General features: G+C 38.7%; 2 protein-coding genes, 3 long non-coding RNA genes and 1 pseudogene across 8 annotated transcripts in view; 2 read left to right on the top strand and 4 right to left on the bottom strand.

Moving 5' to 3' along the window:
• LOC114092293 (uncharacterized) overlaps positions 1–2,234 on the bottom strand; it is an 8,346-nt gene extending 6,112 nt beyond the window's left edge. For both annotated transcript variants that reach the window (XR_011704004.1, XR_003582674.3), the window contains exon 1: positions 1,423–2,234. This is a non-coding gene — a long non-coding RNA (uncharacterized lncRNA). The remainder of the gene's footprint in view (positions 1–1,422) is intronic.
• Positions 2,235–2,833: 599 nt separating this feature from the next.
• On the bottom strand, positions 2,834–4,233 carry LOC114092294 (uncharacterized). The gene is made up of 3 exons (XR_003582675.3): positions 4,167–4,233; positions 3,730–3,844; positions 2,834–3,147 (listed from the first exon to the last, which is right to left on the bottom strand). It is a non-coding gene; the product is annotated as an uncharacterized lncRNA (long non-coding RNA).
• A 14,863-nt stretch (positions 4,234–19,096) lies between these two features.
• LOC114092299 (uncharacterized) lies at positions 19,097–38,295 on the top strand. Of its 3 annotated transcripts, XR_003582678.2 has the most exons (4): positions 19,109–19,170; positions 28,618–28,805; positions 33,532–33,632; positions 38,220–38,295. It is a non-coding gene; the product is annotated as an uncharacterized lncRNA (long non-coding RNA). The 3 variants fall into 3 exon arrangements; XR_011709270.1 differs by lacking the exon at positions 28,618–28,805 and having other exon boundaries at positions 19,097–19,170; XR_011709269.1 differs by lacking the exons at positions 19,109–19,170; positions 28,618–28,805 and adding an exon at positions 24,357–24,456.
• A 38,246-nt stretch (positions 38,296–76,541) lies between these two features.
• Ralgps2 (Ral GEF with PH domain and SH3 binding motif 2) lies at positions 76,542–221,711 on the top strand. Its single transcript, XM_027934890.2, has 19 exons — positions 76,542–76,681; positions 115,304–115,442; positions 118,985–119,089; positions 120,244–120,294; positions 133,895–133,978; positions 141,486–141,575; positions 143,786–143,878; positions 153,925–154,051; positions 190,662–190,799; positions 192,240–192,330; positions 196,836–196,903; positions 198,487–198,622; positions 199,553–199,704; positions 203,451–203,505; positions 206,834–206,911; positions 208,757–208,862; positions 212,149–212,241; positions 219,259–219,364; positions 221,584–221,711. The coding sequence occupies exons 2-19, from the start codon at positions 115,386–115,388 to the stop codon at positions 221,709–221,711; spliced, it is 1,758 nt and encodes a 585-aa protein (XP_027790691.1). The 5' UTR covers positions 76,542–76,681; positions 115,304–115,385.
• Positions 99,322–99,755, bottom strand: LOC114092364 (large ribosomal subunit protein uL23 pseudogene; annotated as a pseudogene).
• On the bottom strand, positions 162,583–183,883 carry Angptl1 (angiopoietin like 1). Its single transcript, XM_071600274.1, has 5 exons — positions 183,563–183,883; positions 177,934–178,799; positions 166,439–166,632; positions 164,187–164,457; positions 162,583–163,162 (listed from the first exon to the last, which is right to left on the bottom strand). The coding sequence occupies exons 2-5, from the start codon at positions 178,754–178,756 to the stop codon at positions 162,975–162,977; spliced, it is 1,476 nt and encodes a 491-aa protein (XP_071456375.1). The 5' UTR covers positions 178,757–178,799; positions 183,563–183,883; the 3' UTR covers positions 162,583–162,974.
• Positions 221,712–288,358: the final 66,647 nt, after the last annotated feature.

The raw sequence follows: 288,358 nt of genomic DNA, 5'->3' as shown, positions 1-288,358 counted from the left end.
AAGAGATAAACTAATAAGTCATTCTGAATTAATAGTATTGTAAGTGACAGGGCCACATGGAAGAAAGAAATCTGATTCAGGTAGTAAGAGAGATGCTAGCATTAAAGAATCCCTGAGTCCGTGCTGATGTGAATGAATGAATGGATGAGGGAGAAGGGGAGCGTATTCTCACCTCAGGAAACACCTGCTGAAGTATGGAGACGTGAGGGAAAGAGGTGAGATTCTAGTCCCACCTCTGTGCTCTGGAAGCCTCGGAGGCACGCTCAGGTTTGAGAACCACTGCCCTAGTTGATCTCTAAAGTTCTGTGGTTCTCATTTGTTTCTCCTACCAGCTCTGTGTCAAAGGACACCCTCCCCCAATCCATTCATTATTTATTTGGTGCCAACAAAGGGCCAGCCAGGGAACAGGGAGTGCTGGAACTCTGGAGGAATGGTTCTCCTCCTGGGCAGTCAGACTGGATGTCTGCTTGCAATAGGTACAGATTAAATGTAAAACATTTAATAACCCACTGGTTCCAGGAAAACATTAAAGAAACCAGCTGATGCATAATTAAGTTCCAAGCCGTGGTTGATCTGCCTGGTCTCATACTACAATGCTGAGCCAGTGGCTTGCAGGAGGGATGGGGCCATGGACCATTCCTGCGTGTTTCTATCACTTGCCAGAGACCCCATCCTCTCCACAGGCTGTTTCCTAGATAGCTAGGGAGAATCTCTCCTAGTGTCTGCTAAATAATTTTATAAGCCCAGAGTTAATTCTCATTTGTTAGGATCTTTTTTTTTCTTCGAGGCAGGGTCTTGTTAAATTGCCCAGGCTGGCCTTGAACTTTCGTTCTTCCTGTTTCAGCCTCCTGAGTTGCTGGGATCACAGGCATATTGTCTGTTAAGATCCTAACCTGTGGCCCCAGAAAGTATCAAGCTTGCTCCCGACTGGTTAAAAAACAAAGATCTCTCCTATCGCGGTTGCTGGGATTACTCCCGCACCCCTTACAAGTCTCCCACTCACGTCTTCTCCCTCGTCCTCAATCCCACCTGACTCCCAAAACTTACATGTTCAGTCCTGACCTGTCCTCACTTCAATTACTGATGTTAAAAAAAAAAAAACAACTTTTACTTCTTGAAAGGTAATACACTTGTTCTCACCAGTTGGGGTCCAAGGAGGTCCCCAGAAGGGAAAGGGGGACCTCAACTCAGCCCTGGCAAGTTCTTGACTTAAGCTGCACAAAGGAATTTCAGGACGACACGTCAAATGAGGCACAAGCAAAGGATTATTCAGGAAAGCAAGGGATTTCTTTAGGAGAACAAGCCACAGCGCAGGACCTGCTCTCGAGGGAGAGGGGTGTGGGCGCTCAAGAGCGAGACACACGCAGGGGTCTCAGGCTCTCTTCTAAAGCGGACTTTGTAAACAGTGGGCTGGAGACCTACCTGGGTGGCATCCGCCTAATGAGCTCAGTTCTTTTGAAGGTGGATCCCAGAGCTGGTCTAGGTGGTCTGGTTCTTCTCAGAGTCTTCATGTTGACGTTATCTAGTTAACAGCGCTTGGACTGGACCGTATCAGAGGTCTCTAGCAATCTCTCTCTGGGCTTCTTTTAATTATTCTAAAATACATCCTGTAAGCTAACAAGGTATATGGGCACCAATTAATTGGACTGACAGTACTCTAAGGTTTACTGGACCTTTGAAGAATTCAGACCTGGAGGAAAAGAGGATTTCCTGGAGATTAAAGGAGAAGGTGTTCATGGAGTTTTAAAGTTACAGTCCCTCTCTTTCCCTGTTTCTCTCCTTTCTGCCTGTTCTTAATCCTTCTACCTACCTCAATATGATCAAAACTCAAAAGATGCGTGAGGCTCTGTATGGAAATCTATATGCCCTGCATCCTTCTTCCCCAGCGGTACCCTCTTCCCTACCATTCTCCAGGTTCAGTGTTTTATTTATTCTTGAGATAGGGTCTCACTGTGTTGTCCAGGCTGACCTTGAACTCCTTGGCCCAAGTGATCCCCCCCTCTTTACCTACCAAGATGCTGGGATTACAGGTATACACTGCGCACCCAGCAGTTTCCATGGGTTTCGACTGTCTTGGGAATCCCCTTTTAGAATTTATGTCACCTGCAATTAATTCTCTATGTCCAGAAATAAACCCATCGTCTTCCCCAGTCAGCCTCCTGGTTTTCATCTATAAGGTGAAATAATAGCAGCACTTCCCTCAGAGGGCCGTGTGTTCTCCTAGAGCCAGGCTTGTGGGTTTTAGCATGCTGGACATGTAGGGAGCACTCCGTAGACTGACGGCACAGCTTCTTAAAGGGCATATCTACGTAGGGTTTACCTACCCCTCCCCCACTCCCCAGCCCCATTGGCCACCTCTGTTGTCCACTGTCCTTCCCCTCCACTCCGGATACTTGGCTTCATCTGTCTCTCATGCTGTCCTTTTCTTGGGGGATTTGGATGGGGCAAGAAGAATTCAGAGGGAATTCCCTGGGGCTGCCTCCTCCTGCCAGGGTTCTTAGACTTAGCTGCTGAGAACTCTAAGTCCCCTCGTCTCTTCCACTGTCCCTTCCAATGTGGACGCGCCCAGTCTCTCTTCCAGGATGTGGCTGGTAATTAGTAGTTCATTCCTGACATTGCTCTTTCCTCCGGGGCCAAATGACAGAGGGGGATATATTTAAACATACAGGGTTTCTTGGCGGCTCTCGTGCACTTATTTAATCTTCCCACAACAGCTTATACTTCCCCCCCACCCTCGGGCTTCCAGAAACACAGGACAAATGTCATTTCCATAGTTTAAATACTTCCATGTGTCAGGTTTTCTAGTCCTTAAACATGAAGGACGAGGGTCTCGACCTTGGGGGCTGGGGGACTGGCAAGTGGCTGCCTGGCTGTCTGCTGTCCGTGATCAGCATCTCTTAGGAGGGAAGGATGGTGGGAGCTCACGTTGCTGCATTCCAATCTGCGCTCTGTCCACCTGCTGTCCCCTGCCCCACCCTTAGCAGACAAACATGCCACACAAGGAATGCACTTCAGTCCAGCTGCGTGCACCTGCGTGTGCTGATGAGGAGTCTCTGCAGCGAGGTCCTCGAGTTGGAGCCTTTCTCACCGGCACCGCTGACTTTCAACTGCTGTCCACTGAACGCTGCGTGGACCCAGTGGGACTTCCTGGGGAGAATGCAGCCTAGCGAAGCATCAGGATCTTGCCAAATAAAGGCATTAAAAGGGAAATGTCCTCTTATCCCAGCACCTGTCACCCCGTTGTTACACTTCATGTTTTGTTTCAGAGAACGTTAGATTTATCATGCTGTGTGCTTCAGCCTGCAGGGGAAGCTGCCCCTGAGGGGTTCGCTGGGCTCGGGCAGTCCTCCTCCATCCAGGAAGCCTTCCCTGACCACCCAGTCCTGGCCTTGTTTTCTCGGGGTTCCCATAACCAGTACTGGGTGCAAAGGACACTGGCTGGGGCCCTGTGTTTTTATTTTTATTTTTTTTTTAGTTTTTTTTTTTTTTTTTTTTGAGCCCTGTGTTTTTAGGAGCTCCCCCCTGACCCTGCTTTTGACCAGTCCTCCTTCCAGGGCAGACAGCAAGGGGCCAAAGGGACATGTGCCCACCCAGAGCCCGTTCACTCCCACTGGACCATGCTCTGGGCACCCAAGACCCCCAAGTGTCCTCTTCTCTAGGTCCACCCTGAAAGGGACTCCATGGCTGTGAACACAACCCTAGAGCACCAAGGTGTGGCCCGGCACTGACCGTTACTGCTGGGGAGAAACAGGCCGCAGTCTTCACAGCCCACGCCTGCCCTGGGCCTCGAAGTACAGGGTGGGTTCAGAGTTATGGAGCCCGAGCGGGAGAGGCAGGGGTCTGTCTGATAAGGTAGGAGAATTGCACACATTCGTTTATGGTTGGTAAGCTTGATTTATAATTCTTAAACACTCAGATATATGGTCTACATGCCTCCTTTGTACTTTGCCCTGGGTCCTGCAAATGTGAAACGTTGGCCTGCTCATACCACCCTGGGAGTATCTCTAGGGTTGCCATGCTGACCATTTATAACTATCTGAGTTCATGACTGAAGCAGCTGCCTGCTACTCCCCAGCCTCAGGGCCCTTGCCCACACTCTTCCCTCACCCAGAATGCACTTCTCTACGACCCCTTTAGCCTACCAAACTTTTAATTTATCTACCCACCATTTTCCCAACCTGTTCAATTAGCTCAGACTCTTTGGTTCTTCACTCACATCTTCCTCCGATAAATGCTGAGGGGGAAGTACTACAGTTATAAGAACACCAGTGTTAGGGCAGGGGTGGGTCGACCCTGATGACTAATTGCCAGACGTCGTGACAGGTGCTTTCCATATGTCACATTTATTCTCAGAGGAAATCTGATAAACTACCAGCGTCACCCTTGTTCTACAGATGAAGAAACTGAGGCTTCAAAAGTGTGGCAGACGGTTATGCTGCAGGTCCCCCAGGGTATTCACGTTGCTCCGGCCCATACGGACTCCCACTTCCGAGGGGATCAGGGAAGCGTGACTTCTGTGGAGGCCAGACGAGCCTTGCACACTGCAGCTTGGTAAAATATCCAGCTCACTGGGAAAGCACGGGGCAGAACAGGCCCTTTGAGGGCCACTTACGCAGAGCTCGAAACCTGTCATAAAGCACCCTAGAAAAGGACTTCCCAGGGCCATTGGGAAGCCCAGACTAATAAAATAAAGAGATGAACATAAAGAACCCGGTGCTGAGAGAGGCCCAGCAGGCTTGCACCCCAGCTGAGCAGGACCCCAGTAACCCTGCGGCTGAAGCAGTGACCCTCAGCAACAGCAGTACAAGTGCACTCAGCCTGGAACTATGGCTGTGGGACACCACTGTTGGGGTGTGATGTCATTACGGCCATAGACACCTGCACAGTGGCATCCTCAGCAACAGATGACTGGCGCAGAGAAGCGTTTGCTCAAAAACCTGGAGCCAACACGGGATAGATGTGAATTCACACTACAGACTCACGCTACCTAGGTTCCCAGTCCTGCTGTCCTGTTTTGGACCCTGGGTGGGCATGATCACCATATCCCTTCTTGCTGGCTCCTGTCCTGGTCTCCACCGCTATACTGTCCCCTTCTTTATGTAACCATGTACCAGTTGCTGGGCATTTAGGTTGTCTCCAGTTTGGGGTGATTATGAAAAATACTGCTAAGAAGATTCTCATGCAAGTCTTTATGGGATCATGTGTATCCATTTCTCTTAGGTAGATACCTAGAAGCAGAATTGCCAGGAAGTCTGATTTATTTTTAACTATAAACTGTTTTCCAAAGTGCCTTTGTCATTTTGTATAATCCATCTATGGATTACTTGCTCCTCACCAGGTGAAGAAAAAGAATTCTCTACTTTTTAAATCAACTTTCAGGGTTGTTTTTCCTTGAAGAATTAATTAGGTCCTTGAGACTGTCCCAGCCATGTTCTCCCGGGTTGAACTCTGCTCTCTTCTCTATGGTAACCTTCCCTAGTCATTTATGATGGTCACACTCAGTGCACACATGTCATTATTTATTTATTTGAAACACTTTGCTCGTGGGCTGGTTCCAGTAATCGTTTAGTTTTCGGCTCTCCCAGGGGATGGTCATGTAAAGGTGCCGAGGCAAGCTCTGAAGAAGCAGCGCCTGTAGCTCAGAAGACACACAGGAAACCAAGCCCCCCAAAGTAGACTTCAGAAGAGCGAAACCTGGGGCCGTATTTTCCATAAGGGTACATGGGCCCGAAGTGCGTCCTCGTGAAGGTCGCTAGGGTGAAAGGCAGTCTGAAGGACCGAGGGCGTAGGAGGCCTCAGCACCCAGAGAGATAAGCACAGGGAGAGGAAGGCAAGTCTAGGGACGTGTGACACTGTGCGCCCGCACAGCCCCCCCAGCCAGGCTCCCAGATTGCCTTCATAGGACTCCTTCCTATTGTGCAACTATACGTAAAGAAACTACGGTCAGAAATTCTGTTTCAAAATCTTTCTAGGTTGTTTCTGCACAATGGCAAGAATATACACTTTCAAAAAATTGTCAAATGACAAAAGAGAGAGAGAGGTTCAGAAATGAAGTCTAAGACGAAGTCTGAAAATTGTCATCAAAGCCTTGGTGACACTAACCATGTTCACCCCCGGGAGGGAAGTAGATGAAGTCACAAGATTGTGGTCCCTAAAGTCATTTGCATAAGAGTTTCAGGTGCCTGAAATAGCAAACTAAATAGCTAAACTAAGATTTCTGACATTGAGAACTCAGTAATAAAGGAAATCACTATCAAGTAGTACACAGGGTCTCTCTTCACGGCTTTCTGATTGTGGAATTGGTTTCCCAACCTACATGTGTGCTAAAATCTCAAAGAGTCACACACACACACACCCCACATGAAAAGAGCGTGTGAAAACTAGTGAAATCTGAATAAGGTCTATACTGTGTTGTCAATGTTACAGACCTGGGACCTGGGCGGTTTCCTGGTTTGGGCCACCCTAGAGTCACAGGAGGTATTGTCACTGGGGTAGCTGAGAAAAGTGCATATGCAAATCCTATTACTATTTTTAAAACTTCCTTTCTTAAACTATTTCAAAATAAAAGGCATGTGAAAGAAAGAAGAAGGGAGGGAGTTACCCAGGAAGGGAGGGAGAAGGGCGGGAGGGGAGGGGGAGGGATGGCCGGAGGTAGGAAGAGGGGGAGGCAGTAAGTGTGTTGCTCGGCTTTCCATCACTATAACAAGATGCCTGAGGTCATTGCCCTATAAGGAGGAATGGTTGGTTGGGGCTGACCGTTTGGGAGCTTCCATTCCTCGCCTGTTTGGCCTCGTAGCTCTAGCTCTGGGCCTGTGGCAAGGCGGTGCAGAGGGACTGTGATGTGCTGCAAAACTGTTCACTTCAACTTCTAGGAAGAACAAAGGAAAACAAACTGGGGCCCTTAAATCCCCTTTGAGGGCACACCCCCAATGACCTACGAGCCCCCCCCCCCCTCACCAAGGCCACATGTCTTCAAGCTTCCACCTCCTCCTGACAGCACCACCCTGGGGTCAAGTCTTCAACCCGTGGACATCGGAGGACATTCCACACCTGAATCACAGCAGTAAAGTACCTCTGAAATTTGAGATCGAGGGTCCCCTCTGAAAGGGAAATAAAACCAACCTATATACACACATGCACAAAAAACCCCACCTTAAACTGCAGTCTACACATGAGTGACATTTCCTAATGGAGGAGACCAGGTGTAGCGTGGGGAAATCAGCATGCCTCAAGAGGGGTCTAGCTGCAGGAACGGCACCTTTCTTTGGCAAGAGTGGCATCTGTAGCTCAGCCTTTGCTGTTTCTGCAAGCAGAGAATGCAGGTGTCGGGCATTGTCCCCAGGAGAAGCCTGTACTGGCTGTCCCAGCGTCATTGGCAGGGTTACTTCTCCAGCAGAAACAGACACATCAGACCATCCCAGTTTGGCGACAAGAGCCATTAAGACCATTCTCGAATTCCCTGTGCTGTGACTGTATACGCACTTTGGCTATCTGTCTCATTTTTGCATAGCAAGATAATGAGCTGGTCAGCCAATGGAAGGGTTTTAGTCCACTTGACATTATTTCTTCTTCATAAATTAGTAATATGGCATTCTGGTTCATGTGTCGATATCTTATGGGTTTTATGAGTGAGTAACCAGCACAGGCGTTCTTAACCTAGAAACCAAGATTGGGATTCAAGGACTCCATTAAGTCATGAGATTGTATGCAAATGGGTGTGTGTGTGTGTGTGTGTGTGTGTGTATGTGTGCAGTGCGCATTTATCAAGGAGAGGGGTCAGTAGCTTTCACCAGTTTCTCATATGATTTCAAATGCAATGACAAAACAGAATTTCTGGGCTGGTGAAACTAAATTACCATGCTGAGATACTATGTTGCAAAATAATAATGTCTAAGAGCATCCTTTCCCCTTTACTCCAACTATCTTATACTAAGTGAAGTATTTCATAACCTGGTTTTGTTTTTCTTTCATTTTTACAGAGCACACTATGAATGTTTTCCTGTGTGGTTCTTCGATGACACCATTTTTAACAACTTCCATAGAATTCAATTGCTCAACTTCATCACAGAAGATTTTAAAGCTTCCTCACTTATGACCTCTCAGAGGCTTACCTTTTTAAACAAAATGTTGACTTAGTTTTATTAATAGATGTGCCAGTGTGAGAAACAGTGGCCATCGCTCTTATTGACGGCTAATGTTTCGGAGACACGGGCTCCAGGCCAGGCAATGTGCTGCTTTGCATATGACACCCTATTGTGGCTTTACAACAGCCCTGGAAAGCAGGTATTATCAATCCATTTAATAGTTGAGAAAACTGAGATACAGAAAAGTTAAAGAACTTGGCAAGGTCACTCTGCTCTCAGTGATGGCGTCACACTGGCAGGCCACATCTGCTGGCCTTTCACAATAACCATGATGCCCAATGTCTTATCTTTCAAGGTCCATTTGGATGTACTTTCTTCTACCTCAATTCTCCCTTCTTGGAAGTCCTCTGATTCTCAACTAGTTCTAGATCACCCCTGACCGTGACATTAGAGTATCATCTAACTCAGGGGTCCTCAAACTTTTCCACGAGGGACCAAACAGTAAATATTTCTGTTTCTGTGGTGCATATGGTCTCTGTCAAGGCCATTCAGCTCAGCTGCCCACTGTAGCATGAACATGGCCATAGACTGTGCATGAATCAGTGAGCGTAACTGTGCTCCAACAATACCGTATTTAGGACATTGAAATTTGGATTTCATATAATTCTCACATGTTACAAAACGCTGTCATTCTTTTGATTTTTTAACCATTTAAAATAAACCATCCTTAGCCCATGAACTACACAAGAACAGGTGGCGGACAGGATTGGACCCATGGGCCTGTGTCTTATGTATTCACATGCTCCACAGCTAGGCAGAAAAATAACCTTGTCTTCTCCACAGAATCTATCTACAGGGACAAGCTCATAATTAAATGTCCAACAAATACTCGATTGTAGTATGGCTGCATGTGGCATCTTTATTTTCTTCATCCTCTCCTCTCCCTAATGAAATTCTGCATCTCTAAAATATCTCAGCAATTGTTTAGTTCTGAGGACTGATAAGAAAAAAAGAAAACAATCCACGTGCTCGGCCAGCTTAAAGGTCAGATGGCATTTTGGCTGGGGACCAAGGAATACAGCTGGTGAAAAATCAAGCTGTCACACACTTGTTGCTAGCCCTGGTTTTCTAGTTCCTTCCTCCTGAATTATTAGATTGTTTATCATAATGATTTGCTGCATGAGCAGTCTTTTTAAAAACTATAATCCCCTAGCAGAAGAGATGTCATGACTTGATGGGCTAAATTTAGGACCATGAGAACCATGCTCTAAGCCCAGCTGTCGTGCATCTTCTCTGGGTTTCCCTTTCCTCGTTGAGAGTAGAGGACAATCGCACCGCCATCTCCTGTGGCCAGTCCAGGCCGGGCTGACGTGAACTGCCCCGACCATAGAGCAGCAGTAGTGCCCGGCTTCTCCATTTACTTTGGCCCAACCAGTTGAAACGGCACGGCTATGTGGCACTGCGTAAGATAAAGAAATGTGCTGCCCTCTGTTAAGTGCAGGAATGAAAGCTGTGCTGTTTCTTAATTCACTTTAAGGCCACATCAACCAGCTAGGGAATCAAGCTGATATTTACTACTAAATACATGTCTCGAAATTATGCAACATCTGCTGAGGACTTTTTAGTTGGGCCATTTCAGTGTGAAACCAGAAACTGTAATTACAGGGATCTTTTTGCTGTCCTGCCTGCCAAGGGTCACATGTCATTCTGTAAAAGTGGGCGGAAACAGGAGACTCACGTCATTCTACATTGAGGATGGCCTTCAGCATGGTTTTCAGGACAGAATCTTGAAAATGCTTTGAGGCATCAAGGAAAATTCTAGGTTTTGGAGGAGTCAGTGGTTTTGCAGGGCTTGAATGCTATTTCTAAGTTTTTGGGTTTTTTAAAAGAAATTTTCACTTGAGTTTGTTTTCACCCACTTTTCAGATGCCTTAAAATAATCCCGTGTTGCAAACTGTCCCAGCTGTCGCCACCTTGCCTGCGAGGTGAGGGGGGTGCTCCCTGAGGGTGAATCCACTCTTGGTGTGAACAAATGCTTGGAACTGGGAGGACGGAGGCAAAGGGCAGCTGCCTCACTGTTCATTCTCTACAGCAAGGAGAAGCTCTTCTACTGAGAAGTCCCTTGTGGTTCTTCAGCAGGTCGGTGCTTACTGCTCCAAAAAGACGCAATCTCATGCGCGGTATCCATAAGAGTTTTGGGAAATAAATGGACTCACAAAAGAAGTTCTTTCAAGTGTCTAACTGCGATTACACGGAGAAGTGGGGAGGCATTTGGCTGTGTAACTGGAGCCTCTGTATCAGTCCAGGGCCCAAGCTGGCTGCCTCAGAGGTCACAGCTGCCTTCTGCCCCCAAATGCTGCTTCATGCCACAGATAGGCCAGGTGGCACCTGTGTACACATTTAGGGACATTTGTTGGGTGCTTATGGAGCCCTGATGAAAGCTGCTTATAGGAATGTTGGCAAATGCTAAAATTATCATTATAACAATACTGTGGGTGGGAGGAAGCTGGCCTTGCGTAAACACCCTGCTTTGGTGTAAGAAGGCCCTGAGCACTGGTGGTTAACATCATCTTGTCGGTTCCCACAATCAGCTGTAGTTATTACGGTGCCCTCACCCCCATCATAACCCCAAAGAGTAGTTCAGGGATTTCTGCATCTCTGAACCCTTAATCAATCCTTTTAGCTGATGGTATGGCAGATCTTGTCACTACTACGAATGTGCGAGACAGGCTAGTGAGTCTCTCCCTCCGGCTTCTGATGGTCTCAAGGAAGAGATGAAAATCTTTCCCAAAATGTGGATTCGTGGGACTTCAAACTGCAAAGTCCATGGAGAGTTTTCCATGGACAGAGAAAGTCTTTAGTTAGCCTAGGAGGAAAGAGGGAAGAAATGGGGTTTGGGAAAGTCTGAGGCTAGTTTGGTTATTCTAACAATTATTGAGCCCCCACTGTGGCCTGACACTGGGGATACAAGATGCCAAGCCCCAGGGAGGACATACAGATGGACTGGCAACGGTCTCCTGCCCAACTCATCAAGGCCTCTCTCCAAACATCACCTCCTCCCTGCAGCCTTCTGGCTCCTTTGGTTCCTGTATCATGGATCCAGCAGCCCCTCCATTTCCCACCCTGCCCTGTGTCCTTGTGCCCTCCTGAGCAAGCTGAGGGCCGGCCCGGGGGCGAGTGGAGCACTAAACACCCTGGCATTCCACAGACCCTGGGCCTGGTTTTAATTGACCTGCTCAGTTGGACTCACTGTGTCCATGTACACAGAGCCCCATAGTAGGTCTGTTTCTTTTCGTTTTTATATTTTTTATTCTGACATTTAAATTTTATAGAAAAAAATAGAATTTTGAGCTCTCACTTTTTTCCAAGAACTCCAGTACTCCAAGTACTGGTAATCACCTAGATTACCAACTGACACCATGTTATCACATCTCTCTCTCTCTCTCACACACACACACACACACACACACACTCACTGCTTAATTCCTATAAACAAGGAATTACACAACAGGACCATCTTACACAACAGGACCATCAGTTAACATTATCACTTAACATTATCAATTAACAAATCAGACAAATATTCATCCAACTTCACCATATAATTCACGAACATCATTCAAATGTTCTCTGTGGTCCTAACAATATCACGGACAGGGACAGGCCCATTAAATCCTTATAATTTCTCTTCATTTGGGAATGAGTCCTCAGGTTTCCCCCTCCTTCATGACCTGATACTGTTTGAAGCACAGGGTCACTTTGTGGAACGTCCAGCAATTCACGCTTACCTGCTGCTTCCTCCTGACTTAGCGTTGGCAGGGCGGATGTCAGAGGCAACGCCTGGTTCTTCTCCTCCCCCATTTTGCCACTGTGATCAAAAGACCCAATGGGGAAAAAAGCAGACCCAGTGAGAACAATTTTAGAGGAGGAGCAGTTTCTTTGGGGCTCGCACTTTCAGAGGTCTCAGTCCATAGCTGGCCAGCTCCACTGCTCTGGGCCCGAGGGGAGGCAGGACATCCTGGTGGGAGGGTGGGGTAGCAGAGGGCAGCAGCTCAGGACGTGGCATCTGGATGCCAAGAGAGGGCTCCACTCACCAGGGACAAAATATAGACCCCAAAGGCACGCCCCCAGGGACCCACCTCCCCCAGCCACACCCTGCCTGCCTGCAGTTACCACCCAGTTAATCCCTTCCGGGGGATAAATGCACTGATTAGGTTAGGGCTCTGTATCCCAATCATTTCATCTGCAATGTTTCACACAAGAGCTTTTGGGGGAAACCACATCTAAACCATAACAAGGCACATGATGCCCATCTGTCCTACTACCGGTGTCCTTAATTGCTACACCTGGAAAAGCTGGTACCTTTCAGGTGTTTCCACAGAGTCACCCCTAAGTATTTGGTAAGGAAATAGCCAAAGTCTTCTATTGCAAGACAGAGCTTCTCTTGCTCCTCCACTCATTTAAATTTTATCAATGCAGACCTGGGGATTCTATTTTACTCGGTGTTAGCGTCAGTAACCACCACCAGGAGTGGGTCACACATGCCTCTAGTCCCAGCTACTCAGAAGGGTGAGGCAGGAGAATCATTTGAGCCCAGGAGTTCAAGGTCAGCTTTGCAACATAGCAAGACACCATCTCAACAGCAACAAAAATACAATAAAATAAAAATCCTTAACTGTCATTTATTGTGATACTCAGATTGCCAAGATCTGACCCGTGGGGTACTTTAAAGTAGTTCTTGCATCCTTTTTAAAAAAAAAATTTTATTTGTTCTTTTTAGTTATACGTGATAGTAGAATGTATTATGACATATCATCCGTACGTGGAGTATAATTTCCCATTCTTGTGGTTGTACACCATGTGGAGTTACACTGGTCGTATATTCATATACGAACCCAGGAAAGTGACATCTGAGTCATTCTGCTGTCTTTCCCATTCCCATCTCCTTTCCCTCCACATCCCCCCACCAATCTGGTGAACCCCGTCACCTATTATGAATCAGCATCCGCATATCAGAGAGAACATTCCACCTTTGGCTTTGAGGGATTGGCTTATTTCACTTAGCATGATAGTCTCCAGTTCCATCCATTGACTGGCAAATGCCATAATTTCATTATTCTTTATGGATGAGTAATATCACATTGTATATATGTACCACAATTTCTTTATCCATTCATCTGAAGGGCACCTAGGTTGGTTCCATAGCTTAGCTATTGTGAATTGAGATGCTATAAACATTGATGTGGCTGCATCACTGTAGTATGTTGGTCTTAAGTCCTTTGGGTAAATGCTGAGGAGTGGGATAATTGGGTCAAATAGTGGTTCCATCCCAAGTTTTCTGAGGAATCTCCATACTGCTTTCCAGAGTGGTTGCACCAATTTGCAGTCCCACCAGCAATGTATGAGTCTACCTCTTCCCCCACATCCTCACCAACATTTATTGTTACTTGTATTCTTGAAAATTGCCATTCTGACTGGAGTGAGAGGGAATCTCAGTGTTGTTTCAATTTGCATTTCTCTAAATGCTAGTGATGTTGGACATTTTTTCATATATTTGTTGACCCTTTGTATTTCTTCTTCTATGAAGTGTCTGTTCAGTTCCTTTACCCATTTATTGACTGGGTTATTTAGGGGTTTTTGGTGTTAAGTTTTTGAGTTCTTTATATATCCTGGAGGTGCTCTATCTCTATAATGGCTGCGTCACTATAGTATGTTGATCTAAGTCCTTTGAGTAAATTCTGAGAAGTGGAATAACTGGGTCAAATGGTGGATCCATCCCAAGTTTTATCTATGTCTATAATGCTCTGTCTGAGGTGCAGATGGCAAAGATTTTCTCCCTTTCCTTAGTCTCTCTTCACGCTTTTGATTGTTTCCTTTGCTGTGAAAGAGCTTTCTTGCATCCTTTTGACATGTCCCCATCATGGTGTGAATATTTCTTACTTTATAGGACAAGAGATATCTCTAAAACCATCTTTGATTTCTTCCACTCCACCCCTAGAGTTAATGGTTTCTTGAGGGACCCCTAGATCCTTTAAATGGAGAATAACATTTAGGGGGCCCAGCCCTGCAAACTAGGTATGTTCATTGCTATCAGGAAGTCTTGCCTTCTGGCCCCTCAGCAGACAGAACTAGGAAATGTATGCACAGCTCTACCCACATGTGTGGCTGCGTGTATACATGTACGTGCATAGGTCTCTATGTGCACATGTATGCACACATAAATATCCATCTACACACAGTTATGCTACTTCAATATCTGTATCTTTGTCAACATAGAGCTGTGAGTTCACACCGACTCCTCCTCTTCTGTCAAACATCACGGCCTTTATTCTAGACTTTCACCTTTCTGCATTTGTAATTCTCTTCTGACATCAGGAAACCTGACTCCGTTATCCTCAATGTATTTGCTCAATCATCCCTGCATGTCCTCAGGTCCCCAGCTGCAATGACCAGAAGCTTGTCCCCTCACCGTAAGTACCCCCCAAACAGGCAGGTCCCTTCCCCAACACGGGGGACTTGGATGAACAATAGCTTGCAGAGATCAGAGTGAACTCAGAGCAAATTCTGCCTGCATCTGCCACTGCCTGGACTCTAAGACTCGGGGAAGAGTCACAGGGTTTGCTTTTCCTGTTGTTGCTTAGCAGAGCAAATGTTATTTTCTTCTTTGCCATGGCAGCGCCCCCTTTAAATGTGGAATTCCTTCCCTGTTTGCTCCCCTCTACTTCTGATTACTCATGGAACAGTAAAAGGATTAACTGGGTCCATTCAAAGATGTGTGGTGCTCTAAGCTTCTCCCAGGAAGAGAGTATTATAAATATTATGTAGCTGTAAACCCCCCAGCTGGAGGCCAGAGGTCAGCAGATCCCTCCCCACAACTGCCAGATGGTCAGCTCTTGTGGTGCATTCTCAAGGCCACAGGCTCACTTCCTAGATACGCGTCCTTAAGTGTCTTGGCCCAGCCCCAGGTCAGGTGGTCACCTTGGAGGCAGTGAGTGTCCTCACGCTGCTGTTGCTGGTCAGTTTCTCCTTGACCGGTTCCCGTGGCGGTGGGGATGCCCCTCACAATGGCCTCACTATTCTCAGGGGCAGGGGAAACCCTTTTCTGAGAGCTAAATCTTCCCAACTCATTTAGATGTTTCTTTTCAGAAGTTTTAAGACCAGAGAGTTCTGTCACACCACGTTTACCAAGTGAAGTCGAAAACCCAATTTCTGAAACGCTTTTGACTCTCTCACCATTTCTATTGTTTGGGGAAGTGGGTAATAATGAGGCCCACAGACGTTCGTTCTGAGCTCAGAGCTGCCTGGCAACACAACACATGGCGGTGCATAAACTTTATTTACAGCCAAGGCTGGAGTAAAGGAACAGATGGTAAGAAAATCGGATTTCTGGAAGGGACAGATGCACGGGCCTGGGGAGCTCGCTAAATCTCTTGGCTCCTGGCTCATAGGAGAGGGTGAGGTGCAGCCTCGGCTGTCGCTGCCTTGACTGTGGTGGTTTGGATCTTGTCTCTGAGGAGGGTGAATACGTCCCATTACAAGCATTTGTCTCATCCCTCCCACGGGGAATGTGTTTTCCCAGAGATTTGTATGTTCCCTGCCCTTTTATGGAAAGGAGTTTCTCGATCATCCATGTCACTGTGTATCTGAAATTTCAAGAATATTTAAGCTGTTAACCCTGCTTGTCTGTAGAGGATGGGACTGCATTCTTATCATCTTGGAAATGTTTATGATGAGCACATATGAGGAAAAATAAGCACAGACATTTATGTGCTTTTGACACATTCCTAAGCATGAGCCCCACCCCCCCTCCCCGTGCATTCTCATCTCTCTCTGATGCTTTTCTCTGTGAAAGATGCTGGCCTGACAAGGAATGAAATGGCTTTATAAGTGTAGACGCTGAAGCTGCCCAGGCTGGCTCATCCCTCCCTCCTAAAGGAAACAGTTAAGGTGACTCTTCAGTTAAAGTTTGCATTGGCTTCCTGTTAGGTAGAACCATTTTGAAACATATCCTGCATCTTAGCCCAAGAGTCACCTCACAATTACTCTGACTCAGCACATCTTAAACCCAATACAATACTCCAACATCTTGAAAAGAAAGGAAATTGTGGCCGGTGCAGTGGCACGTGCCTCTCATCCCAGTAGCTCCGGAGGCTGGGACAGGAGGATCTTGAGTTCAAAGCCAGCCTCAGCAATTTAGCGAGGCCCTAAGCAACTCAGTGAGACCCTGTCTCTATATGAAATATAAAAAAGGGCTGGAGACGTGGCCCAGTGGTTAAGTGCCCTGAGTTCATTCTTTGGTACCAAAGAAAGAAAGAAGGAAGGAAGGAAAGAGAGAGAGAGAGAAACAAAGAAAGAAGGAAAAGAAATTGTTATCTGGGACTGAATCCTGAAAACTCCTGGCTCCACATGGAATAGTGAGCACCTCAAAGAATGGAGGTGACAACCCAAAGGACCCTTCCCTGACAACCCCCTAGCAAAGGCCTAACCACAAAAATTCCCCACTGCCCCATGCCTCTGTGTCTGCTCCAGGCTATGAGTGGAAGAGCTTCTCTGTGTCCACTGGGTCCCCTCTGCAGGTTTGTCTGGAATAAGCCTGTCACCGCTGGCTGCCTCCCTCTGTCTTTATGTCCTTGGAGCTTCCTTCCTTACACTTCCCAGGGAGGGGAAGGGGGAAGAACAGGGTCTGTCCAGTGACTACGGTGACACTCAGCCCCAGCTGTTCAATGCTGGATGGAATTGTGAACACTTTTACTCCCCAGTCTCCCCATATGCACTGTAGTAACCCTAGGGCCTTCATAGCCATCCCATGGTCACTTCTCTGGACCATGCACTATAACAAGAAAGAAAGTCCACTGTTTCTGCCTCTTAACACCTTGTCACTCCTGAGTAACATTGTCAGATTCTTTTTTTTTTTAGTTTTTTAAATTTATTTTTTAGTTATAAGTGGACACAATATATTTATTTTTTTTTATCTTTATGTGGTACTGAGGATTGAACCCAGTGCCTTACGCATGCGAGTCAAGTGCTCTCCCTCTGAGCCACAATCCCAGCCCGACATGTCAGATTCTATGAAAGACACTCTTAACTTCATCCTGAGTAAAGGATGGAGTTACTTTACTATATATATGTGGTTCCTTACAGAGTTCCTTACAAATTAGCCACAAGTTGAACAACCAAAGCATCCACCAGAAGCAGTTTAAATGACGGTATTAGAACTGGTTTGATTGACTCCTTGCCTCACGGTCTGCGTCAGGCCAGCTGCAGCTCTTGGGCAGGAGAGGGACTCCTTTTGGTGGCACACAGGTTGCCTTCTTCAAACAAACTCTCCAGGCATGCCTGCCCAGGCCCCCAAAGCCCACACAGGCTGCACTTGGGAACTTGCAGGTAGCTCTGATGTCTGGTAGGATCCTCTTAACCCATCTTTGGATCAGTCTTGGGATCAGAGGTCTATAGCTTGCTGGTGCCCTTGAAACTTGCAGCTTTTGGGTTCTGGGCTCCATCAGTGAGATGTCCTCATCCTGGTGGCAGAGGACACAGCAGACTCTCCACCCCATCCCCTGCCCCAGGCCTGGCAGGATGAAAGTCAAGCTGGACATTGGGTGCCTTAGTGACAATGTACCAGTCTCCATTAAGTGAGTCATGTACTCTTACTTTCCACTGCCTCTGCCATCTCCACTGATGGCAGTTAGCAAAGTCAAGGACAAAGCCCTGCTGAGCAATCCCTGGACAAACCACGATGGCATACCTATTCACATATATAGGGTCCCGGCACATTCTAGAAATAGGGAATAGTTTAGAGCAGGGACAAGATCTAAGGCTGGGACCAATCCCACTGAGGGTCTCTAATTCACCTTTGATATCTGGATGTCACAGCGGCTTCAAAAATGCCACTGTTCTTGAGTCCTAAGTTCCAGGAACCATTGAGATGAGGTGGTAGCTCTAACCAGCAGCAGCAGCAGCAGCAGCAGCGACAAGGAAGGAGGCAACTCATATACGTCTGGGGCTTTTCTTTTCTTTTTTGCATTCTTTCTTTGCCTGACAAAAATAACCCCTTCATTCTTTGGGGTTCCAGCTTTTGTTTGCACATGGATCACTGTGGATGCTTTTCTTCAACGTGGATTCCTGGGTTCTCCAGCATTTAGGTTCAGCAGGTGCAGGGAGGCCCTGGGGACCACAAGCTCCACCACCATGTGATCCTGGCTGGGCAGTAACCTTTGTCCTCTTGTTTTTTTCACCTTATACAATCCACTTCCCACTTGCTTTAATTTTCACCTATGTGCTACTGATTTCCAAATCTGTGTACCTATGACCCTAACTTCGCTCTTGGACGCTAGGTTTAAATTCTCACCACCTGCAGACACCTCTCCTTGATACCCTGAAGATACATTCAAACTGTAGTTCTGAAAATTACTTCCTCCCAAGACATTTGACATTAAAGGCCACTCTCTGAGGTTCTCTTCTTACATAAGGAAAAGCCAGAGTTGGCCAGTGTGGAATCCACTCCAGGTAAAGAAAAACTTAATTGTTTAACTTTCATGGAAAGTTAAAAGAAAAAGCTGCCATTGGCTGAATAAACCATAAGAGATCAGAAAATTTGCTTCCTTGACGTATAAATTGGGGACTAGCATCATCTCTCTTGCTAAACCTGTGAATAGACATTTAAATATTGCATCATCATTTAATAAGTTTTTACCTTTCTTCCCATAAAACAACTGATAGTTCTGCCAAGGCAGAATTTGATACGTTTGGGTACTTAGTATCTGTTGCTTTTTGTTTTGTTTTTACAGCGCTGAGGATGGAACCCAAGATGTAGTAGACACTAGGCAAATGTTCTACCATTGAACTATATTCCCCTCTACGATTTATTCTTAGTGCATTTGTCTCTTTGGCTTCTGTTAGTCTTTTTTTCCTCCCCGTTTTTCTGTCTATTGAACATGCCACACACTTCCCCAAATCTTCTGCTTCCTGTGGTCAATCATGTTCCGAGGTAGGTTCTTCCTCTCAGTCCAGGACAATCCTCCTGCTGCCTTGTTCTACAGCATCTCCCCGTGGGATTTCATTTTCACCTTCACTCTTCTTGATCAAGGTGAGCTCTGACCTTCTACCAACAGAGAGGCTCTCCACACTGCCTGGGGTTGGCCTTGCTTGGAACCAAGGGCTGCCCTAGGAAGCATAATTTTCTGTGCTAAAAATAGGACAGTGTGAAGCCTGTCAGCCTGGACGGTCTCCCCAAAGGTGATTAAAGGTGATTACTGACCTGAAAGGGGGCGGGAGAGGGGACTGGGAAACAAGGAGGAGGGGGGAAGGGAGGCCTGGGCAGTTTGGGCTTTTAACCCAACTCTAGTTTTATGGCCTTTCTTTCCAGGAATAGCTGGGGCTCCTGCTCAGAACCCACTGTTGATTTTGAACCTATCACCACTTCAGGCTGACCACTCTTTCAGCCTCTGCATGATTGCCCATTTTCTCCTCCCAGTTCCATCTCATGACACTTATCTTCCCTAGCTCCTCCCTCTTGTTCCCCTAATTTGATAGTGTTTTTGCTTTGAAATCCCCCTCTTCACTAGCACATAGCAGTGACAGGTAACATGGGACAAGTAAAAGAGAAGCCATGCTCAAGAATGAGGGGCTTAGGACCCTGGAGCTGGAACAGAATTGAAATGCAAAAAAATGGTATTTTGATGTCAGAAATGGAAAAAAATTAAATAAGGTAAAAATCAAGTCTTGTGAAATGCTCCTCTGATCCCCAACAAGGACCCTTTTGTTATTTTTGCACTCCTGGGACGGAGCCCCAGCCTGTGCATCCCCTCACACAGTCTTCACAAACTCTTACCACTGTCCCTGCTTTGCCTGTGGGAACCTGAGGTATAGAGCGTCAGGGACACACCCCAGCCTGGCTCCAGAGCCCTCATCTTTCCTGCTGTGCAATGTAGCAGCTCTGCTGGTTGTCCCCAGGTGACCTTGTGCTCCCTGGTAGTGACTAACTCCCCACCTGGCTTCTCCAGCTCTTGCCTCTTCTGCTGACCGACTCTGTGCCCTGGCCCTGGCCCTCAGCGTGTGTGCCTGAGTGCAAATTCAGAACAGTGTTGGGCTGGGTCCATTGGCAGGTGCCAGGGGCAGCACTGGTGTCTGTGATAGTTCATTTTCTGAATCCACTTGACTGGAGCCAGAGAAGCCCAGATTGCTGGTGCAACAGGATTTCTGGGTGTGTCTGTGAGAGTGTTTCCAGAAAAGGCTCGCATTTGAATTGTCAGACCAAGTAAAGAAGATCCGCCCTCATCAGGGCAGGTGGCCACGATCTGGTCCTTTGAGGGAATGAGTAGGATGAAGAGTCTGAGGAAGGGTGCGTTTGCTCTCTCTACCTAGCCTGGGGCATCCATCTTCTCTTGCCTGACATTGGCACTCCTGGTTCTCCAGCCCTTCGGACTTGGACTAGGACTTACACTATTGGCTCCCTGGTTCTCAGGATTGGACTAGAATCACACCATTGACTTTCCAGGCAGACCTTGGCTTACAGAGAACAGATGAGGGGGCTCCTAGGTTCTTTGGTCACATGAGCCAATCCCTCATAACTACTCTCTCACTCTCTTCTTTATTTCCATCCATCCATCCATCTGTCCATCCACCCTCTGAACTACTGGTTCTGTTTCTCTGAAGAGATGCAACCAATGTTCCCGGGAACAGCACCATTCCTGGGGTATACGGAAGCTGGCATCCGGGAGCTAATAGAGAGACATCTCCACAGCACGACAGAGCAGGAGAGAAAAGAGCCAGAGGATAGCAGAGGAGCAAAGCAGACCTCTCCCACAGCCTCTGTTTCAGAAGGCAGGAGGAGATCCCCTGGGGGGTCCTCAAAGGAGTGGTGAGAAACTTGAAGGGGCTGAAAGTACTGTGGTGGGGTGCGGGGAACAGGGAGCCAAAGACATGCTGCTTTCTACTTTTTTTTCAGTTTTATTTCTTTTCTTTGACAGATGAAAATTATATATATATATAGATAGATAGATAGATATAGATATATATCTACTATTTTTTTCCTTTTTCCTTCTAGTCTGATGTGGATTGGGTAAATGTGGATTATATATTTGTAGCTCTCACAAAATGCAGTCCTAGGTAGCCCCCTCCCCTCAATATAGATGCTGATGGTATATTCATTTGGCTTAATCTTATTTCCCCTCCCTATCACACCACTGGAGCCCCAGATGGGCATGTCCTTCCTGCTCCACCAACCACTCCCCTGTGACCTGCAGATTCACCAAAGCCCTCTGTGCACCCAGCACTATTTTAGGCACTGAAGACATAACAACAAATAAAAGAGACACAGTCCCTCTGTTGCCACTTTGGGGTCAAAACATGCAGCACAAGTGAGAAGAGGCCTCAGAGAGCCCCCAAGCCAGTTGCGTGGACAGGAGCTCTCTCCAATCCAGGCCTGCGCAGCCTGCAGCCTCTGGTCTCCTTTCCTGTCATAGCGCATTTCCTCCATCCTTAGCTCTAATTCCCAGCAATCTTTGCCTAAATGCTGTCCAAACGATTCTCCTGCTATGGCTATGTACTGACCTTGGCTTCGACCTCTGGAACTAGAGAATTTTCTCTTCTACTGACAGCCCTTCAAATACTGGTCCACATACAGCTTGCTTACCATCCAACTCTGCCCCCTCCTCTTTTCCCACTAAGCGCACACAGATCTTCTCCTATGTTTCCCCCGTGCTTGCTTACCTCTCTCAGAGTTCGGCACTTGGGGACTTAGACTTTATTCCTTCTTCATGCCGTTTCTTTCCTTCCTTCCAATGCCAACCTAGCCCAGCTCCAGGCCTTAGCTTCAGTGCTCTGTGCTTGTTTATTGAGCAGCTTTTTGCCATCCTGCACAGATTGGGATTGGGTAAGTGGTAATTGCAAGAATTCCGGGGTTTGTTTTGTTTTGGCCGAATCTATTATCTCTACAAATTTAGATTATTGCCATCATAAGTATTTAAGAAGCTAGGTCAGGGAATCCATATATGGTAATTCTTTTGGTTAATAAAATAAAATTTAATAAAATATATCTACCAGAGAACCCTTCTATGGAGAAAGAATAAGCTGAGATGGGTTAAGTAAATGAATGGATAGATGTTTTCTTGTTCATAAATCTTAGAGTCAAATTGTCCATTTTTAGTTCATTCTAACTCGTATCATATAGATAAGTAAACTGGATTTTGTTCTTTACTTTTCTATTGATGCATAATGATTATACACCATAGTGGGATTGTTGGGACATATTCAAACATGCACATAACATAATTTGGTCAGTTTCGCTCCCCAGTACCTCCCAGTGCCCTCCCCTACTGCTTCTCCTGACCCCTTCTACGCTACTGCCCTCCCATCTATTTCCATGAGGTCCCTTTTCCCCATTTTCTCTCTAGCTTACACAGGAAAGAAAACATGAGACCCTTAACTTTCTTTTTTCTTTTAATATTTCTTTTTGAGTTTTGTGTGGACACAGTATCTTTATTTTATATTTATGTGGTGCTGAGGATTGAACCCAGTGCTTCATGCATGCTAGGCGAGCACTCTACCACTGAGCCCCAACCCCAGCCCCAACCCTTAGCTTTCTGAGTCGGGCTCATTTCATTTAGCATGATGCTCTCCAGTTCCATCCATTTTCCTGCAAATAACTTACTTTAATTCTTTATCACTGAATAAAACTCCATTGTGAATCCTTACCACACTTTCTTTTTCCATTTGTGGCAATACGTAGGCTAGTTCCATAATTAAACTCTTGCAAATTGCATTGCTATAAACCTGGGTGTACATGTTTTACTATAGTATGCCGAGTTTTGTGCTTTTGGATAAAACTGAGTAGTGGTACAATGGTATAACTGTTTGGTGGTTTCATTCCTAGTCTTTTGAGGAGCTTCATACTGTTTTCCATGTGGTTGGACTAATTCACATTCCCACCAACAGTGTTAAGAGTTCCTTTTTTCTCTGCATCATAACCAAAATTTGTTATTTGTATTTTGTTTGTTTGTTTGTTTTATTCTGGGGATTTTTTTGGTACTTGAGATAGAACACAGGGGTACTTTACCACATCCCCATTCCTTTTAATTTTTTATTTTGAGATACGTTCTCGCTCAGTTGCTGAGTGAGGCTGGCCTTGAACTTGTGTTCCTCCTGCCTCAGCCTCTAGAGTGCCTGGGATTACAGGTGTGTGCCATCTCATCCAGCTTGTTATTGTATTCTTGATGGCTGCCGTTCTGACTGCTGTGAGATGAAATCTCAGTGTAGTTTTGATTTGCATTTCCCTGATTGCTAAAGATGTGAACATTTTTTCACATGCTTGTTTGACATTTGTGCTTCAGTTGAGGAACATCTTTTTCATTCATTTGCCTATTTGTTGATTTGTGTATGTGTGTGTTAAGTTTTTTTAAATTCTTTGTATATTCTAAATATTAATCTTCCATCAGAGGAGCAGCTGACAAATATTTTGCTCCTGTTCTGTACGTTCTCTCTTCACTCTTAATTGTTTCCTTTGGTATACAGAAGCTTTTTAACTTGATGCCATAATGGATAGTTTTTCAAATCAAAGTAGCTAAGTTTCAGTCATAGCTATTGCTAGTTTATTAATATTATAATAAATGTACAACCCCATCACACTGTGCAACATAATTAGCAAGTATTTATACTGTTGAATCCATGACCCAGTTTCTTGAAGACATCTGTTTTCTAAAAGGATTTTTTCTTTCAAACAGAGATTAAAAGGCCCTACTCAAGTAGGGTTGCCAGATAAAATACAAGACCCTCCCTTTAAACTTCAGTACACAGCAAATGATTTTTAATATGCCTCAGGCATTCCATGAGATATTATTCATTGTGAATCTGAAATCAAATTTAATTGGGCATCTTGCATTTGTCCTTCTTTCTCTTTGTCTTTCTTGACCCCCTCGCCCCCACCATGGCTTAAGCCTTTGTTGTTTTCCCAATCCCCACTCTTCACTACTAACCTCCCTCTTGCCCATGTTCTGCATCATTTATTTATTTTTCTTTCTTTCCTGGATGGGCTCCCTCATGTGACTGTCCAGTTCTTCCTATGCCTAATGAATGAACTCACTTATATTCCAAATTATTTTCAGGTTTTTGTCTCCTCTGACAATATGCAGATGTGGCCTTTGTTGCTCTCTGTTGTGGGATTTTAAAAATGTGTATAGGAGAAACTGCCAGGGAGGGGAATCTGCTTGAGCAACCTCTGAACTGGTGACTAATGTTCAACAGTTACAAACAGGTGAAACCAGTCTCTCTGTGTAAATGTGCAAGCTGCGGCGTCAATCTGGGTGGAGATCCGGGCCACAATTCCTCGCCACCAGAAAGGGTGCACACGGTGTTGTCTGCAGCCATCTGAAGGCCTGTATGTGCAACATTTTTTTTTCCACCTGATAAAGACTCATTTGTTTTTTTCTATTTTAATACCAGTATGACTCCATTTCCCTTTCACCCCATAAACTCTTGAGAACATCCACAAAGGTCAGAGAATGATCCACAGACTGTCACCTCTGAGGGTTCTGAGTTATCCCGTATAGCAAAAGGAGCCTGAGGAGCCCAGAGCTGACAGACGCATTTTCTAGTTGAGACTGGGCCACATCAGTGTCTGCAGCGTAAGGCTTTAGATTGTAAGATAATTATTATCAACATTAGACAATACAAGCTGGTTCAATGTGAAATTATATGCTTTACATCTCTGGAAATAATACACTATGTAATAAGTTGTTACCTATGTTTAACAGAATATTACTAAGAATAGTCTATGAAAGCCAGGTGCGGTGGCACATACCTGTAATCCCAGCTTCTCAGGAGGCTGAGGCAGGAAGATAGTAAGATTGAGGCCATCCTGGGCAATCTAGTGAGACTCTGAATCAAAATAAAATTTTAAAGAGGGCTAGGGCCTGGCTCAGTGGTGCACGTCTGGGATCCCAGCAACTCAGGAGGCTGACACAGGAATATCGCCAAGGTCAAGGCCAGCCTCATAGTTTAGTGAGACCCTCTTTAAAAGGTCAGGGGATGTAGCTTAGTGGTAAAGCATCCCTGGGTTAAATCTCCAGTACAAAAAAAAAAAAAAAGGAGAGTGGGTATCTGGAAATCTGGGAATGTAACTAAGTGTAGAGTCTTGCCTAGCATGTGTGAGGGCCTGGGTTCAATCCCCAGGACTGAGGGGGAAAAAAATCTCTGAGATTTTTTTTTTTTAAATTTAGTAAATGTACTAAACTGAAAACAAATGGTTTAGTAGAGAACACAGAGATATGTCTGAGTTTCAAAGAACAAGCTCGAGATCCAGTAAACCTTTAGTTCTCAAAATTTCACATACATAAACATCTCAGAAGTATTTCTAAACACCTCGTGGCCCATTCTGGAGCCTGTTTCAGCCGGCTGTGTGTCACTGTGCAGGAGTGCTTGGGTTCAGGATCCAGATCACATGCCACACTGTCCTCCCTATGGAACTCTCTCAGATCTCAGTCTCCTCGTCTGTAAAATGGGGACAATACTGTGGGCTGCAGGGGGCTTGTGAGGATCACACGTTGCCCTGCGTAAGGCACCAAGCAGGATCCACATTGTTAGCAGTTGCTTTTAAAGCATCGCTGCGGGTGGCTGGGTGCTGGCAGTCATTGCAGTGTGCCCTCCGGCTGGCTGGCAAGGCCGTGCCGTCAGGTCATTTCTCTGTGAGTCTGGGACTGCCAGGAAAGTCAGTCGGAGAATTCTTAACTAACTCACAGATCTAGTCCTTGAGAAAGCGGGTGGCCACATTTCCCCAGGAGCCTGGCAGTGTCCACTCTGCTCTATGAGAAAGTTGGGAACGCTAGGAAGTGTGAGGTCAGCAAGGCGTGTGCCAGGACTGTACACGCCAGCTGAGCACCCTGGACCTCCACCCTGCTCCCTGAGAAACCCAGGTGGTCACAAGAAGTTGGCCCTCTTGGTTGGGGTAACGAGTCCGGCACATATGCAGCACCCACACAGCACCACGGGGGTGTCTGGGTCCGTGACTTACAGACCTCAATGGCCACAGGTCCCCAATCTTCCTTCTTGCTCCTCCTTCCGGACCTCTAAATGCTGGTGGCCCTGGGGTAATGACTTCTCAGTCTACATTGTCCTTCTAGGTGATCTCGCCCAGGCCCTGGACTGTCAGTAAATCCAAGTTTGTGTTCACGGCCTGAGCTCTGGCTGGGCTACAGACTCCTACCTGGGGGTGTCCAGAGGGTTCTTATCCTTAACATATCCAAAAAGGAACTCTTGTTTCTAGATCCTAAAGCCCCACCCAAATTTGCTTCCTACCAGGAAACAGTACCATCCCCTACCCAGGTCCTTGAACTTGACCTTAGGAGTTGCTCTAGATCCGGCTCTCTCCCCCATGAGCCTTATCACCATCCTTTGAAACCCCTCATCTTTCTGGAACATTCCCACCTCAGGCACATCACTTCCTGTTCCCTTTACCTGGAGCATTCTTCTCTTCTGTTGGTTCATGGCTCATTTCTGCTCAATGTCAATGTCTCCTCCTCAAAGAACCCCCACCTCCCCAGTGAGAAACAGCCTCCACTCTGTGGCCATGCTCCAGCCCTTACCCTGCCTTTTTACTCTTTTATTCTTTTTTTATTTTTTCCACCATTCATTTCTCCACCTGAAGTTACACTACTTGTTTCTATACTGTCTGCCTTCTGCACTATAATAGCATCTCTGAGAGGGTAAAGACTTAGTCTCACTGTGGTATCCTGAGTTCTAAAATAGTGACTAACTTATAGTAGTGGGTTCTTAGTAAATACTTGTTGCAAGAATGAATGAGTGAACCAATGGTCAAGTGTTAATAATAGAAAGATTTGGGAAACCAGAAGAAAAATATTAGTATACTAAAAAAATGTATTCTATTTGGGCCTTGAAGGATTTGTAGAAGTGAAAAGAATTAAAAAGGCTCAGCAGGTGGGAAAACAGCACAAAGATGACCAGAAGATTTGTATGGCCATGAAAAGAAACTGATCTAATAGACGCAGAGAGCAAATGGCAGATGCAAAAAGAAACTGAGATTGAATAAGCAGGAAAGGGGCAGGTCAGAGCAAATGTGGATGTGTCCCGTTGAGGAGGTCCTTGATGGGGCATGACTTTTTGCAGCAGGTGGTGAGGTGCTGGTGGTTATTACCATGCAGTGATGGGCGCTGGGTGTAATGGAGTCCTCTGCACCAGAGCAGTACCCAGGGAAAGCCTCCGGCATAGATAGAGGGCTGTACGTCAGTCTCCCCTGTAACCTGAGTAGAAGGGCCAGGAAGAATCCCCTTTGCCCTTAGAGATTCTTGTGCCCTTGCCGTCACAATAGAATCTGAGAATGGGGCCAACCACGGGGACCTCACATGACTCTTTGGTCAGGGAGTTTGTTGCTCTAGAATCCAGTCAGCATTGGTTTTCTCTGGTGGCATGGAAATGGGGCTTCCTGAAAACACATGGGAGAAATTGTTGGGAAAATATCAGGTTTTTAATCACCAAAAAATGATTACAGGAGAACTTCAAATGACTCAACCCCCCACCCCCTGCCTGGTTTTGTTATAGCTGCCTTAAAAACATCATTGCTTAGGAAGTGGAATGTTGGTTATGATCCAAAGTAAAACTTTGTAGCCTTGTTCTAAAGATGCACATGTGACCTTTTGAGAAACCCTACTTATTCCAGATGTTGCAGACTTGTGTCAGTGGTACAGAATTGACTTGCTGTGAGAAAAACCTAGAAATGACCCAGATGAGTACAGCAAAACCCAGAGGACCCACTCATTTTTTTCTATTAAGATCAAGTGACTAATTGGATGGTAAACCTGATTCCACCTCCCCACAAAGATGAGAAAGACGGCTCCTTATGTGGCACCAAGCCACATTTTAAGGAAGGCTTCGGCATTACTGTGTTCTCAAACCTGTAAATGGGCCATTTATTGTATCTGAAAAAAAAATCCATCCACTGTACCTCCTACTGTGTCATATAGCACAGCAGCACCCTGGGTGGTGGGAACACTGAGCTGGGGCCACCCCTCTTTCAGGCTTCAGTGCCTGCCCGCCCCTCAACCACCACTATTTTTTGATGCACTAGAAGGGAGAATTATATCTAGTGGGTGTCACTCACTGGGTACACAACTCTCCCATATTTTCACTCAATGCATCCTCACATTTGAAGAAGATAACGTTACACCCATGTTACACAGAAAAAGTAAACCCCAGAGGACATTTGCCCTAGCTCTTAGAACTCCCATTTCTGGGTTCCAAATTCTTTGCAGTAAGAACAGCTCTGCTTAGTGCACGAGGCCCTGGGTTTGATCTCCAACACTGGGAAGAAGAAGAAAAAAAGAACCCCTCTGTCTGGTTATACAGAGGTGGAACCCTTTGTGATAAAATTGCTATGTAGTTTATATATGGCTCGACCTCACTGCTTCAAGCAAGAACGGAGAAAACCAAAGTCCAGGGCAACAGAAGGCTAGGAAAGGACCAAAGAAACATGATCTCTTCCTCCTCCAGATGGGGCCTTCTTTATCACTCTGTTCTCAATACCTAGAGTGAAGAGAGTCGAGATAGTCTCATTTTGGATCCTGCGTCATAGAATGTGGCCTCGAAGGTCCCTCAGGGTCACTCTGGGCCAACCCCATGCTTCTGGGCCTGTTTACACCCAAAGTAAGCAAAGAAGGATCTGACCTTCCTCCCAAGGCCTGCAAAGCAATACAGATGGACAGCAAGAACAACAAGGTGGGTTTAGAATGAAGCAAACATGATCTACATTGTTTTCTTCTTCCCTTTTCTAGATTTTTTTTTTTTTAAACAGGGATCTGCTGGTAGGAGAGTTCCTGGATGTTTGTAACAAGCAGATGGCAATGTTCTCTTCTCACATTATAATAGGAACCAGACAGAGAGGGGAAAAGGAGTGATAGGATCAGGATTAGACAAAGCACATCTGGCCAATCAGTCGTCCTCCAGTTCTAACGACTTTTGAAAACAACAAGATTGCAAGAATTATATAACATCATCATCATAATATTGCTTCTATCAAGGTGTAGGTTGCTAAGAGAGTTCAGCTTCTTTTACTTTTTCAATATATACTTATTCAGTGCCCAGCACAGCAAGCATTGGGCTAATTGCTTGTTCTACAGAGATGAACCAAGCAGTTCTTGCTGGCGACCAGCTCCTAATTAAAACAACTCAAATAATAATGACTACATAGTTGGCTGGAGCAGCAGCTTGCCCAGGATGCCAGGAAAGCCTTGGCTCACGGTCAGAAAGGGGCCCAAGACCAGGTGACCCTAGAATTGTGTTGGGGACAGAGGCACAGCAATTAGACACAGGTGGAGAAGCCAAGCAAGTGTATTCGAGACAGGAGTAAAAGTTATTGACATAGAGAGTGATATTGGCCAAATTATATTGTGTGCATGTGGGCATATGTAACAATTGATCCCATCATTATGTATGACTATAATGCACCAATAAAAAATGAGGGGGGAAAATTATTGACAGAGAGAACACTTGAGCTGTTTGGAACCATAGCTAGTTGGTACCAGTATAATCTGGGAGTTTGAGAATTGATGCTGAAGAGGGCAGATCAAATATGATTCCAGCTCTCATGATTAGACCTTTTTCTTGAACCATCACAGGGGTTTCAACCAGGAACAAGAATATGTGAGCATTTTTGGAAGATCACTTGAGAAGCAAATTGATGCCCAGACTTTTAGGGAAAGAGTCAGAAAACAAGCCTGGAGAAAAGTAGACTAGTAGGGAAGGCATGGCAAGAAACTAGGTGAAAAATTATGCTGGACCTCACCAAGGAGTGCTGCTGAGGACGGAGAGGATGCAGATCCACCAACTGAATGGGAAGAATAAGTGGAAAAGGGTAACTCCCAGGCTTCTGGCTTGAATTACCAGATGAATTTTGATGCCACCAACCAACATACAGTGTAGGCAAAGGGGACATTTTGGGGAAGAAGAGGATGTGGGCAGTTGGCACATATTCAGATAGAGATGCCCGGCTGGCCGCTGGGTAGCCATGGCTGGAACTTAGGAACAAGTTACAAGCAGGAGGTGTGAATCAGCACATGGATGATCACTGAAGATGTAGGTTCTACAGATCAATGACGTTCAAGACACTTTTTCTATAACCCACAGAATTACACTTTATATCAAAATCTTGTGTACACACACACACACACTCACTTTAAAAAGTCACTCAGTGATATCATTATTAAATGTTATAGACTCTAATAGATCTCTACTTTATTACATTTTATAAATCTGGCAAGATACCTTGATTCGATTTCACTAATGGGCTGCAGCCTATAGTTTAAACTGTGTTGTTCTAGACTAAAGGCTTCTTGTGGCAGGACCTCACTTGTGCAATTTAGATTCCCCATAGCATCCATTAAGCTGCCTTGTGCATAATGAATTTCTGTGGAAGGAAAGAAGGAGGGAAGGAAGAAGGATGGGAAAGAAGGAAGGAAAGAGGAAAGGAAATTGTTTTCTGGTGCTCAACCTTAATTTTCTCCAAGACTGCAATTAAATCTTGTCTCCTTCAATTCTCTTAAACTTTTTTTTTACATAGTTTCTATTTTCACGTACTTCCAGATGAATCAAGCATGAATCATAAGCCCTGGGATGAGATTTTGGTGGTTTGTCTTTTCTCACCATCATAGTCTCAATAGTACCTCCCTAAAATCACCTGTGCTCCAGTCAAAGGCTTTTAAGCTGGTCTGGACTAGACTGGTCATGTTATGCCCTTGAATTACATGGTGACGGTCCCTCCTGTGCCAGTCATCAGGCTCTGTGCCACACAGCCCAACTGGCCCAACCAGAGGAAAATGGCAGAGGACGGCCTGGAGAAATTGGTTGGTAGGAGCAGGCGCAGTTGAAAGAGAAGCAGAGAGAAGTTGAGAAACCCTAAGGCCAAGACTCAAGGAGCACAGCAGCCGGCTTCTGTTTGGTGACAAGCTGGCACCCACGAGGCTGTGACAAGTCTGAATTGCTTTCCATTCCCCTTGGACCTTCCAGGTGCCACAAGGGATAGCTTTTCATAGATTTCTCTTTTTCCCTGAGGGCTGGTCTTTGTAAACAAGTATTTCTCTACTTCCTGGGTATTTGTTTAATTTAACTTGTAGAACTTGCAAGGATAACACAAACACCTCATATGCCCTTTACTCAAATTTACCAGTTTTTTACATTTTTTTCTATAGTTTCTTTCTTTCTTTTTTTTTTCCTGAAACTTTTGAGAACAGGATCTAGGTAACATACCCCTTGTCCTCTTAATAATTTAATGTGCTTTTCCTTAGACATTTTCTTCTCTAGCCCCAGTACAGGTATCAAATTCAGGAAATTTTACCTTGACAAATGAATTTACATAAAAGTCCACATTTCCACACCACTAGTCACAGTGGCTTTATTCACAATAGCCAAAAGATGGAAACAACCCAAATGTCTATCAAGAGAAAAGTAGATACACAAAATAGGGTATGTACATACAATGGAATGTTAGTCTCCAAAAGGAATGAGATTCTGACACGTTCTATGATATGAATGGACCTGCTAAGCAGAATGAGCCACACACAGAAGAACAACCAGAATGCTGCATGGTGCCACTTAGATGAGGTACTCAGAATGGGCAGATTCCTGGAAATGGAGAGGAGAAGGCTGATAACCAGGGGCCTGGAGGAGGGGTGTGGAGAGTACTGTTTTCCAGATACAGAGTTTCTGTTTTGAAAAATAAACTCATTCTGGAGAGGATAGTAATAGTGGTTTCCCAACATTGTGAACATACTTATTGCCACTAAATTACACCTCTAAAGTATAACTACTTTAGAGGTGTAAATTGGGAAATTATATGATAATTTATATATATATATTTTTTCATGTATCTATACAATTTTTTTGAGGCACTGGGGGTTAAATCCAGGGCCTTGCACATGCTAGGCATGCTCTCCACCACAAAGCCACTTACCCAGTCCTTTTTATTTTGAGATAGGCTCTTGCCAGTTAACCAAGCTATCCTCAAACTTGGCATTCTCCTGCCTCAGCCTCCTGAGTAGCTGGGATTACGGGCATGTGCCACTGTGCCCAGCACCTCCACACCTGGCCGTTGTGTATATTTTAACACATTTTCTAAAAGCCATGGTCCAATTCTGTGTATTGTCCCAATAATGTCTTTTATACCTTTTCAATCCAGGAGTGTGCCTTTTATATACTGCTTTTATTATTTCTCCCTTGTGTGCCTGGACTTAATTGGTTTGAATGCTCAGAGTCCTCCATCTTGGGAAACCCTTCAGTTCCAAGCACACAGGGACAGTTGGTCAACCTACCTTTTAGTCTCCTTGAATCCAGAACAGCCTTTCTTTGTCTTTCATAACATTGCTGTTCTTCTAAGAAATCAAGTCAGTTATTGCATTAGTGTCCTTCCATTTGACTCTGCCTGCTGTTTTCCCAGATCATGTGTTTCAGGTTGGAATACTACATTAGTGAAGTTGTGTTCTTTTCAGTGTCTCACAGTTGGGGAGGCACAGATGTCCATCTGTCTTGGATGGAACTCAGGGCTTTGCTGATGCCAGACAAGCTCTCACGGAGCTACACTCCCAGCCCCTTTCCTTTTTATTTTGAGATAAGGTCTTGCTAAATTGCCCAGCTGGCCTCAAACTTGCAATCATCCTACCTCGGCCTCCCAAGTGCCTGGGGTTACAGGCGTGAGCCACAGTGTCCAACTGGCGATGTTAATTTTGATCGTGGTCAAGGTGTGGTCCAGTTTTGCCATCAGTACTTACTACTTCCTGCCCGTTATGTACTACAGTAAGCTTTTCTTATAGCATCTCTGTTCCTTTGCAGCCTTCACGAAAGAGCCCAAGCAGAAGCTCAACGTTTCATAGGGAACACTTGGTAGCATTCTTGTACTTGACAAAAGAAAGCATTTCAGAATCCTTTTCTTTTGTCACTGCAGAGTGTAATAAATCACTTCATTCCTCACCCCTTCCCTCCCCGGCCACTTCAAGTTGATTAGGAGAAAGAACTTTCAAAATACAACTATTCCTATGTAGTCCTTTCTTTAAAAAATTTATCACATTATTGATGAAGAAAGTGTGTCTTTCTGTTTGAATTCTACGTCTCGGCCCTTATTCTCAAAATGAAGATTGTTTGAAAAAGCCCACCATGTGTGGCCCAGAGCTTCACACTTTCTTATTGACATCCCCAACTGCTTTCAGAGCTTGTTGGGTGTTTAGTAACCAGGGAACTCTCCAAACTCACTAGAAATTATTGGAGGTGGAGCTTGGTGGGAAAGAACTAGAAGATGAGCCAAGGCTTTGGCTATTTGAAGGCCACAGAAGTCTTCAGAAGTGGTACACTGTACACTGCACCCGGTACTAACCCTAGGATATCACCTGATAATATGCCTCATTATTTATTTCTTGTGTCTACTGTTCATTTTCTACCTCTCTCTGCTGGAATCAAGAAGCCTCATGAAGCCAACAAGCTTTCTTCAGTTCACAGACAATTGGGCCTCCTCCATGTTTCACTCAATCAAGATCTGCTGAGTGAATGAATGTAATTAAGGTAATGAATGCCACTGGCTTGTTTACATACATGATTTTAAAAAGGAAATTTCACATTGTGTGTGTGAGTGTGTGTGTGTGGTGTTTTTTTGTTTTGTTGTTGTTTTTTTTTGGTTTTTGTTTTGTTTTGTTTTGTTTTCTACCGGGGATGAAACTCAGGGCACTCAGCCACTGAGCCACATCCCCAAACCTTTTTGTATTTTATTTAGAGACAGGGTCTCACTGAGTTGCTCAGCACCTTGCCATTGCTGAGGCTGGTTTTGAACTCGCCATCTTCCTGCCTCAGCCTGGGATTACAGGCGTGCGCCACCACGCCAGGTATTTTATATATATTTCAACACACACATACACACACACACACACACAATTAAAAGCAAAAACAAAAAGCAGTCACCTCTGGGGATGTGGCTCAAGTGGTAGCGCGCTCACCTAGCATGCGTGAGGTACTGGGTTCAATTCTCAACACCATGTAAATGTAAAATAAAGATATTGTGTCCACCTAAAAAAACTAAAAAATAAATATTAAAAAAAAAACCCAGCCACCTGACGTGGGCTAGTTCTGGATCGCTAGGTGAGGCAGGGGTTGAGGGAAAGTAGCCCCTTGGTTCTAGTCATCCCCACCCTGATTTTCTCCACGGGACTTTTGCTATGTTATTGCTTACAGAGATTTGAAGACTGGAGTCTAAAATTAATGATGTGATACTTTTGTTTTCCCACAGGGAAGGGCAGGGAAAACTCTAGCTGGCACTTTCTGCCATATTCCTGGTCAATCATCCTTAGTTCTTGGCGCTGTGACAGGGGCCAGCTAGGAACTGTCCACATGGATGTGTGGCGCTCACCACTTCTCTTGTCTCTGTTGGGTCTTCCTCTCTTGTGGAGAGTCCTTTTCTGCCAGAGATGTTGTCACAGAGCACAGAAGCGCAGGCAACAGTACAGGGAAGTGCCCTGAGGGGGTACCAGCAGCAAGAGGGAGCTGTGTTGGTGTCCACCCTGGGGTGTTTGTGCCTGAGTGTCACAAAACACTTGATGGTGTGCAGACTGCACAGCAGAATGTCAAGCATTGTGGATTCAAGTTGTTTCTCTTTGCCTTTTAAATCAGCTAGTTTGTTCCTTAAATATGCAAAATAGTTTGTACAATTTGTGACAATGACACAAGTTTAGACACACTATGACTTTTATGAACAGATCCTGACCTGTAAAGTCTCCACCCCCACACTGACTCTCCTCTGAGGCTTGACAGGAAAAGGGACACTTAATGGGGTCTAATTAGCACAAGGCTTCTAAAATATGTACAAGGCAAGGCATATATTGGGTACTCAATTTAAAAATAATATTCTATTGAAGAAAGAGTAACAGAAGAGATTTGGTAAAAGGCAGAATTGAAGAGTACTGTCATTTACAAAGTTTCCACCATCTGTTCAAATCTTGGTTCAGGTAAGGATGTAATAAACAGGCACTGGACACCTACTTTGTAGAATTTTAAGTGTTTTCGTATATTTTATCTCATTTAATTTATACTCATGGCGACACAGGGAGAAAATCACAGAATGGGCTGAGGGTGTAGTTCAGTGGTAGAATGCTTACCAACATATGAGAAGCTCTGGGTTTGATCTCCAGCACAGCAAAAATTAGAGGAAAAAAATCATAGTAGACTCTCTGTGTGTATATATGGGGCTGGGGATTGAGCCCAAGGTCTCGTGCATGCTAAGCAAGTACTCCAACCCAGCCCACAGTAAACTTTTTGAAGAAAATGACTTGGAACTCAGTTAAGAAATTGGCTCTCTCCCTATACTTTTTAAAAATTATTATTTATTTTATTTCTCTTTGTCTCTTTTCTCTCATTAAATCATAGGAACAGAAAGTTTTTCTTATTTTTATTTTACTACTACTACTTCTAAGACTCAGACACTTGGATTTTTCAGGATTCTAACAAATAGAAAAAATGTGCTTTCGTTGAAAGACTACAAGGTTAGTTCTATGGACTCTAAGCCAATATTTTATAGCTATATTTTATTATAACTTCATTTTAGTTAGAACTTCACTACTGTATTTAGTTTAATTGTATGCTTGGATTATGGGTTGCAATAAAACACTGGGTTTGAACTAAAAATGCCATAGCAATGAGAAGGAAAGTTTCAAAGGAAATCAGGATAGAAACTACTGATTCCATAAAAAGAAGTAAAAGCTATCCAAATTGAAAAAGAAGAAGTTAAATATCTCTGTTTGTGGTGATATGATCTTATGTATGAAAAACCCTAATGACTCAACCAAAAAGCTGTTGGAAATAGTAAATTCAGTAAAATTCAGGATATAAAATTGACACACAAAAATCAGTTCCATTTTTACACACTAAAAATAAACTATCTAAAAAGGAAATTAAGAAAACAATTCTGTGTATGATAGTATCAAAAAGAATAAAATACTTAAGGAACAAACTTAACCAAGGAGGTAAAAGATGTATACACTGGAAACCATACAACATTGATGAAGAGATTGAAAAAGACACAAATAAATGCAAACCTATCCCATGTTCATGGATTGGGGGAATTATTAGTATAAAATTGTCTGCACTACCCAAAATGAATCTACAAATTCAGTGCAATTTCTATCAAAATTCCAATGGTGCTGGGTGTGACATACACATTCAATCCCAGTGGCTTGGGAAGTTGGGGCAGGAGGGTCCCAAGTTTGAGGCCAGCCTTGGCAACTTAGCTAGACCCTGTCTCAAATTTTTAAAAATATTTTTTAAAGGGCTGGAGAATGTAGCTCAGTTGTAGAATGTCCCTCAGTTCAAACACTAGTGCCATGAATAAAATAAAGGTTTCAATAGCATATTTCACAGAAATAGAAAAAATGATGCTAATATTCATATAGAACCACAAAAGACCCTGGATAGCCAAAGCAAATTTGAGTAATAAGAAGAAAGCTGGTGGAATCATACTTCCTAATTTCAAATAATAACAGAAAACAATAGTAATCAAAACAGTATGGTACTGACATAAAAACAGAGTAACAGAAAACCCAGAAATCACTGTATATAATGTCAACTAATCTTTGACAAGGGCACCAAGAATACACCAGAAAAAGGAAATCCTCTTCAATAAATAGAGTTGGGAAAACTGGATATTCCAGGCAAGAGAGTGAAATTGGATCCTTATCTTATGTCATACACACACCAAAAAAAATTTACTCAAAATGGATTAAAGACTTTAAAATCTGAAATCATAAAACTTCTTGAAGGACATAGGGGAAAACTCCTGCACATTGGTCTTGGCAATGATTTCTTTCTTTTTTGTTTTTTATGACATTGGAAGCATAATCAATAAAAGCAAAAATAAGCAACTGGGACCACATCAAACCAAAAGGCTTCTGCACAGCAAAGGAAACATCAGCAAAATGGAAAGGCAGCCTACAGAAGGAGATGAAGTATTTGCAAGCCATAATGTGATAAGGGGTTAATATCCAGAACATTTGCAAACCTTACATCCAACAAATTGTTACCATAAGGAACTCAGAACTCAATAGCACAAAAAAACAAACAAACAACAATAAAAAACAAAACAAGTAGCCCAATTTAAACCTGAGCAAAGGGCCTGAATCAACATTTTCCCAAAGGAGACAGAGCAATGCCGATCAAAACCATGAGGTGTCACTTCCCTTTGTTAAAGGCTATAATTTAAAAAAAAAAAAAAAAAGATAAATGGTGACAAGTGTTTGTGAGGGTATGAAGAAAAAGGATTCCTTGCACCTGTTGGTAGGAATGTAAATTGGTATAGTCTTTATGGAAAATAGTATGGAGATTCCTAAAAAAAAAATTCAAAATCGAACTACCATATCATCCAGCAATTTCACTTCTGGGTTATGTGACCAAAGGAAATGAAGTCAGTATGTTAGAGACAGCTGCATTTCCATGTTCACTGTGGCACTATTCACAACAGCCAAGATATGAGCCGAGAATAGAACAGCGGCTGCCAGGGAGGGGGGAGGGAGATGTAGGTCAAAGGGAAGACACTTTCAGCTCTAAGATAAAGCAATCTGTCTATCTAATGTACAGCATGATGACTACAGTTAATAACACTGTGGTCCAGACTTGAAATTTGCTGTGAAGCGATCTTAAGTATTCTCACACCACACACGTGTGGACACAAATGATAACATGTGAGATGAGGGATGCGTTAATTAGCTCGATTAAGGCCACCCCTTCACAATGTGTATCATATCAAACCTTCACCTTGTACATCTTAAGTATAAATGATTTTTGGATTTCAATATACCTTAATAAAATTGGAAAATATTAAACCACTTTCCAAGGTAAATAATATGAAACCAGTTTGTAAGAGCTCATTTAAAAAATAAGAAAGGCAGGTATAAGAAAAAAGAAAAACCATCCATAGTCCTACCACCCTTCTTCTTTGCCATCAGGTCTTTACCCAAATATCACTTTGTCAGTGAGTTGAGCAGGACATCTGGCTTAAAACTTTTGCTCACCCTCATTTGCACACATGAACGCCAGATACTCCCTCCCTATCTATGCATCTAGTGTGAACCACTGTCACACTTATTTGTTACTGTCTATATATCTCCACAGGAACTTGAGCTCCACGCGGTCAAGAGCAGTCTGCTGTGTCCTCTCTTGTCATCCCAGAACCTGAACGTTGTCAGCCTTCAATAAATGTTTGTCAGATGAATCTGAACACAAATACCATTGGCATTTAGATATGCTTCTTCTACTTTTATACTGAGTTCTGTTATTTTTTTTTTAATATAAAGAAAAAGTAGCATCTGTCAGATGCCAGAACTGTGTTAGGGTTTTTACATATTAGATAACAACCCTGAGAGGTATTGTCCTTGATGTACAGGTGAGAAAACCAAAGGCTGGAAGATAGGAAGCCACGTGCCCCGGGTCACACGCTGAGACTGAAATGATGGAATCACAGTGTCTGACTGAAGCCCACGCTATCTCACTGCACTGTTGCTGTCTATGGACTCTGTGGTGTGTTTATTCACTTCCTCGCTTTTCCATTTAGCTTCTCCTCCTGAGCATTCTCTCACGTTAGCACATTTCATTTCCTCCTTTAATGGCAAAAGCTAACGTTGGGAGTGAGGCTACCATTAGAGAGAGCAGTCACATGTGTTGACTGAAGGCCATAAATCTCTCTCCTCTGAGTGCCATAAGCTTTCCCAATGATCACATTTAGTCTAACAGCCGGGCCTTGCCCAGGAGCCTCCGGGCCCGGATTTGTATTAATTGGGATCCTCAGACTCAGCTACTTAAGCTTGTTGTTTTTGGGGACGCAAGATTGGCTCACAGATTTGAAACTGAACAGTTAAGCCTGGAAAAAGACAGGTCCTCTGGGCCCTGGCCACTGGGGCTCTTTAGACATCTCTGCCCTTTGGAACCTCTGCCTGTTGGTGCCCTACTCTCAGACTGCCCTCCTCAGTGGGAGGAAATGACAGAGCTGGCTTAGGTGCACATCCTCACAGCTCTCTAACCAGAAGAAAATGGAGGAGGAAGAGATGGAGGAGGAGAAGATGAGGAGGAGAAAGAAGAAGAGAAAAATACTCCTTCTCCAGCTCAAGTTTGGAAATTACTGGCAAAAGACCCGGATTAGCCTGGCTGGAAGCTTGAATCTTCCCAGGACCCAGCAATGGGCCCAGGAGAATGGAGAACAGTGCTTGACTCAGCTTGGGCCATGTCCCTTTCCTGTGAAGTATGTCTTGATGAGTAGTCCCACATAGTTTTGAGGAGTTTGTGCCAGAAAAACTTCAGTTTTGTTTTGTCTTATTTGTGTATCAGGGATTGAACCCAGGGACACTTAACCACTGAGCCACACCCAGCCCTTTCTATATTTTTATGTAGAGATAGGGGCTTGCTAAATTGCTTAGGGCCTCACTAAGTTGCTGAGGCTGGCCTTGAACTTCTGATCCTCCTGCCTCAGCCTCTGGAGCTGCTGGGGTTAAAGGCATACCCCTCTGCACCCAGAATGGAAAATTTCAATTCTAATCAGACAAAATGTCAAATGGTCCACCCTAGGACCAGATCAAACCCGGCCTCATTCCTAGACCACTGCAGGGCAGTGGTTCATTATGAACAAGGACACATAGAGCACCTACCCTGGGTGCTGGAGACACCCATTGATTCCTTCAGTTGGCCAACAAATTTTATTCAAAGCCTCACCTCCCTCCATCCGTCAGCTAGCCTCATCCGGCCATGCTAAGGGCAGGGAGCCCAACAGTGTGGAAGACAGATGAGGCATCTGCCCTCTCAGAACTTCACCACGGGGTACACAGACGTAGATGAATGAAAAAAACCACATGTTGTAAAAGGAAATGAAGAAGGTGCCATATTAGAATAATGGAGTGGGCATAGGGACATGTCTGCTTAGCATGGTGAAGGCCCGGCTCTCTGAGGAGCTGCTAATAGCAAAGCTACCCAAGTGCTGTGTTCTCAGTAGGGATCCCTCACAGGCCCTGGCACAAAGGCTGAGCGCATGAAGATTTGCTCAGAAAGGGAAGCAGGAAGGAAAGTAAAAGGAAATATCTAGCTTCGTGTAAAAATACAGGAATTTTATTTATTTTGGAAAATTGAGACTCGTTGGTTAAAGTGTACAGTGGTCCACCTTATGCTTTGAATATACCTTGCTGCTCTGCCACTGCAACTAATTGTTTTTAAATGGACAAGTTTCTCTCCCTCTCTCCCTACTTCTCCCTGATCTCTTCCCTCCCTAATCTCAGAGGTAACAAAATTACCTTTCTTTTCCATGTTAGGTAGATTCATTCATCTGTCCTTGAGTACACACCCACCATAGGAAAAAAGTAATCCAGACTTTGGGGATGGTACCAGAAGATCTCAGAAATGACTATCTCCCAAATTTATAAGTGAATTACGACTCCCAACAGAGAAGGTAGCCTTTGAGCCTTATGGGCAGAATCATAGCCTTTAGGACAGGAGTCCCCTGTGTTTCTCCTTCGCTAGCAAAGCAATAAACCTTCTTTTTCCTTTTTCTCAAACCGGTATCCTCGTTATTGGATTGGCATCAGGGACAAGGACCGAGATTTTGGAAACAAATTGAGGTTCAACTTCCCTATGGGTTTTGGAAAAAGCACATCACTTAGCAGTCATTTAAAAAAAAAATGCATGACCATAGGGCCTGCAAAGTTCACAAGGCTTCAAGACACATTTCAAAACCAGCCTCAGAAATAACAATCAAGTGTGTCATTGTTATACAACTCATCCAAAAACAAAAGGGGAACATAAGGCTGTTTTACAGTCCACATATCTAAGCATCAGAGAATTTCAAGGCTCCTCTGTAAATCCTAAATAGTCATGCTTATTTCTTTACAACAATCTCCCCTGGATAAATTTATTTTTATGAGCAATAAATACTTCAAGAAAACAAAAAGCATCTATTTCAAGATCACTTTGCACAGATGAAGGAATCATGAGCATGCTGTCTGTCCACACACACAAACACATTTAAGTGCATCAAGGTAGGGCCCTGTGGAAAGGGCGAAGGTTTGGTGGACAGAGCAAGGTTCCAATTCTGTTTTTTTGTTTTGTTTTGTTTTGCTTTGTTACCTGGCACTGGGGATTGAACCCAGGGGCACTTTATCCCTGAGCCACATCCCCAGTCGTTTTTATTTTTTATTTTGAGACAAGGTCTCACTGAGTTGCTTAGGGCCTCTCTGAGTCTGCTCTTGAATTTGTGATCCTCCTGCCTCGGGCTCCTGGGCTGCAGGGACTACAGGTGTGCGCCACCACACCTGGCCTTCGTTTTGAATTTAAGGGACTTTTCATAGACCTTTTTAGTTTATGAAAAAACAAATTAAGATTATCATTGTTGCTGTTTGTGATTCTGATCACAATAGAAACATTACCTGACAGCAACTATTTCATTGACATATCAAAAGTAAATTCAAGCCCGTATCACTGTGAAATCATTTGAGGTTAGATCAGGACAGGGGTTAAGTTTAATCATTCATGTGTAAACAGAAGATGATATTCAGTCCAAACAGGCTTTCCCCAGGTCAGCAGAACCCGGAGTGCTGTGGCCTCCTCGTGTTTGCTCAGTCCTACATCCACGTTCTGGATCAAGGTAGCTGCTGGCTGGACCGACTTTCACTTCCACTCATCTAGATTCCATCCTTCCTGTTTGCCTAGTTACTCTTCCACCATCATCTGGTTTTAAGGAAAAGGGACTTTACAGTTCTTTTCTTCTAATAACAAACAGCATTCACTCTTGAATATCTTAAATTCTTCTCACCCTTTTAAATATCTCCCAAGTTCCCCCCTTTAATCCCTCTGCTTTAAACACGGAGTGCTGGAATCTTACAGTTACTTAATCTGTGTCCCATTACAAGAGAAATTCTTTTGACGATACCCTGCTTGAAGAGATGGGGCATCAATTCTTTAAGATAGAGCCTATGGGTAGCTGTTTTCCTATTTTCATTAACTCGTTCATAAGGGTCTTCCCTGCAAAGTAGAGATGGAAGAAGGTGCAAAGCAGGGAAGGAAAGAGGGATATTTTTGTATTTTATACCCTTCTGTTATGGCTATAGTTTCCCTCATCCCTTGTGGATGAATTAGTTAAATTTAATCAAAATCTGCCACTGTGTGAGCTTCAACCAACAGTATTAGAATTACACAGAATAGATCTAATGCCTCCTCCAAATGACATTTTCAGATCTTCAAAGGCAAGTACTTTGTCCTTTTTATGACTGTTGTTCTTCAAGCTAAGGATCCTTATTTATTTGCTGTGATGGGACTCTAACCCAGGGCATTAGGTATGCTAGGGAAGCACCTTACCACTGAGCTACATCACCAGCCTAGGACCCCTATTTTTTTTCTTTTTAAAAAAATTTATTTATTTTTTATATATGACAGTGGAATGCATTACAATTCATATTACACATATAGAGCACAATTTTTCATATCTCTGGTTGTATACAAAATATATTCACACCAATTTGTGTCTTCATACATGTACTTTGATAATGATGCCCATCACATTCCACCATTCTTGCTAACCCCCTGCCCCCTCCTTTTCCCTCCCACCCCTCTGCCCTATCTAGAGTTCATCTATTCCTCCCATGCTCCCTCTCCCTACCCAACTATGAATCAGCCTCTTTATCATCAGAGAAAACATTTAGCATTTGGTTTTTTGGGATTAGCTAACTTCACTTAGCATTATCTTCTCTAACTCCATCCAAATTTACCTGCAAATGCCATGATTTTATTCCCTTTTATTGCTGAGTAATATTCCATTGTGTATATATGCCACATTTTTTTTATCCATTCATCTACTAAAGGGCATCTAGGTTGGTTCCAGAGTTTATCTATTGTGAATTGTGCTGCTATAAACATTGATGTGGCTGTGTCCCTGTAGTATGCTGTTTTTAAGTCTTTTGGGTATAGACCAAGGAGAGGGATAGCTGGGTAAAATGTGGTTCCATTCCAAGTTTTCCAAGGAATCTCCATACTGCTTTCCATAATGGCTGCACCAATTTGCAGTCCCACCAGCAATGTATGAGTGTGCCTTTTCCCCCACATCCTGGCCAACACTTACTGTTGTTTGTATTCATAATAGCTGCCATTCTGACTGGAGTGAGATGAGATCTTAGAGTAGTTTTGATTTGCATTTCTCTAATTGCTAGAGATGATGAACATTTTTTTCATGTATTTGTTGATTGATTGTATATCACCTTCTGAGAAGTGTCTGTTCAGGTCCTTAGCCCATTTATCAATTGGGATATTTGTTTTTTTGGTGTTTAGCTTTTTGAATTCTTTGTATACCCCAGAGATTAGTGCTCTATCTGATGTGTGAGGGGTAAAAATTTACTCCCAAGATGTAGGCTCTCTATTCACCTCACAGATTGTTTCTTTTGCTGAGAAGAAGCTTTTTAGTTTGAATCCGTCCCATTTATTGATTCTTGATTTTAATTCCTGTGCTATAGCAGGACCCTATTTTTAATAAAGGTTCCTCATATAACGATTTCCTCGGCAGCCTCCGTTCCCTCCCTTTTCCCAGTAGCTCTGATTTCCAGGTGGTACTCCATGTGATCTGGAGAGCCAAAGTAGAGCACATGGCCACAGTGATGGCTTCAGGGATGGACACTTGACCTAGGTCAGTCCAATCAAATCTAATCCCAGGACTTCAGCTGGAAATACTGGTTCTCAGGTGTGGCACGAAAATGAGGAGGCATGGGACCTTGGAAACCACTGATGTTTATCTTAGATCATGAAAGAAAGAACTTCCCCGATGTGTCAATATCCAAAAAGCAAGTAGAGAAATGGAGAGAAAAATCTGGGTCCTTATTATATTATGTGAACTCTCAGAAGAGCCTCTCATTTAAAGATACTTCATACTTGGGGCTGGGGATGTGGCTCAAGCGGTAGCGCGCTCGCCTGGCATGCATGCGGCCTGGGTTTGATCCTCAGCACCACATACAAATAAAGATGTTGTGTCTGCCGAAAACTAAAAAAAAAAATATTAAATTCTCTCTCTCTCTCCCCCTCTCACTCTCTCTAAAAAAAAAAAAAATACTTCATACCTCATTTAAAGAATTATGTGATTTCTGTTAGGAGCCATTAAATTATTTTGCTTAGCCCCATATGATTCTAGTGTTCTGTCATTTGCAGCTTAAAATATCCTGACTGACACATGGGAGATGGTTCTTTTCCATGGTTTTCCTCCTGTGCCACTTTGTCAATGACCCTCTTTCCTACTCTTCCACATGGAGACTGAGCCGTGCAGTTCCCAGAGGGCTCTCGTTAGCCTAGATTCAAATGTGATGTTATGTCTGAATCTCACACTGCTCTAGGAATTTGAGCATCCCGATCCCAACAACTCTCACCGGATAATTACCTATTTTCACAAATTATTCATGAACACACAGACCCTAAACTCCCAAGAGCTTGAAGGAGAAACGAGGAACGTGTGTTTTAGAATAGACTTTCAACTCGTTGCTTCCATATAAAAAGGCTGCACATCCCTTCTGTTTCTCCTTTAGTTTTCAGAAACAGAATCACCAACTCCTTTCTTGGCTCAGTGTTGTCGCATGAATTTAACAAACCATAGGTTTTCCAATGTGTAATTACTGTACCTAAATACCACATTAAAAATAACATTTGTTAAGCAAAATGACCAGCATATTTTGCAACCATGCTGAATGGTTGCTACCTAGAGTGAGTTAACAGCTTCAGGACTCTTGCCTGGAAAAGAATACAGCTGACTGGCTGCAGGTGGGTCTGGGATGATATGTCCTGTACTACCAAGGTCCAGATTCTGGACCTCACTTGGGCAGGTCCACAAATTAGACTTTATGAGTGTATCCCCAGAGGAACTCATGTGAGATGGATATATCAGCCAGAATGCCAGAATATTAATTTTTAAATGGAAATGATTCTTTGTGGCAGAGACTGGTAACCTGTGTCTCCTTCACAATGCAGATATTTGGATTAGCAATCAAGACAATTGCCAATGAGGGTGGGATTAAGAAAGAGGGCGTGAGGGGGCTGGGGATGTGGCTCAAGTGGTAGCGCGCTCGCCTGGCATGCGTGCGGCCCGGGTTCGATCCTCAGCACCACATACAAACAAAGATGTTGTGTCCGCCAATACTTGAAAAATAAATATTAAAAAATTTTTAAAAAAAGAAAGAGGGCATGGATTGTTGTGAGGACCATTTCCCCCGGCGATTAAAGACCCTGATGAGATATTTTATCATACATGGGAATTGTGGCATGGTCCACACTGCCAAAGTTTTCTTTGTAGAATGACAACTGTTTATACTTAACACATGATGGTGCTTACCATATGGCCAATCACTGTTCTAGGCACCTTAACCATTAATCAACTTAATCTTCATGATAAACTTTGGAAATTCTATTATTAGCCCATTTTCACAGATGGTAACACCAAGTCACAAATCTGATTTTACGTGCTAAAAGTTGCATGATCAGTTAAATGGTAGAGCTGAGATTCATAGGCACTGGCTCCGGAGTCCATGCCTTGAATCATTTGCTATACTGCCTCTTGAAAACTGTGCTTTTCCATGGTGTAAACCCACCTCTGTCGCTATATCCTACATAATACATTACTTCATATCCTATTGGCACTGCCCTCTAGAAGATCTGATTTCTTATAATGCTATGTCTCTGAAATCTTTTTCTTAAAAATGTTATATATATACACACACATATATATACATATATATATATATGTGCACACACACACATATATATACATATATATACACACACACATACACAGAGATATATACAATACACATGTGTATATAATTTTTAAGGAAAAAATATAATGTATATATATGAGTATGTGTGGGTGTGTTTGTAAAATCCTTTGCTGTTGTCTCTGTATCTAACAACATATACCAATAACTAGGAGCTAAACTATGCTAGTGTGGGCTGCTGGCCAGGATGGGAACTTTGTTATATTGAACTGGACAGTGTGATGATAGCTGTTAAAATAGAATTTTGCCTATACTTAATCCTTCTCCAAAAAAGGAGATAGTTTCAGAGAGGCATTTAGTAGTTAACACAAGTACTACTAGAGGAGGACGAGGAGCATGCCCGGCCTGATTCTCTGGTCAGAACCTGCTGTCCTGTCTAGCTCGAGGCAGCATGCTCTGGGCGTCCTGTCTCCACATCTCTGCAAAGGCCCAGATTAGGTCTGGATTTTACCAAACTGATCAGATCCTTGTTTCACAAGGCTTGTTTCACAGATCCTTGTATAATCTTAAGGAAGTTTCTCTTATTATTTTCTTTTTTAAAATGAAATTTTAAAACAGATTAAAAACTCATGCAATTCAAATGTATAAATGTGCAGAAGGTTATACAGTAGAGTGGAAAATCTCTCCCACGCATAAACCCCCAACACATGGTAGCCCTCCTGGGAGGCAATTACCGGTTCCTTCTTTATCCTTCCAGAGATATTCTATTATCATTTTCTTATACTGTTTCATTGTTTCCCTGGAGACACGTGTTTGGGCCCTTTTATCTTGCTTTGCCATCCTTTCCTCTCCTTCTTTCCTATCTCTTCTCTAAAAAGACAAGGCAATCTCCCCTAGGGTCTTTTCTTCCAAAGCCAACTTGCTGTGGGTTGAAATTGGTTTTATCCCCCTTTCAATTCCATTCTCTGTTCGTGACAGCTGGTGGTCCTGGTCACCTTCTGATGAGTGATGGATAGGACCAAGAGGAGCAACTGTTCCCTGATATCATTAATTGCAAGATTTTTGCAAGCTCAAAATTCTAAGAACTGACCGTTGCCTCCAACTGCTAGCAGCTGTTAATTTGGTTGAGATGGTGGGAATCTGAATGCCCTGTGCGAACAATCTGGGACAGGCGATGGCTCAATGTACATCTTCTCTGTGATACTCGAGTGTGAATTTCTTTGGCCTAAAAATAATATCCTAAACCCATTCCAGAGTCCACTGTCTATCACTAGCCACGTAACCTTGCAGGAGTAACTTGCCCTTGGTTCTAGGTTCTGTCTGTAAGATGAGGTTGCTAGCTGCAGTGATCTTTCAGCTTGTAGTCTTAAATTTTTCCTAAGAATGGAATCGGTTGTTAAATGGTGAATGTCAATGTCATCCCAGTCTTTCCTTTTTTGTCCAAAAGCATCCAAGAAAGAATGAAGAAAAAGGTGCTTTCTCCAAAAACACCCAAACCTTGAAGGACTGAAGAATATGACCATGATCTTGAGGCATTGTTGAACCCATGATCTTCTTTTTTAAAATATATTTTTAGTTGTCGATGGACCTTTCTTTCTTTCTTTCTTTCTTTCTTTCTTTCTTTCTTTCTTTCTTTCTTTCTTTCTATGCAGTGCTGAGAATCAAACCCAGTGCCTAACACATGCTAGGTAAGCGCTGTACCACTGAGCCACAACCCCAGCCCTGAACCTATGATCTTGAACCCATAGTTGATATGTCTTTGAGCAGTTTTAGAGCTAAGGAATTTGCTCTTTTGTCCTGTGGGTTTCAGAACTGCTTGCTTCCCAGAACTGCAAACATTTCTTCCTCCATGTTATAGTTCGAATGTCTCCACCAAAATTCATGTTGAAATTTAATCCCCATTGTGAGGTGTTAAAAGGAGGGACCAGGTGGGACTTTAAGAGATGACTAGAACATAAGGGATCTGCCCTCATGAATGGATTAATCCACCTATGGATTAATGAGTCTATTATAAAAGCCAGTCTGGGTCTGTCTCTTGGATGCTCTCCTTTTTATGATGTGATACCGTGGGCCACCTTAGGATTCTGCAGAGAGTCCCCACCACCAAGAAGGTTTTCATTAATAGAGGTCTTTGGACCTTGGACCTACCTCCCAAAACCATGAGCCTAATAAACCTCTGTCTTTATGAATCACTCTGTGTTACTAGTTATAACAACAGAAAATGAACTGACATCCCATATACTGGCAAGTAAGTTATCACAAAAACAGCATGAATTTTTTTATATACTTTAATTTATTTATTTAGGTGCTGGGGATCAAACCCAGCACCTAAGAGATGCATCCCCTTGGAAAGGCCAACTGGCTGCTGTGATGAGGCTTTGTGGTTGGCCTTACGCTGGGCCACCACACTTCTGGGTGCCTGCATTGGCTTAATGAGTTCTGAAACTGGCGGGGCACCCTAGGACACGCACTTTCCCCATAGCCAGGAGACTCGGGGGTGCATCTGGTCCTGCCTTCCCTATAAAAAGGAACCTGAGTTGGGGGATGGCTCTTAACCAGAATGTTTCATGAGCACCATTAGCAAATACATCATATCAGGCCCTGAGAGATGGCAAAGTAGAACAATCCCTACTCTACAAAAGAGAAACCTGGACAAGTGCCTCACATTTGATTCATTTATTTATTCAGCAAACCTTTGTCAAGCCCATGAGCAGATTCACAGAGACCATTAAAGCTGAGGTTTCCTGGCTCCTCACCAGGGCCCTTTCAAGACCACCAGAGGACTTTGGTAAAATGGTCATATATTTATACATTTTGGTAGAATTTGCAAAATTAAGATAGTTTAAGTGCAGTTCCTTACTGTCTCTTGGTACTTCAACGTCCCCTCAGAAACATTTCCCCTTGGGTGGGTGGTGTTGCAATTGTCCCAGGCATAGAGGGACCTGGCACAGGAGGAGTTGAGTGGAGGATACATTTTGTTGGGGTTTAGTGGTTCACAATCACTTCTGAAAATAGGTCGTTGGTGGCTTCCCCATATCCGAACTGCTTCTGGGAATCCTTCTACCACCCACTGAGCCGGCTCACCAGGGATCCTTAGGTGCTGGGCCAGAGGCCATATTACATACAATGAGCATGTCTGCAGCACGGAAGGCATGTGGAGTGTAAGGGAAAGAAGATTGGAAACATACCGTCATGGGAAGTCCTTCTGGCCATCACACATGTAACGTTGTATGTCTCGAGCCAGCCATGGGTTGTGTGTGAGCTATGCTCATTTGAGCACATGAGGGGACTGGCCTGACATTGCTGCTCTGACTGGGCTGTGTGACGTATGTGTCCTTTTTACTCACTCTGCCTGTGATCCCCACACAGCAACTGAGATGGGTGTGGCTTTTGAAGATGTCAATTAATCTGCTGACCACAAGATATCACCAAGCAACGCCCTGAAACCCACTCCCTTTCCTTACTTGGGAGGAAGTTTCTCGAATGTCTTCCCCCCCAATAAACAGGAGGGTTTCAGGCGAGCTCTCTCTCTTTGACTGCCTCTCTTGCCTCCTCTCACCTAGAGTGACCCTGACGGATTCAGTTACAGCAATTGTTAAGGAGGAAGTTCTGTTATCTGGGGCTGGGGCTGAGGCTAGGGCTGGGGCTCAGTGGCAGAATGCTTGCCTAGCATGTGTGAGGCACTGCAGAGTCCCCACCAGCAAGATCCTTAGCACCACATACAAAAATAAGCACATATAATAAAGGCATGATGTCCACCTACAACTAAAAAAAAATGTTTTTAAAAAAGAAATTTCTGTTATCTTTAATTAATGCCTATTCAAAATGAATGGTTCCCCACCCCCACCCCCGAAATCAAACGGGTATTTAATAATGCATACATACATTATAAACTCACCATACTTTTTTCTTTCTTGATGAGAATTAGGCAATATCAGAATCCATGTGTTCAGAGAGTTGTATTTTAAACTACAAATATAACTGTGTGGGAAGTTGAGTACTTAATGCATCCCAAACATCAGTACTTAAAATTTTTTGAGAAACCCAGCTAGAAGACTGAATTACCTTTCTATTCTCTTTCCATAAAATGAAAAGGCAAAACTGTTGTTATATTGAGATTGTCTATTTTTAAATTCAGGGGAAAATAACATTATAAAAGTATTTTAGGGAGTTAATTGATACCATGTTGTTGTTTTCCCCCCCTGAATTCTGGGAGTTTGTGGTATTTGTTCGCTTTTAAAAATGTATTGGTGGTGACTTATTTTCTCTTCAAACTAGTTTACTCTTGTACCTAAATTTGTGTTTATAAGGTTGTCTTCTGATTTTTAAAGAACAAGCTTGGATCTTCCCTTGATTAAGCAACTGCCATTTGCTCAGCTGCATATTCTAGAGGCAGAGATGACCAAAAAACTACTATCTTTAGTTGAGGAAGCAGGAAAGTAGATAAATTAAGGTGGTACATTGTTGCAATTTCAACCAAGCTTACAGACAAGGTGTGAATTTCAGTCCACAAACTCAGAAACGTAACAAGTATCTATTTATTTCCTTTATCAATTTATAAGCCTCCATCTTCCAAGTTGATGGGAAATTCCAGTTGGAATCCTTTTGTTGCCAGAGATGCCCGGATGTAGAGATGTTCACTGGGAACCTGGAAGATGGCAGAGCCTCTCACCTCTCAGCTGTCATGGTCACCACTGCCATTGACCCATAAAGGCCAGGAGCACTCTGTTTCTTCATACCCATGTTCAGTCCAGGACTTTTTGCTGAGGCTTGGCGTTTGGTGCTGAGGTCCTGCTTCCCTAGACACAACCTGCCGCCAGCCTCCTAAAATAAAGTAGGAAAGGGCCTGTTGACCTACTTGAAATGGGGAGAAGTGAATTTGAACTCAATACAGTGGAGAAGGAGTAGGGAAATTAGCAGGCCAGGAGAGAGGATAAAGTATCAAAGAGTGGATCTGGGGAACTGGACAGATTGACGCCGCCCCATTCTTGCTTGCTGTGGTCCTTTTGGAGAGGCTGAGCAGGTCTTCTATTTCGAAGGCCTTCTTTCTGCAAGGTCCACCACAGTTGGTTAGTTTAGGCTTTGTTACTTGCAACGGCATTCCTGTAGTGCCGTGCCTCCTGAGGTCAACCTGGTGAAATGTGAGATTTTGTTTTGAACACCTGACAGAATCTAAATATTGAGTAGATTGAAAAAAATAAATACGTAGACAGGATAGATAGACTGTCTCAATACCCAACTTTCAAGTTTAAGAAGTTAAAGAACTAAGCTATGAACTTTCCCTGTGCATTCCCCTTCCCTCTCCCCTCAGAGGTAAGGACCATCCTAAATTTGGTAAATCGCATTCCTTTGCTTTCCTTGATAGTCTTGTCATGTCCATCTCACCTGAACACACTACTGTTTAGTTGTGCAGGTGACTGAACTTGATGCAAATGGAACCACATGGTAAGTGTTCATCTGTGACTTGCTCTTTTGCCAAAATTATGTCCCTAAGATGAATTTATGGACATGTAATTCATTGATCTCTATCACTGTATAGCATTTGGTAGTATGAAATATACCATTATCGATTTATCCAGGTTTGGGCTTTTGCAGATCATACCACCTGATCCTCTTTCTACGTATCTCCTGGTATACATGTGTTTCTCGATTTTATATTTGTTTTGTTTGTTTGTTTTGTGTTACTGGGCGATTGAACCCAGGAGCACTCTACCACTGAGCTATACCTCCATCCCTTTTTATTTTATTTTGAGAGAGGGTCTCACTAAGTTGCCCAGCCTGGCCTCCAAATTTAGATCCTCCTGTTTTAGCCTCCAAGTAACTGGGATTACAGGTGTGTGTCCTCCACTGCACCCAGCACATAAAAATTTCTCTAAAGTATTTATCTTGTAGTAAAACTGCTAGTTTATGAATGATATGCCTTTTCAAGTTTATTAGATAATACTAATACTTTTCTAAAATTATTGCTAATTACATGCTTATCAGTTGTAGATAAGAGTTTCTCCCTATTGCTCAATATGCTTATGTAAGGGTGGCTTTAGGCCTTAGCCACATCCTTTTAAGTTTATTGAATACTTCAGGTTTCCATTTTAAAACTCCAGTTTGAAATCTGCAGTCTCACCAGGCACACTTATGGAGCCCTACAATGTGGTCCTCAGGCACAAACAAGTCACTTCTCCCCACCCTGACAAACTCAAGAGTGAAGTCTCTGGCGTATGGCCCTCACCCTGATAAGAGCAAGAAGCGAGAAAATCAGGGTGGGGACCACCAGACCAGATGCTTTAACCTCAGGATGAATGACAGCAGCTGATAGGGATTGAAAGGGTGGTCAGAAGCCCCAAAATTTGGTATAAATAATAGAGCAAATGGACATTCAGCCAGCTGACACTGATGCACACAAGCCTGAGAGCCAGATGAGGGCCTGGACTGGCATCCCAACTCTTCTCATCTGCCTGATCTTCACCACTCTCAAACTCTACAGCAGCCTCTTGACTCTGGTGAGAAAAGGACTTCTCCTTACGACCATCTCCTCAGCCAGCCATCAACTCCACCCCAGGAAAAGCCTCTGAAGAAGTGTGCATCTCCTGGACTTGAGACCTAAGACTTAAGACTTTAAATCTAGCACTTGAGCTTAGCATGCCGAGGGAATGTCTGTAATGAGTCTGTCGGATTAAGTGTGTTTGCAGTGCTTAGAATTAACTTAGAAGTGTTTGATTTGAATTGATTATGTCTATTGCAGTGCCCAGCATTAAGGATTGTCATTTTCCTTGATTAAGAACCTATAGAGTGAAATTGTATTAAGTGATTTGAGTAAATAAAACATTGAAAAGGGCAGAAGCATGTGGACATTCTTTATCTCTCCCCTTATCAGCAGTTGATATTGTCAGTTTTTTAGTTTTATTCATACTGGTTGTATAGCAGTGTCACATGGTGATCTTAATTTACACTTCTCTGGTTACTAATAAGGTTGAACATCCTTTTAAGTTTATTGAACACTTCAGGTTTCTCCTGTGAAATGCCTATTGTACTGTTTTGCCTTTTTGCTATTGAGCTGTAGTGTTTTTATTTGCTTTGCAGGAGATTTTTAAAAATATTTTGGTTATAAATTCTTTGTCAGTCATATTTTACAAACATGTTCTCTGAGTTTGTAGTTTGTCTTTAAATAATCAGGATTTCTTTTGGGTTTGCAATTTTAAATCTTTCCCTATCCAGAGCATGAAGATATTATCCTATATTATTTTCTACAAGTTTTATGGTTTTGCCTTTTTAAATGTTTACTCCACTGGGAATTAAATTGGGGTGTGGTACAAGGCAGAGGCCTAAGTTCATTACTCTCTAATGGATAAACCACGGTCCAGCACCAGTTGTTGATGCCTCATGACATGACCTGTTTTTAAGCTCCTTATTCTGTCTTATTGGTCTGTTTGTCTATTTCTGAATTAACAGCACACTCTTAATATAAGCAATCTTGCTATCTTATAAGGCAGTTACCCACCACACTTCCAACCTTGTTTTTCTCCAACTATTCTTGCCTTCTTGCTTTAGCATATATGTTTTTAAATTAATTTATCAAATTCCAAAAGAAAAAGACCTGTGTTATAATTTTGGTTGAAATTACATTTAACTTTTAAAACAATTTGGGTGGAAATAATGTTTTTGAAATTCAGACTTTCGAACATACAATGGTATTTCCTTCCATTTGTAAGTCATCTTTAACAACTTTGATAAACTTAAAAACAATTTTTGTCATGTATTTCTTTTGTATATGTATTCATATAAGCCTTATTTTACGCTATTTTAAAATATATTTTAAATGTTTGCATTTTCTCACTGTTGCTAGCATTTAGTAATGAAATTCCTTTTTATCCATCATCCTTGTTAAACACTCCTAGTAACTCTTAATAGTTTTATCCATAAATTCCTTACAATATTTACTAGTTTCTTTCCTTCCAATCTTTATATTTTCTTTCTTTTATGATTGCTGTGGTCAGGACCTCCTTTTGATGTTAGGAAGAGATAGTGATAGAGGTATAAACTGAATGCTTCCAGTGTGTTACCAATAAATATGATGATTACTGTAGACTTTTTGTAAGCACTATGTATCAAGGTATTTTATGCTGTGTAATAAACAGTTCCAAAACATGATAATTTGAAATGACAAATGTTTTATTATTTTCATGACTCTATGCATTGACTGTGGGACTGAATTTGAACAGCTCTCTCTTCTACCTAGAGCCAGCTGCAATTTGCATAGGAGAATCCAAGATGGCCTTACGGCCTTTGAGATGGCCTCTCCCTTTCCTCATGGTCTTACTTCCTCTAGGACCTTCCCCTCTGCCTGGCCCTTCCAGCTGGATAGTCTGGATTTTCTTGCAGAACATCTCAGGGCTTCTAATTAGATGAAGGTGGAAGCCAGGCTTCGTAGACTAGATGTAGAAATCACACAAGGAAACTTCCACTGCATTCTGTCGGAAGCTCACTCTCAGGAGGAAAGAAAATAGAGCTCACTTCCTGATGGGGGAGAAGCAAGATTCTAAGGCCCGCTTTCTCAGTCTACCACAGAGTCTATCCTTTGCTGACTGCTTAGAATTGTGATCATAATTAGACAGTGACTGTATCATCTAGAATAGTTATAGGATACTCTTTGAATCTGTTAATGTGATGAATTATATTAATTGATTTTTTAATGTTACAGGTGGAACCCAAGCCTTCTACATAAGCATGTACTCTCTCACTGAGAGACACCCCAAGTCCTATTAATCAATTTTCTAATGTTAAGCTACCTTATATTTCAGGGGTAAATCCAACCTGCTGGATTCAGTTACAGATATTTTACTTAATATTTTTGCTTCCGTATCTGTGAGACTGAGTTTCAAGGGTTTTTTTTCTTGTTCTTCATTGCTAGTTTTGAGTCTAAGGTTATATTCACCAAATAATATTAATTAGGGACTATTTTCTCTTTTGCTATAGTCTGAAATAAGTTTTAAAGATTGTTTACCTATTACTGTGAGTTCCTTGAATGTTTGGTAGACATAGTGGAGGTAGTGGTGGAGCTACTTGCTTCCTTTGGTTTAGTGGAGAGATTTTGAAGTATTTTCCATTTTTAAAATTCGTATACTCAGTTTTCATATGTATATATGTTTGTTGGTTAGTAGTGGGGATTGAACAGAGGTGCTCTACTGAGCTACGTCCCCAACCCTTTTAAATTTTTATTTTGAAACAGGGTCTATGTAAAGTTGCTGAGTCTGATCTCAAACTTGCACTCCTCCTACCTCAGCCTCCAGAGTTTCTGGGACTACAGGCAGGTGCAACTGTGCCTGCCGGACTTCTTATGTCTCCTTGAGGGAGCATTGTTAAATTATACTCTCCCAGCAGTTTTTCCATTTTACCTAAATTTTCAAATCCATTGCATGTAATTGTTTATGGTATTGTATCACTTTTAGTGTCTGCAATACCTGTGACATGGTACATTTTCACTCCTAATATTGTTTCTTTTTACTTGAAAAGCCTACCAGAATTCTATCAATTTTTACTCATTTTTTCAAAAACCCAACTTTAGTTTTATTAATTTTTATCTAATTTTTTCCCCATTAATTTTCTCTTAACTATTTTCTTCTTTCTACTTTGGATTTATTATCCCTGAATTATTTCAAAATGTGTTTATTAATTTACACATGTGAACATTTTTCTAGTTATCTTTTTGATATTTGTTAGTAAATTTGAACTGTACAAAGAAAATGAATTCATGAATTTGTTAGTAAAATTGGACTATACCAAGAAAATGAATAGATGCAATATACTCTCTGGCATTATATGGGCTACTATATAATAATATATAACATGTATAATACAATTATATATAAATATATATTATAATTATACAATGTCTATAACAATGTATGATATTGATAATTATTATAATTATTTTATATATATATATATATATATATATATATATATATATATATACACACACACACACACACACACACACTAATATGTATATACAGACTATGGCTCTCTTTGACTTTTTTCTACCATCTTATTTTGTCTTGCGCTTTTTTTCCTCCTGTATATTTCCCCCTATCTTTTCTTCTTGTCTGCCAACTGATTGTATATATGGATATATTTTTTCTCCTTCCATTATTTTTCCCTATAATAATTAGAAAGCTATACACTAGCACTATACCATATGCTATACTAAGTCTAGCCTTATCAATACCTTATTTTGCCCTTGGAGCGCTCTCCTTCTGACCACGCCTGGTGTACTTGCTCTTGTGCCTCTGCTTGACGTTGGCCTTCAGCCGGCCGGTGTTGCACTGTGCTGAGGCTGGCTCTGCTTACATTTGCTCATGCTTCCTCTCAGCACTTCTGTTGGCTCTTCATCTCTTCTCCCAATCTCAGACTTTCCTTTCAGAATTATGCTAATTCTGCTGGAAGTGGATTCTTTAGAACTTCCTTTAGTAAAGTGACAAGTTCCCTCAATTCTTGAAAGTATTTTGTTTGTTTTGTTTTGTTTTGCTGGTGATGCGCTTTTAGGTTGATAGTTATTTCCTCTCAACTCATTGAAAGTATTCACCACCTTCTGACTTCCACTGCTACTATTAAGTCTCATTTTCATCCTTTGAAGATGTTTCTTTTCTCTTCAACTTTAAAAAGATTTTTTCTTTATCTCTGCTGTTCTTCGGTTATACTACATGTCCAAATATGTTTTTTTAAAATTTTATTTATCTTGCTTAGAATTCTTAAAAACCTCACATAAGATATGAACAGAAAATAAATTGGAAAGGAAGGTGGGGTACAGATTAAGAAGGATTTTGAAAGTCATAGGAAGGAGTTGGGATTTTCTCTCTATAAAACAGTGATATTCAAAATGTGTAGATTATTGCATTACACAAGAATTTTGGAAAATATTTGCTCCCTTAGGTGTATTTAAATTAACATGTACAGGTTGCATCACATAGTTAAATAAGTGATTTCTTACTAATAGAGAATATATCAATATTTTATAAAGTGAGGATTAACTAAAATTGGAATGCATTATATGGCATGCCCCAATACATCATAAATGATATATATTTGGGTAAGATTATATAGATATCTGAAATATAATTGACTTCTTTATTGAATAAAACTGGGCTTGGTGGCTCATGCCTGTAATTCCTGCAAATTGAGAGGCTGAGGCAGGAGGATTGCAAGTTCTGAGTCTGGTCTCAGCAATTTAGTAAGATCCTCAGCAGAATAAAAATAAAAAATAAAAAGGACTAGGAATGTAGCTCAGTGATAAAGTGCCTCTAAGTTCAATCCTCAATGCCAAAAAAAAAAAAAAAAGAATAAAGCAATTCCACTTTAAATAAAACCATTTGTTTTATGAAGTATCTTTAAAAATCCGTAATTTAAAATATTCCAGTTTCATCTAAAAGACTAAAAATTACTTACCTAGACTGCTTTAAATGTTCTGAATTTAGTACATCTCAATATGAAATCAGCAATTTCTAACTTGAAGCTTCACCCTTCTCAGACATGGGCAAACACAAAAAGTCAGGAAGACTCATGAACTTAAGGTGCCTTCTTTAATCATGAAGGAGGTTTCCCTGAAACCAATTTTCATTCTAGGTGGGGCCCTTCAGGGGTGCAATCTCATGAGAGTAGTAAATACATCATACAATGTCTCAGTGGTTTCAACTTCTGTTTGTGAGAAGTTTTCTGTATTTCATATATCCAAGCACATCTGGATGTCCCGTGTTTGCTTTTTGGAGACTTGCAGATATTCAAAGTTTTATTCACAAACTGGTATCTGCTTCAAGGGGAAGGGACTGAGGAACTTCTCTTTGGGAGCAAAAATGACTGCTTATGGAGAGATTTGGAGCACAACTCCACCACTTCATTTGGCAGTAGGTCTAAATGACCTAATGTGTAGGTCCTTTTCTGTTCTGTACATATGGCATTAAGCAGGAAACTGGAAAAAAAATGGGTCATTTGTTTCATAGGAACAAGCAAGTATTAGATGTTCTATTACTGCATTATTGTGGAATTTGTCTTTCTGAGAAATGTACACACATATTTGGTGCATTTTATCTAAGAACGATAATTTGGAATTACTATTAGTTGTTTCCATTTTCTTTTCCAAAAAGAGAAAAAATATAGGAAAAGTGTTGGTGCAACTTTAGATTTTTAAAGAAGAATTTGACCAAGGATATCCTAGAAGGAGGTTTAATACATATCTTACGGTTAACTGTCGTCTGTTAGAGGTTGTATACTTGACAATATGTTAACCATTAACAATTGGAAGAGGCAGAGAATAGTGATTAAGAGCCTAAGCACGGCATTTGACTACCTGGGCTCAAATCCCAGCTCTACCCCTATTATGTCTCAAACGAGAATTTTCATAACCTCTTTAGGCTTCAGTTTCCTCATTAGAAGTAGAGGACCAAAATGTTATCTACTTCAGATGATTATTGTGAGGATTAAATGAGTTGTATGTGTGTGTGATGCTTAGCACAAAGGTCTGGCCCATGGTATAACTTTGATAAATCTGTTATTTTTAGCAAATAAGTGAATAAACCTATCTAATGTATAAAATTAAATGCTAATTTTACTTTCACATACTACATCACAATTGGGAATCTGGAGATTTAGCACACTGTCATGATAGTGAACATGAGGAAAGAGAAACAGACAGGTATTAACTTTGAAGAGAATATTCCCTGAACATCTTATAATTGCGTGACTTATCAATTGAATAAATGGTGGGGGAAAAAAACAGTAAAGACTTATAAAGATTTCAACAATTTTCAAATAAAGGTTATCTTGATTTTAGTTTTTTGTTCAACTCTGTCCTGAAAATGTAATAATGGCTAGGCAACTTTTCTACTTTATCTTATATGAGTTGAAGATAAACTCCAGTTTAGCTCCAGCTTGTGAGAGTAAGTGTAGCGCAAGACAATAAATTTGCTTGTTAAAATCCAATGATTTTATTTTTAATCATGTAATTATAATTCAAAGTTACATGCTCTAAATCCTAAATGACATTAAATTGGGTTTAAATAACATTAAAACATTCAGATTACAAAAAAAAAAGGGGAGTCAGTCAGTTATCTTTATTTTTTATAAGATGCCAATATAAACATTTCAACATGTCTATGATTGGATGAATTTTTCACTTTTGATTTATCATTTGTCATAATTATGAAGATAAATACTACTTATACAAAGTATCCACACTAAAGCTGGCTCTGATTTTTTTGAGTTATCCACTGTAAGATTTTTTTGTCCCTAAATTTTTCTAATCTTCAAACTAGAGGTATTATAGGAGACTACATAGATTTTTATTGCCCAGAGTCCCCCTTTATTTGGAGAACTGTCTCTTCCCTCTTTATGGGAGTTTGGTAGGGCTGTCAATCATAGTACTCTGCCGCCTACTCCCCCTAGCCATGGTGACAAGGAAATATCTAGGCCAGGTAACCCAACTCCTCAGATAAAGTGATTGGCTCAGGGGTAAATACACAATGCAAAATGAGCCCATCAAAGTAAGTCATCCTAATCCAGGACTTTAGCAAGAGCTGAGATGGAAGTCTGCCCTCATTTTGGGACTTATGGGCTGAAAGGTTGTGAATATGGGGTGCTATCTTCTCATCTGTAGGAAAAAAGAAGATCTAAGTGATCAAAAGAGGGACCTGATGCTATTGCTTGGGTACCTAGATTTAGTTCAAGTCTGTCATTGTATTCTTGCATCCTGATACACGTATGCATTAAAAATAATTTGAGTTAGGTTTATGATACTTGCAACTGAAGGAGTTCTGATAAATACAGTTACCTTACTGATTTATTCATAGATGCAACTATTAACTTTGAAAGTGAATACATTACAATGAAGTATATTAAAAGCATGGTCCACGTGTCACTTAAATGTAGGCAATGTGACATGGTAGCCAAGAGCCTGGGTTCTGGAGTCTGTCTGCAGCTTAATGGGAAGACAAGGTGGGGGTAGGGGGGCGGCTGGAGAGGATAGAGTTTGGGGATGGTAGAGAAGTAGGAGAAGGGTGAGTGGAAATAGAACACAGAAAGCTTAGAACTTTGCAGAGTGAAGCAGTCTCGACTGGGATGCTACAATTGGAGCTTTTGGGCCCCTGGAATAAAGGACATTAGGAAGATAGAAGAGAGGAAACGGACAGGAATTGGGAGAGTGCCAAAGTACATAGCACATATTTCAGGGCTTTGTCTGGTGTTGACTTGCATCCATCCTCCCTCATACTCTTGGACTAGAATCACAGTTTACTACATTATAAATGAAATAGATTGCTGTGTGGACAAACCTGAGATCCCAACTATCATTTATAGTGTTATTTCAACAGGAAATATTTTCTGAGTTCCAAGTAACAGGCTTCAGTGGTCTTTTGGAACAGGATCCATTTATCAGCCAGGGCCTCCCTATTGGCTGAGGGGAAAGATTGCACCTGGGCAGGTCAGATAAGAGAGTCAGCATTTTGCAATCCAAGAAACTGGAGCTTGCAGGAGTGAACTTCTCTGGACTAATGACTCAGCTATAAGTAGAGCCCATATCCCCACATTTCCAGTTGAGTACTTTTACTTTCATAACCAAGGCTTTCAATAAATAAGAATAGTGACATACATTTAATCTACCACACCATACTTCTATATGCCATAGAAGTACTTACTTTTTTTAAAAAGGCAACATAATCTGACTTTGTGAGCAGTGCTGGCCAGCTAGGAATTAGGAATTGGGATTTGTCTTTCTTCACGTGAGCTGCATGGCAGGGATGACACTGAGGCTGGATGACATTTTGCCAGACTGTGTAGAGGAATCCAAATATTCAGAAGGAGGAGGTGGAAGAGAGGAGGAGATGGGGAGAACCTCAGGTATCCTCCAAATGCAAAATTCTTTCATTCTACTTCCTAATAGACTGTCTAATTTTATAATAGGCATCAGTAAGAATCAGTCACTTGTTGTCTTTTTCCTCTGAGTGCTGCAGCAACATGGATCATGGCGATTCTTCATTGACAAAGATCAATTTGTACAATCTGCCTTATCTGTTATGCAGGAACTAGGAGACACAGTATAAACAACTTTGCATTAGGAGAGTGATGGGGGAATTTTTACTTCTTCTTTGCAAGAAATATCCCAAGATCACTATTTTCTTTTTGACAGCTATGGATCTAGTTAAGGAAGCCAAGGAAATAACCAAGAAAATGACCAGCCACCTCATAACAAATTCTCTGGAGAGACTGGGAGTTAAAGCAATGATATGTGGTTGTATGCAGGAACTATTGTCCCTGATTAATGGGGTACAAGCATCAGCAAGGTTTACAATTTGATCAGTTTTAACAACAGTACAAGAAGACATTGCCAGTTAAGTTCAGTGAGCAGGCAAACCTTTAAGAATACCACTATATTGGGGCAATAATTATGTAAATCACATGCCCAGTGTCCCATAGCTCGTAAGAAGCAGGGCTGAGACTCACCCTCTGGTAAATCAGTTGATACTTTCCTAAGTGAGGCAGCAGCAGTAGGGGGCTTTGAGATTGATGTTCTGAGACGTACACTAGTCGTCAGAAATGCCCAAACTGCAAAGAGGTTGTGGTTTTATGGATAACTTGGTGGTAGTGTAAGACTTCCATGAAAAACGGAATCACATTAAAGTAATAAGGGAGATGTTTTAGGAATATTAAAAATACAACAAATGGGGCAGAAAAATCTCTTTCACCATATTATAGTACAAACTATTGTTTATCTAAAACCATGCCTTTAGGGGCTGGGGTTGTGGCTAAGCAGTAGAGTGCTCACCCTGTGGGAACCTGGGTTCAATCCTCAGCACCACATAAAAATAAATAAATGAAATAAAGGTATTATGTCTAACTACAACCAAAAAGTAAATATTTTTAAAAAATAATAAAACCATGCCTTTAATAAATGTTTTAGATTAAACTACTTGTTCGGGAAGCTATTATAGTGATTTCTGCCAATAAGGCAATAGAGCAGATATGTTTTAATGCGTTCTGTCTGGGAGGCTACAGAATGATTAAGACCACCAGCTCTGGAGCAAAACTGCTATGGATTAAATCTTGGTACTGCCACTTTGTAGCAGTGTGACCTTGAGCTAGCTAGGGTTAAATGATTAAATTCATACCAAATGTTTAAAAAGCACCTGGTACAGGGGTTGGGGATATAGCTCAGTTGGTAGAGTGCACAAGATCCTGGATTCAGTCCCCAGCACCACACACACACACACAAAAGCACCTGGCACAGGAAAAGCACTTGGTAAATAGTAGTTAGCACTGAGCAGAACAGTGTATGAATGATGTGATGACATTGAAGGTATGGTTCTCCACTTTCAGGAAATGTAGAAAGTAACTGGAAAAAGAAAGCTTCTATGTATAATGTGCCTCAGGAAGAGGTTTAGCAGCTCCTTCCATTAAGGTATACAATACTGTATCCCTAATAAAAACTGACAAAATAATAATTAAGGATATAAAAGATCAAAGAGAAAGCTTTGTGCAGAAAGCTAGCTATGACCTGGATTTTGAAATTGTGGTTTACCACTACAGAAATTTTAATTCAAGGACTTTGATAAAGTGACTGGTCCATTATCAGTATTACTCACATTGATTCATTTAGTGAAAGGCTTCTCTGTGCCAGACACTGGGATCGTGGTATTGAAGGACTAAATCTGAAGGCGCCCTTATCCTCAAGGAGCTTATGATCTGTTATAAGAAATTATGTAGAATCAAAAGGCGAGGTAGAACTTAACATGGAAGAGCAACACCAAGGGCATCCAGAAATTCTACTAAGCACATAAAGAAGTGGGTTAGTCTTTGGCACACCAAGGAACCCAGGTGTCTAATGTAAGCTTGGACATGAGGAAAATGCAGTTCTTTTTGGAGGAGCCTCTGGGGTAAGATAGGTGTTGGAATTAGTTCTCCCTTGGCTTTGGGAAATTTAACCAGGCTTCTCAGAGGCTCATGAGACCTCCATTAAATGAGCAAGAGATGAATCAGAATGAGAATTTATTAGATTTCTAACTAAACAACAGGACTGACCATCTGCACAACCCCTGATTCCCCTCTCTCTATCTCCACCCTCCACAATTCTTGGTAGAAAGAGTCATTTGTGGAATAAATTATATACTAAGAGTTTGATTGGTGTGAGTCAGGTATATGGACATTTTCTACTCTAAGAACATTCATATTTTAACTACATGACTATTTTTGTGTCTGGATAATTACTTTTCTCTACACCTCTTTTTATACTTTTTTTCTATTATGACACATTTTTTTCATTTAATGAAAAAAATTTTGCATATAATTTCCAAGTGAGTAGCTCATTTTATGTAGGTTGCGCTTTTAGTTTTTTCCTAATGACATTCAAGGAGGAAATTTAATTTCTTATTAGTGTGTTCCAAATTCTACTATAGAAAGGGATACACTGGATACTGGAAGCTTTCTATAGAAAACAAATAGTATCCTAGAAGTTGAATAATAATAATAATAATAATTATTATTATTATTATTATTATTGGTACTGGGGATTAACCCAGGGGCACTTAACCAATGAGCCACATCCCTAGCCTTTTTTTTATTTTTTTATTTTTTATGGTGCTGGGGATTGAATCCAAGACCTTGTGCATGTGAGGCAAACATTCTACTGACTGAGCTATATCCCCAGCCCCTTCCTGACTTTTAAAAATTTTTTTTTTAGTTGTACATGGAAACAATATCTTATTTTATTTATTTATATTTATGCGGTGCTGAGGATTGAACCCAGTGCCTCACACATGCTATGCAAGTGCTCTGCCACTGAACCACAACACCAGCCCCTCTCCCTTTTTGTCTCCATATTTGGTCCTAGATCTTGAATACTGTTTTCAGGCTGAGATTTTTTTTTACTTAGTTTTTTATAAACTTGGATTTCTATTTGCTGATTATATAACAAATTTTATTTGGTTAATTGAATAGATTCATATCTCATTTGAAACCTAACTCATTTGTAGTCAGGCATCCATTTGGCTGTCCTTACAAGGTTGTATGAAACTTGAGAAAATCAAACTAGTGCCCCACCTGGTAGAAAATAGTTGTATTCAGGTAAGTCAAATGGAAATAAATCACAAAGGAAAAGAAGCCAGGAAAGACCTCATGTTTGTAAGAAGGATGGGCTGGAGCTTTGCCCTTCTTGACTCAGGGTAGGTGTTGATAGATGACCTCTTTTTTTCTGACCCTGACAGTTGACTGTCTCCCCATGATATTGCAGAGATGTGACAAGAGAGTGAGATTCTACAATGTGATTTGGAGCCTAACGAGGGTTTGTCAAATGAAAAATTCTGAAAAGAATGGGGCTGTTGTTTAAATGCTGCCCAGATAAGTTTATCTGAATTTTCTCCAGGAGACTGACCTGGCCATGGGCAGGGAAGGAGTAGCCAGGGGTTGTCGAAGTAGAGAATTGGAAGTCATCTGAAAGACAGTGTTGAGGGCCAACATTGGGACAAGGCAAATATGGCCCGACCTAATCAGTGATTTAATGGTGTGGGGCAGCAATTTGGAAATAAAGGGAAGAAAATGGGGACACTAAGACTGCATAGATCTTACAACTTCAAGTTTGCACCAAACATTCAAATTAACTTCAGAGATTCAGGGAAGTGCTCATAAATTATGACACATAACAAATACTACTACTTATTATGATATTCAACATTTGAAAATTATTTTTGCTTTTGTAATATTATTTAATCCTCAGAGGAAGAAAAGGCAAATATTATTCTAATTTTAAAGTAAAAGAAACTGGACACAGAAAGGAAAGCTGAGTGGTTTATGGTGGTTTACTGAAAACGATGACTAACTCCCAGATCAGCATGCTGCCACCATAATATTATTTTTACGGGGATAAATAATGGAAGCATTAATAAATAAAGGATCAGTTGTTAATAAAAAGCATGAAAATAGTGTATGCATGATGGTTGCTGTTCTAGCTAGGAAACGGTTTGGAGCAAGGGATGGAGACCTGTTTACATTAGCCAAACAGGCAAGGCAGACAACCAGGCAGACCCCAGGCACCAAGAACAGGAAGCCAGGGATTGTCTCTCATGTGACTTCTGTCCCCACTCAGTCTTGTGTTGCTCTCTGGAGTCTGACTTCCTTTCCCTACTCTTTTCTTCTTTTCTGCTCATACATTGGAAGGTTTGGTTCCCAAGGCTAATTGACTATTCCTTGTGATCCTGATCTATTCTACATTACTGGGAAAAGACAAAGGTTGAGAGTGGCCTAGGGCATCATCCCTGGGGACTGGAGAGGAGAGTTTACTTGTTCACAGACATTTTAGCAGGGCCTACTGGTGTGGCAGAAGAGGGGTAAAGAGGTATGTGCACAGTAACTAAGATAGAATATGTGGTCATAAGCTATCTATACTACCCTTATAATTGAAAACTAAAAAAGAAGACAATCTTTTTTTGTTGATTATGATAAAATGCCAAATTCAGTGCAAGAGCATTGTTTATTACAATACAGGGTCTGATTTGGGGCACTTCAACAACAAAATAGTGTATGCAAAAAAATCCTAATAAATTTAGAAATGATTCAGAGAAGAATTACAAACTTAATTTTGATTGGAAATTTAGATATTTTTAATAAAGATAAATGGAGGCCTTAATTCAATAGATTAAAAAAATGTTTATCAGTTGGGTGTGGTGGCACATGCCTGTAATCCCAGCAATTGGGGAGGCTGAGGCAGGAGCATTGCAAGTTCAAGGTCAGTCTGGGCAATTTAGCGAGACCCTGTCTCAAAATAAAAATAAAAAGGGCTTAAGTAGTAAAGCACCCCTAGGCTCAATTCCCAGCACTACAAAAAATAAAAATAAAATTTTAAAACTAGATATCTTAAAGATACAAAGACACACAGTGAAATTTTAGTCTCCTACATATACCCCAGCCACTAGTTCCCCATATTAGAAGTAATTGCCATTATTAATTCTGGCCTTTGTCCTACCTCAGCTACCATCTGCTCCCTCCCCAAGTGGGAAAGGATTCCTGGTCTATGGAGAATTAAACCAGAGAAAGAAAAAAGAGATACCTGAACTTTTAAGTGTAAACTATCAATTAAGGAACACCAAGCATTTGGGGCAAATCTCTAACATTCTAGGCAATGTGCTCTCTGAATATAAGCACATGTTTTCACATCTTGCTTTTTCCAGTGTACTTTAGAAATCATTCCGTAGGAGTACATCTAGAGCAACCTCATTCCCTTAATGGCTACATGGCATTTCATTGTGTGGATGTAATATACTTTTTTGACCAGTCCTGTATAGATGACATTAGTATATTTCTAGTCTTCTGCTGTTACTGTTCTTGTGTATCCTTCTTCTCATTGCTGGGAATGGAACCCAGGGCCTGACCCCTGCTAGGCAAGTACTCTACCATTGAGCCATATCCCCAGCTCCTATCCTTGCATATACTTCTTTTTATATACAAGTGAGTTTATCTGTAAGACAAAATTCCTAGAAAAGGAATTTTAAACATGTTTTATTTTGAAAGAAATTATCAAACTTCTTTTAGTAGAAATTTGTCTTTCCAATCAACAGTTTTATAACAGCTCTTGGTTTTCCACATTTTTAGCTCTGTTCAGAATTATGGTATGGTTAGGTCCTGAGTCTTTTACTTTCTGAGAAATATTTTCAACTTTTATTTTCCAATCCCTTGTTGACATCTATCTGGATGTTGGCTATTATATTTTTAATTTATAAGAATCTTTCTTCTGTTTTTTGTAACATTTTCATAGCATTTTAGTCTTATTTAATGAATGAAATATTGTCTTTCTAAAGACGGTAAACTTTAAAAAATTTTTCCTGTTCCTGCATCTGTATGTGTAGGAAGAGGAGGTGAATGAGAGGTAGAGGGAGAAAGCTTTGCCTAGAATGTGAAAGATTTGTCCCAAATGCTTGGTGTTCCATAACTAATAGTTTTTAAAAGTTGGGTTTTCCTTCTTTCCGTCTCTGGTTTAATTCTCCATAGACCAGGAGTCCTTTCCCACCTTGGGGAGGGAGCAGGTGGTAGCTGAGGTAGGACAGAGGCCAGGTCAAGTTGTTCACTCTTCTTCTGTAGACTTCTATCCAATCATTTTTGGAGGCATTTCTTATCCCCATTTCCTCACTACTTGGTGCTGCCAATTCCTGAACTTTCCAGAGTTCTGTGCACATCAGCTGGCTTCTTTTTGTCTTCTATCTCTAAAGACAGGTTTTTTTTGTTGTTGTTGTTGTTTTTGCTAGCTAAATCAATTACTATTTATTCCCTTTTTCCTCATCTTCCCAAAACATCTTATCATCTCTCCCATTCTTTTTGTTCTTTATTATAATTTTAGGGAAGTTTGGGAGGTAGTACAGATAAATATGTATATTCAATTTGCCAATTATAGAAAATAGTTTATAAGTTTGTTTTTAATCTGTTAGAAGTTCTTCTCTTGCGGATGTATTTCAAATTTAATAACTTTGATAGAAAAGAAAAGTGCTAAAACATAAATCTCTGCAGGTATTTATGTTTAGTGTAACTCAGACCCAGAACCTATTAGTTTTAAAGTGGTTTTAAGGTACAGTGTGTATGCCAAACATATAGTAAATTCACAACAATCTTTTGATAAGTGATTATCATATCAGGCTTTTTTATTTTTGAAGTCATTTTCTAACTGGAATCACAGTTTGAAAGTCAATTTATAACTAATTTTACTACCACTTATGTTTTCCTAAGTGGAATACTCTTAAGTAGTAACTACTATGTCTTGCTTTTAATGGCAAATATAATAGCCAGTACTCAACAATGAGCATCAAATCTGTAGATGCAGAATTGTATCATAATTAAGAAGGTCTTGCTAAGTGAAGTCTCAATACAGTAAAAATTACATGAAATGTATTGGCTAATCGAACAGAAGTACTTTAAAATGCTTACATTACTAATTTCCAGAAGGATTAAGAATATTTCTTTCTGGAATGTGAAACCACAGATAGAATTGCATCTCTCCAGGGATGGGCTTAGTGGTTGTACAGCAAGCCTTTCCCATCTGTAATGTGATAACCAACTTTATTACTGTGTGATGTTGGTAGAAAATTATCTCCTACAATATATTTTTTTAAACAATTGGATGGACAAAATAAGAAACTGAACCTAATTTAACTTTTTTTTCCCAATTTAACTTTTTCCATTATTCTAAAAGTATTTAGGTTTTGAAAGCAGTTTTACTCTTTGAGACTCTTAAACAAGCTTCCATAACAGAAACAAATTATAAAAAATTACTATTTTCAAGTTAAACATACATCAGGTATCATATGTTGGACTGATCATTGTTAGCGTATTATATTCAATAAGTATTTTCCAGGGACCATTGACATATGTGATGTTGAGCTATTAATTTATAAGAACATATAAGCAATACTTTTATAGGTAGATGGTATAGCATGGAGACTGCCTGGAATTTGATTCCCAACTTTGCCATTTCCTGGTAGCATGATCATTATCAAAATGTGGTAAAGATAGCTAACTTCCAGGTTATTGTGAGAACTGAATGAGGTAGCATTGGGAAGGCATTTACTGTAATGTCTGTCTACTGTAAACACTTAATAAAAGTGAATCCAAAGAGCAAGACAGGGATTGTCTTACAATCTATTGGGGCATTTAAGAAATGCACACATTGATAAAACGATAAGACATTGTATAATAAATTGCAAAAGTGAGAGGATCTCAAATTATAATCTCAACAGGGTTTAAAGAAAGGAGATGTCAGTGTGAAATGGATGTGCCGGTGGCATATCCTCAGAGAAGGAGCAGAGACGGACCTTAAGCCAGACTCTGGAGAAATGGAGAGAGGGGTGGAACAAAAATGTACTGAAATGAAACAATAAGAGCAGGTGCATATTCGGTAAGGAGGAATAAGTGTTTATTTATTGAATAAGTAAGTCAAAGAATGGTTTGGCTAGTGTGTAAAGGGTGACAAGGGAAACTGGCAGGGTAGGGTAAGGTTATGGCTGTCTTGCTGCCACGTTAGTAAAGCATAAGGAACAACTGGGGGTTTTTGAATTGGGAGATGAGGGGGATGGAGAAGATATGTGGCACAGTGACATTTAGTGGTGCAGAAGGAGTGGAAAGTACTTCATCCAAGAAATCAATTAGGAATAACTTTCTGCATGTGTAATTCAGGCTAATTGCAAAATAAAAATAAAAAATAGAATTTTAAGAATTTACAAGACTCAGGCCTAAATGGAGAGAGAGAGAGAAAGGTGTTTCTAAAGTTCGGGAGAGAGGGGAAATCATGGGAACAGTGATGCTGGAAGGGTGCCAAGTCAGGAGATAGAAGTTTTCAGGTTGAACAGAAAGCAATGCCTCCACCACCTTAGGTACTGGGGATTGATCCCAGGGGTGCTCTGCCACTGAACTGCATCCCTAATCCTTTATACTTTTTATTTTGATATATGTTCTCACTAAGTTGCTGGGGCGGGTCTTGAACTTGCCATCCTCCTGCCTCAGCCTCCTAAATTGCTGGGATTACAGGCATGTGCCACTGCACCCAGCTTGTTTTTTTTTTTTTTTTTTTTTTTTCATAAGACATGGACATATTTCTAGGTAAAAACAAACAAACAATGGGAATATACAAAATAGAAAAATTACAGTCCTATTCTCCACCCCCTAATTCCATTTCCATTCTCTTTGAATAACCACTGTGATCATTTGCTGCATAGCTTTGTAGGCTGATTTCTCTGTTCCTATCAACTTTAAAAGAAAAGGAAATAGAATGCTAGTATACATGGTTCTCTTCTCCTTCTTTTATCCATATTAGTATCTTTCACTTAGAGGTATCTTTTCATAGTAAGAATTTATTTTAATTGTATTAATTCATTCCCCCGTTGATGAACAAATAATATTCCAAAATTTGCTATTACCATGCTTAGTGAGAAGTCATATATTTCTTTGAATATTATCACAGTAATGATGTGATAGGGCAAAAATCCATGTGTGAAATTGCTGAGTCAAAGGCTATGCACATTTAAATTCTTCCTTGGCTTAGGTAAATTGTTCATCAAAAAGTAATGCTCAGTTATACTTGTGGAATATGAGTGTGTAGCCCACATCCTTGCTAAAGTAGAATATTACAAATTTTACTGAGAAATCTATTAGACAAAATGTACCTTGTGTTAATTTTTTCCTTTTTGTTTGCGATACTGTGGATTGAGCCTATAGGCACTCTACCACTGAGATAAATCCCAGGCCTTTGTATTTTTTTATATTGAAGACAGGAGTGGCCTTGAACTTGTGATCCTCTTGCCTCAGCCTTTCTAGTTGCTGAGATTACATGTGTGCACCACTGCACCTGACTTAATGTGCTTTTCCTTAATTACCAGTAGGGATGAATATATTTTCATAGGTTTTTTTAGGCATTTAAAGTTTTTTCTTCTACCATTACTTTGGTTTTGAGCTCACAAAAGTCTAAGTGATCATGGAAAGTCCTGATTAAGCATCACAGAAGCAATCAGAGAAGTGGTACAGAAGCCTGGGTAAGAAATAGCAGTGGAGCAGTGATAGTTGAAAGCATAAGTGCATATAAGTTCCCTGTAAATCCTAGAAAGAGTAGAATATAAAGCCCTTAGGAAATCCAGAGTTAGGGAGAAGAGGGAGAAAGTGATAGAAACTGAGCAGTAATAGCTTAGCAGTTATAGAGATTGCCTCTTCATGGTAACTAGTGTAGGGACTTGGGGTAAATCTCTTGAATCTCTAAGCCTCAGTTTCCTTATATATAAGATGAAAAGTTGAATGATTCTTCAAGTATAAAATTCCTTGTTTCTATCAATTTAACCTAAGAGATGAGACTGTTCCATGAAAGTAATTGACAATTTCAGAAAGCATATGGTATTTTACCATAGATGGTCATTAAGAAAAATCATGATGGGGGCTGGAACTATAATTCCAGTAGTGCATGCTTAGCATGCACAAAGCATACCAAGGTTTGATCTCCATCACCACCAAAAATAAACAAATGAAAAATAAAATAATTATGATGTTATAGCCTATGGATGGCTTACTTTGCCTGATTCTTTAAAATTCTAACCTTTTTTTTCCCCTCCACATTACTGGGGATTGAACCCAGGGCCTGCGCATGCTGGACAAGCACTCTATTACTGAGCTACAGCCCTAGCCCTTATTTTATGGTACCAGGGATTGAACCCAGGGACAATTAAACACTGAGACACTTCTCCAGTCCTTATTTTTATTTTTTTCTTAGTTGTAGATGGACACAATACCTTTATTTATTTATTTTTATGTGGTGCTGAAAATTGAACCCAGTGCCTCACATGTGCTAGGTAAGTGCTCTATCACTGAGCTACAAACCCAGCCCTCCCCAGTCCTTTTTATATTTCACTTTGAGACAGTGTCTTGCTAAGTTGATTAGCCCCTTGCTAAGACTGGCTTTGAATTGGTGATCCTCCTGCCTCAGTCTCCCGAGTTGTTGGGAATACAGGTATCACTGTGCCCAGATAAAATTCCAAAATTAAAAAAAAAAAACAAAACTTTTTATTTGGAAATAATTTCAAATTCATAGAAAGACTGCAAGGATAAATATTGTTAATATTTTATCATTTTAGTTTTCTCTCTTGATATATATGTGCATATATACATGTGTGTGTATATATATTCTACACACATAATAAATATAGGGATATGTATTATACATGTGTATTTTTTTTCCTGAGCCATATATACACTCTGGCCCTTTGCTTCTAAATACCTCAGTATATATTTTCTAAGAAGAGGGACATAACTGCAGTAATTACCAATTTCAGTGACTTTAGCATTGATGCAATACTTTAATCCATCTGCCATTAGTTTTCCTATTAACCCAATAATGTCCTTAATAACATTTTTTTCCTCCTCATGGAAAAGAACCGGTCTAGTATCTCATTTTACATTAAGTTATCATGGCTCTTCATCTGGAATATTTTTTTTATAGCCTTTATGTTTTATGACATTTTTATCTTTGAAGAATACAGTACCCTTTTAAATAAAACAAATGAAATATTTCTCATTTGGATTGATCCAATATTTCCTCTTTACATTCTTCATTTCCTCGTTTAGATGCTATCTTAGGGAGTCACATCTGGAGGTAAATATTGTCAATCTGTCCCTCATTTGTGATGTTGACTTTGATTACCAGGTCAGGGTTTTGTCAAATTCTCCAATGTATAATTAATCTTTCCTTGCAACTAATAAGAAATATGTAAGAAAACCCTCTAAAATCATACAAATATCTTGTTCCTCATCTAAATTTATTCCTACATTTTGATCCAATCATGTGTCCTGCCTTACCTATTCTCTGCCATTATGGTTGCAAAATGATGATTTTTCCAACTCCAGTAGTTTCTCAACATCCTACCACAGCAAGAATATTTCCTTTTTCTCCATTTATCTGTTTCATTATTGATACTAAAACTTTCTTTTTAAAAATATTTGACCTATTTTTATATGTAGGCTATATTAAAAACTGTGATAAAGATTATTAACCAAAATTATTTCCCTCTGTTAAGAATGAAAAGTTTGATTCCTATAATCCCAGCAACTCAGGAGGCTGAGGCAGGAGGATCACAAGTTTGAGGACAGCTTCAGCAACTTAGTGAGATCCTGTCTCAAAAGAAAAAGGACTGGGATGTAGCTCAATTATAAAGGATCCCTGGGTTCAATCCCCAACACCCCCCCCCCAAAAAAAAAGAAAAGAAAGAAAAATAATTGCCTATAGTTTTTATGAATTAATTCACTTATTTGGAAAAAAAGTCTGGTAAATGCAATTATCCCAATTTAGAGAAAAACATGAAAGTAGGCGAAGTCTTTATATTAAGTATAAATGCCTCCCTAATATTGGTGTTATTTTAGCATTTCTTTCTTTTGTTTGTATTTAAAATATTATTTGGATTTCTACACCTTTCTACACGAGACAACTCAAGGGTGCAAGTGTGTGTGAATGTGTGTGTAGAGGGCAGTCCTGTAGCAGGAACAAGAAGGAAGAGCAGAAAGATTAGTTGTGAGCCCCAGATTGATGAGACTCAAGAGACTGCAGGAACACACAGGGCTAGGACTACTTACTGAATGGTGATGAGTACTAAGTACTCCTAAATCCTGGAGGACATCATTCTGTCAATTTCCATTTTTTTTTTTCAAGATACCTCTGGGTTATGAGGAATAGGTTCAGTTATATTGTTTTAGTAGTTTAAGAAAAGTTGGTGAGATGTTGGTGGGAAAAAATCAATAAAAGTGGTTTAAACATTTTCTAGTGCTTCAAGATGAAAACCTGATTTATCTAAATATTTAATCATATTCAACCTCCAACAGCCCCTTTTCTAATCCTGTAAGATGAGGCATTGCTGAAATGTTTTTTATTTTTCATTTTAATTTTTTGCAATATGGGGTTAGAACCCAGAGAGGCTCTATCAATAAGAGATATCCCCAACTCTTTTTATTTTGAGACAGGATCTCACTAAGTTGACCAGACTGGCTTTGAACTTGCAATCCTCCTGCCTCAGCCTCCCAAGTAGCTTAGATACAGGTGTGTGCCACCACAACTGGCTCTAAAACTGTCTTTGAAGTTAATATTGAAAAGAATGAGTCTGTGCAAACATTTATTTATACACTAACTGGCTTCCTCACTAGTTGTTTCAGGGAAACATTAATCACCATTAAGTAAATAATTCCCTGCTGATCCACACCCTGCATAGAGTTGCCCCTGTGAGAAGCAGCTTTATTGTAAACCCAAGTGTAAATTGTAAAATTAAAACGGTGCTCATATTTGAATGGACTGTTGATCATCTTCGTGTTTGGTATCTTAATACCTGTGGCAGTCTCTCTTAATTGGGAATCATGGCAGACTCCTCTTGTTTGTTTGTCAGTTCCTATGCATCCTTTTTTTTTTTTTCCTACGCATCCTTTAAAAGTAAGTAAATTTGGGGTGTGCTGCTTTGCCTTAAATGAGAACATTTAAAACACAACCAACAAATGTCTTCAAACTGTCTAGCTACCATACATATATATATATATATGAAAAAAGATTGAAGGTTAGAGAAATAACCTTACTGAAATTGTTTGTTGTAATATAATTCAGTCTTATAGAAATAATCTTTCTTACAATGCCAGTTTGACAGCTACAATGAGTTGTTTGTTGATTTCTTTTTTTGCAGTGGTGGTCTCTTGTCTTTGAACTGCTTGTTCTGTATCTACATTAGTTCCTTGGCTTACACCTGGGAAATAATTTTGATGGACAGTAATGAAACATTACATAATGGTGATTCCTCTGAAATGACTTTTAAGCATACTGAATTCTTATTGATTTCGATTTTATATAATGGCATTTCTATTTTATACATTAGCACTTTTTGTTCTACTAAGACTTTGCATATTTCTTGTCTTTTGGTAAAAGCAAATGGAATCCATAAAGCAGCTTTAGTGCTCTGATACATAAAGTTTGGTGCTGGTGTAAAAAGTCATTGCTTCATTTACATATCAAAGAATGGGAAGGGTCACTGACTTTGTAAAATGATTTCCAAACCATAACAAAAATATCCAAAACCAAACAAAAATAGCAACCAACCAAACAATAACATTGAAAATGAACTTTTATGTATTTTTATATACAAATACTTAAGACAACTCAAACTTAATAAATTAAGTATGATTTTATAGGTTATCAACATAAGAAACAGATTTTGAGGTTCTTATTGTGAATTCAGAAATTCCGTAGACATGAGAATTTAGTGTATCCAAGGCCTACCTCATGAGTCAGATGGCTTTTTCTCATCAAAGTCCAAATGAAAAATTCACTGCTTTTACAATAAACTGTGAAAATTATTGGCAGATGTAGGACACAGGCTCATTTGTTTTTATGAGGCTCTAATTCAAGTTTAAAGTAATTGCAAGACAGTTGCACAAAATAGAATCCCCTGTTCCTGGGTTTTCTTATTTCTTGAGAGCAGTTAATTATTTGTGTTAATGGCATACATATGTATGTGTATGTGTGTGTGTGTGTGTGTGTGTGTGTGTATATATATATATATATATATATATATATATATATATATAAAATTGTTGTATTATTGTTGGCACACAGCCAACCACCTTTTCCTTAATCTCTTACTAACTCCGAAAAAAGACTAAACATTTACCCAGCTCTATTATAGCTGGAAGGGACTTTTCCTCCAAGTGCTAATTCAGTTTGCCTGTTGTTTCTTTGGGACTTGAAGCAATTAGCATGTATGGGAAAGCTTCCTGTATTCATAAAGCATTTCCACCCTTTTAACCAATAGTTTTTCCTTCCTCTGGAATGTTTTGGGACCATTTGTTTTCTCTACTTCTCTCAGTGATTTTTTTTTTTATCATGATTCAAGACTTTCTTTGAAATGGAATAAATATGAAACACTATGAACTTTGTTTCTTGTTTTGTTTTTGTTCTAATGTACCTTTAGGTGGCGGCCCTTTAAAGAAGTAACCCTATTTGAGAGAACGTAGTTCAAGGGTATTCTAGAAGGTAGTCCAAGGAGAAATTAGCATTCTCCAACGCACAACAGTCATCAGATCTGTTTAGTGGTAATTAAAGAAACGAAGCAGGAACAATTCTGGTCCTTTCATCTTTTATACTCAGTGCTGTTACACAGTATTCTTTCCACAATCTACTGCACGTTGCCTACAAGAAAGGGCCGCAGAACATCAAATAATCATTGCTTTGCACAAGCGCTAACGACAGCATATGCAGGGGTGGCTCATTGACAACCTTCCACTAAAAGTCACACTGCCTCAAATGGTGCTAATTGTAAGTAGGCCACCCATACGAAAGTGCGCCCACTGAAACACCACCCTTCCACCGAGATAAGGAATCACTCCTTTTCTTCATTCACGGGAAATAGTTAACATTTTAGAATCGTGTGCGTGAAAACACGGTTCGCCTGGGATCCATCAATCTGAGCCCGGGGCGGGGGTGGGGATGCCCCATCTGACACTGGTCCTTAGGCGAGGAGGAACACCCCGCACAACACCTGCAAAGGCCCACTCCGAGCCTTCCCGAAGGTCAACGCGGCGGAGTACCAACACCCTAATTCACGGCCCCACGGTAGTGGGGCGACTCTTCCCTCAGGAGCCCCCTCCTTGTCCACCGCGACTTCTAAAGGCACCGCGGGCGCGTGCTGGAGCTTTGATCTGGGCCGAGCGTTTGCTTCAAGTCTTGGGGCCAGACTTTGTTCTCGGGTCTTGCAGGAGAGGTGCCGGCGCCCAAGCCCAGCGCCACCGCCGACTCCGCCGAGGGCCGCGCGGGCGGGGTGCCGGCGCGGTGGCGGGGCCCCACCTGTGCGTCCTCTCAGCCCCGAGCTGCCGCGTTCGCCGGGGCGAGCCCCTCCCCGCAGAGGCGCGCGGCGGGGGTGCGGGGGAGGGTGGCGCGCGCCGCGGACACCGGTGCCCAGCGGCAGTTGGGTTCCGCCGGGCCCAAGAGCCGCGGGCGGGCGGCGCGCGAAGACCCCGCCGGTTGTGGCGCTCCGGGACCGCGCGAGCGCGCTCGTTTAGTGCGCGCGCGCCCGTGTCTCCGCCCCGCCCGCCCAGCGCGCGCCCCCGCCAGGGCCGCTCTCCTCCCCCTCCCCCGCGCGAACGGGGTGGATCCCGCGCACTCCCCTCCCCCGAGCACCAGCGGCGGGCGCTGAATGAGAGACGCCGACCGCCTGGGTCGGCTGGCGCTCTCCTCGGCGGCTGCGGCAGTGGCGAGGCGTGACGCCGGAGTCGCCTCTCCATCCTCCGAGGCGACGGCCCGGCTGCACAGGTCGGCGCTGCGGCCCGCGGTGGTGCGGAGGACGGAAGGTGGGTGCGCTGCGCCCCCCAAGCGGCGCGGGGAATGGCGGCGGCTCCGGCGCTGCGGCGTGCGGCTCGCCCCCGGCGCGGGAGGCGGCTGCGGAGTCGGCCGCAGGAGGAGGACTCCGGGCGCGCCTCCCGCGGCCGCTCTGGGGCTGGCGGAGGCGGCGTGGGGCGCCGGCGCGGGGACCCCCGGAGCCCGCCGTGCTCTCCGCCAGGCGGCGGAGGCCCGGGCCGCCAACGCGCTGTGCCGGCGGCGCCTCAGCTGCCCTCAGGTGAGCTCGGACGGCCCGGCGGGGTCCGCCGCCCGGCCACACCCCCTCCCCTGCCTCGGCGCTGCACCCTGCGCCTGGCCGCCGAGCGGCCGCCCGCGAGCCCGCGGTCGGGTGACCTGTTGCGGGGCGGCCCGGGCCGACCAGGCTCCGCGTAGTGCGGGCGGCGGATGCAGCCCCGGGTCGGCTGGCGGCGCGGCGGGGGCCGGGTGCGGGGAGAAGGAGGGAGATTCCGGACGTATCTGATCCAACACTTGCAAAGCCGCGATATCTTTCTGCAAATATCCGGAATGCCACTGCCGTGTCGGATTAGGGAGCTCGTAAACACCGTGCTCGGGAGGTGAGCTGGGGAAACCCGAGCCGCCCGCGAGGAGCTAATATCTGGATCACGGCGGCGACCTGTGCGAGCGGGGCCCCGCCCGCCCCCCTCGAAGCCCCTTTCCTGTAGCGCCGGATTGTGTAGACGCAGCCAGTTTCAGTGTCCGTGGGCGTGTTTGGGAAGGAGCTGCGAGCTGATAGGAGGTACCTTGGTGCAAATGTTAATTTGTTTGAGCTGGGAGGGGTGAGGGAGGAGGAGGAAAGGGCGCTGCTGTTAGCTGTGGAGGAGGGGCGATCGAAACACCCAATTTCTGTTAAGGAAGCGCTCCGAAGGGTGTCTGTGCCCAGTGTTTACGACCTAAAGTGGAAACACACAGGCAGCGATTCATCTAGCTTTATCTTCTGAGTCCTGGGTCGGCGCCCCCCCCCCCAACTCTGTAGTTGCTATAGAGAGCTTTGTTTTCGTGCCAGTGTTTATTAGTTGACTTTGGTGCTTTGTTAATATTTACCATCAGATCGACTCGTGGTCAGGTCTCTTTGAAGATGACCATTAGGATTTTGGGAAACTTTTCAATCCGTGCTTGCAGGGTATTGCAACGTGACACTGAACATATCCTCAAGCCATAATCGTGTTCCACCCAGATAATATGCTTATACCAGCGGTAGAATCAAATATAATAAGTGTATTAGTATTACTGCTGAATATCTTAGTCATGAGAATTATGAAGGAACTTATATTCAAACTATTATTTTAATAAAAATAACCTCTACTTTGTAGACGTGAAGTTGATCATGTGGCGTCCAATATTTGGAAAATGCCCTAGCCAGATAGATCTATAGATCAAATGTAAGGTCTTTCCTTCGATGCCATTTTGAATAAATAATTTAAATGTAATTCTTTTAAATTTAATTCAAAATGGTAAGATCTGTCTTTTTCCCATTAAATTCCACCTTTCATTGAATTAAGGAATATGACTTCACATTCTCTGGGTGGAACTCTGGAAATATTACTAACTTTGCCTAATTATTCCAGACTACCACAGAAATTTAAAGGTAATGCTTATATATCTAGATTGTCATATGCCTTTCTGACATTTATTTGTAATATAAAGAATATTCAAAAATTCTCTGAGACAGAATATGAAAAAACTGGCTTTGTAAATTAGATGCACTTATGAGTAATATTTGTGTGTATTTAAATACCTAGTACATCTTTTTCAGTTTTTTATGTCATTACAGTTGAGACTATAGGGTGTAGTGAATGATATATAGATGAAATTAATTCTGTTGCAATTTGAAACACTTAGTTTTGGCCTCTAGGGGTCTAGCTCATGTGGTACCGACTTGGTCCCAATTATTCCTCCAGATGTTGGGGATACATCAGGGAAAAAGACAGGTCTGTGCCCTGAAGGAGCCTAAATGGTAAGTGGGCAAATCTGTTAGGTTAAAAGCTTCAGAAGTAAAAACTACTTGAATATTGTTCATGTTTTTCTTCTTAGAGAGAGTTATTACTTTGTGAACAAAAGCATTAATAGAACTGTTTTAAAAACTGCTTATGTTTATACACATTAGGTGTCTGGTTTCCAAATATATCAAGGATAAACATTCTACCTCAAGTCAGATGCATGGTTTATGTGTGGCTAAACAATCCTATTCTTTTGGTTTATATAGTTAAATGTTTGTTGAAAATACTCTTAGAATTTACTGGTTTGCAAGGGTGTCTAATTTTTTTTTCACAGTGTGTTTTTTAAAAAATCACCTTTTGTTTTTAGTGAACCAGTGCCCAGTTCTTCCACAGAATCACATAACCCTCACTGGCAAAATGAAGAAAATTTTTACTTGGAGTGTTTAGTTTTCATCGTGGTGAAAATATGACAGATATTGGTATAGTTCTTTACAACTTTGAAAACTCTTTTCATATATTATTTATACCTAAATATTTTATTACTCCTTATTTGCAGTGTTAACATTGATACTTGGTAGTTATTATTATCTTGTTAATTTAGGTCAGGACACTAAAGTTTGGAGATGTAAGCAAACCACCAGCAAGCAAGCAGTGAACCCAAACTGGAATTATAGCTTCTACTAGAATGTAATAGTCCCCCTCAGGAGTGTGTAGAGTTTGATGGGGAGAACATGAACACCTGATGCTACAACTCAGCATCTACTACGCTATTGGTTTGCATTTACAGAAATTTCTAAGATACTTTTAAACCTTAAATCCAACTGCTAATTAGAATTTAATAAGCTTATTTTCTTTTGTAGGTTTAATTTAAACCTGTTTATTTTAACTGGGCATAGTGGCACTTATCTGTAATCCCAGTGACTCAGGAGGCTGAGGCAGGAAGATCACAAGTTTGAGGTCAGCCTGGGCAACTTAGTGAGACCCTGTCTCAAAAATTAAAAGAACTGGGGTTATAGCTCAGTGACAAAGCACCCCTGGGTTCAGTCACAGTGTTGGAAAAACAACAATAACAACAACAAGCATGTTTTCTATCAAAGAGATATAAAATGAAGACACGTTGTTTGGGTTTATCTTTAATAGTACAAGTTTTTGAGAATAAGATGTATTAGAATGGACCTGATTTTTTGAATATGAGGTTTTTGTGTATTTGAAGTAAAGTGGTTACTTCTTTAAAGTTATTTGGTTTTCCATGAGAGTATAATTAGATGGCTTGAATGAAGTCTTTGGGAAGAAAAACTAATGTATTGCATTACCCTATAAATGATTTCTCTAATGTGCTTTGCATTCCCATTGGTTTCTCAAGGGAGTGAATGAAGACTGGCTGTGATAAATTTTAGTGTCTTGGAATTAGTCTTTCCCCTTTTTTAATGCTTTATAATGGAATAGCCCCCCACCACGATACTGGGAATTTGAACCCAGGGGAGTTTTACTGCCCTTTTTTTGAGACAGGGTCTCCCTCAGTTGCTGAGATTGGCTTAGTACTCTAGAACCTCCTACTTCCACCTTCTGTGTGGCTGGGAATGCAGGAGTGCACTAAATTTATAATGGAATATTTCTTGGTTAATGCCTTCAGCTTTTGATTTAGGAAAACTTATATAATAGGAATATAACACTGGTATCTAAAATGTATGGCTAATTAGATTTATCAGAAGAATATGGACTGATATATAGATAGATATACATGTCTGTATTTTGTAATACAGCAGTGTTCTTACGAGTGAGTTTGAGGAAATTTGACAACTTACATATGCCACTGCAGAAAACTTCTGGTACTGACTATTGAGTGACACATTGCTTTGAACTGAGAGAGGCTTGAAATGAAGCCTTTAACTTGAATTTAGTAGATACCTTTTGTTTCTCAGAACAGATTTTTCTTCTCTGTTTCATAGTTTGCTCTCCTTTTGTTCTTGAAAGACCCTTCCTGAACACCTTACTAAATGGCATCCACATCACACTGTGCCCATACCTTGCCTTTTGTTCCTCTGTGGTATTGATTTGTCTGATGTACTGTTATCTGCCCTCCCTGTCTGAATGTAAGCTTTCTGAGGATGAGGACTTAGTTTTGTTCACTGCTGTTTTCCCAGCACCTACAATAGTACCTGCCTGACACACTTAGCTAGTGCTCAGATACTTGGGGAATGAATGAATTTATTGGTTATAAGCGATAGGAAAACTTTTTTTTTATTAATACTTTAAGTAATAAATACAGCTGTATAGTTAAAAAGAAAGTCTTACTTACAAGACTTATATTGAAAACCCTGGTCCTCTGTTTCACTTCTAACTTTTCCTCCCAGGTCCTGCTCTCAGAGCAAACATGTTCAATACTTTTAGCTGTTTCTTCTGATATTTATTTTCTTTTCTTAGATTTTTTTGGTTTATTTTCAGTCTTGAATACATGGTTCTACTGTTTTGTTTTTTAATTTTTTGTGTTCTCTATTGGATTCATACTGTGGAAGATGAATCTGTGCTTTAGGATTCTTATGCCATATTGAACTTCTTTCCCTTTATGTTCCTAATATAATTATGCTTTTGGTTAAATGAAAGTTCATTGTTTATATTATTAAGACTTTGTAATTAAATTTACAGTTCAACTTTGCAGTGTACAGTGATTGTATTTCTTGGGGTTAAAATTCCTTTTTTCCCCTTAGTTTCCTGTTTGTCTCTAATGTTATACCATTATACACTCTCCCAAGTATCTTCAAACACATTAGATAATTGATCATTCAATTTTTTTTTTAATTGGGAAAATACTTCTTGAGCTCTATATTCTTGCTCTGATCTCTCTCTTGGGCTCAATGTAGGCTGTATAGCTTTAGCTTGTGACTTCATCATGTTTCTGAGAATTCTTTTTTGACTTTTTCTTTTGTTGGAACCCAGGCTTTCTGTATCCGTGTTGTCCTCTTTTTTAGTTTACTTCTTTGTTTTGGTGAGTATCTTTTGGTAACTTTAAAGAATGTATGGTAAGGTGAACTTTTGGAAGTGTTTGTATTGCTGCAAATATTTTTCCTCCTATCCTGATGCTTCATTGATAATTTGTTTGGACTAGATAAAAAATTCCAAGGTGAAAATAATTTTTTTCTTAAAATATGAGGAATTGCTCTATAGTTTTCTAGCTTCAAGTGGTTGTTGAAAAGTCTTAATGCCAAAGTCTTCATCCTTTATGTGTGACCTAGCTTCAAGCTCTTTTCACTGTCAGGGGTATATCTATCTGATATGCCTGATATTTTACATGTCTTGTTGGAATCTTCATTTCTTTGCATGAAACTTAGTAGGCCTTCGGCAAACAATTTTCTCTAAAAGGTTAGTGGTAAGTATTTTAGGCATTGTGGGCAATACAATCTTGGTTTCTTAACATTCAGTTGCCATTGTAGAATAAAAGCATCCACAGGCAGCATGGGGTGTGATTTGTTGACTCTTGATCTGTGCACCGATGCAAAGATTGTTATCTTTTGCTTTTCTAGGAGTAAGGAGAGTTACTATACAAGTGGGAGAGAAGACAGAATATATGGATAGGGACATGATGTGGTAGCTTGAGGAAGTTCTCACCCGGGTGTTTGTATTTATCACAGTGTATAATCAGAATCATCAGCTCAGAGTAAGGAAGAATGGGAGTGTGTAATAGAGGTTTGAGAAGAGAATAATATATGACAGAGTTTGAGTGTGACACTGTTACATACATGTCTGAAATACAAAGTATTGGAACATCCCACGTATTGCTGGTGGGTTTGAAAATTGGTACAATGGCTAGAAGATTCTTCGGAAGCATCGGCTGATGCTCTGTATATGCACTATAATACAGTAGTTTCACTTCTGGAATAGGACCAGTAGAAACCAGTATGTACATGCATCAAAATACATGTATGTTAAAAGAAAATTGGTCTATCTTCATGACCTTGACAACAAGTGACACCTACAGCAAGAATAACAACAAAAAAATAGATAAATTGAACATCATTGAAACTAAAACCTTTTGAGCTTCAGAGGATGCCATCAAGAAAGCAGAATGACAGCTGGATGCAGTGATGCATGCCTGTGATTCTAGTGACTTAGAAGGCTGACGCAGGAGGACTGCTAGATGGACAGTGAGATCCATCTCAGTATAAAAAATGTTGAGGGTGTAGCTAATATTAGTGGCACCGGGTTAAATCCCCAGTACTGGGAAGAAAAAAAAAGTGATAAGATAGGTCAAACAATGGGGGGAAATATTGGTAAGTCTGTAATAAGAACCTTGTTTTCAAGATATATGAAAACTCTTGAAACTCTGTAATAAAAAGACGATCCAATTTAAAAGCAGGCAGAGGATCTGAATAGACATTTCTCCAGAGAACTCTACAAATAGCCAACATACATGTGCTTGACATTATGAGATAAATACAACATACACGGGCTTGATATTATGAGGATACCATTTTATAGTACTAGGATGACTCAAGTGAAAAAGTAAGGTAATAACAAGACAAGGATGTTGAGAAATTGGAACCCTCATATACTCATGAGAATTTAAAATGGTGTACCTCCTTTGGATATGGTCTGATGCTTCTTCAAATGATTAAATGTAGAGTTGCATATGATTCCTCTCCTAGGTATATACGCAAGACATGAAACGTGAAAACATTCTCCACAAAAACTTACACTTGAATGTTTATAATAGCATTATTCCTTGTAGGCAAAAGGTGGAAACAAACCAAGTGTCTGTCAATGGATGGACAAACAAAATGTGGTATGCCCATACAATGAAATATTCAGCCATAAAAAAAAATAACATATTGATACACGCTGTGACATGGATGAGCCTTAAAGATATTATGCTAACTGGACATGGTGGCGCATACCTGTAATCTCAGCTGCTGGGGAAGCTGAGGCAGGAGGACTGAGTTCAAAGCCAGCCTCAGCAACTTAGTGAGGCCCTAAACAGCTCAGTTAGTCCCTGTCTCTAAATAAAATATAAAAAGGGCTGGGGATATGGTCAGTGGTTAAGGGCCCTTGGATTCAATCCCCAGTACCAAAAAAAAGAGAAAGAAAGGAGGAAAACCTTATGGTAGATATAAGAAGCTAATCACAAAAGACCATATATTAACTGATTCTGTTTATACAAAATGACAGAATAGGGAGATCTATAGAGCTAGGAGGGGGATTAGTAGTAATTTGACTGAAGCCAGGGTGTGTCAGGGAAGTTAATAGCTAAAGGGTAGGGCATTTCTTTTTGAGATGGTGAAAATGTTCTAAAATAAACTGATGATAGTTCTACATGTCTGTGAATATATTATAAACCATTGAGATGTATACTTTAAATGGGCAAATTGTATGATATATGTGAATTAGATATCAAAGTTTTAAAAAAGAATATGGGAATAAATAATAAGTAGTGTGGCAACATTGCCATCATATCTAGTTGAGAAAAGCAAGATGCTGAGGAATATATGGAATTCCATTTTTTTAAGCAAAAAAACAACAAAACCCCCATGCATGTGTGCAGGTGAACTTGTAAGGGGAGAAAAATGTTACATACCAAGTGAAATGTTTGGTATCTTATTGAACTAAAGTGGGGAGAAGGAGAGAAAAAGAGACAGTAACAAAAACAGCATTCACATTTGTCTTGGTTTTAGGACCCCCCCACCTGCCTCCCCTCCCCATGGATACCGAATTTGAGGATTTTATAACAGATTTCTTATCTGCACAAATGATATTGCCTCTTGTTAATTCACAGGTTCTTCATCCCATATAAAAAATGGTAGAGTATTTGCATTGTAACCTATGTATCTTCCTCTGTATTTTAAATAATCTTTAGATTACTTACAATACCTAATACAATGTGAACACTATATGACTAGTTATACTGTACTGTTTAGGGAATAATAAGAAAACTTGTACAGGTTCTGTACACAACCATTATAAACCTAATTGCATAGTATAAAAACAAGATTGGAAAGAAGTAGTGCTAGAGAGGCTGAGAATCTGAATTGACAGGAGGCTACGGTATGCCAGGACATTGTGTGGATTAAGCCTCGTGCTGTGTGCACATTCAAATTTTACTGTTTGGAACTTTCTAGAATTCTCCCTGTGTGCAGTTTTTTAAGTTCATGGTTGATAGATTTGGAAGTCACAGGTATGAAGGGTCAACTCTCCAACAAAGATCTTCATTATGTAAAATATAAGTGTTACAATGCAAATGTTAGTAGTTGTCTATATGATGGGATAGCAAAAGGGGTTTTTTAAAATAGTTTTTCTGGTTGATTCTTTTTATTAATAAAAACATCTAAAATTTAGGCAATAAAAATAAGTTTGGAAATCCCCAAAACCAGGTATGTGTAAAACTGCCCATAACAACTTCATGATCACTACCAACTAGAAACAATGCAAATGTCCATCAACAACAACAACAACAACAAAAAGATAACTAATTTGTTGTATCATCTTACAGTGGAATACTATATAGTAGTGAAAAACAAAGCTGCAGCTATCTGCTGCACACCTGTGAATATCACAGACAAAATGTTGAGCCAAAAAGTCCAGTCAAAAAGTCATCAAACAGTATACCTCAGCTAGATGCACATTACGATATGTATGTATATTGCAATAAGCAGTGAAACATCAAATCAAAATGAAACTTTTTTTAAAAACTTCAACAAGAGGGCTTGGGATTGTGGCTCAGCGGTAGAGCGCTTGCCTAGCACTTGTGAGGCCCTGTGTTCGATCCTCAGCACCACATAAAAATAAATAAATAAAATAAAGGTATTGTGTCCAACTACAACTAAAAAAAAAAAATTAAGAAAAGAACTTCAACATGAGAGAACCATGCAGTCCTCTTTTTTCTAACTTATTTCAGAACATAATGTCTTCCAGTTTGATCCATTTTACTGCAGACAAGCAGTTCTAGAGCTTATATATAAAGTCTTTTTTACTTTTAAGGATTCTTATATTGCATTCCAGGACAGGGTCTATCAGTTTTAATGGTTGCATTGTGTCCTGTCATGTGCATATCATAATTTGAGCAATCTAACTTTGGTTGTTTCTAACTTTTACATATTATAGTGATAGAGCTAATATCTGTGTTTGTAGGCAGTCTTATGTGTTTCTTGTAATCCCTTTAATGAGTTCCTGAAAAGAAAATTGAATGGTTGGAAGTTAAATACATTTACATACTCGCTCATGGTGTATGAGTGTTTCTGTGTACCCTTATCTTGTTTGGTGATTAGCTTTAAAAAATATGTATTGACTTGTTCTGAAATAAATGTTCTGTAAGTGTTTAATTTCAATTTTTAAAAAATTGGAGTTTTTTTTAAAGGAAAAATAGTAGAACAAAACAGACATTATTAATTTATGTATATATGTAACTGCATGACCAATATGATTCTACAACATGTACACTAAGAAAAATGAGAAATTGTATCCCATCTATGTATGATATATAAAAGTGCATAAATGCATTCTACTGTTGTGTATAACTAATTAAAACATAAAAAAGCAAAAAAAAAAAAAGTGGAAGAGCAGATTAAATAATTATGAGAAAGGAAACAGTAAATATCAAGCAAAAATTACCGTTTTCCTGCTTCCTATTATTAGACAAAATCAGTGAAACAAAAACTTTTTTTTAGGAGGGATTAATAATTTTGATAAAGGTCTTACTGGATAATTGGTATCAAGAATAATGGGTGACATAACCAGAGCTTACAGATAGCAAAAGGATAACAAGGAACCGTATGAACAACTTTATGCATATAAATTTTTAATAGAGATGAAATGGGACTCATTCTTTGAAACATACATACTATTAAGCTATTTTCAAGAAGAGTAGGTAGCCGGAAAAACCCAGTGTCAAATAAATTGAATTTGTGATTAAAATATTCCCAAAAGACAGGAAACACTTTAGCCTCAGGTGACATCACAAGTAAATTCTAAATATTTAAACAAGAAAAAAAATACCAATTCTATCAGTCACTTGCAGAAATTGCAGAGGAGACGAAGAATTTTCCTAACATTTTGTTAGGGTAGGGTTATCCTCATACTCAAATTAGACAGAAATGTTATAAGAAAAGTCTACCAGAAACAATCCATATGAACATAGTTGCAATATTTCTAAACATGTCTCAACAAATTGAGTGCAGTAATTTATTAAAAGATAATACCTCATGACCAGTGAGATTTCATGAATGTAAGGTTGATTTAACATTTTAAAAGCAGTCATTGGGGGCTGAGGTTGTGGCCCAGCAATAGAGTGTTTGCCTCACACTCTTGAGGCACTAGGTTCGATCCTCAGCACCACATAAAAATAAATAAAAGTATTTATCAATCTACAACTTAAAAAATAAAAAACCCAGTCCTTGTGACTCACTCTGTTAACCAACTTTTTAAAAAAAGTAACCCCCCCAAAACCACAATCATCTCAGTAAATGGAACAAACAACATTTGACAATACTTCATGCTAGATAGTAACTCAGAACAAAGTGGGATTAAAAAGGACCTTCTTCAGCCCAATAATGGGTATCTCTAAAAGTCAAAAAACTATAGATAGGACCATATTTAATGGTGAAGGACTGAATTTGTCCTTCCCAAGACCAGAAACAAGACAAAGGTATCTACTATAACCACTTATATTCCACAATTCACTGGCAGTTCTAACCAGTGCAGTCAAGCACAAAACATACTTGATTGTAAGGAAGTAAAAAGTGTCATTTTGCAGTTGACATTTTGCATAGAAAATATAGAAAATCTGATGGAACGCACAAATTTTCTAGAACTAGTAAGTTTAGTAAAGTTAACGGTTTACATAGCATGTAAGTATTAGTTGCATTTCTTTAGCAGTAACATTTTTAGTTAAGCTGAAATTTAATGAAAACGAATGCCATTGATAATAGCAACAGATAGGAAATACTACAGTTTGTATAACATTGCAGAAAGAAATCAACAAAGACTGATAAATGTGGCTTAGAAGACTCATTGTTGCTAAGGTGACCATTATTCCCAAATTGATCTTTTGATTTATATAATTTCAGTCAAAATCCTAGCAGACTTTTTTGTAGACACAAGCTGTTTCTAAAATTCATATGGATGTGCAAAGGACCTAGAATACCCAAAATAACTTTGAAAAAGAACAGTGTGGGGGGCTGTTACTAGTTGATACCACAGTTTAGTTTATTATGGAGTGAAAGTAATCAAAACAGGGTTGTATTGGTATAAACAAGGAAAATGGACTGATGGAATAGAACAAAGTTCAGAAATAAGTCAGTGGACCACTGAATTTTGACAAGGTGCAAAGATAATTAAGAAAAGATAGTCTACTAAATTATGTTAGCACAATTGCATATACATATGCAAGCAAATGAAAGTCAATTTATGTTTTATACTATATGCAAGCATTAAAAAGACATGTAGGTAGGGGTATATCTCAGTGGTAGAGCACTTGCTTAGCAAGTCCAAAGCTCTGGGTTCAATACCCAGTTCCGCAAAAGAACAACGACGACAAAAGAGAATTATATACCTAAATGCTAAACCTAAAATTATAAACTTATAGACAAAAACCGGAACCAAGAATATCTTCATTTCCTTTGGGTAGGAAAAGCCTTTTTAGGTATGACATCAAAAGTATGATCCATAAAACAACACATTGCTAAAATAATGTTTATCAAGTTAAACAGTAAACTTTTCAAAATAAAAAAATGAATGAAAAAGTAGGCCACAGAATGGAAGAAAATTTTTGCAAATCAAGTATCTAATATAAGTACTTATATCTAGGTTATATAAAGAACTCTCAGTTCCAACAACCTAAATTTAAAAAAAAAATGTGCAAGAGGGTTGATAGATGTTTCACCAAAGAAGATATACAAAGTACATTGAGAAGATGCTACAAAGTACAATGAAAAAGATGCTTTGTCTTCATATTAGTTATACTGTCATTAGTTATACACTGAAGAAATGTAAATTTAAATCATGTTGCTCTACCACTAGGAACCAGCCATACCAAGTTGGATGTATGTGAAAGAACTAACATTCTATACTTACCGTTGAGATTGTAAAATGGTACAATGGTTTGGTTGTTTCTTCAAACATTCCAGCTGTTTCACTTTGAGATATTTATAGAAGGGACAAGACTTGCTTACTAATGTTCACATCAGCCTTATTTATAAAAGCTCTAAATGCCACCAATGGATAGATGGATAAACAAATTTTGATTGATCCATACAACTTAGCAGTATGAAGATATGAACAGTGGGGATGAATCTCAAAAGAAATGTGGTGGGTATAAGAAACCAGACATTTTGGGAGTAGCTGAGTATGTTCACTATCTTCATTGTAGATATTTTTCTCATCTGTGTATATTATATACTTTGAACACGTGTAGCTTATTACCACATGCCATCTGTATTAAATAAAATGCTGTTATTTTAAATACATAAAATAGAAAAAGTTGAATGAATTTGTAGGGGTTTGTTGTTGTTGTTGGTGGTGGTACTGGGGATTGAACCCATGGGTGTTTTACTACTGACCTAAACCCCCAGCCATTTTTGTCTTTGAAAATTTCTTATTTTCAAACAGTCTTGCTAAGTTGCTGAGACTGTCTTCAAACTTGCAATCCTCCTGCCTCAGCCTCCTGAGTCACTGGGATTATAGATGTGTACCACCCCCTGGCTGAGATTGGTTCTTAGAAATCATCAAGAAAAATATTTTTTTTGTCACATTGGCTCTCAACTGGGGTGAGTTGTCCTCCTGGAGACATTTGATTTTTACATCTGTCACTAACATCTGGAGGGTAAAGTTCAGAGGTACTGCCTTTCAGTCTACAAAGCACAACAGAGTTCCTCAATAAAGAATGAAATAGTACCAAATGTCAGTAGTATCAGTGCTGAGAATATCTGAAGTTGCTTATTGTTTACTTCCTATTACTATACATTCCTTTGTTGAACATGTTATTGGAAAAACAGATTGCTAAACAAAAACCTTTGGAGAAAATTATGTCTTAGGTCTTTAGGAATGTGTGGATGACGCGTTTACAAGACTGTGATTCATGAAATAATTGTTTTCATATAGCCACCTGGAGTTCTGTTTGGATGTGAAGTAGTTGTTTTCCTATCATTTAAAAAAATGTTGACACATCAACCACCACAAAATACATAATTCCCAGCCTAGTCTAATGGAGGCTATCACTAGAGCTTAATTCTAACTGGTGAGCTAAGATTTAGTTTTTGAAATAATTGGTGGCTTTTGGAGTCTGAAATTTATATTTAAGATTGATTAATTTAAAAGGCTACTTATTCAACTTTTTTGCCATTGTTCCATAGACCAAGACACTGGTTCTCATCAGCATCAGAAGTTTCACCTGATGTCACTTGGATCTTAGTAATTTCTTCTTTTTCCAATTTATTTTTACTTTTTACATTTAAATTTATTTTAACTGATAGATTAAAAACAATTGTAATTCCAGTGTCTTGGGAGGCTGAGGCAAGAGGATCGTGAGTCCAAAGCCAGCCCCAACAAAAATGCAAGGCACTAAGCAACTCAATGAGACCCTTGTCTCTAAATAAAATACAAAATAGGGCTGGGGATGTGGCTCAGTGGTCGAGTGCCCCTTAGTTCAATCCCCAGTCTCCCCCCCTCAAAAAAAAAATCATTTTATAAGAGAATCTTAAGGAGAGAGAAGGTAGATTCGAGTGGAAGAATGGGGGCTAGAAATAGGGGAGGACAATGGTTTGGATGGGTTGAAAACATTGCCCCTAAAATGTTGTGAGGTAGGGGTATTTTTCCTAATGTAGTAATATTTGGAATTTTGTAAATTCAATTTGATAAGGACCTAGGGCAGACTTATCTGCAGCTACTTCAGAAAGCTGAGGACTACGTGGCAAGATTTGGTCCCTGTACAGGGGTAGAGTGCAGCCTTCCTTTGCATATACTTCCATCTGTTGTACCAAAGCGGTAGTTTCTGAAGTAGAGTCTATTGTTGTTTCAGAGCAGTGGTTGGAAAACTTTCTGTAAAGGCTCAATAAATACTCTAGGCTTTGTAGGCCATACAGTTTCTGCTGAGGTATTCAGTTTTGTATTCATAGATGATAGGATGAGTGTGACTGTGTTCCACTAAAACTGCATTTATTAAAATGGATTTAGTTTTTGAACTTGTGTTCTAAGCCATCAGCATTTCCTTGTTGGGACATTTGTTATTTTCTGGTTAGTTTCTCCAGTGATCATTGGTTGCAATAGAAGAAAATGGCTTTTGACTTGCAGCTACTCTGCTGCATTAATTGCTTTTACCAATAATTGTATGGAATGAGTGAACGACAGGAATTTTAAATGAGAAGTGGAATGATAAAGCAGACTTTTTTTTTTTTTTTCTTTGCAGCTCATATAGATGGTCAACAAACTGGCAGTTTTACCTTTGGCAACGGGAGATTAGGTTTTTTACTGAGCTTACAATCAGTTGACTGAAGTAGAGCAATAACTTTCTTATTGCTTTCTCTGCTTTTAAAGTTCTCTCTCTTATCCATCAACCTTCATAAATGTTGCTTAAGTACCCTTTTTAAAATAGAAATTTTATGACACACTTCCCTCCTTTTCTATAATTATACAGGAATTCCCAGTCTCCCGGAATGGTGGTTTTAAACTGCTTTTTATTCCTAAGTTCCCTTTAGAGACTGATTTGATAGTTATGGATCCAGGAAAATGAGGGGTTTTTTTTTGTTTTTTGTTTTTTCCCAGTATGTGCTCATGTACACAGTTTTTTTGAATTTTGGAGAGTTGGACAGTTCATGACCCTGGAGTTTCATTTATGGTTTTTTAGTTAGGAAATCTTGCTTGAGAATAATGTGCATGTTTTGTCCTATGCTGTTGTCCTTGCTTCATGATCTGGCTAGAGTCTGCCTTTGCAGTTTATCTTTCATGTACACATACATACCCTTGTGCTTTTTCTGCAAGAATTAACCAACATTCCTCTGTCATTCTAATTTCTCATTCTGAGGCATTTCAGATAATAATTTTCCTCTTGCTTGAGTTGCTGTTAGCCATAAATTTTCTCTCTCAATTTCTACTTGAGACTCATTTCAGATGTAAGATTTTCTGTGAAAATCTTGACATTTCCTCTTTGGCAGGAGTAAATAAATATAAAGGGATTCTAGCAAATGAAATTTCCATTTGGGGGACAGTGAAGAGGTTAGAAATAATCAAAAGACTATTTCTTCGTCTTTCTTGAGAGAGAACTCCCTCCTTGTAACCTGAGCCTCGATTTCCTAAGTCGAATATAATATAATAATGTTAGAGGGCTACTAGAACAAATGAAGGCCAATGTTCCAGTCCCCATAACACCTCTATATTTATGTAGAAAACTGCCTTTTCCTGGTCATTGAGTAGCCAGGAACTTATGCAAGAGTAAATGCATCACCAGAGAGCTGGTACTCAGTTTTTAGTAAAAATGTTTTAATATAAAATGGCATAAATTTACTTGAACGTTTTTTTGAAATCTTTTTGAAAGTAAGGTATGTGTGTAAACCATAAGTCACCATGTACCTACCCTATGTAAATTCATCCTTTGTTGTCTTTGGGGATTTGGTTACAAAACCTGCAGATGTTCATACAGTGATGCTTCCTGTATACTTTAGATCATTTCTAGATTAATACCTAATCTAATATAAATGCTGTGTAAATAGTCATACTGTCTTGCTTAGGGAGTAGTGATAAGGAAAAGTCTGTACTTGTTCAATACAGATGCATTTTTTATGTTGCCATATATATTATAGTACATTATAGTTATACATATGGGTTCATTTTGAGATATTCATAAATGCATAAAACAGTTTTCAATTTCAATCCCCAGTACTTCTATTTATTTATTTTTCCATTGATGCATTATAATTATATATAAATGCGGATGCATTGTGATATATTCATACATGTATACAGCATAATTTGGTCAGCTGCATTCTTCAGTTCTTCCCCTTGCCCTCTCCCCTCATTTCCCCTGGTCTCTACTTCTCTCCCTTTTATTTTCATGAGATATGCTACCCCGCTTTTTAAAAATTTCTTTTTTTGTCTCTAGTTTCTGCATATGAGAGAAAACATTGGACCTTGATTCTCTGAATGTGGTTTATTTCACTTAACATGATGTCCATCAGTTTTATCCATTTACCAGCAAATAACATAATTTCATTCTTTATGGTTGAGTAGAACTCCTTTGTGTATGTATACCATATTTTCTTTATCCATCCAACCTAGTCTGGTTTCATAACTTGGGCTATTGTGAGTTGTGCTCTTATAAACATTGGTATACATTTGTTGCTATAGTATGCTGATTATAGTTCTTTTTGGTAAATACCAAGGAATGGAATAACAATCATAATGGTGGTTCCATTCCTAGTCTTTTTTATGTGGTGCTGAGGATTGAACCCAGTGCCTCACATGTGCTAGGTAAGCGCTGTCCCACTGAGCTACAACCCCAGTCCCCTCAGTATAGTTTTGATTTGCATCTCCCTAGTTGCTAAGGATGTTGAACTTTTTTTTATATATTTGTTGTCCATTTGTATTTCTCCTTTAAAGAAATGTCTCTTTAGATTTTTCACCCCTTTATTCAATGGGTTACTAATTTTTTTCCATGTTAAGTTTTTTAAGTTCTTTATATTATCTGGTTATCAATTGCCTGTTGGAATGATAGCTGGCAAAGATTTTCTTCCATCTGAAGTTTCTCTTTTCATGCTTTTGTTTCCTTTGCTGTGAAGAAACTTTTTAATTTAATGACATCCCACTTATTGATTCTTGATTTTATTTCTTGAGCTTTAGGAGTCTTGTTTGGAAGTTATACCTGTACCAGTGTATTGGAGTGTTGCTCCTGTGTTTTCTTCTAGAAGTTTCATTGTTTCTGATCTAATTCCTAAGTTAGGACCTAATTTTATTCTTCTACATATGGATATCTAGTTTTCCCAGCACCATTTTTTAAAAAGGCCATCTCTTCTCCTACATATACTTATGACACTTTTGCCAAGGATCACATGACTGTATTTATGTGGATTTGTCTGTGTCTTCTAGTCTGTTCCATTGGTCTTCATATGTGTTTTTTTGCAGTACCATGCTATTTTTGTTACTATAGCTCTGTAGTATAATTCGTGATGAGGTATTCAATCTCGCTGTTATTACTCAGGATTGCTTCGGCCATTCTGGGTCTTTTATTCTTTTTTTTTTTTTTTAATTTTTTATTGTTGGTTATTCAAAACATTACATAGTTCTTGATATATCATATTTCACCCTTTGATTCACTTTTATTCTTCCATATAAATTTTAGGGCTGTTTTCTCTAGTTTTAAGAAGAATGTCATTGATATTTTGATGGGGATTGCATTGTCCAAAGATTACTTTTGGCAATATGACCATTTTGACATTAATTCCGCTTATCCACGAATGTGGTAGGTCTTTCCATTTTCTAAGCAGTCTTTAATTTTTTTTTTTTTTGCAATACAATTCTTAATACGCCTTTAATTTCTTTCATTAGTGTTTTATAATTTTCATTGTAGATGTCTTTCGTCTCCTTAGATTTATTTCTAAATTTTTTGACGTTATTATGAATGGAATAGTTTTCTTTCTTGACAGATTCAATACTGGAATATTAAGAAAGCTATTTTAGCTAGGCACAGTGGCGCATGCCTGTAATCCCAGCGGCTGGGGAGGCTGAGGTAGGAGAATCTCAAATTCAAAGCCAGCCTCTGCATTGGCAAGGCGTTAAGCAACTCAATGAGACTCTGTCTCTAAATAAAATACAAAATAGGGCTGGGTTTTGGCTCAGTGATCAAGTGCCCCTGAGTTCAATCCCTGGTACCAAAAAAAAAAAAAAAAAAAAAAGCTATTTTAAAAATTCTTTATTAACGCATTATAGTTATACATAGTTGTGCAAGGAATTTAGTTTCAATTTCCCCCTTTCTCTTCTCCTCCCTCTCCCTATTGTTCTTCCTCTACTATACTGATTTTCCTTTCAAAAGCTATTGATTTTTATATTTGATCTTGTGTCCTGCATACTTTGCTGAATTTATCAGATCTGGAAGTTTTCAGTGCAGTTTGTGTTTTTTTAATTTGTTTTAATTACTTTAGGTATACAACCATGTCATCAGCAAACAGGGATAGTTTAAATTCTTCTTTTCTTATTTATATTCTTTTAATTTTTTTCTCTTGCTTGATTGCTCTGCCTGGAGTTTCAAGAACTGTATTGAATAGGAGTAATGAGAGTGGACATCCTGTCTTGTTTGGGAATTTAGAGGAAATGCTTTCAGTTTTTCTCTGTTCAGTATGATGTTGGCTTTGGGTTTGTCATATATAACCTTTATAATGTTGTAGTAAGTTCCTTCTTTTTTTTTTTTTCATTTATTTAAAACAATGTTTTTTAGTTGTAGATGGACACACCACCTTTATTTTTTTAATTTATTTTTTATGTGGTACTGAGGATCAAACCCAGTGCCTCACATGTGCTAAACGAATGCTGAGCTACAGTCTCAGCTCTGTGTTAACTTCTTTCTATCCATAATTTCTCCAGGGTTTTAAACATGAATAGGTGCTGAATTTTGTGAAAAGCTTTTTCTGCATCTATTGAGATGATCATGTGACTTTTGTTGTTGATTCTGTTTGTGTGATGAACTATGTTTATTGATTTATGTATATAGAACCAATCTTGCATCCCTGGAATGAATCCAGCTTGATCATGGTATACAGTCTTAATGTGTTGTTGAGTGTTGGCTGCTGGTATTTTGTTAAGGGTTTTTGCATCTATGTTCATCAAGCATATTGCTTTATAGTTTTCTTTCTTTGCTGTGTCTTTGTCTGGGCTAGTATCAGGATGATAATGACTTCATAGAATTAGTTTATGAGTGTTCCCTCCCTTTCTAGTTCATGGAATAATTTGAGGAGAATTGGTGTTGGCTCTTCTTTAAAGTTCTGGTAGAACTCAGCTGAAAATCCATCTGGTCCTAGGCCTTTTTTTTTTTTGTTAGAAGACTTTATTACTGCTTCAGTATTGTTGTTTGCTATTGGTATATTTAGGTTTCCTATATCCTGTTGGTTCAGTTTGGGTCGATCATATGTAAGTTTGGGTTGGTCATATAAATAAATAAATATATATAAAATTTTCAATATCTTCTATATTTTCCAATTTATTAGAATATTAATTTTACTCTGGATTTCAGAAATGTCTGTGGTATCTCCTTTTTCATCTCCAGTTTGTTGATTTGGGTCTTCTCTCATTCATATGGTTAGTTAGCTAAGCTCTTATCAATCTTGGTTATTTTTGAAGAGCCACCTTGGTTGAATTGATCCTTTCATTTTTTATTCTGTATTTCATTAATTTCAGCTTTGATCTTAATTATTTTCTAATTTTAATGTGGGTGCTTAATGCTATAAATTTCCACTTAGTACTGTATTCATAGTATCATTGTTTTTGTTTGATTCTAGGAATTTTAAAAATTCTCTTCTCATTTTTTCTATTGTCTATTCCTTGTATGTTTATGTGCTTTCTTTATGTTTTCTTGTTGTTGATTTTTCTTTCTTTATTCTTTAACTTTTTAATTTTTTTTTTTTTTTTTTTTTTTTGTACCAGGGATTGAACCCAGTGGCACTTAACCACTGAGCCACATCTCCAGTGTGTTTTACTTTTTCTTTTGAGACAGAGTCTCGCTAAGTTGCTTAAGAATTTGCTAAATTGCTGAGGCTGGCTTTGAACTTGTCATCCTCCTTCCTCAGCCTCCTAAGATTGGGATGACAGGTGTGCACAACTCTGCCCGCCTTGCTGTTGGTTTCTAATCCTAACTGATTATCATCTGATAAAATGCATGGGATAATGTGGTTGTAAGATTTGTTTTGTGTCCTACAATATGGCCTATTTTGGAAAAGGTTCCTTGAGCTGCTAAGAAGAAAGGGTTTTCAGTGGTTGTCTAATAGGTCCATTTGATTCATAGTATCATTTTGGTCAGAAGTGACCTGTTTTATTATTTGGTTGACCCTTCTCTTGAGAAGGATATGTTGAAATCACCAGGTATTATTGGGGTCTGTGTAGGACTTAAAGTCAGGAAATATTTGTTTTATGTAATTAGATACATGGACATTTGAGGCATAAATATTTACTATCATTTTATCTTCTTGTTGGATTATTTAACAGTATGTAGTGGCACTGCAACCAGCATGGCTCTGGTGAGGGGGAATGGGGGATTAGAAAAAAAAGACTCACACACACAGATTGTGTAGCTGGGATCAGGTAGAATGCTGCTCTCTGATGGAGAAGCAGATATTAAGAGTAATACCAGCAATCTTTATTTATATATGTCTCATTATCAGGTTAAAGACTTTGCAAGCATTATTCTTTCACTTTCTGCAGAAAACAATTAACAAAATACTACACAAAAAAGAACTCAAACCCCAAAGCTCTCAAATGGATGAAGCGCTCCAGAACAGCAATTCTGGAGAAAAGTTACAGAGCTTGAAACATCTGCAATTGTTATCCACAGTTGGCTGTGTGCAGAGTAAGGAGCTTTGTGTAACACTCAAGAAGGTCCATTGTTTAAAGTTACTGTTAAGTAGGCAGGTTTAGGAGTAGCAGAGCTGGGGAAACATTGTGGTTGTCTAGCATGAGAATTCCTGTATCCTTGGAAGCTGTGTGCCTGAGATCAAGTTTGACGCTGAGAAGACTCTTCTGCAGAGCCTCTTCATGCAGGGCATTACCATAGCAGCTAGGCATTCTATGTTCTTGCACAGAAACATTCCCAGCCACCAGCCACTCCACAGCCATGAAGTCATTGGAGACACCCAATCTTAGTCACTGTTCTCCCATTCTCTGTCAACATACTCTACATAGTGGCCTTCCTCCTTATCGCTTCAGATTTAATTTTTGCTTAAAATCTGCATTGTCAGATATAAATACAGCTACTGCTGTTTATGTTTGGACTCCATTTGCATGGAATGTCTTTTTCCCTTTCACTTAGAGTCTGTGGCTATCTTTGCCTAAAAGAGTCTCTTGCAAACAGCACATGGTTAATTATTATTATTATTTTTTTAATCCATCCTGCCAGTCTGGGTCTTTTAATTGAAAGTTGAGACCATTTACATTCAGAGTTATTATGGGGAGATGTGTATTATTTCCAGTCCTTTTGGTTTGCTCATACATTTAATTTATTTTTAATTTTCATTTGCCTATTGCTGTTCTAGAGAGCTTCATCCATTTGAGAGCTCTGAGGTTTGAGTTCTTTTGTGTCTAGTATTTTGTTAATTGTTTTCTGCAGGGCAGGCTTAGTGTCATGAATTCTTTTAGTTTATTCTTATCTTGGAGCATTTTTATTTCTATTTGATTTTGAATGATGACTTTGCTGGATGTAGCAACCTTAACTAGCCAATTATTTTCTTTCATAGCTTGGAATATCTTACTCCAAGCCTTCCTTTTCTATATTCATCATTGAGAAGTCTGAAGTGAGCGTTATTGGTTTACCTCTAAATGTAATCTGATGCAGCTTTTGATATTCTGTACTTATTCTCAATGTTAGGCATTTGGGTATGCTGTGTCTTAGGTTGTTTTTTGATTTTGTCTGTTTGAGGTCCTATATGGTTTTTATATGTGAATGTCCATCTTGTTCCTAAGATTTGGAGAAATTTTTGCTGTTATTTCACTGAAAAGTTCCTTAATGCCATTAGCCTGTATTTCTATGTCCTCCTCTCTCCCAGTGATTCTTCATTAAAAAAAAAAAAAAGGTGAGCACAATACCCTTGTTTGTTTGTTTGTTTATTTATTTATATGTGATGCTGAGAATCTAGGCAAGTGCTCCACCACTGAGCTACAACCCCAGGTCCTTCCAGTGATTCTTAAGTTTGGTTTCCTAATGCTGTTCTGGAATTCTTGTGTATTCTGATTGTGGCTTTTTGTTTTGTTTTTGTTTTTTCCCTTTACTGTCAATAGAGTCTTCTGTCTCTGAGGCTTGAGATTGTTTTCTTTTGGGGTGGGGGTTGTGCTGGGGATTGAACGTGGGCACTCAACCACTGAGCCACATCCCCAGCTCTTTTTTGCTTTGCTTTTTTTTTTTTTTAATTTAGAGACAGGGTCTCACTGAGCTGCTTAGCACCTTGCTTTTGCTGAGGCCTCTTTGAACTTGAAATCCTCCTGCTTTAGTCTCCCAAGCCACTGGGATCACAGGCGTGCACCATTGCACCGGGCTTGAGGTCTTTTTCTATGTAATCTAATTTGTTGTCAACAGTTTCTTTTTTTGTTTTTTGTACCGGGGATCTGACCCAGGAGTGCTTTATCACTGAGCTACATCCACACATTCACAGTCTTCTTTTATTTTCTATTTTGAGACAGTGTCTTGCTAAATTGCTTAGGGCCTCATTAAGTTGCTGAGGTTGGCCTTGAATTTGCAATCCTCCTGTCACAGATCCCTGAGTTACTAGGATTACAGGCATGTGTCACCAAGTCCAGATTGTTGATACTTTCAAGTGAAGTTTTTGATTTGTTGTGTCTTTAATTTCCAGGAGTTCTGATTGGTTTCTTTTTGGATTCTCTCTCTCTTTATTGAAGTCATCTTTCACCTCCTGTAATTGTTCTCTTAATTCATTTTTTCTATGTTGAAAAAAGGGCATATTTAGAATTAGACAGTTGGACTCTGTTTAGATGATCCAAATTTTGTTGGCAATGTCCAAAGCATCATAATCAGAAGCCAGTCGAACATATGCCTTCTTCTGTTCATCAGGCCTGATCAGAGTGTTAACCCTGGCCACATCAATTTCTATACAGCTTCTTTGATCTGGTATTTGTTGCTCTTGGCATCCTCAGTGAACACAAGTGTGTGGTGGTCTTCAATCTTCTTCATGGCTGACTCAGTACTCAGGGGGAACTTGATGGTGGCATAGTGGTCAAACTTGTTTCTCTTGGGGGTGCTTTCCGAGGATATTTGGGTTGCCAGAAGGTAGGTAACTTGCAGATCATCATCTTTTTATGGCTGTGAACACCCTTCAACACTGCCTTCTTGGCCTTTAAAACTTTTGCTTTGGCTTCAGCTTTGGGGAGGGGCGAGAGCTTCCTTCTTAGCTTTTGGCGCCATCTTGGTGAATTTAATTCATTTTTTAGATTTTGTTTTAATTCATTGTTTTCTTTCTTTTTTTAAAACTGGGAATCAAACCCAGGGGCGCTTAACCACTGAGCTACATCCCCAACCCTTTTTTATATTTTATTTAGAGACAGGATCTCACTGAGTTGCTTAGGGTCTCCCTAAGTTGCTGAGGCCAGCTTTGAACTCACTCACTATCCTTCTGCCTCCAGCCTTATAAGCCTCTGGGATTACAGGCATGTACCACTGCATTCAGCTAGCTCATTAATTATTTTAATAATCAATTTTTAAGTCTTTATCTGGAATTTCATCCTCTTCCATGTCTGTGTGTTCCTTTGGTGGGAATTGTAACTTTTGTGGGGGGAATACACAGAAGTTTGCCTGTTTTCTCATGTTTTCACAGATCTTGGACTTACCCGTAAGTCTGTTGAGGTGGATTCCTCTTCCTCTTTTATGAGGATGTTCTTTGAAACAGAAGAAAAAAGAAGGAGAAAAGTGATAAAAATGATGAGAAAAAAATAAGAACACACATACACACACCTACTTCCATGAGCCAGTCAACACAACTAGCACACACATGTATACATTTCATAGTCCTGCTCAATGGAAAAAGCAGGAAAGACATTCCAATGAAAAATGAAGGGTTTGACTCTGCTGAGATGGTCAAAACTGTCAACACTGTTGACAAGGATGGATGTTCACTGCTCTGCCTTACTTACTGTTCTCCTTTCTGTTTTCTCCTTAGGTTGTATACCTCTTAGGGGGAGAGAGGGTTGGAGGTTGTTAAAGCTCCCTTCTGATTGTTCACTAAACTGTCAGATCAAGTGACCTGGAACCAAGCTGGTAGTAATGGCTCTCATCTTGCCAAGGACAAGACAGAATGGGAAGTATGAGCCACAGTCCCCGCCCCAAACATTGTTAGGACCGAATGGGAAGCAGTGACAATTGGAGTTCTGTCTGTGCAAACAAGTAGATGCTCTCCCAGGGCAGGGCTGATGCATTTTACATGTGAGGTTTGCCAACTATTGTATAGTTCTGACTGACCTTTGGAACTTCTTCCTGAGTATCTGCTTTTTCTGTCAATCTCTGCTGGGCATCTGGATCTGTGAGACCTCCAGAGAACTCCACTCTGGAGGCAAAAGAGCCAACTTTCTGCTCTCCACTGCCTATAAATATGATCTTCCTAGTAAATATGATCTTCCTAGAATCAGACCAAATGTATCAGCCTATCCAGTTTTTGAGTTCTCAGAGTAATCTCGCAAGCCACGAAACCCAACGGGAAAGCGAGCCGCACTATGCTCTGTACACCATCCTAAGCTCCCCCAGGTACAGTCCCCTTTGTGTCTGCCCCAGTGGAGCCCTGCCAGGAGTTCTCTAGATTTCACAATGGGTGCATGTAGACACAGTTGGCTAATGCTTGTTGTGAACTCCTAGGCTCCTGCAGCAGAAAGCTGCCTGCTTCAGCTCTCCCAGATGCATTTGCAGTTTTTTCCCCAGCTTTAACAGTTTTAATCTGTTGTTAATTGAATCTGAGAATATGGGACTACTTTATATTTTTAATAGGCATTGTTATTCTTCCCCCCCCCCTTGGTACTGGAGATTGAACCTAGGGATGCTATACTACTGAGCAACATCCTCAGTCCTTTTTATTTTTTATTTTGAGACAGGGTCTTGCTAAATTGCCCAGGCTGCCTCAAACTGGGGATCCTCCCTCCTCAGCATCTTAAGTCATTAGGATTATAGGTGTGCACTGTCACACCTGGCAATAGGCATTGTTACTTTATTTATTTTTAAAATATTTTGTTTATTTAGTTGTACACAATACCTTTATTTTATTTTTATGTGGTGCTGAGAATCGAACTCAGGACCTCACGTGTGCTAGGCAAGCGCTCTACTGCTGAGCCACAATCCCAGCCCCAAGCATTGTTACTTTAAAGTAGTATCTTAAATATTACCTGTTGGGATATTTAATGTTAGAACATATGATTTTTTTTGGACTAGTTGGTTGTTGATAGAATAGATCTCTGGCTTTTACAAGTTAACACTATGGTTTTCAGTATTCTCTAAGTTACTGTGAAGAGTGTATGGCATTTATAAATATGCTAAGCACAGATTTGATCCTAGTCTACTACCTAGTAGGCAAATCTCTTATGATTTGGTAATTTCTATTTTTTTTTTTTTACTTTTTAAAAAATTTGTTCTAGTTATACATAATAGTAGAATGCATTTTGACACATCATACATAGTTTTTCTTTTTTTTTTTTTTTTTTTGGTGGTGCTGGGGATTGAACTCAGGGCCTTGTTCATGCTAGGCAAATACTCTACCAACTGAACTATATCCCCAGCCCAACACATCACACATAGATGGAATATAACTTCTAGTTCTTCTGGTTGTATATGATGTAGTTACACCAGTCTTGTAATCATATATTCACATAGGGTAATAATGTCCAGTTCATTCTACTACTATCATTCTTATCCCCTCCCCTTCCTTCACTTCCCACTGTCTTACGCACAGTATCTCTGTTCTTCCCTACCTGCCCACATTATGAATTTCTGATATTTTTATAGTAATTTTTGTTGCCAGCACTATGTTCCTACTGGCAACTTCTAATACCCAAAGAAAAGAAAATTGCATTAGATCCAGAAGGAGAAATTTGGGGTAAATTAAAGAGTAAAATATAGGGTTTTGTGATGATTTAATTTTATGATGCAGATGAGTCTTTATAATATATTTGGTAATGTGAATATGAATTACTTCATAATTAAATGTATGTAGGAGTAAAAATAAAATTAATTATACTTTAATATTTTATACACCATGGTAGTATTCTCAAATTTGGGTACCTTTCCAAATGTCTTGGGACAAATTTCTCATACTATCAAGGATCTCTTATACTTGAAGTCATCACACAGATTTCATTTGTTGAAATTTCTGAGTTCAGTTGGAACAGTAAAACAGTCTCTTTGTCTATGTTTCGGTCCCTTTCTCTGCGCATACACCCATACCCTTCTGGATAAAACTTTGAAGATCCATATAATTTAGAAGTCCATTTGTAAGGACTTATCTTTTCATTGGGTAAAGGATAAAGTCCAGGGTTTGTTTTTACTGTGTCAGATACCACCCTTGACACTTTACCTCCAGACTCAGTTCCTAATGCCTCCCATCTCTTGCATCTTGTGCTCTCCTCTCTTTTTGAACTATTGGCAGTCTTGGAATATGAGAGAATATTTTGCCAATCCTGGATTTTGCTCTTACTGTTATTTCCTTTGTCGTGTTGTTCACTTAACAAACTACTATTAAAAGTGAAGAGAGGAAGAAACTAGATATTTCAACTTTGGCCACTCCTTCATTTTCACAGTATCTAACATTCAAGTAAGGGTTGGTAGGGAAAGCTAGTTTGGTTTTGCAAAATGCACCAAGGGATTAGCAAACTGAAGATGTGCAGTTAAGATGTGTCCCATTAACTGGTTATGCGAGTGAGCTCAGCCAGATCATGACCTCAGTGTTGGATCATGGTCTCTCATGTAAAATCAGGAGATTGGATTAATGTGATGGTTTCACAACTTGCTTTTTTTCATTTTTGTTTTTCTTTCCTTTTTCTTCCTTCCCCTTCTTTCATTCTGGCACATTTCAAAGATACTTTCTCATCACTTTTCAGTAAATTCTTGTAGCCATGATTGTCTGCAGGGACTGGGGGTGCATGAATTGGGGAGCATGCCCTGGGAAGAAGAAAGAGCAAGTGTTGCACCTAATAGAAGAACAAGTAGGCCCAAATCTCCATCACGACAGATTAGGCCCCAACTTCCTTATTTAGACTCCTATAGCACAAGAATTAAAATTAAGAATTAATAAATGGGATGGATTCAAACTAAGAAGTTTCTTCTCAGCAAAAGAAACAACCAACGAAGTGAATAGAAAGCCTACATTTGGGGAGCAAATTTTTACCACATGTGCATCAGATAGAGCACTAATCTCTAGGATATATAAAAGAACTCAAAAATCTAAACACCAAATAAATCCCAAATAACCCAATCAATAAATGGGCCAAGGAACTGAACAGACAATTCTCAGAAGATGATATAAAACCAATTAACAAATATATGAAAAAATGTTCAACATCTATAGCAATTAGAGAAATGCAAATCAAAACTACTCTAAGATTTCATCTCACTCCAATCAGAATGGCAGCTATTAAGAATACAAACAATGAGTGTTGGCGAGGATGTGGGGGAAAAGGCACACTCATATATTGCTGGTGGGACTGCAAATTGGTGCAGCCAATATGGAAAGCAGTATGGAGATTTCCTTGGAAAACTTGGAATGGAACTACCATTTGACACAGTTATCCCTCTCCTCCGTCTATACCTAAAGGACATAGCCACATCAATGTTTATAGCAAGCAGCACAGTTCACAATAGCTAAACTGTAGAACCAACCTAGATGTCCTTCAGTAGATGAACAGATAAAGAAAATGAAGTATATATACACAATGGAATATTACTCAGCATTAAGAGAGACTAAAATCATGGCATTTGCAGGTAAATGGATGGAATTGGAGAATATTATGCTAAGTGAAGTTAGCCAATCCCAAAAAAACAAATGCCGAATGTTTTCTCTAATCTAAGGAGGCTGATTCATAATGGGGGTAAGGGGAGAGCATGGGAGGAATGGAGGAACTTTGAATAGGGCAAAGGGAAGGGTGGGGACATGCAGGTAGAGAAGATGATAGAATGAGATGGACATCATTATCCTAAGTTACATGTATGAAGACATGAAAGGTGTGACTCTCCTTTGTGTACAACCAGAGATATGAAAAATTGTGCTCTGTATGTGCACTATGAATTGAAATGCATTCTGCTATCATATATAACAAACTAGAATGAATTTTTAAAGATGTTTAAAAAAAAGGGCAAGTGTCAAAATAAGGGAAGACCAAAATGAGGGGACTTCAGGTGCATCCACGTTGAGATATCTAAATAATATTTATTAGTATCATTTTTTATATTAGTCTGAGGCAAAAATATTTGTATGTATATAGCTCAGATCCAAAAAGTTGTTCATGAATTCATTTGGTTCTTTGTCACTAAATAAGTGACCACTAGCGCCATCTGTTGGTAGTAAGTGTTGTACTTTTATTGGATGTGTAGCTCTGAGTTCCAGTGAAATTGTTCAAGTTAATTCAGGAGAATTTATAGTTTTTCCCTGTACTTTTTTTTTTTTTAATTAAGTTGTTGATGGACATTTATTTATTTATTTATTCATATGTGATGCTGAGAAACGAACCCAGTGCCTCACACATGCCAGGCAAGTGCGCTACCGCTGAGCCCCAGCCCCAGCCATCCCCTGTACTTTTATTTTTTTCTAATTTAAAAAAAATATATATTTTTTAGTTGTAGTTGGATGCAATACCTTTATTTCACTTATTTATTTTTATGTGGTGCTGAGGATCAAACCCAGGGTCTCGCACGTGTGAGACCCTGCTAGTGCTCTACCACTGAGCCACACAACCCCATCCCCTCCCCTGTACTTTTTAAAAAATATTTTTCTAATTTATAAATGGACACAATGCCTTTATTTATTTTTATGTGGTGCTGAGGATTGAACCCAGTGCCTCACACATGTGAGGCAAGAGATCTACCACTGAGCTACAACCCCAGCCCTTCCCCTGTACTTTTCATTTTGAAATAGTTTCAAGCTAATAGTGAAGTTATGAGAACAATATATTAGGGTTCTCCACATAAAATAATAAAATGTGTGTATACATATTTTAAATATATGTGTGCTCCTTATATAATTGTAATATACTTAGTAATATGTAATTCTACACATATCAGAAATTCCATTTCTTAATTTTTGTATACACACACACTCACACTGTACATACATATAAATAAGCAAATGAGGAATTGTGATCACAGAGGCTGATGAGATGTGCAGTTTGCAAGCTAGAGACCTAAGAGAGTTGATAGTTGATTCAGCTCCCCTCACACACAGTGTTCTGTTCTCTGACCATTTGTAGGTCCATAGTGGCATACTTTAGACAAATATTTAAATTTGTTTAATTAATTTGTATTGTTTCCATGCTTGTAATTGCTAATGTCTTTATTGGTATGTATTCTTTATTTCAATTATGTAGAATTTTGAATTAGAAGGACTTTTAGTCTTTTAAGTAGAGAATCTGATCATAATGCTCACACTCTCCAAAAACAAAAACCAGAAATGTGTTTGGAGCACAATTTATCTTTTTACTTGGAACTTTATTCCTGTTGTCTGAATTTCTAGTTAACCTATATTCATATCTTAGGTCAAGTGCCATAGGAGATCTCAAAGTTGTTTGGTATTAGAATTACTTATTAAATTGTTTTCATGAATTTTCTATACAAGATATAAAGCATGACCTTTAAATGAATTATTTTATAGATTTTTTTCCTCTTTGATATTTAGTTGTTTAAAAGTCTTTCTTGCTCTATAAGTTATTAATTTCCAGGCCATTTAGGTATAACCCTTCTGTGTAGATGGGAGCCCTTTCCCAAATGGATCAGTCCATTATTGTTGCCGTGTAGTATTAAATGCACCTAAACCATTTCTGGAAAGACTTAGATATGGAATCTTTTTTAAAAAAAATTAAGCTAAAATGATTTTATTCTCATTTCAAATTATTAAGTTTTCTAGGTGAGACAATTAACTCATTTGTCTATGATCTTTTGGGAAAGATGTCATTTTGTTAAAATATTGTGCCTAAGCCCAGTGCAGTGGCACATGCCTGTAACCCCAGCAACTCAGGAGGTGGAGGTAGAGGATTGCAAGTTCAAAGCCAGCCTCAGCAATTTAGCGAGACCCTAAGCAACTCAGCGAGACCTTGTCTCTAATAAAATACAAAATAGGGCTGGGGATGTGGCTCAGTGATCGAGTGCCCCTGAATTTGTTCCCTGGTACAAAAAAAAAAAAAACTCTGCCTATACTTAATATAAATTTGAATGGACTATGTTTTAGTATTTATAAATGATGAACTCAAGTTTCTGAAATTAAACTTTTAATTTGCTATAGTCACTTCATTATTTTTAAACTTTTCTTTACACTTTGAAGAAATAATATGTGCTTTTTAGAAGATGGTGAGGTACATTATATTTTGTTTTTTGCAATGCTGGGGCTCACACCCAGGGCTTCATGCATGGTATGCAAGCACCCTACCACTGAGCTACATCTTTTGTTTCTCTCTCTTTCTCAGGAATTGAACCCAGGGGTGTTTAACCACTTAACCTCATTACCAGCTCTTTTTGTATGAGACACGGTCTTCCTAAGTTGCTTAGGACCTTGCTAAGTTACTGAGCTGGCTTTGAACTTGGAATCTTCCCAAGTTGATGGGATTACAGGTGTGTGCCACCATGCCCAGCACAAGGTACATTTTAAGTGGGCCAGTTTTTTTCCATTGTCTTTAGTATTATGCACTTTACTTCAAGTAGATATTAAGATGGTTACATGATAAATGAAAGTTTTCTGTTGTCATCTTCTAATTTCAGATGTTAGCTTAGTTTGTTTTGAAACTCATCTTTCTCACACATCTTGATTAAATATAAAATCTGCAAAATATAAATAGATGTTAAAGTTAAACAATAATTTGGTAAGTGATTTAGTGAAATGGGAAATGATTTATTCTAAATGTGTGGATTAATTTCAACAATATCAACTTTTTTCTTTTGCAACTTGGGTGGTGTGTGAAATTGCTAAACCTGTCATTATTGTTGGCTTACAGGGATGGAAGTTTCTCCAGATCGCATCCTTTTTTCTTACAGTTTGGGTGTGTTCTTTCCATGTGAATTGCTGCTGCTTAAAAATTTCTTTCTATCCTTTTATTAAGATTTAAGTGTACGTTAGGATATATTTTAGTTCTATACTAATTAATGATTCTTTAATTTTAAAGAACTAATAATAATTTCAAGTTTTATAAACTTTTTCAGAAATATACAACTTGAAATTATTATTATTGCATTTAATCTGTACAGGTTAAAACCCCTTCTGATTCCAAGTATTTTGAATAGGGGGTATACAGCCTGTTCTTAGAAATCAGTCAGTGGATATAGAGGGTGTTTCTCTCAAGGGGCTTCTCATCATTACATCAGTGATTTAGTATTGCATACTGTAAATTTTAAAAATATTTTTAAATTTGTAAATTCATCTTTTTGTTGTTGTTGTTCTGACTGAATACTGTATTCAGCGTAACACGCTTGGTTAGTCCTGAAGTTGGCTTTCTGTGTCCCATGTTTTTTCCACTGTACTGCTTTCTCTGTCCCTTGGGCATAACAGGTGGTGAGGATTGTTCATGAATTAATGTGAATTACTTAATTTTTTTTCAATATTATCTATCAGAAATTGCCATTTCCAAGTGATGAAGGATTTGAATTAAGACTGGTGATAGAATAAAGGTAATTGAAGTTAAGGTGGTAAAATGTGAGCATGAGGTTTTATACAAATAGAAGACTAGAAGAAGGTCCTAAAGAGACTGGAGAGGCCTGGTGGGAAGGGTCCTGCTCATCACTTCAGATACTTTCCTGTCTTTGGCAACAGATGGGAAAATATTGTTCACTACTCACCTTCCCTAAATTCCTAGCTTGTTAAGTCTTTAAATATAGGTATTAGTTTCCTAAGATCATTTTCCTACTCAGAAATTTTTTTTCTGGGGAAAACTGGGTATTGAACCCAGGGGCTCTCTACCGCTGAGCTGCATGTCCAGCCCTTTCTATATTTTTTATTTTATCTCTAATTTGCCAAGCTGTCCTGGAACTCACCGTCTTCCTGACAGACTTGTATCACCACACCCGGCCCTACTCAGAAAACGTAATGATTCTAAATTCCTCTACTTGGCACTTGAAATTCTTCCACAGTCTGGTCCTGTCACTTCAAGCTTTACCATAGCCTGTCAGAAAGTTCTTCGTATTTAGTAGGCCAGTGTTCCACGTTACATCTTCTCTGTGTACCATATTTTTTTTTCTTTTTTATTTATTTTTTAGTTTTCGGTGGACACAACATCTTTGTATGTGGTGCTGGGATCGAACCCGGGCCACACGCATGCTGGGCGAGCGCGCTACCACTTGAGCCACATCCCCAGCCCTGTGTACCATATTTGATTTCCTATTTCTTCCTTCTCCTCACCATATTTAAACTTAATCAGAGTAGGAACGAACAACTTTGTAGTCCCCCTTTCCATCTTTCTTCCCTTTCTTCCTCTCTTCCAGCTGTCCATCCCTACTCTCTAAGCTTAGGCAAGTTGTCTAGCCTCTGATCTCTAAAAAGGGTATGTAATGTTATTACCTCATAGGTTGAAGAGGAGTTGAGGTATTTTTAAGGGAAAGGTATTTAGTGCATGGCCTGATAACAGAATGTACCCTATAAAGGTTAGTCTTTATTAGTGTGCTGTGTTCCAGTGCATAAAATAAATGATAGAATTTTCTAGGAACAGATTAATAGTTCATCTTTTATATAATAGTTTATCTTTTATATGTATGTTATATAAGAAGAATGGTATTTTTACAATGTTATGAAATTAATTTTGAATTTTTAAAAACATTGACAGTAATTTAAAATATTAATCATCTCAGAAATCATGATTGAGACAATTGTTTTTACACCTAACTTTATTTTTAACTGTTGTAAAAGTAAACAGAAACCAAGACAGGTGTTTCTACTTTAAGAGTTAATCGTTTTTCATATAAGATATTCTTTTTTTTTTTTTCCGCTTTTGAACATTATATACTACTCTTTATTTTATCTGATTTTTTTTTTCAAACATTTTTATTTTTAATTAACACATATTAGCTGTACATATTTATGGGGTACAGTATATCATTTCAATACATGTACACAATGTGTAATAATCAGATCAGGACAATTGGCATATCCGTCACCATGTAAGATATTCTTAATTGCTCACCATGTGGACTAATTTTGTGGTTTGTTCTTTCTTTAAGAATGTTTAAATATTGCCTTTCTTTCTTTATTTTTTAAATATTACCTTTCTTTCATTCTTTGAAATCTCACATTTTCCATTTCATTAACTCTTTGGAATTTTTATATAATTAAAATTTTCTGTTTAGTTCACTTCATGAATTCTCTCTTCATTGGGATTTAATCTAATGCGTAATTCTCCAATGAATGTATGTTTCTTTTTTAAAAAAAAAAATTCTTTTACAAATGTTTGTCTTGCTTTATCATGTCCTGTTTTTTCCATTTCTTACCTCCTATTTCTTATACTTTTTCATTTGAAATTCTTGGAAAGTAATCCCAATAATTGATGTTTCCTGTCTCACAGTAGGTTGGTAGCTTATAGAGTTTATGATATTTTTATATTGAGTTTGTCAGTGGGGCTTCATTTGTGGGAATCTCACATTACCCAGTTTGAAAGGCACGTTCCTCTTTTAAATTTTTGTTCCCACCACCTGCCTTGGCTTTGAGCAGTCTTGCTGGCTTGCAAACATATTTTAAGTGAATTTCTTGTCTTGAAGTTCTTGAACCATTCTGGTAAAAAATTCAAAATCTGTATCTGTGTGGTAACATGCCCCAGAAGATAGATTTTTGGAACAGATACTTTCTTTCAGCCATGTCTAGTATAGACAACTCACCTCATCTTTCTATACCAGATATATTTTTCCCCCTAGAGCCTCTTAGCACACAGATGAACTATTGGGATATGTAGGGATATGGCAGGAAGGAGAGGGCATGTGTCTCAGTTCCATTCTTGTCTCTTGGTGACCTTATTTTTTTCTTTGCAAATAGTATAAAAATTCAAGCCCCTATTCTAAATTTCTCTTGGAGCTCAGTTTTACTTGATTTTGGTCAGCTGTATTGCTCAAAGTAGAAATTTTCACCACACTGTGTTAATTTAAATCTTATGTGTATTGATTATTTGATGGCTATTTTCCCTGTACTTTTATGGTTAATCTGGCATTTATGAATGATTATATTGTTTATTCCTTCATTCTTTCTTTGAACAGATACTTATTAAATAGGTAATTTAAGTCCAGTACTATGCTATATATGTGTCTGAATGCAAGATGAAAAACAATGGGTTTTTGTTTGTTTTTAAATATGGATCTTTAACTAAAATCAAGGAAGTCAAAGATCATTAAGGAAAGAGAACATAAACAGTGTGGAAATACAGGAGTAGACTTTGATGAAAGAGCCCTGGAAGCACAAAGGTGGGAGGCTAATAAACTCTTTGGGAGGTGCGGGCAGGGAACAGTCTATAGCTCCAGACTATATGTCTCATTTCAACTTCCTTTTAAGTTCCTGTCTTAATAACTTAAACTTTTCATAGTGGCAAATAGCAAAGATAATTTTGCTTAGTCCTGTACCACTAGTGGTTTTAAGAGACAACTGCTTTATCATACTTTTGTCCAAAAAGCTTAAAAACTATTATCGCAAAACCAAAATCTTTTCTTTGTTATTCCTCAGCATTTCTATGACTATAATTTTTTTTGGTGGTGGTGGTGGTCAGGTTTACCAGGGATTGAACCCAGGAGCACTTAACCACTGAGCCACATCCTCAGCACTTTTTTATATTTTATTTAGAGACAAGGTCTCACTGAGTTGCTTAGGGCCTCATTAATTTGCTGAGGCTGACTTTGAACTCCGTCCTCCTGCCTCAGCCTCCTGAGCCACTGGGATTACAGGTGTGCACCACCACACCCAGCCAGCTATAATTATTGAAAATAAAGTACTGGGGAATTTGGGACTAATGCCTAATTTTTTTAGATTAAAAAAAATGGAGAAGGCCGATCTGCCATGTGCTAAAATGGGCTTGTCTTAGTGCTACCATACACAGGCCATTTATTTATTTCTTTGAATCTCCCATGAATATCCTTTAAAGTGTACCTTTAATTTTTGTTTAAAAATTAATATCAAAGGAAAGGAAACTTTGTAGTAACTTTTAAATATTTGTATTGTAATTATGTTTTACCCTATGTTCTTTTTTCCTCTTGAAACTTTATAAAAATATTATCCTGAGAAGATTTAGTTTCTGTTATTTAACCTGTCACTGCTGTTCTCCTGTTTCTTATAATTGTCCATTTGAATTGTTATTTTAAAATTTGGTTTATTTTTATTTATTTTTTGAGACAGGTTTGCTATTTTTGTCAAATTGGACTTGAACTCCAGGGCTCAGGTGATACTCCTTCCTCAGCCTCCCAAATATCTCAGTTACAGGCACACCACCACTCCTTGCAAATTTGTTTTTGTTGATGGTGGTGGCAGTGTTGGGGAATCCAGCCCAGGGCCTTGTGCCTGCTAGTGAAGTACTCTCCATTGAGCTATGTCTAAAAATACTCAGTTGTATTTTTTAAAAGTAGTTGTATACAAAGGCATTGAAGTTGTGTCTGATTTTCACTATTGTAAATAATGCTTGATTGAGTAGTTCTGTATAGAGTTTTGTTTTTTGTTTTATCTTTTTTTACAGTTTTGATAGGATGAATTTCCAGGACTGAGATTTTAGACCAGACCTGTGCATACTGTTCCATACTGTCCAAAAGTTTCCAGTTAATTACGTTCACTACCAGTTTACTTATAGTTGTTGCTTAACTTTTCTAGAGTATATCTTGTAAAACTCTGAAATCCTTAGCATAATCGTGATGATGATTATGTAAATTATTTTAGAAAAGTCTATGCAGCTGGTACTGTGAAATAAGATTAAATTGACTAGTGAGAAATTTTTGCTTTGGCTTACCCCTTGTTCATTTATAAAAAGGCCTTGGTTTTTTGAGGAGGCAATGAGAGCAAGCAGTTAGGGGCCGAATGATTGTGCCTGCAATTTGACAATCTAGTTCTGTGAATTTGAGAAGGAAGAATGTATGCTTCAAGATTTCCTGATCAGGGATGTTGCTTAGAAAGAACCAATATCCCTGTTTTGGTAACTGTCTTAAAAGTTGAAAAGAGAGTGAGTAGAAACTAATGAATTTTAAAATAGATGCTGTGATGTTGATAGTCATTATGAATGATTGTGCCATGTATAATGCTACGAAAAATAAGTTTAAAAAACTAAGGTTAAAAAATAAAAGTATGTATTAATTTGCTAAATTTGTCTTGAGACATGTACTAAAAGAATAGACCCAGGTCACCCTTGGAGCTTGCAGTGTTTAAATATGAACCCTTTGTACTTCACCATTATTAAATAAAATTGACATGTAGTATATTTGTCAATAATTATGAGTAATTTTCTTTAAGATATACTATGTTCTGTTTTTTTTTTTTTAAACATGTATGAACTTTAACGTGACCTCCAGTATCATGGAATATTTAACAGTTTAATTAAAAACAGATGGAGAAAAGTTGATTATGATCGGAGTTTGCAAATATATTGTTATTATTCCCAGTCTGCATTGCCTTTTTTCAGTAAATAATAATAATAATTAAATTTACATATTTAATAGGTAAAGATACAATTTCTTTAACCATGAAATTAAGAATCTTTTACCACTAGGGGGCACTCTTGATTTATGAATTCATGTCATACTTAGTCTATGCATAGAATATGGAATGAGATGAAATTATTTGAAAACATTTCATTGCAAACTGAATGTTACTGTCAAGAAAATTAGAATTATCAAGCCAGTTTTGTGTAACAGGGTGAACATAAATTTATCATTAACAGTGTTATCATAGATTAATGATGCTTATAGAATAAGATAATATCCGTTGGATGAAATTATAGTATTTCTGTGCTTTATTCATTTCCTATTGATTTTCTAAATGTCTTTGAAATGGTTTTAAAACCACCATTATTTCAAACATTTTTTTTTAATTCTAGCACAATGTTTTCCTCTTGGGTACTTAGGCAATCTGAAGAAATGAAGATAAATTTAGGATGTGACCAAGGAGTGTTATTATTAGTAGTAATTTTTAAGTATTTGAAAACCAGGGGTAGGTTTTGCTCCATTTAGGAAATAGATTTGGCATTTTTATTCATTGGCATTTACAATTAGGATTTTAGCAACTTGTCACCAGTGTGTGCTTGCCAGAGGCATATTTCTAAGGTTTTGTCTTTTTTATTTAGAAGACTCCATTGAATTTAAACTTTATGTAGAGTAAGTTTATGGTAATGAAAAGTCTGCATCATGGTAATAGCATTCTTGTTATGTACCAGCACTTGTTTTAGGTGCTTTTGCATATATTAGCTTGTTTATCCCCAGGACAACTCTGTCAGGTAGGTATCTATTGTTATTCCTGTTTTATAGATGAGGAAATAGCACAGGAAAGTTCAAGTTTGCTGGTTTTATATAGGCAATCTTGTTCTAGGCTCTGTGCTTTTCAGGTGCTATCCTACATTGCTTTATCAGAGAAAGTAAGTTTAGTATTGAAGGAATTGCTATTGACATCGTAAACTTAGTCTTTAAAGTAGAATACCTAAATTACAGACACTTACCATTCTATTATGAAAAACATTGTGGAAATCTTAAAAGGGTCCTTCAAGTCCATTCAACTTACAGAGAGGAGAAAGTTTTGTCAGAGAGGTTAAGTTAGCTACTCAGTGCTGTACGGCAAGTTATTTGTGTAAAGATAATAGAACCTCAAGAAAATATTCTGACTTCCAGTAAAATAGAAAAAATACAGTATTATGGAAAAAAATATTTAATATTGATGGTTTGTCTCTTGTTCTTTGCTCGTCATTTACCCTTTTTTCAAGAGGTTTTCTTTCTTGTATTACATGGGAATAATAATAGCATTATTGTTAGTGAACACTAACTAATGTTCTTGGAAGCTGTGAAATGAGATAATGGATTGAGGTTATTCATAAACCTTAAAGCCCTATACAAATAAACATGTCATATTTTGTGGTATTTTTATGATACATTCCATATTTTATTTTTCCGTGTTTATAGTACCTTGGTCCCCAACTATCTAGATCACCAGGAATGAAAAGCTTAGCCGGGCATGGTGGTGCATGCCTATAATTCCAGTGGCTAAAAGCTAAGGCAGGAGGATCACGAGTTCAAAACCAGCCCCAGCAAAAGTGAGGTACTAAGCAACTCAATGAGACCCTGTCTCCAAATGAAATAAAAATAAGGGCTGGGGATGTGGCTCAGTGGTTGAGACCCTGAGTTCAATCCCCAGTACCACAAAAAGAAAAGAAAAGCTTATTCAATATTTTTTATTTAGAGGTGCCATTTGGATTTTGAAATTTTTATTGTATAGGACATCCATTACTTTGCCACATGATTTTTATACTTAAAACTAAAAAAAAAATTATTTTATTCTCACATATTCCACTTAATCAGTGAAAAGTGATGCTTCACTTAGGAAGAAAACAGTAACAACTATTGAATACTGCCCATCTGGTGTTTCTGATTATTTGAAAATAGCTTATAGGATTGTTCTCATGTTCTCAATCTGGATTTAGTGGCTTAGCTAAAATAAAAGTTCAGCAAATGGAGTTCAGCAAAGATGAACTATTTTGTTCCTTAGCATAGTGGTAGGCATGGATTGGTGTTTTTGAACTTCAGGGAAGATGCACATATTAACTTTTCTATCTATATATTTTTTTTTTCTGCAGACATAATGTATTTGTGGCCTTGGACATGAAGTAATCAGTCCTCTGTTGCTGTAAACATAGGGTGGGGACTGATGAGGGAAGCATGGACCTAATGAACGGACAGGCAAGCAATGTTAATATCGCAGCTACTGCTTCTGAGGTAAGACATTTTACAAAACCTCACTGTAAATTTTCTCACCTGCCTTTTCTGATTTTTCATTCACTGTTTGGTTGCATTTTAAAATTAGAATGTGAGATAAAGGGCTGCGTGTTTTTAAGAACATGCAGTTTTGTCATTCATGTATTCACTGTTCATCTTAGAAATAGTCCTCATCTATTTAAAATACTTGAAAGATAATAATAAGAAATGATTACTTAAAACTTTCTTTTAGGTTTAATTTTAGAGAAAACACATAATTTCCTTTTAGAGTATTCCTACTTTATGTGAACCTTGGACAATAGTGAAAGTGAGGCAAAGAAAGATTGTTTATTTGGAATCACTGAATTTTTGGACATCATACAGAGCACTGATTTCAAGCCTGTTGAAGGAGATCAAAGAACTCTTGGACTGGACTATTAGGCTTAGTCTGATGAGGTAGATGGAGATGAACACTGAACCAGGTGTTCACCTCTCTAATTAGTATATTGTGATTTTATTTCTACTTCATCTTTTTCTTTTTTTGCCTGTCTACAAATCTAGAATACTTACCTTAGTAGTTTTAGCATTTGTCTCCTATGTTTCTCCTTTGTTTTTCTCCTATATTGGAGAAGACCAACATTTATGACTCTTTAACACTTTGTTCTCAAAGTATTTTAATAACAGTTAATAGTCCACCACCTTTAGGCTGTTAGTAGTACCACAGTTCCATAGCCACCTACACTTAAATCTTTAAGTTCTTTTATCTACTCCCTTTTTCTTGGCCTGCCACAACCATTTTCTTATCCCAGCAGAATCCACTAGCAAAACAGAAATTATGACCTTAAGTGATGTAATCATGGGAGTGACATCGTATCACCTTTGCCATTTTCTACTAATTAGAAACAAGTCATGGTCCTGCCCACACTGAAGGGAAGAGAATTACACAAAGGTGGGAATCCCAAGAGGTACAGATCCTTGGCAGCTGTCTTGGAGCAGCCTATTCACCAGACTTTGGCTTCATCTCCTTATTTCTACTATTACCATCCTAGTTTGGTTATTTATGATTTCTTGTCTAGATTATTGCAGCAACTTTTCAGTTTAGTTTTGCATTACTATTCTCTATTGTTTCTGTTCCATTTGTCTGAAATTTACCATTAACATTGTTAAAATAAAGTTTTTAAACTTTTGTCTTATCCCCAAACTATTGGTGGTTTTTTATTGCCTACTAATAATATTCGAATACCCCCACAGCCATTCATTATTCAATATTTTCCTCAGAATGGCTCCCAATTTTATTTCTAATGGATTTAATTCCTATTTGAAACTTCTGTTGAAAATACTACATTTTTAAAAATGTTTATATTAATCATTAGCTTTGCCTACTTCTGTTCTAAATTTTCCGTCCGGAATTTTTCTTCCCTTTCCAATGTGTCCCTTTCCTTACTGCACAAAAAGATATTGTCTTTTGAAATGTATTTCAAACATTGTAACTTTTAATAAAAGCTTTTCTAATTTCCTAAAAGGTGGGAGTTTTCCTGTTTTTGAAACTATCACTTTAAAAAATCTTTAGGCTTTTTGTTTTGTATAAATGTATGCATAACTTTTCTTCCTACTTGAGGCAGGAATTATATTGTTTATGTATATTTACTTAGCATATTAGAAATATATTCATTTTTTTCTTCTATTTATCTATTTTTTAAAATTTTTTTATTTGTTGATGGACCTTTATTTTATTTATCTATTTGTAAGCAGTGCTGTGAATCGAACCCAGTGCTTCACACATGCTAGGCAAGTGCTCTACCACTAAGCTACAACCCCAGCCCTATTTATCTATTTTTGATCAGTGCTTTGTAGATACACTTAAAGATGGATTTCACTGTGGTGTATTTATACATGCACAGAATAATTCTGTCATTCATTCCACATTTCCTCCCCTTTCCTGTCCTTCCTCTCTCCCTCTCAGTCTCCTTCTTCTTCACCATTGGTATTCCCTCTATCCTTATGGTTTCTGATCATTACTTTTCCTTTTTATCTCTTTCCTTTAATTCCAGATTTGACATATGAGAGGAAACATTCAATCCTTGATTTTCTGAATCTGGTTTGTTTCAGTTAGCATGATGTTCTCCATTTCTCTTCATTTACCAGCAAATGCCATAATTTCATTCTTTTTTATGGCTAGGATAATTCGTGTGTGTGTGTGTGTGTGTGTGTGTAAAATGTATTTTCTTAATTCTTTCATCTGTTCATAGGCACCTGAGGGATTCCATACTTGGCTATTGTGAGTTGTGTTCCTTAAATATTGATATGGGTGTATCATTGAACTTTTTAGAGTCCTTCTGAATAGGTATCAAGGATTGGGATAGCTGGGTCATATGGGGGTTCCATTTGTAGTTTTTTGAGGAATCTCCATACTGTTTTTCAGAGTGGTTGTATTAATTGGCATTAACATCAATTTTTGAGTGTGCCTTTTCCCCAACACCCTTGCAACATTTATTTTTACTCTTGATAATTGCCATTTTGCCTGGAATGAGAGGAAATCTCAATGTAGTTTTAATTTACATTCCCCTGATTGCTAGAGAGTGGTAACATTTTTTCTATATTTCTGGTTAAGCTGGGTTTGAACTCATGATTCTCCTGCCTCAGCCTACCAAGCCCTAGGATTATAGACGTGAGCCACCATGTCAGCAGAATATTGAACAAAATATTCTTTTTTTTTTTTTTTTTAGGTGTAGGTGGACACGATACCTTTATTTTGTTTACGTGGTGCTGAGGATCAAACCCAGTGCCTCACACATGTTGGCGAGTACTCTACCACTGAGCCACAACCCCAGCCCCACAAAATATTCTTTAAATGTCTGTTACGTCCATTTGATTTATCATATTATTTAGGTTGGAAATATTTTTATTGATTTTATGTTTGGATGACCTGTCTTGGTGGAAGGGATGTTTTAAAATCTCCCAGTATTATTGTTTTGGGGTTTATCTGGGATTTAATGCCAAGAAATATTTTTTTTATATAATAAGGTGCGTTGATATTTGGGCCATAAATATTTACTATCATATAAGTATATTCTGTGAAGTAATTACAGTGACATAATTGCTTAACAACATATTTCTCAGCGTGTACCTCATACCTGACTGTGGATGTATGTTGTTCTCCCCAACTTTCCTTTATACCATTTGAGAATCATTGTCGTATTTTAAGGCTTTTATTTCTGTAGAAAATGATGGGATGCCTGGATGAAGAAACACACACATACATACACACACACACACAAACACTCTCTCTCTCTCTCTCTCTCTCTCTCTCTCTCTCTCTCTCTCTCTCTCTCTCCATCCCCAAAAAAGTTACTTAAGAACCTAAAATCAAAACTTGAGGTTAGATTTCAGGTTGCTTGGGCCCACATCTAGTACTCTTCCAGCTAAGCAGCACATGTTGCTCAGCTTTCTGTAGCCTTTGTTAACATGCAGTTCTTAGTTTCCTCAGTTTTTAAGGTCAGTCTAGGTTCTGTGACATCTGTGAGATAATATTTAAATGTCCATATTTTCTTTCAATTTAACAGAAGAGTAGCAGCTCTGAATCATTAAGTGACAAAGGCTCTGAATTGAAGAAAAGCTTTGATGCTGTGGTATTTGATGTTCTTAAGGTTACACCAGAGGAATATGCGGTAAGCCTTCTCTCTCTCCTGACTCCAGTTTTTGCATATAACTTACATACTGATGCTATTGAGTTAGGATTTGTAACTTCAGCAGAGGAGATAGTTAAAGAAGCTGGGTATGGGAATTTGGGGGGAATAGCACAACTGGAACAAGGGGGAGAATGGCATGGGGAAGGTAAGAAGAACTGCCTAGTGTTTTTAGAGCAGCTTCATAAGTTAGGCCTTTAATTTAGTAAGTAATAGGTTATTTCCTTTCATTGCTACCTATGCTATCTTCCCAAGTCAGTTGTACTTTATTGACATATCAAAGAAGTATTTTTACTGTTTGGTAAACAAAAAATTGAGAAATGAAATATGAAGATATCATTGGAATATTGTGACAAGTATCTAGAAAATCTTTTATTTATTAACTGACATATTCATTTATATCTGCTTTAATCTGTTAACAGGATACATTGATTTTTATGATATTGAACCACTCTTGTATTCCAGGAACGAACTGTGCTTGATCAGAGCATATAATTTTTTGATATATTGTTAAACTTTGTTTTATATTTATAACCATAACCTTAACTTACAAAGTCCGTATAATATGTTGCCTTTTAAATGTAGTATCAGTACTTATTATAAGTGAGGAAGAAAACCCTTTTTGGGGGAGTTACTGGGGATTGAATCCAGGAGTGCTTTACCACTGAGATATGTCCCTAGTCGTTTTTATTTTTATTTTGAGACAGGTTCTTGCTAAGTTGTTAAGGCTGGCCTTGAACTTGGACTCTCCTGCTTCAGCCTCCTCAGTCACTGGGATTACCACACCTGCTTAGGAATAAAACCTTTTTATCAATTTTCGATGAGTAGTTGAGGAGTGATAATTTAGTCAGTATTACAACATTGCTCTATGAACCAATAGACATGATTTTGTTTTTGATTTTTTTAATTATCTTTATTTTCTAATTTTACCTCATTTGTCTCAAGAAAATATAAATAGCTATCAGCTAAATAGAAATAATTTTATTTAATGGACTAAATTTTCATTTTTTCTGTAAGCCCTTATAATTAAAAATTATTTAGTAATATTTTAGTACAGAATAAATTTTTTTACTTAGAATATATGTCATGTCATGGAGTTCCAAAGAACAGATTAATGTTGGTGTTTCTTATTTCAGGGTCAGATAACGCTAATGGATGTCCCAGTATTTAAAGCTATTCAACCAGATGTAAGTAGTTTTAAGAATGTTTCTTTTTAATATAGAAAATGATAAACTATAGTATCTTAAATGAAGACATTTTAGAAATGTCAAATTATATTTAATATTTAATTCTAAGATGTTTAAAGCTTTTGCCATAACATCTTCATGTTATTCAGGCCTCTGAAACATGGCATTCCTAACTATGCATCATTGAATCACAGGTGGAACTGTGTTGACATTTTGGAGAGAACAGAAAGTGTCAGGGAACCACATTTTGACTATATGCAGGGTTGTGTGTGTGTTTAGTATTCCTGTCATTTTCACAACCTGGGCATGGCAGCATCTCCATCTTACTGATAAGGAAACAGGTGTCAGTTATCCTTGATTCGCAGCAGTCTTAATCCATTTTGTGTTACTGTTAGAAAGTGCCTTGTGCATTATAAAGAAGAAAGATTTATTTAACTTATAGTTTTGAGGGCTGAATGTCAAAAATCAGAGGACACCCTATCTGTTCAACCTTCAGTGAGGGTCAGTTCTTGTGGCTACCTCACAACATGGTAGAGGAGTAGAAAGGGAGACCAGCCATGTAGAGCAAGGGTCAAGCACATGGGGTGTCTAACTTATAACATCCCACTCTTTTGAGTACTCCCATACACTTTGAGACCAAAAATTCCTAAGGTGGTACTCTAGGACCTAACCACCTCCCACAGGCTTCTACCTCTTAAAACTTACCACCTCCCAACACAACAATGCTGGAGAGCAAGCTTCCAGCACATGAACTTCTGGGGGAACACACGAAAACCATATCCAAACCACAGCAATGACTAACAGCTGAGACTGGGTTTCAGATTCTAAGAACTGATGCTTTTCCCACTCTTATCAAGTAAGAATATAAATAGTATTGTGTGCCTCAAAATAGTCCTTGATAATCCTGAAATTCAGTAACGTCGCATAGATTGTTTAGCTCTTTAGGGATCAGAATGTAGTTGTGATATATTACAAATCTGTGGTGTCTCTGAATACTACAATGACTGTAATGAGTTCCCTCATACATGTAATATAAATGGTATTAGTCCAGTAATTTTTCAAGTAAGTTACTTAATCACCTATAAAATGAAGGGGTGGGCCCAAATGATTTCTGAGTCCCTGTCATCTCCATAATGTGCTTTCCTAACCTTTCTCTTGTAATACAGAAACTTCTCTAAAGAGAATCATTGGATTAGCAATAGACAAAATAATATATTCCACAAATAACATCAATAGAAAATGGTTTTAGTATTCAGATGCCAAAAAATAAAACCTTAATTTCCTCACCTTTTTGAACAAAACCAAAGAAATGAAATTCTTTATAAAAATTACTTTTTTTTTTCCCCCCAAATTCAGGGATCTTCTCCTTTGACTTTTTTTTTTTTTTTTTTTTTTGCCTTTGGAATAAACTGCAATACTTACATTGCTGTTTTCATATGAAAGTAGTGCTGTTCAACGGAAATAGGTCATTTGGAGGTCTAGTAACCACATTATAGAGTAAAAAGAAATAGATGAAGTCAGTTTTAATAATTTTATTTGACCTGTTACATTTAAAATATCATTTCAACTTGTAATCATGATAAAAATTAAGATATTTTGCATTTTTTTTCTTCTGTATTAAACCTTAGATATTCAGTATGTTTTACAATTACTACACTTCTTTATTCAGAAGAACCATATTTCAAGTGCTCAGTACCCATTTGTAGCTAGGGGCTTGGCTACCACTACTTAAAGACATAGACTTCTCTTCTAAGGGAATATTTTGTTTCCCCTAATAGTGCTTTGTGAACCTTAAAATTCCCTTGATTTTACTCCCTCAATATCATTCAACACCAATCTCATTGATTATTTTTTTAACCTTCTGCATATCTTATTTATCTCTACTACCAACTCCCCAAGATGCCATCTGCTCCTAATTGTATTACTGCAGTTCTCTCTTACCTGATCTATGATGTTCTACTCTGACCCCTGAAAGTAAGTTACTCCTCTCTACCTGGGAGCCATTGTAACCCTCTCTGGCCATGTAACTGTGCTCATGTGGTTTCTCTGCTTAAAACACCAGTGGTTTCCTGTTGCTCTGAGGATAAGGATAAACCATCATAGTAGAATCTCCAGCTCACTTCATGGTTTTGCCTCCTCCTTTCTTCTCCAAACTTATTCTATACCTTTTCTACCTCTTTTTGCTCTCATTTACACTGGTCTTCTTTTAGTCCCTCTCACCACCGAGCCTGTAAACATCCTAGTTAACTTGTCTCATCAAGTTTAACTTTCTCAGGTAAGCTTTTTTGTTTTCCTACAGGCTCTTTTGACACTCTTCTTCTTCATTGTTCTTGTCATTTGCAGTTTTCCATTTTGTGTTGTGATGTAGCAAGTACTTAACTGAATGCCTGTCTCATATTAGGTACTAGTTTTCTGATTCAGGTTTTAAGTAGTCTCTCTGACCACTGACCAGGGTGTATGGGAAAGAGCATAGGTAGGGAAAAAGTGCCAGGGAATCACGGAGACAGGTGAGAAATGAAGATAGCTTGGCTCAGGGTGGGAGTGGTAGAGTTAGAAGTGGTCAGCGTATATGCTAGAGGAGCCAAGGGCAATGCCAAAGTTTTTGGTCTTACATCAGAAGCATGTAGTTGGCATCCATTCATATAGAACATAAGGTAGAATGCAGCCCTGTGGAGAAAGGCTGGAGGAATAGATTTAGAGCCCAGAGCTGGAGTCGAATGTCCTTATTTTCCATGTCTTTTAGATACTGCTCGCTAGGAGAATGTTCAATTAAGCAGTATGTGCTGGCATATGTTTCCAATCCAGGCAGGAAATATAAGTTTGAGAGATGCCACTGTAGAGAGAGATGGTATTTAAAGGGAGGATGCAGGGCAGGGGGGGAAGCTCCATGGGAGAACATGCATGTATTAGCATGTATGAGGCCCTGGGTTCAATCTCAGAATGAATGACTGTATCCTCCCTTTGGGATAAACACTAACCAATATTGGTCTTTATCATTCCTGACCATTTGGCTATCAGAAACAGGACTTTGCCATCTGGCAGAAAAATGTTTCTTAATTTAGTATGAAATATGGAAGACATATCACAGAGTATAATAATTTTTAGGTAAATCTCTGTATACCTAACCAGAAGTTCATCTGTATCCTCCCTATGAGGTAAACACTAACTAATATTGGTGTATATCATTCCTGTCCTGTTAGTTATGTCTCTTCTATAAGTATAGGTATCCCTTAGTAATATATATTATTGCAGGTTTTAGATTGTTTATATAAATTTTATCTTATGACTTTTGTATTCGGTTTGCTTTTCATGTTCAACATGGTTGATTAGAATTTACATAGGTACATGTGCTCTAGTGCATTAATCACTGGCTGAGGGGATGAATATCTTTAAATTTATTAAATACTGCCAAATGTTATCTAAAATGGTTGTATAAGTATTATTTTGTCAAGCTATTGCTACTGATAAATTTCATGAAAGATTGCTTAAGCTCTCTATTAGTCTCATGTATTAGTCTCACTAGCATAAAATAGTGTCAGTCTCCTCGTGTATGCAGTTAGAATATTACATTCACTAAAGAGTGAAGAAATTCTTGTTGTTAAATCAAAATTAAACCTCAGATGTTATGAAAAATAGTGGTTGTCTTGTGAGGCTGTAACTAGTAAATTTATTTTCATGGTTCTGTCCACTATACCAGTTATTAAATCTGTATTAAAACTTAATAAAAGCTATACATACACTTTGTGAAACTATTTGAAAGATCATTAGTTAAGTTGTACCAAAACTACTCAAATCAGAGCCCATTTATATATATATACAGTTGGCCCTCTGTTTTTCTGGGATCCACATTTATAGATTCAACCAAACAAGGATCAGAAATATTTGAGGGAAAATTGAGTTTGTACTGAACACATAACAATCTTTTGTTGTTATTATTCATTCCTTAAACAATACAGTATAACATCTATCAAATAGCATTTGCTTTATATTAGGTGTTATAAGTAGTATAGGGATGATTTAAAGTCTGTTGGAAAATATTCCTAGGTTATGTGCAAATACTACATCATTTTATATAAGAGAGTTGAGCATCTGTGGATTTGGGTATTCAAGGGGGAGGGGTGCTAGAATCAGTCCCCCATGGATAAGAAGGGACCACCATATCATATGTATCCATGTGTAACTTTATTTCAGGTGGTGATTTATTCACATTTACTATGTGTCGTGATCCCTTTCACGTAAGACCAGGCTTTTTGCTATTCACCTCCCCAACCACCACCACAAAAAGTAACCTTTTCCTCTTGGTGATGGGGAGAAAACACAGTAATGGTTGCTAAAATTATAAAGATAGTGATTACAAAGAAGACATGGTATAAGTTCTGTAATCTACACTGAACCATTACTAACACTCCTTCACAACTCTTATTAGTTGCTCTTTCTTTCTTTCTTTTTTTTTTTTTTTTTGGTACCAGGAGCATATAACCACTGAGCCACATCCTCAGTCCTTTTTAAATATCTATTTAGAGACAGGGTTTTCATGAGTTGCTAAGTACCTCATTAAGTTGCTGAGGCTGGCTGTGAACTCTCTATCCTCGTGCCTCAGCCTCCTGAGCTGCTAGGGTTATAGCTGTGTACCACCACCATGTCTGATGGTCTTTTCTTCTTTAAGCCAGTTTGGGGGGGCATATTACTATTTTACTGACTCCTGCTTTTAAATCAGTGTCCAACATATAGTTCTGAATGGGTGCTTAGAAAATTTTTACTTAATTTTACTTCATAAAATCTAGTGGCAAAACCATTGGAGCCATGAACCAGAAGATCTGTAGACTTATCTCAGCTTTGCAATTAATACATTGTAATGTAATATATTTTTTAATCTTTAGCCTTTAATTTCTTTTAAAAAATTATTTTTTGGTTAGAGATGAACACAATACCTTTGTTTTATTTAGTTATTTTTAATGTAGTGCTGAGGTTCGAACCCAGTGCCTCACATGTGCTAGGTAAGCGCTCTGCCACTGAGCCACAACCCCAGCCCTAGCCTTTAATTGCTTTCTATAAACCTTAAAAAAAAAAAAAAAAAAGATATTTAGACTGAGTGATCTTTAAAATATCTACTAAATATTTGAAAAAAAAAATCCTGGAAGTGGATGCACAAATTCCTGGAAGAACCAGGTACAGTATGAAATATGGAAGACATACCACAGAGTATAATAATTTTTAGGTAAATGCCTATAATCCCAGCAGCTCGGAAAGCTGAGGCAGGAGGATCAAAAGTTCAAATCCAGCCTCAGCAACTTAGCCAGGTCCTAAAGCAATTCATCGAGACTCTGTCTCTAAATAAAATATAGAAAAAGGCTGGGGATGTGGCTCACTGGTTAAGCACCACTGGGTTCAATCCTTGGTACCCCAGAAACAAAAGAATTTCCTGGAAGAGTAGCAGTTAAATATAGGAATAAGACAATAATAAGAATTTTGATTTAAAAAAAAGTATGAATCAGTCTTAAGAGGTGATAAGGTTGAGGAGTGGTTAACTGTCAAGCTCTTCTAGGTTGGGAGTCTGTCATTCTCTTGCTAGAAGATAAATTCCAGGAGGGCAGGAACCTTTGTGTCTCCATTCATTGATGAACTTAGTGCCTAAAGTAATGCTTATTAACCTGTTCAGAATTTGAGTTTTAAAAGTGAGCGTTCCAAAGCTTCATGCTGTGTTTACTATACCGATGTCACCTCCCATTGCTCATCCCATTTGGATGAGCCAAAGTGTGTTCTTATCCAGTGAGAATTCTGTGAATTCTAATATTCTTTCTGTGGAAACAGGGTTTTTTTTTTCTCCTATAATTTAGAATATTTTCAGGCTTCTTCTCTACTATGAATTCTTCAGTGCTGAGTAAGGGGGGATGTTTATCACAAGGGATTTGTACATTTGTTAATCTCTAGTGTGATTTCTGATGTTGATTTGAAGCTCAGCTTTTACCAAAGCTTTTTCACATTTCTTATATACATAGATCTTCCCATATGATTTCTCTTTTAACCATGAAGATTTCTTTTCCTATTAGAAAGCCCTTGGGCATTCTAGGGCCTCTCTGCATGTGTTCTTTCTTGTTGGGAAGTCTTGACTGCATTCTGAAGGTTCTGTTATTACATTCTTAAGGTTTTTAATTTTGCCTTTTACGAATACCCTGATGCTTTGCAATGCTGATATTTCTTCTGAAGGCATTGCCACGTTTATTACAGTAGTGGTATTTCCCTTGAGAGTGAATTTTGGGTCATTCAGCACAGGTTAGGTTATGACAGACTAGTGGCTTGCCAATCTAGTTTTCTCTCAGTAGCAATTCTCTGGCCTTTTGAATTAGTCTTAAGCAAAAGGTGATGTGCTTGAAATTCACACTTTAGTTGTTACATTGGGTAACATTTACCTCTCTTAGAAGAATCTGAAGTGTTCATAAAGTGACAAGTTCCACCTGAAAGTCTTCTAACAGATATTAAATTCAAAGAAGAAAGTTCCTCACTTGAGTTCTAGCAGATCAATACACTAAGTCATTTAGATTACACTTGACCATCTGTATCTGCAGATTCTGCATCCAGGGATTTAACCAACCACAGATGAAAAATAACTTGGAAAAAAAATTGCATTGGTACTAAACATAGACAGGATTTTTTTCCTTGTCATTATTTCCTGAACAAAGTACAACAGTTGTAGTTGAGGATATCTAATCTGAAAATCTAAAGAATTTTGGAGCATTTCATTTGGCATGTTCAGCTTGTAAACACTATACAGATATTCCAAAATCTGAAACACTTCTGATCCCAACCATTTCATATAAGGAAAATTAAAATTTGACTAGATAATAATACTTCACTGTTAGTGGGAGTGTAAATTTAAATTTGTTCAGACCTTTTAGAATTAATTTAGTAATACTTATCCCTTGAAGCATTCAGATAAGGGATATTCAACTTATATTTACATAACATTTACATTATATTAGGTATTATAGATAATGTAGAAATACTTTAAAGTATTTGCTATGCAAATACTATGCCATTTTATATAAGAGTCTTGAGCATCTGCAGATTTTGGTTGCCCGTGGTTAGGGAGGCCCTTGGGACCAATCCTCTAGTGGATACCGAGAGAAGACTATATAGTAACAAATAGACCTTAAGTAAAAATAAATAAGACTCTTCTGTACACCTGAGGTACACTTGAGATTGAGAAGATTATTGGTTAAGTGAGGGACATGTTAATTAATTCTGACTCTTTTAAAAATGTTTCTGAAAATTTTACAATTGAGATATTTCTGGCAGTATGTGTAAAAAGCATTCTCTGAGCAAATTTTTTGTGTTGGCCAAAAGACTGTAGTCAGGGCAATATCCAAAGGTCTAACATCAAAAATATCATTATTCGATCCTTGTTTTAATGAAAGCTGTCATTTGTATTAAAATATAAGCAATCTACAAATATAAAGAAAGATTTGAAGATAGCTATTTTAGTCAGCTTTGTGTAGCTGCATCTAAGACCTGACAATAACAAGTTAGAGGAGAAAAAGTTTATATTGGCTCATGGTTTCAGAGGTTCAGTCCACAGTTGGCTGACCCCATAGCTCTGGACCCAGGGTGAAGCAGAACATTATAGGAGAGGACTCTGGCAGTGGAAAGCAGCTTAGGACATGACAGCCTGGAAGCAGAAGGAGAAGGAGCCACAGGGAAGGTGCACCTTCCAGGGCACACCCTAGTGACCCAGCATCTCTAGCCACTCTCCACCTGCCTACAAGTTTACCACCCAGTTAATCCATTCTAGTGGATTGACCAGTGGGTCAATGAGGTTATAACTCTCAGAATCTAATCCTTTCACTTTGCACATTCTTGCATTTTCTCACACAGGAGCTTTTACGGGATACCTCATATCCAAATAGCAATAGCCCAGACTTGAAGGTTTAATTGTAGACTGGAATAAACTTAACTGTCCTGTTAGAAGCAAGATGCACTGTTTTGTCAGTGTGTATTGTTGCTGCTGTGAACTTCCTTCATGTGTAGTGAGTTAAGGCTTACATGAGGATTAGAGAAGGTTAAGAACAAAGTGTTATTTTGGAGAATTGTACATCAGGGTATTTATGGAAGGAGAAGATAACTCCTTTCTTTCTTTTTGATTTCATTTCAGAAATAACTTTAAAATACTGGGAAGAGGGAGGAAAAGAGGGCATGAGTACATTAGGAAAGGAAAGGGGAAATTTTAATTTATCCTATTACATTGGGTTGTATAGTTTCAAAGTGTATTTCGTGGGTTAAAAATGTAGGGGCAGTAGTGAGTACTTAGTCTGTGGCAGAGATTTCTTTCTGTGTAGCAATATAAGCTGAATACTAGTGGATATACCATTTCCTTTTTAAGCTTTCCACTTTTGAGCATTAAGATTGCTCAGCAAGTTATCTTTTCCTCCTGAGAATTTTCGTTCCAGCCACTCCACCCCCCACCCCCCACCCCAATACACACACCCAGCCTTTTAGCTTCATCAGATTTTCTTTTCTTCTCTTGCTCTCTGTCTACATGCTGGTCTATATTGGCCTTTTCTGTTCTTCTATCTATAGGTATCCCTACATCATCACCCTTAGAACAGTCCTTTTAAGAGTGTTGGAACCTACAAGATGAAATTTAGATCAAGAATTTCCCTTTTCAGATCAGACCTACAAGACGTAAGAGAAGCTGTGACTCCTGTGAATTCAGTAAATCTTACATAGGGTAGGTGGTCAACAGTTGTATGGTTTTGCCTTCCCATGTGTTTCCAAAATAAATGCAACTGAAAATTGGGCTTAATAGTTTCATGATTCAAAATGAATCCATGAATATTCTTTCATATATACTTTCATTGATCATTAAGAAATTGCCTTTATATATCTGAGTTATTATTCAAAGATTTATTTTTACCATTTGAGCTTAAAACTGCAAGTTAAAGGCTGGGATAGAGCTGGGGTTGTGACTCAGTGGTAGAGCACTTGCCTAGCATGCATGAGGCACTGGGTTCCATCCTCAGCACCACATTAAAAAACTAAATAAACGAAATAAAGGTATTGTGTCCATCTACAACTAAAAGTATTATTTTTTTTTAAAAAGGGGGGTAGGATATAGCATGCACAAGGCCCTGGGAGTGAACCCTAGCACTACAAAAAACAATTAGAAAAGTTAAGTTTATTGGAATAAATTGTAAGGGGTGTTAAGGCCGCTATGTTTCGTTTAGCCTTTGCTAAGATGGTAGCTCATTCACATAGAGCTTCAGTTGGCTTTTTCACCATTGTGACCAAAAGACCAGACAGGAACTATTTTAGAGGAGGAAAAGTTTATTTGGGCTCACAGTTTTAGAGGTCTCAGTACATAGACAGCCAGTTCCATTGCTTTGGGCCTAAGGTGAGGCAGAACATCATGGTAGGAGGTACATCATGGTGGGAGGTGAGGCAGAACATCATGGTGGGAGGTACATTTCTGTGGCAGAGGAAAGCAGCTCAAGACATCACTGTGAAGCTGAGAGAGACTTCTCTCACCAAGAACAAATATGTACCCCAAAGGCTCACCCCAGTGACTTCCCTCTTCTAGCCGCATCCTACCTGCCTACAGTTACCACCCATTTAATCACTATCAAGCGATTAATGCACTGATGAGGTTAAAACTCTTATAAGCAAATCACTTCACCTTTAAATTTTCTTGCATTGTCTCACACATGAGTTTTTGGGGTCACTTAATATTTAAACCATAACACAAAGTATACCCTAAACAACCCTATTCTTAAGTCGAATCCTAAAAACGAAAAGCATCCTTGAGTCACTAAATTTGCTTTGAATTTGTTGTGTTCATGTGAGATGCTTTGGTATAGAATATCTTTTAAAATAATTTTATTGGTGCATTATAATTATACATAGTAATAGGATCATTATGCTATATTTGTAAGTGCACATAATATAATAACCACAGTCTCATTTCCCAGTACTTTCCCTTTCCTTTGCCTCTTACCTCCCCCTGATCTGCTTGCTCTCCTCTATCAATTTTCTATTATTGTTGTTAGTGCATTTTTAAGTGTGTGTGTGTGTGTCTGCAGGACTCATTGTAGCATGTTCATAGCATAATTTGACAGATTTCATACCCCAGTACTTCCCCATGTGTTCCTACCCACCCACCCCTAGTTCTCTTCCTCTACTCTATTTGTCTTCTACTTTTGTCTTTCTCTCTGCCCCACCTTTTTAAATCCCTTCTATCCCCCACTCCCACCCTCAACCCCTAGTTTCTACATATGAAAGAAAACATTTGACTTTTAACTTTCTGCATCTGGCTTGTTTTACTTTGCATGATATTCTTCAGTTTCATTCATTTACTAGCAAATAATATAATTTCATTTTTCTTTATGGCTGAATAAAATGGCATTGTGTATATATACTGCCTTTTCTTTATTCATTTGCCTATTGATGAGCTGGTTCCATAACTGGGCTATTGTAAGTTGCACTACTATAAACATTGATGTGGCTGTATCAATGTGGTATGCTGATTTTAGTTCTTTTGAATAAATACCAAGTAATGGGATAGCTGGGTCATATGGTGGTTTGTCTCTTGACCAGGCCTATAAGCTGTAAATACAAAGATAACACTTGTGGCAGAATTTATTTCTTAGATTATATTCTAGTGTGACTTGGAAGGAGGTCCTAGTGTCTAAGACAAAAAGAAAAATAGACTATAGGGAAGTTAAAATTTTTCTCTTTTCCGCCCAAAAGGGGTTCAATAATTTTAGTCATATGAAATGAGTTGACAATAGATAGATCACAGGAACCAAACACATTTTATGAGACTCAAGAAAAGGGCATGGTGATTGCCATTTATATAGTAAATTAGCACAATTCTTTCTTTTTCCTCCTCTAGTTATATCATGGTTTTGACTAACTATATATTCTTTACTGTTGAGTGGTGATTATTCAAATTTTGTTTTCTTTGCACTGAAAATTTACTTTAGCTCACTCTGTATCTATCACCAATTTCTCTTCCTAATATGTTCAAACACATCAGGAATTTGATTTCATTGTTCTAGATTTTTCTCTTGTGAAATCTCTTCTCTTGGGGCTGGGGTTGTAGCTCAGTGGTTGAGTGTTTGCCTCACATGCGTGAGGTACTGGGCTCCATCCTCAGCACCACATAAAATAAATAAATAAATAAAACTATATATATATATATATATATATCTCATGAAAAGAAAGAAATCTCTTGCTTGTTTCTTGACTCTTCTTAAGGTCCCAGGATCACCCTTAGGGATTAATCAAATACCTTGTTTCTATGTTGGTTCCTCTATTTCCTAGATCTCATGTATTCCATTTTCCTTTTCCTCTTTCTTTCTTGGTGCTGGGAATTGAACCAGGGCCTTCTGTTTGGTAAGGACATGCTATACACCTGACTCCTTTCCCTTTTCTTGGTTTGTGAATTTATTTCCATGGAGCAGGTGTTACACTGATTCTCTTGAGATAGAAGGCAAATTGAGATGCTATGTCTAAAAATGTCTATAATTGATATTTTTGTTGGATGCAGAACTCAAGGATTTCAAAGGTACTGCTTCCTTCAGTTGTCTAATAAATTCCAGGGCTGCTCTTGAAATACCTGATACTTTTTGGTTCCTGCTTTTCTATATGTGATCTATTTTTTGTTGTTCTGGTTTTGAATCTCTGACAGACTTTATGTTTGTTGTCGTCAGTATCCTGCAATTTTGTGATGTCATGCTCTGTCTAGTTTACATCTTTTTTTTTTTAATGTGTTGAGCATTAGGCAGGCCATTTCTTATTATTTCTTATTTTTGCCTAATTGGATGCAATAGCTTTTCTCGTCTAAAAGCTTTTCTCGTCATATAATTATATGATTTTATCTTTTTCTTTTCTCAGTTTTCTTCTGTTCCCTGGCCTAACTCGAGTTCTTTTTCTTCTTTTCCTATGAATGGTATGTCTGTGTGTGTGTGTGTGTGTGTCTCCGTTCTCCCTCTTCTTCTTTCCCTCCCTCCCTCCCTCCCTCCCTCTCTCTCCTCCCTCCCTCCCTCTCTCTCCTCCTTCCCTCCCCCCTTCTCTCTCCTCCCCCCCCCCACAGGTAGCTATTCCTGTATTCCACAGTGTTATTAATCTACATGGGACCATGACCCCTTTTGCATGCTGAAGCTTATTGACAGAAATTCTTTAAAGTCAAAGAAAATTTGTTCTAGTAAAATATACTTATCTGAATATTTTTCAAAACTATTCTATATCAGTATATGTGCTTGTTTATTAACATATTCAGTAAAATAAGAGGTAGCTCTAACAATGATCATAATTTTGAAGTAATGATGAGTATAAATGTTTTTGAAATATTTGCACCAAATATAATATATGAAAATATCTGATTTTTATTGGCAATGAGTACACAGATTGCCAATATTATTGTTATCTATAGCCTATATTTATAATTATAAAGAGATGTCCCATTTCAAATAGAGGTTAATGTAAAAAGTTGTTTTTTACATTCAAGTTCTTGGGCCTTTTGAAGTCTATTGAATGATTAGTCCTAGGGGGATTAAGAACACTTTGATTAGAGGTTTTTTTTCAGTGTAAGATACTGTAAAGCTGATTGTGGAAACTCTGGTGACAGAATGGGGCTTGACAACTAGAAGTCTTCAGTGTGAGTTGTGAGGTACTCAGCTTTCATTACTTCTGCATCTTTCTTTTTAGGACTCAAATCTCTTCCCCAAAGATTCCATAATATTCTGTATGTGGAATTTCAGTTTACTTCTCTGTTAGATAATTTTGCTTTCTCATATTCTTCCAGCAGAATTTGCTTTTGTGATTTTCCTGAATGGATGGGCGGATAAATAGATAGATAGGATTTTTTTTCCTAGTGTTCCAGTAAAACTTTATTTACAGAAATAGGAGGGCTGAGAATGTAACCCAGGAGCAGAGCACTTACCTAACATGCATGAGGTTCTGGGTTCAATCCCCAGCGCCACAGTAAACAAAAAACGAGCAGGAGATGGATTTGGGCCCCAAGACCTGTTTGTTGACCCTTAGTTAGTTTTTACATTTTAACATCTCACACATACTATGTGGTATTCCTTAGGTGGATTTACCCTAATTAATTTAATAAGCCCTTTATTGATAAACATTTAACCTTTCAGGTGTTTTTTTTTTTTTTTTTATTACAAGCAGTTCTGCACAAACAGCCTTGTTATCATTGAGTATTTTTCTAAATATATCTGGAAGAAATTCTTGGAAGTGAAATTACTGCATTGAATGTAGGCATATTTAAAATATTGGCAGAAATTGCCAGTCTGCTCTCCATAAAGATTATACCTGTTTATATTCTGTCAGTGATATGTGAAGGTGCTGACTTCCCCACCACACACTTGCCAAATCTGAGACTGTGAAAAAGGCCATGCACTTTAGCTCTAAAATTAAAAAAACTATTTTTGGGTTGAGGGGTTCTGAATGGTTATATTAGATATGTTCTTATTAAGCACGGTCATTCCAGAAAAGTGCACATATACTCTTTTAATATTAAAAAATCCTTAATATGACAAGAAAATAGGGCTGTTTCTTTATTTCATATTTAATTTTCACCCTGATTTTCCAGGAGCTTTCAAGTTGTGGATGGAATAAGAAGGAAAAATATAGTTCTGCACCAAATGCAGTTGCCTTCACAAGAAGATTTAATCACGTGAGTTGTTTACAATTTTGATGCTTAGTTTTTGAAATTCTGTTCCTTAGTACATAATTTTTCTAAATAGGAAATTGTTTTAATTTTCACATCGATTCTGGAATATTTTTGGCCAGTATTTCTTCAAATATTTTTTCTCATGATTTTTGCTTTTTTCCCTCTATAATTACTATAGTACTTTTGTTGAAAGTTGGCCTTCTTTCTTGCTTGTCTCAACCTTTCCTGTTTTCACACCTGTCTTTTGTGTTCCATCCTGAGGGATTTCTTCAAGTCTGTATTTCAGCTCACTAATTCTCTCAGATGTGCTCTGTTTCAAACTATGTGCTTTTACCCTAGTGTCATATTCTTAGTTACAAAAGTAAAAAGTTTCTTAAGTAATTTTGGGCAATTTATTTTATAGTTTCTGTGTTATCATCTGAAGTTCTTGGGATACTTCTCTGTTTATCTCTACTAACCTTTACAGTGGTGTGTTTTCTTAGCTGATTGGTATCTGTGCATGGAAAGTTCGTGCCTGTGTTAGCTTTGTCTGTGGAAATTTACTGCTTCCCAGGTTGTGGGTATATCCCTTCTGGGGGCTGCTTGCTTTGGTTGTTCCTGGAGCTGTCACAGACCTGGGACTATTCCTTATGTTAAATGTTTTGGTTGGGGGATATCTACACTTCTCTATAATGGGACTTTAAATTCTAAATCCAGCTAAGGAAAGGCTTTTAGTTACAAATTCTTATGAGAGACTAATTTTTTCTCCTTAGTATCCCAAAGCCTAGATAAACTTGTGTGTTGTCTCCCTCTTCCAGTAGGTGAATTTAGTTTACCTTTTCACTGAGATTACAGCCCTTTGAGGAGCCTTTAGGTAGAAATGGAGATAGAAAGGAGAAGTGTGAGGCCTATGTTGACTCTGAAGGAGTCTAAAGTCCCAAGCATCTGTCATTGAGTCAGGAAACTTTCCAAGGACAGCTGCAGGGTCCACTTTTGTAACCACTGCTTTGCTGTTTCCTTCTTTGTGTTTGGTCTAAGGAAATCCTTTCATCTCAGACATACATGTCTGTGTGTACATGTGTGTTGTTGTTGTTGTTAACTTTGTTTTATTTAATCCAGCATTTCTAGGGGTTTATAGAAAATAGATTCTCATTCACTGAACTCCCCAAAATGGAAAATTTAAGAATTAGATTAAACCCATTTGAGGCATAGAGGGAAGACATATTTTATACTAAATTGCATATCTGAGCTACTAAATTGCATATATGAGCTATGTAACAGTTACTTTAAAATTTTTTCTGAGGTGGTCATAATTTATCATCACAGTAAACTTTTTTAATATACAAAAACATTGTTAGAATACTCAAAAATTTGATCTTAGCTTTTATCTCTCGTGCTTAAGTAAGCTAAAATGTTGTCAAACACATCACAAAATACCAAAAGCTTTTGTCCTTATTCCAGATTGTAGTTGATCTTCTCATAAGCTTTTTTACATAGTTTTTCCATTACTCCATTATTTTCTAGAAGGTCACAGGAGATCTGAAATTTAACATTAGAAAAGAAGTTGGGACGAATCCCTTAAAGAGAACCTGTATGCATTTATTGAATGATTTTTATGGTCCTGGAGACCATGCATCTTTAATTTTTAAATGAGTGTCTTGTAGACAGCTGTATTCAATAAGAAAAGGAAAGTCTAATTTAGACTTAGGAAAAATGAAACCATAGTTCAGAGAGTTTCTGTCTGTCCATACTCCCCACGATATCAGCAGCTTTTGTAATTAGTACAGTTAACAGAATCAGGAAGTTAACGTTGGTACAATAACTATTAACTAAAGACCTTACTCAGATTTAGTTTTCCCACTAATATCCTTTATTATTGTTCTAAGATACTATTTTGGATCCCACATTGCATTTACTTGTCATTAATTCCAACAAAATGGTTATCTTGGGGTGTCTGTTTCTATCGAATGCTTTCTTTCTTTTTTGTGGGGTGAAGGTGGTACGCTGGGCATTGAACCCAGCGGTGTTTTACCACTGAGGTACATCCTGTGCTCTTTTAAAAATATTTTATTCTGAGACTGGGTCTCACTAAATTGCCCAGGGCTAGACTCAAACTTCTTGTGATCCTCTTATCACAGCTTCCTGATTGACTGGGATTACAGGCATTCGCCATTGCACCAGCAAATGCCTTCTCTCTTCAATTCTCCATCTGTTTCTCTACATGTCTCATAGTTTTTTTCATTTGTATAGTCAGCATTGTGGACAATATGTTACAGAGATTCTGGACTCTGTTTTATTCTGAGGGTGTTGGTTTTTATTTTAGCAAGCAGACCCCTTATGCCAAATTCTGTTTCTGTTTGGGGAGCAGATAATTTCTTTCAGCCAACTAGGTTTTGTTTTCAGTGGTCTTACAGTTTCCTCTCCCCAAGCAACAGGGTCCGTGGTCAGCTGGAGATTTGATTAGAGAGCTTTCTTCTCTGTCCATCTATTGGGACATTTCCCTCTGTCTCTCCCTCCATTCTAAAAATTTTCACCTCATTGTTAATCAGGATACTGTTGTGTCTTTTCAAGCCATCAGGAAGCCATTAGGACTGACCACCTGCTTGAGTTTTATTTTAGCTGTCTTAAACTAGCAGTGAGTCTTATCCTGTATACTTTGCCTTTTTCAGGAATCAGTTTTTCAGTTTTCTAATTTCTGCCATTTTTTTCCTTTTCTTGTGATTAATTTTAAGTAGATCTTTGTATTTTTTTACTTGAATATATCATTCTTTCAAAAATCACTGTATATTAGATATTTTTCTGATGATGTGATCATGTCATCCAGCCAATGACTTCCTGCCCCCCCTTTTTTTTAATTTGAGAGAAAATTGTCTTAAGTTCTTTTTTTTAGCTATAGTTGCACACAAAACCTTTATTTTATTTGTTTATTTTTATGTGGTGCCAAGGATTGAACCTAGCACCCTTCATATGCTAGGCGAGCGCTCTACCACTGAGCCACAACCCAGCCCCTCTTAAGTTCTTTTTAATGCTCTCTTGCTCCTTTTAAATAATGGGAAATTTGACTAGATATATGGTAGTGTTAAAGCTTATGTATTTTAGGAATTAAAAGGTTTTGTTTATTAAAAAAGGACTTTTTTTTTTTCAAAATTTTTTTCAGTTGTAGTTGGACACATATCTTTATTTATTTTTATGTGGTGCTGAGGATCGAACCCAGGGCCTCGCACGTGCTAGGCGAGCACTCTACTGCTGAGCCACAACCCCAGCTCCCTTAAAAAGGACTTTTTTAAAAAATATATTTATAGAAGCAATTATGTTGTCTCATTTGCTTCATTGTATTACAGGGTATGGGAGTATGACAGTTGAAGTAAAAAGCTTGCCAATGACTTGATTGTTAAGGATAGTTGGTGTGTATTATTATTATCATCTGTTTAATTCAGTAAACATTTGTGGTTTTCCATAACAAAAAGTTAAGGTCACTATCTTTAAGGTGTAACGTATTTTTGGCTCTGAATATAAGATTTGTACATTTGATTATAAAACCCTGAATAAAGCATCTACAGTGAATAAATGATCTAGGATTTACTTTTTTATGAAATAACTGGTATAGTTCAAAGAGTGTGTTAAGTAGTTGAGTCATATGAAATTGCCCACTTATGGCCATTTTTAGCCTCCAAAAATGACCTATTTATATGATTAACCCAATATATGTTAAAAAGCTTTATAATACACAATTGACTTTACCCCAAAGAATATTACTAAACACTGTTGAAATGTTTTTATGTGCTTTTCCCTCTACTTTCACTCAACAGGTAATCATTATCTAGAAAACTGTATATGTGCTTTTTTTTTTCTTTCTCATTTTTTAGTAGACTTTTTAACTCCTTCATAATTCCTTTGTAGATTTCCCAGAAATATTTGTGTCCTTAATTAGGCATATAGATTTGTATCAGCATGTTGTGTAATCATGCTTACTTTTCATCTTTGTACATTATACCATCATGTAACTGAATGTAATGTGTTCCCGTCTTGGTAAGCACAAAGCCAAAAACCACAAGCAGGAGATAAAAAGTGGAGAAAGACTATCACCCACAGCAGGAAAGGAATAAATAACCTTATTGTTATTTATTTCTAAGGTTATTTCTAAAGCAGTGCCCTCTGAGAAATGGAAGCATGGGGATTTTATTCAGGGAGTTTATACATGTTCATATAGGGAAATATTGTAGGTACAGACATGTTCCTGAGCATGCTCAATTTAAGGTGTGCATTTTTGAGCATGCTCAGTTTAATGTCATATTTCAAGAATGTAAGATGGCAGATATATTTGTGGGCATGCTTAACTCATGCTCATAGACCCCATGGTCAAAAAGGTTCAGATGGTGGACCCAAACACTTCTGGGCATGTTCTGTCCAGTATTATAACAAGCCAGGTATACTCCAGTTTGCCTAAAATAATGAGTCAGGAGGCCATGCATGGTAGCACATGCCTGCAATCGCAGTGGCTTGGGAGGCTGAGGCAGGAGGATTGCAAGTTCAAAGCCAGCCTCAGCAAAAGTAAGGTGGTAAGCAACACAGTGAGACCTTGTCTCTAAATAAAATACAAAATAAGGTTAGGAATGTGGTTCAGTGGTCAAGTGCCCCAGAGGTTAATCTCCATTACCCCCAAAAAAGAGTCAGGGTAGCTTGGTGACCTTGATTGGTCTTCTGCAAGTTGTTTCAGAGACACTTTGAAACAAAAAAGAATGGGCTTTGGGTGGGGGGCAGTACGGGGATTGAACTCAGGGATATTCAGCCATAGAGACAGGGTCTCACTGAGTTGCTTAGCACATGTTGAGGCTGGCTTTGAACTCATGATCCTCCTGCCTCAGTCTCCTAAGCCCCTGGGATTACAAGCATGCACTACCGTGCCCCGCAAGAAAGTACAAATTTGAAGGTGCTTTTAATACAGGAGTTTTCCCCTGAAGGTGCCTGCCTTGCTTAGCACCAACAGTCATACTACTGTGACTTTTTGCCTCAGGTGTGGTTCTCTGAGGTATCCATGGTGATACATATAGCTCTAGTTCATTGATTTTTTTCACTGCTCTCTAGGATTTCATTGCATGAATGTATCAGAATGAATTTATCATTCTTTTGAGGGTGGCCATGAAGTATATTTTCTAATTTTTTGCTTTTAACAAAGAATGTTGTTGTGACTATCCTAAGAGTCTTGCTACACTTGTTTAATACATTCTTTCTAGGCAGTGGCTTTCTATGACTAGGACCTATAGTAAGATAAAAATATACGTTGCAACTCAACACATAACACAGCCAAAACAAAATTTACTTATATGATATGTACTTTGATCTTTTCTGTTAGAAAAATCAGTTGAGGGCTGGGGTTGCGGCTCAGTGGTAGAGCGCTTGCCTAGCACATGTGAGGCTCTGGGTTCAATCCTCAGCACCACATAAAAATAAATAAATAAAGGGGAAAAAATGTTACTTAGACCCACTAAATTAATATTATGAAATGGGTAAAGAAATAGTGATCTATTTGGAAAAATATGTACCTTGATGTAAAATTTGAGTCAGAGAATATTCATGCTTACCTATAAAAGACGGTGTCTTTATTTTCCAAACCTGTACACTTTATATTCCTTCCAGCAGATTCATATTATGAGAGTTTTCTTTTCTGCATATTCTTATCAATACTGTCATCACACTTTGCAGTTCAATTTGTGTAAAATAATTTCATCTCCCATTTTCTTTTGATAAATGTTTATTCCTTCTGTGTCCTGGCACTGTTGTAGTGTTTGGGATATGTCAGTGAACAAGAAAAATAAAGGTTACTATCTTCAGGGAATGTTCATTCTGGCTGTTCTAATTTTTTAATTTTTAAGTTGACAAATTGTATGCATTCATATGTACAACATGGTATTTTGATATATGCATACATTATAAAATGATTAAATACATCCATGTGCCTACCCCAGTCACATCCTTTTTCCTTGAAAAGCAAACATTCTCTTTACTTAACAAGTACTCTCACTTCCCTACATTTCTTGTTTTGTCTCCTAAATTTGGATCCTGAACACTAGATTTTGCCAGTTTTTAAATTTTGATGTTCACAATTTTTGAATCTACAGTTTCCCCCTTTATGCCTTTCTTTTCTTTACCAATTATCTATGGCAGAACCCAGGCATTTTGACTAGTGCAGTCTCCCACACCTAGATTGCATCCTGTGTAGTATAACATACTCTGATTTTTGCAAATTGTGACCATATTTAAAAAAAAAAACAAAACCATATATCATTATGAGCTGATAGATTTAAACCTAAGAGTTTCGAGTTTCAATCCATTTTCATGTTGTCCCATCTTTGGCCAATGGGAATCTATTCAGATTGACGTTCATGTCTTTGTCATAACCCTAGTAGGTTTTAATCATTTCTTTACCCTCTGGTAGGCCAGGATGTTACAGGTTCATTTTGTGTATTTTCTACCCCTGTGTGGAATCTATATTTTTGGAAGAAGTCCTGGTTTCTTATAGTAGAAAATGGACCTGGATGCCAGGGATGCTTGTTGCTTATTTGGTGACCATGATTTCTAGGCCTTTGTAGCAGATACCGCTAGGTTATCTATATATCCATGTATAATATACAGCTGTTTGAAATATCTCATGAATTCATATTGGTATTTCAGATTTTCAGGACTAGGGTTTCTATTCCAACTCTTCTATATCATATCTTCATGTTCTTTCTCTTACATCCTGCATCCTGATCCTTTCCAAAGAACACAGAGCATGATACAGTCTAATAGTTCACTCTTTGCTTCATTCTACATGATAAACAGCAATCTCAGAATGATAATACAGGTTGTACATTCTTAATCCTAAAATCAAAATGTGAAATGCTTCAAAATCCAAACCTTCTTGGGCACTGGCATGACACCACAGCTGGAAAATTCCACATCAAGAAAATGGTTTCTTTGAATTAGAAAGCATCCCATTTTTGAAATGCAGTTTAATTTGAGAATGCTAACTTGGATATATATAGGTATATTTTTATGGCATTTATTTTGTTCTAATCATAAAAAGAAAACCTACTTGGGAACCTTCACTTCTTATAATTCTGCTTAGTTTAAACAAATGACGTGTAGGATTATACAACCACAGAAAAACATACTATTAGTAAAGTGTCTTCTACAATGTCTGATTTTAAAACTTAACCTAATTCTGCCAAAATATTTTAAACTACAGCAAAAAAAAATTGTATTTATGTAGTTTCATTTTGCATTTTCTTAGCTCTTTTCCCAAAAACTTTATATAAACTTTCATTAATTAATGATATTTTTATGTCTGTGCACACCCACATCTGTATTTTTGTGTATAAAGAGTGTACAATATTTGAAGATTGGCTGTATATATATAAGTAGTCAAGGGCACAAAAAAAGCATTGTTTTTTAAGCCACTGTAGGAAGTTCATCAAGTAGTTTTCATCATTAATTTGATCCTAGCAAGTAATAATCTTGCCCTTCAACAGTTTTTAATTTTTATTTACAGGTAAGCTTTTGGGTTGTAAGAGAGATTCTTCATGCTCAAACATTAAAAATTAGAGCAGAAGTTTTAAGCCACTATATTAAAACTGCTAAGGTAAGAAAAACTTGTTTTTATTCTGTAATTCAACTATTCACAAATGTTTTTAGTCAGCATTTGCTGGTAATACTTTATTTACTGTTTTATTGATACTGGAAAATAGTACCTGTTGAGTAATATGTCAGTTTTTTGATTGAATGCTTGTTTTCTCTGCCTTTTCTTTTATTTCTCTTGTTTTCCTCCCGTTTTATATTCATTCTCCTCTCTCAGTAGCAAAATTGAATGGTCTGTATCACTGGATAAGTAGACAGAGGTCAGATTATGATATTTATGAAATATGAGACTATTCTGAAGGTGATGGAGAAAGCCATATATGATAGAGTAGGTGAAAACAGAATTGCTTCTGAAATAGATCAACCCCTGCCAACCATGGGGAGAATGACTTTAAAAAATAGTATATGTGATGTTACCAAATACTTTAACTGAGCAGTGATTGTGTGGCATAGACAATATATATATAGCAGGAGTAACGGAGTATTGATTTCATGGATACTCAGAATTTAAAGAGGATAGTGAGATAAACCTGAAGCAACTCCAGATTTATATTAAGTTCACTAAGAACTATGGTAATTGTAGCCAAACTCATTGTTCATGATTTTTATAATAAATACATGAATTAACTCACCCATGAATGAAAGAAGATAGAATAAGGTGAGAATACCCTGTTCATAGCTACTGTAAGGCATGATTCTTCCCATGTTTTCCTTGAGTGTGTGGCAACAATTCTGTGGCACTAGGTGGCAGAGCTAGCCTTCTACAAATATGATATTTTGCAGAAGTGTGATAAAATTATCATTCTTTGTGATAAGTCAGATAAATAATGGTTTTTAGCTAGTAGAAATTAATGACTTTTTTCATAGATTCTGGATTTCCATTATTGTTTTCCGATTTTTTAATTACATATTTTTAAAAACAGAATGTATGTTACACTGAAAATCACCAAATTTTTCCCATCAAACATACCCTAGCTTTCTCATCAAATAATCATTTAATTCTTCAGCTTTCAGGCCTTGAGTTATATTTGACAGCCTTTGCCTTTTTCCCAAGCCCTAATTCGTAATTGATTTTTTTCTCATCACTCTAAAGTTGCTATATTCTGACTCTGCACTCTGTATTCAGTTTGCTATAAAACTAGCAGATCTGACTCTTCTTTTGGTAGATTGTGTCAGTCACTGTCCTCTAGAAAGACAGAACTAATAACGCTCAATATAAACGTGTATGAAGAGATCTTAAGGATTGCTCACGAGATTATAGGAGCTGGTAAGTCTGAAATTTGTAGGGCATGCCACAGTGCTGGAAACTGAGACAGGGGTTCTTTTCCTTATAAATATTTTTTATTCATATGGAGAGTTGAACGTGGTGCCTAATCTATAGTAAATGCTTCACATACGGTATTGAACAGATAGTTTCCGAACTAGGTTAAATTACCTTTCTGTGTAAAGATATATATTCTGTTTTATGTTTTTTATTTTGTTTTTATTTGTTTTCTTTGGGTTTTTATTTAAATATCCTACCCACAGCATTTTCTAGACCTGGGGCTTACCTGGTAACAGAGATAGAACTGTTCCAAAATGACTAAATTTTTAGACAGGACCTTTGAAATTTTATCAGGAAGTATGACAAAATGCTATCAGGCAAATTAGAATAAATGTTAAATCTCTAGGCAAATGAATAGAACCTAGAGTTGATAGGCATTTTCTGTATGCACCTATAAAATGAATGAGAAACAAAGGATCTGAGGGTTTAGGAAGAAGTAAGAAATTGAGGAGATCTGGAATAATGGGCAGGAAAGATGATGAGCATCCTGAGTAGAAACTTTCTTAAAACTTGGAACACAAAGCAAAGACTTAGTAATATTTCAGTGTAAGGAATGAGTTTTCTGCTGGAGTTGGAGTTTGTGTTCATACCAGGTAAACTTGATACTGAACCATAACTCTCGTTTTTTAAATACATTTTAATCTGCCTTTTGGAGGCAGATTTATTCCCAGTGCTTGGGGACAATAAGAGGGTTAAACATGGAAGTTGTTTTGTGGGCTGAAAACAATCAACTGTAAACAGAGTACGTACTCTAAATACAGATCTCAGGAGTATGGGTAGTAAATCCTGGAACATTACCACCTGACTACATTGTAGTTTCTAATCTTTATTTTTCTTGTATTTGCTTTTAAATTTCTTGTCCATTCTTCCCCCTTTTCTTAAATCTTCAGAAACTATATGAGCTGAATAACCTTCATGCCCTCATGGCAGTGGTTTCTGGCTTACAGAGTGCCCCAATTTTCAGGTTGACGAAAACATGGGCGGTGAGTATTCTCCCTTAATTAATGAATGTTAGATTTCCTGTGGGAGGTAAAGGTATATTAATTTCTTTTGTAGTTCTTACAAAGGTTAATATTAAATAGATAAGAATTTTAAATTACTTTGTACTTTATTCTTTGAAACCTGGATTTTCCTCTCCTTAAGTGATTGACCAGATTTATGAGGTAATTTGTGGATAGACTACAGTTTGATACTTTGGTTTCTTCTCTTTAGAGAATCATTTTTGTATCCTCTTTAAGTATCTTTGACGTAGTGTTTCATATTTGCCAATGGGAAAGTATAAAGACAAAATGGCATTTAATCATGTAAAGATTATGATTTTGGTAAGTTTGAGGAAAAATCTAAATTTACTGTTTTCAATTGCCATTATTTTTTAGTCTCAATCTTTATGGTTTTTTTCTTTAGGATTAATGGAAAATCTGATGGTAAACATGGACTAATGTGATATTACTATATGTTCTGAGGATGTTGTGTTAATCGTTTTTGGTTCTATTACATTGACAAGGTTACAGTTTAAACTTTTTTGACATCTGCAAATTTGTTTATCTTCATCTTTGCATGATTTCGGATTCTGTACTCAGTCTTTTCAAGTATTTTCAATTTAAATTTTATACATGTAATATTTTAGAAGTAAAAGGAGGGAGGTTATAAACAGTAAAAAGTTAGTGTAGCCACTGGATTTTAAGTCCTAGTGGTATCAGATAATTTCTCAATTCAAGATGACAAAAGGAATGGAAGATAAAAGTGATGGAAGGTAAGATCATTGGAGGATGAGAGAGGTCAAGAAACTGGGACACCAGGGTATTGGGAGTATCATCTCTGAATATTACAATCACTAAGATTGATGATAAGGATAATACTGTTTCATAGGATCTTTTTTCTCTAATAAAGTCTTCAGAACATAGGAAAATAACAGTAGGTAAATGAGTGACGTTAATGTGTTGACATCTTATGTAGTATTATCTAGCATGATAGCCACTAGTCACATGTTGCTATTAAGTATTAATTATTAAAATAAAAATTCAGTTCCTCAGCTATACTGGCCAGGTTGCAAGTGCTCCATAGTCACATGTTAACTAGTGGCATTGTATTGGAGAGCACTGATCTACTAGTGCCTTGAACCTAACAGATGGCAGAGGATTTTAGGGAAGAAAGTGGAATAATAAACTGGAAGAGACTGTGAAGAGCAAGTAGTAGGATTATGTCTACCTACCTCCAAGCTCAATTTACAAGAAACTTGAGGAAAGGTTGCAGAGGATCAAGAGTTTCAGAGAGTACAGCTGGAAAGGTTTGGAGGAGTGACTAGGTCAAGTTAGAGAATAAATAAAGCTTGTTTGGGTTTAAAAAGCCTATTTGGGTTAAAAAATTTTAATGACTGAAGAATTGAAGGTTTTTGTTTTGTTTTTCAACTGATCAAGGGAATGTACCAAAAAGTCTAAAACATCCTATAATAGGGAAAATATTGGAGCATTCTCCATAGCATCAAGTGAAAAGATGTACATTTTCTTTTTTTTTTTAAGATGTACATTTTCATTATATTTTTTCAACATAGAGATCCTAGCTAGCATATTAAAAAAAAAAGAAACTTTTTTTCCTGAAAGGAATAGATAGGGGGGAATTTTATTTATCATATTATAATTTACTCATCTATAGAAAACTCAAACTACAGATAAAACATGATTGAAAACAATTAAATTTCTCCTAAACTAAACACAGAATTACCTTGTGATTAAGCAGTTAGTTTCTGAGTATATACCCAAAATAATGGAAAGCAAAAAACATAAATATTTTTGTATCTGTGATCATAGTAACATTTTTAACAGCAATCACAAAGTAGAAACAACCCAAACATCTGTAAGGAGATGAATAAATGAATGAAATGTCATATATATATGTATAATTGAATATTATTTGGCATTAAAAAGAATGGAATTCTGCAGCATATTACAACATGGATGATCCTTGCAGATTTATGCTGTGTGAAATGAGTAGATACAGAAAGACAAATATGATTGATTCTACTTATATATTCTACATGACCTAGCATGATCATATTTATAGAGGCAGAGAGCAGAGTAGTGGTTATTAGTGATTGGGAAAGGTGCAAACAGGGAGTAATTGTTTACTTGGTATAGAGTTGTTATGATTTGGATGATCCCCAAAGTTCAGATGTTAAAGCCTTGGTCCCCAGATAATGGTGCTCTTGGGAGGTAGTGGAACTTTTAGGAGGTAGGACCTAATGGAAAGAAGTTAGGCCATTGGGCGGGTGCCCTCAAAGGACCGTGGCTCCTTTCTGTCTTTCTTCTTGGCTGCCATGAGGTAAGCAGCTTTGCCCCACACTCTACTCCCCATCATGACGTTTTGCTTTGCAGCGGGGCCAAGTGATCATGGATTGAAACAATGAGCCAAGATTAATTGTTTTCTCCATAAGAATAGGTTTAGGGCTGGGGATATAGCTCAGTTGGTAGAGTGCTTGCCTCCCATGCACAAAGCCCTGGGTTCAATCCCCAGCACCACAAAAAAAGGGGGGGGGGGGTAGGTTTATCTTGGAAAGCTGACTAACATAGCTGAGAATTGGGGTCATTGCTATGACTATGTCTGCTTATGTGATTTAGAAAGGCCTTTAGAATTGGTTTCTGGAAGAGAATTTGGAAAGGTTTGGAGAAGCAGCCTAGAGAAAGCTTGGTACATTGTAAGCAAAACATAATGAGTGATTCTAGTATAGGAGCTCAGAAGCCTAGAATGGTAATAGGAAAATGAACAGTGAAGGTGAAGACTATACTCATGAGGTCCCAATTCAATTGCCTTGTTCAGCCATCTAGGTACTTGGAGGCTGCAGCAGTGGTATACCCAGGTATACCTGGAAGAGCTTGCAACAGTGGCAGACTTTGGTATCAACTGTGTAATGTTGGTTTTGCAGACATTCAGAATGGAAGTCATGGAGGCTTCTGCTGAAATTTCAAAGGAAAATCTGAGGCCAGGCAGAGGTGGCAGGGTTAGAGTCCCTATAACAGACCCCAACATGACAGTGCATGCCATTGTAGGAGGCTGAGGCTGCAGTAGAAACCATAGGAAGTCAGAGGTGCCAGAAGCATGGAATGCTACTAAGGACAGTGAGCAGAGTTTTCCCAAAAGAGTGGCCATCTGTGTTACAGCCAGGAAGGCTACAGCTCACACCATGCCACTGTATTACTTGGTGCCAGATATGGAGCTAGAGGATTTAATATTTGCCCTGCTGGGATTCAGCCTTGTTTTGATCCAATTCTTTCTTGCTCTTTTCTTACTGCTCCCTTTTGGAATGAATGTTTACCCTGAGCCATTATATCTAGAAGCATGTGACCTGTTTTTTGATTTCTACAGGGGCTCACATCTAAGAGTTTCCATTGAATTTCTAAGGAGACTTTGGATTTGGACTTTTGAGCAATACTGGAACTGTTGAGACTTTGGGGATTCTTGCAGATGGTCTAAATACATTTTGCATTATAAAATAGACATAAGCCTTTGGGAACAAGAGACAGAATGTTATATTTGTTTGTTTGTTTTTTAGCTGCAGATGGGCACAATATCTTTATTTTCTTAATGTGGTGCTAAGAATCAAACCCACACATGCGAGGCAAGTGCTCTACCACTAAGCCCCAGCCCCAGCCCTGGTTTGATTCTTAAATGCTCTGTGAAGCCTTGGCTGGTAGCATGTGGCCCTGTTGGGAAATGATGGAAACTTAAGTAGGTGGGACCTTGTGAAGAAGTTGTAAATGTGCCCCTGCAGGGGATATTGGGACTCTCGTCTGTGTGTGTCTGTCGGTGTCTGTCTGTCTGTCTGTCTGTCTCTCTCTCTCTCTCTCTCTCTGGCTTCTGGTAAAAAAGTAAGTTAGCAGCTTACTTACAAAACTGGCCACATCTTCCCCCCATCATGGTATTCCACCTCATTGCAAGCCTGGAAAACAGAGGAGCCAAGCAATGATGGACTGAAGCCAAAAATAAATCTTCCCATTCTTTAGGTTGATAATCTCACAGTGACAGAAATCTGACTAAGTGTTCAGTTTGAGAAAATGAACAAGTTCTGGTTGTAATAACAGTGCAAATGTAATCAATGCCATTGAATTACACAGTTAAAAATGGTTAAAAGAGTCAATTTTATGTTATTCCTGTTGTACCACAGGTTAAAAAAAAATAGGGTTTACTAAGGTGGCTGAATATATGAATAATATACAAAATGGGTTACATTTCAGACAATTCAAAAGCATCATTTAAGAGGACACATTTATAATATTAACAGAAGAAACAAAAAATTTGTAAATGTGTAAGATCTATGTAACAAAAAATTATAAAACCATAGAAGATGAAGCAACATCCCATGTTTGGGAAAGGAAAATTTAAAGATTCAGTTCTCCCTGGATATATATATATAAATTATCTGCAACATGAATCAAAATCCCAGTCTGAGCAGGTAAAATGATCTTACAGATAGAAAATTCTATAGACTCCATCAGATAACTGTTAGACCTAATAAACTCATTCGGTAGTATTCTAAGATACAAAATCAATATACAGAGATCCATTATGTTTCTGTATACTAATAACAGACTATCTGAAAAATTAAGAAAAAATAATCTCATTTATAGTCACATCCAAAAGAACAAAATACTTGAATAAATTCAGCCAAGGAGGTAAAAAGATTTGTACACTCAAAACTTTAAAATATTGATGAAAGAAAAGAAGATACATAAAAATGGAAAGATACCCTGTGTTTGTGGTTGAAAGAATTTATCTTGTTAAAATGTCTATAATACCTAAAGGGATCTGTAGATTCAGTACAATCTCCATCAAAATTCCAGTGACACTTTTCATAGCAATAGAAAAAATAATTCTAAAATTCATATAGAGCCATAAAAAGCCCAGAATATCCAGAGCATTCTTAAGCATAAACAAAGGTGGAGGCAGCATACTACCTGATTGCAAAATATACTACAAAGTTACAGTTATCAAAACAATGTTAGCTGGCCAGATTTAATCATTCTACAGTGTATGTATACTTCAAAACATATTTATAAATGACAATATTTATTATTTCTGTCAATTAAAAAGCAGTGTGTCATAGTATAAAAACATCCAGATGAATGGAACAAAATAAAAATTAAAATAAAATAGATAGTAATAGCTTGATAATCATTTTACAATATACGCAGTCAACTGATCTTTGACAAAAGTGCCTCAATGTAGTATAAGGAAAGGATAGTCTTTTCAAGGAATTGTGTTAGAAAACTGGTTGTCCACATGCAAAAGAATGAAATTGGATCCTTATCTCACATCATGTACAAAAATAAAATGGATTAAAAACTTAAATGTTGTAGCGCTTGCCTAGCATGGGCGAGATACTGGGTTCGATCCTAAAGACCATATTTAAAAAAAAAAAAAAAAAAACATAAAAAAAGGTTCAATTCTTAACAAATGTGAGCCCTAAAACTATAAAACTACTTGGGGGGCATGCAGGGGGATGGAAGAAAAGCTTCCTAACATTGGTGTTAAGACCCCATATAATCCTATATCCAAAAAATCATTATCTAGGCAACAAAGTACAATCAACCAAAACAAAAATAGACAAATGAAGCTGCATCATACTAAAAGGTTGTTACACGGCAAAGAAGACAATCCACAGTGCAGAGAGAGTCTACAGAATTGAGAGGATGTTTGCTGCACATACATCTACTAAGGGGTTAATAGTCCAAAAATCTAATGCAAGGGGAAGAAAACAACATTTAAAAATGGGCAAAAGGGGGCTGGGACTGTAGCTCAGTGGCAGAGCACTTGCCTTGGGCGTGGGAGGCACTTGGTTCGATCTTCTGCACCACATAAAAAATACACAGATAAAATAAAGGCATGCTGTCCATCTATAACTAAAAAATAAATAAATAAATAATAAAAATGGGCAAAAGGATCTGAATTGACATTTTTCAAAAGACATAAATGACAACAAGTATATGAGAAAGTACTCGACATTACTAATCATCAGGGTAAATGCACATCAAAACCACAACGTGTCACTGCATACATGTTAGAATGGTGATAATCAGAGACAAGAGATAATAAATGTTAGGGTGTGGAGAAAAAGGAACCCTTGTACACTGTTGGTGGGAATGCAAGTTGTGACAGTCATTAGGTAAAATAGCATGGAGGTGCCTCAGAATTGAAATAAATTTGCCATAACATCCAGCAATTAAACTAGTAGGTATATATGCAAAGGAATTGAAATCAATATCTCAAAGAGATATCTGCACTTTGCATGTCCATTGCAGCATTATTCACAAAAGCCAAGATATGAAAGCAACCAAGGGTCAACGAATGAATGGATAAAATATGATATATGTACATAGTGGAATACCATTCAGCCTTAAAAAGAAGGAAATTCTGTCATTTGCAGTAGCTTAGAAGATCTTGAAGAACATTATCCTAAGTGAAATAAGCCAGATTCAGAGAAATACTATATTTCGTGTGTGTAATCTAAAGATGAAGCAGAAAGTGGAAGGTGGGCAATAGGTACCAAGTGGCAGTTATATAGAGTAAGTTTTGGAGATCTAATATACAACAAGGTGACTATAGCTAATAATTCTATATTGTATAGTTTTAAATTTGCTAAGATCGTAAATGTTCTTACTTATACATACGTAAAGGTAACTACATGAGGTGATGGGTATATTAATAGCTTGATAATCATTTTACAATATACGCATGTCAAAACACATTCTACACCTTGAATATATACAATTTTATTTTCTCGTTTATAAACTAATAATTCTGGGGAGGGAAATGATTGGTTATAAAATTATATGGAGTTGCACAGATTTAGAAAGAGCCAAGACATTACTGAAAAAAATGGGGGTTAGGGACATGGGCACTTGGTCTCACCAATTTCAAGATTATTATATAATTTGAACAGTGTATATCTTCAAATGAAACAGAATAAAGATCATAGAAATAAATCCTTGCTTTAGAACTCTGACATATGACAGCACTGTAAATCAGTGAGGAAACAAGGACTGTTTATTAATTGGAGCAGGTATCAGTTTGGAGGAAAAAAATTAATATAAGCCTCTATACTATTTTTTTAAATCATTGTCAGATGAATGAAAGACTAGAATATAAAATACAAAACGTTAATGTTACTGATATGTAGTTCTTATATAGAAAGGTGATACGTGTACGTTTGTTATAAATTAAAAATTAAACTAACAAAGTCATACCAAGGGCAAACGATAATTGAGTTTCATAATCGAAGAATTATAATCTGCATCCAAGGCCAAGATTTAAAAAATGCTTACCTAGGCAAATGCACACATGCATACATATTGTATGGGAAGGCATATGAAGGGGATGAGGGGTAATCTGAAAGTATTGGTGATTGACATGAGCAGGCAGATGGTGATATTAAGGTGTTATAGAGATCTAACCAGAAACATCTGGAAATCTGTGGTCCCCTTTTTCATCAATGAAAGCATGAAGAGTTTGCCCCCATCTGTCTTACTCTTGGCCAAAAGAAGGATGGAACCAAAATCATGTTGAGGTGGAACATTGTGAAGTACTTTGACCTTCTCCACCCTTTTTGTTCCTGGAGGGGGAGAATATAATGAATTGACAGTATAATAAACATAAAATAATCAAAACTTCATAGTTATATCAAGTTTGAACTACCACTAGAGAAATTACCTATGTTAACATCTAATTAATTCTTTTTTAAAATAAATATTTATTTTTCAGTTGTAAATACCTTTAAAAGGTATTGGACACAATAAAGGTATTGGACACAATATCTTTATTTATTTGTTTTTATGTGGTGCTGAGGATCAAACCCAGGGCCTCGCACATGCTAGGCGAGTGCTCTACCACTGAGCCACAACCCCAGCCCCTAATTAATTCTTTATATTTATTATTCTTTTGAATGATTCTACCGCATCTCAGATGAAATCCTATAATCTGATTATTTATCTATTCTGAAATTGCAAAATATGTTATTTATATACTTTACTATAATTTTAGTTTTCAGATGTGGCAAGATGAATTAAGAATTCAGTAACTTATTTCTCTTGATATTGTACCAAAGTTTTTGAATAATTGATGTAGGAAAAAGAAGATAGGTTTATTGTCATCCCTACAATATTCCCTGTTTTGTGTATCTGACTGCTTGTTATGCATGAGAAAAGGATGGTAGCAAGCAGGGGTTCACACGCAATCTAGAGAATGCTAATCAAAGTGTGTTCAGGTGGGCCCAGGGGAAGATTGTAAAACTGCTGTTTTAGACCATAGAATATCTGTCTAAGATGTTATAGCAAAGGGCTCTTTGAATTATATTTTAAAGAGGGATACTGTTCATTTTTTTGATAGAGATAATTAGCAGTTAATCTGCATCTTTGAGTATGAAAAACAGATCCCACCTGAACTATTTGTAATACTAGAAAGTGTAGTGGATTAGGTATCAGAATACTCTTATGTCTAGAACCTGTCTTTGAGACCCTGAAAAATAGGAACAGACATCTTCGTGAGTGGATGACTGATTTCCATATGTTAAACCAACCTTGCATTCCTGGGTAAATCCCATTTGATCGTGATACATGATCTTTTTGATATGTTTTTGTATTGGATTTGCCAGAATTTTATTGAGAATTTTTGCATCTATGTTCATTAGAGATATTGGTCTGAATTTTTATTCCTTCCTTCCTTCCTTTCTTTTTTTTTTTTTTTTTTTTTTTTTTTTTGATGTGTCTTTGCCTGGTTTTGGAATCAGAGTGATATTGGCCTCATAGAATGAGTTTGGAAGTATCCTGCCTCTTTTTCTATTTGCTGAAATAAGTTAAAGAGTATTGGTATTAGTTCTTCTTTAAAGGTCTTATAGAACTCAGCTGTTTATTCGTCCAGTCCTGGGCTTTTCTTGGTTGGTAGACTTTTGATGGCATCTGCTATTTCATCACTTGAAATTGATCTGTTTAAATTGTGTATATCATCCTGATTCGATTTGGGCAAATTATATGACTCTAGAAATTTGTCGATGCCTTCGATATTTTCTATTTTGATAATGCTAAGTGAAGTTAGCCAATCCCAAAAAAACAAATGTCAAATGTTTTCTTTGGTATAAGGAGGCTGATTCATAGTGGGATAGGGAGAGGGAGCAAGGGAGGAATAGACGAACTCTAGATAGGGCAGAGGGGTTGGAGGAGAAGGGAGGGGGCATGGAGTTAGAAATGATGGTGGAATGTGATGATCATTATTATCCAAAATCCAGGTATAAAGACACAAATTGGTATGAATATACTTTGTATACAACCAGAGATATGAAAAATTATGCTCTGTATGTGTAATAAGAATTGTAATGCATCCCACTGTCATATATAAATAAAAATAAATTAATTAATTAAATAACAGTATTTTGACGTGAAATGAAGGTGAAATCTTATTACATAGTAGTGAAATAATAACTTCATATGTTTAAGGAAAAATTTGTTCCTATCTTTAGAATGGAAAATATATACATTTTTTTCTGAACCTTTTAGTTAACACTATTGTGAGTTTAATTTATTATAAGTTTTACAGTTATTATTAGAACTGGCCATCATTAGACTTGTCAAGAAAAACTGACTTTTATTACAAAATTCAGTATCTCTTAATGATTCTGCACGCATGACTTATTATTTTGAGGGGGTAGTCATTTAAAATATTTGGGCATTTGAGATGAATATAAATACATCTTTTAAATTAGGAAAGTGATCCAAGATTGCTGTGTCATTTAGAATAGCAAAGATAGAAATAATGTACTATAATTTACTACTTAGTTTATAATTTTATGTACATACAAAGGATATTTTCAAATAATTTTGAGTTATTAATAGACATGCCTGATTTTTACTTGTATACTACCAAAATGTAATTAAAGAAAGTATAACTTTGAAATTAAAATCCAAATTTGTACTAAATACAACTTCAGATCTTTGCTACAATAAAACGGGACTTGTAAATAACCTAGGCTTTTCTGTTTGTTTTTTAGTTATTAAGTCGAAAAGACAAAACTACCTTTGAAAAATTAGAATATGTAATGAGTAAAGAAGATAACTACAAAAGACTCAGAGACTATATAAGTAGCTTAAAGATGACACCTTGCATTCCCTATTTAGGTGAGTTACATCACTGTGTGTTCGTTATTCCTAGTTGTTGCTTTTCCTTAATTCAGTAATTTGAATGAAATTCAAGGCATTGTAAAAAGCATATGTATCCTGAAAATAAATCATTGCAAGATTGCTAAGCTGAAAAAAATGATTAAAGGAAGCTTTTACTTTATTGTTTAGAATGTATTTTAATAATAAATTAGCCTTTGCCCTTAAAGTTTTTTCATAGACAAAATCATTTTCTTCAAAATGGGCTAAATGGTAAAATGGTGTTTTAGTTATGCTTTTAAAGAATGAGATGGTAGTAATGAAGCTTAATATATTAACTGAACATTGATCAAAGTTCTTGACAGATATTTCAGTGTGAGTTCTGAAGAGTAAATCTCAGTGTATATTGGTATTATTGTTTGCCTGGATAAAATGAGTCATGTAACTGTAGAAATTTAGCCTAGTGCTGGGACAGTTCTGGATTTTATATATCATATTATTAAAAATTTATCTCCTTACTATATATCTTACATTGTTTATAAATATAAAAAACTATTTAAACAAAAACTATTTAAACAGTTATTATTAGGACTAGCCATCATTAGACTTGTCAAGAAAAACTGTGACTTGTATTACAAGCATTATAATACTGTTTTCAACAAAATATGAATAACACTTTTAGGTGTTTGAATGAAGTCTCAAATAAGCTGTCCTTTTACATTTGTGTGTAAATTAAATATGTAGGAAAAAAACTCCAGATGTATATAGGTAGCATGCACTAAAATTAATTGGTCTGATCCTAGTAGAGAGTAAACAAATGATAAACAGTTGTTTTTTTCTATATCCATATCCCCCCATCTTTACTTTGTCTCTTATATAACTGTTCAAATGGGATTTCAAGATAATTATTTCTGTAATTGAGAAGTCTGTTGTTTAAGAGTCTCCCACCGTGTGACTCTCAAAGTCTTTGCAATATCAGTAACTAGAAGACGAAGCAGGGCCAAAGGCAATGGATATACACCCATTCAACTGCCATAGAGTATCAGCCTTAAAAAAAAAAAAGTTGAGCTCATTAGAACATTGTGGGATGTCCAGTAGGAATAGGGACATGTTGTGCAGAATAACCTAGTTAACACTGCACAGTATGTGTTCCACTTTTTAACATAGCCATGGTGTGGCCATACATGAAAATGTAAATTGGAGAAAAGGAGGAATAGAGGATTTTTTTTAAAGTAGTATCTTCATAATTCACAAGAATATAAGCTTTTATATCATTAAGAACATTAGACTGAGAATTGCCAATCCTTATTTCCAAAATGGCTCTACTATACCTAGCTTTCAAATCATTGATTTGAACCTTTTTGTCTTTACCTAGAAATAGCATGCATAGGATCATAGAACCATGTTTTTTAGGCTGGATGGGGTCATCTTGATATCTTTTAATATACTTATTCTACAATTTAGAAAATCAGGGTCCAGAAAGGTGGGAGAACTGGCTCATGATCCTAAGAACTATTAATTTGCCACCTAAAATCTTGACCTGACATGCTCTAGTTGCACCTGCTAAACTCTCATGATAAACTCTAACAGATCCTGTGATTGTTTTCCTTTTCATTGAATTCCATAATTTTTATCTTGTAGGAAAATAATTATTAAAAGTGAAAAAATGACAAATGAACCCTTAAGCTATGCAGGGAGTGTTGTTTTATATTTTTCCATAGTGAAGACTTATTACAGACTTTGAAGCTCTGTGTTTGTGTGCATGTACACCTCATGTATATTCATGTACACTCTCATATGTGTACACAGAAAGATGGGGAGGAAACACTAGCAAAGTTACTCAGTGGAATCCAGAAAGGTTTTTTCTGCTAGAGACTATAGCTGTTCTCTCCCAGAGAAATACTGAGTTGCAGATAATTAATTAATTAGGAGAAAATATTAAAATGATTATCTTTTCTGTATCTTCAGTTGATCTCTAATGACTCCTCTTCAGTTTCCTTTGTTTTTATGTTTTCATGACTTAATAAGGTCGCCACTCCCTTACTCTGGGCTGCATGTGAAGCAGAAGAACATCATGGCCAAAGGGCTTGTCACAGGAAAGCTACTCAGCCCATGGTGACCAGAAAGCAAGGTGGGGATTTAAGAAAGATGAACCCTTCCAGGGCTTGCCACCAATGGCCACCTCCTCCAGCCATACCCCACCCGCCTGCAGTTACCACCCAGTTAGTCCGTTCAAACTATGATGGACTGATTACATTACAGCTCTCACAGTCCAGTCATTTCAGTTCTGGGTGTTCCTGCCTTAACATCGGAGCTTTTAAGGGCCACCTCATATCCAAACCGTAACACTTACAGTCTTCATATGTTTCATCTCTATCCTGTCATGTGATGAAGCATATAGATTGTGAGATGATTGTGGACCATTTGGCATAAATACTCAAAAAAATAAAATATTAGCTAAGTTACTATGACTTAGTTTAGTTAGATTCCAGCATGAAAATCTTCATTTAATGTAGTGACAGTTTGGTTTTCTCAAGAAAAAGGCAGACTTTTTTTTTTTTTTTTACAACTTTTTAACTTCTTGATTTACATCTTAGAAAGATATTTCATTTTTTTTATTCCTGATCTTCAGTACTAAAGTGTGTTGAATGCAGATTTTAATTAACCTTAGCTTATTTTCTGTTATATTTACTTTTTCTTATTTTATTCTAATTTATAATTAAGTCTTGATTTTTTAAAATTTAACTTGCCTTGATTTCAGAATCCTTTCCAACTCATCTGAAAATTGGCTTAGTACTGCTGCCAAAAATTTAAGCATTTATAGATGCTGTACATTTAATAAGATAGACCTTGCCCTGAAGACATTTGGAAGATAATACTCCTTATACAATTTGGTGTCTTCTAAAACTGTTCTTCTTTAGGTATATAAGATTCGCATAATGCTACCCTTTATCCCTTATATCTACAGAGGTTCTTATGGAAAGAATATATCAACCAAAAGAATCTATAGTGTATAGAGAAGAGGTAATGACTCTTTCTCAACATGAGACAGGTAGTCTAAACTGATAGTGTTTTTTTCTGCTAAAAATAAGAATCCAAATCAACCATTCTTTGTGATGCTTAAAAAAAGGTATAGGTTTATGTGGTGATAAAACTCTTAAGTTGTTTGTTGTTGTTTTGGTACCAGGGGTTGAACCCAGAGGTGCTTAACCTCTGAGCCTTTTTATTTTGAAACAGGGTCTTGCTAAGTTGCTGAGGCTGGCTTTGAACCTCAGCCTCCCAAGCCACTGGGATTAGAGATATGCACCATTGCACTAAAACCCTAGTTTTCATACTGCCAAATGTATCTGTAATTCAGTGTAGATTGACTTATAAGAAATAAAAAATGTCTTCTTGGCTCCCCACTCCTCATCCCTTGAAATATTGCCTGTTCTGTTAGTTTGCATTCCAAAGTAAAAAAGTAGTCAGCCTGGATAATACAGTGAAAAATTCTTAGTGCAAGGATGCAATTTGTCTAGAGAGGAATAGTTTGGCAAATCTTAAGGAAAATTTTGTTTTATGTGAGAATTATTGCTTTAAATCTGAAAGTCATTAACAGTACTCATTTGTTCTTGTCATTGGAAAACAATCTTAAAGGGCTTATTGAAGAATTTGGCATGGGATGTTTTGCTTTGCTTCAGAGATAGAACAAAATTGTACAAAAATAATTTAGTTCTGTTAAACATGGTAAATACTCCTTCATCTGTGTTTTCTAAAGCCTTGTTTCTATTTTATTCGTATAATGGGAAGATGCAGTAGCTCAGCCAGAGCTTTCTCAACCAGGTAGCTTTCTTGGATAGATCGCATATTTTTTTTAAAACTATGGAAATAAGTAAATTGTTTTAGTACTATATATTGCATCCTATTAAGTAGAAGCAGAATGTTACAGAGGAAGTTTTTATAAAATCTCTAGCCCTTTTGTAGGAAGCTTGTTGGCTGTTTTGATATGTCTAGATGCATAACTCCTTACTTTAAAGAGACAGATCTCTCTCCCTTTCCCCCTTGCATTTTCAATGTAAAGCAAGAGAGCTGCCTCTATCATAACCTTCTGTAATATCAGTCTTACTCCCTGGAAAATACCCTGTTTTATTTCTATAATTTTTCATCAGTCATCTCACTCCCAACAAAAGTGGAAACCCTTGTTTGTCTTGGTTAAAGGCTTTAGCATGTGATCAAAAGTAAGAATTTAATAAATATTTGTTGGTTCAATGAATTAACTTAAAGGATCCTTTTCTAGCTCTTCCTATTGTTCCAGCAATTTTGTTTTAATTTTTGTTTAACTACAATAAATGTATTTGTGTGGCATATTTGCATGGATCATCTCTGTACTCACCCCAGTTTTCTCTTGGTGCCTCAACTGGCAGCCAGCTTTGCTGAGCACTGTGCTTGGTCCATGTCTTTGTGGGACTTGATATCACTTTAATAACCAAAGTTCAGGTTGATATCATTGCTTCATGAAAAACTCTCCTTTATGCTGTTTTGGGAGAGGCATGTCGTCATCTTTTGTATTGCATTGTTAGTGGTATCTTCATCACAGTTAACAAAATTTTTAAAGCATACCTAAACTTAGAAGAATCTTAAGATTGTTATCTGATCTTTTTTTGTTTTTCAGTCATTTATGCATGTATTGCCATGTGGAATACTGTTCTCAGAATATAGTTCCTTAATTTTACATTAATTTAAGAAATTTCTTTTAACCTATTACAAATATTTTTAAATAATAGTTTCAGATAATTTCAGTAAAGCCCAAGATTTTCTTCAATTCTGTATGAATCAATGGGCTGTTTTCATTTCCCTTTGATATAATTTTACTTGATTAAATACATAAAAGACTCTGTGATCTCAAATGCCTTATGGTGTAAAACTGACACTGGCTTTTAATATTTTAAGAATTTTACTCCATTTTATTTTTTTGACTTGATTTGTAGATAGTACACCATGGATTATTTGGCCCTATTGTTTTGACTACATGTTGTTATATATTGTATTCTAAAACAGCAACAAAGCATGTTCTGTCATTTTCCTTTGAATCCTGAGAATGAGCTCTGACCAAATGGCAGCTTGCCCTGGCTTTTTCTTTAGCCAAAATTACATTCTCTTTTTCCATTACCTCATTTATATCATTTTTTACCCCTTTTTAAAAAATATTTGCTTTTTAGTTGTAGATGGACACAATATCTTCATTTTATTTATTTTTATCTGGTGCTGAGTATCGAATCCAGTGCCTCATACTTGTGAGGCAAGTTGTTACCACTGAGCCACAACCCTTTCTTTTTTATACACTTAAAATTCCTCTAGTTTGGGGGTTTGGGGTTTGGTTTTTTGTTTGTTTGTTTGTTTTGGTATGTATTTTCTGAAGATTACTCTAAACCAGAGACTTGCAACATAAAAGAGCTGAGCATGGAGTTGCATCTTATATTCGTAGTTTTTAAGATCTTTTATCTTTCTTTAAAAAAAAGAAAAGTAGCAGCTATACAGCTCTGCCTGCTGATCATCAACAGAATCAGATTCCCCCAGCTGTTGTTACTGCTAAACTGTTTTTTATAATTATTTTTAGCAAACCTTAACAGAAAAATTAAAATTTTAAGAATTAATATGCCTGACACTGTGTACTTTACATAAATTTCCTAACACCTAACAATTTTTTGTGTGTGTGGTGTTAGGGATTAGAACCCAGGGCCTTATGCATGCAAGGCAAGTACTCTACCAACTGAGCTATATCCCCAGCAGTTTTACAAAGTAGTTGATATTAGTCATATTTAACAGATAAAGAAACTGAAAAAAAGGGAGATTAAATTGAATTACCAAAAAGATATACATTACAACTGTTTTATTTATAGTTTAAAGAAAGCATTATGAATTGCATTAAAGGTTGTGGAATCTGTATGGGTTAAAATTTTGGATTTGTGTATCCATCTTTCCTATAATTTACTATAGAATTAAAATTTGATAGTCGTTACCTTCACTGATAAAATTGAAATAGGGTCTAAGTCTCTTGTAGGATAAACTTAACTGCATTTATTAACAATAATTGAACATAAAGAATCCTTCTGTAAACTCCAAGGCAAGGTTATATGAGTTCAATTTTACTGCATGTAAGACAACCACATTTTTATTCCTATCTAACCTAGATCTTACCATATAAGTTACCTAACCTAATCTTGCACAAAACTCATTTTAGGCTGGAATTCCTACTGTGGGTATTCTTGCCTTGATTTTTTTTTAATATGAATAACTATTTTTATCTTTTTCAAAATATTTTTCTGTGTCAGTTTCACTTTCTAAGGATAACAATAAATAATTCACCATATTACTCATTATTATATAATAATCATGACATGATATATAATTTATACTAGGCTACTCCATTACTAACTTCATTTAACTTAACTACATAATATCAGTATTTCATTTGACTTTATATTTCCTATCAATATCTTTCCACTATTTTTCATGATGTGATATATATGGTATGATCCTGAATACCAAAATATGTTCCATATTTCATACCAAAACACTTATTCTAAGAAAGCAGCAATAATTTGTCTTCCTATTTTGACATATTTACAAAAACACGGAGTATATCTTATTCTAATTAGGATTCCAGTCTTGTGATTGTACACGATGTTGAGAGTCATTGTGGTGTATTCATATATGTACATAGGAAAGTTATGTCAGATTCATTTGCCTTGACTTTTCATTTTGTTTTTAAATCAGCTACCTGCTATAACAGCTATTATGTTGGATCAGTGTAAAAACTTGGATTTTGTGTACTTTAAACATTCATTGATTACCTCTGTATAAGGCATCATCATTACAGAAAGCACATAAGTGACTAGTAATAATGTGATAGCTGCAATCTGTTGGTTACTTATGAATGATTCTGTGTGTTTTACATATATTACTTCATTTGATCTTCACAACAACCATATGATTATTATCCCCATTTACACATAAGGTAGCAGAGGCCAGAGTATATGAATTGCCAAAGATAACATAGCTGCCAAAGTAATGCTGAGCCACAAGCCCAAGCTGTTTTGACTTTAGAACCTACACTAACCATTGTATAATGCTTACTTTTATTCTGCTCTCTCAAGGAACATGGTTCCCCAGGTTATTCTTAAGCTTTCTAGGGCCTTCATAGCAGAGCTACATGAATGGGCGCATTGGCTAAGGCAATTTAGCATTCAGAACAGCTTCCTAGTTTGTATGTTGACTTCCATGTTATTCTAGTTATAAAAATATTGTGTGAAAATTCTGTAAGACTTGTCTTTGATGAGTTTTGGGGTGTTTAAGTGTAAAGCTTGTAATTCTGTTGATAAATGGAATGCTTTGGTACAGTTTTATTCAGTTAAATTTAGTATAAAAATTAGATGCCCAATTCCTCCTTGAAATCTTATAATAGATTTTTTGTTGTTGTTCTGGGAATGGTGGGGAGAGAACTCAAAACCATCTTAAGATAACCAAAGAATAATGCAATTATAAAAGTATAACTTTCACCAGAAGTTTTATTTTGAGATGTGGCAGATGAAAAACATTGGTCTAGTTGATGGACTTGAGTTGTTCAAATAGATATCTTCAGAACAACCCATTCTTGTAGACAATTTGCCTCACACAGTTCTGGTTGAATTTGCTTCTTGCTAGGGCAGAGGTCTCGTGGTATTCCTTTAAATTTTTAGTTTCATAAATGGCTTTTTTAAAATTTTTTTTTAGTTATAGATGGACGCAATATCTTTATTTTGTTTATTTATTTTTATGTGGTGCTGAGTATCGAACCCAGTGCCTCACACGTGGAACGCAAGCGCTCTGCCACTGAGCTACAGCCCAAGCCCCTCATAAATGACTTTTAAGGGAGGGTCAACTCTAAGCAGTGAACATATTTCTGGAGGAAATTGTTCCCGAAGGTCCCTAATAAAGCTGATTGCAAAGATGAGTTAAAGATAGTGTAAGACTAAGTTAGTCAGACACACTGCTCTGAAGCTCTTAAATACTTAGTGATGGAAAGACATCTAATTGTTTTAGTACCACTTGTAAGTATATACACTTATAAGTATATATGCTTCTAAAAGCTGTGTAAGCTTTCTAACTTGACTTGCTGAAAGGATTTTTTTTTAACACTAAACATCAGTCAGGGAAAAATTATAATTTAAGTCTGTAAAACATTGGTGCAATAAATGCTCTATTTTATTTGATGTTGACCATATCAAATGAAGATAATATTAAATTCATTTATATATTTTTAAATAATTTTCCATTTAAGTAATGCATGTATTATTTGCGTATTTTTCATTTTAAAAAATAATATATGTATTTCAGTACTGTGCAGCATTTATTTCTTTGGGGAAGGTGGTTATATAGAGTTTATTGTCAAGAGTTCAAATGTAATCATACACATGAAAGCCACAAAGTCACTTTTAAGTAATTTTTATTCATTGGAAAAATGTGTTTTCTATTGACAAAACTAGAGATTTCTCTCTAATTTCCTGTCTGAATTTTATAAATAAAATGCATTACTTGGTTAAAATCTTAAAATTATTTTTCACTGGAAGTTAGAGTGATCTCATAGTTTTTAAATAAATTGCTAAGTATCTTGAACACATATTCAGTTTTGATTTAAAATAAAGCTGAGATTTGTTTTACCTTGTTGGCAAATATTTACATTTTAGAAAACAAACATTGTATTCAGTCAGTATAATTTTAAAATAACTAGGATATGGATATAAATCATCTTGTCGTATATTGCAGGAAGATGAAATAATCATAGATCCCTTTTTATAATTATGGTGAAGTTCATTTTACAAACTATCTGTAGAAATAAATTGTGCAAATAATGTACATGTAACATTTATATTCTTGGGAACTGAAAAAATACAGGGTTCTTTGTCATTTAAATTGGGGACCATCTTCAGTCAATAGGCTTGATCATCATCTGAACTGCTCTCAAAGAGTATGACCCGCCTCTGTATTCCGCCCAAAAAATTCCATCTTGGTGCTTGCTTCTGTAATGGCCTCCTCTGTACCATACTCCATTTAGGTTAGAATGTGCACAGGCATTGTACCACCAGCCTCCTTTATGAAAGTGGGCGCAGTTTCCTTTGAGAAAAAAAATACAGATATCAAAGTGAAAGTTCCTTCTAGGTGTGGTACCTTGTAAACTGTCAAAAATTTACTCTACCTTTAGAAAAATTTAACTTGAGCTTCCTTACTGATTTTAGTTAACCTTATCTTAGTTTTCTTATTCTGTTGCTCTATTTGAAAGATTTCTTAAATTATCTTTTTTATTTTGCCTTTTGCTTGCTTGATATGTGCTTGTTTTTTTGTTTTCGTTTTTGTTTCAAGATATAATTTTCTAAGTAGCAGGGTAAGTAAACTGCCCAGTGTTTGTATATGAGATATACAGGAAAAGAAAAGAGTTGGCTCTAAGGCAGAGGATCAAGTTTGGGGAAAATTGAAATTTCAAACTAAAATAGCATACAGTAAAATAGCACTACCAACAATTAATTGGCTTTCTGTAAACAAACAAGGCATATATTATGGTCATATCTTTCTTCTCCCTCTTTTTTTTTTTTTTTTTTTGCCAGTGTGAAATAGGTTAAAACAGAGACCTGTAGAAAAAGAAATCATTTTCTTGGTGGATATGTCTTTATTAGTGCCAGAAATCTGGGTTTAAAAGGCAGAATATATGAAAATTAAATTTAGTATTATATGGATGGTTTAATTCGTTCTTTCTAATGAAAATATTCGTTTCCCCTCTGAATCAAGGTATTTTGCATTACTATTCCACATTTCATTTTGCTTTGTTTTTACCCAGAACCTTGTTTTTCACAAAGATCACACTTTGAAGAGATCTCAAAAACTGTTTCTTTCAATGGGTTATCTTCCCTTTGACCATATCCAAAATGATCTTTTGGGAAAAATTTAGTAGCATGTACTTTAATAACTAGATTATATCTAATGTATAGGAGGTGGAGTGACTTTTATGAAGTCTGTTTTATTTTTAGTGTTTTTGTATGCATCTGTGTGGTGCTGGGGATCAAACCCAGGCCCTTGTGCATGCTAGGAAAACTCTCTAGTGCTGAACTGTAGCCTTACCCATAGGCATTTTTTACTTACTCACCTGCATACATATCTTTATCTCTATCCAGTGTGGTAAATTGTTTTCCATTATGCCACATCATAGAATCCCCTGCATTTCCCTGGTAAGTTCCCAGGCGCAGTCTGTAGAATTCACTTTCAGGTTCCAGACGAAAGCTACTGTATTCTGCATAGACTTTTTTATCACTCCAGTCTTCTAATTCAATTAACAACTTATAATTGTCTTGATTGCTAAGTATATAGATATTTTCCAGTCCAAGCCAATATTCTCCATCAATGTTTCCAAACCCTTTCTGTTAATAAAAAAAGAAACATGAGTACATAACTAAGTGTAGAGATAGTAAATGTTAGCATAGATAAATTTTAAACATTCAGTACCATTTAAGTGGTACAGGTGAGCTTCTTTTTTAGTAAATCACCTGATTTTTTTTTTTTTATAAGCTCCACACTGCCACTTGGTTTCACTTTGCTTTCTCTTAATATGTCAGGGGGTTTTGTTTTGGTTTTGGTTTTGGTTTTGGTTTGTATATCTGGGTAGCTTCAAACTCTACAAATAAAACAAAGGCAAAAAAGAACAAAGTATATTGATAGCTACTGAAAATATTAACTAGTGAACTACCTACATCCTTAAAAGGGTTCCTTATCTGTCTCATACTCATCCAGAGAGCCATTTTTTCCTGAAAGTATATGATTTCTGTCCCCATCTTTGTCAGGGGATATGTAATATTATTATGGGTTATTCATTAAAAACAATAGCATGTGTTTTTAGAAAAGATTATCCTCTTTAGCTCTATTATAAGTAAAATGAATATGTAAGAAGATAATGTACTGTAGTAATCTTCAAAGTTCCCCTTTTGAAAAACTGCAAATTAACTATCCTATTTTTATATCTTTTAGCTATTTATATCTTTTTTATTTGTACATTTTAGATATGCATGACTGTAGAGTATTTTGACATATTATACATATATGGATTATAACTTCCCATTCTTGAGGTTGTACATGATGTGGAGTTACACTGGTCATGTATTCATGTAGGAACATAGGAAAGTTATGTCTGATTCATTCTACTTTCTTTCCTATTCTCATCCCCCATCCCTTCCCTTCATTCCCCTTGTCTAATCCAATGAACTTCTATTCTTCCCTCAGTCAACTTATTGTATGTTAGCATCCGCATATCAGAGAGAACATTCTGGCCTTTGGTTTTTTGGGATTGGCTTATTTTACTTATGATGATAGTCTCCAGTTCCATCCATTTACCGGCAAATGCTGCAAACATTGTCGCTATAACTACCCTATTTTAAAGCATTGAACATTGCAAGTGTACAGCAAAATTTAGTAAACCTGATCTTAACGCTGGATTTTTTTTACCCTCTCCTTTGCTCTGGTTGCTTGTTTAAAATTTTACAAAAATTCTGACATGTATTAATGTCTAATTCTTAGTTGCCAATAAAATTTCACCTCAGAGTAAGTTACATGTTACTTCACAGTTTTTAATGGGGAGTTAGCAATCTAGAAAATACATTTCCTATCTGTCATACTTTAACTGAAAGTGGCGCTCTCTATTTACATACACAAATATATGTATATATAGTGTGTGTTCATACATAAGTGTGTGTATATACAGTTATCACTCATAAAGTTAACATTATGAAGATCTAAATTATTAACAAAGACCAGTTGTTTGCCTTTCTAAAATTTTAAACATAAGATCTGGTTCTCTATGAAAATCTAGGTGTGTGTCAAATCCAAACAGCACATGATGTCATCAAATTAAAACATGATTATTGGAGGCAAGTAGTCCAAGAAAAGGGTCAGTTTTTTAAAAAGTCCTATAGTTTGTTATTGCTTAAATACATTCCATGTAACAAATGTGATTGTAAATTTTTAAAAAGTGGGGTGGGGGAATCTGGAATCATGGCTCAGTGGTAGAGCACTTGCCTAGCATGTGTGAGGCACTGGGTTTGATTTCTCAGTAACGCATATAAATAAATAAACAAATAAATAAATAAATGTCAATGGACAACTAAAAAAATTATTTTAAAAAGTCCTAGAAAATGGAATTGGAGTCTACAATAATTCTGTATTTAAGTTCTCCAGACCTAAAGATGATGCATTTTACATATACTTTTGGCTTTAAAATTGTGATGACAGTAATCTTTTTGATAGATGTAAATAATGAAAATCACATGGATAGTTGTGTTTTTGACTTTATTTGTTTGCAGCAAGCACTGCTTTGTTTCACCTCCCCTAGGTCTGAACCCAGTGATTTACCTTATAATTCTCCCAGTTTCTGAAGAAGTTGACAGAGCCATCTGTTCTTTTCTGAATTACAGTCCAGCCCCCAGGATCCAAACTGTTCTCACACCATAACTGCATTGGTCCATTACTATTTTCAGGTTTGATCAGATAAATCCCACTGAGTGAATGCCCAGCTTCTTTTGCTTGCTGACAGTCTTTGAATGGCCCTGTAATTTAAATATCATTAATCACCAGAAAACTTAATTTGAAAAGAGAAATATAAAAATAATTTTAATCAAGATTCTTATCTTTACATCTTCCTTTACAAATACCACTCTGTGTACACAATACTATAAAAATTAAAGAGTTTCTTTAAAAGGATTATTCCAGTCCCTTTATTTGTAACATTAACTCATTTCATTTTCCACTCTTCTCTCCTTTGTCTCTGTGTGTATATATTGTTGTAATCCTAAAACAAGTAGAAAATTGGATTCTGTCTTCTAATTTAACAAACATTTCTGTGAAGCTATAGTTTCCATTCTAATACTTATAATTGCTACGAAATAATCCTTGACATTGATCTATCAATATTTATTTCCATCATTGGACATGGAAGTTTCATTTGATTTTTATCATTACTGTACAAAGTATCTTCTTTTTTATTGGCTTCCTTTTTTATATTATAAAAATGCTGTGGGGTTGTTCAAGGAAATTTAAACACATATAGCATCACAGTGACCAATTTACAATTTCCTAAATTTGATATTAATGGAACACACTAGTCCTTTTGAGATACTCAGTGAAAATGAAGTAACACAGTCAAATAAGTATTAAAAATCCTAAATGTTTCTCTTTTAGAAACTCACAGTATACATTCATATATTAAAACTGAGAATCCCAGAAAGAAACCAGTTTCCCAAACTTAAAGAATCTTATATTTTCCCTCATTCAACAGTTACTCATAGCCCATAAAAAAATACATTTCAAGAATATTGACATAAATGCCTTTCTTACACATTGTATCTGTTTACGATTCTCTGTACAGGGACCCTGTGAAAGTTTACAGACTTGGTGCAGATAGAACAGTTAGGGAAGGGCTGGCTGTATTTTGGGTGGTAGTAAACCTGGAATTAAGCCTGTTTCTTTCTGGTCCCAGAGTTCATGCCCTGACTGCTGTGCTGCATTTTCCCTCTGATATTTCATAGTTTTAGATAGTCTCCCTATTTTTAACAACTAATAAGTTATTCAAAAATTTTAAATGACATAGCATTTTGTAAAGTCATATAGAATCTCTGTTTCTTGAAATTGTGATTTCTACAATTGGGGATCTAGAGAAAGATAGCATCTAGTTCTGTTAAATACTCCTCAGTTTCATCTATTAAAAGAAAAGTGTAAAAATTTTAATTGCTATATTTTTGTCTTGCTAGAAGTTTTTAAAATTCTGATATGCATAGTTTTTAGAAATTTAGTGAAAATAGTCAAATAAAAGAATTTGTGTTTGGTAAGGATAATAAAATAGTTAAAACTTTGAGAAATGTGTCGCGTATACTGTACAAAGAATTTAGTGTCTCTTTTAGGCCTTATTGGAAAAGAATTAATCTCATTAAATACATATGCATCTGTCATTAGAAGGGATTCTCAGGTTGTGAGCTCTTCCTTCAGGACTGTTTTTTGGGGGGAAGGAGACGATTTTTGGTTTTCTTCTGATTTCTTGTTTCTTTTGTTAAATAAATGAGTCAGTCTGCTCAAAGAAATATATAATAATATAATAATTTTAAAATTCTTTTTCTTTGTATTCCTAGCTTGCTGAGAGGTTATTTATTTGTTTTTGTTTGTCATTAATGAATTTTATATTTTCCAAAAGCTTTGTATCTATGTACTGAGACAGTGATGGGGGTTTTTTTGTTTCTTTGTTAATATAAGAAATTATATCAATTATAATTAGAATGTTTTTTGTAGAATCATCTTGGTCAAAATATTCAGAGCTCAAATACTACTTAGCAAAGTAATTATTGGTCCTTTCTTTACTCTTTTATTCCTGATCTTGACACATAGTAATAGCTTACTTAATAACGTAAGTAGCTTATTTAATAAATATGCTTGTTTGATTTATAAATTTAGTATGGCTAAATAAAGATTAATGTATAGTTATACAGCAGAGAAATATTTCTGTTATGCAAGTTCATGAACTAAAAATAATAGCTGGTTTTAGCTTTTATCATATTTTTTATTCATCTGCAGTTTGTGGCACTGAACATTAAAATGCTTGGAAAAAAAATCCCATGTAAACTAAAGTGACTTCTTTCTTTCACTGATATCAGATTTTCCCTTTTGTCCCAGTCACATATGAGCTACTTCATATTACAGAAGCGTGCACTATAATCAGAGAAGGGTAAAGAGGCTGTATTTCAGATAGGATGAAATTGATGAAACTTGAATTTTATATGTGGGAGTGAGAGGGAAGGAGATGTGAAGTCTGACACATGGTTAGGTTATTTTGTGTAGTGCGTGGCAATTAATATATCTGCTTACTCTAGGCAAGAACTTCATCTTTTGTTGTGTTTCTACAATTTGAGTTTACTTGGGCATGAAGATATTTGAACTAAATTATTTTATGGACACTATTTCCATATTTTCATTAGTTTGCATTTAGAAATTTCTGCATCTACTCTTTTCTGGGCTAAAGGGATTGAGAAACAACCTTAGAGTCAAGGAGAAGGTGGGAGAAATGACAGAAGAGGAAAATTACACTATAGTATTTAAGTATTTTAATGGTAACCATGGCTAAGAAATAATAGAAATTTGAGGGGAGAGAATGTATCCTGCCTCTATCTGAGCTCAAGTGTGAAGATTAAGAAGCCTTTGGGGGTAGGAGGTCTAATTAAGGCCACACATGGGTAACATGATCTTAACAGAGCAGTTACCAAGTTTCTTATGTGTGAAACATAAATGACTGAGTGTGATGCTTAGAGATTTTCAGGTAGGCTAATAGAGCATAGTCAGTTGCTTGACTGCTTCTGTTTAAAAATGCAGTCATGGTTATTTCCAAAGCTAGCCAGAATTTTTTTCCAAAGTTGCCACATTCAGAAAAGTCAAGGATATCTGAGGAATGTTGCTTTTATTTTAAAACCTATTGGTACAGTAGTTAACGCATACATGAAATGGTTTTGTTGCAATACACATAAGTATTTCTCATTTCAAAAATTTGCATTTTCTGTCACTTTTGCATTGCTTATTGTCATCTTTGTAAATGTTTACTGCGCACTCGTTTGAGCATAGTCTTGACAGTCTATGTAGTTTTGACAGTCTATATTTTACATGTATGTGTATATTTGAAAGTTGGACTTTCATTGGGCTATTTTGAATTGCTGTGAGATATTTAGAAATGTCAAATTCATATTGACAGAATTCAGGTTGAATATCCCTTATCCAAATACTTGGGACCAAAAGTGTTTCCAGTTTTAGTAATTTTTGGATTTTGAAATGTTTGCATAGACTTTACCAGTTGAGGTTTTACTGCCAGCATTCAAAAATTTTAGATTTTGAGGACATTTCCGATTTTCAGATTAACCTGTATTTGTCAACTGCCATTTGTTACGTATTCCTAACCTCCTTTTCTGCTGTTAAATGGGTACTTAGGTGTTTAAGTGAATTGATTTTCTGGATCCAGCTTTGATTTGATAAAACTTCCATTCATGCAAATTTAAATTTATCTTCAGCATTAATATTCATTCACTTTTTTGGGCAATGGGCTTCATGTTTATTTTGGTTGTCCATTAGACTTTGTTAATATAAAGACTTAGGAAAATTTAGTTGAAATCCTTTTCCAGAACACATGGATGAAGTTAGAAGTGCTTTTTTCTCCTCCCAAGTGAAAAATAGTATCAGAATTCAGTATTTATTTATTTTAATAAATATACTATTAGTGTGTCTTAGCCTAGTATAGACTGTTAATGGTGACAGGAACATTTTCTTGTTGTTATTTGCATATCATATTTACTTTCTGCTCTAGAATTAGATTATACATTATTATTCCTATATTAAATGTCTTACTTTCTCAGTATCATACAAAACACTGGATATTGGAATTGTTTTTTTTTTTTCTTTAAATTTTTTTTAGTTGTGGATGGACACAATATCTTTATTTATTTATTTATTTATTTATTTATTTATATGTGGTGCTGAGGATCGAACCTAGTTCCTCACACTGTGCTACAACCCAAGCCCCTGGATATTGGAATTCTTAAATCTCTAATAAAAACTACCGGCTTTATTCTCAAGAGGTCAAATTTAACTTGCTGACTTGTATATTATCAGAAACAAATCATGAATATGAGTTAGGAATTTGTTAATGAGAGTTAAAAGGGTATGTATCTTTCCTTTAAAATAAGACATATTAATTTTTTTCTTATGTTGAATAATTTTGAAATAATCTTCATCTTACATGATACACATTTGGATTCTTCTCAAAGCAGAAAACTGGAATTCTATATATTGAATTGAAGTACCAGTCTCTTCTGCAGTTTATGTAATGATTAAAGTGTATATATGGCTAACAAACTCCAATTTATAGAATTGATTCATAAAAAAATATTGAGTACCACTTTTCTACTTCTTGGCTTAACGTCAAGTGTAGAAAAATATGGACTAGTCATGCCACGTAATTTTCCAAAATGTATTTTTCATTAAAAACCCATATTTTAAATAGAACAGAGGAGCCATTTTTTTTTTTTAATCTTTATATTTACGTATTTATTTTTATGTAGTGCTGAGGATTGAACCCAGGACCTCATGTATGCAAGGCAATCACTCTCCTACTGAGCTACAACCCCAGCCCTGGAGCCATATTTAACATGAACTTTTTTTTAGTAATTTAAATTATAAGAAAAATCCTCTTTGTGATAAGAGAAATAAAAAGAGTTAAGTGTGGGGGGCCATCCTCGCATGTGATTTGAGTTACCTCCCTGGCTGGGTGAGAGGCGCTTAGACAAAGCTGTGTTAAAGCCTTCCCCACCCTTTCCCAGGTCCGAGGTCTTGTCCGTGCAGAGGCGTGCCTAGCCACTGACCTGAAGACCCAATCATCCTCCTTGACCTTGGGATGCTGCCCCCCTTAACCTTCATTGGATGGGATTTTCCCTGGAATTTTTTGTTCCCCAATAAAAGCTCACTCCCTGGCGTGTTCTCCCTCCCTCTCTAGTCTCTTCTGTAAACCTCACCACTGCATTAGGTGGCTGGAGGCGGGAGCTAGGAGAAGCTGTTGTGGGAGCTGGTATTAAAGGTAATGAGAGTCTGTCTCGTTAATTTAGAACTCACTAACAATTTCTTATGAACCGAACCTTCTTTCATGAAGCCAGCCAGGGTCGCGTGGCAGAGTTAAGGAGAAGATAAATGATCATTTCAAGAGAAGGAAGTTTGAGGCAAATATTTTATAAAGTATTAGTATAAATATCCCACTGAATATTGAGCCTAAAAAATTTTCTAATAGAAGGCATTACAAATGATTTCAAAAAACATAAACATTCTATGATTTAAAACAAGCCCAGGGCTAGGGATGTGGCTCAAGCGATAGTGCGCTCGCCTGGCATGCGTTGCGGGTTCAATCCTCAGCACCACATACAAACAAAGATGTTGTGTCCGCCGAAAACTAAAAAATAAATATTAAAATTCTCTCTCTCTCTCTCTAAAAAAAAAAAAACAAGCCCAACATTAAAAAGCACATTTTTAAATATCTAATGACTGCTCCTCCAATTTGACTTTTTAAGCTTACCTTTTAAGGTCCCCATTTATCTAAAATTGCAAGGTACATAAATAGATGTGCATTTAAAAATGAGCCAGGAATGGTGATGCACGCCTGTAATCCCAGAGGCTCAGGAGACTGAGACAAGAGGATTTTGAGTTCAAAGCCAGCCTCAACAATGGCAAGGCACTAAGCAACTCAGTGAGACCCTGTCTCTAGATAAAATACAAAATAGAGCTGGGGACGTGGTTCAGTGGCTAAGTGCCCCTGAGTTCAAAATAAAATAAAACTAAAAATGTATGATGGTCAGACCACACTAGAACATGCAGAGTGAACATATTCTGCACGCACATCCTCATGCAGCCATCACACTCTACACAAAAAGGGGTGGGGTGGAGGGAGATCTTTATACAAAGGCAATTGGGCCTTGGAAAAGCTGGCCAGATTCCAACTCAAATCCTTGCTCTTATACTGTGAAGGAGCTTTCTCAACTCCATTCACTACAAGGAATGAACTTATTTTTAAAATTTAGTTAAAAATTTAAAATTTTCTTTTATGAAAGACTAGCCCATGAAGCAGACATCAAATAGCACAATTAAGATTTGCATTGGTGACATCTTTCCAGATGTATAATTATGTTCCCAAATACTTTATTTTTAAGGTAGGGAAGGTAATGTTTCTGGAAAACATTTTTTTAACTAAAACATTATTTTATTATTTTCTGTAAGGTTTTTGAGATGCATTTTCTTCAAAGGAAAATATGAAATTGTGGCAACTACTAACAGTACAAACAACAATAAGTGTTGGAGAGGATGTAGGAGAAAAGTCACATTCATACATTTCTGGTGGGACTACAAATTGGTACAGCCAGTATGGAAAGCAGTATGGAGTTTCCTTGGAAAACTTGGAATGAAACCACCATTTGACCCAGCTATCCCACTCTTTGGTTCATATCCAAAGGGCTTGAAATTAGCATACTACAGGGATGCAGCCACATCAGTGTTTATAGCAGCTCAATTCACAATAGCAAAATTGTGGAACCAACCTAGATGCCCTTCAGTAAATGAATGGATAAAGAAACTGTGGTATCTGTACACAATGGAATATTACTCAGCATTAAAAGAGAATAAAATCATGACATTTGCAGGTAAATGGAAGAAGTTGGAGAATATTATGCTAAATGAAGTAAGCCAATCCTGAAACAAATGCAAAATGTTTTGCTTTATATGAGGACGAGATCCATAATGGGGACGGGTGGAGGAGCATGGGAGGAATGGACGAACTTTAGATAGGGCAAAAGGAGGGAGAGGAAGGGAGCGGGCATGGAGGAAGCAAAGACAGTGGAATGAGATGGACATCATTACCCTAAGTACATATATGAAGACACGAATGGTGTAACTCTACTTTGTGTACAACCAAAGAAATGAAAAATTGTGCTCTATATGTATAATATGAATTGAAATGCATTCTGCGTCATATATAACAAATTAGAATAAATTTTTAAAAATTATAGTGTCTTCAATGACCATTCTCAATTTTCCTTTGTCTCTATGAGTTTGACTACTTTGCTTATACAAAGAGAATCACAGTCTTTGTCTTTTTTGAAACTGTCTGAACACCTTTCAAAATAATACAAATTGGCATTATTATTTTCACATTATACACTTACAGACTTTAGAATGACCATGGGGAGTACAATATGCCAGAAGCATACATATCAGCAGTAGACAAGAGCAGGTGCCCAAACATCATTAGTAGTTATTTCCAGAGAGATGTGACATAACATGAGCAAATAATCCAGCATATTATATAAAGAAAACAGCCTGTTTATTGTTGCTTAAAATAATTTATATTTGATAATAATCAGAGTATCAGAACTGTAAAAGCACATTAGAGTCATCTAGTCCAATCAGCACTCTCTTTCTAAAAGGAGAAAACAGAAAAAGATAGGCAAAGTGATTTACCCACGGTCACATGGGTAAGTGATGCAACCAGGTTTTCCGAATTCTGTGCTTTTTCCCTTGTTTACTAGTTTACTGATTAGTATGATAATTCTTATGGTATAGCTAATTATTTACTTGATTTAAGAGACCATATATATATAGAATAAGAAGGTAAGACTTACTTAAAATAATAAATCATGAATAAAAGAAAAAGTTACCTATCCTTAATTTTTGTGTTAAAATGGCTTACTGGGGAGATTCACAGCATTATTTCATTAAAGCAAATTACGTATAAAATATTTGGACATGCTAAATCACTAGCATGGGATTTGTTTCTGTAACACTAAAGTTCAATATGTAATGAAACCTAGAACTGATGATTTTCATTTTGTTATAAGTGTTTTCATTGTCAGTTTGTCACTGTGTAAATATGTGATTTATCATTTCTGCTAGAACTGGTGTTAACTGTCCACGTAATATTGAGGAACTATATAGAGTGCTCTACAGCAGTTAACCCCATACTTACATAATTGTACACACACTCAGTTTTTAAAAATCCACATGCCTTGGTTATGTTTGTTTATAAATTATATACTTTAAAAGCTTACACAAAACAATTTTTAATGTCTATCAAAAATAATTTTTTTCTTTCGATATCAGTGGATCATTTTGTATACATCTTCCTTTTGAAAATCATCATCTGCTTAATTTAATGATACTCTGGACTGTTGCTACTGTTATATACTGAGTGAATCCAGTACCGTATAATGTGTTAAGTAGGTATTGTTTTGAAGGTCTTTGGAATGACAGCTTTAAAATGCTATAAAATCAGCTACTGTTTATTTCAGCTGCAAATAAGATGCAATATCTATCAAAACAAGCTTATAATGTAGTTGGAAGGCATTTTAATTATATGTATTGTCCATACATGTAACAGTAACTGATAATCCAAGAGGGGCTATATGAAATACCTGTGTCACAGAGAGTAGAGTGCTCATGGAGAACAATCACTTGAAGTCTATGGGAATGAAAAAGGGCCTCAGGGAGAAATTGCCATTTGTTTATTTATTTATTTTACTTGGTTTCAGCTTTGTGATTTGAATGGGCAAAAGTCATGGAAATAATTTTTAGGAGAAAATGAGTAGATTCATTTCATTGGAGCAGAGGTGGGTTTTATGAAGAAAACGAATGGAGGGAAGACTAACACAGTAGTCTTTGTTCTTTAGGGGAGGACATTATTCTTAGCCAACTAAGCTAATTGGACTTTTTCTGTTTGTGGTGGGGAATTGTTGAGCCAGAAGTGCGATATGAGGGTAGTTGAAGAAGATGAATCTAGTGGCAATGCAGAATATATTTTGATGGAGAGAGAAAACAGAGGTAGAATAGTTGGCAAACTATTGTACAGTTCTTGGTAAAAGGAAACATTTGAGTGTGGGGCCCTGTTTTAAGAGCTCGAGTGTAGTACTCTTCAAGTAGTAGTAGTATTCCCATTTACAGATAAGGAGACTGAAATACAGAGAAATCTGTCCCTTACCTCCTAAGCCACATAGCTAGTAAGTAACCCAGGAAGCCTCTGTCTTCTAGCAAATGCCATGGGTAATTTGAATCTGTTAACAGTTCTGGCTCTCAGCAGAAATGGGGGACAAGAACAGAATTCAATTGAGCATTGTGTAGGCCAGATGGGAAGTGTCAAAGATGAGCCAAGCTAATTCAGAAGAAGCAGCAACATAAGTCAAAACAAAAATCAAAAGAATTTGATCTATCAATTTTACTAACAGGAATTTATTCTAACGAAATAATAATAGAAAAGCAAAGGAAAGAAAAATTACTTGTAAAAGTCCCAGAAATATTGATTACCATCTTTATGAATGGGAAAAAGACTCGAAGGTCATTACCAAAATGTTAGCTATTTGAGTATTTCACTGTGCAAGTGATGCTTTAAAAACAAACAAAAAAAAAAACTTATTGCTATTTTCTAGGTTTTCTTCAATAAATTATTACTTTAATACTTATAATTTACTTATTTCTCAAAGAAGAATGCTAGTTTGAGAAAAGGGTAATGTTATAGTTTAGTTACTAATTCATTCTTCAAGTACCTTCTTTATGATGAGCACAGTATGCCAAATCTGATCCTGACTAGATACTGAGATGGAGTAATGAAAAGAAATCCTTAGAGAAATATTCAAGCCAGCAGGGAAATAGACAAATCAGTAACTTCAGTGGAATGTGATACAGAAAATACTTTTAAGAATTAGCCTGTGCTTTGGGGAGAGAGATCTAGGTAGGTATGTTTGAATCTGGGAAGGGAAAACATTAAACCTAAAACTAAGGCTTAATCTGCTCAGTTGACAGATAAACTGAAAGTATCTCAGTAGAACAAACCTATGGCATGGGTGGTCGTGGTGGAGTATCCAGCTGCAGATGTGCAGCTTAGGTTGGGATCAGGAGGAAGAGCTCCTGGGCAGTGGTATCACTTGATGACTTGATGATATATGAAATCTCTAAACTAGAATACTGTGAAGAAGGCTTTTTTATAGTATAGGAAGAGGATCAAAGACCTAGAAAAGTTAAGAAGAATCATAATACTGTAAGGTGGAGACCTAGAAAAACTGAGAGGTGGATGGTCGGTGGTGTCCTTTTTTACAGAGAGTCACTTTGTAGTGTATTTCTTTCCCACCTTTGTTTTATAGTTTTTTTGTTACGTTATCTCGTGGTCTGTGTCCATCTTTATATCCAGCCTTTTCAATAAGTGAATGAGTGTGATTTTCTTATATCTTTACTTTTGGCATTTAGATCCCCCTCCATTCAAAGGAAGGAAACAAGTTCAGAAAGGATTTGGAAAGATGGCTTATGAGAAAATGGATGCAAGTGAAAAATAAATGAAAGATATTCGCTCAGAAATTTGGCAGTGAGCTTACTAAAATAGAACAGAGGAATTATTCATCTTTGTTTTCTGGGCTTCTAGATCCGAGACTGATAGTGAATGAGTGAATGGAGGAAGGAATGAAATGAAGAAATAGAGGCACAGAATTAGATCAGTGCATGGTGGTTTATGGTAATGGAAACTTACTTATATGTATTTGAATACAAGGTACAAATGATTTGTTTAGTTTTGGAAAATAGGAAGGTATCTTTTCGTCTATAGTTGAGGGCCAGAAGACTGGGTTTTGTCCAGCTGTTTTCAAGGTAGGAAGGGGCTAAGAATGCAGGACCTAATTAGACTTACTCTAATAAATGTAACATTTGAGTGATCTGGGTAATAAATGAGCAATCTGAGAGTGGGGGTAAGGACACAAAATTGCAGGCTTGAAGAGAATGGAAGCATCTCATAAGTGTTCCTTTTAAAAAGGAAGATGGTAAGAGCGGCAGGAAGGGAGTATAGGAACTGTTGAGCAGCAGTGAGGTCCCAGCTTGGAGGCTTGATTGGTGACAAGCAGGCTCGTCCTGTCCCTGACAGTAATCTAGACTCTAGAAGCTTGGAGGAAAGACTGCTTTTTTCACAGAGTAACCACTTTCTTAAACTCCCTAGAAATTTAGAGTAGAGAGAGGAGATGTATTTAAGTTCGAATCTTGATGCTATTTATTGAAAACAAAAAAGTTGGGCTGGGGCTCAGTGGCAGAGCGCTTGCCTAGCTTGTGTGAGGCACTAGGTTTGATTCTCAGCACCACGTATTAATAAATAAAATAAAGGTCCATTGACAACTTAAAAAAAAAAATTAAAATCTTAACTTACATGTATATAGCAAAACCAAAATGAAGAATAAGCATTTATTATATGAGCATTGTTTCATAAACCATAAAACATATTAACCACATACTTCTATTTTTACCAGTAGGGAGTGACTCACCTTCGTTGATGAAAGTTACTGGTGGTATCTTGAAAGGGCTTTTGGTGGGAGAAGTTGCCAAATCAGGTGGTGGCATTAAGTCTCTGGGATAACCTGGATCCCTTTGTATCTCATTCCCTGCCAGCAGACCAGGGGTGTACTGATGACTGTTAGGAATGTGTTGTGGTACCACCTGGACGAGAGGGGGAGACATGTGGGTGTCTTGTCTGGAAAATATCCTCAAACACTGCTCTTCCAATAGAGTGATCATCACAGACTGGTTATTGACAAGATCCGTCAGGGAAGCGTATTTCACCTCCAATTCCCTGTACCTTGTTGCCATCTTCAACATTTCTGTAGTGACATTGAGGATTTTATTTTCCAACTGGGAAAGTTCAAGTGAATTATCCCTCTTACGGATAATTTCATGCAATAGTTGCATATAGAGTTGAGTGACGCGGGAATTCATGTTCCGGCTTTCTTTCCTGAGCAGCTTTACCTCATTTACAATGTTTCCATCTACATCCACCACCAGTTGCAGAACATCTATCTCTTGCTTCTGCCTGGAGAGTACGTCCTTCAGGTTCTCCAGGTCCATCCTGGTGATCATGTCTTTGATGGCACCTGCATCTTGCCCTTTGGTGTTGACACAGATTGGCCCTGTTATTTTTTGTTCAGGTACCAGGAATGTGTATGCACATTTCTTTGTTTCCTCTTTATTGTCTGTGGCACGAGGGTATCTCCTCTGGTTTATTTTTTTTATTTTCAACTGCCCACCTCTGCAGTATCCAGTGCCCATTAGTAAAAAGAAGAGCACACCTAGGGTCCAAAAAAAAGCCTTCATTTTGAAATGGGGTTGTACAGTGACGTCTCTTGAAAACAAATCACTGAGGAGGAAAAGTAAAGAGTTCATATTAACCTACATTTAAAGTCAGTACTATTAAAAAAGCATCTAAAGGAAAATCTGAATGCTTCATAAATTAGAATTAAATGTTATTTCTTAAATTCAACACTAACTTATTATAGTGCTTTGATATTTGTTTCAAGATGAGATCTTAGCAGATAGCCCTTCAGCTATACCACCTTACTATAAGGACTTTTATTCCCAAGCTCACGGAGCAGATTCCACCTGTGCCCACTGTTTGCAAGATTCTGCAAAGACTCTCGTAGGTGCTGTCGGGCTTTCAAAACCTGGGTAAGACATGTTTCTTACCTTGAAAAAGCTATCTCTTAGGACCATGTAAAGGGTTCACAGAATTTACAGGTTTAATTAAAATATTCTTGCCTAACTAGAATTGAAATTACCAGGTGCTTTTACTAGTCAGTGTTTTTAGATTTTTAACCATGCAATTTCAATTAAAGTGGTCCCTGCCATAAATATTATGTCTTTTTTTTTTTAACATAGCAAATAAACAAATCTAAACTGTTTTGCCATAATACTTTGTTTTTGTTTTGGTAGTATCTGCTTTTGGGATTGCTGACAGGTTTAAAAGTCATAGAATGCTCACAATAATTATTGTGAATAATAATCACATACATGCTATAAGCTTGTAGATGATTCAGCAAAGGAGGAAAACTATGCATAACTGAATATGAAGAACCTCTTTGGGCCCATGTGCATTTTGAGGATCAAGGCCACACTATCAGAATCAGGCCTAAGACTCAGGCTCCCTGATCCTTGGTCAGCATTTATAGGAGTTGCACATATACCCAAATGTGTACTTAGAATGGTTCGTGTTTGCTATGGCAGATGAAAAGTACTTCTTGTTTATAGTATAGTTCTGAGGAAATGCTGGAATTAGTTCTGAGAGCCGAGCTCTTCCTTTGTATTTGCCTCCCAAAAGAGTTCTAACAGTACAACAGGTCAGATGTGCGTGTTTGCCTCGTTGGTATCATTAGCGTGCTGCTGTGTTACATACCACCTTCCCATCTTATAAACTAATTCTTTGTGCTGCTTTTAAAGGATGGCAACAGATGCCCAAGAGCTTTTCTGTCCACTTTTCTGAGTACTTGTTGCTTGATTTGAGAAAGAAGGTCCGAAGTTTCGGATGCCCACCATGAACAATAGCAGTACCACAGGAACAGTATTTAATACCTAGTTGGTACTCTCTCATTGCTAGCACTACTTTGAGCCCTTTACCTGTATTAAATCAATTACTTCTCACCACAACCTGATGAGGTCAACTGTTAGGATCCCTATTTTCAGATGAAATTGACATGCAGAAGTTAAGAGTCATACAGCTTTTCAGAGAGAGCCAGAATTTGAATCCAGGCAAAGACTCCAGAGTTCATGTTTTTAGTCAACCACTGCATTATTTATGGCACCATATTCTGATATCTGTCAGCAACACTATGACAATCCCTTATATGTATGTAGTACTTAACACATGTTAACTGTTTGCATCCACAACAACACTGTGAAGTAAATAATGCATCATTTTACAAAGGAATAAAGTCCTGTAAAAGCTATAAACCACTCAAACAGGATTCAGAATTTCTACTCCCAATATTTCTAGACCTGCTGTTTTTTTCTTAGTCACGTTTTCTTAGTGACTATAGAGGGAACTAATGTGATTCTTATGTTTCGTGGTCTTTTCTTGGCTTGTATCTCTTTTCATTGACTGATTACCCAATTAAGCAAAAATACTTGTAAGTCACTTTTGTTAGGACATGATTCCACCATATTTACATCCCCAACTTTTTTGCTGCCAATCCCATTCCCCCGCATGTGTTCTGTCAGTTGATGTTTATGTAATCTGATGTGAGATTGTGATTCCCCCCACAAAAAGTTGTCTCAGGAAGCAGAGGCTCCTCAGCTGGGGGAGGAGGGGCTGCACTGCTTCACTCTGACAGTGTAGCTCCTTGGTTCTAGTGTTTTCAATGAGTAATGTGTTCAGTATGGATAGATAAAGCAAGTAATGCAAAGAATGAGTGAAGCTCAGAGAATTTTCTTGTACTAACTTAGTCAAGATAGGAAAGATGAGTATAATAATGTATCAGAGCTTTTTATTGTTGACTGGTGGCCAAAAGCACACATGAATAAGCACTTTTTTTGTTTTTATACCGTGCCATGCAACATTGGTAGAAAATTTAGACTTTTTTAAGAGTCCTCATTCCATTTTGTTTTTTAAAAAATACTTTTATTATAAGAGTTGCCTATACTAAAAACCAATAAGATTTTGTGTCACGTTTCCAGATTCTGGGAGTTTAGAAGTGGTTTATTATAAAAACGAGAGAGTAAAAAATGTTACCATTTCAGCTTTTTAACTTACCTAGTGTTCAAATCCCTTTGTTTCTTTTAAATAATAGAATGTAAACTCTTAAGCCATAAAATTATTTTATTTAAATTATTCCTACTATGAAACAAGCTACAGAAACAAGGAAAATTCAGAAAGTATCATGAAATTTCAATTCAAAACAATTAGAATTTTATAAATGATAGCCTGATTCAACAACTTGTGTTAACACCAGACACAGATTTTTTTAATTTGTTCTAACTACTTAGACACAGATTTTTAATAGAATAACTAAGAACATATTATCCAGGACTTTGTATCAGAGTTATCATTGGAGAACCCTCCCCCACAAAAAAAAAAATCAAAATGTTTCTCAATTAAAATAAAAATAAACTTTTGTATATTCTGTCTTGGGTCATTATGGTTCCAATAAAATTAAATCATAAGATTTAGTATTTAAAGGAGGCTACTAAAAGTTATTTTTTAAAAAAATAAATATAATCCCCTAGTTCTTATAAAAGTAATGACTTTGTTGTCACTTAAAGCAGAGCAAGTATCCACATTTCTTTAGACTAACTACGTCATGAGTAAAGAACTGGATTTTAAAATACTTTGACTATTACATTTTCTAAAAATATTCTCTTATTTAATATTTTCCCATATGTTCAGTTTTTAAAGTGAAAGATCCATAAATCTGTGTTACCTCATAAAACCTTTCTGTATATGTTAAATTTTTCCTAGTTCCCAAGAGAATGTTATAAATTAGTTACAGTATACTTAAGTCTAAATCTACATCTTTGCTTGGTTGTTTTTAGAAAAGAAAATAACATCTTATATGCATTTGGGTTAATTTTATTAGTACTGTTTTCTCTTCATAGTTGCTACATTGCCAGCTATTCGAAAAAATAAAAGCCAGGATTTACTTCCTTGCAGATGGTAAACTCGTAGAGGCATTTAATTGGCTGTGTCATGCACTGAAAACAGCATGAGGCAATGGAGTTAAATTTATGCAGCATTGAGGATATGTTAGATAAAGAACTTCTAGGTTGTGGAATATGCTCTAGGAAGAGATTTGAGAACAACCTCATTCTCTGGATATATTTGAGAAAAGAATGGTTATCTGTGTGATGTGGGTTTCAGTTGAAATGCTTGACCCAAGGCTTTGGGAAGAAGTGAGACTTAATGATAAGATCCTGAACTTTTCGTAGCAAGCAGCAACAGAGAGATGACAGTGTTTCAGATCGAGAATTGCTTGGAAATTTTATCAGAATCTTTTGTAAAATATGTGCTTAACAGGGATCTTTATAGTACTGAAAGTCTAGAATCTTTAAGGAAAGGACATGAAAGCAAAGTTGAAAAAAAATCTGACCTTTACCATTATTTGCCTGTTGAAATTCTTCGCATTTAAAATTAAAAGGTCAGAGGATACCCAAATGATAACAAACTTAAAGTCTTTGGTGTTAAGGCTTAATAACTAGTAATTTTGCTTTTAATAATTCTCTAATATGATTAAACACCACCCCCCAGGTAGAATGTTGAAGGACAGACATCTCTTATGTATGGTAAACAAAATTATTTCTTTTAAAAAATATTACATGTTCTTGGCCTTTTAATCATGGATTTAAGTAATTATCTCTTTGGGTTTCATGTTTTCTATTGTTTAATGCTATCTACTTAATACTGCTCCTCAGTCCTAACCTATAAGAAGGTTTAAGTTTTTTGTGTGTGTATCAACAACTTTGCCTTTCTAAGTAATTCAAATTGTAATAGTTTTAATTTGTTAGCCAAATTAAGTTACTGTTATATATAAACCTGGAAAACTGTAAAATTTTGAAGTATGGCAAGAAATCCGCTAATCTTTACAAGAATTTGATTAATATTTGGTTAGAGTATAATGAAGTTTTGTTGCAAAGCCTTTAGTTATTTTATATCTTCTTAGCTTTGTCTTGTAGCCATACTTTGAGAAATCCAACAGTTTGTTTGTATCTTTAGCATGTGTATACTATAGCTTTAAGAGGAGAAATTGATCATGTTTACACCAATTTAGTTTAGATTCCTTTGTTGTTGATTACTGTGCTATAAACTGGGTACATTTAATCCGTTCTTGAAAATGTCTTTCTAGGGTCCTGAAAACATTTGTTTTCAGACACCCAGCATGTATGTGTCAGTCTACAGTCATATGCAGTAAATATCATTAAATCAAATTTCAAATAATACATTAAACATCATAAAGTACTTAACTAATTTTTACATAAAGTTACAAAATAAAATATTTTTCAGATGAGATGATTTATAGCATATTCCAAAGTTCTTTGTTTAATAAATTTTTAAATTACTACTACAAATGTAAAAGTATTACACATTTTGATATATGTATAATATTGTTAATAAAAATAAAAGAAATATTAAAATACCTTTTTGTGCCTGTTGATAAAGCAAATCCCGAAACTTGCTGCCCTTATTCTTGATTTTTAAAAGTCAATGTAGAAGTTTGTTCATCTGTGACTTTAATGGCAACTGCATTTTTGTTCTGGACCGTTGACTCCAAGCTGTAATAAGGAGCTTCTTTTTTCTTTTTATAGTACTAATTAATTGAACTTGACAAGCCACCTATGTAATTTTAAGTAGTGTAGTGGAAGTTCTGGTCTGTGGGCTGTGTCTAGTCCCTCAGAGAAAGCCTTGTGGCTTTGCTCTGTCTGCCACATGGAGACGCGCAGTAACCAGCTGCAGCTGACAGACTGTACACCCCTTAAGAGTGATTCCCTGTCTTTCTCTGCAGAGTCTAGTTCAGCCCACATATTACGTCACCAAAAATAGCTGGAGACTAGGAGGGAAAGTCTCCTCCTCCTTAGGATTTCCTCTCTGTAGCCTTAAATAGGGGTGGGGGTGGTGGGATCAGCAGGAGGTTGCGTAGCTCTGAACAAGGGGAGATTGTGTGCAGGTTGAAGGAAGGGCACCATCTGGAAACAGACTATCATTTTATAGTTCAGTGGGCAATTATAAAACAAACATTTTAGTCTGCTGGCCAGAGAGATTTTAAGTTGCTGAAAAAATAGTGCTCAACTGCATTTTAGAAGTAGTTGCAGGCTGATGAGTTTGGCTTTTGTTACAAAGAAGAGGGGTTAGGATTTGCAAGGAGGCAGCCACCTAAATAATAATAATGTTCTTTATAGCCTACAAGAATTTTTAAGCATTTTACTTAAAAAAAAATGCCATTTCAGAAGATTTTAAACTTATAAAAAACTTCATGTTGTTGTGATATGTTATATCTTACTGTGTAATGTTTCTTAGGATAAAACTTCTCTATAATTACCAAAAATAAGTGAAATTTCAGAAACCTAACACTTTTAAATTCTGAAGTTATATAATGTCACATTCTCCTGCAAAATGACCACTCTTGTCTAAATAAGGTTATTCTAGTTATTAGTTGACGTGCTGCCATTTAAAAACAAACAGCCCTGAGCTGAATGTAAAACACAGGGAGCTCCAGCTCCCCACTAGCTGTGTGGACTTAAGACAAATCACTTCACTGTCTTCTGGCCCAGTTTCTCCTACATGAAAACAGGGTGCTGGGGAGGGAATTAATAAGTATTGAGTACCAACTATGCTATTGTGTTTCATTAAAGCAAGGAATATTAAGTAATTCAATAGCTGGGGAAACACAAACAGGCAGCTCAGGTGACTTGGCTTAGTACTTAGTGCTGAGAAGTACAAGTGGGATTTGAACCTAACGCCAAAGCATTATGCCACCCTCTACTGGATTACCCAGTTGCTGAATGCTGCTTCTAGATAGAGCCTTTAGACTCCTGCTTCAGGTACATACCATGTGCTCTCCCCGCCTTGTTGCCTTAGCTTGTTCTGTTTTTCTCTTCCCCATAGCCCCTATAGGTCTACATTCTTTACTTAAAATCTGTGCCAGGGCTGGGGGTGTAGCTCAGGGATAGAGCACCTGCCTAGCATGAACCAGGCCCTCCCTGGGTTCAGTCCCTGGTACCAAAAAAGAAAGGGGCAGGAGTAAAGTCTGAGTTTAGTTTCTATCTCTTCTACCAAGTTGTTTCTTCAGATTCTTCCTATATGTCATACAGGTATTTACCAGGGATTGCATACTAAAGGCCTAATAAAGGCAAATGCTCTAAACAAGAATGAAGCAGGTTATAAATAAACGAAGAACATCAGAAGTAAGATAACAAAGGAAAATGAAGGTTAAATGAACAGGAATTCTTACCATTAGCTTAAAGGGTTCTGCCCCTTCTCAGAGATACCTCAGTGTTGGCCATAAAGGATTCTGAAACAGTGTTTTAAAGTCTTCCATTTTTCAGGAAAAGAGAATCATTCAGATTTTTCCTATGTTTTACCTGATTTTAAAAACAGTAGGACAGATGGGCTGCCAACTTCTAGCCTCTGATGTATTTCATATAATACATTACTTGGTCATTCAGTGATTACATTTTAGTCACTGCGTTTAATTTGGGTAAAATATGAGATAGTTAAATACTTCTTATGCTTTTTATTTAAGCAATTTTGAACTTTCTTACTTGAGCAGTAAGTACTATCACTAACCAACACAGGAAATTGAAATGGCAGATGTTTAGAAACAAATAATAGTTGGTTTGACTTGTTAAGTTGAAAATGAAAATTGGGAATTCAGTTCTATACAGAGATCTGAAACTTCATCAGCAATTAGGTAGTACCTGAAGCTGTAGAACCAAGATTTCACAGAGCAAGTACGTGTAAAATGAGAAGATTAAATGACAAACCATGGGAAATAAAAGTTCCAGGGAACATGAGGAAAAAGAAGAATGAAAGCAAAAAAAAAAAAAAAGAGTCTAGGAAAGTTCAAGCTGGGAAAAACCAAGGAGAAGGGAATGGTTAAAATATTGCAGAGAGATGAGGTAGGAGGAGGAGACCAAAGAGATGTTAGATTTAGAATAAGGAAGTCATTAATGGATTTGCCAAAATAAATTTTAGAAGCATGATAGATAGTTCAGGTTATTTAGTGGGTTAAGAAATGATTGGATAAAATTTAACTAACAAATGGATCAGTATCCACAGTGTACTAAAACATAGAAATGAATGAGAAATGAAAATTAAGACACCATTAAGATACCATTTTATACTGATAAGATTGGCAGATTAATAATACCAAATGTTTGCATAGATATGAATCAATAGAAACGTATTGTCAGTGGTAGCATGAATTGGTAAAGCTTTGAAAAATAATGTTGGTATCATCTTGTAAAGTTGAATATTAATAGACCTCTGAGCCTTAGCAGTTCTGGTAGTGGGAGGCTTGCAGGGAAATTCTGCACATGTGCACGAGAGGCGCAATAGGTGTCTGTGGCAACATAGAGGAAGGAGGAAAGCAATTCAGAAGTCTGTCAGATAAAATTAGTAAGCAGATTGTGATACAGTCACAAATTGGTTTATTCTCAATATAAGAAATTACAGGGGCATTTAATAGCAGAAACAATAATAAAAAGTGAGACACAGCAATAACAGACCATATTTTTAAAAAATTATTTTTTAAATGTTTATAAATTACTTAGAATATACCAGACATTTTCTGACTATACAAATATTCAAGTTTAATCACACACATAAAATGATTTTTTTAAATTCAAAGATAAGCAAATGTAAATTGTATATCGTGGGGGGATACAGGCTTGTGTTGGGGCAAAGGGGAATCTTGAGAATAGTGGTCACTTTTGGAAGGAAGGAGCATATAGGTAGATGGAACAGTACTGATAATATTCTGGTTCTTTTTTATAAAGCCATATTTTATTTAAACACATCAATTTAGAATAAACACTTGTTTTATTTTTGGTACCCGGTATTGAAGTCAGGGGCACACGACCACTGGGCCACATCCCCAGCCCTATCTTTATTTTATTTAGAGACAGGGTATCACTGCATTGCTTAGCTCCTCGCTATTTGCTGAGGCTGGCTTTGAACTCATGATCCTCTTGCCTCAGCCTCCTGCACCACTGGGATTGATTACAGGCATGTGCCATCACGCCCAGATAAACACTTTTGAAATAATCCTCACGTGCAGCAGTGGCTATTATCATCTGGATTTAGTGAAGAATGGTGAGACTTGGCCCATTAAATGCCCTTCTACCTTGAAGCTGCCTTGGATGTCATCAGTAGGGAATGATTTGTGTGTGTGTGTGTGTGTGTGTGTGTGTGTGTGTTTGTTGCTACTGGGGATTGAACCCAGGGGCACTTTACCACTGAGCTACAGCGCCAGCCCATTTTTACTTTTTATTTTGAAACAGGATCTTACTAAGTTGCTGAGGGCCTTGCTAAATTGTTGAGGCTGGCCTCAAACTTGGATCCTCCTGGTGTGAATGACCTTTTTTTGCATAGAACTTTTGTGAATAAAACTTGGCTTTAATTTGTTTCGTGTTACTTTTAATGTATTACTACTACTACTACTACTACTACTGCTACTACTGAGGATTAAACCCACGGGTGCTTGAGCCACTGAGCCACATCTCCAGCCTTTATTTATATGTATATATTTTTTAAATTTTTTTTTAGATGCTGATGGACCTTTATGTTATTCATTATTTATATGTGGTACTGAGAATCAAACCCATTGCTTCACACATGCCAGGCTAGCACTCTACCACTGAGCCACAACTCCAGCCCCTTTTTTTTATATTTTATTTAAGATGATCTTGCTGAGTTGCTAAGTGCCTCACTACGTTTCTGAGGCTGGCTTTGAACTCAAGATCCTCCTGCCTCAGCCTCCCAAGCTACTGGGATTACAGGGGCCACTGCTCCCAGCCACTTTTAATGTATCTTTTACTGCTATTATTGAGGTACATGTGCTGACATCCTGTGTTATTTCCTTAAGGAACATTTTCGCTCTCCTTAGGGATGCTATGATTCTTAAATTGTAGTCTTTGACAAACATTAATGAATTGTTTTAAAGATAAATTCATGATTCTCTTACAAATGCCAAATCAATATGTGTCAAAACATTTTAAGTCATTAAATTTATAAGGGAATCAGGAAGATGAAACCATTTCAAGGGATGCTTCAAAGTTAATAGCACATGTAAAAGTTAGGAATGCTGAAATGAATTAACAAATAGTTGCAGAATTGGTCAGTATCCAAGGGCAATAGTCAGTTATATCCCACTGGACATAATTCATTGGCATTGTTTGGGTCAAGAATTTGTATTATTACTAAAAAAAAGAAAAGAAAAGAATTTGTATTATTACTGGGCTTCAGCAACATGTAGGGCCAAAGTGATGCGCTGAACATAAGGGATACTTCGTAATCTTTTTTGCCCATTTCAAAGTTTTTCACAATTTTTTCTGACCCATGTAAACTTTGATGTGCATCAAATATTACATTAAAATAGAAAATAAAATAAATAAGTATGCTGTTCTGTATTTCTCTTTCAAGATGTTTGTTGAGGGTATATGGGAAGGTTCCTTTCTTGAGGATGGGACCAGATTTGAAGGAAGGGTTGCTTTGATTTTTGTTTTCTTAAACAGGAGAGAACTATGTATGTGTTGGCTCTCGGAAAGGAGCCAGAGAGGAGCAACTAAGAGCAGAGAGAGCAGTGGTATTTGGAAGGAGATAATAGTTATTCACATTCACATTCAAAATCTCAGTTCATATTTAAAAAGAAGACAAGGGGATTCTTCTCTGAGATTGGAGGAAGTCAGAAAGATCCAGGAAGTAGGTCATTTGAAGACATAGGGGAAAATAATATTTCCAGGTGACTTAAAACATTCTATAAAGAGTTACTCAGGGAAGATGAATGGTGCAAAGATGCCAACCTGTTATCTTGCATTAAATACCACCTGTAGTTAAAACATTAACCAGGATTTTCTAAGAGTGCAAGATAGAGCAGCTGGGGCTGGGCTCAGTGGCAGGGCACTTGCTTAGCGTCTGTGAGGCACTGGGTTCAATCCTTAGCACCACAAAAAAATGAAACAAATAAAGGCATGCTGTCCATCTACAACTACAAAAATTAAAAAGAGCAACTGCCTTAAACAAGTTTATAATCTTCAACAGATGAGAAAATGTAAACAACTGAAGAGATTATGTAGTCATAAAAGTTATTAAGAAAATAGTATAAATAATGCATAAGTTTTTAATAGAGTGCAATTGTTTTTTAATACTGGGAATTGAACCTATGGATATTCTACTACTGAGCTATATCCCCATCCCTTTTATTTTTTGAGATCTGGTCTTGCTAAATTGCCTATGCTGGTCATGAACTTTGAATCCTCCTACCTCGCTCCACTGAGCAATGGGATTCATAGGCATGGACCCTCTGCACCCAGTTTAGTATGTTTTGTTTTGTTTTTTTAATTTTTTATTGTTGGTTGTTCAAAACATTACGTAGTTCTTGATATATCATATTTCACACTTTGATTCAAGTGGGTTTGTTTTGTTTTTAATCTAGGCTGCAAGTGAAACTTCTGAGATCTAACTCTGTCACTAACAGGATGCGTGACATTAGATATATCCTTTTAATAACTGTGTTTTTTGGGCTCTTCATCTATAAAAACTAGACAGATTCTAAATATTTCTTGAAATGTGTAAGAAAACTAGAGAATAGTTGGATATGTAAGATTTTGAATGGGCAGAGATGTGTCTAGAAAACACCCAAGGTGGGGGAAAAAACAGGACTTATATAGAGGGCATTAGGTTTTGAAATTTTGGTTGCATTTTCCCTGAAAATTTATGAAAGTGAAATAATAAGGTAAAAGTTAGGGAAGTATATATTTTTTCTCTTCAGGTATAGTTGTCTTACACATTCTACATGTGCATGGTAAACTCTAAGGAAATATTTTTAATGAGTGACCTTCCATGTTTGGGACTAATGAAACCAAATTATTTTGGGATATGTATTATTTTTATTGGTACAGAGAACAAGGAAAGGTGGGAAAGCTAATTTGTATTCGCATAAACACTTTCAGAAATCAAAATGTCGATCTTTGAAACTTAAGACGTTTCTACCTGATGGAGACAATTTTCAAGGTGGTTAAGACCTGGATAATGGTTAAGGTAGGGGTAAAAGACTGATAGTAAATAACTTCCCTATGCAAAGCACTGGCCAGGCTGGCCAAGGTAACTTCTTCAGACCATAAGGAAACTTCAAAAATAGGTAATGGTTGTGTAAATGTAAAAACTGAGGTTCGGACATTGAGATGACTTTCTCTACCACACAACTTAGTCATTGGCAGAGCCTGTTCAGGAGCTCAACTTCTTTCCATTAAGTCCCATCCATGCTGGAGTTTTTAGTTGCAACTTTAAACCATACATAAAAAAGGTTCATAGGAAGACGTTTACAAAGAACATATTACATGCATGTCTGACTCCAACTTTATGGACATACAAGTCCCAGGTGGTCCCATTGTTATTATGTTAATAACAGTATATTCTAAGTATGGCATATATTGAAATCTGTAAACTAGCTTCTTCCCTCCCTCACTCTGTCATGCTTTTCCAAGCTAGCATATCAATGTGTCCAAAATTTTGTTTCAGGTATCTATTTGTCAGATTTAACATACATTGATTCGGCATACCCATCAACTGGCAGCATTCTAGAAAATGAGCAAAGATCAAATTTAATGAATAACATCCTTCGAATAATTTCTGATTTACAGCAGTCCTGTGAATATGGTAAGTTTCTGGGGAACAGTTCTGTCTAAGCCCGTACTGTGCTGTGATTCCATTGATTCACTGACACATTGATGACCACTTCTCATGCAGCAGGGAGCATCAAGTTCTCATCTCCACTATAACATAAAGGAAAATAAGAGTTCTTTTGTTTGTTCATTTACTATGTAACCACTTCCATATTCACCCCAGCATTGAACCCAGGGATGCCTTACAAATGAGCTATTCCCCCTGTCCTTTTTAAGATTGTTCTTAAAGAATTGGAGAATTTAGTGTTTGATCTTTCATTTTTTAAATCTTTTTGCTTTTCTGCTAACAAAGCACAGGGGCAATAAGTAATATTACCACTTCACAGTTATTCTAGCCCTTTATGAAAATTCATAAAATTATTTTCTATTATCTTGATCTCATTTGCTCTCTGCAATCTATAAATAGTTGATATGTTTCCCAATTAGGAAAGTAGCTGAGACCATTGTTCCTAATAACAGTTAGGAACTGTTATTATTATTAGCTTTCTTAAGTCAGATATTGAGTAAACAAACAATTTTATTCAAGGTGTATTTTATGGAATGATGTAAGACAGACTAATAATAAATAAGCCTAAATGATTAGAAAAGAGAATTTTTAAAAAATGTTTGAATGTTTTTATTTTGATAGGGAATAAAGTTAGATTGTTGATGCATAATTTTTATGGTATTAAAAATAATGTGTCAGGCTGGGGCTGGGGCTGAGTGGTAAAGCACTGGCCTCGAATGTGTAATGCACTGGTTCCATCCTCAGCACTACATTAAAAAATAATAAAATTGTAAAAGTTTACATTATTTTATTTTAAATAAATGTGTTTTAAAGCTAACTTTGCATATATACATCTATACTTTTAAGAAAACCTCAAAAGCTTCTTAAAAGGGATAGTGGATTGGAGAGAGGGTAATAGGATCTTACTGAAAGTGAAATGATCCTTTATTCTGTTCTTTTTCCCATTTTTGTTTTTAAACATAACACTACATTGTAATGTTAACTTAGTCTTACTTGAAATTTATAATGGGAGTGGGAGACACATTTATAAATGGAAGCCAAGTTTTTTAAAAAGAAAAATAACTGCCTTCACTTTGTGCATTGAGTTGAGGCATTATATGTAAAACAGTGAAGTCTCTGATTATTTTCCATGAAATTTCTCAAATATGTGGGGCTTTGTAATTGGAGCTGTTTTCTATGTAAGCAACGTGCACCTACAACTTTCTAAATTATCTTCGGTACCTCCCACCCAAATTATCTTCAGTTTTATTTTAAATAAAGTTAATCTCAATAATGTCCTTCTAGAATTAATTTTAATTTTGATGCCATATGGACTTAGTTTACCTTTAATTATTTTTCTTAGCTTAATATTGAGAGTTCTCCTTAAGATATACTTTATCTGATAATTACTTATCACCTTTTGCCTAGATATTCCCATGTTGCCTCATGTTCAAAAATACCTGAACTCTGTTCAATATATAGAGGAACTACAAAAATTTGTGGAAGATGATAATTACAAGTAAGTTGATCTTCAGAATGGATTTGTACTTTGCCCTGTTCTCTACACTTCCATCCCCATCTATTTAAATATCTAAATCCCACAATCTAGTGGTATGTTAACAGTGGTAAAGGTGCTTATATTTCTTTTTAATCACTTGGTATGATTGAACCATTATACAAATACCTGATCTGTTCCTTTATTAAAAAGTATTTTATCCTTCTCAAGTTGTAGAGAGCTGAGGTTTAATAATTCAGATTTTCAATTTCTTCCTTTTGCTATCTTCAATCATTGAATCTTAATGGAAATTGATCTTTTAATAGAAAAATTAAACAGTCTACAAAATAGAAAAATCATTCCTTTTTTTTTAGATATTGTTAGGTGGACACAATATCTTTTTTTTCCCAATATTTTTAGTTGTAAATGGACACAATACCTTTATTTTGTTTAGTTTTTTTATGTGGTACTGGAGTTTGAACCCAGTGCCTCATGCATACTAGGCAAGCACTCTACCACTGAGCCACAACCCCAGCTCAACATAATACCTTTATTTTATTTTTATGTGGTGCTGAGGGTCAAACCCAAGTGTCTCATGCATGCTAGGCAAGCCACAACCCTACCCCAAACAGACTCTTTTTAACAGTTATTTTTGGACACATCTTAGAGTTTGTTTCCAGTTTTCATGGATTGAGAGATTATTGAACCTTACCTCTAGATTATTGATGAGTTGCTCCAATATAGACCTTTTCTCTTTATCATTGCAAGTACTTTATGAAAACTTAAAAAACTCCCCTTGCAAAGACCTGATGCCTTTTCTTCTCTCCTTACCATCCACTGTGTTTCCCAAGGATGATTACACTTTTCAGTGATACAACTTTACATCATACCTGCTTTTTAAAGGATGGAAGGATTAAGAGCTTATTTCGATAGCGGCTTCTCATTTTTCCTTTAGCTTCATTTGTTAACTTGAATACATATATATTTTTTTTTCCTTCTTTTTGCCTAGCTCTTTTTTTCTTTTTTAATTTTTCAATAGAGGCAGGATCCAGCTATATTGCCAAGGCTGTTTCTAAATTCCTGGCCTCAAGTGATCCTCCTGTCTCTTGAGTGGGACTGTAAGTGCACATCACTATGCCCAACCTTTGCTTAACTTCATTATGCTAGTTGTTTCAAAGCTTCCAAATTGAATTTCATGTCTTCCACATAAATTTTCACCAATTAAAGGTCATGTTTTTAAATTTTATCAAGTAAAATATGAGGGGTTTTTTTTTTTTTTGGTTTTGTTTTGTTTTTGTTTTTAGTATTGATAAATATTTTTTTAACCTCTTTGAAAATCAGTGATTTTCAACTTCCTTGTTCTGTAGGTTTTAAGAATTTTAAAATTTCTATAGAACAGAATTAGTCCCATTGAAAGCTGAAATTCTGGGTATGTATTAAAAGTATCATTAATGCTCAGAAACACCTTTATTACCATCTTCCCCAACCCCTGTACACACACCATAATACTACTTTTTTTAGTCCCACACCAAATTTCATTTTACAAAAGGCTTTTTTACGTAGTAACTCATTTGAAAATATATGAGGTCAGTTTTTTAAGTCTGGAGTTTGTTTCACAAATCTGTTGTGCTAGGTTGTAAGTTTCTTGAGTTCAATCATCTGTGTCTTTTATTTTTTCCATCTCTCTTTCGTTACTAACATAGAACTTGTGCGTAATAAACACTTAACAATTTGTCCAATGAGCTGTAGAATAGTTGTCTTAAAACTGAAACTTTGAGGGCTGGGGATGTGGCTCAAGCGGTAGCGCGCTCGCCTGGCATGTGTGCGGCCCGGGTTCGATCCTCAGCACCACATACAAACAAAGATGTTGTGTCCGCTGATAACTAAAAAATTTAAATATTAAAAAAAAACTGAAACTTTGAGTATCTATTAAAATTTTCTATCTATCTCAAGAAACCACTAGATTTTTAAAAAGTGGAAATGAATTCTCAGAAAATTTTGCACAGTTATAAAGATGGTAATTTTTTACTGACATCAGTAAAAGTGTGATATTTATTCAAATTTTTATTTTGTTGAAAAGACAGACTTAGCCATTGGCACTATTAAGTAGTTCTGACTGCCCAGAGCTGATGTGTATACCTTCATATTTATAGGAAGCCTGATGCTGTTAACTTTTGTTTTTATGAGTGACCAGAACCAGAACAGCCTTCTCATTATATGAATTTAACAAATATTGATGAAGCATTTGTTATGGTCTGATTACTATGTCAGTTGCTGGGATTATAAAGAAGGATGTTGTTCTTGCCCTCGAGAAGCTCAGTCTAATGCATCTAAAACAGATGATTTCAGAACATTGAAACAGTACTATAGTAGAGCTATGCCCAGGATGCTACAGCAGCATAGATAAGGGGACACCTGACCCAACTTTAAAAGAAAAGTAAAGGGAATAGAAACATGGATAGCTGCAGGAGACAGTGTCACCTAAGGCTGCACTTAACAGGTGAGTGGCAGCACATGGAGGGACAAGAGGTACTCTAGGGATAGAATGAGCAGGAAGATGGGGCAAGAAACTGTTTGCTTAGGGAACTCAGGTCATTTGGTGGTGTTGGGACATCATATGAGAGACCGGAGAAAGGTACATTGTTTTTCTGAAAATCAAATTATATTGCATCAGCTTACTAATTAAATGTTGAGAGTTAAGAGAATTTTAAGAGCCATTAAAATTATTAGTTAAAAATGATTTTTATGATGGAGTATATTTAAGTAAAAATGACTTCATTTACTTAAAGACCTTTGTTTTTCACTACTTCATCTAAATAGCCAGTGTAAGTATACAGATTACATACATATATCTTTTAGTCAGGGTGAAAATCTGTTTAATTTTAATACCAGGCTTTATCTTTTCTTGATGAATTGGCATCACTTAGTTTATGGTGCTTTGATGATATTATAAGCAACAGAGTAGCAGTCACTACTGTGGCCTTTAAGATGCTTCTGCTTTGTATACAGCTGTCATTTATCAGCTCCTACAGATAACAGTGTGATTCGCCAGGAAGCTCCCCTTTGTTCTTTCTGTTCTGGCACTGGGTTAGGAAATTGTGGTTGTTTTGTTTACTTCTTTGTCTTTCACTTACTGTACTGTAAGCTTCAGAGGGCAGGGATACCACATCTGCCTTCTCCCTTTTACATAATACTGCTGAGCACAGTGCCTAACACAAAGCAGGTGTTCAGTAAATATTTGTCAGATGAGTGAATACAGTATAGTTTGTACCTGAATAAACAAACTACCCTAAGAAAAGAAAAGGAGCTGAGAGTTCTGGTTAATCATTCATCTAATTATTATGTTCATTTTACATTGTCAGATATTTGGAATATAATCATATTTAATTCCCTCCCAGGTTATCAAGGAAATAATTACTTAAAATAAGAGCCTACATTAGATTTGTTTATCATTGTGAAATTCCAATCAATAGAATCTAAATAGTCTTTATTAATTTTCAAAGTCTTAGTAATATTAGACTTCATTTATTATAACAAAGCATTTTCTACCATTTTTGGTATTCTGTTTCCCAAAATTGCCTCCACTGATAGAAATCATAACTTCTTCTGCTATGAAATTCAAAACTGGATATATTATCCTAAGTAGAATTCAAAGACATAAAAGGGTTGGGATTATGGCTCAGTGGTAGAGCCTAGAATGTGTGAGGGCCCTGAGTTCAAGCCTCAGCACCACATAAAAAGATAAGTAAATAAAATTATTGTGTCCATCTATAACTAAAAAAATATTTTTAAGACAAAGACTAATAAGAAACTTTATTTAGGACATGGACTTACTAGTAATTTTGCAAACAGCCTTTTTCTTTGTATATTCTTTTGATAAGTTGATGCTAGAAATAATTTGCATCATATATTAAATACTACATGTGAAGATTCTTAATTTAGTGGCACCTTTGGGATGTTAGGGAGACATTTGTGTTTTTAAATATAACATATCGTGGCTGTCATTGTAGCTCAGTGGTAGAATGCTTGCTGAGCTTGTGTGAGGCACTGAGTTTGATCCTCAGCACCACATAAAATAAATAAATAGATAAATAAGTAAATAAAGGTATTAAATCCATTTATAACTAAATTTTTTTAAATTATAAAAATATATATGCATATATATGTATATAACATTTTAATGTTTTTCTTCTCCCTAATATTTCCTGGAATAACTGTAATATAACTTTGGATGAGAGAGATAGGAGTCTAACATCTTAGTTTAGGGTTGCTCTGGAAGAAAAATATGTAGCTCAGACAAATTTATAAAAACATTTTTAGAGGGCTGGGGTTGTAGCTCAGTGGTAGAGCATGTGTGAGACACTAGGTTTGATTCTCAGCACCGCATATAAATAAATAAAATAAAGATCCATTGACAACTGAAAAATATTTTTTAAAAATTGTTTTTTAAGTTTTCTTATGGGAAAATATATTCATATTATGTTGTCAAATGTTAATCATTCCATGTGTTTTGTGTTTTTAAAATTCAGGCTCTCATTGAAGATAGAACCAGGTACAAGCACACCACGTTCTGCTGCTTCCAGGGAAGACTTAGTAGGTTAGTGTGTTGCTTTCTGTCTTTACCAAATAATAAATCAGAATACTTGATAGGAAAGAATAAACCCCAAAGCAAATAAATACTTAGCAATCTTGTAATGCATGAGGGAAAAAAATGCTTTTGGTAATAAAACCCATCAGTCTTTTCTTGTCATTTTTTTTTCCCTTGTTTTTTTTTTTTAATTAAAAAGTTACTTGTATTTTGTCAGTAATACACAAATAAATGTTACATAATCAAGAAAAACAGATACAACAGAAAAAAATAGACAAGAATTTAAGAATATAATATTCTTTTTTTAATTGTTTTTTTAAGTTTACTTGATTACTGGGCCAAGTACCCAAATATAAAAATCCGTCCCTACTTTACCTGTTGCCTTACAATAGGGATATTATTGATACCACAAATAATTTTTTAAAAACATTAAACCACTCACTATTAAGAAATAATTAATAAGAGCCTTTTGTTTGGAGGTGGGGGGGATTCTGGGAGTTGAACCCAAAGCTTTATACCTCCTAGGCAAACACTCCACTTCTGAGCTTTGTCCCCAGCCTGATAAGTACCTTTTTAAGAATTGCCAGTGCAGTCCTTCATACAAGCTTTCTGTTGTGTATTCTAAGAATATTCGAAGTCCCATCTAACATGATGTGAAGAAGTAAGGGAACAAGTTGTGATAGTATCTGGGAGAGAGCACAATCAGTTTGATCTCTTAAATTTGCTTTTTTTTTAATACTTATTTTTTAGTTGTAGTTGGACACAATACCTTTATTTTATTTATTTTTATGTGGTGCTGAGGATCGAACCCAGGGCCTCACACTTTGCTAGATGAGTGCTCTACCACTGAGCCATAACCCCAGCTCTTAAATTTGCTTCTTTAAATTCCTTTCTTAAAAAATTTTACTCATGCATTATAATTATATTTAATAGCAGATTTATTGTGCCGTATTTGAATATATACATAATTCCCTCAATCTCCTTCCCCAGGACCTTCCTTTTCCCTCCCTTCTTTTCTGCCCCTGCCCACCCACTTGTTCTGCTGATCTCCCTTCTATTGTTTTTTATTTCTTTTAATTCTTAAAGTAATATTTCGGAGATCTGTGTGCTTCTGAGTAGTTTTTTATTCCCGTAAACTCAAGCAAAGTGTCAATGAAGGAGTATAATTTCTAACTTGAATGCATTCTAAGAGGAAACTGAAACAATGAGCAAAGAAGCAATGTATAAAAATAAAAAGCACTGAACCTGGGACTCAAGACCTGGGCATTAAGTGCAGATTTTGTCTCTGAGGTGAGATTCCAATCTAATCTCTTCTAATTCTGCTTCTTGCATTGTAAGTGGAGGAATTATTTACACTGCCTCTACTTAGTCCAAGCAAGATGGAAACTAATGGATTTTTATATGGTTTGTGATTCCAAGTTTTAGAATTTAGAAAATAAATATTTCTCATGTTCAAGTCAGTATAGAACTAAAATTATATTAAAATTTATATCTCTGTTTATAAACCAAGGGAATAAAAATAAAGTAATCCTTTGAAACTATTTGAAAATATGAAAATTTCCTCCCCCTCTCTCTTTTAATTGAACCCGTAGGTCCTGAAGTAGGAGCATCACCCCAGAGTGGAAGAAAAAGTGTAGCTGCTGAGGGAGCCTTGCTGCCACAGACACCCCCCTCCCCCCGGAATCTGATTCCACATGGACACAGGAAGTGCCACAGCTTGGGTTATAAGTCAGCATTCTTTATCTTATCTTTCAATTTTTTAAGTTATTTATAGTTGAATTTATTTCCTATTTATTAGTGGAACAGAAAATAATGTCCTTGCATAGTTTTTGGGTTATGGGTTTTTTTGTTTTAATAATACTAGTCTTTCTGATTAAATAAAATATCTTATTTGTCTAAAATAATTTATTTCTTCCATTACCTGAGTCTGGAAATTATCTGTCCCCAACAGTCCCTATATTTTTTTAATATTTTTTTAGTTGTAGATGGACATTATATATTATTTATTTATTTTTATGTGGTGCTGAGGATCGAACCCAGTGCCTCACTCATGAGAGGCAGGCACTGTACCACTGAGCTACTGCCCCAGCCCCCAGTCCCTGCATCTTTGAAGGAGGTGAATGATCATTACAAAGAGCCATCATAAATAAAACTGAGATAGGAGTGTGCCATTAAATCATAATCTTTGTATCAAAACAGTTCTTGTTTTGTCTTAACTAAAATAAATAATAAGGTCTAAAAAATTATTCCTAAATTCACACAAAGGGAAAATAATTTTTTTCTTTGACTTCATTCGTTTTGCAATATTGTTTTTCCAAAAAGGGGACCATGTTCACCTCTGCCATGGTTTTTGTGAAAATTGAATAACTTTTCCCTAAAAATGTTTAACAATTTAATGTACCTTAGGCTCAAGATGGAATTGAAGTATTTTCTAATTATATAGGTAGATATGTCTAGGTTTCCTAAAAAGAAAATTTTTCCTAAACTGTTAGTTTGTAGCTTTTGTGGTAGTATCTGTGCTCATTACTGTGAGAGTTCAGAAATAAGTTCAGGATAACGGGTAAGTCTTGTATGTCCTGAATCTTTACATAAAAGTATTTTTTATATCCTGGATTGGTAACCTAGTAAAAGTTGTGAAATTTTTCTCTTTGTTTCCAGTTTTATCCATAAAATGAACACAGCAGAATTTAAGAGTGCAACGTTCCCAAATGCAGGGCCAAGACATCTGTTAGATGATAGTGTCATGGAGCCCCATGCACCATCTCGAGGCCAAGCTGAAAGTTCTACTCTTTCTAGTGGAATATCAATAGGTAAGAAATATTTCTCTAAAAGGTTTCCAAAGTATATAAAATGAGAATTTAAATAAATTTTAGCTGTAATAAAATTCATTAACACTACCATAAGTAGAGAAAATTTGATTTTAAAAAAAAGTAGCAATTATATACAGGATAAAGGCCATATAATTTGTGATGGTTTTTAAAGTACTGTTTTAGTCCACAAGGGGATGTACTTGAACACTGGTGGGAAAAGAACATAACTGGCTGGATTGGTGAACTGCGTGTGGTTTGTGTTTGGGAATGAAGATGAGGGTAAAATCAAGATGATTCCAAGTTATTCAAATTAAGCAACTGCTTAGATGTTGGTGCTCTTACTAAGGTAGAGAGGACTGGAAGAGCAATCATTTGTAGGTAGTGAGGTGCTTGTGTAGCATGGCCCATTTGGGGGAATCATGAATGATTTGGGACATGTTTAGTTTGTGTAGTGTCAGGTTGTTGAACTACAAATCTGGAGCTCAGTAGTAGTAATGTTGTTTCTGGTGATAGAAGTATGAGAGTTAGTGTATATACAGTATTTCAAGCCATGAAACTTGTTGAGTTCAGTTCACCCAGGGAGAGAGTATAAATAAGAACATTCTTACATTAGGAGGTTAAGTTAATTGTTTTTTTAATGAAAAATTAACTGTCAAAGGAAACTATGAAGGGGAGATCAATGAAGCAGGGAAAAAAACAGTGTCTCACAGAAGAGTCAAGTGCTAATGTAGCAAATATCCAAAGCAAAAAGGAGAACTAAGATGGTGATGATAGCTTTCTGTCACTATACAAATACTTGAGATAAATCAACTTCTAAAGAGAAAGGTATATTTTGACTCACAGCATCGGAGATTTCAGTCCATGATCTATTGACCCTGTTGTTTTGGGCCTGTTGCAAGGCAGTACATAATGGCAGAAACACTTTGCAAGGCAAAACCATTCACCTCATGGCCAGAAGTAAACAAGACCAGGGTCCCACAGTCTGCCTTCAGGGCATGCCCCCAAGTGACCTGAAGACCTCCCACTAGTCCCCACCTCCTAAAGGCTGTATCACCTCCCACAATAATGCCTAATGGAGACTAAGACTTAATATATGTACCTTTGGGGACATTCCACACCTATAATATAGCACATGAGAAAGGGGACTTGACCAGGGGGATTCATCAAGATAAAGGCATTGGCAACCTACAAGAGAATTGCTTCATAGAATGTGGAGGCAAAACCATGGTTGGAGTAGTAGATTTGAAAATGAGAAATAAGGAAACAGCTATTCTGAAGGACCCCAGGAAATGGGGACCACATTGGAAAATGATGTGAGGTTAAAAGAAGATCTGGTTTGTTTTTATTTCCTAAACATTTGTTGATCTTCTGAATCCTCTAACTGAACATTCTTTTTTCATAATTAGAAAATGTACCCATACTATGTTGTTACTATTTTTAAAAAGTAATAAAAGGGGAAAATGTCTTTCTCTCTGATTAGCTACCAGGTTGCTTGAGGGCTCAGCCTGTTATTGTTAATATGATCATCTCATTATTCATGAAAAGCCAATAGAAAGATGCAGATGGAGATTCATTTTCTTGCACATCATGACTTCCTTAGTCCTTCAAAGTTCCAAGCTCTGAAAAGGAAATTGCTTCAGAGCTCTCCAGCACCATTCACCACTTGTTTATCCAATGTTCCCTTTTTGATTAATGCCACTAATTAAATGACAAAATTTTTTTAATAAAAGACAGTTTTAGCACCTGAAATATCTCCTTATTAATGTTCTAAGTTGCTCATGTATAAATATATTTTAAAAATAATTTAAATATTTAAAAAATAATACACAAAATACTTTTGGAAAAAAAGATTTTTTTTGTACGTAAAAGCTAGAATTCAGTATGCCCCATAAAGCAAAAAAATAATTTTTAAAATTACTCCTGTCAGATACATACTATTTGACTTTTTCCCCATCAGACTCTCTTTTTGCCTTTATGGGATTTTTTTTTTTAATTTTTTAATTTTAGTTATTCCAAGATTGTTAAGTAGCTAAACATAAAAAATCATTCTTGTTTGTAAATTAAAGTTATATGGGCATTTTTCTTCCAAAATATTTTCTTTTTTAAAACAAAAGCTTTAGCTTTAACATGAAAAGGAGTAAGTCTGTTACCATAATAGGTATTAATAGGCATACAAAAAAGTGGAGGTTTTAGTTGTAAATTTTATATGCAATAATAGTCTATACCAGTGCGGAGACAACAGCCTCAAACCTTCTCTAATGTGGTGTATGTGTCCTGGATAACCTAAATATTCTTGTTTAGCTAAGGGAAAATGATCCACTCTGAGCTTTATGCTTCTGGAAAAGCTTACATTTTCTACAAATAAGCCATACTAATTATGTTTAAAAGTTTTCAATCTTGACTACATAATGCTGTAAATCAAAAAATAATCTACAAGATCCCACCATCACCACCACCATGTTACCTCTAGTTTCTCATCTTAGCCACATGATATAGAAATTTGTTTAGTGACCTCTGCCGCGCGACCAGCACGCTAGCTTCATACTAGAGGTTCCAAACATAGAAGTTAACTAGTGAGATCAAAATAAAGACACATAAAACTCAATTTACCTTTTTCTTGCCCAGCTAAGAGACGGCTTCTCCTGGCTCCTGCTTCAAGCCACCTGGCGCTAGCGAGGTTTACACAAGAGACCAGCAGGAGAGAGGAAGAAGCACACCAGAGAGTGGGCTTTTATTGGGGAACAAAAAATTCAGGGGAAAATTCCATCCAATGAAGGTCGAGGGGGACAGCATTCCAAGGTCAGGGTCAGTGATTAGTTTCCAGGTCAGTGGTCAGTCACACCCCCACACGGACAAGCCCTTGCACCTGGAAAGGGTGGGGAAGGCTCTGACACAGCTGGTCTGAGCGCCTCACACCCAGTCAGGGAGGTAGACCAATCACATGTGAGAACGGCTTCCCACAGTGATCTTTATCTCAATTCATCCAAAAATGATACGTAATTAACACATGCCAAATATGAGAGTTTAAGTCTCTTGTGGAACCTTGCTTGTAAAAGTTTGATGGACTACTCAACTTGCCATATTAATCATCTTAACTTTTAGAGTCAAAATTACTTTTAAATCAGTCTAAGCTATTGTGGATTCTTCAAATTCATTCCCTCTCAGGTTTTTTTCCAACTAATTTTAAAGTTTCTATTTGAATACCATTTTAACAAATATTCTGGCTAAAGAGGAAATTGTTACATTGTTATAGCACCAAATTTTTGTTTTTATTTTTAATTTAGCAATACTGTTATCTTCAACCTTGTTTCTAAAGACAAAGAAATGGATTTCATTAAGCTTTTTATCCTTTGGGTGGTATGAGTTTTGTTACAAAAAGAAATAAGTATGCCCTGAACTTTTTAGGATTTCATGATTATATTGGTCCTAACTTACGACAGACTTGTAAGAAAAACTTTGTCCTCTGCATTCTCTGATGTAGAGAAATTTGTTTCTTAACATATGAATTTGAACTATAAATAGGTATGCAAAAATATATTATGCTATTTTGTTGTTTTAGGTAGTCTTGTCAACTGCATTCTAATATGTTGCAAAGTAAAATCTAGAGAATAAAGAATTACTATGTGGATGTTTACCCACAATGTGATTGTTGTTTTATAAGCACAGAGAATTTTATTTTTTAAATAAAAATCCAAGTTTGGAAAATAATTCTGATGTTTGAATAATAGAATAACTTTTGATTTTAGGTAGTAGTGATGGTTCTGAACTAAGTGAAGAGACCTCATGGCCTGCTTTTGAAAGGTAAAAGAAAATGTCCATTTGAACTGCTTTGAATTTATTTAAACTATCTTAAATAATATGATAATATTGGGCTGCAGTTGTGGCTCAGCAGTAGAGCGCTTGCCTTACACATGTGAGCCACTGGGTTCAATCCTCAGCACCACATACTTAAACAAAATAAAGGTGTTTTTTTTTTTTTTTTTTAAGTATAATAATATGAATATCCCTAAAGGACTATTTAAGTTGCTTGTTGGTAAAAGAAACAAGAAGTTGGTATTTAAGTCTGAAATTGTAAGTAATGAGATTGATTGTTAATAGTTTTACATGTTTATTGGTATCTTTAGACATATTTGAATATTAAATACATTTAAAATTGAATAGTTTTTAATAATAATAAAATTTCAATAATAACCAGTTATAGTTATCTACTCATATATTCACTTGCACATTCAAAAAATAAAATTATTTCCTTAATTAAGTCTGTGTAATTTTAAGTAATACTAAGGCATTTAGTGTAATGGTCAACTTTATTCACTTTGTCAAGGGCACATTGACTTGGTAAATTTTAAATTGTACTATATATAAAACAGCTTGAAGTTTGAGTTCAAAATTTTAGAGAGTACAGAGTCTATAGTATTTGGTACTGCAATATCAGCTGTGCTCCCTTCTTTCCTTGTTGCTTTAAACTATAAAAACTGTCATCTATGTGGAGTAAATATGTTGTGTTGAACTTTAAATACAAGATTTCCCTGAGAATGTAGCCAGACAGTTTAATAGTTCAAGATTCTTACATATATCTGACCACTTCAGTATTACCATTCTCAGACTCACAGTCCATTTGACTCTTGACCAAAATAATTGCTCTATTTTGTATATAAACTATGCAGCTAAACTTCTAAGCAACATTTAAATTGTGTGTTACTGTCACAGGAAAACTGGAATTGAAAATATTAAATATTCCTTTAGGGATATTCGTATTATTATACTTTTTTTAAAAAAAATACCTTTATGTGTTTACTTATTTAATTCCCTACCAGTGTCTTTTTCATAGAAAACAAATTAATTTTGAATTGATTAACTTCAGGCTTTTTATTTGGGAAATTAGATCCTTATTCCTGATGAAACTTCATAAAGATTTCTCATTATTACATGATAAGATTTTACTTATAAGCCCTATATTTCAAAATACTTGTTAATCTTTTCTTTTCTAATTATCAGTGTTCCCAAGTTGTGTTCTACTTTGGGAATTCTTTTTTTTTTTTAATATTTATTTTTTAGTTGTAGTTGAACACAATAATACCTTTATTTTATTTATTTATTTTTATGTAGTGCTGAGGATCAAACCGAGGGCCTCACACATGCTAGGCGAGTGGTCTACCGCTGAGCCACAACCACAACCCTATTTTGGGAATTCTTAACAGTTTGGTTTTTTTTATTGTTTCTCTTCCCACTTTTACTTTTATTCTCTAAATTTGGGTTTGTCTGAAATGGCAAAAACACAAGAGTTGCCCTTAGTATGCTCTCTGAATTTGTACAAATTGTCTTTCCCTCTAGAAAGAGTATCTTGATTATAAAGTGTATTATTAATTTTTAGATAAAAAGTACTGAGTAAGCCAGGCATGGTGACACAAGCCTATAATCCCAGCAGCTCAGGAGGCTGAGACAGGAGGATCATGAGTTCACAGCCAGCCTCAGCAACTTAACAAGGCACTAAGGAACTCAGCGAGACCTTGTCTATAGATAAAAATACAAAAAAAAAGTGGGGGGGGTGTTACTGGGAATGTGGCTTAGTGATTAAGCACCCCTGGGTTCAATCTCCAGTACCAAAAAAAAAAAAAAAAAAAAAGGTAATGATTAAGAAAATTGTTTCTTAAAACATTGTTTGAGTTATAAGTGAGTACCCTAGGGTGATGGTGTTACTAAACCCTTCTCATCCCAGCAGGTTACCTATGAATGCAGTACTTAATGGTGTTACCTTCACATCTCAAAACATTTTTTCTTTTACAATACATGTTTTCCTTTGCAAAAATGTGCAGCTAAGCTGGGCATGGCAGCACACACCTGTAATCCCAGTGGCTTGGGAGGCTGAGGCAGGAGGATCACGAGTTCAAAGCCAGCCTCAGCAAAAATGAGGCACTAAGCAACTTAGTGAGACCCTGTCTCTAAATAAAAAAATTAAAAAAAAAAAAAAAAAGGTGCAGCTAAAAAAAAAAAGTGACAGTTTTAACTCCTTTTGTCCCATTGTCCTAGATGTGAAATACCTATGGAAACTTAAATATAGTATATGATACAATTGCATAATTATAACAAGAAAAATATAATTAGATTATAATATATATAAGATCTAGATTATTATTTCTAACATTGTTTAATGCACTTATATCAATTTCACTGAAATAGAGAAAAAATGGAACTTAATGGGTTAAATTAGTGGCTCTTGGAACATTTTGTAACTGTAAAATGGGTGATGCCCAGCAAAATTCGGTCATGAAATAATAAGTGAATATAGAAATAAAATTTAAAACATTATGTGTGGATAGGGAACTTGAAAACAGTACCCTGAATTTTAGAATCATTTTCTGTTCTTATTTCCTATAGAGACATCAAATATGTTGTTGCTTAAGATACTAAAACTTTGTCTTTTGTTTTAAATATCATTTGTCATTAATGCTGCTTATAGCTTTTCCCAGGCAGAGTAGTATCAGTGTTTCAGTGTGTTTGTATTTATTTCCTTTGTTAAGTATGAGGTGGCATTTGGGATAAACACTAGCTCATTCTTTTTTTGTCATTTATTGACTTTGTCAATTGATGTAGAATTAAAATAATAAGAATAATATATTTATTCTTAAGTTTGTCTCCTTTCTTTTTTTCTTTGATTTACTATCAAGAATAAAGAGGTTTTCCTATTAGTTTTAAGTTTGCAAGCCACATTGCTTTTAGGTGTCTTCATAGGGACCATGTAATAAATATGAATTATGTAAATAAATCTGGGCATCATATTTAAACTGAAATCCAAGAAGTAGAATAGAAATAAGGATTTATGGAACATTGTTCAGGTTTTTATATTATTTGGCTATTTTTAATTCTTTTGGCAGATTTGCAAAAGTGAATGTATATGTAAATGTATAATATGTATTTCTAGAGTCAGTAAATTGTTTTAAAAAATCATGCTGCCTACTTTAAAAAAGAAAGAGGAATAATCATATACTGTCCTCTTGCAAGATTTAGAAAGCCTTGCAAGTTTTAGAAAGCTGTATTACATGAACAAGCTATTATACTATTCTAGGTGTTGATGATTATGTGAATGAAAGTATATGTAATACATACAATTTATAATGGAATCCAACAGGAACAGATTATACCATTCTCTCGGCCCGGTGACAAGAGTGGCACGAAATGGCTATCGAAGCCACATGAAGGCCAGCAGGTACAATTCCCCTGTACCTAGGGGTCACAGAAATCCCCTCTGGTGTTGGTGATTGGCATACATGGGTGTGGTCTGACATTATTTCTGTTCTTTCTCAACTAATTGGTTTTCAAGCTAAACAAATTGCCCATGAAAACTTTCTTTTTAAGATTGAATGTAGAGATAAATTTAAACCATTCTTTCTGATCCACAGAGCTAATTGCTAAAACTTGCATCTTTATGTCACATTTTTCTAAATTGTTTCCCAGTTGATAACCTTTTAACTGCACAGGTCTTTATAATGCTACTAGCTATTGGATGAGCAATTAAAAAAATCTGCTTGTTATTCTTCAGCTGCAATCAAAATGTTTACTTTGCTAATAATTTTACATTTGATTTGTCTTTTTTAAGAATTTTTTTTTTCAGATAAACCACAGAACTTGAATTTAAACATGTCTGTTTCACTAAATACTATCTGTGTATTTCAACTCATATTCATTCAGTTCTTCATTTAGCTAAACTGGGCCTCTTTCTGCCCATATTAGCTATGGAAACAACTAAGGATGGGTCAGTGATTGGGATATGGGGGTGAGTTATGATAGGTAATCAACCAATTCAGAATACAGCAAGATAGCAAGCTTTAGGTCAATTCAATAGAATCTAATCTTCCTTGAATATAAGTACTCTAGCCGGAAGTTTCTGCTGGCTTCTAGGGTTTGTAAGTCACTTTGAAGACACCTAAATAATCATAAAGGAATAAACTGGGAAAACTTCTGTTTTCTTTGTTGTTGTAGTAATTCTGCATCTAATATCAAATCACCAATGACATTTTTATCAGTGTGTACATCTTAATTGATTCATGTAGAACTCAATTCTTTATATGTGGTATCTTGAATCAGTTGAAGAAAGATATTTAAATGTTGAATTATTTTGTGATCATTTTTAAAAAGATTTATGAAAAGGAAGTTTGGAGTTGGGGTTGTTCTTTTCTTGGAGAGCTGTTAGACCATAATCAAAAACCACTTATGCATTGGCAACATTTAAGTGTCATTAAAAGCCAGGTATTAAAAGCATATATCTGCAATCCCGGTGACTTGGGAGGCTGAGGTGAGAGGATTGCAAGTTTAACACCAGCCTGAGCAACTTAGCAAGACCATGTCTCAAAATATAAAAAAGAGGCTAGGGAAATATTTCAGTGGTAGAGCACCCTTGGATTCAAGCCCCAGTTGGATGGATGGATGGATGGATGGATGGACGGACGGACGGACAGACAGACAGACAGACAGACAGATAGATAGATAGATAGATAGATGTTCAAATGTATTGTAGAAACCATTTTTTAAATGTGATTTTTGCCTTTTTTTTTTTTTAGAATTAAGCATGAATCTTCTCTTTTTTTCCTTTTTTGAGCTTCTGCTCTTTTTAATTTTCAGTTTATATATTTAAAGACTTCTAACAAATAGAATCTTCATCTTTCTTACCAGGACTTAAAGTTTCTAATCAGGAAAATAAAATTACAACAGTGATGCAGTCAGTGTGGCATGATAAAAAGAAGAAAAAATCTTAAATTCTTAGTGTAATTTTTATTAAAGTGAATTCCTGCATTCTTTCTCAGTTATACTTGTTCAAATATGTAATAGTGTGTTTGTGTGTTTAGCCATCTGCTGACTTTAGTAACTTTATAATTAACTTTTGTGGCAGCTTATAAATTTTGGATTAATAAACCTTTAAAATTGTGTCATCTCGACTCTGAATAAAGCAGCAAAGTTTTAAATTAATAATAATTTTGTTTTATTTAAGTACCTAATAAATGACTACTATCGACAAAAACTCTTACTTGTTCTTTTTTTCATTTCATTATTACAGTTCTGCAGAGTCAGAAGATTTGGCAGTACATTTGTATCCAGGAGCTGTTACTATTCAAGGTGTTCTCAGGAGAAAAACTTTGTTAAAAGAAGGCAAAAAGCCTACAGTAAGATTTTATTATGTTATATTTTAACACATCTCTAAAAATGTGCAAATGCATAAGATGCTGAGAAGTACTAAATAGTTGAAAAAGAATCAAGTATGTAGTAGACTTGAAGTAAACTAAAATACACATTTTACCCACCATATTCCTCAACACCTGTCGTGCAGATTTCAGGTTAATTATGTTAATGGTGCTTAAATCAAGATACTACTGTACTTCTCTTTACCTTTTAGTGTATTCTTAAACAAAACTTACTTAGATAACTCTGAAAGTATATCATTAAGAAGTACTAGAGGGCTGGGGTTGTGGCTCAGTGGCAGAGCGCATGTCTTGCACATCTGAGGCACTGGGTACAATCCTCAGCACCACAAAAATAAATAAATAAAATAAAGATATTGTGTCCATGTATAACTAAAAAATATTTTTTTTTAAAAAAAGGAATAATACTAGAGTAATATGTTTAGGAAAATAGAAAATAATAACAACCCTAAAAAATGGAAATTGACCAATTTTATTTCATCAGTTTATTTGAATCTCTTTAATGCATTCTTGTTTTCTTACAAAATATGACTCAGATAGTAAATGTTTTCCAAACTATAACTATAGTGAGGGAAAAAAAGCTTAGTGGAACAAAGCTTTTCATCTATAGCAAAGAAGTTTATTCTTTCCTGACATCAGCATAGTGCTTGACGACAAAAAAGAGCTCTTTTTCTTTTCTCAAATAACATTATAGCGTATCTAATTTGCAATATAAAACCTTGGACATGTTGTCATATTTAAAAGCTTTTGAAAATATAAAGGTTTCTTAAAATATAAAAATGGTTTCCATCTAAATAATCTTATTTCACTGCTTATATCACAATAAACCAAGACACACAGAATCAGGAAGCTGCACTAGACCATCCAGTGAGTTCAGAATAGAGTGTCAGATTTGTAGCTTCAGGCACTCTTGCTCTTGTGCCAGAAGCTACAAGTAGGGCAATGAATGCCTCGTGGAGATTAGTTCCAGTAAGGAGAAACAGTGTAAGCCCTTAAAATAAGGCCATGGGATACAGAATGATGGTGTGGTAGGAGGGCATTTGGCCAAGATCTGTGGAGAAGGTGAGTAGCCTGGTGCAGTTAAACCTAGAGACAAGTAGGCCTGTGTGATTGATGCATTAAAAGTGCAGGAGATGGGGGGGGTGCTGGGGTTGTGGCTCAGTGGTAGAGCACTTTACTGGGTTCGATTCCCGGCACCACATAAAAATAAAAACAAATAAAATAAAGGTATTGTGTCCATGTACAACTAAAAAAAAGTAAATTAAATTTTTTTAAAAAGTGCAGGAGTGGGGCTGGGGCTGGATCCGGGGCTTAGTGGCAGACCGCTTGCCTGGCATGTGTGAGGCCCTGGGTTCCATCCTTAGCACCGCATATAAATAAATTTTTAAAAATTAAATAAAGGTACATCAACAACTAAAAAAATATATATTTAAAAAAGTGCAGGAAGTCAGGCCAGAGCTGTTTGGTGATGTTACATGGAAATGAAGGTGACTTCTGGATTTGGGACCTGATGAAGGTGGATGTTGGTAACATTTTTTCTATGAAGGGGCCAGCTAATTCTTGGCCAGGTTCCATTTGACATGTTTATTAAACATTCAAGTTGAACTGTCTGTTTAGCTTTAAAAAAGTACAGTTGATGAATTCTATAGAGGGATGGTGGCCAGAAATAGTAATTTGGAAGTCATTAGCATACAGATAATATTTGAGGTATGCAGCTAGATGAGAAGATTATCTAAGAAGAAAGTATCACTGAGGAAGAGAAAAAGCACTGAAAAGCTCTGTGGCATCAAAAGTCTATGATAGGAAGACTAAAGGAAAACAAAGAAACTCATCCCAGAAACCTGGCAGTTAAAGTACTTCAAGCAGGAAGAGTGGTCAGCTGAAAGGGACTGGATATACAGCCAGACCATGAAATTATAGGCATACTTGCTCTAGGAGATTGACTGTGATAAGGACAAAGCCTTTGGTAGGATGTCAGCAGCCAGTGACCCCAACAGCCTAAAAACCAAATGAAGTAGGAAATAGACGAATTAGAAGTAGGGACAGGGAACTAGACATGCCCTGTAATAAGTAATGCTGTGAAAGGAGCAAAGAAATTATGTGGGGTCAAGAGGGTGAAGGCCTGGGAGAAAGGAGGGACTTTTAAGGTAGAAATTCTGTTAAGACTCCTTTGTATGATGATGGTGGAGGGGGAGATGCAGTGGAGAGCAGCCTTATGGCAAAAGCAGACCTGAAAATGAGGCTAGTGAGAATCAAGGGCACAAGAAGAAAGCTGAGTTTGTCTTTACATAGAACCGGCTTAACAGTCTATTGTAGCAAGAACAAAGGCTGAATATAAGGATCTACAAAACAGGCGTAAGGAATTCACACTGGGAATGTGAGGTGGTTCTCACCTCCAGGAAGTGTGTCATGACATGGAGGGAGATTAGGGTTAAAATTTTGAGGAGAAGGTAAAGAGTATGTTGACTAGATTGGGAAAAGGAAAATACTATTTCCATTTGAGATTGGCAATCCTGATTTTATCACTTGGCATAATCATGTTATTTCTTCAATAATATTCAGCTACTATGATATGGTGCCAAGTACTTAAGTGGGTGGATTTGACTAGGGGTTAGGGTTTTATCAGGATAGAGGGGCTGTGGAATTAAAGTGCTGGTGGGAACTGGCTGTGGTGCTAGACCATGGAATTATAGCCTGCATGAAGAAAGGGGGGAGGACGTGTGGCAGCAAGGAGGCAGTGGCAGTATGAGACAGGATTCTTGACGAGATCAAGAATTAACTGATGGCTGGGAATGGAGCTTAGTTGTAGAGCACTTGCCTGGCATGCACAAAGACCTGGGTTCAATCCCCAGTACCATCAAAAAAAAAAAAAGAAGAAGAATTTAAGAAAACATGAATGAGAGTTATAGAGTATATGAGCTGAAAGTGATAGAATTATTTGAGATAATGATTTCAGAACTGCTACCACTCAACTCTGAGGCGAGGACTATGTGGTTGAGTAAAGAGTGGATCATGGGCACTAAGGAAAGTAAAGAAACTGAGAAGTCATAATATTTTTTTTTTTTTCGAGAGAGAATTTTAATATTTATTTTTTAGTTTTCGGCGGACACAACATTTTTGTTTGTATGTGGTGCTGAGGATCAAACCCGGGCCGCACGCATGCCAGGCGAGCGCGCTACCGCTTGAGCCACATCCCCAGCCCAAGAAGTCATAATACATTAATAGTATATTCGTGTGTTATTCTCTCTAGGTAGCATCTTGGACAAAATACTGGGCGGCCTTGTGTGGAACACAACTTTTTTACTATGCTGCCAAATCTCTGAAGGCTACAGAAAGAAAACATGTGAGTATTCTTCTAAATTTTTAGCATTGTTTTATAGACCTTTTTGTGATTATAAAGAAAATAGACCTAAAAAGTTGCAAGAATTTTTTGTTCTAACCCAGAAGTTCTTACACTTACTTCTGGTGTGAGTACTGTAATGGAATTATTTTTCCTTACAGCATACCAAGGGAACATCTTGGAATAACCTCTCTTGGGTGTAGTGTCTTTTTTGAATACCATTTTTCCATTGCAAGTATCAAAACTGCACATTACGAGTATCTATCTTGGCATGAAAGCTTACTTACCTCTGAGATTGTGGTTTAGTTGTAGTCTCATTTCCTCGAGTAAAATGTGAAAATCTAGGACCAACATCTGAAGTTCTTTCCATCTCAATCTTGAATACAGTGGTCTAAGTTCTGTTCTCCTGTGCTCCATGTCACTTGACAGAAGCTCCTCTGTGCTCTCTTCTCAGGGTAGAATCTCCCTATAAATCCCTTTTGTATGCTGTTTTGTGTTTATATGCCAATGATACAGTCTTTGAAAGGGAGACAGTTTCTCATGTTACATAAATAAAGTCCCTTTGAGAGAAGTTTTATTTCTAAATCATGTGTTTTGGGAAGGGGAAATTGTTTTACCCTACCAAGGAAAGGCAAGCCACTAAAGAAAACTTAAATATTTTTTCTACTTAATAATTTCACAAATGATACTATATGAATCGGAGGTGTTCTTCTTTATCCTCACAGTTTTAGCCCTTAATCAAACCAAAAGTATAGAAAAGGGCAATTTGGGTTTAAATGGATGTAGGAGGTGCTATGAGATTGCATTGCCTTCCTTATCATGCATTCCCACTAACATGCCGCTTTCCTAAGTTTCATGTCTTGCTTTTCTTAAGGGTGTTATAATTTATGTTTCCGTAAATAACACATTGTGGGGGCTATGTGTGTGTTTTGTTGTTGGTGATGGTCATTGAACCTGAGACCTGGGGCAAGCTAAGCTCATGCTCTACCATTGGGCCACACCACCAGCTCCTAGAATCAGATAGTCTTAAGCAGTGTGGCTTTTTGCTTACTATTCTAGTGGTTCAGGTAGCTCTTTTTTTTTCCCCCCCTAATAGAGAGGTTTTTAAAAATATTTTTTTAGTTGTCAATGGACCTTTATTTTATTTATCTATTTGCAGTGCTGAGGATCTAACCTAGTGCTTCAATACTAGGCAAGTGCTCTACCACTGAGCCACAACCCCAGCCCTTCAGATAGTTCTTGCATTGAGATAAAGGACTGAGTGAGTGATCATCGAGATCCATTCTGTGAATATACTTTGTATTCTGACTGTTCTGAATGGTCAAATGTAGTTTACAAATGAAAGCATATTCTTTATAAAAGGAGTTTTTAATAGAATGGTGTTCATTGTCGGTAATAATATAAGTGATCCTAGCATACCCTACAAAGTCACACTGATTAGTTTCATTAGCACATTTTGCAGAGTGATTGTCTCTAATTAGTACTCTGAATACAGAGGGAGAAAAAAGGTTGTAGTTAAATTGTGCCGTTTGTCTTCAGATATAGAGCAGGTAGCACTTTGAGATACTCATTGGTTAAATTTCAATTGGTTGACAACTTTAAAGAAGTAGGTTTTCAAAAATAAAGTGGGGTTTTGTTTTGTTTTCCTTAGGTTTAATCAGAGCTAAATTATAGAAGTTATAACTGAATTTGTCATATAGTGCATCTGCTAAGCATTGCTTTCTGTTTGGCCTTGCCACTTAATACATACTAATATATACTAATCCATTATTATAGTTTGAAGTTAATTACATGAGATTTCTTTTTTTTTAATTTTTTTTTTTTAGTTGTAGATGGACACAGTATCTTTGTTTTATTTGTATATTTTTGTATGTGGTGCTGAGGATTGAACCCAGTGCTTCACGCATGTGAGGCAAGCGCTCAGCCACTGAGCTAGAACCCCAGCCCCTACATGAGATTTCTAATAAATGATGCATATGAAATAATTTAGAAGATGGCAGATTGTAAGAAAATAAAACTGAGTACCCAGAAAATAGACTGAATTCCTTACCTTTTCAGATTTAAGCTATTCAAAACAGGATAGAAGGCATAGAGACAGGTCTGCATCTATATTCAGTATTAATTTGGGGATTAGGAGTGATATGGCACAGAACTAAAAACAATGAAGGAAAAAACAGTTTTGAACTAATTTCAAACAAAATTAAAACACAAACTGAATGAAAATATCTGCTATAGATAAGCAACAGATAAAATCTTTATTATATATAGCACCACTATATTATATTCTTGCCAAAATATTTAACCTGAATTTTATGAGGAAGCAATCAAATTTAGGCTGTGGGACATTGTATGAGACAGCCAGCCTGGTTTCTTTTTTGTTTTATTATTCTAATTTTTTATACATGACAGCAGAATGCATTTCATTTCATATTACACATGTAGAGCACAATTTTTCATTTCTCTGCTTGTACACAAAGTAGAGTCGCACCATTTGTATCTTCATAGATGTACTTAGGATAATGATGTCCATCTCATTCCACCATCTTTCCTACCCCCATGTCCCCTCTCTTCTCCTCTCTCCCCTTTGTCCTATCCAATGTTCCTCCATTCCTCCCATGCCCGCCCCCCACAACCCCCATAATGGATCAGCATCCACATATCAGAGAAACCATTCAGCCTTTGGTTTTTTGGGATTGGCTTACTTCAATTAGCATGATATTCTCCAACTCCATCCATTTACCTGCAAATTCCATGATTTTATTCTCTTTTAATGCTGAGTATAGATACCACAGTTTACCCATTTATTTATTTATCTATTGAAGAGCATCTAGGTTGATTCCACAGTTTAGCTATTGTGAATTGTGCTGCTATAAACATTGATGTGACTGCATCACTGTAGTATGATGATTTTTAAGCCCTTTGGGTATAAACCAAGGAGTGGGATAGCTGGATCAAATAAATGGTGATTCCATTCCAAGTTTTCCAAGGAATCTCTATACTGCTTTCCAGATTGGTTGCACCAGTTTGCAGTCCAGCAATGAATGAAAGCAAAGAGTGTGATCTTTTCCCCACAACCTCACCAACACTTCTTATTGTTTGTATTCTTAATAGCTGCCATTCTGACTGGAATGATATGAAATCTTAGAGTAGTTTTGATTTGCATTTCTCTAATTGCTAGAGATGTTGAACATTTTTTCATATATTTGTTGATCGAATGTATATCTTCTTCTGAAAAGTCTCTGTTCGGCTCCTTAGCCCATTTATTGATTGGGTTATTTGGGTTTTGTGTTTTGTTTTGTTTTTTGTTCGTTTGTTTGGGTTTTTTTGTTTTGTTTTTGGTGTTAAGTTTTTGAGTTCTTTATGTATACTAGAGATTAGTACTCTGTCTGATGTGCGTGTGGTAAAAATTTGTTCCCATTCTGTAGGCTCTTTCTTTGCCTCATTGATGGTTTCTTTTGCTGAGAAGAATCCTTTTAGTTTGAGTCCATCCCATTTATTAATTCTTGATTTTATTTCTTGCGCTTTAGAACTCTTATTAAAGAAGTCAGGCCCTAATCTGATGTGATGAGGATTTGGACCTACTTTTTCCTCTGTTAGGCACAGGGTCTTGGTCTAATTCCTAGGTCCTTGATCTACTTTAAGATGGATTTTGTGCATGGTGAGAGATAGGGGTTTAGTTTCATTTTGCTGCATATGGGTTTCCAGTTTTCCCAGCACCATTTGTTGAAGACGCTATCTTTTCTTCAATATATGTTTTTGGCCCCTGTGTCTACTATGAGATAACTATATTTATATGGGTTTGTCTCTGTGTCCTCTCTTCTTTACCATTGTTCTACAAGTCTATTTTGGTGCCAATATCATGTCATTTTTGTTACTGTAGCACTGTAGTGTAGTTTAAGGTCTGGTATAGGGATGCCACCTGTTTCACTCTTCTTGCTAAGGATTGCTTTAGCTATTCTGGATCTCTTATTTTTCCAGATGAATTTCATGACTGCTTTTTCTATTTTTATGAGTCATGTCATTGGGATTTTGATTGAAATTGAATTAAATCTGTATAGTGGTTTTGGTAGCAATCAAATTCAGGTTGTAGGACATTGTATGAGACAGCCAGCCTGGATTCTTTTAAAAAAAAAAAAAAAAAGGCAGGTAGAGGAGATGTTAGGGGACAGTCATTCTAGATCAAAAGATACTTGACAGCTAATTGTAGTGTATGTGGTTCTGGTTGAATCCTGGAGTTAAATCCTTTCTCTAAAATACAATTTTTTGTCAATGGGGATCAGAGAAAGTTTGGGAAGAATGTGTGGAAAGAAAGAAGGGACTCTATTTTTTAATGTTTATAAATGAAAGCATACTCATGTAAAAATAGTTTTTAGTGGAAGTGTATTTATTATTAAGAAAATTCATAGATATGTTTGAACCTATCACTACATGGTAGTGAGTGAAAAAATATTGTTTGGTTAAATTTTTAAAATCAAATCTGCACTTGAAAAAACATATTCCATGACTGATTAAGAATAAAACAGAAACATGTCAAAGGGAAATATAAGATGAAATACAGATAGGTAACATATAGGAAAAAAATAATCAACCTTACTAGTTAACAAAAATAACAGAAAGACACTTTTTTTGATAATATTGCATTGTCCATAGAGTAGGGAAACATGTACTATGATTCATGGTTATCAGAAACTTAAATTGATATTGTTATGGTGAGATCAATAAAAGAACCATTACAGATGAGTACAAACCACAAGTCAAAGTATAAACAAACTCCCATTGGTATATTAAAAACCAGCAGCAAAAATAACACAAAAAAGTAAATGCATAGAAAAAAGATCTGGGGTGTCTCACCCCAAATGATGATGAATCCTGGGAGCAAAATAGGATTCAGCTGGGGGTCAAAGGCCATTGCACTGTATTTATAGATTGATCCCTCTATATTGAGGGGCTTATTGCAGAGATTTTTGAGAGGTAAGAAAAGAATATTAGAAACCATATTATCACCCAGCACCATGGCCCATGCCTATAATCCCAGCAACTTCACCATGGCCCATGCCTATAATCCCAGCAACTTCACCATGGCCCATGCCTATAATCCCAGCAACTTCACCATGACCCATGCCTATAATCCCAGCAATTTAGGAGGCTAAGGCAGGAGGATCACAAGTTCAAGGCCAGCTTCAGTGATTTAGAGAGGCCCTTAGCAATATAGACCCTGTCTTAAAATTAAAAAATAAGAAGGATTGGGGATATAACTCAGTGATAAAGCACCCCTGGATTCAATCCTTAGTACTGAAAAAAGAAAGAGGAAAAAAATCATACTGTCTACTTTAAAATAAATTATGAGTCTCAAGTCAGCTGTTCTTTGGTATTGCTAATTTCATTCCTCATAATATTAAAGCTTATTTCTTTAGCTTTTTTTTTAAGTAACTATATTGTTACAAATGTGCTATGTTCAGTCCTTTTTCCCATTTCTTTTCATTGTGAAACATGCATACTACAAAGTAGATAGGTACATACATATTTTAAAGCAAAGTAAATAAAATAAACATGTATTCAAGTTCTACCCAGCCTAAGGATCAGAACTTACCAGACTATCAAAGCCTCCCCAGATTAGCATCCTCTTCCTTTCCCATCAGCTGTCCCCACAGCCCATCACTGTCCTGAATTTCATGTTCCTCATTGCCTTGTTTTTCCTTAGAGATTTATATTTGCTTCCTCACACAATACTTAGTTTTATTTTTTAATTGTACCTGAATGGGTCACATACACATTCTTAAGCACAAGCTTTTTTGTCTGTTTGTTGAGATTCATTGTTGTTGATGCATATAGTTGTCCTTTAATCCTTTTCACAACTGAATAGTCTTCCATTTTATGAGTCTGTCTTGATTTATTGATATCACTCTATTATTAGTGAATATTTGAATGACTTCCATTTCTTTACTATTTCTAACTGTTACTGTGAATATTTTTTTTGCACAGGTTCTCTGGGTTATGTATCTGCGGGATGCAAATATTACTTTACAAGAATATACCAAATTAAGAGTCACAGTCACCAGTAGTAGAATGAAGTTCATATCTTCACCATACTTCTTATTGTTAGGCTCTTTAATCTTGACTAGTCCAGTATGGATAAAATGTTGCCTGATCATTTTAATTTGTATGCCCCTATATACTTAACAGTGTTTATTGGTCATCCATGTTTCTTGTTCTGTGAAATGCCTGGATAAATCTTTTACTTACTTTAATTGATAAAAGTTCTTTATATTTCCCAGATGCAAATCTGTTAGCAGTTATTTGTTATAAATACCTTGTTCCAATTTGTTTAACTTATTTTTTTACTCTCTTTATACAGTATTTTTTTTTAATTTTTTTTAGTTGTTAATGGATCTTTATTTTATTTATATGTGGTGCTGAGAATCGAACCCAGTGCCTCACACATACTAAGCAAGCACTCTCCTACTGAGCTAAGGCCCCAACCCTATGTGTTATCTTTTAGCAGCCTTTTTACACACTGCTAGAGTCAATATGCCAATATTCTAGCGTTTTTGGTTTTTGGGGTTTTTTTGTTGTTGTTGTTTGTTTGTTTGCATTTATGTTCATGAATGAGATTATCCTTTAACTCGGGCAAGTCATGCTCTGAGGGAATGGAAAATAAAACTGAAGCTAGGAAGGTCTGAAAAGAAGTAGGCTGTCTGAAGAGGGCGTGCCTACATGCAGCCTACTATGAAAAGGCCCAAGCTGACCTGGACCAGCAGGAAATTGCAATTTTTTTTTTTTTAAGCTGTAGATGGACACAGTACCTTTACTTATTTATTTTTATGTGGTGCTGAGGATCAAACTCAGTGCCTCACATGTGCTAGGCAGGTGCTCTATCACTGAGCCACAACCCCAGCCCAGGAAGTCACAAATCTGACCTCTCATTAGGAGCAACTGAAAATACACTCTCTCTTAACTTTTGCTCACTGTCTTTCCCCTAATTATTACTAATTGTTTTTACTAATTATCTTTTTGTCTCAGTTCAAATCAACATCAAATAAGACCGTCTCTGTGGTGGGATGGATGGTGATGATGGCTGATGACCCAGAACATCCAGACCTCTTCCTGCTGACAGACTCTGAGAAAGGTGAACTGTTAGCATGACTAGTGTTGAAGATGCTGTGTGTACCTAACTTGAGGAGCTAAAACTGGTTTAATGTTGAGTGTTCCATTCAACAGGGAACGTGATGGTGTGGCTTTTATCTACTAGGAAGTATTTTTGTCACATAATGTGTTTTAATGAACCCAATATTTTTAGAGCTTATTTTCTCCACTACATAAGCATAAACATTAAAGCCCAAGTAATCCCTAAAGGGATAACCAGGGAGGGAGGGAGGGCATCTGAGGATATCAGCCCCTGTTACTTTAAAATGTCAGCGATTGCCCTGCAGGCAATGCTCCCCTGCCAAGCCCTCCAGTAGGAGGTTGTTCTCAAGTTCTGAAAGTGACAAAGTTTTTCTTTAAAAACTCTTTATTTCATTATTTTAAATTAATTTGTAGGCTCAAATCCCTTGCCAGTTAAGATACTTTATAAAACAGAGACATTTGTGAATACAACAATCGACTATTAACCATTGGATGTCATAAAATGGAAGAGGTAAAAATGTGTTGGGTTTTGTTTTGTCTTGTTTTTTGGTTTTTTTTTTTTGTTGTTTTTTTTTTTGAGAGATAGTCTCCCTAAATTACCCAGGCTGGCCTGGAGCTAACATTCCTCCCACTTCAGCGTCTGGAGTAGCTGAGATTAAAGGCACAAGCTCTTGTGTCTGGCAGAGGAGAAAAAGTGTGTAGATCACTCCATACCTCCTGGCTCTTCCTGCCCCTTCAGTGAATGCCACAGGGTCCATGGGAGACTCCTTCCCTGGTTGCTGCTCTTCCCTAATAATGGCCACCATTATTAGTCCACAAGCACCCCAGAGGAGGCCAGAAGAGAGATACTCGCCACATCTGCCAAAACCATCCACTCCAGCAATTCACAACTGAACTCATTAACTTCTGTTGACTTTACAACTGTATCTTGACCTGCATTTATTTAGTTGGTATTTTGTATCAACAGAAATTCTGTTTTTTGGATGCTATAGTTTTAAGTAAAAAATTAAATCTGTATTTAGATGCAGAAAAAAATAATCATAGCAAAATGTCTTGTTTTGAGGGAAATAGATTGATTTACACAATAAGCACTCCCTAGTCAACATTCTCAATTAAAAGCCCCAGCCCCACAAAATCGCAAAGGCATTATTTATAAAATTACATTTTAGAGTAAAATCATTGAATTTTGCTAAGAAATTCTTTGTTTTCCTTAGCATAATATAGCCAAGGTTTTCATAATGTTTGTACTGGGGATTGGGGTTGGGGTATAAATTGTAGCTGTGACCAGCTTAATTGTAGATGTGTTCTGTTCTATTGACCTTAAGTCTGTATCTGAATTCAGTAATCAAAACAGTGTTATCTGACCTAGTAAACATTGGGTGAAGAAGCAGTTGCTTCTGAAAGTGAAAACTTTTAAGTGTTAAAATCTCAAAGGAAAGCTGGATAATATTTAAATCTAGTCAGGCTCCTCAATCACTGAAGGCAGATATAAAGAAAAGTATACTTCAGAAGAATTGTGAAATAAGAACTTACATCAGTGAGAAAAGTAAGCAAAGCTCAACTCAGAGCAGCCTTTAATACATGTATCTTTCTCATTTTATTCTTTACTCATCTTAATATATATAGCCATATAAATACCCTTAGTGTGTCAGCCTTGATTAGTCAGCATAGGAACTCCTGAATACACGCCACACAATGATTTCCAATTTCATAAAAGAGAAAAAAGACATCTTAGACATTTCCAGTGAGCCCCCAGCCGAACTCTCCAGTTCTGCAGTGATCCTGATAAATGACTGGTTGACTCAAGGCTGAAAGCTGAGCCCATGTTGATGCTACCTGATTAATCCTTAATCATGTTGAATAGCTAATGTTTATGTATTTTTAAACAACACAGGTTGAAGCCCTTTGGCTGCAAAAACTTATTAACATCTAATTTTAGATCATCTATCCACAGAGACAAACCTGGAGAAGCCATCTTTATGTATATATTATTTTAAAGATCATTTATAAGCTGTAAAACAGTGACTTTCTGAATATAGGATAGCATTTGGATGGGTTACACAGAGAACTATTCTTTTTATTTGTAGTAGGAGACTAGGTATTAAATGAATAGGATCCTGAAACAGAACTCTAGTGATGTTTAATTCACTCTTTAATATCTGGAAGAGTTACTATGTGGTAAAATCCTTATCGCTTTCTTCTTGTTTTTGGTAATTATAGGGAATTCATACAAGTTTCAAGCTGGCAGTAGAATGAATGCAATGCTGTGGTTTAAGCATCTGAGTGCAGCCTGCCAAAGTAACAAACAACAGGTGAGTTTTTTTCTTAATTGTCAGAACAGTTTGTAACTTGGGAACATAAAAAGAGGTCCAGTCGGGCATGGTGGTGCACACCTGTAATCCCAGCTGCTTGGGAGTCTGAAGCAGGAGGATCAAGGTCAGTCTCAGCAACTTAACAAGACCCTGTCTCAAAATAAAATATATAAAGGGTTGGGATACAGATTGGTGGTCAAGTACCCCTGGGTTCAGTTCCCAGTGCCTAAATAAATAAAGTTCCCAAAAGAAGTAGACTTGTTTTCTTAATGAACTGGGAAAATGGTGGTGTTTTTATTCTTGTTAGTAATAGTCAACAAAACGTGAAGTTTACACTTTAGTCAGGAGCTAGATAATAAACAAGTAAACAAAAAGCAAAATTCCAATTCATAAGAACTATGTAATAGAATTGTGTGAAATAGAGAGTAGAGACAGCTTCAGATACCCAAAGCTAAATCAGTGAGACTTTCCCCCCAAGGTGATGATAGTGACTTGAATGACAAGAAGGAACCATCCATGTGAGGATTAGGGAGTGCAGAGTGCTGGAAAAGGGACCAGCCCATGCAAAGACCCTGAAGCTGGAACTAGCTTAGTGTTCAAGATAGAGAAGGGAGCTAGCATCGGTGCAGCATAGCAAGAGGACAGCTCTAGGTAGGGCAAGAGCAAGGTGGCCTCTAAATTAACAAAAACTGTTCCTATTCATCTTTGATTGATGGCCACTTGAGGTAGTTTCCTGTGGTTGCAGTGAAACCAAAATCCCTCTTTATCTTATTGTATATTTTTGTTTTACTGAAACAAAGATGGTCTAATGGAAAGGCTTTCACTACAGAGAAGAAGGAATCTATCACATTGTTTTCCTCACTCTGTTGCAGAGTTAAGATTTGAATCACAAATTGGTAGATAACAAGTAAATGTAATTACAAAAATTTCTTTATACATTTCATAGAACTAGACTCCAGTTAAGTATATTTAAAAATCATTGAGTTGGTCTCCTGGTAGGGGGGGTGAGGCACAGACACCCGAGTCTCCTCAATTTGTTGTTGAGCCAGAGGGGAGGAGCCGGGCCGCCGCCAGCGCCCGGAGCAGGCCCAGTGGCTCGCCAGCGTGGTGACCGCGTGACCCCAATTGGAGAGGGGGCAGAGCGGAGCCGCCACCCGCAACCGCAAGGTGGGCAGACCCGCGACCCAGTGGTACATGGGCGTGGTAGGAGGGGCAGGGCAGAGCCGCCTCCCGCTCTTGCAAGGTAAACAGACCTGTGACAGACTGGCGGGTCAGGCCCAGTGGCCTGCCAGTGTGGTACACACGTCACCCCAACTGGAGTAGGGGCAGAGCAGATCCTTCTCCCACGCCCGGATCAGGCCCTGCTGGTGTGGTGGCCACGTGACCCCAATTGGAGTGGGGGCGGAGCGGAACCGCCACCCGTGCCCGCAGGGTGAGCAGACCTGTGACCAACCTGCAGATCAGGCCCAGGGGTCCGCAGGCGTGGTAGGAGGGGCAGGGCAGATCCGCCGCCCGCGCCTCCAAGGTAGGCAGACCTGCGACAGACCAGCGGATCAGGCCCAGGAGCCTGCCGGCGTGGTACACACACCACCCTAATTGGAGTAGGGGCAGAGCAGAGTCGCAGCCCGTGCCAGGAACAGGCCCAGCGACCTGCAGGCGGGGTAGTCACGACACCCCAATTGGAGTAGGGGCAGAGCAGAGCCGCCACCCGTGCCGAAAGGTGGGCAGATCTGCGACCGACCAGCGGGACAGGCCCAGTGGCCTGCCGGTACGACAGACACGTCACCCCATTTGGAGTAGGGGCAGAGTAGAGCCGCCGCCCGTGCCTGCAGGGTAGGCAAACCTGCAACCAACCGGCGGATCAGGCCCGGTGGCCTGCCGGTGTGGTACACTCGTCACCCCAATTGGAGTAGGGGCAGAACAGAGCCGCCGCCAGCGCCCAGAACAGGCCCAGTGACCTGCCGGCGTGGTAGCCACAACACCCCAATTGGAATAAGGAGAGAGCACAGCCACCGCCCGCGCCTGCAGGAAAGATACGCAAGCAGTATGAAAAGACAAGGAAAGAAAGGACCACAAGCAATGCAGGTCAACGCAACTTTAGAAGAGGTAACAGCTGCAGCAGATGGAATGTCAGATAAAGAATTCAGGATATACATGCTTCAGATGATCTGGAGTATCAAGGAAGACATTAGACAGCAAAATCAGACAATGAAAGATCACTTCAACAATGAATTACGCAAACAAATCCAGGAAGCAAAGGATCAACTATACAGGGAGATAGAGGTTATAAAAAACAAACAAACAGAAATCCTAGAAATGCAGGAAGCAATAAGCCAACTTAAAAACTCAATGGAGAATACTACCAGCAGAGTAGAACACTTAGAAGACAGAACATCAGACAATGAAGACAAAGTATTTCAACTGGAAAAGAACATAGACAGCTCAGCAAGACTGTTAAGAAACCATGAGCAGAACATCCAAGAAATATGGGATAACATTAAGAGACCAAACTTAAAAGAGTCATTGGGATACAGGAAGGTACAGAGCTCCAAACCAAAGGAATGAGCAGTCTATTCAATGAAATAATACGAGAAAACTTCCCAGACTTGAAAAATGAGACAGAATCCCAAATCCTAGAAGCCTACAGGACGCCGAATGTGCAAAATCATAAGAGATCCACACGTAGACACATTATAATGAAGATGCCCAACATACAGAATAAGGAGAGAATTTTAAAAGCTACAAGAGAAAGGAAGCAGATTACATTTAGGGGTAAGCCAATCACGATAACAGCTGATCTTTCAACACAGACTCTGAAAGCTAGAAGATCCTGGAATAACATATTTCAAACACTGAAAGAAAATGGGTTCCAACCAAGAATTGTGTATCCAGCGAAATTAAGCTTCAGGATGGAAGATGAAATTAAAACCTTCCACGATAAACAAAAGTTTAAAGAATTCACAGCTAGAAAACCATCTCTTCAAAACATCCTCGCCAAAACATTACAGGAAGAGGAAATGGAAAATAACAATGAAAACCAACAGTGGGAGGTAGGACAGTAAAGGGGGGGAAAATAATCAAAGAGGAAAACAAACCATGTTTAGTAACAGAAATAAACAAATATGGCTGGAAGAACAACCCATATCTCAATAATAACCCTAAATGTTAATGGCTTAAACTCACCAATTAAGAGACACAGGCTAGTAGAATGGATCACAAAACAAGACCCAACAATATGCTGCCTACAGGAGACACATTTGATAGGAAAAGACATACACAGGCTGAAGGTGAAAGGTTGGGAAAAATCATATCACTCATATGGACTTCGGAAACAAGCAGGAGTGTCCATACTCATATCAAATAAAATAGATTTCAAGCCAAAGTTAATCAAAAGGGATAAAGAGGGACACTACATACTGCTTAAGGGAACCATACACCAACAAGACATAACAATCATAAATATTTATGCCCCAAACAATGGTGCAGCTATGTTCGTCAAACAAACTCTTCTCAAGTTCAAGAGTCTAATAGACCACCATACCATAATCATGGGAGACTTCAACACACCTCTCTCGCCACTAGACAGATCTTCCAAACAAAAGTTGAATAAGGAAACTATAGAACTCAATAACACAATTAATAACCTAGACTTAATTGACATATATAGAGTATACCACCCAACATCAAGCAATTATACTTTTTTCTCAGCAGCACATGGATCCTTCTCAAAAATAGATCATATATTATGTCACAGGGCAACTCTTAGACAATATAAAGGAGTAGAGATAATACCATGCATCTTACTTGATCATAATGGAATGAAACTTAAAATCAACGATAAAAGAAGGAAGGAAAAAGCATACATCACTTGGAGAATGAACAATAGGTTACTGAATGATCAATGGGTTATAGAAGACATCAAGGTGGAAATTAAAAAATTCTTAGAGATAAATGAAAACACAGACACAACATATCGGAATCTATGGGACACATTGAAAGCAGTTCTAAGAGGAAAATTCATTGCTTGGAGTTCATTCCTTAAAAAAAGAAAAAACCAACAAATAAATGATCTCATATACTTCATCTCAAAATCCTTGAAAAAGAAGAGCAAAACAACAGCAAAAGAAGTAGAAGGCAAGAAATAATTAAAATCAGAGCTGAAATTAATGAAATCAAAACAAAAGAAACAATTGAAAAAATTGACAAAACTAAAAGTTGGTTCTTTGAAAAAATAAACAAAATCGACAGACCCTTAGTGATGCTAGCGAAGAGAAGAAGAGAGAGAACTCAAATTACTAGCATACGGGATGAAAAAGGCAATATCACAACAGACACTTCAGAAATACAGAAGATAATCAAAAACTATTTTGAATCCTTATACTCCAATAAATTAGAAGATAGTGAAGGCATAGATAAATTTCTTAAGTCATATGATCTGCCCAGATTGAGTCAGGAGGATATAGACAACCTAAACAGACCAATATCAATTGAGGAAATAGAAGAAACCATAAAAAGACTACCAACTAAGAAAAGCCCAGGACCGGATGGGTATACAGCAGAATTTTACAAAACCTTTAAAGAAGAACTAATACCAATACTTTTCAAGCTACTTCAGGAAATAGAAAAAGAGGGAGAACTTCCAAATTCATTCTATGAGGCCAACATCACCCTGATACCTAAACCAGACAAAGACACTTCAAAGAAAGAAAACTACAGACCAATATCTCTAATGAACCTAGATGCAAAAATCCTCAATAAAATTCTGGCGAATCAGATACAAAAACATATCAAAAAAATTGTACACCATGATCAAGTAGGATTCATCCCTGGGATGCAAGGCTGGTTCAATATACGGAAATCAATAAATGTTATTCACCACATCAGTAGACTTCAAAATAAGAACCATATGATCATCTCGATAGATGCGGAAAAAGCATTCGACAAAGTACAGCATCCCTTTATGTTCAAAACTCTAGAAAAACTAGGGATAACAGGAACATACCTCAATATTGTAAAAGCAATCTATGCTAAGCCTCAGGCTAGCATCATTCTGAATGGAGAAAAACTGAAGGCATTCCCTCTAAAATCTGGAACAAGACAAGGATGCCCTCTCTCTCCACTTCTGTTCAACATAGTTCTCGAAACACTGGCCAGAGCAATTAGACAGACGAAAGAAATTAAAGGCATAAAAATAGGAAAAGAAGAACTTAAATTATCACTATTTGCAGATGATATGATTCTATACCTAGCAGACCCAAAAGGCTCTACAAAGAAACTATTAGAGCTAATAAATGAATTCAGCAAAGTGGCAGGATATAAAATCAACACGCATAAATCAAAGGCATTCCTGTATATCAGCGACAAATCCTCTGAAATGGAAATGAGGACAACCACTCCATTCAAAATATCTTCAAAAAAAATAAAATACTTGGGAATCAACCTAACAAAAGAGGTGAAAGACTTATACAATGAAAACTACAGAACCCTAAAGAGAGAAATAGAAGAAGATCTTAGAAGATGGAAAAATATACCCTGTTCATGGATAGGCAGAACTAACATCAACAAAATGGCGATATTACCAAAAGTTCTCTATAGGTTTAATGCAATGCCAATCAAAATCCCAACGGCATTTCTTGTAGAAATAGAGAAAGCAATCATGAAATTCATATGGAAAAATAAAAGACCCAGAATAGCAAAAACAATGCTAAGCAGGAAGTGTGAATCAGGCGGTATAGCGATACCAGACTTCAAACTATACTACAGAGCAATAGTAACAAAAACAGCATGGTACTGGTACCAAAACAGGCGGGTGGACCAATGGTACAGAATAGAGGACACAGAAACCAATCCACAAAACTACAACTATCTTATATTTGATAAAGGGTCTAAAAGCATGCAATGGAGGAAGGATAGCATCTTCAACAAATGGTGCTGGGAAAACTGGAAATCCATATGCAACAAAATGAAACTGAATCCCTTTCTCTCGCCATGCACAAAAGTTAATTCAAAATGGATCAAGGAGCTTGATATCAAATCAGAGACACGCCGTCTGATAGAAGAAAAAGTTGGCTACGATCTACATTCGGTGGGGTCGGGCTCCAAATTCCTCAATAGGACACCCATAGCACAAAAGTTAATAACTAGAATCAACAAATGGGACTTACTCAAACTAAAAAGTTTTTTCTCAGCAAAAGAAACAATAAGAGAGGTAAATAGGGAGCCTACACCCTGGGAACAAATCTTTACTCCTCACACTTCAGATAGAGCCCTAATATCCAGAGTATACAAAGAACTCAAAAAATTAGACAATAAGAGAACAAACAACCCAATCAACAAATGGGCCAAGGACCTGAACAGACACTTCTCAGAGGAGGACATACAGTCCATCAACAAGTACATGAAAAAATGCTCACCATCTCTAGCTGTCAGAGAAATGCAAATCAAAACCACCCTAAGATACCATCTCACTCCAGTAAGATTGGCAGCCATTATGAAGTCAAACAACAACAAGTGCTGGCGAGGATGTGGGGAAAAGGGTACACTTGTACATTGCTGGTGGGACTGCAGATTGGTGCAGCCAATTTGGAAAGCAGTATGGAGATTTCTTGGAAAGCTGGGAATGGAGCCACCATTTGACCCAGCTATTCCCCTTCTGGGTCTATTCCCTAAAGACCTAAAAAGAGCATGCTACAGGGACACTGCTACTTCGATGTTCATAGCAGCACAATTCACAATAGCAAGACTGTGGAACCAACCTAGATGCCCTTCAGTAGACGAATGGATAAAAAAAATGTGGCATTTATACACAATGGAATATTACTCTGCATTAAAAAATGACAAAATCATAGAATTTGCAGGGAAATGGATGGCATTAGAGCAGATTATGCTAAGTGAAGCTAGCCAATCCCTAAAAAACAAATGCCAAATGTCTTCTTTGATATAAGGAGAGTAACTATGATCAGAGTAGGGACGAAGAGCAGGAGAAGAAGATTAACATTTAACAGGGATGAGAGGTGGGAGGGAAAGGGAGAGAGAAGGGAAATTGCATGGAAATGGAAGGAGACCCTCAGGGTTATACAGTGGAGGGGGTAGAGAGAGAGGAGGGGAGGGGAGGGGAGAGGTGGGGAGGGGGGATGGTGGAGGATGGGAAAGGCAGTGGAGCACATCAGACACTAGTATGGCAATATGTAAATCAATGGATGTGTAACTGATGTGATTCTGCAATCTGTGTATGGGGTGAAGGTGGGAGTTCATAACCCACTTGAATCAAAGTGTGGAATATGATATGTCAAGAAATTTGTAATGTTTTGAACAACCAACAATAAAAAATTAAAAAAAAAAGTGAAAAAATAAAAATAAAAATCATTGACTTAGGGTATTGATAATGCCAAAGAACACAGTAAATGTTATCAGTAGCTAATTTTGAATAATATAATACTCTGAAGTTGAGAAAGCTTATAAAAGTATTTTTTACCTTCTGATATTAGTATTCAAGTTATTACCTCTTAAGAAACTGAGGCTCAGAGATACTGAATCACTTAGGTAGATCAAACAAGTAAAAAGTGGTAGACTTGCAACATGAACTCTTTAAGTCCATTCTTTATGAGTATTGTTGGTGTGAGCTTTGTTCTCTCATTTTTATTTCACTTCTTTGTGAAAGACTAATATTTTAGTAACCTCCACAAAGTACATGAAATACAAAAGTTCTTTTCTTGCCTGTCACATTAGTATCTGGGACAGAATGAAACAGATCTTTTGCCCAAGACAAAAGCCTTTCAGGATTCACTTATTATGCTACATGTTTTCTTTAAATGGAGCTTAGGAGCCAGGCATGGTGGCACACACTTGGAATCCCAGCAGCTCGGGAGGCTGAGACAGGAGGATTATGAGCTCAAAGCCAGCCTCAGCAACTTAGCGAGGCCCTAAGCAACTCATTGAGACCCTGTCTCTAAATAAAAATATTAAAAAGGGCTAGGGAGATATGGCTTAGTGGTTAAGCACCCTTGGGTTCTATCTCTGGCACCAAATAAATAAATAAATGTAGCTTAGGGTATTAAGTCTTGTTTATTAAAAATAACCCTCAGATTCCAAGATTAATCTAGGCCGTATTTACACACCAGCATGGAGGCACAGTTTCTTTCACTGTGCATTGGTAGACCTTTCTGCTAACAAAGTCAGCCAAATGTGCATAAATAGGTTTGTTGTTTTGTTGTTGTTTCTTTGCTCCACATTTGTAAGAATCAGGGTGAAGCAAACTTACAAAAAGAACCTGCAAAATTTGAAAATTTTTAGAAGACTGATTCAAATGCAAAATACCTAAAATGACAGATAATTTAGGAAGAAATGAGACTTTTACTCTTTACTATGGATTTTTTAAAACCAAACTTGGGAATTTACATTTTAAGCACATGAGCATTGCATTATATTTGATTTATAATTCAGTTGTGATTATATTTCCCATAGAATTCTCATTCAGAAGCTGGCACATCTAAGAAACACAGGGTTTTGAGTATAAGAGCTTTCAGAAAGAAAGACAGATGACCTGTGAGAACTGTTGAGCTGTGTTAAAGGACAGGGAGGAGATCACTGGTATACAGAGAGCCAGGGCAACCTGGAAACAGTTTTCAGGATTGAGTGGATTTGTTTGTTTGTTTCTTGTTTGGGGTTTTGTTTTCTTGTTTGTTTGTTGTTATTTTTTAATACCTTTTATTAGTCCTTTAACTGTAGAATTCATCAACTAATTTCTAAAAATGAAAAGCATTTCAGAGAATTATTGAATTTCAGATTTTGTACAATCTGTAAGCAGTAAATTATTATAAAACCTATTGATCTTTCAGAGTCATAAAGTATTAGATCAGAATTGTGTAATGAATTTTGTTCTTTTCACAAAGAAGTTCATAATAATTTCAATAATGATTTCATAAAACTGTTCCTAATAATCGTTATAAAAGCATCTGTGATGATTTTTAAGATGTGCATGTAGGAATTGATTGTGACATACAATGAAAATGATGGCAAGCCTGCCTGTCTGGAATTTCATCCCTGTAAGAACCATAGTTAGTTCATTCAGTAAGCACCTGTGTGGAGCCCCCATCTTTCTTGGCTTTCATGGAGCTGAGAAAGATACCCTTTCTGCCCTTTCCTCCTGTCTAGATATCAATTTTTTTGAAAGAGCAAATTAATTTAGTGATTTTTTTCTCTAAACTGTTATAGTATATTACATTCATTATTCATAAATTATTGAAATGCCTTCTAGTGCATTCCTTTAAAATATATGTAAGTCAGAAAGATTTGGGCTTGCCTAAAAGACAAGGAAAGATAAGAAATACTAGTTTGAAAAACAGCTTTTAAAGAATTAATTTGTGATGCTTATATATTTCAGGTTCCTACAAACTTGATGACTTTTGAGTAAAAGCCTGAAGAGGAAGAAGTGGAGCTCTGCTCCTGGGTAAGAGCTGGGGCCTGACGGAAAATGCCAGCGGCAAACCATCCTGTGCCAGGAAGAGCCCACAGGCTCCAGCCCAGCCTTGGGAATGCTGAACCAAAAAGCACTCATTTCAGGGAATAAAGTGAGATATTCCCAGAGAACAAATTGGAGTTGCGAAACAAACTGCCATGAACCATGCTTCTTATCTCTGAACTGACCTGTGGAAACCACTGCCTTAAAAGAGTGAAAGGAAAACCAACATGAAACACCAAATAGTGTGTGTGAATCTCTGGCGGTGCTGCGCTTGGGATAGGTCATAGCTGATTTCCATTTCTTTTAACTTTGTACTGATTTTGGAGGGGGGAATCATCTTTTTTTAAGATACACTCTGAAAAGGAACATGTTTCTTGTGGATGGTACCAGGAGCTGGTTTTGAATGTGGTGATACTCGGATACTTTAATTTCGAGGGATTTTACCAGCAGCCCACCTGCAAGGTTTGTTCAGCCTCCAGTAGTCCATATCCTCACTGGTTTTCTCTCACAGCAAGAATGTAGGATTAGAAATGTTGATAATGTAAGTTGTTGGGTTTGTTTGGGATGGGGGAGGAAGGGCTGGTTTTGGTTGAGGGGAGATCTTTTTAAACACTAAACTTCTGAATTGAGTACTGTCTGGGGAACAATATTTCCTGCAGGAGGCACAAAGCCCGAGTGTTCATCTACCAGTTCTTTAAAATAGGTTCTAAAAAACATGGTTGTTTCTAACTGGGTTTCGTGTTTAACTTTCTGTATGAATTCGATGTTGAATGATAGATCTGCTTAGTAAAGAATGTAATCTCAAACTTTCCTGAGAAGGATTTTACAATGACTAAATTTTTTTTCAAGTTAATTGGATTATCCCTCTCCCAGTTTCAGGGAGTCATCAGAGGTGATAATATTGATATTTTGCCAGGATATTTTCTTTTACAGTGTTTAATGTGCGTAATGCCAGAGTTATTTTTTTATTGTTTTGTTTTTGTTCAGTATGATATTCAAGATCATATTTGTTTAAAAGATTCCTCATAAATATGTATGTATTTTATCATAAGACAGTAATTTTAAGAGGGATAAAAGACAAGTTTGAGGATCTAGGAATTTTAAGTATTAAACCCTTCTTCCTTTTATGACTTACCTTAAACATACCAAAACATTTTTCTTAAAACTGAACTATAAGTCCTTGACATGAACCTATATTGTCAGTAGTTAACCAAGAAGTTTTGAGAGAACTCTTCTATGCAACAGTGCATCCACTTTCTAAAATAAACGTCAAATTTAGAAGTTAAAAGGTGTGATACCTTCGAATTTTAACAAAAAAAAAAAAAAATGCACCTGAACAAAACTGTCAGATGTTACAAACTCATGAGACATCATAAATTTTAGCAGTGGTCCAGAGTAAGAAATGTTTTTTGACTGATACCTCCTAATAGACGTATTACTTTGGGCCTCATATAAAATTTCTCACATTTATTTTCTCAGTAAATTGTATAAATTTTATTGTAAGTTTCGCCCTCAAGTCCAAAAAACAAACAAAAAATATTGTGTATACAAATAATAAGCTTAAAATGTATCCAAAGGAAAGTAAAAGAACTTTTTCTGAGTGTTAAATTTTTTGATTTCATTTTGTGTTTGGAAAAGATGTTAACAGTTCAGATAGATTTCTCATATAATAGTTACAAATACATTTTTTTCTGGGTTGTAGTGACACAGGCTGGAGAGGGCAGAGTGTTGCCTGTGCTGAATGATTTTTCAGTTAATGATCTAAGCTTAACCCATGTTGGGTGCCTAAAAACACCTGCGTAGCCAGCAGTATTACTATGTAGACCTTGCACATCTTACTTCTGTTTTGCATTTTTTTATAAATTTCTTACTTTGTTTATTTCTCTTCAGAATAACATTTTTAGCAGTGTATGTGCTTTCCAAAAAATATTGTGAATAAGAACCCTGTGGATTTTTTTATTATTATTTTGTGTGTCATAAATAAGCTAAGGGTAGGTATGTTGTAGGTTAACCATATCTGGGAGATATGCAACTGGAAGTCAGAGCCTGACATCTCACAGTTTTGCCAAAGAGAGCAAACTAAGTTGGAAGATGTGTTTGATATTTTCAGCTCTAAACATTAATGAGTGTTTGTACAGAGTAAGAATAGTGTTCACATTTGGGTAACAGTCCATAGACAGAGTTGTGGCCTCTGACTGTCTGAAATTTAACCTAACAGTACAGTAGAAATTGTTTCTATCTTCAGATTTGTCTATTCAAAAGATTACTCGTTTCTTTTTAAGATTATTCATAGCATTTGAAGTAAATTGAAATCGGTGGGAAATGAATTACAATAGTGTAGGTGAATTTTTGACCTGTCATTCACAAACTATCATCTGGTTATAATTCAAACAAAGAAAATATAAGTCACCAAACTATATTGAATATTTAGGTAGTTTGTTAGTAGGAAGATAAATCTTATCAAACCTGCCCTTGATTGTAAATCAGTGATCCAAACTCAAAATTTTCATCAGCATTAAACTCATTTTTTACCATAGGCAAGAAACTCAGTTATTATTTAAATTTAAGCTGATGCATAAGCATAGTGATTGGCATATCAGTGGCATGGGGTAGTAGTATACAGAACTAGCCACAATACAATTTGAGGCACATCTCATGTAACAACTTATTTGAACATGGAAGCTTATTTTCTATATGAAAATAACATATCAGTTTTTAAAATATAACTATAAAACCATCACCTAATGGTCTTCTGGGCACTGTTTTTGGTTTCATGTATCTTCTGAGTTCAGACTTTGCTTAATTTTCATAGTGTTATTTTTAAAACTGTAAGAATTGAAAGACAAATGATCAAACACACCTTCCTATTCTGTTTTCTTCACTGTGTAAATATTATTTGTACAAGCATTACAAAAAGGGATCCAAACAATTTGAGTTGGAGTGTTTTTTCTCCCTAGGCATGTGCTTCAATGGCAAATATTTTTCTGTGTGAAAAATGCCATATAATTACTGCACTGCCTCTTTACAGGCTGTATTGGGTATTGGGTATTTCTATATCAACTCACAGTGTTTATAGCTGCAAAGTTTTTATAAACAGCTTTTTTCCTCTTCTAGAAGATTCATAAGGGAGCTCAAAAAGACCTATTGCTATAGAAAGTAAAAAAGAGTAGTCTCTAGTAGATCTGTTAGTTGAACCCGGGGCCCTCTAAAATTAGCAGCCTATCATTCTCTTAAAATCATTAGAATTTACTTGGCCAGATGTTTAGCATCTGTCTTTTTTCCCTAAGGTTAAATCTGTACTGCTGTATACATTTATTACTGAAGGACATCATATTAGGAAATCATTACTAGTAATAGATTTAATCCATTGGCTTTTTAGAAGAACATATCAATTATTGATTTCCTTGTTTTTTGAGGCACATTCTTTTACAACCAGGTTTTAAACCACTATATTATTTTCTTCTGCAAGCACGGGGTGCCAGTGTTACTTAACAGGAGATAATCTTTAATAAAAAGAAACCCTGTATCTCAAAGGCCTTTGAAATGATTGGATCCCTTTTTGAAAATGAAGGTTATTTCCCCGCTGTGCTGGTGGAATAGGAGTGCTACTGTTGTGTGAGGAAGCAGTGAGGTTTGTCTGACTTCCTTCAGTGACCTTTTAGGGTTTGCTTTTGTTTTTCTCTCTTCTTTCTTTACTTCTTTCAAAATTAGTAAATTTATGATTTTACAGCCAGAGTGTATTCTGTTTTTTTCTAAGCCTTTGAGATAACAAAAATTGCTGCTAAATCACATTGATGATAAATGACACATTGATGATAAATGTGGACCTTTTTAAAGTGATTTAAGTACCTTTTGATTTTGTTCTCCTAAAAATGGCTTGTGTCTAAAGTGACTTTTTTTTTCTATTTAGAGGGTTCTAATGAAAGAGATTTGTGCATAAAACTTTTAAGCTTATTGAAAGCAATTGCATTATACCTATATCTCAATTGTAATATGGTAAAATTTTGGTCAGTGCCTTATCAATTTGAAGACCATTCTTAGGGCATTGAGTACAATTTGCCCTCTTAGTTCAGGAGCATGCTCTCCACCATCTTAATCTTACAGCAAGTCTAAGGATGTCTGTGCAGATCCTCCAGGTGCTTGTTGCAGTCCTCCTTGGGTTTTGAGTCTTTTTTATACAACTTCCTCCCTGCTTCTCTCCTTTCCAGGTAGGAGAATGAAAATAAATCCACTCAAATCAATCTTTTGATAAGCACTCCTAAAAAAACAGCTTTGAAGAACATCCATCCAGCTGGGTTCATTTTTTTCTCTTGTTTGAGCATAGAGTTAATAATAATCAGCCCCTCTTGGAAATCCCTAAAATAATAAATATCCAGGAAGATTAATTTGGTTTTTATTAAAGCTACTAGAATCTTGTAAGCACACTTCCTGTGGCCAGAAATGAGATTTTATTTGCTTCATCCTTATATTTAAATAAGACTCGGAATGAACAAGCAGTCACTTAACGTACCAGATATGGCTTACCTGAAAATATTTGTGCAGCACAGTGAAAAGGACTCCAGTGTATAGACATTTAGAGACTAACCTAGCTTTCTCAGTGAACGCAAATCTCAGAAATACTTTTGCTTCTCTGAGATTATTAGAAGACCTGGAGCACTGTTGTTTATCTGTGTCAGGATGCTCTTTTTACACTTTTTAAAGGGCTATTATGTTCTAGAGTAGCAAAGTAGATAAACATAGTATTTAAACCTAAATGAAAGGGTAATTGGTCCTAGAGGGTTATTAGCAGAATTTAAATTTTGATTCTAGCCATTTGAACTGCAAAGCAATGATGGGGTTAAAAGAATATGTAGAGTGCTTTGGGATGCAACTTTTTTTTTTCCTTAATAGAAAAGAAGAAAACTTCATAAATATTAGCTGTGCTTTAGATTAGATGCCAAGTAAGAAATATTGCCTCCCTTGAAGATACCTTCCCCATTAGAACGACTCCCATATGTAGTCCAATAATTATTGATTTAATAGGTATGACTATAAAATAGCTGATAATAAGTCACCAAATTCTCAGTATTTTCTCACCTTTATTATTGGCATTCATTGCGGGGATCTGGTTCCCAACATATTCTAAAGGAGATCAAACATCTGTGGGAATAAATACCTAGTGATGATAATATTCAGGAAAACACAAGCCATTTTTTTTTCTTCTTTATCCCAGTTAACTTGAGGTACTCTAATGAAGCATTCAATTGCATTATGACCTCCTTGAGTGATGTGCAACTTGGTTCCTCTCTCCTTTTGTTTCTTTTTAATATGCAAATGTGAGTGTGTGATCTTCAGTGTGTTTGCATAAGCTAATTTAAAATGAATTTAAGAACAGTTTTCTGAAATATTTCTATTGAAATAAATGACTTAAAATTATTGATTGTGTAAGAATGTTTTGTTACCATATTTGCAGTTCTGTCATTAACTATTTTATCAAATCCAAATCAATTTTAAATTGATTTTTCCCCTTTTCAGAAGTAACCTCAAGGATTGTTGGTCCAAGGCAAGTTCTGTGTAGACTTTAATTGCTCTTCCCCAGCCCAGAATGAGGGTACACCATGTCATGTAGACCAAGGGGTCTTAGAGATTAGAAGGCAAGTGTGTGTAGTATTTCCAACTGTCTCCCCAGTGTGGATCTGTAATATGAGCAGCCCACAAAAGGCCTCTTTGCTGATTCTCTGTTCCGTAGGTTCTGCAACACATTGTTTCATTTTACTGTTTCGGAAAACAGAATCCATTGTCCAGCCTTTGGCGCTTTCAGTCAGAAGTGCAAAACTCCCTGTGTTGAGTCTCCTGCAGGTCATTGGCTGGCCTGTTGGCCACACCCAACCTAATAATTCCATGGGAGCTCAGCTTCAATGTAACCATAACTCAGTTTTCCACAATTATTTCATCTCTTTAGTAGCCTTTGAAAGTTTTCACTATTTCTTTATAGGAGCCAAACAAAGGCAGTTCTCCAGAGAGGTCAGCCTGTCTTTACCTCACACACTGCCTGCCACTTTGCATACATCAGTTCAACATGTACGCATAAGTTTCTGAGCCCCATTTACTCCTTTATTAGTTGTCACCGATCCAGTATCCTATCATCTTCATTATCCTAGCTATCTATGTGGTGAAGTAACTGTGTTCTTCAGAGTTGCCTTAGCTGTTCTTGACTCTTTTATCCTCCCTATGAATTCTAGGATCAGCTTGTATTTTCAGGGAAAATACTTTTGTTGGCATTGTTTTGATTTTTAGATTAATTTAAGAATTAGCCTGTTTTGAAAAGTTTCTTTTCTTTTTTTTTTTTTTTTGGTCTATAAACATGGATTGTTTCCATTTTTCAGGGCCTTTAATATCCTTAAATAACATTTTACAATTTTTTCCCTAGTGGTTTCAGTACATTTATTTTAGTGTATATCTAGGAAATTCCTTTTAACTATGACTTTTTTTCTTATATTTCCTCATTAATTTTATTATATATAGGAATGAGATTGATTTTTACATGTGATTCTTATGTTCAGAACCTTTTTGAAATTCCTCATCTAGCTGTTAACAGTTTGTCTATAAATTTTGTTGAAATTATAATAACTGCAAATAAGGACAGTTGTCTCTTCTTCTTGTCTTCGTTTGGCTAGGACTCAAGTACAATATTGGGTTAGATGCAGTGATAGCATGTCAAAGAAGAATTTAACTACCTAGTCTTTCAGAAAACCTCAGTATATAGCACAGCCCCAATGTGAACCCTGAGTTTGTTATAACGTAGCACAAATATAACTTTTTCTATTTTATTTTTAGATAAACCTTCAGCTTAAATCTCTACTTTTTCTTGCAATGCATATTTATAGTCTTAGGCAGAAAACGAGTGTCCATTTACTCTTGGCCACGACTGGATGACTTATTAGTGTATCCATTGTCAGTACTAAATAAAATACTGGGCCACAGAATATTGCAAAATCTAAGGTATCAACATGTAATTAAATTTCTTGCCCTGTGCTGCTGGTTCTGACATCAGAGGGGTCCAAGGAAGTCATAAAGGGGGGGAACCACAACTTGGAACCAACCAACATCTTGACATTTGTCCCAGAAAGAACTGCAGGACTGAGTCATTAAGCAAAGCACAGGTAAAGATTTATTTAAAGACAGCAGTATGGCATCCCCCCAGAGTATGGGGGTCCTCAGGAAGACAAGTGACAGCAAGCACTCAGGTTCTGAGTCTCTTATTTATATTTTTATATATAAATAATATATAGATAGGTAGATAGATAGATATGTGTATATGTATGTAATTTTGATCCTAAGCAGGTAAGCTATTAGATTTTACTGATTTGGAAAATGCTTACAGACTTGCTTAGAGATCAAGTCCCATGGCAGCTGCCCTATACTTGGAAGTCAGAAAGTTGCTCTTTGGTGAGTCTTGCCATTTGACACTAGTAGGCACGTTGCATAAACTTTTCAGGTGGGTGGCATTTTAATTAATAATATGTCTGTTCTCTTATAAGCATGCATTGAATATTCTGCTTATCTTTAACTGAAGAAGCAAACAACATAAGTCAGGATGTTTTTAGAGGTCTCCATTTACTAAGGGTCTCTCCCCATTTTAAGGGCACATTTTGTTTCTCAATTGGAAGTGATTTTGTCTCCCAGGAGATATTGTCAGTGTCTGTGGATTTCTGGTTATCACAATTGGGAGAGGGTTCTACTGGCAACTAGTAGGCAGAGTTAAGGAATGCGGTTAAATGTCCTACAGTGTATAGGACAACCCTACCCCCCAAGAATTACCTGTTCTAAAACGTCAGCATGTGAAGAATAAAATCTCATAAATTCAACATATTCTAGTTGTAGGAAAGACTTCAGCTGCTGTTTGGACTTTGAACTCTTCCCTGGAAGTTAACCTTTTTTGAAGAAGTTTAGCATACTATATCTAGAAAGAGATAATAGCGTGTGAATGTATTCGAGACCTGAGCCATAATGTGTTATTCTTGAAGTTCTAGTTATGTTAGTTAGCTTACTTACACTAGGTAGTTTAAGTGTTTCAGCCTAAAGGGTCTTAACATTCTAAGTGAGCACAGATCTGCAGAAATGTTCATCTTCTGTGTGGTTCTTGCAGGTCTGGGAGGATTATCCTGATAGCAGAAGGACAAAATAGACTTTGAGTATGTCAGATCATATCTTTTATAAACTAATATGGGCTTTAATTAAACCAGAAGCTATTTGCTTTTTTGTAACTACAAAAGTATTGCTATCCTTATTACAGAAGGTAATCGAAGCTGTACAAAAAGTATAGAGTGAAAGTTGCATGTCCCACTTGCCAGATTTCCCTCTCCATATTTAATATCTCATGACTCAATTCCTATAATCCCAGCCTAATTTCTTTCAGTCTGAAGACTTTGGATTTTCCACCTCTTTCAAACTTCTGTCCAGCTTAAGACCTTCACATATGCTCTAGTACTGCCACAGCTAGCAGCATGAAAACAATAGTCTTTTTCTCTAAATAAACTCATGGTACTTTGGTTTTTATTTTTTATTTTATGGAGTTAGTTATAACATCATAAAACATCTGCATCTTGAAAAGGGCATACTTGAATAAAACGGGTTACACAAAGAGTCAAAGAGCATCTGAGTGCTGAATAAGCTAGCCGGCATTTCCGACTTTCCTATAAAAGACAAGTAGCTCCAGATGTCAGAGTCCTTTGGCCAAAGCATCTCTTAGATGAGCCATTTGAAACTGTCAGTATTTAACCAATTCTAACCTGTAGAATAGAAATTTCATGTGGTTAATCCCACTGTTTTCCTTCAAGATTCAAATAAGTCACAAATCACTTATAATTTATTTCAGGAGCAATTACTGTTATAAAAGTTTCATTACAATAAATGTAGGAGCTCCAAATTTGAGAAAACAAAACGTTTTTTCTGATGGTGGTGAAAGTTTGTGTTTTCGTTTTGACTTAAACTAAGTAGAAACTGAAGGTGGCTCAATTTTTACACCTTAATTTGTTTTATACTCAGTTTTTCTCACTTCCTATCTACTAGTATCCTTTCTTCCTGGTTTTTCCATTCTATGGGCTTTTAACCTGTCCACCTAAATGGTATGTGTTCTGGGGTGATTATGTTTTACTTCCCTGAGTTAAAGCATAACATCAATATTAAACGGGCTAGGGATGTGGCTCAAGCGGTAGCGCACTCGCCTGGCATGCATACGGCCCGGGTTCGATCCTCAGCACCACATACAAACAAAGATGTTGTGTCCGCCAAAAACTAAAAAATAAACATTTAAAAACTCTCTCTCTCTCTCTCTCTCTCTCTCTCTCTCTTTAAAAAAAAAATAAATAAATAAACGATCCATCGATAAGAATTCTGGGAAGAAATGGAGTAGGAAGCACCAGCAATTTGTTGCCCAGCCCAGACCACAGTTACACTGGCAGAGCTGTTAATAGAGTGGTCCCCCTGCCCACGTACTCAGGGTTTCATTTTACACACAGTTACTTGTATTCAACCACACTCTGAACAGATATTAAGTAGAAGATTCTAAAATAACACATAAGTTTTAAGTAGCATAATAATTCTTACACCATGCTCCTCCATTCCACCCAGGATGAGAACCATCCCCTTGTCCAGTGTATCCATGCTGTATATGCTACCTGCCTGTTGGTCATTTAATAGCTGTCTTGCTTATCAGACCAATTGTTATACCTTATTTTACTTCATAGTAACATCAAACACAAGAGCAGTGATGCTTGCAATTCAGATATGACAAGCCATAAAGTGCTTATAAGTGAAAAGATGAAAGTTTAAGGAAAGAAAAAAAAACATGCTGAGATTGGTAACTATCAAACCTCAGCCAGGCATGGTGATGCATGCCTGTAATCCCAGCAGCTCAGGAGGCTGAGACAGGAGGATCACAAGTTCAAAGCCAGCCTCAGCAACAGAGAGGGCACCAAGCAACTTAAGTAAGACCCTGTCTCTAAATAAAAATACAAGAATAGGGTTGGGGATATGGCTCAGTGGTTGAGTTGGTTACAATTCCCAGTACCAAAAAAAAAAAGTTTTAGGGCCTCAGTCCTCGATAAATGCTTAATGGAAAAGTCATTGTATTTGTGTATGGGAAAAAAAAGTAGATACAAGTTTTCAGGCATCCCCATTTGTAAGAGGGGACCATTGAAACTATTTGGAACTATGGAGTTTATCGAAGGTTTACACTTCCCAGGGGAAATGGAAGTAAAGGGCAGTTTTGATCAATTTTACTCTGAGCACAGTAACCATTGCCCATCCACAGGCAAGCAGCTGTGTGTTCCTGAACTAGTTCTAAAGTTCAGGAACCGCCAGAGCAGTACTAACTCCAGAGATGGGAGTTCAAATCATTCCCACAGGGGTGAAAGGACCTCTTCCCAAAGGAACAGTAGGCTTATTATTGGGACGCAGCTCTTCTACTCTAAAAGGACTTATGATAAGTCCTGGGGTAATTGATCCCGATTATGAAGGTGAAATAAAAATTATAGCCAGTTCTCCAAAGGGTATATCAGTAATTTCACCAGGAGATAGAATAGCACAGTTACTAATAATACCCAGCCTACATGATAAATTTTCCAGTCGTACTGTAGAAAGAGGTTCCAAGGGAAAACTAAATATTCAAGGACATGAATTTAATGGGATACTGGATACAGGTGCAGACTTTAGCATCATCTCTCGTCAAGAATGGCCAAAACATTGGCCATTACAACAAGCCACTCAAACGCTTCGAGGCCTAGGAGTGGCAACTAATCCCCATAGAAGTGCAATGGTATTAGATTGGAAGGATCCTGAAGGATGTGAAGGAACTATACAGCCATATGTATTGGATCATCTTCCCGTAAATTTATGGGGACGAGATGTCCTAGATCAATTAGGTTTGACATTAACAAATAACATCAACCAAAATGCACCCACTATTATGACTAGACAAGGTTTTAGGAAAGGAAAAAGATTAGAAAAATAAGAACAAGGTATAGCAGCACCAATACAAATAGATCAAGGAACAGACAGACATGGGTTGGATTTTCAGAAAGGGCCACTGAGACAATAAAAATTACTTGGAAATCAGAAAGACCAGTATGGGTTCCTCAGTGGCCCCTGACTAAAGAAAAGATACAAGCAGCCCATGACCTGGTCAAACAACAATTAGCAGAAGGACATATACAACCTTCTGTATCTCCCCATAATACTCCCATTTTTGTCATCAAAAAGAAATCTGGTAAATGGAGATTATTGCAAGATTTAAGAGCCATTAATAATGAGATGGTTATTATGGGACCTGCTCAATCAGGGATTCCTCAGTTGTCTGCTTTGCCAAAAACCTGGTATGTTTTAGTTATAGATATTAAAGATTGTTTTTTTTCAATTCCAATTCATCCTGAGGATAGTCCACGTTTTGCATTTACTATCCCTGCACTGAATCATGAAGGTCCTGATCAGAGATATGAATGGAAAGTACTCCCTCAAGGGATGGCTAACAGCCCAACTATGTGTCAAATTTATGTTAACAAAGTAATCCAGCCACTTAGAAATCAAAATCCTGAACTACAAATATTTCACTATATGGATGATGTATTATTAGCACACAAAGATAAAAACACATTGCTAGAATGTTATGCCACACTTACAAACTTATTAAAAAATTATAATCTAGAGATAGCAATAGATAAAGTACAATTAAATTTTCCAATTAATTATTTAGGAGTTGTATTATCCTTGATCATGGTCCGTCCACCAAAAATTCAAATACGAGTAGATCAACTCAAATCACTTAATGACTTTCAAAAGTTATTAGGAGACATAAATTGGATAAGGCCTTATTTAGGTATACCAACAGGAGAGTTGGGACCTTTATTTGATATCCTAAAAGGTCCATCAGATCCAAATTCACCCCGAATGTTAACGCCTGAAGCAAGAAAGGCATTAAAAATCATTGAAACATATATGGAAAATATGCATTTGGATAGAATTGATATAAGTTTGCCTTTATTATTTATTGTACTACCAACAAAAAAATATTCCTACAGGAGTATTTTGGCAAGAAGGTCCATTATTATGGATACATTTATCTTATTCTCCTAACACTATTCTTACTAGGTATCCTGAGGCTGTAGGACAATTAATACTCAAAGGAATAAAAGCAGCAAAGGGAGTGTTTGGAATTTCTCCCAATAAAATTATTACTCCATATACTATGAATCAAATTGATGAGTTAGCTAATGAGTTAAATACTTGGGCAATAATCATGTGCAAATCTAATGTTTCATTTGATAACCACTTACCATCTAATCCTTTATTGTCTTTTTGGTCATTGCATCCTGTAATTTTTCCAAAAATGACAAGAAAAACACCTATCATGAATGCTCCAAATATATTCACTGATGGGTCAAATAATGGTACAGCAGCAGTAGTTACCCCTGATCAAACTTTTACATTTTTAGTACCCAAACAATCAGCTCAAAAGGTAGAGCTTAATGCAGTTTTACAAGCTTTTGTGATGTTTAAAGATTCTGTATTTAATTTATTTTCTGATAGTCAGTATGTAGTTAATGCTATAGTATCTCTTGAAGATGCTGGTAGGATTTCCCCTTCTTCTACTGTTTTCTCTTTGCTTTCCACTATACAAAGTCTAATCTGGGACAGAAAAGATCCATTCTTTATAGGACATATCAGGGCACATACAGGATTGCCTGGAGCCCTTAGTTTGGGCAATGATTTAGCAGATAAAACTACACATGACATACATATTTTCTCTACACTAGAAGAAGCTATAAATTTTCATAAAAAGTTCCATGTCAATGCTAATACTTTACAAAAGCGTTTTAAAATAACTAAGGAACAAGCTAGACAAATAATAAAACAATGTCAAAATTGTGTGACCTTTTTACCACAAGTTAATCTTGGAGTCAATCCTAGAGGATTGATACTTAACCATATTTGGCAGATGGACGTCACACACTTGCTAGAATTTGGAAAATTAAAATATTTGCATGTTACAGTTGATACTTCTTCTGGATTTTTGATGGGCTCCCTTCGTGCCGGAGAAAAAACTAAAGATGTTATAGCTCATTGCTTACAAAATTTTGCCACTGTGGGTGTTCCAAAACAGTTAAAAACAGATAATGCCCCTGGTTATACTTCTACCTCTTTTAAACAATTTTGCTCAACATTTGGCATTACTCATATAACAGGAATCCCATACAATCCACAGGGACAAGGCATAGTTGAAAGAGCTCATCAAACTATTAAAATGTACTTATTAAAGCAAAAAGAAGGAATTGGGAAGGGGTATATATTCCCCAAAGATAAACTTAAAATAACCCTTTTTACTCTAAACTTTTTAAATTTGGATTCATCAGGACTTAGTGCTGCGGAAAGGCATATGTGTCCAAAAAATGTGCATAAGCCCAAGGTACTTTGGAAGGATATTCTAACAGGACAATGGAAAGGTCCTGACCCAGTAATTGTCTGGAGTCGGGGGTCTGTTTATGTGTTTCCACAGGGAGAACAGCAGCCGATTGGGATTCCAGAAAGATTAACTAAAGCGATTTCTACAGACCAAAAAGAAGATGATTTGGCTCAAATCTATAACAACTGATATCCAAAACTCCAGTTTGGCTATTCTTACATCTGCAACAGAACCAGGATGCTTTTTTCAATATCTATTTTATTATTGCCCTTTGCCATATCATGAAGTTCTATTTTGTTTTTTGAGCTCGTACAGACCTAGGTTAATGTTTTGCTGATCAGTTCTATTTTTTGACTTTAGAGTTTTTAAACATTGCAATGGAGATTTCACCTGTAAAAAGTTATAAGGCCTTTACTATAATGTTATGTGTTGTATGTATTATATTATGTGTGCACACTTGTGTTTTGTGTTATATGTTTGAATGTACGTATGTCCATATATCATATATGATGAGCGCTCATGATAAAATGGATCCAAATATTTTTTTTTCACGTGATTTATATGGTTTAATTTAAATTGGGTAACAACTGTTGAGGATTTTTTTAATATGTAAACAAAAAAGAAGGTTAACAGATCTGTTTGTTTACTTTCACCTTTCCTTTTCATTATATTTAATAATTCTCTTAAAGATAATGTAAATTGTTAAGAAAATTGTTTTCTTTTAGTGCCGTCTGTAATGTTACATATTTTTTTCTTTAGCCATTATTGCCAGAATTCCTATCTTCATCCCAGTGCCGGTGAAGACAATGTAAATTGTTAAGAAAATTGTTTTCTTTTAGTGCCTTCTGTAATATTACATAATTTTTTCTTTAGCCATTATTGCCAGAATTCCTATCTTCATCCCAGTGCCGGTGAAGACAATGTAAATTGTTAAGAAAATTGTTTTCTTTTAGTGCCTTCTGGAATGTTACATAATTTTTTCTTTAGCCATTATTGCCAGAATTCCTATCTTCATCCCAGTGCTGGTGAAGTCAAAGATAAAACCAATCTACAGCTTCTACAATAGCCATCACTGAACTGCTTGCAGAACTTGCCTGGACACATTGTGAGCTCACCTGTATGCATTGTGAACTATCTGTTGGTGCAGCGACTTGTGGTAGTGTTGGGGTATTTTTGCTGATGATGTCATTGGTGGTACAATTTTTCCAAAAGGAGCCGTCAATTGGCTTGGTGTATCTTCCTCCCTTCTGCTTGTCATGATCGTCCAGCTAAAATTTGGGGGCCAACAGAGGTGAGGCAAAGAACCTCACCCCCCCGCTGGTACAAAGACCTCTCCACAGGTGTGGCTGTATACTGGACGGGTAAGATCCAATTGCAATGGTACCAACCTAAGGACCATATGTACTATTGGACAACCTAAGGCAGGCACGGTCCCTAAGCCACATGCTTGTTGTTTAAACAGAGAGGGGGAGATGTTGAGAGCCACAGCCGAAGGGGCCCCAGCAAACTTCCAGCTGCCAGCAAACTTCCAGCTGCCGGCTGATGATTGGCTCACAGCGGCCCCAGCAACATCTAGCTGATTGGCTCCTCTGCGGTGATGCTCATTGGGCTGTTTCCCTGCTCTTTCAGACCACGGAGCTGCTCATTGGGGGACTTTTTTGGCTCCGCCCACGTGACCCAGCCAATCGGCCTCAAGAGCAGGAGGATTGTGGGAGGTGGAGAGAAGCTTGTGTGGGAGAGAGAGGCTTGTAAAAAGCCGGTGGTGGCAGTTGAGGCTCTGAGGATTTTTCCTGAGAGGCTGTTTTGTTTGGCGTGTGTGGTTCTAAAAATAAAGTTAGTTTCTTTTGACAAGTGGCTCCTGATTGTGCCCAGCCAGACTGCGGCACTAGTTCACACATGGCTTTCAGAAGTCAGGAGCGGGTGTGGGGACAGCTGGTCAAGAAGATGCTGACCTCCAAATATCAGAGATCCCGGAGGCTGGTGGCCAGTGTTGCATCTCCTGCCAAGTCCCTTCACCTCTGCCTGACAGTTGGCTTCCACAGGATTTCAAGGCAGTCTTTTTCTATTTCCATTCTTCTTTTTCACCTTTGGGCAGACAGACATTAAAGACTGGGACATTCAAAAATAACTGCATATGTGGGGCAAATTATAAAGTGACTTTATATGCCAGGGAAAGGTACAGAAGCAAAAGAGCCGAGAAGACAAATTTATACCTCAGGCTAATCCTTGGCGCACACATAGCCTACGAGCAATCAAAGCTTCTCTCCATTGTTAGAGTCAAATATCCAGTTTCCAACAACGAAATCAAAAGGCATACAAAGAAAATTATGGCACATTCAAAGGAAAAAAATAACAGTAACAGCGGAAAGGACCTGCTGGCAGATACACTACTTTCTTAAAGATACACAAAGCATTAAATATGTGAAGAAAATCAAGAAAACAATATATGAATGTAACTAAAATGTCAAATACTAAATTCTGGAGCTGAAATATACAATTAAATTTTTTAAATTCTCTATAGGGATGCAAAAGTAAATTTGAGCAAGCAGAAGAAAGATTCAGTGAACTCAAAGAAGGACAATGGGAAATTGTTGTCAGGTAAAGAAAAGAATGAAAAAATAAGTAAAATGAGCCTAAGGTACACTGGGGTACCATCAAACATGAGCACCATTTCCAGAAGAGGAGGCAGAGGGAAAGACATGAAAATAAACATCCAAGAAACCCAATGACTCCCAGGTAAGTTGAACTCAGACCCACACCAAGACAGGTTACAAACTCCTGAGTGACAGTCTCAAAAGTGACCCTCACACAGGATCTTTCATAAGATTACCACCACATTTCTTACCAGTAGTCAGTGAGCCCTCACATTCAAAATGTTAAAAGAAAAAAGAAACATCAACCAGGAATCCTTTATCCTGCAAAACTGACCTTCAGAAATGAAGGAGAGATTAAAAACAAAACCTGAAGGAGTTCATTAGTACTAGACCCAGCAAGAGCGTTCTCCGGGAATCATACCAGCTTTATGGATGAAGATCTCAATAAAGGTAAATCTAGGGGCAGTTATAAAAGCCAGTATTATTTTAACAATAGTTCATATCTCTGCTTTTTGTTTTCTATGAGATTTGAGACATACTTTTAAAAATGAATAGTTTCAAAGCTACTAAAACTTGGGGTTACAACTTCATGTTTTTTTCTGCCTTGTTTGACTAATGCATTTAAAAGAATTATTGGGGGCTGAGGATGTAGCTCAGTGGCAGAGCGATTGCCTGGCATGTGTGAGGCACTAGGTTTGATCCTCAGCACCACATAAAAAATAAATAAAATAAAGGGATGCTGTCCATCTACAACTATAAAAAAATTTTTTTTTTAAAGAATTATTGGAGCTGGGCGAGGTGGCACACACCTGTAATCCCAGCAGCTGGGGAGGCTGAAGCAGGAGGATCATGAGTTCAAAGCCAGAATCAGCAATTTAGTGAGGCGCTGAGCAACTCAGTAAGACCCTGTCTCTAATAAAATACAAAATAGGGCTGGGGATGTGACTCAGTGGCTGAGTGCCCTGAGTTCAATCCCTGGAACCAAAAAAAAAAAAAAAAAGAATTATTGGTTTATTAAGGTACGTAGTATATTGTGATTTTAACTGTAGTATATACACAAAAGTAAAATAAGAAATCTAAGCATTTGGCTACAAAAATAACACAAAAGAAGAAATGTAGGAAATAAGAGACAAAAAAGCTGTTAAGTATACAGAAAACAAGTAGCAAAATGACAGGATTGTCCTTCCTTGTAAGCAATTAAGTTAAATGGCTTTAATTATCCAGCCCAAAGTCAGGATTTTCCGTGCTATCATCTGACAGATGCTCACTTCAGATCTGCTAGGCCTTGTGCATGCAGGCAAGACTCCACCAACTGAGCTACATCCCAGCCCAAAGGCAAATTTGTTGAAAGTGAGAGGATGGCAAGAGCTTCCCTTCAAATAACCAAGAGAGAGCTGGGGTGGCTGTACCAATATAAATGAGAAAATGTTTTAAATTTTTAAAAAATGACAAAAAAGGAAATATATTAAAAGGTTCAGTACAGCAAGAAGATAAAACCATTACAAACACATCCTTAATAACAATTCAAAATATATGAAGGAAAAATTAAAAATATGACTGTTAGAATAGTTGCAGACTTAAATACCTCACTCAAAATGGGTAGAACAATCAGAAAAGAAGTAATGAAATACAGAATTTAAACAATAACAAATCATCCAGATGTGGCAGACGTAGAACACTGCCTGACAACTGCAAACACTTTCTCAAGTGCACATAGCACATTGCTAGGATAGGTCTATGTACCTTAGGCCACAAAGTCTTGATAGATTTGGAAAGATACACAAAGTATTTTTTCCAATCACAAAAACAAGTTAACAAAATTGGAAAATTCACAAATCTGTGTCAATTAACATTCTAACAACCAAATCAATAAAATAAATAAATAATAATGATAAAAGAAAAGAAACCACATAGGTAACTTGAAAATAAAGCCTAGCCAGGTGCTGGGGCGCACACCTCCAGTCCCACCTACTTGAAGGGCTGAGGCAGGAGGATGGAAAGTCCAAAGGCAACCTTGGCAATTCAGGATTCAGGGAGAACCTGCCTCAAGGAAAAAAAAAAAAAAAAAAGATCTCAATGGTGGAGTGCTTGCTTAGCAAATAGGTCCTGGTAGCAATCCCCGGTACTGCGGGGGGGAAAAGTTGTTTAAAAAGAAACTACCAATGAAAACAAAAACTACACCCAAACTGAGACACAGCAAAAGATTGCTAAAGGGGAAATTCATACTGTAAATGCTTACATGAAAAACAAGAAAGATCTACAGCTTACACTAGAAAAAGAACAAACTAAACCCAAATCTAGCAGAAGAAATAAAGATTGCAGCAGAGAGAGAGGCAAAATAGAGAACAGGAAAAATTTTAAAAATAAAAATTAAAAATCAGTGAAATCAGGGGAGTGAGATTGGCCAAGTTGTATTGAAGTATTGTTGCATGTACGGATATGTAACAACATATCCTGTCATTGTATACAACTATAGTGTACCAATTTTAAAAAATGTGGAAAAAAATCAGTGAAATCAAAAGTCGCCTGAGAAAGATCACGAAATTGACAAACTTTTGCCAGACAGACCAAAAAAAAAAAAAAAAGAAAAAGACTCAAAATACTAAAATTACATATGAAAGAGGGGACACGACTACTTTTTCCACAGAAATGAAAGGGATTGGAGAGTACTATGAACAAAACTGTACACCAACAAGTTGGACAGCCCAGATGAAATGGACAAATTCTTAGAAATACAGGACCTACCAAGACAAAATCATGAAGGAATAGAAAAACTGAATAGACTCTAACTAGTAAGGAGATAGGGTCAGTAACCAAAAACCTCTCAACAAAGACCCTGGACTTTCAGAGGTAAATTTTTAAAAAAGTAACACCAGCAGTTCTGAAACCTTTCCAAAATAAATTGGAAAGAACACATCCTAATTTATTCTATAAGGCCAGTATTACCCTCTACCAAAGCCAGAGATAGACATTGCAAGAAAATTATAGGCTGGTATCTATTATTAACATGGATGTAACAATCCTCAACAAAGACAAATCGAATTCAGCACCAGTGATTGAACTCAGAACCTCACACATCCTAGGCATGCTAGGAAAACACTCTACAACTGAGATGCATGCCCTGCCTACCCCACCCCCTCTTTATATTTTTAGAGACAGGGCATGACCAAGAATATCAAAATCCCTATGCACACAGGCGGGGTATGAACTGGTGAGGCCATGCAGAAGAGGAGATGGAATGAGGAAAAGTATCTAGGAAGTAATATTCCAGTGCTGGAGCTGAAGTGTGTGGAGCAGATCCCAGCTCTGTGACTTACTACCTGCATGACCTTAAGCAGGTAGCTTAACCTCCTTTTCCAGCATCCTCATTGTCAAATGTGCACAATGTCAGAATTCCCTCATAGAATTTGTCATAGTTTGGATATGAGGTATTCCCCAAAAGCTTCGGTGTCAATGCAGGAACTTTCAAAGGTGAAACAATCATGGGAGCTGTAACCTGACCAGTCCATCCTAGTTTGATTGGACTAAGTGGGTAGCTGCAGGCAGGTGGGTCACAGCTGAGGAGGTGGGTCACTGGGGGGTGTGGTCTGAAAGGGTTCAGCTCCTCTATGGCCCCTTCCCCTATTTCTGCTTCCTAGCCACCATGAACTGAGCTGTGATCCTCTGCCACCTCTTCAGCCGTGATGCTCTGCCTCACCTTGGGCCAAGAAAGTTAGAGTCAGCCCACCAAGGACCAAAGCTCTGAAACTGTGAGTCTTGTCCTTTGGGGGTATTTTGGTAACAGGGATGAAAGCCAACTGACAGTTACCATGAGGCTAAACTTGAACACGAAAGCCCTGAGAGCACGGGAGCACGTGCAAACGGTGTCAGCCTCACACCCCGTAAGCTAGAGTTCTGCTCTTCCAGCCAGGTAGTAGAAGCGGGTTGAGGATTGAAGGAGGAATTTCCAGTAGACCAAGAGGGGGGTTTCACAGTTTCCTGGGCTGTCACTGTGAACTGAGGAACATCATCATCTATAACCAAATAAAGAATGAGGCCAGCTGTGTTCACTTTAGAGAAGCTGAGGAGTCGAGGAATACGGAGAACGCTGCCTGTAGAGGAACCCCCACTTATCAGTGTGGCTCCTGAAGATCAGCATTTCATCCTGAGGCTAGCATCACGGGGTGGGGAAGGAGGTTGCTTCCAGGGCTGACTTCTGCCCGCTGCCCAGAGCTCCACAGCAGAAGCTGTCGCAGGTGCTCACTGAACTCCAGTGCACCTGACTTGCCCTCAAGCCCAAGCTCAGCTAGAAGTCACAGTGGCTGAATTTGCTTTGTCCTGGCCAAACTGTCAAAACCAAGCCTGTCATCCAGTTTGAGTTCAGAAACTATGAGCATCTGTATTAAGTTATTTTGGAAGAAAGACAAACAAGTGAGCCCTTATTTTGGTTGCCACAAACTATCCAGAGGTTTTAATATGAAGACAGAGCTCTTTTTCATTAGGTATGAAAGAAAATCCCAGAGAATTATAAACAATGAACAGTAGGTACAATTAATGTACCTCTGCCAAGCCAGTAAGTCCTCTAGTTCTGTTTTATGACTTTATGTAAACTAAGTCGTTCTTTAACAAATGGTATCCCCACAAACACAGGGTTGTGCTTTCCACTTTCAAAGAGAAATGACCAGGCACAGTGGCGCTTGCCTGTAAATCCAGTGACGCGGGAGGCTGAGGCAGGTGGATCGGGGCTGGGGATATGGCTCAGAGGTAAAAGCACCCCTGGGTTCAATCCCCAGTATTTATTTGTTTGTAAATAAACAAATAAATAAAAGAGAAGTGACTACATTTTTTAGTAAGATCATGTCTCCCTGGAACTTTGAGTTAGATAACTTTAAAAAAAGCTTAGAGTATGGCTGAAACAATTTGAATTGAGACCTCTGATCCTGGCCTGACTCGGGAGGGTTTGTGAATGAATGTCTCTTTCCAATTCAAGATAATGGGCGGCACCACTGGGTGACATGCATTCTATGCTATTCCTTACTTTTCCTTAAAACTGCCTCCCCTCTGTTTACATGTTTTTTCTTCTTTGAAAAAGAAGCTTACATTCTGTTTTTACAATGGTTAAAATGGACCCAGAGAGCCCTCTCTCATTACAAGGAACTCCACAGAGGCACATTCTGTATGACCTTGACCAGAGGCCCCTGTTAGAGCTCAAGGTCATTGTACCTACTGCCTGTATCTGAACTCAAAGGGAATGGGTGTTAAGGGAACGTATCACATGATGAGAGTGTTTTATTACATAGTGAGCAGTAAAGAGAATTTTTCCAATAATACCAACCCACACCAGTTTTAAAGCCATCAATTTACACTTGTTTCCAAAGGAGGTTATGAGATTTCCAGCCTAATTTAAATTGTGGGAGAGATATTTCCAATAGTTTCTAACCCAAATACTCTCTCTTCTCTTATACTTCTATTTTTAGTGTGATCTTCCAGGTTAGCTTTTTTTTTTTTTTTTTCTTTTTCCCCCATTCTTTGCCACTGCATGTCTCACTCTTGGGTTCCTATTTAATCCTTTATTTACAAGACAATTGGAGAGCACAGGGGGAGACCCTCACCCCAACTCTTAGGAAGGTAGCGTTGTGCAGAGGAGGCAAAGCTCGCAGCCCTGCAGCTGCAGCCAGGAGCAGAGAGGGAAGCTGAGCTAAGAATCCTGCACCCTGCCTGAAGCCCAGACCCAACTTCTAGAAAACTGGAATAATAACCATGTTTCAACAGAGTTACAAAGTAGCATGTCTGACATCCGTGGTTTCCATGACCTTCTCCAACAATAACAAAACCCTCTGCAGCAAGTAGAAGGATCATCCCCTAGTTAAATGACTTAGGCAGGGCCATCCCAGTTCACCAGAGGCCTCGTCATTCCCTGTAATCTCCTGACTCACAGGTTTCAACACCAACTGAGGTGTTGTGACATGATGCTGAGAACTGAGACTTCCATTCTGTCACCAAGAGGAAGCCAGCCTTGGTGCAAAACCCGTCCTCAGGGAACAGAAGGGAAAGCTGGGAGGAACCTGGGAGCTTAAGGGTTTCCCTGTGCGGAAGTGGCCCAGCTCAGAAGACCCGACTTCTGGCCTTGGGAAGCACAATGACAAGCTTTTCTTTAGAGGATTGGGGCGGGGGTGGGGGGCATAGGGGAAGGAAAGGAGGAAGAAACGAAGAGGAAAATAAGAGAAAGAAGAGGAAAGAAGAGAGGAAAATGAGGGAAAGGACGGAGAAGGAAGAAGAAGAAAGGTTAAGAATGCTCAAGAATTTCACGTGTGCTGATAAAGAATGGTGTAGTTGTAGGAAATACTAAAGGAATACAAGATTTCTGCGTGGCACCCTGATTTATTGGTTTTTAAAAGCATATCGGGTAGTATTAGTGGACTCAAAACAAGGAAAAGAAACAGCTATTCCTTATTATTTTATTATTAAAAGAGGTTTGTTGGGCTGGGGCTGGGGCTCAGCGGTAGTGCACTTGCCTGGCATGTGTGAGGCACTGGGTTCGATTCTCAGCACCACATATAAATAAATAAAGGTCTACAAACAATTACAAAAATATTTTTTAAAAAAAGAGGTTTGTTATTATTATTAAAGAGAGGAATAAAAATAGGACTTTCACAGGGCGTAAGGATGAAATCCCCCCAAACCAAACCAGACACAGACAAAGCAGCAGGGCCCTGACCTGGCTATGTTCTTTGCCATCTCAAAGGTGTGCTGAGTCACCTTTTGCCCCAGAGACCCTGTCAACATCAGCTCTGCTAGGAAAAGAACTGTTTTGTTCATTGGTGAGCCAGACCCAGGCCTTCCCTGCTGGATCCTGACTCCCCTGGGTGGTGGATGATGCCCCTAGGGTCAGTAACCCTACAGGGGCCCTGGGGCAACAGCTCTCCCCTCCACCCCCTAGCCCCAGCCCATTTGTTAAGAGCAAAGTTTCTTCAGAGCTACTGGATTCATGTAAGTGGTTAAAGCCAGAATGTTTCCCTCTTGCTTTTGTTTTGATATGTCTTAAAATAATTAGGCTTTTACCCTCAAATATTTCCATGCTCCATTACTGCCCGAGCAGCGTCTCACACAGCACACCAGGGCAAGGCGTGCTACTATGGTATCCAGTAAACAGTTGCCAAACAAAGCCAAAAGTCTTGCTCAAATCAGCCTCTCGTTTGTACTTGTTGTTCTTCCATCTACGCTGAGCTATGTAATTGCTGTCAAAAAATGTGACCCTTGCACCTCCCTGTAGAGTTTAAGAAAAGCAGCCCCCTAAGCCTTTGCCAGTGACTTCTTTGCAACATCTTAATTATCCATGTGTCGGTTAGCAAGTCCATCTAGAAGAAGTGCTGCTTCTTTTATTCTTGGAAAGTATGCTCTTGGGAATGTCCAATAAAAACCAGGAGGTACTCAACTCCTGCTCTACGCCAGATTCTGGTCAGCATTCCACGGTCAGCAGGGAGACAGGTTGGAAAAGCAGCAACCAAGAAGAAGGAGTAACCAGGTGAGTGACCACGCGTAAGAGGAAGAGCGTATCACCCAGCAGCTAAGCCCAGACAAGGGAGTGTTCCCAAGGTTGCTAGAAAGCACCCTTTCCCGCCTGGTGGCAACTGCCTATCACCCCATCCTGTACCTAGAGCTCAAACTCACCCTAGACAAAGGTAACCCTGAAGCTGGTCTCCTGTCCACCCCTCCTCCGTTTGTGCCCGTGTCTCCTACAGACAGGATGTTAAGTTCTCCATGTATTGTGTGAAGCAGCCAATTTGATTCAGCATGTGGTAGCTCAGGTCTTGGTTCTGATTGTATCCGTGTTGTACACAGTGTCTCAATGAGTCCTTAACAACAACCCTACAAGGGTGTTTTGCCTATTATAACTCGGGAAAAGAATTATCCCTCTAAAACTCAGAAAGCTTTAAGGAATTTGCCTACAGTCACCCAGCAAAGAGTTGGAGCCAGGATTCAAATTCTCATCTTGTTCTTAACCCCAGTGGACAGTGGCTTTGAACGTCATCGCTTGCAATTCGGTAACCAGAGTTGGTAACATGAAAGCTTTTATGATCAATATGATTAATTATATAACTAAAAAAGAACAACCCGGCAGCTTCCTGTCTTAAGTATGCTAGCTAAGAGTGGTTTCTAACTGGAAAAAGAAAATTGTGTGCTATCAACATGTAACTTTTTTTATGTCTGTGCTGGGGCAGAGCCTCCCAGTGGGCCTCACACTGTGCTGCATCTGGTCCCTGAAGTTCTAGAACTGTGCTACCCAATGCGGTTAGCAAAAAAAAAAAAAAATTACTTAAATGTGCTGCCTGCCAGCACCACACAGGAAAGGTTCTGCATATTCAGGAGAAGCACTGAGGCCTCCAGGGAGTCAGGGAGGCTAGGGGGAAGAGGGAGGTTTGCAGGTGAGGTAGGATTTAGGGCTGGAGAAGAATTAAACAAGAACTGGAAGCATGCCACTGAGACTGGGCAGAGTTCGCAGTGAAATGTGGCAGGACACAAAGTTGGAAAAGTCAGTTGGAACCAAATTGCTCAAGATGTTTTTGTGGGTGGTACTAGGATCGAACTGCTACCACTGAGTGACATCGCACCAGCCCCTTCTTATCTTTTATTTTGACACAGGGCCTCTTTAAGTCGACCAGACTGGCCTAGAACCTGTGACCCTGCTGCCTCAGCCTCCTGCATCACTGGGATTGCAGGTATGGGCCACGCGTCCACCTTGCCCAGGACTGGAACTGCCAGGGAGAAGAGTTGGAGAGAAGACGCTGGAGACCAGCAGAAGTTCTGTCCCCAAGTGAGAGCAGGGGGGCAAACGTGAGAAGTCATCTTGAAGGAACAATGTGCTTCTGCTCTGGGTGCCCAGGACCCCTGCCTTCTGCTAAGTAGTACAAGTGGTAATGCTGGTTCACCAACCCGTTGGCAGGACACACTGGCCCTTGCTGATGACATGGTGCCCTGTCTAGAGAAGGGCCCCCTCACCAGTACCTTCCATGTTCAGCTGCCCGTGACACTCTACTGCTCCTGTCAACTGATCTTAGCCCCCCAAGCCTGTTTCCTCATCTACAAAAGTGGCATGAGAGGGTTCCTGCTTCCTGAGGTTTCAGGGAGGATGAATGAGATAATACAAAGTGCAGGGCCTGGCGCTGGAAATGCTCAGCAGATGGGAGCCACCAGAGTAGTCTGCTCTCGTGTCAGCAGGAGCTGACGCCCAAGAGCAATCGGCATAAGAGCCGAAGGTGCAGTTGAACACGTGGGATCTCCGTCTGGGCCTTCCCATCAGATGAGTTGGGCACAGACGGCTCTCCAGCAAGGGGCCAGAAGGGGTTCGATTCTGACGGGGGAGCATACTTCACGATCCTCATTTTATAATACTGTTGTTGTACATGTGGACTTCTCTGCCCCCTTTGTGTGAATGCTATAACATCCTGCAGCCCAGCTGCAAGAGTCCCTGGGTGGGAGTTTGAGATGCTTTGGGATCCCTTTCATGTAGGTCCAGTCCTGGGAAGACTGGAAGGGTCCTTCACATGAGATTCCCATCATTCCATCCTCCTGTCCCCAGAAGAGAAACCTCTATTTCTTCATCTACCAGGCAGTGTGTTGTATGGTAGATTCTGTTCTGGGTGCCCAGGACCCCTGCCTTCTGCTAAGTAGTACAAGTGGTAATGCTGGTTCACCAACCTGTTGGCAGGATACACTGGAATCCTGTGGGATGCGTCTAGCCAGCATTGCGATTAGGAGTCTGCCTCTGGTGCATCTGGCTGAAACCCGTGTCTCTTAAACCTTCCTTCTCTCCAGGTGTTGCTGGGGCCTGCCACTGCTGGGAATCTTAAGTTCAGCAACTTTTTTTGTTACAGGATGATTGAAAGGTAAGTTCCATGATGGTGACTGGCTGCAATAATTACGTATAACTATATAATTGGGATTAAACTTAAACACTGGAAGGTCTAACCAGTCCCAGGGAGCATCCTATTTAATGGCACGTAGAGGACAGGTTAGATGAGAACAAAAGCCACAGGACAGGCGGGTAGGAAATGAAATTTCTTGCTCATCTCTAAAGGAGAGCCAATTCCGACAGAAACCGAAAAACATTTTGGCTTCTAATTGAATGTTTTAAAATTGAATTCCAAAGAAAATAAATAAATTGTATTTGCACTTCTTACCTTTCGAATATCCCTTTTTACAAAGCCATTCAGTTTACTGGATATCCCTGTGGTCACAGTCTCACACATTTAATGTCTGAAGCTGGAGGGACCGTGCCCTGCTGCAGCCTGAGGGGGGAGAAGTGGGAGGAAGAAGTTGTATTAAAAAGAGAGAGAGAGATACAACTTGATTCATCAGCAGGTGGGACCCACGATGGCTGTGGATGGGGGGATGTCAGGTGTGATATTCCCTGGCTGGCCCACTGGTGGCTCACGCTGAGCTTCAAAGGGCACTTGTGGCTTGAGGCAGGCCTGGGCCAGGTCTGGCTCTTACTGTTCAGGTTTCAGAAACCCCACACAATCAATCCACACGAGGCTGACTGGGCCCCAAAGAATAGACTCTGGCTAACCAAACTCAGCAGACCAGTGGGGAAACCAGCTCTACCAGGACCCTCCCTGCCCACCCACTTTAAACCAATAACATGGTTTCTACAACTCACTTTGCCACTACTTCATGTAGTAGTTTCATCTGCCAACAGATCTTTGGGTTATCTAATCTTAACACAGTAATGCACTTGTAAAACCTCCACCAAAGGCGTGTTGAATCTACAGAAGGTTGATCCCAATTATATTGTGAGAATTCTTAGAGCCTCCTTTTCAAATCTAACACCCTTCCTCCTTGTCCCCAAATTCTGGAAGTCTATATTCCTTCCAGTCCTGGAGGCTGCAAAGTCCAAGATCAACACTAGCAGATTCTGTTCCGCTCAGGGCACTCTACCTCAATTTTCAGGCAACCATCTTCTCACGGTGACCTCACACGATGAGGTCTTGAAAAGCCACAAATCTAGACATGGAGGCCCTACCCTTGTAACGTCATCGAAACCTAATTTCCTCTCAAAGGCTCCACCTCCAAATGCCATCACTTTGGGCTTCAGCATATGAATTGGGGAGAGGGGGAGGCAAATTCAGTCTATAGCAAATATCCACTGAGTTCATACAGTACATACAACTGTTTGGGGATGGAGCCCAGATAAGTGGTAAGAGAGTCTCTAACCAGGTTTCTAAATGAGCTTCAAGTAAAAGAGATTAAGGTACCTAGATATGGGGACACTATTTTACTGAGGATTGTCCAGGGTCTTTTCAGGCCACAATTAGAGACAAGACCAGACCTTTCCATTCCTCATCTGCTCTGCTGGACTCCAAAACTCTGCCTTCCTCCAAAAAGGAAAATTAAAAACACAAATCCTCAAGTGGTTTGATAGTCACTCAGTCCAGCAAATTTTACTTTCCATTAAAAGTCACCAGCTGTCATGTGCTTATGTTTAAATGGAAATAACTTGCTCTCAAAGAACATTTTTCAGTTGATGTCACTTGTGAGTTTTATTTTCTCCTAATGAAAAATGGATTTGCATTAGTGTGGCTTTGGTGACAGGAAACCCCTGGACAGAGGCCTGCATTGGTGATCGGTCCCTGCCTGGAGGAGCGCTAATTGCTCTACCAGCCAGCTTGGAAGATTGACACTGTGGGTCAGAAAGAGGCATGGGGATGGGGCGGGGGGTGATAATGGTCTGTCTTCTTGCAGTGAGAATCCCACAGCGCTGCTTTCTGTCAAAAAAAAAATTTTTTTTCAATAAAAATGCTTTTAAGTGTTTTGGAGAGGGGAGAGAATATTTTAATGTGATTAACATTTTGTAGGGAGGCGACTCTTCTGAGCCTCTGACACACGTGTGCTCAGAGGCTGCACATCTGCAGCCCAAGAGCTCTGTGAGTAGAACTCTGCTCAGAAGAGGCATCTCTGCAGCCCCACTATGTGCACATGCCTCCTGCTGCCTCCTGCAGCAACACCTGACTCAAACACACCAAACAAAGAGCTGCTGAACCGAAGCTCCCTGGAGCCTGCAGTGTGTCTGTCTGTGGAGCCTTCTAGGCTCTGAGCAGGCCCTTGGAGAGTCGGGCCAGCAGAGCCAGAGTGCCCAAAAGACCAGACAGAGGGCACCAGAGACACCGGAGGGAACTGGGAAACAGAAAGGGAGACACTATCAGCTCCAGCCTTGAACAGGCCCCCAAACCTGAAGGCTGCAGATGTACCTGAAACAGGTGGGTCCTGTCACCTCGCTGGCCCCTCATACAAACACATGTACAAGTACACACACACAAACACACACACACACACATAAAACACATGGGCATCGCACACCCACCTCCAGGAGAACTCTGTGAAAACAGCTGTGTTCCAACCTGGGGTTATGCCTAAGGACCAGCCCAGCCCAGGCAAGGCGTCCCCAACCCCCTATCTCAGCTCACAGTGAGGGCTTAGAAGTGTCCAAGAATTTATGAATAATGCTTTTGACAGACACCAAAGCTTTTCCTCCTCCTGAGCGTGGAGAACTGGGGCTGCCCCCAGGGAAGACTCCCCTGGCAGCTCCTGTCTGAGCAGCTGGGGCCAGCTCCAGGGACACTAAATTCTGGCTGCATTTCCAGCCAAGGCCTTGTTACTTTAGAATCCCTCCCCAACCCCCCCCCCCTTTGCAAGCAGAAGCCAGCCAAGGTATTCGTCATATTTCTGAGCTACCCCGCAGCTTGGTTTATGCACTCAGGGCAGAGGCAAATGCTCCTGAGAAGGGGTAAAGGCAGCTCCGGGGGTGGGGTGCTGGACCTTTCTGTCACCCCACGAGTCACTGAAAGTGTCCCTGGTTGTAGGATCCACTCAGATCAAAGCTGAAAAGCATGCAGTTTCCATGGCCCGGAAAACAGGGATGGAGATCTCTCTCTCTCTCTCTCTCTCTCTCTCTCTCTCTCTCTCCCCCCCCTCCCTCTCCCCCGCCTCCCTCCCTCCCTCCCCACCCCCTTCTCCCCTTCCCTCTCATTGTGAGATCTGTCCATAAAAGGAATGAAGCTTTGTTTGCCCTTTCACTGGGCTTCACCTAAAAAGCCTTTCCAAAAAATTTCCAGCCTTCTCCTTCAGGACATTGGATGTGGTCTCTTTGGCCAAAGAGAAAACGAGTAACAGATGAAGCCCTTGCGGAGAAGGAGGCCAAAACCCAAATGTTAATCACCTCGAAATATGCGCCGCTCCCTCCAAACCTCGCTTGGCTCTGCTCGGAGCATCTTTGATTGGAGAATTTTTCCCAAGGGGGTGGGGGCTTGCCGCTGATATTTGGGAACACATTTGAGGGTACCATTGCAATGACAATTAACATTCAGAGTATTTAATGTCCCTGTTGCGGTGACTTTGAACAACTGAAACACTGACTGCAGAGCTTGCTTAAGCTCACAGTTCTATAACACTCCATAAAAGCGCAAGATGCTGTCATCCAAGATGAAGAAAAATGCCTCTTTTTATTCCACTGCATATGAAAACATGAGCTCATTGGAATATATTTAGAGTGAGATTTGGCAGCCCGTCCATGTTTACCATTCTTGGACTCGAAGCTCTGGTGTGAATCAGATACACAGTTCCCTCTTCACCTTCTTTTCTTTCTCTAAGAAGGTAACAGCGATTTCAAGAGTTTATTATCCCTTTTTTTGCTAAGTGACCAATCACATCCTTGGTACCAATGGCCAGCTAGAGAGCCAGGGGCCTGGGCAGTTCACAAAGAGATTGATGGCCGGAGCATCCTACTACCTGAGGTAAGGCATCCTCTGGGCCTGAGCAGAGCATCTGAAGACCTGTCCTTCCCATGGTCTTTTGCATTGTGATTGAGTCTGAGCTACTGGGTAGAAGTCTAAGATGCCTGAGGTCACTGCCTTTTGTCATTACATAGATTTGGGATTGCTTCTAGAGCCTTCAGGAATAGTCTGGAGCCGACCAGAGGCTGCCTGTGCTCTTCTTCTCGCACTGTCTTGTCCCTAGGGTGCTACTTCTAAGTCCCAACAGCACTAGAACCACGGGGAAACTTTAAGACACACTGACGCCTGGTCCTCGGTCCCAGAATTCTCCTCCTATTCAGTTGGGGTCCAGCTGAGCATCAGAAGCTTTGAAAAGAATTATACTCTATTCCTATTTGTGTTCCTAAAAATTATATGTACATAGCCCAGTACAATGGCTCATGCCTGTAATCTCAACAATTCAGGAGGCTGAGGCAGAAGGACCACAAGTTCAAAGCCAGCCTCAGCAACTTAGAGAGAACTTAAGCAACTCCATGAGACCCTGTCTCTAAATAAAATGCAAAAAAGGGTTAGGGACGTGGCTCAGTGGTTAAGTGTCCCTGCATTCAATCCCCATAACCACCCCCCAAAAAAGAAAAATTACGTATACATAGCAAAAAGATTCAGAAGAACATTAACCAATATGTCGATTGACTATTGCTAACAGAATTAAAAGGAATTTTTATTTATTTATACTTTTTGGTGTGTCCTGATTTTTTTCTTTTTTCTTTCTTTCTTTCTTTTTTTTTTTTGCAACAAAGTAAATTGCAATGAAACAAATTATTGGTAGAAAGCAGGGGAAGCAATTTTCCACTTAAAAGGAAAGACATTCAGGTCACATGAGAACTCCGTGTCTTCTTCCCCAGCCTGATTCCATTCTGCATTCCCAGTTCTGAAAATGGCAGCAGGTCTGCCCCAGCTGCCCACGTGCAGCAGTCCTCAGCCTCTGACCTCCCTAAATCCATTCATCTGATTACTCACAGAGCCTCTCCTTCAGCGTCTCTCTCTCTCTCTCTCTCTCTCTCTCTCTCTCTCTCTCTCTCTCTCTCTTTCTTTTTGGAACTGGGGACAGAACTCAGGGACACTTGACCACTGAGCTATAGCCCCAGCCCTATTTTGTATTTTATTAGAGACGGGTCTCACTGAATTGCTTACAGCTTTGCTTTTGCTGAGGCTGCTTTGGACTCCTGATCCTCCTGCCTCAGCCACCCGAGCCCTGGGATTACAGGCGTGCGACTCCATACCCGGCTCTCCCCCAGCTTCTTGATGCTTGTCTAGTCTTTCTATCCTGCCCGTGCAGGTGCCCTCAACTGCCCTTTCGATCTGGGCTTCCCGTTCTTTTGCTTCCTTCCACATGCCGAGGTGGCTTCTTGCCAGGCTTTCTGCCTTAGAGCCTGGGGCATGGACCCTCATGTGGGGCACCCTGCAGCCACATGCCCAAACCTGCTCCTGTCACCTAAAATGAGTTCCAAAACCTCTAGCAGCTTCTTCTGATTTCCAGAGCACACTTCAAACAACTTGCATGGCTTACAAAGCCCCCATAATCTGATCCTGCCCCTTTGAGTCTCTGGCATCCCAGCCCCTCACCCAGCCCTTCCTGCCTGCAGTATGCAACAGTGGGAGCTCCCCAGATGTGCCCGGTCCCTGACTCAGCCTGGGCCTGTGCTGCCCCTGATTTGCAGTAACCTCCCTTACCCACCTTGTTGTTTCCCAGCATATCTTCCACCATGAAGTGTCCCATCGGGTCACTTTCCCTGCTTGTTCATGCTCCCCCATGCCTGTCTTTGCATGGCTGGGTTATCCTTCTGCCCACTGATGTGTGACTTTCTAGGGGATCAGGAACTTTCATCCTGTGCCCAGCGGCATCCTCACATTAGCATTTCCCAAGCGTACTCAGCTAGTTAGCGGTGAGTGAATAATACCGATTTCTTTTTTTCAATACTGAGAATTGAATCCAGGGGTACTTGACCATTGAGCCACAGCCTCACTCTTTTTATTTTACTTTTTGAGACAGGGTCTTGCTAAGTTGTTAAGGCTGATTTTTTTTCTTTTTTTCTTTTTGTCCCTAGGGTGCTGCTTTTAAGTCCCAACAGCACTAGAACCACGGGGAAACTTTAAAACACACTGACCCCTGGTCCTAGGTCCCAGAATTCTCCTCCTATTCAGTTGGGGTCCAGCTGAGCATCAGAAGCTTTGAAAAGAATTATACTCTATTCCTATTTGTGTTCCTAAAAAATTATATGTAGCTGGCCTCTAGTTTATGGTCCTCCTGCCTCAGCCTCCCAAGTAGCTGAGATAACAGGCATGTACCACTGTGCCCAGCTAATACTGTTCCTTTACAAGTTTCCAGATCTTCATGGTTCTTTGTAGTACTTTTGTGTGTATTTGAGTTGGATTTGGGGACACCAGAATTGTCTTTAAAAGCGCTGCCTGCACCGTCTGCAGTCCCACTTGGCCTCTGGGCCAGGTGGGGAGGCAAGAAAGGTGAAAGTGAGGTGCAGAGCAACTGGGGGATCCTACTGCCCAAGTCTTGCAGCCTTGAAGGGAAACCCAGCAACCCTCATTTCTCCCGCCTGCCGACTCCACTGGGCTAGATACAGAGCCTGGGCTGTGTTGCTGCCCACAAAGGAACAGAGATTGTCACCCACTCAAAATCCCGCCCCGTTTTGCAGACATGCCTTCAACCCAGGAAATGCAAAGTGGAAACTGCTGCTTTCTTGGGTTTAAGGTGAGTTTGCAGGGCCATGCCGTCTTCTATGATCACCATTTTCTAGAGAAGCAGTGGGCTCAGTATGTGTGGACTGCGCCTCTCTGCAGGAAGTAGGAATCCACTAATCCCTTCCACTTTAATCAAGCTCTGGAGGGAAGGGCCGCCAGGGACCCTTTCCAGAATGTAATCAGCAGGGGATACGCAAAGCCACCCGCCTTCCGACTAGCTGGCCAGCAGACCGCATCCTGAGCCGGTTGGCAAGGCGGTGACTGAACTTGTGGTGCTTGGCTCCTCTGATCAAGCCAGATTCAAGAGACGTCTCTCTGGGTAGAATGACATCGGAGGGCCCTGTCCCCGGCACATCTGTGGTAACCTCACCTTAGCCTGTCATCAGCCTGATCCCGAGAGGGCTTCCAGGCGCCTTTCCACCCACGCAGGTGCACACTCCCCGCTTCTTCCCAGGAGCCTGAGAGGAGGGCGGGAGGGGCTGGGAGACCCACAGCCACACTCAGAGTATCCTGCAAGCCGGATGCAAAGGCCTGGGCAGTCACTGCCCACGAGTAGCAGGGAGCGCACTGGAGCTCGGCACCCACAGCAGCCGGCCCAGCTCCCAGCAGGGGAGTGCCTTGGAATGAAGCGGAAAGCCCAGCCACCATAGCCCAAGCCACTGGCAGAAGCTGGTCCTGGCCTGCCCTGACCCCGGGCCTGCAGCCGGGATGCCGGCTTCAGCAGCCGTACCTCTCTGGTTTCAGATTTTCCTCAGTGTAGCCAAGATTTCTTTCCCTGGAAAGCCCAGCACCTGTATTTCCTGAACTTCTGGTGCCCATGGTCGATGTGACCAGCGCTTTCCTGGAACAACTCCACAGGGCTCCAATCCGCCTCTGAGCCAGGCGCACCTGCAGGGAGAGACCCGCGCAGGAGCTCCCTACCAGGTCTGCTGTCGGGGCTGAGAGCTGGGGTGGTTCCTAGACCTATCCTGCCGTTCTTGTCACTCTGGCCTGACAAACCCAAGCAGCACCTCCACTGACTAAATAGGTGGTAAGATGGGCCACAGGCCCGCCACCTCCCTCCAAACAAGCTCTCTTAGGCCAAAAGTGGAACTCCCTTCGTGACCTGCAGACGGGGTCACCCCTTGGCCCTTCCTGTGCCTCTTGACATAGGCTTCTGACCCTGCAAACAGCCCCCGGGTGCCTCCCAGGGGCCAGGTGTCATGGTAGGCAAAATATAGGCACCATCTCATTTAAGGGTCCCCACCATCTGTGACAATTATTATGTCTGTTCTCCAGTTGGGAAAAAGGAGCCCAGAAGGCTGTTGTGAAGCTAGCCACACAACTCAAAAGGTTGGGGTTTAAACTCAAAAGCTCTCAGACTTGGGGTGCACTTGGCCTTCCTTGGGTCATTCAGTCCGATTGTAAAGTTCCTGGTCTCAACTGGACTAGTCCTCGGCCATTCCTAGGAAATGTCTGTCCTTGCATTATCAAGAGGCTAGACTATGCATGGAGGTGGCCAGCCACCAGCAGGCTGCAGACTCCTTCGGCCTTGGTTCTTCTCTACAACCTGTGTTTTTCCACCTCCTCATTGTAGCCGGTAATGACCCATGATAGCTATTTTGACCTTTATTATAGGTCAAAACCAGTAAAATATCAGCAGTTTCATGCAACTTGACCTGATAATAGTCATTGCAACTTAGAATAGCTTTACTCACTCCTTACTCCCTCGGCTGCTTTGAGTGTCAGGGAACATTCTCAAGGGGCCCTGCCTCACTCTCCGGGATTCTGGTCCTGTTGTCACTGACTGTCCTTGGTGTCCCCCCACCCTCCCCGTCAGAGGGAGGCAGAGTGCCTCCCGCAGGTTCCCGGGGCCGACTCAGCTGGCATCTTCCCAATTTTCTCTTATCTTAAACACACCTCCCCTGGACCCCACTAAGAACTGGTGGAGTCGAAGGCAGGAGCCAGTTTAAACCCCCGGGGACAGCATCGTCTTTGGGGAAGAGAGAGCTCTGTAAAAGTCCCGAGAGCAGCTCTTCTCTGAGGCCCTAATATTTCCCCTGCAGTTTAAACTTTTCATCCACATCACCATTTTCTGTCCTGCTGACAAGTCGGAAAGCGGCTCTGGCCCGGAGCAACACAGGGACAGCTGGCGGCGGAGGCCTTGGCCTGGTGTGTTGACACCTGGGAGCCGTCCAGAAGCCTGGGGACCGGCTCGCACCGCAGGATCGGCTCCTCCCTCCCCAGCAGAGGTGATCCTGGGCCAGAGCTCCAGGCTTAGCACACGGGAGGGGGCTTCGCACTGAGTCCTTGTCCTTGTCATCAGGCCCTTCTCTTGCTGGCCCTCAGCTCACCCCACCCAGGGAAGTTCTTCAGTTTTCTCTCTAATTTCAAAGAGGGCATCACCTGTCACTTGATCACACTACAGCTGTCCTTGAAGTGCTGAACCCACCTTGAGAGGCCAGTTCTGCAGCAGCTTAAGGAGGACCTGCCCCACACCAGCCTCTTCTGATCCTGGAACAAGTCAATCGCGGGCCTGTTGTAGAAGGGCCTCCAGCTGTAAGGGAGAGGACAGGAGGGAGCCCACGGGAAGGGCCCCGGAGTCAGGCCCCTTCTCCCACTGTGCTCCAGGTACCAAATCTGCCGGCAGTCACCCCAAGTGGAGTCTTTCCCCAGGAGGGGATGCTTGAGTTGAATCTTGAAAAATGCAATGGAGCCACAGAAAGGGGAGCAGCGTTTTTAGAGGGCCAGGACCCAGAAATGGTGAATCCTTTGGCATTTCCGGTGTGTGCAAACAAGAAGTGACAGAAGCCCTGCAGAAGTGGCCTCAAATACAATAGTGGGCCAGCAAATGGGTTCCAAGTGGCTGAGGGCAGTGGAGGGAGCGAGAGTTTGCTGATGTGTAGTGTTTGTGCCAATGTCTGTGGTGTAAATACTGTTCACTATGGCAGAGTTCAATCTACCAGTGTTTAATATCCAGCTCACCGGGCTGGGGCTGGGGCTTAGCAGTAGTGTCCTTGTCTGGCATGTGTGAGGCACTGAGTTCGATTCTCAGCACTGCATATAAATAAATAAAATAAAGGTCTACCAACAACTAAATTAAAAAAAAATCCAACTCACAAAAATTCCTAGAAATTTAACAATCAGCTTGTGAGCCAATAAGAGCCAGCTCCAAAACACAACTGCATCACAGGTCACCTGTTACCCGCCCCCTTCCTTGTCACAGAATTCCTGTGCAGTTTTTGATGTGAGGGGACCTCACTAATTAAGCAATCTTCATCTCCCTTCTCCCTGTCCATGGCTGTTCCCCTCTCTATTCCTTTTAGACACAAGAAAGATATTTTTTTCTGGAGTTTCACAAAAGCCACTCACATAGAGGGTAGCCAACCTATGAAAATTGAGAAAGCTCACATCACATCAAATGAAATATTTAACCACTCCTTTCTTCAAGTTTTCCTTAGCCCATACTGTCCCTTGAGTGTATATTCCTTTCTTTAACCCCAGAACTTTTCACTCTCAAGATAGCTCACAGATTCCCTTGAATGTACCTCTGATTTCCTAAATAATCCTGTTTATGTCTCTGAAAAATAAATAAATAATAAACAAAAACTCCCTAAGCCGTTTTCACCATCTTGGGCTTTGGTCTCCTGCCATATTGTTTTGTCTGCCACTCTCTCCAAACCTCAACTGAACTCCTTTTTCTTTGACACCTCCCTCAAAATTCTAGTCTATCAGAGAATAAGCTCTAGCCACCTCCATCCAGTCCTGCACAATTTGGTGCAAATTCAAGGTCATTAGTGGTTATTTCATGTCTAAAGATTTTGGGGCATGAAGAAGAATACCACCACTATTTACATCTGGCTTAAAGACCACTTACTAATCTTTTGAGTTTATGTTTAGCATCACACCTTATCAACATTTCTCTGAATATTCATGTACTACTAACATAGCTAGTAAGTTAAAAATTGTTTAAAGCAATTGGATACCACTACACATTCATTGGAATGACCAAATTCCAAAACTCCAAATGCTGGGAAGGATGTCTAGCAACAGGAATTCTTGTCCATCATTGGTGGGAATGCAAAATGATACAGCCACCTTGGAACAAGGTTTGGTGGTTTCTTATGAAACTAAACATACTCTTACCAAAACAATCATGTTCCTTGCCATTTACCCAAATGAATTGAAAACTTATGTCCACACAGAAGCCTGTACATGGATATTTACAGCAGTTTTATTCATAATTGTCCAAATTTAGTAGCAACCAAGATGACCTTCAGTTGGTGAAGGTGGACTATTATTCAGTGCTAAAAAGAAATGATCCAGCCATGCAAAGATTTGGAAGAAACTTCCATGCATATTCCTAAATGAGAGAAGCCAAGCTGAAAAGCTTACACACTTCAGGATTCTGACTCTATGACATTCTGGAAAAGGCAAAACTGTGAACACAGGAAAAAGATCAATGATGGCCAGAGGCTAGTGCAGAGGGAGAGATGAATAGGTAGAGCACAAGGGACTTTGAGGGCAGGGGAAATGTTCTGTGTGATCCTATAACAGTGGACGCTTGTCATTATGTATGTGTCCAAACTCAGGTGCACAATTCAAAACAGGACTCTAATGTGAAATTAGACTCCAGGTGACCAGGATGTTCAGTCTAGGGACCACTGTGATTTGTGAAGCTGGCAGTGGAGAGGCTAAATTTGTGAAGGCAGTGCATGCTGGACTTTTGTACTTTCTGCTTCATTTTGCTGTAAACTCAAAACTTCTCTTAAAAAAAAAAAGTCTATTTAAAAATTCATGAACTTAGCAAATTGGATTTTCACAAACAGTAACCATTGATTGCAAACTTGAACAAACACCTTCAAACATTTAATTAAATTCATAAACAGCAGTTTCTCTTAAATACTCTAAGTGTATTAAATATGCAAACAAAAAAAATAAATAAAATCATGAATCCTAAGCCTTTTCATACCCTCACAGAAAAACCTGTTCTAGAAGTGCTAATGCTGTGGATTTCACTTTGCTTCTTATCCTAAATTCCACACCTTCTTGGGGTGCCAATTTTGACACCTTCCTAGGATTTCAGTGACTTGACTGAATACTATTTTTACCTTCCTAGGTTTTTAACAATCTTACCAGACCACAAGAAGGAGGAGAAGAACCATCCCACACTGCAGGGTTGCAGAGTCTGGGTGGCTGAGCAGTGGATTCTGGGTCAGGATGGGAGGTGGGCTTGCAAAGTCCAAGGGCAGCTTCCTGTAAGTAATTAAACTTCTTGATTGTGGTAAGATTTTTTTTTTAAGTTCCTGCCTTGGGGGAAGGTGTTTGGGTTTGCAGCATTGTACATTGCCGCCCCTGAGCGGAAACCAAGTCACATCTCAGTTGGCCGTCATTGCATAACCCATTGCCCTGTCATCATAGGCACTGACCAGGGCTGGTGGCATCATTGAAACACATTATCCTTGTTAGTGTTGCATTATGACTGGCCGAGTCTTTGTGAAGTTGCATGCCCTTGAGGAGGAGGTGTGGAGTCTATGCAAACCGGGCTCCTCTCCAGACCACTGGGAACACCCTCCTCTACATCATGTGTGACCCTGAGGACTGAGAAGCCCTTTCCCAAGTTGGTGGACTCAGTGTCCCTGCATTTCTTCTTTGCTGCTTACACAGATAGAAAGAAATACCCATCAGGGCTGGGACTGTGGCTCAGCGGTAGAGCGCTCGCCTAGCATGGGCGGGACTCGGGTTCGTGAGACCCGGGTTCGATTCTCAGCACCACAAAAAAGTAAAGGCATTGTGTTGTGTCCATCTATAACTAGAGGATAAATTTTTTTTTAAAAAAAGAAAGGAATATGTATCAGTCCTTTATGAACAGACATAATTAATAGAAGAAACAAAGACCTGTCTACACAAATGCCCTACTTACTAAAGTCAATACCAGTGAACTATCCTGTTATAATCACATTCCTTTCCATTCCCAACCACTGCTCTTATACTTTTTTTTTCAGTATTTTAATGAACCCAGTCTTTCCACACCTCAATCATCGAGGTCTGGCCTGGCAGCCTTTGGTTGGTGCCTTTGCCCCCGCAGCACGGCCCTGACATTCTCGCTTCTTACTTTCCGGCAGCAACAGGCTGTACCAGGCCCACACTGGGTCTCCCCTGCCTTGTGATGTGGAGTCAGCTGCCTCCAAAGAGTGCTCCTTCCCCATGGAGAATGGTAGTAAAGACCTCACTCTGGGTGGTTGGGGTACACCTGAGCCTGGTGGAGACGGAGGGGCAGCCAGGTGCCACCTGGCTGCTGACAGGGGCTGTTTGTTTCAAGGTCGTGTTACACGCCTCTCTTTCCATTCTTTTTTTTTGGCGGGTGGGGGATTACTGGGGATTGAACTCAGGGGCACTCAACCACTGAGCCACACCACAGCCCTATTTTGTATTTAATTTAGAGACAGGGTCTCACTGAATTGCTTAGCACCTCGCCATTGCTGAGGCTGGCTTTGAACTCCCGGTCCTCCTACCTCAGCCTCCCCAGCTGCTGGGATGACAGACCATGCCTGGCCTGCTCTTTCCAATTTAACTTAGGTTGTAGCTTCCACCTGCACTTCCTGAGGTCTGCGCCTTCATGAACCACTAGGACTCTCTACACTGACCCAAACGTTGCACCATCCATGCAGCTGTCCCCTACTCTCCCCATCCACTCCTGCGAGGGCAGGGGAACTGGACAGAGTTTTCCTGACAGATGCTGTGCCACCACCTTGCCCTTGGAAGGACTCTGCCGTACATTCTGTTGATTTTCAACTGTTTCCTCCAGGGTGCAGTCTCAGGGGTTGGGGGACAGGCCTCATGAGCAGGTATTTGGAGGGATTCCCGGGGCAGGCTGGTTCTGAGAAGGGGCAGGAGGAGGCAGGAAGATCCCCGGAGACTCAGTTGCACCTCTCATCATAACAAGAGCCTTGAATCAATGAAGAAGCAGAACTGGGGAGGAGGACATGGAGCTGGGGATCACGTGGTGTCTGGATAAGTGACGATGGCGCCTCCCTTGCTCTGGCCTGGTCTTGGGGAGGGTTGGTACTGGACAGACAGACACATGCGGGGCCTGGGGGGGGGGTTGCCTCTGACCTGTTGAGTTGGAGGTGATTCCTTTGGGATGGAAACACCCAGCAGGCGGTTGGATGGATCCATTAGCGTTTCTAACATGAACCACAGGCTCGAGGCAGGTGGCTTGGGCTGCCTGTTGCCAAGGGGTGTTCCCCAGAGGCCTTTGACAGCCTGGGCTATTTGCTTACACTGCTTGGGAAGACTTGGAGACTCTTCTGTTTTCCTGATTCTCATTTTGTCTGAGTCCTTGCCAGGAATCCCTGATGTTTTTACTTAACACCAGAGTTCCAACCAAAATTAACAAACAGCCCAGGAGGCTGGGACCCAGAGTGGGGCTGACCACTTCTCCTATGGCCAACCCTAGAGGTCCAGGGAAGGGTGCTGGAGCCTGAAACCAAGGCCACAGAGGCTTTTGGAGCAAGTCCTGGCCATTCCAAAGATGGGCTTTTCCTCAGACTGTTTCCTGGTAGTTCTGGATTCTCTGGACACACAGCAGAGGCAAAGGAAAGAGGAGGGTCTGCAGAGAAAAGACCCTCTCTCCGCTCCCCAGCAGCCAGCCACTGCTGTTCTGCAGAGCAGGTCTGGCCCGAGCACCACCTGCCCCAGGACTCAGCCTTGGCCAGGGCAGTGGCTGGGCACCACCCTCAGGGAAGACACTGCCACCTCCCTTGCCTCGGAGGACAGTGGTCATCTGGGAGCATTGTCTGAATTACGAGGAGCGCTAGAAAGCCTGTTTTCACTCAGGGTCTGGACGTCACATCGTGGTTGTTTACCTAATCTAGTGTTGAGTTATTCCCCCTTTTCCTGATTGCAAGAAAGTGCCAAATATATTCAGCCCCCTCAGCTCAGTGCCACCACAGTGCTCTGCGCTGAGCCACAGAACGTCAGACCAGGGAAAGGATGTTCCCAGCTGAGAGCTGGCCGGAGACCTCTGCCCTGTTTCTCACCTTCCCCCACGTGGATTTGCTCTCCTCACCCACCCTACGCCCTCCCTGCTTGTTCCCACCTCCCAGCTGAGACCTAGATCTTCCCAGGTCTTTCTACCTGCTGAGAGTCCACCCACCTCCCAGAGCAGAGCTTGGAGGCCTTTGCTTCCAAGACAAGAGGAGAATGCGACTCAGACCTGCTTCCTAAAGCATCCTGCCTACAGGGACGCAGAACAGGTGCATTAAAAAGGCGACTGGGTTTGAGGAGATGGTTTACCCCGAGTCGAACATCACATAGTGTATGTGTGTATCAACATCCAGTTACCCTGTAAGGACATACGATTTTTATGCATCAGTTAAAAATAACATTGAAAACTACTATGGGGAGAGAAAAGAAATTCCTCCAATGCGTACAGAGGAAATCCGCGAGTAGACTTAGCTCTTGGCCATCCTGGGTCCTCCCAGGAAACTTTGCCTGCCACTTGCCACCCAGCCTCTCTTCCAGCCTGGGTTGGGATATGAGCTAGAGTTGGTCCCCAGAGGTCCCTCCTGAGGTTGTAGGGAGTGGCAGCCTTTGAAGCCTCCCTCCCTCACTAGGGTCTGGAAGTGCAGTGGGTCACCTCCTGCTGCACCTCAGAGGGTCTGGGTTCCTCCTGAGCCACGCCCCCTCATCTGCAAAATACCCACCTCCTGCTGGGAGTTCACTGTCAGGCCTTTTTCATGAAGCTTCCTTATGGGGCCTGTGGCGCTTATTCAATGGGCCTAAGCTAGCAGTCCTGACGTGCTGCTTTCCGTTTCCACCAGCTCTTACGGGAAAATGGCACTGGTCCGTGTCCCCTCCTCTCTTCCTCCAGCACACACTAACACACACGTACTGTTCCACACCCATCAGCTCTAGGTAAACAGGGCTCAGAGGCAAGGTCTTTTCATGACCAAGTTTTGCAAATTGAGGCAGGAGCCAAAGCCGGTTCTCAGAGGCAGAGACAGTGTGGAAGCTCCTCCTGAGGCCCTGACTCACTGTCCTTCCCGTGGTGGCTCGAAGCCTGCATTGTGGGCTGGGTTTGTGTGGACAACTCCGAGAGGCAAGAGTGGGCCTTCTTCCCCTCTCTCTGCTTTCCTCCCTCTCTCATCCCTCCTCCTCTCGCCAGTCCTGGCCTCTCTGTCCCTCCAAAATATACCTGAAAAAATAATTTCAAAAGAAAAGTATATAAAGATGAACCTCAACCTTCAACTATTGGGAAACAATTTAACTAAGGCCAAAAAAAAAAAGTGTGAAAAAAAGACTCTACGGATGTTAGAATGGATTGACATGAGGACAAGAGCATGGGAACATGTTTATGAGCTATTTCTAAGTAAAATAAACAGAACACAAAATTACTTATAAACACTGTGATTAGAACTAAGTCAAAAAATGTGTATTTCTCTGGCTAAAGATTACAAAGGAGCACAGATAAATGAAAACGACTGTGTAAGAGGAGTATGTAGGATTATGCGTTGGCTTTTTTCCCTCTAAGTTCCTTTAATGTTATTGTAAAGTTATGTTAATAATAAAAATGTCATATAAAATTTAAAGTGCCAATCCATTGTCCCATTCCAATAAGTTCATGTCAAAAGGATCCCAGCTTGCAGTTTTCTTCCGCTGGGTGTCTATCTGGATCTGAAAGACATCTCCTGGGGTGGAGAGGATACTTTGGGGGATGGGGCCTCAGGCAGGCAGAGTGAAGCCAAGTCCCTACTGCATCCGCCCCTGGCAGGTCCCGCAGAGCTGCAGAATTCAGGTTCCAGGGGCTGCGGAAACCATCACATTGTTCTCTAAGCCTCCCATAGACCCAGTCCCCAGGCATTGAAAGGCCAGTGAGAAATAATACCCAGCCCCTGGGGGCCCCATTCCATGGAACAGATAGGCAGACCAGGCTCAAGGCAGGCCACAGCGTAGGCCACCAAGGGAGAGAGGGAGGCACTGAGATCTCAAAAAGAAGAGGTAGATGTTGACGGATGAGGAAGAGTTGAGAGTTACCAGAAGTGATCTGGGCCAGGCCCGTGCTGGGAGTACAAGTTTGACCCAGAACAAACTATTAATCTCCCCCAAGCCTCTTTTCTCACCTGTAAAATGGACATTTAGTGACTCCTACCCATGAAGAGTGATCAAGGACCTGAAAATACAGTGCCCGCTCATGCTAGTCCTCAGTAGGTGTCAGTTTCCAGAACTGAATTTTTTTTTTTTAAAGAGAGAGAGAGAATTTTTTTTAATATTTATTTTTTAGTTTTCGGCGGACCCAACATCTTTGTTTGTATGTGGTGCTGAGGATTGAACCCAGTGCCACGCGCATGCCAGGCGAGCGCACTACCGCTTGAGCCACATCCCCAGCCCTCCAGAACTGAATTTTATGGAGCTGGAAGGGAACCCAGGCAGCCTGTGCCCAAGTCCATGACGTCCCCCAGTGAATCACACGGAACAGCACAAGAGGCAGAGAAACTCCAGGCAGGCTCTGGAAGAGCCCAGGAAATTCTGCAGCCCAGAAAATTCCTCTGGGCATGATTCTTTCTTCCATGCTTTTACTCAGACAGGTTCAGATTTTACCCACCATGGGTATCAGGATCTGTGTCACAAGAACGCTATATTTCTTCCACAGAAGTGGGTGATACCTCCCTGAAGGACTTGGCCCTTTGGGTTTGTAAAGGTCATGGGGACAGGAGTGGTTGCCTTGACTTCTCTGATCAAAGTCAAGGGTGATTTTGCAACCTCCCTTGACTGAATGTGCCAACCCCTACATTGTGGAATGGATGGCTAAAGGGAGTCTCCACATATCATCTCTGTCAAACAAAATTGTAAGACGCCATTGATTTGGACTGGACACCTGCACTTGGCCTACAGACCAAACCAATCATAGTAATTAACCTTTAGTTGGTTGCAGGAGACCTTGTAGATAGTAAACTTGTAACTAATGACTGGTTCCTTGACTAAGCTGTAGCAAAATAAATTGTCCTTTATTACCTGGCTTCCATGTTTTCTACAAATGCCATCTGAGGATGCTACTGACTGGAGTTCTCAGAACCTGCCCTGGTTCTGGGAATAGCCCGACTCATGAGTCATTTTTGTTTGGCTTTGCTCAAATAAACTCTAGTAAATTTGATTAGTCTAAAAATGTTCCTTACTCTGTCGTGCATGATAGGAAGAGCATTGGATCAGGATTAGGACCTTGGAGCTGGGCTCACACCTGGCCCTGCTCTGTACTGTTGTACGTCCTCAGGCAAGTGCCTTGACCTCTCTGGGCTGCAGAGTCCTCCTCTCCACAAGGAGAGCTTTGCGCTTGATCAGTGGTTTCTTCCCTCAGAGCACATTAGGACCACTTGAAACCTATCAAAACCAAACAAGATGACACCAAGACATCAGAGAGGCTAATTGACTTGGCTTGGGAGGACACTGGGTGATAGGTATTTCTTTAAAGATTTTTAGACCACCTTGGTCCAGATCTGGATGCATATTGGAGTCACCTGGTGTATTAGTCTGCTTTCTATTGCTGTAACAATACCTGAAGCAATCAGCATGAAAAGAGGAAAGGTTTATTTGGGCTCACAGTGTTGGAGATGTCAACCATGGTTGGTTGGCCAGCTGCTTTGGGGCCTGTGGTGGACCCATCATGGCAGGACCCTGGGACGGAGGAAGCTGCACCTGGGAAGAGAAGGGAGGGAGAGTGGCTGGGGATCCCAGCACACCCTTCAAGGATACACCCCCATGACCCAACTTCCTCCAGCTGAGCCCCAGCCCCGAAACTTTCCACCCCCTCCCAGTAGCGCCACAGACTGGGGACCCAGCCTGTAACACATGGCCTTTGGGGGCCATCAAGAGCCACACTGTGGCAGCTGGAGTTTTAAAGAGAACTGGTGCCTGCCTCTCACGGCCAGGGATCCTCATGGAACCAACAGGTGACTCCTCAGCACAGGTGGTTTTCAAAGTTCCCCAGGTGACCTGAGGTGCAGCAAAATCACATCCACCCGGAGGCATCTCTGCAGGAGGCATGCATGACACTAGTGCCTCCTCTGCTTTGTCACTGTCACTCTTGCTCACAAAGAGTCACCTCGAGAGCCCAGTGGAATCAGCAGGAGCGCCAGGCCAGCGGTACCCACATCTCAAAGCGGACGCCCCTGCAGGGGGTGAGGAGCTCTGCTGGTTGGGAAGCTACACCTGAGGCCGCCTGAATGGTCTAAGTGGAAACAGGCTCTGTGGGGCCTTGTGTCTGGGGCCATTGAGTCTCTGGCCCTAACCACAGAACCAGGAGACAGAGCAGAAGGGCCCGAGCACCGAGACTGCTGACCCTGCAGACTTGGGTTCCATTCGGATACTGGGTGATCCTGGGTAAGTCCCTCCTTCTCTTCACTCGTTAATTCAATTTATGTTTCCCACCAACATTGACCAAGCACTCTGATGGCCCTGGGCGGAGAGGAGATGAGTTGCACCTGGTCCCTGTTTGGAAGGATCCGGTGGTGGTCGCTGGGCTGGATGGAAGGTGGTGTGCCTTGAGGCAGGAGCAGATTGTAGTGAAGAGAATCAGAAAAGGTCAACAGTGGAGTTGGAGCCCCAGCTGGGCTTAAAGTCCCTGTCCATAGGTACCAAGTGTCCGTGCAGGTAGTCACCAGGTGGAAAGGGCACAGTATAGGGGAGGACTTTCAAGCAGGGGAGAAGTGTCACAAACTCTGAGCAGGTCCATGGGCTGTTGCGCATCGTAGCCAAGTGAGGGGCTAGGTCTGGCACCGGAACTCCCTGTCAGGGATCGATCACCTGATGCAGGTGAGCCTCCCCCTAGGGGTCTGCCTAGGATCCCACACAGCACCTGAGAGGGGTGTGACCTGCCAAGATGTCAGTCAATCATGAAGCAAGACTCCACCCTTGAAACCTTATCCCTCTCTGATGTCCCTGCTATAAAATAAAAGAAATGCAGGCCCACACTCTCTTTCCAGCATGGAAGCTGACCTTTAAGGTCAAAGAGATGTCCTGTCCCCAAGTTTGAAAATTATGTCTGTGTTGCGTGATTTTTTGCTGCTTTCTTAGCTTAATGTTGCAGCCAGCCCTTTTAAACCCGGATTGTCTCGTCTATGCAGGTCACAGCCGAGAGAGAAGCCTGGGCCAGGGCACAGAGCTGCAGATGGCAGCTCCAGGATGGTGCAGCAGGAAGGGACGAGGAGGGACCCAGGCATACCTTGTGCACCATGCTCAGGGTTTGAACCTTACCCTGGTGACACAACTTTCCATGCACCTGATCATTTTTTTTTTTTTTTTTTTTTTAGTTTTTAGTTTTCGGCAGACACAACATCTTTGTATGTGGTGCTGAGGATCGAACCCAGGCCGCACGCATGCCAGGCAAGCGTGCTACCGCTTGAGCCACATCCTCAGCCCCATGCACCTGATCTTGAGGTAAGCCAAGCAGGGTTACAGAGACGGGGTGAACAGTGTTTCTCCGTCTGCCTTCACCTGCTACTGTGGGGTCCCTAATTCAGTGCAGCAGGATTCTCGGAATCCATGGAAGTGTGTGTGTGACAAGAGGGGTCCCATTGCCATTCCCTGCAAGGGTGTCTACTGTTGCACACTCCCGAGAGCCCCAGGAGGGACCCAGGATGCTGTGGGCAGCTGCTGAGGCATCTCTACGCTGCATCTCATCGTGTGGGCCTCGGTGCTGAGCTGCCTGCTGTGCTCCTGGGGACTTTGGAGCACTAGAGAAGTCACTCCATGCTTTTGATCTCTCAGCCTTCCCACTGAGATTCCTGGGAGGTATTGGAGGCTGCCCCTCTCCTCAGGACAACCCACCAGGCCCTGCCTTCTGCCCCTTCTTCCTTGAGGCTGAGCATTCCCTGAGGCGGCTCCACAGCCCCACCCCCAGGAGCATATAGAAATGGGCCTCAACAGCCAGGACCCTGGGGCCTTCACATATGGCTGGCAACAGGGAGCACCCAAGACAGAGAGTTAAGCCGCAGAGTCACATCATCCACTTCATTTTTAGGAAAAAAAGTATGGAAAGCTGAAAATTCACTTGTCACTCTGAGCAGGTCAGGCTTTGGGGCATCAAGATTTGAGCATCAAGTGAGGTGAGGTGTCACCCCCCAAGAGCACCATTAGCTCTCAGCCATTCACAAGCTGAAAGGCTATTCACTGGCTTTTTCTCAGGAGGCCCATGACTAGCCTGTGACGCCGGAATCATTGTCCCCATTTCACAGTTGAGCAGATCAAGGCTCAGAGAGAGGAAATGATTTACAGAACTAAGACAAAAAAATCTGAATCCAAGCTTTTTGGCTTCAGAAAACTCTTGGCTATGTACAGTGCTGACAGCATTTCTAAAACTATGAAGTGTTACACAAATGTCAGGCATTAATAATTACTATTGCTTCCACCTCCTGGAGTTTGGCTTGAAACTACCCCCTCCTCGCCCCCAGTGCAGCCTGGATTTCAGACCCGCAACACAGCACGTTGGCCTTCCCTGACTGGCCTTCCTGAGGGGTCACTGTCGGGAGTGGGGAGAGCTACTGAGAGACCCTCATGGGCACCCACAAAATGCAAGTCCCCACCCAGTGTCCCTGTCTGGCTGTCCTGACTCCAGGGTATAAAGAGATCCTGAGGTCCTGCAAGCTGCAGCCATTGTTCCCAAAGCAAGGCACGGGGAGCAGATTCAGGTGGGTGGGTGAGGGCGTCCAGCCTGCCTGAGCTGGTGAGGCTGGGAGGTGACAGGCTGGGGGCATCCCAATGGCCCAGAGCCATCCAGCCATCCCAGAGTCCAGCTTAGCTTTCACCCATGTGAATTCCTGTCCTAGAAGTGTCGGGAGAGATGGGGTCATGCAGAAGACAGCGAGAGGAAAGTGGGGGAGGGCTTTGAAATTTGTGGAAGCCAAATACTCCCCAGGAAACCTTTCAATGTATAAAAGACTGAGAAACATATGGATTGAATTTTCCCAAAGAATACACATGGATTTAAAAATTTAAGGGCAAGGGTGGGGGTTGGGTTTTGGGTTTTTTTTTCCTAATATTATTGAGTGTTTTTTCCCACAAAGCACATTTTGGGGAATTTTGCTGGCCGCCAAACCACTTAAAACATCTTGAGATGTTAACCAGACATGGTGTCATCCAGGGGACCTATGCCCCATACCTACAGTGGAACTCCCATTCCTGCCTGTCGTGGGCACAGGGACTGCACATGTAGTGGCTTGGGAAAGGACAGTGACATGTATTCCCTGGCCAGGTAGTGGCATGTGGCAGTGACTGCTTGCCTGGGTTCATCCCCATCAATGCCAGAATGTCAAGTGCAAGTAAAATAGAATCCAGTGGGTCTGATGTTAACCTCTTAACCTCTCTGGATCACAAGTTCTTGTCTGAAAAATGGGAATAATAATAATAGCATTTATCATAGGATTGTTGAGGGAATTAAATGGGTAAGTATATGCGAAATGCTTAGATTTGTGCCTTGCAAATTTATGAATGCACTGCACTTAAAAATAATCACCATGGCTGGGCACAGTGGCACACACCTGTAATCCCGTAGCTCAGGAGGCTGAGGCAGGAGGATCATGAGTTCAAAGCCAGCCTCAGCAAAAGCGAGGTGCTAAGCAACTCAGTGAGACCCTGTCTCTAAATAAAATACAAAATGGGGCTGGAGATGTGGCTCGGTGGTTGATTGCCCCTGAGCACTCAATCTCCAATATCCCCCCCCAAAATCACCACATTAATTATATTTGAACTGTATACCAACACTTAGAGTATTACAACTGTATAGCGACAACTAGAGTGTCTTTTAATTCAGGGCTTTATAAGTATGACAAAAGGACTTGTTGACTCAATTCATTTAACAAATTTTTATCCAGGGCCTACTGTATCAGTCAAGATCAGCTAGGTTGTTCTGAAATGACAAACATCCCCAATGTCTCAGTAACTCAAAACAGCAAGATTCCTTTCTTGCCAATGCTCCCTGTCCACCTCAGGTTGCAGGCTCTGTTCCAGCTGGTCCTCACTGAGGATGAGAGCTGACGAAGCCCCATCACCCTGCGAGGTACTGCCAATCACCATGGCAAACGAAAGGGGAATTGTGGCAAGTCGCATAACTTTCCTTCAGAAAGTAGCACATGTTGCTTTTATTCATGTTTTAGGCAGAAGTAGTGAGTTCAAAGACATTTTTAAAAACAAATGGGCAAGGGCAGAACACAAAGGCAGAATGAGGGATTTGTTATTGAGCCCCTCCTATGAGCCAGGCACTGGGCAGGAGCTCACTGGCCGGGGGCTGTCCTCCCCACCCCACTCAGCTCTGCAGAGCAGCCACACTTTCATAAACACGCTCCCTGTCATCACAGAAGTTACCAGTTCACACGCTGAAGGTGCCAAGGCTGAGCACATACATCCTGCACCCATCAGTCTAGGTCTGCCCTGATCCCCGCACACACCCAGTGACAGACTCCCTCAATGCCCTTCAAGAACCTCTGTGAAAATCACCTATAAACCCATCTAACTAGCGATCATCTGGGCCTTTTCCCACCTTGACCTTGAAGATACATCAAGAGTCTTCAGAGGTTCCAGAGTCTCTTAGAACATATAACATCCTGTTGACCCTCCAAGGGTCAACAAGGGTCACCCTCCAAGGAGGTGAGGCCATTTCCTCTACTAAGAGCTTATAAATTGTTTAATAATCTTTCCAGCTGGGTGTGGTGGGCCATGCCTGTCATCCCAGTGACTTGGGAGGCTGAGGAAAGAGGATTGTAAATTTGAGGCCAGCCTGGGTGATTTGGGCCTGTCTTAAAAAAGGGGATGGGGTGGGGCTGTAGCTCAATAGTAAAGTACCCCTGGGTTCAATCCCCGGCACCAAACACACACACACACACACACACACACACACACACACACATACAGTATAAATTGTTTATTTTTTCAAAAGATGTTACCAAGGTTTGAGTCTGTCAGTTTTGGAATCTCCTGCTTTTTCCATTTTTAAAAGTTTAGTTAATATCCTCCTGTCTCCCGGTAGCTCTTTCCTTCTCCAGGACTCCTCCCAGAGGACCAGGTGGAGGTTGGACATAGTCCTCACAGCTTCACCCCACACTCTCTGATGTACCTGAACTAGTTTAGGGGTGCAGGCCACTCCCTTTCTGTGGCAGGATAATCTTTGGAGTACTAACAAGTGTTCTCTCACCGATGCCCTGGCCTCAAGGCTGGTGAAGGTAGCTGGGTCCTATTTATCTGTTCCCTCCCATGGAGGAGTTTTGTGCAATAAGGCCAAAGACAGCAGTACCCACGTGGCTGTCTCTCTCTGCATTAGTTGAAGAGGTGGTTAAGTATTTTTAGTGGCAACTGGAAGAGTAAGAGACAGAATGTTCTGAGACAAAAGATGAAAACAGTAGGCATCAAGCTGAGTGGGCAGCAGCAGAACTAGGCAGGGCAGAGGGAGGGTAGGACCTGGCTTCATGGTGTCCCCATGGGGGCACAGGCACCAGGGTGCCCCATGTCAGCAGTAGGTCCCATATCCCACATGTGGCACTGAAACAGAGAAAACCTTCCGGGGACCACTCTGGGCTTGGACAAGAAGGATGTCAGCCAGAGCCACTGTAGCCAATACTGTGGTCTTGAGCAAGTTCCTGAATCCTTCTGGGCTTCGGTTTCCTCATCTGTAAAACAGAGACACCAGTCTCGGGATTGTGGTGGGGTTCAAATGAGTCAACACCATAACTGCTTAGAACAGTGCCTGGCACATAGGATTGTGCTCTCGTTGATGAAGAATGGTTGCTCCCCAGTCCCTGAACTCTGAGGAAAGGAAAGGGCCTTGGTAATAATTTGGATGGGGATTCCTGCTGAGCTGCCGGTGCAGGAGCTTGAATTCGGTGGAAGTCAATTGGAAGAAAATAGAAAACTGTGACCTTTCTACCACACTTAAATTTGTAAACCAGGATGTCTTATCTGCTTTGCTATCTCCTGTATTAAAGTACAATTTCCTCTTAAAATTGTCCGTCTTACCCTTCACGGAGCAGATAGCCCCTGAGTGGACTCTGACATCTACGAATGTGTACCCCTTTCCCTAAGCAGTGGGTCTGCCACATTTTGTTCCTCTTTCTTATTAATCATTTTCCAGACAAAACTGTGACAGCCAAAATAGCCCCCCAAAGATGCCTACATCCTAACCCCCAGAATCTGCCATTGGTACATGGCAAAGAGGCAGTGGTGGGAATTAGGGAATGTAGGACTGCAGATGGAATTGGGGCTTTTAATCAGCTACCCTTAAAACAGGGGAATCATCCTAGGTTATCCTGGTGGGTACAAGGGACTCACAGGGGCCTCTGTTATAGCAGCAATCAGAAATGAATATGCAAACAGCATTACCAATAAACAAAATTAATCAAACAGAAACACTTGGTTTTGCAAGGCTCAGCCCTAGCCTTCTTGACACTGCTCTGAAAGTGTCTTTGTCCTTCTTCAGAGCCCAACCTTGCCTCTACCCCTCGTCCCAAGGCTGATGTGTCCTTTGCATGAGAGCCTTTGAGGAGCACTGAGCTCTGTTTGTCCAGACCCGTCCCTCCTCTTCACTGCAGTCACTGGTGGCTGTCCTCTGAGGACTCCTTCTGGGGCCTCCTGTCTGTCTTGCATCAGATTTCTGTCCCACATCCCTGGGGTCATGCCTGCCTTCCCCTAGACTTTCGAAAATCCTTTCCAAAGGTCAGGTGCATGTTATTGACTCATTGAGACCCAAGGCTGGATCCTGAGGACACCAGGACACTGTCACCAGTAACCTAGTGGGTGAAACCACATGCCTTTTTTTAAAAAAAAATTATATATATATATATATATATATATATATATATATATATATATATATATATATATTCGAATGATATATATGATGGACCTTTGTTTTATTTACTTATATGTGGTGTTGAGAATCGAACCCAGTGCCTCACACCTGCTAAGCTAGTGCTCCACCATTGAGCTACAACCCCTACATGCCTTTTTTTAGATCTAAAAAAGAGTCAAGTATCAGTAAATAATTCCATAAAAGTTCAACCTGAGAAAAGAGAAGACTGTAAATGGATAGAAGTTTGCGAAATACACAACAGAAGCAGAGACCAGGGGAAAGGGTGTCATGGTGGAGGGAGAAGACAAAAGGGTAATCCTGTGTTTCATTTTGTAAGCTCCACCCTGCTCTCCACAGCCGTGGGTGGCACCGTCTACTCCCCCACCAGCCATGTGCAAGGCTTCTTGTGGATCCACGTCCTGGTTAACACTTGACATTTTTCCTTTTATTACTACAGCCGTTCTCATAGGTGCAAGTGGGATCCCCTCATGGATTTAATTTTCCTTTCCCTAGTGATGAATAAGCTGACAGGTCCCTATGCCTGTGGACCATTTGTAGATCTTCTCAGGAGACACGACTAGTCAAGACCTTAATATATGGACTCCTTGATCCTAGCACCACCGACAGGAAACAATCCTTTCCCTCCCTCCCTCCCTCCCTCCCTCCCTCCCTCCCTTCCTTCCTTCCTTCCTTCCTTCCCCAGGGATTGGACCCAGCATGCTTAACTCCTGAGCCACATCCCCAGCCCCTTTTATTTTTTTTATCCTGAGACAGGATAGGGCCTTGCTAATTTGCAATCCCCTTGCCTCAGCTTCCTGAGCCATTGGGATTACAGGCGTGAGCCACCACGCCCAGCCTGTTGCAGCCTGTTCATGTCTTTCTAGATGAAGAGGCTGGACCTAAGCAAGGCTAGAATGCCCCAATGTCAATGCCTCCCCTCTCCGCCATCTCGTGGCCCTGGAGAGGGTGGTTGAGGGTAGCCCAAACCCAGTTGGGGGTGGGAGCTCTAAGGATCTACTGGACAATAGGAAACTATAGTCGGCAACAGTCAATTACCCATTTCAAAAGAACCAGAGGAAAGAGTTTGAAGGGTCCCAACTGACAGACATGGTGGTATGAGATGAGAAGATGATGAGAAGCAAATCTGCCTAACCCTCAAGTTCACGGCACACCACGCCCCCAAGCTTTCACGTGCACAGATGCTGTTGACAAAAGGGAACTGCAAAAGCTGCAGGTACGGAGGAGACGTGGGCACTAAGATCCGAGTCCCCAAGGAGTAGTAGGAAGGGGAAGATGTTCCCCATGGGTTTGGAGTGACAGAAGAGACAGAAATGGTGGAGAGAGAGAGAGTGCAGGGACAGGGACCAAATGTGGCACATCAGTGGGGACTTGTCTGTCCAGGCTTGTGTGAAGCAGAGAGGGGCATGGTATGTGCAGCAGGGACCCAGAATGGATGGAGGTCACCCAGATTTCATGCTCTGGGTTCCTTTGTGTTCCAGGAATTCTCTGATCTTGGCCACTCTGGGCTCTAACTGCAGATTCTGGGGCAGACTCAGACCCAGCCTGACCCAGGGTCACGCAAATAATAAGTGGGACCTCCGTGCCTTGCACAGGCCGCCGCCACAGCTGCAGGAAACCTGAAAGTGTGAGATGATATTTCTGTGAGACTGTCCGTTTCATCAGAAATCAGTGCCAGAAAATGCCTTCGCAGCTGTGTGTGTGTTTGTGTGAGTAGTGTGAGTGAGTGCAAGGGCTCCAACACTCATTAGAGCCTCCTCTACCTCTGAGAGGTGCAAAGCAGGACTGGAGTGGGGGGAGGGCGTTCTGAGGATCTGAGGCTGGGGGCTGGAGAAAGAAGGACGGGCCAGCCTTGGCAGGCAGCCCTCACCTCTGGAAACGATGCTGAAATATTTCAGCCTCTCTCTTCTCCTGGGGCTTCCTGTTTCCTATTTGGTCTCTGGTTTCCAGGCAACACTGAATACCCCCAAACTCCTGAAAGGCGCGGGGCTCCAAGTGTCCCTCTCTCTGAAGCTCACATCTGTAACGAGTTTCCCATCTGCCAGGTCTCCCAGGGTAGCCCATCCATTCTGCTGTCTCCAGAGGACAAAAGCAATTGAAGATGTCTTGTGGCTGAGGTGTGTGCACGCTTCCCTTTGTAGGTTCCTGCAGAGTAGGTCTGGGTGGATGGGGGTGGGGTGGGGGAGGCAGGGCAGGAGATTTAGGGTTTGCTGCTTTGAGTTAGTGAAGAACCGAGTCTGGCAGGAGCTCAGCAGCTTAGAAGCCAGGTGGGGGAATGCGTGCTGAACTTGACCAGCTGGTGAGCTGTTGATGGGCTCTCCCTCTCTTAGGAGGGAGCGCGGGACTGCTTTCTGCTTGCAGGAACTCTGGTGGGCTCGGGGGTGGAGTGGCGGGGACTTGAGACTTCCTTAGATGCGTGATGAACTGGTTTCTGAAGGCAGAGAGCCTCGTGGGAGCACAATATAAAAATTGAGGGTGGAGCAGAGTTTTGAAGGATTTAATTTAGCATTATAACATAGGTATGCACAGTTTCCAAAGTTATATTACTTCAGGCTTAGAACAAAAACAACTAGCCCTCTGCTATTCCTAGCCACCTGACCCCCAAGCCCAGGGGCAATGTACTTTATTTCCTTTAGCTTCTTTTAAAATTTACCTCCATGCTTAAAAGGCCACTAATCCCGATCTATTTTTCGTTTTAGACATTCTTTATTGACTTCCACCACAAAAGATGAGGCTTTCTCCCTCTTGCATTCTCTTTCCTCCGCCCTGTGCACACACATGTGCATGCCGGCCCCCCAATCTCGTGGCACTAGAGAGGGCGGTTGATGGTAGCCCAAACACAGTTGGGGGTGGGAGCTCTAAGGATCTACCAGACAATAGGACAACTGTAGTCTATAACAATCAATTACCCATTTCAAAAGAACCAAGGAAAGAGTTTGAAGGGTCCCAACTGACAGACGTGGTAGCATTTGATGAGAGGGAACTGCTGATGACCCTGACCTGATTATACACTGTGGACATGAATCAAACTCCCACAGTGTATGCCATAAATAAGCACAAATGTGTGTCAATTAAAGTCACCAAATAAAAAATGTAGGGCTAAAGCTGTGTGGCTCAGTGGCAGAGCACTTGCCTAGCATGTGTGGTACTGGGTTTGATCCTTAGCACCACATAGAAATAGATAAAGGCATGTGTCCATCTACAAAAAAAAAAAAAATTTTAATGTAAAAATAATATTCAGTAGACACAGTATCAAGTATCATACTATATCTCATAAATATGTACAATTACTTCATATCAATTAAAAATGACAATGAAATGAAAGTCAGTCTTTGGTGGCAGATTGCCTTTCTGTTCCCAGGAGTCCTCACCTCCGACCTGTCCCCACATTAAGAATTGTTTCGTTGGGCTGGGGTTGTGGCTCAGCGGTAGAGTGCTCACCTAGCATGTGTGAGGTGCTTGGTTCCATCCCCAGCACCACATTAAAAAATAAAATAAAGGTATTATGTCCAACTACTTCTAAATATATATATATAAAGAATTGTGTCGTTTGGTTTGCTTTATCCTCCACGTACCCTCCCCACCCCCAACATGACAGCAGCCAAGGAACAGATTTCGCTCTTCCCTCCCTCAATGCTCTTCTCTGGACCCATTGGCTCTGAGAGGCTGCCAAGTCCAAGTCGTCCCTGTTTGAAAACACCTCTGTCCTCACAAGATTCCAAGCTTGGCTGGGAATAGCAGTTGGGACTGGAGGACACTTGCTCTTGCCCATACTGCTGGAAGGAGCCTCTGTCCATCCTCTTGCTGGCCTCTGTGTGACTCTCCCTCTGCTCCACAAGTTCTAGGGTGAACCCTTTATTCTTCAGCCGACATCCATTGAAGCACCTTGGGGTGCTTTTCATTCTTCTTACAAGTGGGTGCCTTTGAACTGTGGCGCTGGCCTCGGGCTGAGCGTCTTCTTGGGTTAGTTGGTTGCTGATGTCCTCTCCTCTGGTCTCTCCCCTGGAAACTCTCCAATGTGACACTAGACCTTTGTTATTACTCTGACTTTTTGTTCTAATTCCTGGGAGAGTTTTATAAGTTAATGTTCCAACTCCCCTACTGGATTTATTTTGATTATCATATTTTAAATTTTCCAGAGACGTTTTTTATTCTCTGGGTCTTCTTTCCTTCCTTCATTTCTTTTTAATAGCATCCTTTTTTCCCTAATGGATCTCTTTCTGAGTATCATAATTATCTTAAAATTTTCTTCTGCATCTTACATTATCTTTGATTCTTTAATTCCTTCTTCTTGCTTATTTTTGTTTATTCATTTTAGTCTCTGTCTTTAACATTAAGTGTTGTCTGGTATGAATAAAAATAAGCCAACAAAAAAAATGAATAAAATATTTTTAAAAATATCTCTTTGGAAAGAATATTAGTAAAATATGCACAAGCTCCCCCTTTAAGGAATTTTTTTTTTAATTTCCAGTAAAATGCATTGCTAGGTAACTTCATTGTTGTAAGATTAAAAGTCTCAAAGCTAGGTATAGTTGCATGTGGTGGTGCAGGCCTATAATCCCAGCTACTTGGGAGGCTAAGGCAGGAAGATTATAAGTTCAAGGCCAGTCTGGGCAACTTATTGAGAGTCTGTCTCAAAATAAGAAATAAAAAGGGCTGAGGATGCTGCTCAGTGATAGAGCACCTCTGAGTTCAGTCCCCAGTACCCAAAACAAACAAACAACCTTAAACTATATTGTATTTAGCTATACACTATATTTTAAAAACCTTTAACACCCCAAAAAATAATAAGGAGCCTCATTTGCATTAAAAACATTTTTAATATAAGAAACAGCACCATTCTTATATAAGTTACCATATTTGTGGAATCTTATTTAGACAATTACATTCATCATAAACCCACAGCTATGTGAATAATATTTTTTAAAATTCTTTTTATTAATATTTATTTTGTTGTTGAACATAATATATTTATTTATTTATTTCTATGTGGTGCTGTGGATCGAACCCAGGGCCTCGCACATGCTAGGTGAGCGCTTCACCACTGAGCCACAACCTCAGCCCATGAATAATATTAATGATTTAAGTTGATGTAAGACTTTCTTCATAAAAAGCATGGTTTTCAAAACTCAGTACCTGCCCCTAGAGCAAAGAATAGTTCTGCTTGTTCTCTTGTGCCATAGCAGAGTGACAGTTGTGTTAAATAAAGTGATTTCTGAGCTTTTCTCCTAAACCTGAATAGTTTGTTTTGCTGTATTTCCTAACGATTTTCTCCACTCTGGTGCCTGGGCTGTCTGGGTTGAGTGGAGATGCTCTGAGCAGGGGAACAGGACCTGGGTGCTTCTGGGCTTCTGTAACATGCCAGGCTGAGATCTGCTCATTTTCTTAGGGGATCCAAATCGTACTGGAATTAGGTCTTTTCTCTTGAGCTGGCCAGTTTTTCCAGAGAGGAATCCTCCAACCTCCCACCTGTCAGAAGCCAGTGGAGGAGGATGCGGCAGGATGTGGCCAGGCATCAATTTCCTTGACACGAGTGCTTGGCCTTCTCACTCCTCTGCTGTGACTGGTGCCCTAGAAACCAGCTCTGTCTTATCTCTTTCTCTAGAGAACAAATTTCTTGGCTCCTACAAGGAGTGGTGGGAGAGAGGTAGGTTCCAGCTGTTTCCCACCCAGATTTCCTGCCCCACCCCTCCACACCTGTTGGGGTCACTGGCATCTCCCAGGCTCAAAGGACCAGTTCCCACTCTCTGTGAAACCTTCTGAACAGTTGTCCTGCCTCTTGCTCTGTCCTTGAGAGTTCACACCGGGGGTTGAACTCAGGGGCACTCGTCCACTGAGCCACATCCCCATCCCTTTT

Source organism: Marmota flaviventris, chromosome 12 (assembly GCF_047511675.1).
Source record: "Marmota flaviventris isolate mMarFla1 chromosome 12, mMarFla1.hap1, whole genome shotgun sequence".
Taxonomy (NCBI): Eukaryota; Metazoa; Chordata; class Mammalia; order Rodentia; family Sciuridae; genus Marmota; species Marmota flaviventris.
Note: the sequence above shows the minus strand (reverse complement) of the source record. Positions and strands in the feature narration are given on the sequence as shown.

Excerpts from the sequence above, each read along its gene's own strand:
- Ralgps2 (XM_027934890.2), top strand. The coding sequence starts at position 115,386 with ATGGACCTAATGAACGGACAGGCAAGCAATGTTAATATCGCAGCTACT. Across the intron at positions 190,800-192,239 it reads ACAGCAGTCCTGTGAATATG|ATATTCCCATGTTGCCTCAT; the intron begins GTAAGTTTCTGG and ends CCTTTTGCCTAG. Across the intron at positions 196,904-198,486 it reads TTCCAGGGAAGACTTAGTAG|GTCCTGAAGTAGGAGCATCA; the intron begins GTTAGTGTGTTG and ends TTGAACCCGTAG.
- Angptl1 (XM_071600274.1), bottom strand. The coding sequence starts at position 178,756 with ATGAAGGCTTTTTTTTGGACCCTAGGTGTGCTCTTCTTTTTACTAATG. Across the intron at positions 166,633-177,933 it reads AGTAACTTTCATCAACGAAG|GGCCATTCAAAGACTGTCAG; the intron begins GTGAGTCACTCC and ends TTTAAATTACAG. Across the intron at positions 163,163-164,186 it reads AGATAAAGATATGTATGCAG|GAAACTGCGCCCACTTTCAT; the intron begins GTGAGTAAGTAA and ends TTTTTCTCAAAG.